Source organism: Macrosteles quadrilineatus, unplaced genomic scaffold, assembly GCF_028750875.1.
Source record: "Macrosteles quadrilineatus isolate MER2022 unplaced genomic scaffold, UCM_ALF_1.0 Scaffold_20__1_contigs__length_2534061, whole genome shotgun sequence".
In the NCBI taxonomy this organism is placed as follows: Eukaryota; Metazoa; Arthropoda; class Insecta; order Hemiptera; family Cicadellidae; genus Macrosteles; species Macrosteles quadrilineatus.
Genome location: NW_026542613.1, coordinates 1414852 through 1678074, shown reverse-complemented (window position 1 = coordinate 1678074; position 263223 = coordinate 1414852). Strand labels below are relative to the sequence as shown.

Below are 263223 nucleotides of genomic sequence, written 5' to 3'. Positions count from 1 at the left end.
CCTCCCCTACGTAATATAATTGTCAATGGACATTGCTGGTTAGCATTCTTCCAGTTACTTATGCTAGACTATCCAAGTTGACTATCGGTAAATCATTTACTCTATAATATCATACCATGATATAAAAAGACCACAAATGTCTCACACAACACCAATTGGTAGTTGAGTTTAAAATCTAAAAGGAACCATAAAACATTGCTGTCTTGAATAAATATTTTTGGCTATGCATTGTTAAATGTTTTGACTATATTGACGGATATTTGGGGAAAATGAAAACATTAAGTTGAATGGAAGGTTTTATATGGTTAATCATCATAACTTTTAACACAGTCCTCTCCTCCCAATATGGAATTTAGCGATGAGACCCCAATAACAACATAGTAAACACAGCTGATATATATAGCCTTGTAATTGAATTATAACTTCGTACCATCAGTTGGTCGTCATTAGTCTTGAATCATCTATCAAATGTTAGAATTTTTTACAATAGTATAGGCCTACATACCAGCCTTTTACATTATAGCGTAATATGATTATCCTCTGCCAGTCGTTTTAAAACTTTTTTTGCACTGCTAACGAATGAGCCAAACTATGCACTTAAATTACACAAATTTCATGTGCTTCAGATGATTTCAAAGTTCTTAACGAATTAAATTATGTTTTCTAACCTATTTCACTATACAAAAATGGTCACATTGGGTCGTAGAAAAGCTGCGTCTTTCTTTAGATTACGTCAATTTTGTTTTATTTGGATTTTTATTAAACCAACTTTTATTTTAACCGAATTGGATCCACAATTATTATGTCGTCCGGATTTTCGAGGGTTTACTTTGCATCTTTAACACCCTGTACAACAATGTGAAGAATATGGTTTAGTAACTTGTGAATTGACCAAATACAACCTTAATACATTTTAAAATAATTAACACACCAACTTCTTTTGTAATTTTCATCTCGATTATGATTAAATGTATCCATTTAAATCTACATGAAATAAGCTTTACAATAATATACGGGCGAAGTATTTATTTGAAACTTTATTTAAATCATTATTACGAGTTCCTTATGATACAACCTTTACATTTCCCTCAATAATTTATATATAATTTTATTTGAGCAATTAAAATTACTAGAGCTAGCGATTCTGAGCAAACATTGCCCTTGGTTGTGTTTTTGCCGGTGAAGTTATCTTAAGAAAGGCTGGGTTGTTTAACTAACATCGTGGGAATGGAGTTTTAGTTTAACATTTGTCTTTAGTAATCTCAAACCGCCATACAACTTCTATAACAATAGATGCAGTATAGTTGGATGTTTAAATTGTAAAAAATTATCATTAATAAGTCTCCAGCCAGTGTATATGTAGTAATTCTATCACAACTAGTGATTGGGTGTAAACCACTCATGTACCAGTAGACCCATATCATCAACACATACCGTGGTAGCCAACCATAGTGTATTAGACTCTGGTTTATTGATTATCTCTCCCATTCATACTTAATTACTTTCAATTCTGACAAGGTTTAAATGGTTACTTGCTTGTGAGACAGATAAAATTATATGAATGTTTGAGGAGGTCAAGAGATGTAAACAATCTGGAGTTGTCCACTTTTAATTGTGCAAAACTATGTACAATTAGACAAACATAACTTGAAACGATTAATTTTCCTCTATCCTGTCTACGTATATGACATACGGGTAATGAGAGACTTACTGTCTATATATCATAACATTACTACAATGTAATTTGCAACATTTCAAGTGTATTGCCTGATAATACTGTACATTCAACATCCATTACCAACCGTATAAAATTAATTATCTTAAAGAAACCGATTTGCGTTACACAAATTCTTTTGGGAAGAATACGTAGGCCTAATTTAATGAAGAGTTCTCCGTTTACAAAATACAGTTTGATATTCTCTGCCACATGCAATTCAACTAACATAATCATCGGTTCAAAAACTGCTAAAAAAAATGTTCATGTATAAAAAACTAACTGGCGGATATCTGGATAAATAAGCATTTTCGTACATACCTTCATATACACTTTTATTCTTTCTTTTAGTGTGAGGATTCATTTCCCTATGTCCTGAACGTTTATGGACACAGTATATTTCTGTAATTCACATTTAGGCATGCTATAACAATTGGTGTACCAGTCGAATAAAACCAGTTGATGGTGACAGAACATCAATAACACATTACTAGAGACAGCTTGCTCCCCTAGCGTCAATTAACTACATCAAATATTCTAGCATGTGCTTACAGTTGGATAATTTGTATTTATTGTGTTAAATTCAATATGTTTACACGCTAACTGTAGAGTTGTATGTAAACAAACTGATCAAACTTTCAAACCATGTATCCAACAAATAACAACCACAACGTAACAGCAAATACAACGTATAACAGCTACAACCTATAACAACTACAACGTTTAGTAAGTCCAATCACACTACATGTTCCTAGTTGTTATAACAGACACATAGAGACTATGTCCGAGTAGTTACCAGAAGTATGATTACCAGACTGCTCACAAATTACCACCACAGTATAAGATTTAGGTCTTTTTCGTTCAAAGAAATTCTAAATAAGGTAATTAAGAGTATTTAAAAATCAAGATTGTCATCTTTTCTGTAGTGGACCAAACAACAGCATAATATTAAAATCAGTTGTTCCACTTAGCATGTTGCATAAATTTTCTGTTAAAAAGACAGCACAGGTTGAAAAAGCATTCGAATACATATTTTCACTAGCATACAGGTTTCAATGATTAAAATGCATTCAATAATGTAAACTCAAAACTCGAAATTCATTCAACTGGTTTTAATATTAGATTACATACACTTTACGTAAAGATTGTGGCTTTAAAAATACTAAAGAATGCTTTTTGACACTGTATGTGTAAAATATGCCAAACCATCGTTAAAGCACAGACTATTAGATTATTTTAAATTTCAGAAATTTAGAAAACAGGTTAAACGATTGAAGCGTACTCTACTGTGAAACGTAGTATCAAGAGACCAACAGGTTTATAGGAGTGCCATCGTTAAAATTGATCCAGCTAAATAAAAAAAAAAATAGCTAAACCCATCTTAGTTCATCACCAGCCAAGTAATGTTTGTGCAACACATTTTAGAGTCTATATTACAATTGTTCATGATTTCCTGTCTACGTACGAGTAATAGGTAATTAAATTTGTAAATTAAAGAAACAACCTTTTCTAAACTTTTCATTTGGCAGATCGTATCAATTGAGGATGTAATTTTTGTCGAATAAGACAAAAACTGCCAACAAATTTGAGAGCAGCACAAATAGAAACCAGTGGTATTTCAAATAAACTGTGGAAATTATTGTTGAAATCACTGAACAAAATAAAAGATGACGGGAATGGTTCTAGTGTGCGTGCGCATTCCGCTTGCCACTGATTGATAGATTTATATACCAGGTTGTGGATAATCCTTCTCTTAACCTAAGAGAACTGTATAAACACCAGCATGTACGATATCACAGCACCAGCAACCATGGGCAGAGAGGCTCGGTCGATGGTGAAAAGTCCCAAAGCAGACAACTGAACGGGTGTTTGATGCAGCTCCAGAAGAAGCAGAGCGATCATCTTCTGTTGATGTTTGGTACAAGCTCTTGCAGTCAAGGTCACGTCAAGTTCTTGTTTTATCTCCTCCACTTCGCCTGACACAGATGATGAAAGGATTGCCAAAAGGACCAATGGAAGTATAAAAATAAATAAATACATCATCGCAAGTGCAGGACAAAGATCCAAATAATACTTGGAAGGATCTTGAAGTCCAAAGATAGCCCAATAGCCGTACAGATGTTTGACTGCCATAGGGTATACCGTTAGAGCGTATACTGATGCTGGGATTTGGAATACTTGGTTTATTTTGGAGTTACACTCAAACACTTGGCGGAGTCTTGTCACAACTTGTTCCAAATTGTCAGCTGACTCAGCCTTTGTTCTGAGAGCTTTGAGTCTCTTCACGACCAAGTGCTTCATGATGGTGGCGTTGTGGATGTCGAAAATGCAAGCCCAACCTCCAAAAACGACGAAATACACTGGGAATGTCAAACCAAATAAAGCCAATGCTAGAATGCAGGTAACGAACGCCATCCATTTGTGTGCTACTAGAGCTGTCAAAACAGCATCCGTAGATGTTGCAAGTCCAAGGTTAGCTTCTCGTCCAAGAGTTCCAGCCACCTGATGGTACAAGTCATTGACACCTGGAGCAAAACAAGTGATTGATAGGTCTGCTAGCATCAAGACAACCCTAGAGTTTTGCAGTGTGGAATTCACAGCTCTAGCCAAGGATTTAACTTTTGATGGGGCGGATAAAAATAGTCCAACCCTAGCAATAATGGATAACACGGGTATGCAAGCGGTGAAAATAGTTCCCAGTGGAACATTTCTTTCAAATATCGTCACTGATATTTGTTCCTGTGGAGTCACAAATCCCATTACTGCAGTTTCAGTAAACATATTGAACATGTAAAACGATTACGGATCCGACAGTTGCCGTTGAATCTACTGCAGGTGTACCTAGTGAATACAACCGAAACGTTTTCTAGCAAAACATTGAAAAACTAATATCATAAATGGAGTGGTACGAATAACTCAAGAGACCACTTTACATAACTAAATGTTTAATAAATATTGATTAATAAAAGCTACCTAAGCACAGGACAAGGTTCTTTGAGAGACACCTCCTTTATAATAGTATTAGTTTTTTTCAATGTGTTGCCTGAACCCCTGAAAGTGGAACAAGACAAAGACAAATTTGGGAGAGCGGTCAAACGCATACTCTTAGAACAAGCTCCCTACACTGTGAAAGATTTTTTAAGTTGCCGATCGAATTAAGATACTGTTCGGTTACGTTTTAGTTCTAACAGAATTTATCATTTAGTTTTATTATATATTCTTTTGACGCTATTATACAGTTTTTTTTCTGTGCAAAATAAAGATGATTTGATTTGATTTAATTTAATTATGTCTAAAACAAAAGCTTCCAAGCTACACCAATTAAGATTAGGAGATTAGGAGTTTAATCAAATCAAACCATCGGTGTTCAACAATATTTATCAGTCATTAAATATTCACATCTCATTTCTGGTCAACGTACAAACTAAGTGACAATGCAGCTATCCCGTTCAAAAATAATGTAACGCGCTTCATTGAAATAATTAATAATGAAACGCTCAAGTTACACTATACAGATATCATATTTTTATTTATACCTCTTACTACCTTCTTCTACTTTATTGTACTTTTATTTAATTTTATACTTCGTTCACAAAATTTAGGAGGTTTGAGGAGGTGGCTTGAGGCGGTCCTCACTATTTTTTTATTGATATGTTATAGCTAATCAGCATGTTAATGCCGTCGCAGTTGTTAGGCTAATTTTAAAGGTAGGACGAAGTGGAGGGAATATATTTCCTCCCCTAAAACCACCTACATTTTGTGAACGGAGTATAGTTAATATTCTATTATATTTACAACTACAAGCTCGTTGAAAATGCTCTTAATTACATCAACTATTTAAATTCAACTTATGCGCTGGTTGAGTTTCACAACCGAAAAATACGCCAATGTGAAAAACAGTTTGAGATGTAACAGGTATTCAGTAACTTCGTCAAATTATCAGTAACTACAGTCTCTAACTTGAGCTCTGATTACTACCTGACTGCTCACAAATTACTGTTACTGACATATCCTGGAACAATACGTTTAATAAATTCAAATGGACTTTTTTACACGTTTTATTACAAGTTTATTACTTTATTGTTACAGTTAAATACATATTAGGTTTCCTAAGGCTTTTTGCGTGGTTGTAGCCGATCACTAATTTTTTTATTGATTTGTATTTTGTGAAACATAATCTATTATTTGTTAACTATTGAACCTTTAAACACATTATTTACATGGAAATTTATATTGAATCATAACAGAATAGAGAAACCCCTTAGTAAAGTTATCTTTGTTTTATAACATTAACACGACAAGTTACATGTAATGCTAAATCTGTCACTTTTGACTAACTTTTCTTAATTTTATCTTTTCAATTTCTCTCGGTCAATGCTAAATCAAAATTTAAAATTGCAACTTTTACCTTTAATATTCTATTAAATCCTTATAAATAAACAAAACCATCTTCTAACACACTGGTTACAATACTACATATTTTTCTTACAAGCCTTATTTAAAAGAGCCAACTACAATACCTTATTAACTTGTATAAACAATTCTCTCTAAGTATGAAGTAACTAAGTAACTCAGACGGAGGTAGGATGCTAACCATAACATGCATTACAAGTGACCCATATCATCAACACTGGTGTTAGTGGATAACCAATGTGTGGGAGGTTCTGGTTTATCAATTATCGCAATGAACCATAATTGCTTTACAGTTCAACGTGTCCGTTATTTTCATATATACCTTAAAAGATAGATGAAAAATTAATTTGTCACTAAGCACTAATATTTTTACTGTTGCAACATTTTCAGCACAGTATGGACAATTTGAAAGACACCACGATACTCTTGAGATGGAATGTACTTAAAGAGTCAATCTTATAAAAGATTTGTACAAAAAAGAATCCTGGATCCTGAAATGGGGCTGAAATTGTGACGATTTATGTTCATAAACCATACTGAAATTGTCACAGCAGTCAGGAAGGATTATACGGGTGTTTTCAAGCAGGGCAGAAACACTGAAATTGCAACAGCGGTTTTGAAATGTGCATTGAAAGCAAAAATTGCCTTGGGTGTTTTCAAGAATAATGCTGCTGCTATTATCTTAATTACCTAAATTTGACTGTAAAGTCAAGGCTTGATTTATTGGCAAAATTTAAATTTGGTAAAATAATTTGGAAAATGTATACGAGTCAATCGCTAAAATATATTTCAGCCTTATTACTAAATTATTTACTCTAACATTTATACATTTATTGAGAGTAATAAGAGTAAATTATTTCGTACTTGACAGTAATGTTTTTCAAAAAGGTCGTTTAATAACATAACATAAGTACAATGTCATAAAAAGTGTCAATGTCTATTAAACATTTATTTAGATGATTGAAGTGGTCTCCGAAGTTATTCTGGCCGATCCATTAATGATATTAGTGTTTCACTATTTCGCTGGAAAATTTTATGTTCTTTGTATTCACCAAGTACAAATGCAGTAGATTCAACTGCAATCTGTAGGTCAGTTAATTCTTTGATGATCAATATGTGTACTGAATCTGCAGTATTGAGATTCGTGTCTCCACAACAACAAATATCAGTGACGATATTTGAAAGAAATGTTCCACTGGGAACTATTATCACTGCTTGCTTACTACTGTTAGGCATGATTGTTCAGATTGGAATAGTTTTAACCGACGCAACAACAGTTAAAACCATGGCTGAGATTATAAATCTTCTATTGGGAAACTTCGGTGGTGTCTTGATGCTAGCAGTCCTATCAATCACCTGTTTTGCTCCAGGTGTCAATGAGTTATACCATCAGGTGGCTGGGACTCTTGGACGTGAAGAAAATCTTGGACTTGCAACATCTACGGATGCTGTTTTGACAGCTCTAGTAGCACACAAATGGATGGCGTTCGTTTCCAGCATTCTAGCATTGGCTTCATTTGGTTTGACATTCCCAGTGTATTTCGTCGTTTCTGGAGCTTGGGCTTGCATTTTCGACATCGACAACGCCACCATCTTGAAGCACTTGGTCATAAAGAGACTCAAAGCTCTCAGAACAAAGGCTGAGTCAGCTGACAATTTGGAACAAGTTGTGACAGGACTCCGCCAAGTGTTTGAATGTAACTCCAAAATAGACCAAGTATTCCAAATCCCAACCTCAGCATACGCTCTAAGGTTATTCCCTTTTGCAGTCAAACATCTGCATAGCTATTGGACTCTCTTTGGACTTCATGATCCTTCCAAGTATCATTTGTATTTTCATCCTGCACCTGCGATGATGCATTCATTTAGTTTCATATTTCCATTGGTCCTTTTGGCAATCCTTTCATCATCTGTGTCAGGCGAAGTGGAGGAGATAAAACAAGAACTTGACGTGACCTTGACTGCGAGAGCTTGTACCAAACAGCAACAGAAGATGATCGCTCTGTTTCTTCTGGAGCTGCATCAAACACCTGTTCAGTTTTCTGCTTTGGGACTTTTCACCATCGACCGAGCCTCTCTTGTTGTGGCTGCTGGTACTGTGATATCGTACATGCTGGTGCTTATACAGTTCTCTTAGGTTAACGGATCAATCATAACTGGTCGAAATACTTACAAAACAATTAAATTAGGAAACATTTTCTGTTAAATTTACTGTCATTACTCGTAGGGGAATTTCAATCTGGCTTATACATACATTAATTAGTCCTTGAAGAATTTAAATGTATTGTTTAGTTACAACCAAAAGCAAGACAATATAGTTCAAGTCAAAAGAGTTAGGGATGTATCACCAAACTTATGCTTTCAGGTTATTAATTTAAACTACAAACTACCTCAAATTAAAACCTAAGTCAGAGAAAAAAACCTTAAAATAGATGTTTTTATTAAATTACGTTACTTTAAATTTTCACTAAATGTCTACGTGTTTAATGAAATATGTTTGTAAAAGCCAGTACGTCAGTCTAAAATCCTCTTTTTTGGTGTGATAATATGTAGTCCTAATTTGTATGGTGAATCAAACATGTATGGGTATGGGTTTGTATTAATAGTCTAAAGTTCTTCTTTAAACACATTTTGAGAAGTTTGGTTACGTTTATGCTGTATTCCAAAAGAACTTCCAAAATAAAATAAAGGAATAATCCAAACAATCTATTATTCTGTGTTACTTTATAATGGTCCAAATATGAAGCATGCTTAGTGAACATTGATTTTTAACTTAACGTTATATCCTTTTAAATGCAGCATACCGAGGTACTAAATTCTAATGTGATCATTTCAATTCCTTTAGACTGTTTTGAACAAGTACAAATATATTGAAAACTAATAAGGTTTCTCTTTTGCTGCCTGCAGTTGTAATTTGTAAGCTGCCAGGTAGTAATCGTATCTAAAGTTAGAGACTATAATTACTGATAATCTAAGACAGTTTCTCTATGTCTGTTATATCTCAACTTCTGGGAACATGTCCTGTATAATTAATTATTATCTGTTACCCTCCGTGTGTAGTTAAAATTTCAATCAAGGCTGTAGAAATAATTATTTTAGTATTATTTAAATTTTTTGCTGTAAGTGTATTATACAAGAATGACAAATTATGTTGTTTGTTCTAGTGCTTATGCCTTTATTGACATTTAAAATATACAAACGGCAAAGTGGTTAATGTTCTGTATGTGTTATCATGGTGATTATTCCAGGAAAGAACTTTGAATTATTTCCATAATTGTAGTTTATTACAGAAGAATAACTTTTATTTTACGATTAAAAGGGAAATAATGTATCTGATAATACTAGAAATATTCAACGCCATTGTATAATTTTTAACACATTATAAGCAAAAGATTTTATCCGGGGGCTTTACAATTTTTGTTTCATTTTGCACACCACATTACTCGATGGTACAGTCTACAACAACCATACTATAAATATCCCTGCATTTAGTACTATAATAAATATTTTGTAATCATATTCCACAAAGCCACAATGTCAACATTTGAAAACACGCATAAATCTGCATATAGGAGCGTGTGAGCGTGTTTGTTACAACCACAGAGACCAACATAATGTTTATAGAAAAATTAGTTTTGTTTCAACATTTCAACAAAGACCAATTTGCATATATCGAGGAAAATTTGTTGTTTTCAGTAAGTGTTATATTTAAATAATACAGACAGATACATGTTATACTGATTGGTGTAATATTTTTATTTATTAAAAAATTATATGATAATTTTTTTATAAGGCTTAATGTATGATTTAACTAGTTAAAACGCTGTATGAATAAACTACAGTATTCATTATCCAAATGATATAAGAAAACTTATTTAGAAGCAACACAAGGAGGAGCAACATAAGGATTTGAAAAAAAATGAGTTTACAGTATAACAATTTTGATTGTTCAGATTTTTGTGGTGTTTAAGCTATCATAATCTGTCTCCTTTTATCTTGCTAGATCTATGAAATTCATCTTGTCAATAAATGCATCCAGATAAATAGTACACATTTCGATACCCATGTTCACATGCACATGTTATAGTTATAAACAAGTATATAACCTATATTTCTTAGTGAAAAAATTTATAGTGGAAAATTACAGTTGTAACAACTTCACTAGTTTAACATATTTTCAGTTGTAACTTACACGTGTAGTGCAACGTATTTTCCCTCTCTTTACCCAACTTGTATCAAGTTATAAGCAGCCTTGTTTTCCCAATGGTTTTTCTTCACGCACACTACATGGGATACTTACTACTCTCGTGGATTACTACACTTAAAATATACGTATGTTGGGGGAGAACTTATTTGTTAGGTTGGTATTACCTCATTATCACATCATTGGGCATTTTACAATAGCAAAAACTAAATTCGGTTGGGTCTAATGTTTAATGTGTGTCTACTTTAACCACTCCTAGGCAGTATACGGGGGAGCGAGTTGGTCCAGTGGTAGAGCGCGGGGCTTCGGTGTCTGATGTCCCAGGTTCAAATCCCGCCAATCACCAATGTATTTTATCTATGTGTTAATGCCACGACCCTCTAGGACTGCCTTGCAGTAATATGTAAAACAGTTCCACAAGCAATTTAATCTTGAATTCAATAATATTCGAGTTTAAAAACCATAAGCACATTGCATGAAAATGTGATTTAAATTATTATCACCGTTATTTAATTCCCATTACAATAAACCTCAGCAGTTCACTCAATAAGGTTGTGAAGGCTCTACAGCAATGTCTGTCGTTATATTAAAGACTTGACAATCCCCACGTACCGAAGCTTATTGGTGATGTTAACTGAAAACGTGGAGGACTTTCGGTCGTGATTCAATGAGAGCCTTGCATTCCTGCTAGATACGAGGATATCGTGAATATTGTAGACGGATTGCTTATGGTGAGTTAGTGATTATGGTAAATGATTAATGAACTTATTTCTGGTTAACTGAACTTATTTCTACACTAAAGTGCTTCAAAATGTTAATATAGTCTAGTGTTCCAACAATATTTTCTCTTTCGATACTTATTTTGTTATTTTTTATATTATTTGTATTGTTTGTTGTTGGGGTTTTCATTTGGTATCCATCGCAGTTAAAATAAATCTCCTCTTCACCATCGTCTGAAAATATTGAATCAATGGATTTAATTCATTACAACAATTATTGTATGACTTTATAAAAAAAACTGCTATTGCTATTACTTGTAGAGAACAATATAAATCCCCCTTAGTTATTCCCAAACAGCATAGGAACAATGCTGGAATGATGGAATGGATTGCTTTTAATGTTTATCCACTTTTACTTATGTTATAAAAAATGTAATTGTGGATCATGAAAACCCATTCAACTGTAACTATATCATGGAAATTACAATTTGCATGTACCAAACTAATAATAGGTTATTTAACCTATTATTAGTACTCTTTATCGATCCAGGAGGCAAAACATGACTAAATTTTCGAAACATTTAGTATAACAGGCCTTTTCTGGGAGAACAATTATCACATATTGAACGTTGTCCCAACGTAAAAATAATTTAGCACATTATTTACCTTAAGATGTAAACTAAACATTCAATTAGTTGCATACAATTTTACCTTGAAAAATCTAGTCTAAGATCTGCTTTATTTCAATTAAGTTTTCTCTGGGTCATCTTCAGTATGATTCGTTACTATTGTTTTTATATATACCCCCGCCGCAGCAAACCTGCAGACTAAGCGAATTTCCATTTGCCTGATTGGATTTACACCAAAATGTCTCCTTAAAAATATCACATTTATTCCCTATTGACATAGAATTAGTTTAACGAGTACTTAGGTTTGCTGCAACAGGGAGGGTCAAAAATTGTTTTTCTGTAAAAATTAAAGAGCTTAGTAAGAAATAAATGCATTTTCCAAATTTGATCAAAGTATGTTCATAAACAAACACACTACTTACTCACAGTTAACTTATTCTACAAAAGAATGACATGAGAATTTTAAATTAAAATTTCTTTTAAATTTTCTCCGTAACCATTAGGCACATAATATTATACGAAATTATTTGTTTTTTAAGCTCCACAAAATGGTTTGGAAAGAAATATCTAAATTTTAGGTTTTTAGGGTTAAAAATGGGAAAACCCAATTTTTACCCCATAAACCCCCCATAACCCCCCGTTCCCATAGTCCGATCATAATGGTTCGCGAAATCGTTAGAATAAATGTAGGTTTACACGTTTGTACCAAATTTCACCAAAATCGGATCATTTTTGTTCGAGTTATCGGACATATATATATCATAGTTATATTATAATAACTATTGATTATCATATATATATGAATTTGAACGGATGGTGTTTTTGGCGTCTAGGGACCTCAAAACGAAAAAGTAAATCGGTCCCAGGTCAAGGTATTACCATGAGTACTACGGTAATAGCTTCCCTATATGGGAAATTCGCTATACGTACTACCACCTCCTAAGTGTGACATTGTTTGACAAATTCCTATCACCATTTTACAAATCAAGGCACCACTGTAGCCTACGTAGGTCGGGCATCACCGGGAGTAAAGAAACCCACAATTACTTTACTAATCTCTTTAGCGAGGATTCACCGTCTAGGAGGCTTAACCTAATTGGTTCTTTCTACCGAGTTTAGTTTAATTGTAGGGTTAAAAATACCTCTAACACAACAATTATAATAATCATTGACTAATGTGTTGGTAAAACTGTATGAATTGTATGTATATTTAGTCAACTGTAATAAAATGAAATTTAATTTATAGGGTTTGTATGTGAGTGACGCAGAAATAAATGTGTATATTTTGAAAATACTGGCAATTAAAAATTAAATAGGCATGCTAATTCTGTTTACCCAAAGGTATATGATTTCTGCAATCCAATCTTTGATACCTTGTTATGTAAATAATTTAAGACGTAGTTTTAAAATATCCATGTTAAACGTACTTAACATATTTTCTGAATGTGGTTGCCCGTGTCTTAAAAAATATACAAATCGTAATATACCCAAAAGAAAACTGGATTCAGTTGTAACTGTTTCAAATATCACTCTAATTCAATCGTATGATTGTTTTACTGCTCGTTACTTTTCAAACCACAGAATATAGAGTAGGTTATCAAGCTTTTAGCTTTAAGTAAATCAAATCAAATCAATCGATTGAAATCTGTGAAAGCTTCACTAGTTGAAATAACTCTAAAAAAACTAGGTACAAACCAAATGTGTTGTGTTTGCTATAAGTTTTAAATTTGCAAACTACGAAGAATGTTCCACATAAAGATACTAAAGATAGTTTAATTTGTGTCTTGATTTACGTGTAAACCGGTCAAAGGCTACAGCTCAGCGTCCTAAGATGTGAAGGGGAGATAAAAATATTAACTTTGTGTACTTAGTGTATAAACTTAAGCCAAATTAACGAATTAAAACCAATAAAATTGCTTTACTTGCGCTCCTTCGTAGAAGAAAATGTGATTTCATCATCGTAGCCTAGTTTTATTCTTAAAACTGTCCATGTTCCTGAAAATAATTACGCCACATTTTTGTGCAGCAGCAAGCGTTTACATTGAAAAAAATACAACTGAAAATGCACCATTACATTTTTTAGAGACAACTCTTCCAATAAATTTTCCTAACCAATTTGTAATGAATACAACATCATCAAATAAATATATATATATTTACAACAAGTGTTAATACTATAAAGTCAAAAAATAATAAGTCTACAATATGGGTTAACGAAACCTTTAGTAATGTTTTGTAACATATTACAGAACAAGTTACATTGAACGTCCCACCCGTCGCGCTCGACCAACTTTTCCCATTCATCACTAACTTCTAAACTCGCCTCAGTTAAATTGTGTGATTACTGAGTTGAAAAATACAAATTAAAAATGGTTCCCAAACTATAAATGGTTTCAATACTAAAAATACCACCAATAATAATAATTAGTTTTAAAATGACTATGTGTTGGGTGTGTGATATGGTCTTTGCTACCTCCTATATTATGTTTGATGTAGGTTGCTTAGCTTAGCACATTATGTCTTAGCTGTATATTTGTAGTAATACTTTGTCAATAAGCTATAGGTAAGCTCATAGGGAAAGGTTAGCTACAATAACAATATTTACTTTATGTGACCACCACGATTAGTGTATATGATTACAAATCCAACATGTATAAGAACTACTATTATATTATCAAATGACTTAATAATTTTAAAACTTTTGATTGATATCAATTTGGGTACACAACCACTAAAGTAGACTAAAAACTATTGCTTATCCATGAAGATGACGTATTCTTATTTTAAATTTAAATCCTTAGTTTTACAGAACCACCAGTTAAGCAACAAAAAAAAACATGTTAAAGATGTCAAAAAATAACATTAAAGATAAAAAAAGATTAAATAACAATATTTTAATATTATTTTGTAATATTTAAACTGTTCAAAATATTGTAGTAAATCGGATAGGTTACAAAAATGTTTGCAAATACAGTTTCCAAAAGCTCAAATTCCAACACATGAAAACATGCATACATTTGCATATGTGAATATTTTTGTTCAGTGGAGAACGCGTATTTTAATTGTAACCCAGATTGGTGATGATGTTCAAACAGGAAAAACAACTTATTTTAATGTAGCGATGGTGTTTTTATTCATGTGCAAGCTATGCATTATCTTTGAATGATTTTACTAATAATTTCTTTAATTTAATACCTATGAAGTTTTACCGACATACGTTTTTTTACATAGTTCCAGTAAAACATGAACATGATAAATTGAGACAGACTTTTTATACACAAAAATACATGATCAACAATAATTTGTAACCAAAGTCAAACCTCTGACATTGACACTCATATGTTAATATATGTTTTCTGTAAGGAAATGTTAAAATATTTGAATTCTTGATAATGTTATTGATTGAATATACAAATGAAATCTTAAACATTTTAACCAAAATATTATAGCGTTAATATACGCTTGGGGAGCTGCCTGTCCCTGCTAATGTATTATTGATGCGTGGTCACCAACAGTTTGCATTATGTATTCCACTGGTAAACTGAATGACTAAGTAGGCTCAGACGTAGATTACACATGTATTGCGTATAATTGAGCAAAATTATATTGTTTAAAGTCCAATTATTACTGTTTAATTGTTCTCCATAAGAATAATCATTGGGACTTTTAAAAGTACCTGCAGTTTTTTTTTATTTCCTTCGTAACCCTACATAATACTACAACGCGTCAATAAACAAAATTGTTGTTAGCTCTACGCAATGAACCCAATGAAAATTGGGTATTTTTATGTTTTAAGGGTAAAAATCTAAACGAAAAAGTAAATCGGTCCCGGGTCTATATCTTACCGTGCTACCTACTGAGTTTCTTTCATAAAGGGAGATAGTTTTGCCAAAATGTTTTACTTAAATTATAAATATATATACCATCATAAAAATACGATATATACCATACATATAAATAACGAAAAAAATTAAAATAATAAAATATGAATAAAGATGTTATTTTATAAATATTTCAATACGGATGACAAAGGTAAAGTTCTACTCAGAAGTGTGTTGTGTAAATGTGTCAAATTCCTCCAAACTATGACCAATAGTCCTTAGAAAACAATATTCCTATACTAATCGGACGGAAGTACTCGATCGATAGTTTTCCATAGACACGGCGAAATCTGCATTATTTACTTTTACTTCTTAAACTGTTATATAAAGCTGTTAACTGCAAACACCTTACGCAAAAAGAATCGGCTTATTTTTTCATTATTGTAAAACGTAAACAAAATCTGTATGTTGGTTACTAGTAAATTTACGTAATACATAGACATATAACACATCATTTTTAGACAATATACAAACACATGTTGCAAACAACACTGTTACCGCGGTTTTTACAATGGTTGTTTCAGTTGTATGAAGTGTCAATTTTATGAATTTCGGTTTAAGCTACTTATGTAAGTATTCATTTTAGTACTACACTAGAAACGTTGCTGATGCCATTGTATTTACCTGACATATAGACAGTAGTTGTGTGACTATGTCAGTAACAGAAGGTCTGCAGCTGTCATACACATGGACAGAGTAGGGGAAAAATCTCACCCTTGATATTAGGCTTGTTTAGATTGACTTAGCAGTCTATATCTAAAACATAATTTTACGAGTAAATTACAGTATTTACGTTCTACATACATATAAAGAAACGATACAAAATATTCTATTTCAATTAGCTTATAGAAATCAACATTAAAATAAGTGTTTTGCATTTTAAAGTCATTAAATTTTGTGTTATGAGTAAAAATATCCTATAAAAGTTTCTACCAAGAATTCTTTTGATTTCATCAGCTGTAACATATCAAGTGGTGTAGTATTTTCCCTCTCTGTTTGTCCCACTTTTATCAAGTTGGCAACCATGCTTCATTCTTCACGCACACGAACGGCTCACTGATCATCAAAACATACTCATGTAACGGAAGGGTCGGATTTTTCAATGCGAAATGAAATAAAATAAATTTTAAACCAGTTATACTTGGTACAATGCTAATACAGGTGTTATTTTGTGTGTATTGAAATCTTGTTTGTTCCGGCATTTGCAACGGCGAGACAACGTGAAAGAGAATAATGTGTTTTGATTTTTCTGTTAAACATAGGCTATCTGCTGTCTGTACGATAGGGAATTTGTGCTGATGTAACCCTAAGAAAATACTGTATGTGCATGACGTTACATTTAAAATATACGCTAACAGTAGTTTTACTATATGAAAACCCCATTATTCGAAGTTAATTAGTAGGTCTCACAAATCTTACATAGCACGGTAGTTAGCTACCGTACTAACTGTTAAGCTAACTATTAAGTTAACTTAGCTTAGCTGAACTTTTTTAGTGAACTTAGCTTAGTTTAGTTAAGCTAACTAAGCTAACAATCAATCGTTATTAAGGCCACACAAAATATATTAGCCAAATGCTTCGATTTTAGAAAGACCTCTTTAAATTATTAAGTAATTTTACAGTAAGCAAAAAAGATAAATTCATTTTAATTACCTATCGTTTGTAAAACATAGCCCTATTGTTACTTGCTACACAAATTTGTCATCAATGTGAATTCATTAACAAAAGCATACAACTAGCTTTGTTCATAAAGTCTCTTATAGTCACACTTATTATTATATTTACCCATTCCATAGCATTTAAATTTAAACTCCTACCATTAATTATCTTTCACTAACTTTCTCGTTACTTTTTCCCCCTTAGGTTAACTTCTTTATACTAATTTAAAACCTTATTTTTTATTCACAAAATATAACAAAAATTCAAATTCACTGTGTAACCACTTGAAGCCATTTGGTTTATGCGAGTTGAAGTTTATCAAGACTAATATGTTGCAGGATTTAGGGTTGGCCCCACTGAGGAGACGAGGTTTATTGAATAAGCACCACAATGTGATTAACTAACTCATTTATTAACAGAGAAATTTCCCTCGGAGTGGCTAAGTACACTGAACACTGTTAGGGAAACAATTTTGTTAATAATTATTCTAAAATAATTAACCTAATCTATTTAATTTTCAAACATTATTTCTTTCTGTAGTGGGTATTTTGATACGTATATGAAATATTTATGGAAATACATCGAGGTTAAAGTTTATAATAAAAAAAAATAGTACTACAGTAGGCCTTCTGTGTTTAAATAGTAGGCATACACACGTTATCTAAATATAATATAATCGAACTAGAAATCTGTTTTGGTGAAATAGGATTAAAATCCCGTTATCTACAAATGACAATATGCTAGACTTCGTGGTACCGAACCCACCGTCAGGCGTAGATGACCTACAAAGTTCACTGCTAGGGAAGGTATGTCACGGTTGAAAATATTTGTAATCGAAAAGTATATTATAACTGACTTCGATGGTATGAAAAGTTATATTAACTTACAAGTATGTATATATACCGAAATACTGGACCTTTGCCTATTTAAATCCGTAGCCTGCCATAGCTTTTTTAACAGGCTGCCAGGAAATACAAGGTTCTGAACTCTGTTTTAACATGTACAGGTTACATACAGGGGTTCCAATGTTGACACAATGGTAACGGAAAATCAAAACGAAAGGTGACGTCGATTAAATTTCAAAATCTTAATGTTTCGTTCCATCTCATTAAAAACATTGGAAAAGTGCTGTGTGAAATAAGTAACGCTGGTAGTTTTATTTGGAAATTAAGTAAAAAAAAGTTAAAAATACGTTAAATTGTCAACTTAACCATGTTTATCTTGATAGTAAGTTTGTACAATAGTATTTTAATTATTATTAACATGAATTAGCTTACAATTATTAATTAGGTGTGTTTAAAGTAACCAGTCAGAATATTAACAAAAACAATTCTTCAAAGAATGTGTGTTAGTTACTTATTGTTCAATGTATTGAATATTGTCCCTAAGCAATTCCCATTACAATAAACCTCAGCAGTTCACACAATAAGATCGTGAAGGCTCTATAGGAATGTCTGTCGTTATATTAAAGACTTGACGATCCCCACGTACCGAAGCTTATTGGGGATGTTAACTGAAAACGTGGAGGACTTTCGGTCATGATTCAATGAGATCTTTTCATTACGACCTCAAAAAATCGACGACTTTGTCAAGGAATGATATTGTAGTCACCTAATCATTTGATTTCATTTGAATTTCCTTATGGAAGCAGAACGCAGGGTATTAAAAATTACTTGTTAAAAACCTTATACAAGTTCTATTTATCAAAATAAACACCCCCCTTAATTAAGTGCATTAGAGATTTCCTAATTGGTACTAATAATGAACTTTTTTGACACCATCACGTTTTTTCCTTTTATCTTATAACCTATTTATCTATGCTTAATTTAACATATCGGTAGTCAATATATTAAATGATAATGTCAAATTCTTAACAGAGCTGTATGTATAGTTAGTTGTGAAATTTTCTTTTGTTACGTATAACGAAATAACTATCTATGTTCAGTAAATAACCATTTTATGTATCTTCTTGAAGTAACTTATATTTTCATTGGGTGTTAGAACAAAAGAAAACTAAAAAAGTCGATCGTTTAAAACAGCGAACACATAACAAAATAGAAGCGCTACTCGGAGCGCAGGAGCGTGGCAGTCTGACTAGCCGACGAAACGGACAAAGATGGCGGCGCTAGCCTAGTCCCGACGTCTGCAACGCGCTGGTTGTCTGCTATGCCTGCTAAAAATACTTTTGTATAAAAATTACTTGGGTTTTTCTGGAAGTACATTGTCATATTATTATATTGTTGGAAATATCTTGTAGTAAATCGATTGTTTTTACTGTATTATTGCCAACATAAAATTTATCTAATGAAAACCTTTACCCTCAAGTTCCTATAATGAATTATTTCTAACTGATTAGACAAGCACAAATTCGTTTAATCAGAGTTTACTTGGCTATTTCCAAAGTAATGGTTTAAGAATCGTTTAGGTTGATGTTAGCCTCCGGATTACCAATAAACACAAACATAATTACTCTATTTTAATGATAAATTAAAATAACAATAACCAGCATGTACTCTGGACGGTTAAAAAAAAGAGTAAACTATAATAGAAATTAAAACTGGTCTTAATTTAAGTAGTGTTACACGTTACGAAGTAAATTATTTATAAAAAAATAATTGAATAATTTATGAAGAAAATAATAATAATTCTTTTGAGTCTAGAATCAAATAAGAGATTTATAAATCTTAAGTTATTGTCATTCTTTGTGTACTTGAAAATGTCCTTAATATATACAATATTACAGTACAACAGTATAAATAAAACATTAAAACACTGCACGCTAAATGTATTGACGACGGCCCGGCGGGGCAGCGCGCGTGGCGCGGAGCAGCGGCAATGGACCCCTTTTGTACCTGATATTTTTAGAAAACCACGCAGGATAAAAATGTTTGGTAAATCGGATAGTTAAATTTGGTTATTTATCCACAACTTTCCCGCTGACGAAATTACTCTGACCAAAAAATAAAAAAATTCCTCGCAATACAACTTTTTCATGTCTGAATGTGAAAAATTAAACTACATAAGTAATACAAATATTAATAAATCAATTACTATCATAACTAATAACTTTATATTAACACCATCGTTTTCCTCAGTATCATATCTACAAGTGTGCAAAATTTCAGAATTTTTGGTCAACTATTAATGTTGTTTATGATCGTGTATTTGTCGCGGGGTTTTTAATGCGAACTGTGCTCGCGGGTCTTGGATTCAGGCTGAATGACGGACCAAGATGGCGGATTTGGCCACACTTTCAGTGCATTTGGTTAAACGCCGTGTCCTCTCTATTATCTATTATTATTATTATGTGCTCGCTGGTTTAAAAATAAATTAGATATGTAAAATTGGCTCCATAGAATTACTAACTAGAAATATCTTTCAGTGATTTCTTTTGACTTCATTGTCGTGTACTCGTGTTACACGATTTTTTTATATTTAAAAATAGTTAAATAAAATTGAATACATCTTGCAAATGTATACACTTAACTCACATTTTATAAAAATTAAATTGCACTAATATGCTTTACTGATTTTTATGTATTTCCCTACATTTTTATTTCATCTAATTACCTAATTTGCTCGTTTCACTAAGTGCTAGGAAGCGTAAAGAGATTCCAGGGGAAGATTTCTGTGCAGTTAATTAAGTTAGTTAATCACATAGTGTGGCTTATTTAATCCCTAATGTATTAAATCTAATGTTTTGCCAATTATTACCTTAAATTATTATTAACCTATTTAAACAATATGTTAGAAATGTATTCTTAGACTACAGTATGCTATTTCGTGTAGACTACAAATAGTATCATGTGTTTAAAAAATGCAGACTGTTGACTGTTTTGAATTTGTTAAATTTTTTTAAAAGTTTACATAAATGTTTAATTGCAACATACATTTCCATTTCAATGATAGTAGTGGTGAACCCACAATATGACCTCACTTTCGGCGTTTTAGAGGCACTTTTAGGGCACTTTTTATAGGGGAAAAATGAGAAAAAAATGGAAGAGCTTTTTTTGGCCACTTTTTTAAAGACCCAGCTCTCGACCTATACACCCCTATATAAATTTTCTACTTTTTTAATACTGAAAAACACGTCTGGAATATGGCTCATTTTTTTGGCCACCCGGCTCTCGGCACGCGAACTCGGGCGCGCTCCTGGTCGCGGGTGTGCTCTAGGCATGCTCTCGACCCATGGCGTGCTCCCGCTCGCGGGCATGCTCTTGGCATGCTCTTGACCCATGGCGTGCTCCATGCTATGGTCGGGCTCCTGCCCCATGCTCCCGCTCCTGACTCTAATGAATGACTGAGTGTAACCCAATGACCCCAATCAAAACTAATTGTTAATTTTCTCTGCCTGTCTGGCGCCAGTCTGTCTGGGGCAGGTTTTTTTGACAATTTTTGGGTATAAAAGGGGGAGATTCTATCGTATCCTCACTCACTTGGACCACCTCGCCCACCTGGACTACCTCGCCCGCCTGGACCACCTCACCCGCCTGGACTACCTCACCGGCCTGGACCACCTCACCCGCCTGGACTACCTCGCTCGCCTGGACTACCTCGCCCGCCTGGACCACCTCACCCGCCTGGACTACCTCGCTCGCCTGGACCACCTCACCCGCCTGGACCACCTCACCCACCTGGACTACCTCGCCCGCCTGGACTACCTCGCCCGCCTGGACCACCTCACCCGCCTGGACCACCTAGCCCGCCTGGACCACCTCACCCGCCTGGACTACCTCGCCCGTCCGGACTACCTTGCCCGCCTGGACTACCTCGCCCGCCTGGACTACCTCGCCCGCCTGGACTACCTCGCCCGCCTGGACCACCTCACCCGCCTGGACTTCCTCGCCCGCCTGGACTACCTCGCCCGCCTGGACTACCTCGCCCGCCTGGACTACCTCGCCCGCCTGGACTACCTCGCCCGCCTGGACTACCTCGCCCGCCTGGACTACCTCGCCCGCCTGGACTACCTCGCCCGCCTGGACTACCTCGCCCGCCTGGACTACCTCGCCCGCCTGGACCACCTCACCCGCCTGGACCACCTCGCCCGCCTGGACCATCTCACCCGCCTGGACTACCTCGCCCGCCTGGACTACCTCACCCGCCTGGACCACCTCACCCGCCTGGACTACCTCGCTCGCCTGGACTACCTCGCCCGCCTGGACCACCTCACCCGCCTGGACTACCTCGCTCGCCTGGACTACCTCGCCCGCCTGGACTACCTCGCCCGCCTGGACTACCTCGCTCGCCTGGACCACCTCACCCGCCTGGACCACCTCACCCGCCTGGACTACCTCGCCCGCCTGGACTACCTCGCCCGCCTGGACCACCTCACCCGCCTGGACCACTTTGCTCATCACCTGAATCTTCTTGTTTTAACATGTAAGCTAGACTAGTGTAGGCCTAATATATTGTCGCGTGTCGGGTCATGGGATCAATTGGTTGTGACCAATTGATGCTTGTACTCATACTATGTATTTCTTTTAGTTTGAAGTTTAGTTTCTTTTAGTTCTTTAAGTTGAATTTAGTTTTGATTTAGAAAATTATAATTGCCAAATCTAATTGTGTGAAATAATTTTGAATATTAAAAATATAAAATTAATATTCAAAATTATTATTTTTATTAAATGAAATTTTTAAAATGTAATTTCTACTATATATAGAAGATGTCAACCTAGTTTTTTAGTTATATGTCAATTGTATGCTGCTTCTCTATCCAAAATGTAACCTTATTTTGTTATTACTATTTTTAAGCGAGTCAAAAGTGTACAAGTTATTTTTTTTAAACTTAGCCGAATCTCAATCACTGGGGACTTTGAGTCAAAAGTGTACAAGTTATTTTTTTAAAACTTAGCCGAATCTCAATCTCTATATAATTTTTTCATAGGTAGTCTTCTTTATATAACTAACACTAACTCTGTATAAATGTAGACTCAGCATTCTGCTAAAAAGAGTTTTTATTTAAGATTTAGAATTTAGTTTTGATTTAGAAAATTTTAATTGCCAAATATTATTGTATAAAATTGTTTTGAATATTACAATTTAGAATTATGATTTGAATTATTACTTCTCATTAATTTAAATTGTAAATTGTTCTACTATATAGAAGATGCCAACCTTTTTTTTTAATTTCATATATAAAAATGAAGACCACATGTCAACATTGTTTTGCATCGCTCTCCAAAAAAAGCAACCTTATTCGCCACTACAAGGTAATACATAAAATGAAGGTGAAACTGTGCAAAGTTTGTGATTTAATCTGTGATAGTAACATAGCTCTAAAATCTCATATATTACAAACTCATAAGACTTGTAATTTCTGTAAAAGAAATGTTGTTGGTCATTTTAAAAGACACGTAAATTCTTGTAACAAATGTCCATATACAATGATTAAATTTGTCGGTGAATCGATTAAAACTGAACTTAAAAGTACTCTTCAGTCTTGTCCTCTACCGATAAAATGGACTTTAGTAAGGAGAATCAAATTTATAAAATATTCAATGGATCAAAACGGAAAATTAGTTAATGAGAAAGAATGTATTGCAGATTTTAGAAGCCTTACTTTCCTAACCATTGAGAAGAGAGATTTAAAGCATCAAATTGAAAATGCTCTTTTAAAGATTGACACTTCCATGCACAAATACCAAGCCGAGGGTAGTGGATGGATATATGACTATACTAAATATTGGCAGTTGCACGTTTACAAGTATAAGCCCCTAACTCCAAAGTCATATATCCCCACACCAAAAAGTATTAAATTGACAAAAGCAGTTTTAAATATAAAGAATTATGATAATAAATGCTTTCTTTGGTCGATTTTAGCAGCTTTACATCCAAGGAATGCTAAAAATGCTGAAAGGGTATCGAAATATGCACCCTATGAAAATCAGTTAAATATGACAAACATAAAATATCCCGTAAAAATATCTGACATAGATCAATTTGAAAGAAAGAATAATATAAGTGTTAATGTATTTGGAGTTGAAGACCGAAAATTTATATATCCATTAAGAAGAACCAAACTGAATAGTAATACTCATATAGATCTATTATTATTACAACAAGGTCGTAAATCACATTACTGTTTAATTCGTGATTTTAATAGGTTAATGCTGCGGTCTACAAAAGATGACCATAAGAAGTATTTTTGTAAGTTGTGTTTACAACATTTTTACACTAATGATATATTAGAACGTCATGCAACATATTGTAAAAACTTTGATGCCCAACGAGTGGAAATGTCTAAACAAGATACATTACAATTTAAAAATTATAAATATCAACTTAAAGCCCCATTTGTAATTTATGCTGATTTTGAGTGCTTTATAAACTCAAACAAGCATATTCCATCGGGTTTTGCATTTGTTGTAGTAAAAGATTCTAAGATTATTTCTGAAGAGTTATATAGTGGCGAAAATGTTATGGATGTGTTTTTCAAAAGGTTATTTGAGACTTATGACTTCATTAAAAGTCAAATGGCGATATATATTCCCCTTGTAATGACTCCTGAGCAAGAGGCATCTTTCCAAAACTCAACACATTGTCACATTTGCGAAAAGCCCCTATATTTTCATAGGGTACGGGAACATTGTCATTCAAATGGCCAATACCGTGGAGCTGCCCACAATGATTGTAATTTAAACTATAAAGTAACAAAGAAAATCCCAGTATTCTTCCATAACTTGAAAAATTACGATGGACATTTAATAATGCAACACTTGGGAAAGTTTAATCGTAAATTAAATTGCATAGCCAAAGATATGGAAAAGTACATTTCATTCTCTGTTGATGATTTAGTATTTTTAGATTCCTATAACTTTCTGTCCCTTCCATTATACAAATTAGCTTCCAATTTAAATGCATTTAGATTCATAGACAATCCACTACTACAACGCAAAGGCGTATTTCCCTATGAATATATGACAGGACCAGATAAGTTTGCAGAGTCTCTACCTCCAATTGAAAAATTTTACAGTACTTTAACTAAAGAACATATCTCTCCCAATGAATATGAACATGCTAAAAATGTCTGGACCCATTTTAATATCAACAATTTACAAGAATATCATGATTTATATCTTAAAACAGATGTATTGCTACTGGCTGATGTGTTTGAGACATTTAGAGACCTGTGTTTAAAAGATTATAAACTTGACCCCGTACATATGTATTCACTTCCTGGATTAACATGGGAGGCCTGTCTTAGAATGACTGGTATAAAATTACAATTATTTCAAGATATTGACATGCATTTGTTCATAGAAAGTGCAATCAGAGGAGGAGTCAGTATGATTTCCACACGTTACGCTAAAGCCAATAATAAATATATGGGCGAACACTATGATCCCAATCAAGAGAGTGTGTATTTAATATATTTAGATTGTAACTCGCTATACTCAACAGCTATGTGTGAGACACTACCCGTGGATGGATTTTGTTGGACGAATGAGATAGACTACAAAATATACAAAAACAATCAAAATGATGAGTTTGGATATATCTTAGAAGTTGATTTAAAATACGATAAAAGCTTACATGATTTACATAATGACTATCCATTAGCACCTGAGAAAATGAATGGCAAATTAATACCTAATTTAAATGACAAAACTAAATATATTTTACATTATAAAGCATTGCAAAAATATGAGGAATTAGGTTTGGTTGTTACAAAATACCATAGAATTTTAAAATTTAGACAATCAAAATGGCTTGCACCCTATATTAATTTTAATATTGAAAAACGAAAATGGGCTAAAAATGATTTTGAAAAAGACTTTTACAAATTGCTAAATAATAGTCTCTTTGGTCGAACAATTATGAATCAACGAAAGTTTCGTGATATATATCTCAAGGATGAGTCACTATTAACAAAATATGTCACTAATCCAAGGTTTGACTGTAGCAAAAAGTTCGATAACAATTTACATGCTATACATTTAAATAAATTAGTTGTAAAGTTTAATAAGCCGATATATTTGGGAATGACCATTTTGGATATTAGTAAAGTAATAATGTATGATTTCCACTATAATTATATGTCAACATTTAAGAACAAAAGATTTCTTATGACTGATACAGATTCTTTAATGTATTCTATAGTTACAGAGGACTTTTACAAGGAAATAGAAAGTGACTTGCACTATTTTGATACCTCTGGATATAGTAAAGACCATTTCTTATACTCTGATAAAAATAAAAAAGTCACAGGCAAGTTCAAAGACGAATTAGATGGTCATATTATGTATGAATATTGTGGTTTAAGACCAAAGTTATATTCTTATATTCCTCTAAAATGGTTATATGAAGAAGACAAGCAAGCTTTAGAGGTGAAGAAAGCTAAAGGAGCTGATGGTGCTACAGTTAAACATCTCCTTAGACATCAACATTATTTGAACTGTCTTGCAACTGGGCAAGATTACTATGAGAATGTGACAAGAATTAAATCTACAAATCATCATCTTCAAACCTTAACTATGAATAAGAAAGTACTATCGTTTGACGATGACAAGAGGTTTATTCTGGAAGATGGTATCAATACTCTTGCACTTGGTCATTATAAAATTGATCAAACATAAATCTATATTTGCCATTATTCTTTAACCTTTCTTTGTCTATTACAAAAAAGCCATATTTAGTTTTATCCCAACATTGATGACAGAGATTTCTAAATTGGTTAAATGAAAAATCATTACCAACATGATTGTTATATACATGTTTTAAATTCAAATCATCTTGTTTAAATAATATTAGGAAATTTACATTATCACGTAAATGTTTGTGTACTTTGCTGTAAGATTGACACAAGTAAAAACTGTTAATATTTTTATGTCGACCCATTGAGAAAAATTGTGTAATATTTGGACTATTTATATCATCAAATACAACAACTGACTGTGATTTTACATCATTTGGTGTGATTTCACAGTCAGTAAACGTGTGTAATTTCACTTCGTCACACAAACTAAATATTTCAATTATTTTTTTATATTTTTCTTGTTCTAAAGATTTTGATATTAAATATAGGTTTGTAAATTTTAATCCTTCCTTTCTTACAATTAAATTATAAATTACAACCGTTTTCCCACTTCCACTGGGACCACAAATAACACATCGAATATTGGTAGGAAAAAGACCCAACTTCTTTGGTATATTTTCCTTAGTATGTACTATTTTAAATTTGTGTTTTTGTTGAATAAAAGACATTTTTTATATAATAAAAATGGTAAAAAATAATAAGAAAACATGTAAAAAGGGCAAAGGTTTATTCCTAAAGCCTTACAGGGGTCGAGGGTTATTGGATACTCTTATAAATAACCTTCCATTTCCACTTCACATACCATCATATCAGTACTGTGGACCTGGAACGAATATACGTGAGAATTTAGCTAAAAATGTACCTCCAAAAAATAAACTAGACTCTTATTGTAAAGAGCATGACATATTCTACATGAATAATCCCGATACCGCTGCTCGGAACAAAGCAGACATGAGATTAGCAGACTTAGCTTGGACTAGAGTAACGGCAAAGGATGCAAATCTTGCTGAAAGAGCTGCAGCTTATGCGGTGACAAATTTGATGAAGGCAAAAGCAAAGATGGGAATGGGATTAAAATTTAATAAAAAATATGGACAACTACCAGCTGTTAGAGGCCGCAAAAGACGTGCCTCACTTCCGGGGGGTGTACCTAAAAAACGAGCTAAAAAATCTAACACCAAGAGTAAAAGAGTGCGGAATAGTTAATTTAGACAGTTCATCTGGCACACATTGGACAGCATATCGTAAAAATAAAGATATTGTAATTTATTTTGACCCATTTGGAATCCAACCTCCAAAAGAAGTAATTAAATATTTTGAGGGACATAAAATCTTCTATACTACTGATCAAATACAAGATTTAAATAGTTCCATTTGTGGAATTTTATGTTTATCATTCATAAAAAATTTTTGTTTATAAAAATGGATTCATTTACTATAGCATTTTCGGGTACAGAGCCAGAGCTTAAGTCAGTGTTCTTTCCTCCCATTGAATTAAATGATGATTATGTAATTGGATTAGTAGATTTTCAAAGTTATAATTCTATATTTAATGTTAAAAAACCACTAAATACTTTAACATATTACAAAGTAGAGAAAATAACATTACCAAAGGGAGAGATCTTAGTTGATGATTTAAACCAATTATTAAATGGTAAACTTAAAGTTATAATAGATAAAAATGGAGAAGCATTAATTAATACTAAATCCAAACTTTTATTTAAAGGGCTTATTCCAAAATTAAATCAACTTAAAGGCAACAAATTAACCATTGGAGAAGGTGATGATGTTTTCTATTATGACCACAATGCTCCAGTTACAATAGAAATTTCTGAAGGAACATATGAGGTGGTTGAGCTTGCAAAGGAAATTCAAAAGCAAATTCCAAACTTTTTCCTTACAGCTAATAATAAAACTATGAAAGCGACATTACTTTCTAGCCATGTGTTTGATTTTACAAAACCATGTTTAGGGTCTGTTTTATTGGGATTTAAAGGTGTTTCTACTCCTGGTGTTCAGTTTGAATCTACAAATAAAATAAACATTAATAATGTAAATGTGATTAGAGTAAAATGTAACATTGCAAACGGGTCCTATTTAAATGGAAACAAATCACACACCATACATAGCTTTTATCCAGAAGCTCCTCCTGGCTACAAAATTATCGAAGTTCCAAGAAATATTATATATTTTCCTGTAAATAAGAGAAGTTTAGATGTTGTCAGTATTACATTTGCCGATCAGCACGACAAGGCAATTGACTTTAACGGAGAAGAAACTACAATTACTTGTCATATAAAAAAGATATGAGAATTTATAAGAATTTATCTATAAGTGCACAAAATGCTAGGTTCCTAAAGTCAATAGGACTAAAGTTAAAATTTTCTATTAATAAAAATGGAAGATTTTCTAGACGTTACAGGGAAATCCCAATTCGACGATAGTGTGGTTAAAATTACAAATCACTCCTATGTTCCCCACAACACTTTGGCAATAAATAATTCTGATGAAATTCGAATATGTATTAATAATCAAGATTTGCTAACTCTCCCATGTAGGAGTTATCTGTATATTAAGGGAGAAATTGAGAATCATGATAAAGGTCATTTTATAAATAATGCATTTGCGTTCTTATTTGATGAAATTAGATATGAAGTTGCAGGTAAAGAAATAGACATTGTAAGAAACCCAGGAATTTCTAGTCTTATGAAAATATTGAGCTCTTACAATAAAACTACTAAATTGTCAAATGTAGCATTTGATTCTGACACAAATTTAAAAGAGTTCCATAAAGGTGGCAAGTTTAGTACATGTTTGCCATTAGAGCTGTTAATGGGTGTATTCGAGGACTTTAATAAGGTATTAGTAAATGTCAAACAAGAATTGGTGTTGAAAAGATCCAAAAATGATTTGAATTGTATATTAACAACCGCTAGTGCTCCAGCCAGTGGCACTGCTGATACAATTCCTAAAATTACACTTAACTCAATTCAATGGGTGATGCCACACGTGATACCATCAGATGGGGAAAAGTTACAATTACAAAAGATGTTATTGCAAAATAAAAATTTGCAAATTGCATTTAGAAGTTTAGAGTTGCATGAACTTCCATCATATCCCAATACTACAAGACATACATGGTCAGTAAAGACATCTTCCAGTTTGGAGAAGCCTAGGTATATTATATTTGGTTTCCAAACAGCTAGGGATAATAGTGCACGAAAAAGAACTGATGAATTTGATCACTGTAAATTAAAAAATCTCAAAGTATTTCTAAACTCTGAATATTATCCTTATAGTGATTTAAATCTCGACTTTGAAAATGGAGATGTCTCTAAAGCTTATGAGATGTTTATGAGATTTAGAGAGACTTACTATAATACTATCCCAGATCCTATGATTAGTAGGGCTGAGTTTATGAAGAAATATCCACTAATTGTAATAGACTGTTCTAGACAGAACGAAACAGTGAAGGAAGGAATTGTTGATATTAAATTAGAGATTGAAACTGCAGAAAATGTGCCAGCAAATACATCTGCATATTGTTTGATAATACATGATAAAGTGTTTGAGTACAATCCTTTGTCAAATGAGATAAATAAAATGTAAATAAAAGATGAAAAACATTCAACAAGAATTGGTTGACTCTGCAAATCAAATACGAGAGAAATATAGAGCTTTAAAACGTGGCAAGTTTCTAGAGGCTGAAGAGAGGTTTCAAACATTCCAACCTTTAATAGAGCCATTACAAGAATTAAAAAAAATCGCCAAAACAGAGAGGCCTCGAATGGAGATTCTCCCAATGACTCCATCTAGAATACCAATAATACCAAGATTGCAACCATTACAACAATCTACTCCACAGAAATTAGATTTTGGTCTTTTAGCATCAGACTATTTAGGAAATTACCTCAGTAAAAGTAGTATGACAGACACTACATATGGTATTAGACGAGAAGCAAATAAATTTTTTATTGGAAATAAGGAAGTTGACATTGCCAATGATGATGTTACAATTGCAAATAAAACCTACAAGGGGACAAAAGGTTTGTGGCAATTGTTAACTTTAAAAGAACCTGAGGATTATACTCCGGCTGATTTGCAAAATTATAAAGAAATTTTGGAAGCTACAAATGGACATTTAAAGAGTTACAAAGATGGTGCACCAATTTCAAGTAATAGACATACTAAATATCTTAATATAATTAAACCTCTTTTTAAATCTGTTGGTGAAGGTTTGAGACAAGTGACTGGTAATAAAATAGACTATATTTATTGGGATGATCCTAATGAGCTTGTAGATAGGTTAAGACTTCTTTGGCTAAGTCGCCAAGCCGGTAACTCAGGAGTGGGTAATGAAATAGATTCCATTATTGAGGAATTGAGAGAAAGTGGAATTATTTATTAAATAAAAATATGTTTATAGATAAATTTTATCGTTTATATTATCCATATAATAAGCCTGCAGAACCTAGGGCTAGTAGTGAACCTACTTTAAATTTACAAGACGATAGTTGGAATGGTTTAAACCGTAAAATTGGTAATGTTAAAGATGGGGAGTTTGTAGATGATGTATCAACTTTGGGACAGACATTAACTAGAAAAGGTGATGTCTTCTTACAAGGTAAAACTAAATATGAGTTTTTAGAATCTAAGAATAAAAATTGGAATGCTAAAAAACAGAAAATTACTAATGTAGAAAAGGGTGAAAGTTTAGATGATGTGCCCACTTTACAACAGACTTTAATACGAACAGATGGTAAATTTGTACAAGACAATAATAATTATGAATTTTTAGAATCAGAGAATGGTGTTTGGAATGCTAAGAAACAGAAAATTACTAATGTGGAAAAGGGTGAAAGTTTAAATGATGTGCCCACTTTACAACAGACTTTAATACGAAAAGAAGATGGTAAATTTGTACAAGACGATAGTAATTATGAATTTTTAGAATCAGAGAATGGTGTTTGGAATGCTAAGAAACAGAAACTTAGCAATTTGATGGAAGGTACAGATAGTAAAGATGCTGTGAATGTTTCACAAGTTCCAAAAATGGAAGTAGGCTATTGGAATTTTAATAATAAAAGGTTAGTACGTGTTAAACCTGCCATTGATGACACTGACTGTGTTACAAAAGAACAGACTATAACTTATAATAAAAAACTATATTGTTGGGATGCCAAAAATCAATTTATAAGAAATCTACCAGAGGGGAAACATTCGGATGATATTTGTCTAATGTCACAAGCTATGCGTTATGATGGATCAAAATTTGTATATGGAGAAAAAAATTTTAATTTGATGGAATATAATCCTGATTTATTAGTTGCTGACCCCACATCTTTGAGTGGATTTAAGTATATAGATAATAGACCATATATACCAGAAAACTATGTATTTAAAAGAATGGAAGATAATCTATTGATTGGGGCTAATGGTGATGTATTTAGAGTTACAGGAAAGGATGATGTTATAAAAAATGAATGAAATTGCATACGAACTTCATAAACCTGCAAGAAAGAATTTCATTAGAAGGTCTTTTAAAGTATTGGGTATAAACGAAACCATACAAATAGATTTAATTGATATGCAAAACTATGCTAGAGAAAATTCTGGCAATAAATATATTTTAACTTTAATAGATACATTTTCTAAAAAAGCTTATGCTGCTCCACTAAAAAATAAGACAGGGTTAGTGGTTACAGAAGCCATTAAAACCATTCTACCAAAGGGGGTTAAAAACATTCAATCCGACAATGGAAAAGAATTTTTTAATCAATATTTTAACAAACTAATGAAAAAATTAAATATTAATCACTATCACACATTTTCTACAACTAAGGCTGCAATTGTGGAGAGGTTTCAGAGAACTTTAAAGAATTGGTTATATAGGGAATTTAGTGCTCAGGGGAGTTATAAATGGTTGGATTTACTTCCAAAGTTAATTCGAAAATATAATAATAAGGTGCATAGATCTATAGGAATGAAGCCTAACCAAGTGAATGTTAAGAATAGTAAATATGTGCATGAGAGGTTGACTTCTAAAGTAGTGCAAGTTAAAAAACCAAGATATAAGGTAGGTGATAGCGTAAGGATTTCCAAGTATAAACATGTTTTTAGTAAAGGTTATACTCCAAATTGGACAGGGGAACTATTTACAATAGCAGAAGTTAAGAATACAAAGCCTGTAACTTATATCTTGAAAGATGAAAATGGCAATATAATCAGAGGAGGCTTCTATACAGAGGAGTTGTTAAAGACCAAGTATAAGGACATGTATTTGGTAGAGAAGATAATTAGGAGAAAGGGTGATTCGTTGTATGTCAAATGGCTTGGGTTTCCAAGTAGCCAGAACTCATGGATTTCCACTAAGGATGTCCAAGGGAGCACATCATAAGCTGGGAGCGCGCCCGAGTTCGCGTGCCGAGAGCCGGGTCTTTAAAAAAGTGGCCAAAAAAATGAGCCATATTCCAGACGTGTTTTTCAGTATTAAAAAAGTAGAAAATTTATATAGGGGTGTATAGGTCGAGAGCTGGGTCTTTAAAAAAGTGGCCAAAAAAAGCTCTTCCATTTTTTTCTCATTTTTCCCCTATAAAAAGTGCCCTAAAAGTGCCTCTAAAACGCCGAAAGTGAGGTCATATTGTGGGTTCACCACTACTAATGATAACTTAAGTTAATCATAGCTGAAAATATATCTTAGAAATAAACATAGTTTAGGCTATTTATAATGTGTGAAAAAATACATATTCTACTTTTTCAAAGAACAGCTGCTAATCAAATATCCAAAATGTAGAACAAATAAAACCCATTAAACCATAAACAAACACTAATCGTGTAGTTGGATTTGAGAGAGTTTCGTCAATTAGTGAAGCTTTCAGAAATGTCATTGGATTGACTTCGCCCTTGGAACTGCGTCATGTAATTTGACAAATTACCCACAAAACGTTTCAACTGAAACATGTTATTTAATTAGGGCTGGGAAATCAGCGGTAGTTGTACATACGAAGTTCGTTCCAATTTGGACTTTGAATGGGATTTCTATTTTAGCAGGTTTTACTCTGTTATTCGTTATCGTAATAGTAATATAAGTTACTAGCTTTTTGTTTTGTTTCTTTTAAGAATCAGTTGTAATGCAAAAGATATTTAGACGTAGAGTGTAATTTATTTTAAATGATTGAACAGTTAAAAGTCCTCAATGAAAAATGAAATTAAATAAATATGTATTTGAATTTCATAATTACGCAAAAATTAACTTATACAGATTTCCCCAACTCAAAGTGACAGTGCTACAAACAAATATATTGGTTTATGCAGATTTATGCGTGTTTTCAAATGTCAACATTGCAGCTTTGTGGAATATGATTACAAAATATTTATTATAGTACTATATGCAGGGATATTTATAGTATGGTTGTTGTAGACTGTACCATCGAGTACTGTGGTGTGTGAAATGAAACCAAAATTGTAAAACCCCCGGATCAAATCTATTGCTTATAATGTGTTTATAAAATTATACAATGACGTTAAATATTTCTAGTATTATCAGATACATTATTTCCCTTTTAATCGTAAAATAAAAGATATTCTTCTGTAATAATCTACAATTTTGGAAATAATTCAAAGCTCTTTCCTGGGATAGTTACCATGATACCACTAGAGAACATTAACTATTTCGATGTTTGTAAATATTAAATGTCAATAAATGCATGATCACTAATATTCACAGTTAAAAATTTAAAAAATACTAAAATAATTTTTTCTACAGCTAGGATTGAAATTTTAACTACGCACGGAGGGTAACAGATTATAATTAATTGTACAGGACATGTTCCCAGAAGTTGAGATATAACAGACATAGAGAAACTGTCTTAGATTATCAGTAATTATAGTCTCTAACTTTAGATACGATTACTACCTGGCAGCTTACAAATTACAACTGCAGGCAGCAAAAGAGAAACCTTATTAGTTTTCAATATATTTGTACTTGTTCAAAACAGTCTAAAGGAATTGAAATGTTCACATTAGAATTTAGTGCCTCGGTATGCTGCATTTAAAATGATAAAACGTTAAGTTAAAAATAAATGTTCACTAAGCATGCTTCATATCTGGACCATTATAAAGTAACACAGAATAATAGATTGTTTGGATTATTCCTTTATTTTCTTTTGGAAGTTCTTTTGAAATACAGCATAAACGTAACCAAACTTCTCAAAATGTGTTTAAAGAAGAACTTTAGACTATTGATACAAACCCATACCCATACATGTTTGATTCACCATACAAATTAGGACTACATATTATCACACCAAAAAAGAGGATTTTAGACTAACGTACTGGCTTTTAAAAACATATTTAATTAAAATCGTAGACATTCAGTGAAAATTTAAAGTAAGTAACGTAATTTAATAAAAACATCTATTTTAAGGATTTTTTCTCTGACTTAGGTTTAAATTTTGAGGTAATTCGTAGTTTAAATGATTAAGCTGAAAGCATAAGTAGTAGCACATACCCATCTCACTTGACTTTAAATACATTGTCTTGCTATACGTTGTGTCTAATAGTATATTTCAATTCTTCACGGGCTAATTAATGAATGTATAAGCCAGATTGAAATGTCCCTGAGAAGTAATAACAGAATCATTTCACTATCGTCTAAATTTAAAAGAAATTTTTTTTTCTAATTTAATTGTTTTGTAAGTATTTTGACCGGGCAGGATTAAACCACCTAAGAGAACTGTATAAACACCAGCATGTACGATATCACAGCACCAACAGCCACAACAAGAGAGGCTCGGTCGATGGTGAAAAGTCCCAAAGCAGACAACTCAACGGGTGTTTGATGCAGCTCCAGAAGAAACAGAGCGATCTTCTTCTGTTGCTGTTTGGTACAAGCTCTCGCAGTCAAGGTCACGTCAAGTTCTTGTTTTATCTCCTCCACTTCGCCTGACACAGATGATGAAAGAATTGCCAAAAGGACCAATGGAAATATAAAATCAAAACAAATCAGCATCGCAGGTGCAGGATGAAAATAAAAATGATACTTGGAAGGATCATGAAGTCCAAAGAGAGTCCAATAGCTATGCAGATGTTTGACTGCAAAAGGGAATACCCTTAGAGCGTATGCTGAGGTTGGGATTTGGAATACTTGGTTTATTTTGGAGTTACATTCAAACACTTGGCGGAGTCCTGTAACAACTTGTTCCAAATTGTCAGCTGTCTCAGCCTTTGTTCTGAGAGCTTTGAGTCTCTTTATGACCAAGTGCTTCAAGATGGTGGCGTTGTCGATGTCGAAAATGCAAGCCCAAGCTCCAAAAACGACGAAATACACTGGGAATGTCAAACCAAATGAAGCCAATGCTAGAATGCAGGTAACGAACGCCATCCATTTGTGTGCTACTAGAGCTGTCAAAACAGCATCCGTAGATGTTGCAAGTCCAAGGTTTGCTTCTCGTCCAAGAGTTCCAGCCACCTGATGGTATAACTCATGGACACCTGGAGCAAAACAAGTGATTGATAGGTCTGCTAGCATCAAGACAACACCGAAGTTTCCCAATAGAAAATGTATAATCTCAGCCATGGTTTTAACTGTTTTTGCGTCGGTTAAAACAATTCCAGTCTGAACAATCATGCCTAACAGTAGTAAGCAAGCAGTGAAAATAGTTCCCAGTGGAACATTACTTTGAAAAATCTTCACTGATATTTGTTGCTGTGGAGTCACGAATCTCATTACTGCAGATTCAGTAAACATATTGATCATCAAAGAAGTTAATGACCTTACGGATTGAAGTTGAATCTACTGCAATTTTACTTGGGGAATACAAAGGACAGGAAATTTTCCAGCGAAATAGTGAAACACTAATATCATTAATGGATCGGCCAGAATAACTTAGACCACTTCAATCACCTAAATAAATGTTTAATAGACATTGACACTTTTCATGTCATTGTACTAATGTTATGTTATTAAACGACCTTGTTGAAAAACATTACTGTCAAGTACGTAATAATTTACTATTATTACTGTCAATAAATGTATAAATGTTAGAGTAAATAATTAATTTGGAGACATAGCCTCTGGATCGTTATTGAACATAATTAAATCTAAGGCTTACCTTACGATCCAATTTATAAATAATTAAGTTATAAGGCTGAAATATATTTTAGCAATTGACTCGTATACATTTTCCAAATTATTTTACCAAATTTAAATTTTGCCAATAAATCAAGCTTTGACTTTACAGTCAAATTTAGGCAATTAAGATAATAGTGGCGGCCTTATTCTTGAAAACACTCAAGGCAATTTTTGCTTTCAATGCACATTCCAAATCCGCTGTTGCAATTTCAGTGTTTCTGCCCTGCTTGAAAACACCCTGCTGAAAATCCCCTGACTGCTGTGACAATTTCAGTATGGTTTATGAACATAAATCGTCACAATTTCAGCCCCATTTCAGGATCCAGGATCCTTTTTTGTACAAATCATTTATAAGATTGACTCTTTAAGTACATTCCATCTCAAGAGTATCGTGCTGTCTTTCAAATTGTCCTTACTGTGCTGAAAATGTTACAACAGTAAAAATATTGGTGCTAAATGATAAATTAATTTTTCATTTATCTTTTAAGGTCTATATGAAAATAACGGACACGTTGAACTGTAAAGCAATTATGGTTCAATATGATAATTGATAAACCAGAACCTCCCACACATTTGGTTATCCACTAACACCAGTGTTAATGATATGGGTCACTTGTAATGCATGTTATGGTTAGCGTCCTACCTCCGTCTGAGTTACTTAGTTACTCTATACTTAAAGAGAATTGTTTATACAAGTTAATAAGGTATTGTAGTTGGCTCTTTTAAAAAAGGCTTGTAAGAAAAATATGTTGAAGTGTAACTAGTGTTTTTGGAATATGGTTTTGTTTATTTAAAAGGATTTAATGGAATATTAAAGGAACAGTTTTTTTTTTATTACTTGGATCTCAGAAATAAATAGTTTTATTGACAAAGTGTATTGTTTCAAGGAGGCGTTCTGGAATGCTGTAACAAATTAATTGCAATTTTTAAATTTAGACTTAGCATTGATCTAGAGAAATTTAAAAATTAAAACTAAGAAAAGTTAGTCAAATGTGACAGATCTAGCATTACATGTAACTTGTCGTGTTAATGTTATAAAACAAATCAAGATAACTTTACTCTATTCTGTTGGGATTAAATATTTTTTATGATTGAAATTTCCATGTAAATAATTTGTTTAAAGGTTAAATATTAAACAAATAATAGATTATTTTTCACAAAATACAAATCAATAAAAAATTCAGTGATCGGCTACAGCCAAACAAAAAGCCTTAGGAAACCTAATATGTATTTAACTTTAACAATAAAGTAATAAACTTGTAATAAAACGTGTAAAAAAGTCCATTTGAATGTATTAAATGTATTGTTCCAGGATATGTCAGTAAGGGTAATTTGTGATCAGTCAGGTAGTAATCAGAGCTCAAGTTAGAGACTGTAGTTACTGATAATTTGACGAAGTTACTGAATACCTGTTACATCTCAAACTGTTTTTCACATTGGCTTATTTTTCGGTTGTGAAACTCAACCAGCGCATAATTTGAATTTAAATAGTTGATGTAATTAAGAGCATTTTCAACGAGCTTGTAGTTGTAAATATATATAAATATCTTTCCCGCCTTATCCCGACGAGGCATCACCGACATTGAATAGCGAACTTTGACTGATCATGCAGACTTTTGTGTTTCTAAAAATCTTCTAAAAATACTTTTGAAACTGTATACGACTCGATCGCTAAAACCTTCCGGTTTAAATTATTGACGTATACCACGTGCTTTCGTTTTTAATGTCAATAATATTATTAATAAATATTTCAGAATAATGTATTGCAAAAACGTCATTTGTTCAAACAATACGAGAAAAACTATGTAAAGTCAATATTTATTAAACATTTAGTTATGTAAAGTGGTCTCTTGAGTTATTCGTACCACTCCATTTATGATATTAGTTTTAAATGTTTTGCTAGAAAACGTTTCGGTTTTATTCACTAGGTACACCTGCAGTAGATTCAACGGCAACTGTATTATCCGTAGTCGTTTTTATGGTCAATAATATGTTTACTGAAACTACAGTAATGGGATTTGTGACTCCACAGCAACAAATATCAGTGACGATATTTGAAAGAAATGTTCCACTGGGAACTATTTTCACAGCTTGCATACCCGTGTTATCCATTATTGCTCGGGTTGGACTATTTTTATCCGCCCCAACAAAAGTTAAATCTTTGATAACAGATGTGAATTCCACACTGCAAAACTCCAGGGTTGTCTTGATGCTAACAGACCTATCAATCACTTGTTTTGCTCCAGGTGTCAATGAGTTGTACCATCAGGTGGCTGGAACTCTTGGACGAGAAGCAAACCTTGGACTTGCAACATCTACGGATGCTGTTTTGACAGCTCTAGTAGCACACAAATGGATGGCGTTCGTTACCTGCATTCTAGCATTGGCTTCATTTGGTTTGACACTCCCAAAGTATTTCGTCGTTTTTGGAGGTTGGGCTTGCATTTTCGACATCCACAACGCCACCATCATGAAGCACTTGGTCATAAAGAGACTCAAAGCTCTCAGAACAAAGGCTGAGTCAGCTGACAATTTGGAACAAGTTGTTACAGGACTCCGCCAAGTGTTTGAATGTAACTCCAAAATACACCAAGTATTCCAAATCCCAGCATCAGCATACGCTCTAACGGTATACCCTTTGGCAGTCAAACATCTGTACGGCTATTGGGCTATCTTTGGACTTCAAGATCCTTCCAAGTATTATTTGGATCTTCGTCCTGCACTTGCGATGATGTATTTATTTAGTTTCATATTTCCATTGGTCCTTTTGGCAATCCTTTCATCATCCGTGTCAGGCGAAGTGGAGGAGATAAAACAAGAACTTGACGTGACCTTGACTGCGAGAGCTTGTACCAAACAGCAACAGAAGAAGATCGCTCTGTTTCTTCTGGAGCTGCATCAAACACCTGTTCAGTTGTCTGCTTTGGGACTTTTCACCATCGACCGAGCCTCGCTGTTCGTGGCTGCTGGTGCTGTGATATCGTACATGCTGGTGTTTATACAGTTCTCTTAGGTTAAGAGAAGGATTATCCACAACCTGATATATAAATCTATCAATCAGTGGCATGCGCACACGCACTAGAACCATTCCCGTCATCTTTTATGTTGTTCAGTGATTTCAACAATAATTTCCACAGTTTATTTTAAATACCACTGGTTTCTATTTGTGCTGCTCTCAATTTTTTTGGAAGCTTTTCTCTTATTCGACAAACATGGCATCCCTTATTGATACGATCTTTAAATAAAATTGCTAATTGCCAAATGAAAAGTTATGAAAAGGTTGTTTCTTTAATTTAAAAAATTAAATACCTATTACTCGTACGTAGACAGGAAAGCATGAACAATTGTAATATAGACTCTAAAATGTGTTGCACAAACATTACTTGGCTGGTGATGAACTAAGATGGGTTTAGCTATTTTTTTTATTTAGTTGGATCAATTCTAACGATGGCACTCCTATAAACCTGTAGGTATCTTGAAACTACATTTTACAGTAGAGTGCGCTTCACTCGTTTAAGGTCTGAAATTTAAAATAATCTGTGTGCTCGTAATATCCTGTGCTTTAACGTTCGTTTGGCATATTTTACACAGAGTGTCAAAATGAATTCTTTAGTATTTTTAAAGCCACAATATTAACGTAAAGTGTATGTAATCTAATAATAAAACCAGTTTAATGAATTTCGAGTTTTGAGTTTACATTATTGAATACATTTAAATCGTTAAACCCTGTATGCTAGTGATAAATACCTGTGCTGTCTTTTTAACAGAAAATGTATGCAACATGCTAATATAAGTGGAACAACTGATTTTAATATTATGCCGTTGTTTGGTCCACAAACAGAAAAGATGACAATCTTGATTTTTAAATACTCTTAAATACCTTATTTAGAATTTCTTTGAACGAAAAAGACCTAAATCTTATACTGTGGTGGTAATTTGTGAGCAGTCTGGTAATCATACTTCTGGTAACTACTCGGACATATTCTCTATGTGTCTGTTATAACAACTAGGAACGTGTAATGTGACCAGGCTTACTAAACGTTGTAGTTGTTATAGGTTGTAGCTGTTATACGTGTTGTTTGCTGTTACGTTGTGGTTGTTATTTTTTTGCATACGTGTTTTGAAAGTTTGATCAGTTTGTTTACATACAACTCTACAGATTGCGTGTAAACATATTGAATTTAACACAATAATTACAAACCTACCTGCTACCTGTTGCTCGAATTCGAGCAATTGCGAAGCATTACAGGCGATTTAAAAATAATGGAAATACTCACGATTCACACAACAGTTAGATATAATCAAAATCTTTTGTAAATATCTTATCTTTTTTCAAAAAGCTGATCTGGTTTTTATAGTGTTTTTAGTGTAAAAAAAAACATTATTTCTATTTCTTTCACTTGGTTGTGTTTTATCTATGTTTTTTCTATGTTTCCATTGTTTGCAAATCGGTTATTCCAATGATTGCTCAAGAAATGTAGCACAGTGTTAATTCAGTTTTATTTTTAGCCTATATCAAATTGTCCAGGATTTCTCGCTCTTTTCCATTGTAATAATAACACCAACCCAAGTTTCGTCTACATAGTGAGTCGGTGGCTCAGTCGGTAGCGTCGCGGACTTCGGGCCCAAGGCAGTGATGTCGTGGGTTCGGATCCTGGTCACTGCCGATAACATTTTATCAGTACAGTTCACCTTTGTACTGTACCAGCTCACTCCTAGCTTTGCTGTTAACGATCCACGCACGGGCGCTTAGTCTATGTGGAGGGGCAAATGCAAGGTTAAAAGAGGCCGCCAACCTCTTAAAAAAAAAAAAAAAAAAAAAAAATGCAATATGCCAAAGAATATCACCTACGTACAATCTCCAAGAAGTGGTAAAAAAGGCAGAAACCAACCCATACAATAGATATAAGTTAACTCCATAAGAAACAATTTTAAAAGTTACTGTGATATTAGAATTTTCCACTGATTTAGTAATAGAACATTATATTGCAAAACATGACACGATGCAGAAGAAAATCATTTGTAAAATCAGAAAAATCCATTACAAATACTGTACTTTATTTTGACAAATGCAATAAATCACAATTTAAATATTAACAGCTGTTGCATTAAAAAGTAGTGTAATATTATGCATATGGTCGTAATGTAAACAAATCTGAAGAGGCAATTTTAAAGGCTTCTGGGGCAGAGCCCCAAGGGAATTTACCTCTTTCCTCTTTTGATGGCTCATCTACAGACCAAGACCTTTCTTTTGAGACCCCTACCAAGTTTCTACGCCCAGCCGTTCTCTCAAATTAGCTGTGACAAAACCCCCGTTTTCCTCCATAAGAATAACATGGGATGGGAATTTAAAGGCCACGGGGGCAGAGCCCCAAGGGAATTCACAATATTTCTCTTTTGATGGCTCATCTACAGACCAAGACATTTCTTTAGACACCTCTACCGAGTTTCTACGCCCAGCCGTTCTCTCAAAATAGCTGTGACAAAGAAATACAGTTTCAAATTAATATACAGGATGTTTTTTTAAAAACTTGCATCTTTATTTATGTAAAACCCGCAATAGATAGAAATATGCAGTTTGCGGGAATTATCTATTGACGTAGGGGGCCCAATTTTTTTGAATTATACGTTACATTCACATTCCCCCCTTTCCCCCCCTGCCCCCAACTTAATTTTTTTTAATAGCAAGGTACCCCTTGTGACATATCAAATGAAAGAGCATGAAAAAAGAAAATGTTTGGTGAAATTTATTTTTCATTTGATATGTCACAAGGGCGGGTACCTTGCTATTAAAAAACAAGTTTAGGGTAGGGAAAAGGGGGGGGGGGATTATCTCACATATTCATGAGCCGATTTTAAATTTTTTTCACCAAAACTTTTCTTTTTTTATGCTCTTTCATTTGGTATGTCAAAGGGGTACCTTGCTATTATTAAAAATTAAGTTCCGGGGGGGGAGGGGGGAATATCTCACAAATTTATGAACCGATTTTCAATTTTTTTTTCGTCAAACATTTTCTTTTTTTATGCTCTTTTATTTGATATGTCACAAGGGGTACCTTGCTATTTAAAAAAAATTAAGTTGGTGGCAGGGGGGAAAGGTGGGGAATGTGAATGTAACGTCTAATTCAAAAACATTGTGCCCCCTACGTCAATAGATGATTCCCGCCAACAGCATATTTCTATCTATTGCGGTTTTTACATAAATAAAGATGCAAGTTTAAAAAAAAAAAACCCCCTGTATAGATTATCCAACTGTAATCACATGCTAGAATATTTTATGTAGTTAGACGATAGGGGAGCAAGCTGTCTCTAGTAATGTGTTATTGATGTTCTGTCACCATCTACTGGTTTTATTCGACTGGTACACCAATTGTTATAGCATGCCTAAATGTGAATTACAGAAATATACTGTGTCCATAAATGTTCAGGACATAGAGAAATGAACCCTCATACTAGAAAAAAGAAAAAAAGTGTACATGAAGGTATCTCCGAAAATGCTTATTTATCCAGATATCCACCATTTAGTTTTTTATTCATGAACATTTTTTTAGCAGTTTTTGAAGCGATGATTATGTAAATAGAATTGCATGTAGAAGATAATATCAAACTGTGTTTTGTAAAAGGAGAACTCTTCATTCAATTACGTATTCTTTAGTGTAAAAGTACGCTCTCACAGCCCCAAACTGTCACCAAATATGACAATAATGGGTAAATCAGTCCATAATAGGCACTCAAGTTTACACGAGAATCGGTAAACTTCCAAAAACCTCTAATCACAAAAATGCCTGTGCATAATTAAAGCACATTTAAAATACGACATGTACTAATGACGAAATACAGGGTGTTTTTAAAAGAATGCCGGGATTTTAAATGGTAATTGCTTGGATACTATTCAAGGTAAATAAACGTTTTATTCGTCAAATTGAAGAGAAAATAACTAAGTTTTGTTTCCCGTGTAGCAAGGGAGGAAACTTTGACCTTGGTGAGCGTAAAACAGGTGCGGGGTGGTAGGCCGCTATTGTGACTCATACGCCTGATGCCAGTCGCCAGTACGACGTTTACGGCGCAACAGAAGGCACAGATTGTAATCTGTAGTTTGCAGAGTTCATATCCATTGCAAAATTAAACTAAATTTAAATCTTCTTGATGATAAAGAAACTTGAGGCTGGTTTAATGAGTTTCGTGGCACTGAGGTGTTTTGAAAAGACATTCACCCGGCCGTCTAAAAACAAACGATGACATTGTCGAAGAAATCCTACATTTCTGCATCATAAGCCCGAAAAAATCGATTGCCCGACGAAGTCTTCAGTTTAAAAAACCTAAATTGGTTACTTTATGTTGTTATCTATAAAAGATGGAGTCTTTGTGCCGAAAAAGATTCAGTTAAGACATCAGATAAACACGCCGATCGCCCTAAGCGTGCAGACTTTGCCAGTTTTACGCTCGTATAAGACTGATGAAAATCTGAATGTTATTAAAACATTCCAAATTGTATGAAAAAATTATAAAAAACTTTATTCTTTTCCCTTTAATTTGACGCTTAAATCGTTTAATTATCTTGAATAGTCCCTGAGCAGCGACCGTTTGAAATCCCGGGGTATTATCTTTAAAACACACGTATATAAATCAGCTCTCTTATTGCAACAAATCAACAAAACTTTGATGGAGTAATTCAGTAATTCGGTCAGAGATAACCAATACCGTTGATTAAAGGAGTCAATAAATGTATTAAAACTGACGTACAACAATAGACTGTGGGATAACCGATTTGTGGTTAGGTTCTGATTTATTATTGTCGTTCATATTTTAACATTAAATACTTTAAAGATTTAACCTCCAAAGACTTTAGAAATATAATTTAAAATTTATATAAAACCAAGAAGCAACATATTTACGATCATAACGTTTTCAGGACAACGTGGATATTAAAATAAAAACGTAACTTAAAATATTTTAACCAAGCAAACATTTATCTTAGTGATCTTAACGTCATATATATTAAATATATATATATATATATTATATATATATATATATATATTTCAAATAATTCTTTACCTAACTTACGTACAAAATTTCAATTCATTGTAACCTGTTATCATATAAAACAAATTTTTGTAAAAGAATAAATAAGTTGCTGTATGTTTACTTTTATTTTTGGAATTTTTGACGTAATATTTTAGTTTGCGTTTGGCCTAAGTAAGATACTTTGAAAGACGTGAATAAAGTTCAGAGACACTCCATATAATACAATGTATTCCTTTTCAAAACTTACCCTGGGACTATCTTCCCTACTCCGTCCCGACGAGGCATTGCCGACATTGAATAGCTAACTTTGACTGATCATGCAGACTTTTGTGTTTCTAAAAATCTTCTAAACTTTGTTAAAATTACTTTTGAAACTGTATACGACTCTATCGCTAAAACCTTTTCAGTTAAAATTATTGACGTATACCACGTGGTTTAATTTTTAAATTACAATAATATTATTATTCAATATTTGACTGAAATGTATTGCAAAAACGTCAATTGTTCAAACAAAACGAGAAAAACTATGTAAAGTCAATATTTATTAAACATTTAGTTATGTAAAGTGGTCTCTTGAGTTATTCGTACCATTCCATTTGTGATATTAGTTTTTCAATGTTTTGCTAGAAAACGTTTCGGTTGTATTCACTAGGTATACCTGCAGTAGATTCAACGGCAACTGTAGGATCCGTAGTCGTTTTTTATGGTCAATATGTTTACTGAAACTGCAGTAATGGGATTTGTGACTCCACAGCAACAAATATCAGTGACGATATTTGAAAGAAATGTTCCACTGGGAACTATTTTCACAGCTTGCATACCCGTGTTATCCATTATTGCTCGGATTGGACTATTTTTATCCGCCCCATCAAAAGTTAAATCCTTGGCTACAGTTTTGAATTCTACACTGCAAAACTTCCGCGTTGTCTTGATGCTAGCAGATCTATCAATCACTTGTTTCGCTCCAGGTGTCAATGACTTGTACCATCAAATCACTGGAACTCTTGGACGAGAAGCAAATCTTGGACTTGCAACATCTACGGATGCTGTTTTGACAGCTCTAGTAGCACACAAATGGATGGCATTCTTTACCTGCATTATAGCATTGGCTTCAACTGGTTTGACATTCCCAATGTATTTCGCCGCTTTTGGAGGTTGGGCCTGCACTTTCGACATCGACAACGCCACCATCATGAAGCACTTGGTCGTGAAGAGACTCAAAGCTCTTAGAACAATGGCTGAGTCATCTGACAATTTGGAACAAGTTGTGACAGGACTCCGCCAAGTGTTTGAGTGTAACTCCAAAATAAACCAAGTATTCCAAATCCCAGCCTCAGCATACGCTCTAACGGTATACCCTATGGCAGTCATACATCTGTATGGCTATTGGACTCTCTTTGGACTTCAAGATCCTTCCAAGTATTATTTGGATCTTCGTCCTGCACTTGCGATGATGTATTTATTTATTTTTATATTTCCATTGGTCCTTTTGGCAATCCTTTCATCATCTGTGTCAGGCGAAGTGGAGGAGATAAAACAAGAACTTGACGTGACCTTGACTGCAAGAGCTTGTACCAAACAGCAACAGAAGAAGATCGCTCTGTTTCTTCTGGAGCTGCATCAAACACCCGTTCAGTTGTCTGCTTTGGGACTTTTCACCATCGACCGAGCCTCGCTGTTCGTGGTTGCTGGTGCTGTGATATCGTACATGCTGGTGTTTATACAGTTCTCTTAGGTTAAGAGAAGGATTATCCACTTATTAAAATAAATAGAATTACTAACTGTTGTTAACAATTTGAAATTTATTTCAGTGATTTCTTTTGGCTTCATTGTCGTGTAGGCCCTACTCGTGTCAAAATATTAAAAAAAATGTTTAAGTACTTAAATACAATTATCTTGATCATGCATACACGTACATTTTGTGAAGTTTTTATTACACTAATGAAAGTGCTGCATCAATTTTTTGTATTTCCCTTCATTTATTTAATCTAATTACCTTATCTATTACCTTGATTCACTAAGTGCTAGGAAGCGTAAAGAGATTCCAGGGGAAGATTTCTGTGCAGTTAATTGAGTTAGTTAATCACATAGTGTGGCTTATTCAATCCCTAATTTATTAAATCTAATGTTTCGCTAGTTCTTACCTTAATTTATTATTAACCTATTGAAACAATATGTTGAATATTTATGCTTAAAGTACAGTATGCTATTTCGTGTAGACTACAAATAGTAACATGTGTTAAAAAAATCTGACTGTTAAATGTTTTTAATTTTTTTTATCGTGTAAAAAAAGTCTACATAAATGTTTAACTGCAACATACATTTCCATTTCAATGATAGCTTGAGTTAATCATAGCTGAAAATATATCTTAGCAATAAACATAGTTTAGGCTATTTATACTGTGTAAAAAATACATATTCTACTTCTTCAAAGAACAGCAGCTAATCAAATATCCAAAATGTAGAACAAATACAAACCATTAAACCATAAACAAACACTAATCGTGTAGTTGGATTTGAGAGAGTTTCGTCAATTAGTGAAGCTTTCAGAAATATCATTGGATTGACTTCGCCCTTGGAACTGCGTCATGTAATTTGACAAATTACCCACAAAACGTTTCAACTGAAACATGTTATTTAATTAGGGCTGGGAAATCAGCGGTAGTTGTACATACGAAGTTCATTCCATTTTGGACTTTGAATGGGATTTCTGTTTTAGCAGGTTTTATTCTGTTATTCGTAATCGTAATAGTAAATTAAGTTACTAACTTGTAGTTTTATTTTTTTTTTTTTAGATACAGTTGTAATGCAGAAGATATTTGGACATAGTGTGTAATTAAATTAAAATGATTGAACAGTTAAACATCCTCATAATTTGTAATTAATAAATGCAAAATTAAATTAAATGAAAATGTATTTGAGTTTCATAATTACGCAAATATTAAATTATACAGATTTCTCAAACTGAAAGTGACAGTGCAATAAACAAAATATATTGTGGATCTTTTATAGCCTTTTTCCCCTTTTGAGTATTTTTACAATGTAGGTACTCAATGTTAGTTTGAATAGGTTAGGGAGATTATAGTAAAACTGAGGCATAAATATAATTATAAGATAAATATTTATTATTCAAGCTCGCCTTCATTCTACGGCGAGCTGCAAAATGTGTTTTGTATCAGAATTGTGTTTTGTTGTCTGAAGGCGTCTACGAGCCGTGCGAAGTAACAAGAGGTTATGTTGATGAAACAGTGATAAGGATATTTTTTTATAATATCGATTCATTATATTTTAATAACATTTATCATTGTGCTAACATAATTATATATATTGAGGAAAATACAGTCTTTTATAAAACACTAGAGTATTTATAAAGTAACATTATCAGTAACATTATTAGTGATTGTAATGGTTGAATACTCAAACAATGAAATTTTTTGCAGTATTGATTTATTTATTTATCATATTTTAGCAAATTTTAATATATATTATAAATTTGAATAACTCATTAACGGTTGTATAGGCAAAGTAATGACAGTACTAATGTATGTGTTTTTAGGCATGATTAGTATGTTTTTACGTGAGTGAAAATAATTCATTTTTAAAAAACTTAATCAGTATCTCAAACAATTACAAAAAGAGGCAAACTAGTGACACAACTATTTACTAAACGATCACGAAACACACGACGTGTTAGTAAATCTTACATTAAGTTACTTTTTCATAATATCTTGTTTCAAAGATACGTGGTCCGGCAACTGTAGCCACAAGTGACAAAGATTGAATTACCTGAGTTAGATACACACCACTACCCTTGGTTGACTGTGCCACGTGTAAAATGTGGTTTCCAAAAAGGAACACGAGATTCCTGCTTAAGGTTTAGGTGTTAACTATCTGCGTTAGAATTTTAATTGCTAAGTAATTCAATAATTTTTTAAAAAAATTATAAAGTTTTCTAAACACAGGCATTAATCCGAATAAAAAACATGTAGCATATTTATACATCTGAAGTTTTGTTTGTTAAATTTAACATAGATAGAAACAGGGATTGAAAGAATAATATAAAAACAAAAAATAAAAAAAAAATACATAAATAACTACTAGACAACTTAAATGCTATTCAATTTATGAATTAATTGTAAGTTTTTTATGGATAAAAAATGTGTTTAAACTCTGCCTGACCGGGATATACAGAAAGTTCTATAATAGTATAGTACCTTACAATAAATAGAATAGCCATTTGTATGCTTATCATTAAAACGTCTAAAAATTTATTCTACACGTAAGTAAATGTATTTATTCTACAGGTGTTAGCTGACGATGTATTGTTTCAAAAAAATAAATTTTGAAATGTAGTACTTGATCAGGAATATTTTTACAACCGCTCGCAGTTGAGTATCGACCAACCAGCGCGCAGCTCCTACTTTACCACCCCCCGCTTGGAGCGCTGTAGTCGCTCATACACATTGCGATAGTCGATATGGTAACCGTAGATTATCGAAAAAACTATCGAATAAGTAATCCTACACAGGTGTTATAATAAATAAATAAATAAAAAGGTCTTTATTAGCAAGCGTTTTTCAGAAGAATACATTTTGTTTTTCAAAACAACTCTTGTCCTTAATCCTAATAAACTATAAAACAATCTATATAAATAATCTATGAAAACTATGTAAAAACAATCCATACTAAAAATCTATGAAAACAATTTCTAAAAACAATTTTGACAAACATTACTTTAACATGACCAGAATTTTCGATACAAAAAAATAACAATGTGTTCAGCTCCAAGTGCTATTTTGATTAAAAAATTATGATCTTTGAGAGGCCAGTTTTTTTTTATTTGATATGATTTATAATGGATTGTCCGTCCTAATGGTTTAAATATTACAACGCATTATGGGGTGTAAAAAATTAATTTTGAGTCCAGTAATATGTTTAAAAACAATATTGAACTTATTTGTAAAAAAATATATTTAAATTCTAGGTTATATATGTATCTAACCTTGTGGACCTAACCTCTAATATGTGGAAATAAACACATTTCATTCAATCATTCATTCATTCATCTATGTACGTAATAAGTAAAAATCTTTAATTATTATGTATACGAATTAAAAAAGGATAACAAAAACATTGTTGAGTTAAGGGCATGAATCGGTGTTTATAGTTTTAATGATTAGATAGTGAATTCATGAGTTGTACACGCTCCCCACGATTTCTTGTAAAATGTTTGTAAATTGTAAGATAAACAGGTTATCACTCAACGACTGCTTTGCCTATCCAACTTTCAAGAAACTGTTCTAAATTATTCATACGTAAATTATATAAAAGGTCAGCTCCACTGTTCTTATAAAATTTAAAAGGATACAATCATGATTTGATAGAGTAAAAATTGATACGACAATTCAAAAAGAGAACTTATCTGTTTTAGGAATTGTCACCGACCCTCTGTAAAAACCTCAGTGGTGACGGATTGATGTGGGGACCCCTCTAAAGCCTCTGTGGTTAGTAGTACATTTCAATCAATAGAGACCTGTATTGCTAGATTGTCATTGATGCCGTATCACTTGATAAACAACTAACAAACCAGTTCAAGTTACCCATTCATTTTATGTGAAACATCAAATAAACTGACAAATTTGTTTAAAGTAGGCTTTATATTTAGTTTGGTTACGGATTACAATGATTTTTCTTAACCTTTAGAGACTTTCCCAGGCAAGTAGAGGGACCGAGTCGTCCTGTAATCCAACTACTTTGAGGTCACTTGTGGATATTTTAGGCATGCACTGTGGATGCGGTACTCCCTGGTGTGGATTAACGTTCACACTAGTGAGTACTACGACTATCCGTAGTACTGTCCTAATTGTTCGACCAATTCGTAATTTACAAGGAAAAAATGTGGTTCGGATTCCACTATAAAATTGTAAGTCCCTCAGTTGCCATTGGTTGTAAGGGCTATTAATTAACTAAGGAAATATATGTGTCTAAGGATAGGTCTAAGGTGTATAGTTCGGCCGCTTAGAAAACGACCTGCACGCTAATGCTAAACCAATGCTGGAGGAAGTCGCTTTCTGCGGCTGAACTATAGTCGGCCTTAGTCAGTAACAAGACTACAAAATCGCTCCACTCATCCTACACTCATCTCCATTCATACTTGGCTTAAAACACGTACCTTCGTATGGTTGCCATTTCAGTTAAAAGTAATTAAAGTACTGTTTACTCACAAGACGGCAAATAGATTAAAGATGTTGGTTTGTGATGATATATTTCAACTGGACACCCCAAAACCCGAGAAGCGAATCTCATATTTCATTCCCACAATTTCCCATACGAAGGATAAGCTATTGTCGTAGGTGTTATAATAAGACCTGGACCTAGAACTAATATACTTTGACTATATTATGTCCTTGTATATTATTTAAAATCATTATATACACTTGTAGTTTAGACGCTAGAGCTAACATAAGAGCACTTTAAATCACTGGCTAAAAAACATCCAGGAAATCAGTTTTGTATCTGTTGGAATTTAAACTTTATGCTACAGGTCTAAAGTTCTATGCTTCTTAATTTGGAATATAAATCAAAACAATTCTAAGAGTACTCCCAGAAAATACCCATTCAACAGTACAGCATCTCACCAATAGAAAACAAGCTTTCCAGTCGGTGTTTGAAAATTAGTAATCAGTAACCATATCGAATGACTATCGAATGATCCGATAGTCATATCGATGTAGTCTCGTCTCCGAGCGCTCAGTAGTCTCAGCTCTTGCACACGTGTTGTATTATCCAGTGTCGCTCAGTGCTTGTGTCTTGTGCTCCTGCATCTCCGGCGTATACCCTCCAAGGATTACTTTCATAAGGTATTGTCCTGTTGGAAATTAAATTTCTAAATTCAACAAGTGCTGTGTCCGGTGGTTTTTGTACTTTCTTTGTCATTAGATCACCTGTGCGCGTGCGCGTCGAATCTCTATTAAGGGTTGGAAAGCCATTCATTTATTTTGTAATGTCTTGAATAAGAGGTGAACGTAAATAAGTCGAGCGTAATGTTTGGTTTTGACTAGAATTTTTACCAAGGGTAGTAAAATTTAATTTTTGTTATTGGAATGGAAATATGGGGTTTGGTAGACACGCATAGTTTATTGAGATTTTAGAATATAGCAATTTAAAATTATCATGTATTTCACTTGTTATGAACGGCTGAATATGTTTTTAGATACGCCAGTGTTACTAAATTCTAAACAAATATAGGCCCTACTTAAAGGAATGCGTAACAGATTTTACTCCTAAGAAAAGGCAAATTTCCATATCAAACTATGGTAAATGATATTGATAAAATATCATGTTACCAACATCATTGTTTGTTTGGGTAAATTATGTTTCGGTTTATACTTTTTCACATACCCTTGGAGAAAAATTATGTACCATCATTATATTTATTAAGTTGCTCAATAATGTTAACACGTACCTAGGATCCGAACACACCGGAATACATTTATTCATCATTTCCACACTATTTTAAATCAATTAAACATCAAACTATAATTCTCTTTATTTAGGCTTCAATCTTAACGATACACTTTTTGTAAGGAGAAGGTTTATTATATATTTTGTAAATAAATCGGAAGTATACATAAATCTGTGACTTCTTGATAAATCTGAGATCTTCCGGACACCATTCTTCTCGTCAAATAATGGTAAATTGAACCACATACTTTACTATAGCTTGGTTGATCCTTTGTGGCTTAAAGTTGAAATTTAAAATACATTGCATCCAATAACACATACGACGGTATATTTTGTATCTTTGGAAAATAGCGTATTAACGTTTATTTACTCGACCCAAAATAGTTTATTTAAATTCCAAGAAATATGCTTTGTTTTTAAAACGTTCAGTAACAAAGTTGTGTGCAAATAGAGTTTTAATGAATTCAAAAACAGAATATAAACGTATTCATAAAATATGTGTTTTGATTTTTTGTTTAATACTGTAATTTTACCTGCTAGCTTATTCCATTATCCTACCAATATTATAAATGAGAAAGTTTGGATGTATGGGTGTATGTATGTTTGTGACAAGTAAACGCGAAAAATACTGGACAGATTGGGCTGAAATTGGGTATGATGATAGCTCACATACCCAATTAACATACAGGCATATTATTATCTCAAAAATCCTTTCGGGCTCCGCCCCAGTGGCTCTGTAGTTCCCAATGTTAACCTTATGAGTATGAATATTTAAAGGGAATTAAAGAATTTGGCCAACTGTTTCAACTAAATGAGTTGGTTATATGATATGAAAAGACGTTAAAAATGTATATGGTGCAGCACTATTATTTTTTCATTATTTATGAAAAGAGCTAATTTGAACTAACCAGCAAAAAAAAATGCGATACGCAATGAGAACTGTCAAAGTAGGATTGTTTACTGTTATGTTTATGTTTTTAATTTCATGAATAATTTGTGATATTTTGCGAATTTTTAATAATTTAATCTTTCTCTATTGTGTAGGTGCAGTGGCAGAACATTATGGCTATTGTAGATGTGTAATACTATAGCATACCATAAATTTGAGGAAGCAAATTTTCTCAAACCGTGTCTTCTTACATTGCAAACGCAAATATCGAGTATAACTGCAATACGCATTTTATACTTATTTGCCAACCCCGTACGAAGGACGGGTACTCTGCTAGTTATTAGATAAAGCACAAAATATATAAAACTAATTGAATATCTTATATCTATAAACAAGGAAATTTTTATTTAATTATAACATAAAAAACTAAAAGAAAACTGTCTTGGGTCTAGCTCTCATTATGATTACGATAATAGCTAATCCTCTTTGTCGCTAAAACTATATCCCCTACTTACACAATATTGTATCCACAGTCTAACTTCCAAACCCTGTCCGCAAGTTACAGAGTAAAACTTATAATTAAGCCCATGTACAGAACATGTCTCCTCAGTTGAGATATAACAGACAGAGAGACTATGTCAGATTAGTAACTACAGTCTCCAACTTTACTACGTTACTACCTGACTGCTCACAAATTACAGTTGCAGACTGTAGTAGTAAATGTAGGACTAGGAAATTACGCTTTGCTGCACAACTCTGACGACAGATCTCTTTGAACTCAACTGTTAATCTCAATATTCTAATACTAACACAGATTTTAACGCGGGAATGCACAGTATTCTTAAAAGTAATTGTATACCTAGATGCATATTATTTTTGCAATATTATTTTGCATTTCCAAAATCTATGTTGTCTCCTTTGTGTAAGACCTGAATTTTAACGAAAGAGAGTCCGAGGTTGAAAAATAAAATTCGAAAAGACAGCGTTGGTTAGTTTTATGAACTATTTAGCATCTTTTTTAAAAATTTTTCAGGGTAAATATTCCACAAAACTATATTGTGTAAATTTTCCCTGTAAATTTTGCCACACAAGTTAAATATCATTGACGAAAAGGTGTTACTATTTGTTCATTACATAAAGACACAATTAATTATTCCATCTATTTCCTACGTTAACAAAAATGTTGGTGCATTAGGATTAATATAAATATTATGTATCAACGTATGTATCATTTCGTTGGCGGAGTTATTCCTAATGCATCAAACGTTTTGTTGACGTAAGAAATAGATTAAATAAACTAATTAATTGTTCTGAAAACATTAATGAAATATCCTTATATAATTACAGCAGAAAACCCGCTGCTTGGGTACTTATTGTAGTAAAATAGACAAACCTGTTGAATTCCAATACAGTGTAAATAAAATATATAGAGTAGTATATTTTTCAGTTGGAACTATTTTATTCTACAAAACCTGTGGCTGTACTCTAGATTTTCTAATTTTAAAACTTGTGTATACATTTTCTCTCGCTATTGATACATCGTTTTGTACTATGTTGTTCCATCACTTTACCCTAGGTACATAAATTACTAGTTTGGATTTAAACATATGCAATGAAGAGTGTTTTTGTTCATACGCCAGCTGGAAGTCGAGGAAATCAGCTATACATATTTTTAACATTTTCTGTTTTAATAGTTCCAGCCCGTAATATTTGTATTTCAACATCGTTATTGGAATTAGTTTATGATTAACATAGTTTCAAATTAGAAACTTCATTTTAATTAAGCCCCTTTATAATGGCAGACTAAGAAGATACATGAGTAATTAAAATTGTATTTTTAACACCTTATTGACGGAGTGATAACTAACACGTCTATCGGTAACAGCTGAGAATAGTTTGAAGCAAAAAGTAAACCATTCTGGGATTAAAACCAATATATGAAACTTTTGTGAGTAAAGTGGCTAAACAGTTTTAAAAAGCAGTATTACGAAAATAATGTTCATTACACAGGAGAAAAATTTATTTTGGATGACGCGTCTAAAAAACACTTTCAAAGCCTCGGTGGCAAAATCGACTCCTTCAACTGACATAGCTACAAAATTAAAAATAAAACCATGTATTTCGTAGAAAATACTGTTACTTTGAAGACATTTTTCGGGTCACGAAAAGAACCACAGTTTATAAAGGCCAGATTTATTAACGCTGACATTGAGTAATTCTACGAAAACACGGGACAAAAGAAAAATAAGACACCTTTTGTCATAGCGTCGGTTTACAACCAAACATAAAAGGCCGCGATAAAACGGGGTCGCCCAAAATTACCTTCTTAAACTTTGAGGTTCCTTCTGTAAAAATGGGAAAAGAACTTTTCATATAGTTGAAATAATCTGTGGTTTTATTTAATCTAAGTGATTTATTCGGGCAGTGTGAAATGCTGTTGGCATTTCGTCAAACGTGTACTCTAAAATGGTTTAAACAGCATAAAAACCACAAAAACATAAAAAAAACCTAATAAACATAATAAACACATAAAATCGGTTTTCTTGACGTACCTATAACGACTGAGCTAATTAAACGTAAAGAATTGCATAATCTTTGTATCTAAGTCTGGGAGAATTTTTACATGATTTTAGTTTGAATTCATATTTTTAATATCATTTGCTGAATTTTGGCGTATTTACATGGATGGATGCACTCTAGTTTTATTGATCAGATCATTGCAATAGGTTGATAGGCAGTATGATTCGAAATAAGAGATTTCTAAAATATATTTCTGTTTTTAATTTCTATTAAATTCAAACATAGTTCAAATGCATGCAATCTACCTTTTAAACGCCCTTGCGACAATAATCTGTCCGTAAAAGTAAACACTTGTACTCTTTTGTTCAAAATTAGTACAATCTTTGGGAATTAATGTGATCATATATTGCAAACTCTGGCGCAACTATGTATAGTCAGTAAATTATTAGTACAGTAAAAATATGTTTTGACCCAAAAAAAATTAGCACAACCGGGGAATTTGGTACAGATGTTGGGTGTACCTTCCTTTTGAACATACTAAAAGTCCCCTAAAATTGAAGCTGTGCTACGGCCGCCATATTGGAAAATGGCGGCATATTTCTGTATTTTTCGCTATAGTGACTTTATTATTAGAGATACAGGAAAAAGCTAAATATACAAAATGTAGGTCATCTAAAAATACACATTTTTTGTATTTACCATCTTTCTCTAAACCCAACAGTTTTTGAGTTATTTGTTATTAAGTATATTTAGTTTTTTCTATTTATCAAAAATAGGCGAAACACATGGAAATTGACCGTTACTTTCAAGGATTATGATAATTTATCCTATTTAGTTCACTAGTGTGATACTATAACATCCAAAAATTTAAGCTTATTTTATGAGTAAAACAACTCCGCCACAGCAAACCTGCAGACTCAGCAAATTTCCATTTGATTGGATGTTTTATTAAAAAATGTATATAAATAAAATTAGGTTCAACAGGTACCTAGGTTTGCTGCTACAGGAAGGTTATTATAGTTTTTTTTTTTTTTTTTTTTTTTTTTTTTAATATCAAAACCTTACTATAAAATAACTAATTTTCCAAGTTTGATCAAAATATATCTATAAACAAGCAAACTGCAACAGTTAACTAATTCATAAGAATAGCATGGGAGTTTTAAATTTACAATAAACAAATTTGAATATACAAATTTTGGTTGTGTTTACTAAAAAGATGGCGATTATTCGTCACGATTAGAATATTAACCAAATGGGTTTTCAAAAAGAGATGGAGCCTGTTATTTAAGTAATATTAATTCGTACCAGGCACCGAAAATATTGTATGCAGTAAGGTAATCTACCATATTTTGTAAAGTACGCAATACTCATATTAATATTTTATCTTATTTTTTATCCATTTAATAGTTAACATTTTAGTATTTTGATGGCACCACCACACTAACTAACTATACTTGACATCCCATTGTAAATTTGGAAGGGTGTTTTTCGTGTCTAGTTCATGTTGGTGACTAATTAAGCATGGTATAGTTAGTTTTATTTATCAAAAATCGGTGAAACCCATTGCAATCGACGGTTACTTTCAAGGTTTACGACAATTATTCATCACACTCAGTTGATATAAGAGTGATAGTGGTAGTTCCATCAAAGTATTAAAATGTTAATTTATTAAATGGGTACAAATGAGTATAAAATATTAATATAACTATTGCGTAGTTTACAAAATATGGTTGATTTCCTCACTCCATACAATATTTCCGATACTTGGTACGAGTTAATATTACAGTACTTAAATTACTTGCTTCATCTCCTTTTGAAAACCCCTTCGGTTAGTATTCGAATCGTGACGAATAATCACCATATTTTTAGTAAACACAACCAAAATTTTTATATTTAAATTTGTAAATTGTAAATCTTAAGCTACCATGCTATTATTCTGAATTAGTTAACTGTTGCAGTTTGTTTGTTTATAGATTTATTATGATCAAACTTGGAAAACTGATTATTTTATACTAAGTTATTGATATTTTACTAAAAAAAACACACTGTAATAACCTACCTGTAGCAGCAAACCTTGGTACCTGTTGAATCTGGTTTTATTTAAATACAATTAATAAAACATCCAATCAAAAGGAAATTTGCTGAGTCTGCAGGTTTGCTGTGGCAGAGTTGTTTTACTCATAAAATAAGCTTTAATTTTAAGATTTTATAGTATCACACTATTTAACTAAATAGGATAAATTATCATAATCCTTGAAAGTAACGGACAATTTCCATGTGTTTCACCTATTTTTGATAAATAAAAAAAACTATCTATACTTAATAACAAATAACTCAAAAACCGTTGGGTTTGGAGAAAGATGGTAAATACAAAAAATGTGTATTTTTAGATGACCTACATTTTGTATACTTAGCTTTTTCCTGTATCTCTAATAACAAAGTCACTATAGCGAAAAATACAGAAATATGCCGCCATTTTCCAATATGGCGGCCGTAGCACAGCTTCAATTTTAGGGGACTTTTAGTATGTTCAAAAGAAAGGTACACCCAACATCTGTACCAAATTCCCCAGTTGTGCTAATTTTTTTTAGGTTTATGGAATTTTTCTCTTATTTTTACTGCACTATATGCAAAGTTCCAGAGTTTTCAATGTGTTGATTCGACACGACAAATCAAGTCAATTGTGCGAACTTATAAATAATTCCTTTAAATATCTTCAAAAATCTACGTGAAAAGCAAAGGTATTTCCAAGGCCAGGTAAAGCTGAGTCAAATGGACTAAGTGTTGGGTTACTAACGACTTCTGCTATCGATCGACAGCCAAGTACCGTAGTCTATTTCCGACGCCAATCAAGTTGTTAAGCTCTGATGCCCGTGGGAGGATATCATTATTCGAGGATGTAAATTTGTCTTTCAAACGACAAAGGAGAAGTGGAGGGGGGTTGCGGATTGATTACCTTTCCACGTCGAGTAATTATTTTACTGTAGCGTGGTAGATTGAGAAGACATTTTGTTTTTAATTAGCAGAGTGCAAATTTTAGATTTAAGATAATGCTAGAACTCAGTTCAGTACTTAGCTCAAGATATAGAGTTCTAACTAGCATGCATAGGATTCTCAAGTACAAATGCTCCCCTCATAAAAAAACCATCTCCAATCAGTAGAATTTTTTTGTTCGTTTGATTAACAACCCTAAAGTCCCTAAGGTGGGGACCGATAAAGTTGACCATACTAAACATACTCCCTTAGTGGATTTGTCATCCTTAACAGCTGAAGTAAACTTTATTGTTAGCTCCGTCCAGTGCCACTAGGACCGTGTTTTTTTAAAAATATCTTTCTTGTTATTTCAGCTATTTAAAACCCCGTTTAACCAAATAAAACGATCTAATCATGAACAATAACGTATTCCCTAGTTGTATAACAAAATAGAAAAGTCCAAATCATTAAATTAACCATAAAATATAAGAAACGAAATTTCGTTGACTCTGGCATCCAGTGTTACCAACTTGAACTAGACGCGAAAAACAAGCTTACTAATTTTTTATTTGATGAGAAGTCTACTTGAGCTGGTTAGTCTTTGATACTAGCATTGAATACTAGTAACCATACTACTATATTGAAAGATGTTCAGAAAGATTCCAAACTGGCCCCAAGATAAAAAAAAATTGTTATAAATAGTTGTACATTGTTAAGTAACTGTATGAAAAATTAATTGTATAGTTGCTTAAACAAAAAATAGGATCTTTTTATAATTGATTGAATAGAAATTAATTTATCAAGGCATTACGAAAGATTTATGTAAAGACAATTGCAAACGATGTGCTTTAATACGAACTTCGTTAAAAAAGTTTTACAGTTCGTATTAAATTGGTGAATGAAGTATTTTAAGGACTGGGCGACGAGGTAGGCTATTCATCTATTCGTTTGTTTACTCCAAATAAAATCAGCCATTAAACTGTTGTTGTTATGTAAAGTATATTATTATAATCTATGATTCGCACATCTGGAAATCTGCAATGAATTGATTAAAACCCTTTCGCAATTAATTAAATGTCTTTTAACTATGGTCAACGCTATATCAATTTTAAACGTATCTAAGGTTACATTTTTTGAAGTAAAAATTTAATCCTGACCCAAGGAAAATCTGATTACAATGTATTCAATTCCGTGTTCTGTATCTTTATTGGACACCCTTGGGAAATTTGTCCGTATCCTTAAACAAACCGATTTTCTTACTGTTGCAAATTAAAATATAATGGTTAAAGTTTGTTCTATACACATACAAATAATTTATGTATACAAATAAGAAATTTAATGTTGTTTGTGTGGTAAAAAACGTTGTCTCGCATGGCAAATGCATTCCAAGGTCACATAGGTAGTACAGGGTTATTCTAAATGATGGACCCATTTTTAATGCTTTATAATTTTTATACTATTAAACTTAACGCTATAAAATACACATCAAACGAAAAAGCAACTCAAAGAGTTTACGCCTTCCAAAGACACATCATTTAACAAAATCGATCCAACAGAACTGTAGATTTAATTGTACAAAGTTAAAAAGTAATCTCCAACTTTTTTTACCACTAGAAATTTGGAGGTTACATGACGTTTTTGCAAATAACTTTTAAATGGTGAGGAAATCGACCAAAGTGGAAGGTATTATCCGAAAGAGAATAAAATTTCCTACAATCTACTATTAGGCATTTTTTTGAAAATACTCAGGAAAGGTACCAAAAATTGCCTCAAAATGAAAAAAATTGATAATCCCCGTCTTCAATGTACACAATAAACATAGCAAACATTAAATTTCGCACTTTTTTATTTTAAGCCAAATTTAGGCTACATTTATTGAGTATTTTCAAGATATGCGTAACAATAGATTGTAGGAAATTGTATTCTCTTTCGGAATATTACCTTCCACTTTGGTCGATTTCCTCACCATTTAAAAGTTGTTTGCAAAAACGTCAAGTAACCTCCAAATTTCTAGTGGTAAAAAAAGTTCGAGGTTACTTTTTAACTTTGTACAATTAAATCTACAGTTCTGTTCGATCGATTTTGTTAAATGATGTGTCTTTGGAAGGCGTAAACTCTTTGAGTTGCTTTTTCGTTTGATGTGTATTTTATAGCGGTAAGTTTAATAGTATAAAAATTATAAAGCATTAAAAAAGGGTCCATCATTTAGAATAACCCTGTATATTAAACATTTTCAATTTGTATTGTAATCCATCGACTTGCACAGAAATGTTATATTACAATCACTAGTAAAATAGGATGAATTTTGATTGGTCATTCGGTTATGAATTAATTAAAATATTACCGAAAATAACTTAAATGTTAAAAATAGCTTTAACATAATTGCATATCCTTAGTCTGTCAACATTAATTTGAAATATTCACTCATAGAAGTGGTCATACAAAATTGAACTTCGGAAGGGAAACTTACAGAAAGCCAGAGTCTATTATTGATTCTCGGCTCGATTAGATGATCATTACAGGTAGGAGGTAAACGTTAATCGATCTAAGAGACCAAGGACTCGCACTAACAATAGGTAAGAGTGTTGTAGAATTTTAACTACAAATTTTATCTACTAAACTAGCTCAAAACAGTTTAAAAGGGTTAAAAAGGGTACCTTCTGTAAAAAGGGGCACAGAATATCCTGTAAAATATATTTGTGTCATATATTTGTGTCAATTTGTGTACGAGGTGTACATCTTTTATTAGACTAGATTTATTAGTGTAAAGGACTAAAAAATCAGTGAGAATAGATCCATCAGCACAATCAGCGTCAGGGAGTAAAAATAAACTAATAAGTGATTAATAAGTGGTTAATAAGTGGTTAATAAGTGATTGTTTGGACCCACTGATCAAACGAAAACTGTAGTCTGTCACATCGATACTGTGTCTACTACTGTAGTGAGACTAGATCCATAAGCACAATTTAGTGTCAGGGACTAACAACATCAGTGATTGTTTGGACTCACTGATCACACAAACACCTGTCAACTAGAAACAACTGAAGTCTATTACATCAATACTGTGTTCTACTACTGTAGTGAGACTAGATCCATCAGCACAATCAGTGTCAGTGACTAACAACATCAGTGATTGTTTGGACTCACTGATCACACAAACACCTGTTAACTAGAGACAACTGTAGTCTGTCACATCAATACTGTGTTCTACTACTGTAGTGAGACTAGATCCATCAGCACAATCAGTGTCAGTGACTAACAACATCAGTGATTGTTTGGACTCACTGATCACACAAACACCTGTTAACTAGAGACAACTGTAGTCTGTCACATCAATACTGTGTTCTACTACTGTAGTGAGACTAGATACATCAGCACAATCAGTGTCAGGGACTAACAACATCAGTGATTGTTTGGACTCACTGATCACACAAACACCTGTTAACTAGAGACAACTGTAGTCTGTCACATCAATACTGTGTTCTACTACTGTAGTGAGACTAGAACCATCAGCACAATCAGTGTCAGGGACTAACAACATCAGTGATTGTTTGGACTCACTGATCACACAAACACCTGTCAACTAGAAACAACTGAAGTCTATTACATCAATACTGTGTTCTACTACTGTAGTGAGACTAGATACATCAGCACAATCAGTGTCAGGGACTAACAACATCAGTGATTGTTTGAACTCACTGATCACACAAACACCTGTCAACTAGAAACTACTGAAGTCTATTACATCAATACTGTGTTCTACTACTGTAGTGAGACTAGATACATCAGCACAATCAGTGTCAGTGACTAACAACATCAGTGATTGTTTGGACTCACTGATCACACAAACACCTGTTAACTAGAGACAACTGTAGTCTGTCACATCAATACTGTGTTCTACTACTGTAGTGAGACTAGATCCATAAGCACAATTTAGTGTCAGGGACTAACAACATCAGTGATTGTTTGGACTCACTGATCACACAAACACCTGTTAACTAGAGACAACTGTAGTCTGTCACATCAATACTGTGTTCTACTACTGTAGTGAGACTGGATCCATCAGCACAATCAGTGTCAGGGACTAACAACATCAGTGATTGTTTGGACTCACTGATCACACAAACACCTGTTAACTAGAGACAACTGTAGTCTGTCACATCAATACTGTGTTCTACTACTGTAGTGAGACTGGATCCATCAGCACAATCAGTGTCAGGGACTAACAACATCAGTGATTGTTTGGACTCACTGATCACACAAACACCTGTTAACTAGAGACAACTGTAGTCTGTCACATCAATACTGTGTTCTACTACTGTAGTGAGACTAGATCCATAAGCACAATTTAGTGTCAGGGACTAACAACATCAGTGATTGTTTGGACTCACTGATCACACAAACACCTGTCAACTAGAGACAACTGTAGTCTGTCACATCAATACCGTGTTCTACTACTGTAGTGAGACTGGATCCATCAGCACAATCAGTGTCAGGGACTAACAACATCAGTGATTGTTTGGACTCACTGATCACACAAACACCTGTTAACTAGAGACAACTGTAGTCTGTCACATCAATACTGTGTTCTACTACTGTAGTGAGACTAGATCCATCAGCACAATCAGTGTCAGGGACTAACAACATCAGTGATTGTTTGGACTCACTGATCACACAAACACCTGTTAACTAGAGACAACTGTAGTCTGTCACATCAATACTGTGTTCTACTACTGTAGTGAGACTAGATCCATCAGCACAATCAGTGTCAGTGACTAACAACATCAGTGATTGTTTGGACTCACTGATCACACAAACACCTGTTAACTAGAGACAACTGTAGTCTGTCACATCAATACTGTGTTCTACTACTGTAGTGAGACTAGATCCATCAGCACAATCAGTGTCAGTGACTAACAACATCAGTGATTGTTTGGACTCACTGATCAAACAAACACCTGTTAACTAGAAAAAACTGTAGTCTGTCACATCAATACTGTGTTCTACTACTGTAGTGAGACTAGATCCATCAGCACAATCAGTGTCAGTGACTAATGAAATAAAATCAAGAACTAACTTAAACTCATTTAATCATAGAACAAAATATAACATTATTTGTTTACATTTTCATAATAAACATAAAACCAAATTATCAGCTGATTCCAATATATTACACTTTTCCCTCCTCATCGTCTACCGCACCTTCTCTTCTTCGCAGTTGATCCGAATGTTTTCTTTTTATCACTCCACCACACATGACTTCATAAGAGTATAAGCCATTGCGTTTGACTATTGTTCCTGCTATCCAACCAGGGTTATTCTCTTTTTTCATCCATACTTCTTCCCCTTCACTGAATGCTCTTAAGGTTTTCTTTTGAGTTGGGTTTTGTTGTTCCTTCCAAATTTTCAGATCTAATTGTTGTCTAAGGTTTGGTTTCATGTTGTCCAACATAGTTGGCATTCTTCGACCTAGAAACAACTCTGCAGGGGCTCGTCCTGTTGTTTTTTGTGGGGCATTTCTGTAACTGAACAACACATTTTGCAATGCCAATGAAGAATCATTAATTTCTTGTTTTGTTGTTCTGTAACGCCTTTTCAAAGTCCCTATTAGACGTTCGACTAAGCCATTACTTCTAGGATGATAAGGAGTAGTTCTTATATGTCGAATTGAATGTCTCTTGAAAAATGCTTCCATTTCAGTAGAGACAAACTGTGGCCCGTTGTCAGTTACTACTTGTGATGGTATCCCATACCTGCTCATCCACGATCTTAATCTTTGAATTATGGCAGTTGAAGTCGTTGTTCTTAAACATTCAACTTCTGCCCACTTAGATAGCGCGTCAATCCCTACTAACCACATTACTCCATCAACTGGTCCAGCTAAATCCAAATGAACTCTTTCCCACACTTTTTCAGGAATGTTCCATGGATAGACCGGGACTTCTTCAATGTTTCCTCTGTTTTCTTGACATGCTTCACAAGTCTTAACATGCATTTCAACGTCTTTGTCAATGTTAGGCCACCATACATAGTATCTGGTAATTGATCTCATAGCTGAAATTCCAGGATGGCCGCAGTGCAAAATTCTCAAGATTTTTTTTCTCATATTTGTTGGCACAACAACTCTACCAAACCACATCAAAACACCATCTTCAACTGATAATTCTTCTTTCCTTTGTTTAAATGTTTTAATGTTATCTGGTACCTTCTCTGGCCATGAATTTAGCACATAACTTTGTACTAATTTTATCTCCTTGTCCAAACTGCTGTTATGTTTGAGTTCCTTATAGGACACCAATGTCTCAACTTTATCCATGTTTAAAAACTTTATGTCTCTTACATCGGTAGATTCTTCTCTGATTCTCATGGGAAGACGGGATAGTGCATCAGCACAAACGTTTTCATCTCCTTTCCTGTACTTGATTTGAAAATTGTACTGATTCAGTTCTAGGGCCCATCTCACTAACCTATTGTTCATTACCTTTGGAAGATTCCGGTTTTCTCCAAATATTCTTTGAAGGGGTTTATGATCGGTGACAAGTGTGAAGCTTCGTCCATATACATTTTGGTGAAACTTTCTTACAGCAAATAAAATTGCAAGTGCTTCTCGATCAATATTCGAGTATCTTTTCTCAGCATCTGAAAGAGTTCTGCTAGCATACGCGATTGGTTTTTCCAGACCATCTTCACACTTGTGCATTAAGACACTCCCAAGACCGTCTTCGGACGCATCACACACCAACACTAGAGGTTTGGATTCATCATATGGAACAACTGTGTCTTCTTCCGAAAGAATCATTTTGACCTTTGTAAATACTTCATCTTCTTTCTCTGTCCAGATCCATTTTGATCTGTTGCTAGTAAGTCGATGTAACCTTGAGCACAGCGCATGCAACCTAGGGATAAACCTTTCATAATAGTTTATGGATCCTAAAAAAGACCTAAGCTGTTTGACATTTGTAGGTTTAGGTGCCTTTTGTATTGCTTCGATCTTCTCTTTTGTTGGATGGATACCCTGTTCATCGATAATGTGTCCAAGATAGGTGACTGAATTCTGCATGAATCTACATTTTTTTTTCTTCGCTTTTAGCCCTGCGTTACTCATTCGTTTTAATACTTCCTTTAAGTTCATGAGGTGTTCTTCTTTGTTTCGGCCCGTAATGATTACATCATCTAGAAGTACCCCCACTTGTGGTATGCCTTCAAGGAGCTTCTCCATGTATTCCTGAAAGATACCTGGGCTGGAGGTTATACCAAATGGTAGTCTCTTGTATCTATAGTATCCAACGTGCGTGGATATTACCAGATATTTTCTGTCTTCCTCTGATACTTCCATTTGGAGATATGCATCTCTCAAGTGAACAACTGAATATTGCTTCCCTCGAGATACTTTATTCGTCAGTTCCTCAAAAGTTGGCAAAAGTGTTGTATGGGTAACAATGTTTGGGTTTAAGGTTACCCGAAAATCTCCACATATTCTAATTGTGCCATTTTCCTTCTCAACATTTACTGTTGGTGTTGCCCATTCGATAGGAGTTTTGGAAGGGTCTACCTTTTCTATAACACCGTCACTTACCAGTCTGTTTAGTTCTTGCTCAACTCTACTTCTTAGTGGAAAAGGCACTCTGCGAGCAGGAAAACACCTAGGCTCTGAGTCACTCTTAACATGTATCTTCGCCTGATATCCTTTAATGGTTCCCAATTCTTTCTTAAATACATCACTAAACTCAGAAATAACTTGGTTAATTTCCTCTTCGGTTACTGTAGAAGCATTTTCATCTTTATTGGTGTTATCCAACTTACGAATCGTAACACTAGGTGGTAATTTCATGTTGAAGGCAAGCATCCATGGTAATCCAAACAAAGGAGATTCGTTTCCATTTACCACAGCAGCCTTAAGTTTCCTAATCTGTCCATCAACTTTAACATTAACTTCACACTCTCCTAAAACATCCAGGGTATTGTTTCCATAAGCGACAAATTTTGTTTTACATGCCCTCAAATTTGGTGATCCTATTTGTTTCCACAGGGGTGCATCAATCATCGATGCTCTAGCTCCTGAATCAAACTCCATGGTTGTTGGTACTTCATTTAGGGTAACATTAATTTGTGCTCTTGGGATTTTCCTATTAGGTTTAAGTTCAGAAATTCCTAACTGTACCTCTTCTTCCTCAGATTTTATGTCTGTGTCGTTGATTTGGTTCAAATAGGCCTTTTTTGAACGACAATGTCGCGGAAAATGACCCATTTTCCCACAGAAGTGACATTGTTTTGTCTTTTTGGTTCCACATTGTCGTGAGAAATGACCTTGCCTTCCACATGAAAAACACTTAGACTTTTGAGCTGGACAAAATTCTCCACTGTGTACTAGTCCACACTGATTACAATCTTCTGTAGAATGGCTGTAGGTTTCTTTTGCCGAATATCTATTTTTCTTATCATAGCTATGTACCTTGTTAATTACAGGCATAGCTTCATCTAAAATATTCATTTCCCGCTTAGCTCTATCCATCGCTTCAGCTAAATCTACCAACTCATTTAAAGTTAAACGTGAACCATCTTTATTTATGCCTTCTGGCCACCTTTGCCTGATTTCAACTTCAAACTGTGGAAAGTTAACGCCACCAGCAAATCTATCCCTTACTCTTTCCTCAAAATACCTGTCGTATTTACAGTAGGAGGCTAACTCTTTTAAACGTAAGACGAAATTTGAAAAACTCTCATCATTTCCTCTCACACATTTTTCAAAGTCTAGTCTCGCTGCAAAGATTGTTTTACTAGGTTTATAAACACACCGAAATGTATCAAGCAGTTCAGTCATTGGTATGTCATAAATTTGCCTAGGTAAAACGAAATTAGATACCTTTTTGAGGGGTACAGGTCCAACATATGCTAGAAGAAGATCCCTTCTGGCCTCCTCAGTTTCATCACTGTCATCACCCAATCCCTTTACCTTGCACATCAATTGGAAGTGAGCTTCATAATCCTCCCAGTTGAATTTTTCATCATATTGTTCTATTGAAAACTTTTCCATTCTCTTTCGCACCTCTTCTTTATTGTTCCAACCAATATCTTCACATCTTTGGGTTCGTTTTTTACTCATCGTCGCCAGTGAAATAAAATCAAGAACTAACTTAAACTCATTTAATCATAGAACAAAATATAACATTATTTGTTTACATTTTCATAATAAACATAAAACCAAATTATCAGCTGATTCCAATATATTACAACTAACAACATCAGTGATTGTTTGGACTCACTGATCACACAAACACCTGTCAACTAGAGACAACTGTAGTCTGTCACATCAATACTGTGTTCTACTACTGTAGTGAGACTAGATCCATCAGCACAATCAGTGTCAGGGACTAACAACATCAGTGATTGTTTGGACTCACTGATCACACACACACATGTTAACAAGAGACAACAGTAGTCCGTCACATCAATACTGTGTTCTACTGTAGTGAGACTAGATCCATCAGCACAATCAGTGTCAGGGACTAACAACATCAGTGATTGTTTGGACTCACTGATCACACACACACATGTTAACAAGAGACAACAGTAGTCTGTCACATCAATACGGTGTTCTACTACTGTAGTGAGACCAGATCCATCAGCACAATCAGTGTCAGGGACTAACAACATCAGTGATTGTTTGGACTCACTGATCACACACACACATGTTAACAAGAGACAACAGTAGTCTGTCACATCAATACGGTGTTCTACTGTAGTGAGACTAGATCCATCAGCACAATCAGTGTCAGGGACTAACAACATCAGTGATTGTTTGGACTCATTGATCACACAAACACCTGTTAACTAGAGACAACTGTAGCCTGTTACATTAATACTGTGTTCTACTACTGTAGTGAGACTAGATCCATCAGCACAATCAGTGTCAGGGACTAACAACATCAGTGATTGTTTGGACTCACTTATCAAACAAACACCTGTTAACTAGAGACAGCTGTAGTCTGTCACATCAATACTGTGTTCTACTACTGTAGTGAGACCAGATCCATCAGCACAATCAGTGTCAGGGACTAACAACATCAGTGATTGTTTGGACTCACTGATCACACACACACATGTTAACAAGAGACAACAGTAGTCTGTCACATCAATACGGTGTTCTACTGTAGTGAGACTAGATCCATCAGCACAATCAGTGTCAGGGACTAACAACATCAGTGATTGTTTGGACTCACTTATCAAACAAACACCTGTTAACTAGAGACAACTGTAGCCTGTTACATTAATACTGTGTTCTACTGTAGTGAGACTAGATCCATCAGCACAATCAGTGTCAGGGACTAACAACATCAGTGATTGTTTGGACTCACTTATCAAACAAACACCTGTTAACTAGAGACAACTGTAGCCTGTTACATTAATACTGTGTTCTACTACTGTAGTGAGACTAGATCCACCAGCACAATCAGTGTCAGGGACTAACAACATCAGTGATTGTTTGGACTCACTTATCAAACAAACACCTGTTAACTAGAGACAACTGTAGTCTGTCACATCAATACGGTGTTCTACTGTGGTGAGACTAGATCCATCAGCACAATCAGTGTCAGGGACTAACAACATCAGTGATTGTTTGGACTCACTTATCAAACAAACACCTGTTAACTAGAGACAACTGTAGCCTGTTACATTAATACTGTGTTCTACTGTAGTGAGACTAGATCCATCAGCACAATCAGTGTCAGGGACTAACAACATCAGTGATTGTTTGGACTCACTTATCAAACAAACACCTGTTAACTAGAGACAACTGTAGCCTGTTACATTAATACTGTGTTCTACTACTGTAGTGAGACTAGATCCACCAGCACAATCAGTGTCAGGGACTAACAACATCAGTGATTGTTTGGACTCACTGATCAAACAAACACCTGTTAACTACACACAATTATTGCAGGTCGCCATTTCAATACCGTCACTGCTACTGTTTTCTGACTAGATCCACGTCTTTATTATTAAGTTGCAACTCTTTAGGAATCTTAAAATATGAGTTATGTTATTACTAGTAGCATAAAATACAGTATCTACTACTCAAACATTTACATGTTTTAAGTAAAACTAAAAACACGCTTTAGTAATGCCGTAATGTTCTTTTAGGAGGTTGGTTACCTGTTTTTACAGCTTTTATTCGCATACGTTGGATGTAATGCCTGATCTTGAAACGAACTATGCTTAGTAAAGGATAAGCTGGTACAGAATAAGAATGAACTGTACTGGTAATTTAATTGGTAACACCAGGAGACGAACCTAAAACATAACTTCTTATGCTTTACACTCCTTTTTTCTATTGACTGATCCAACGAACCAACCTTTTGTTTAATAAGGTTCAATTATTTAATTAGTTAACAAAAGTTTTCTTAAAATAGTCATTAGTTATCTTTACCAGTTTAGTAGTATGATTCAGTTATTGAGGATTAAGTCTCCAAACCCCCAGAAATCCATACATTTTGTCTGGCAGGTAAGATATCCTGGCTTATACCAGACATTATGTTTGTACACGGCACTTTACCACAATAATGACTTTAAAGTTTGATCCGGACGGAAATTGCAACGTAACAAAGTTTGGTAATTACAAACTGTAATTGTTCACAGGACCGTTTGGTTTAACTTTTGATTGCAACATTTTGCGTCATCAAAGACTTTAACCGCAAATTTATATGAGTTTCTATTTTTAGGTAAATTGGAATATATAATTCTGGCTATATTATAAAAAATAACGTTATTTCCAGGTTTGTAACGGAATTGTTTACAACGTAGGGTTAATAAATTCCCGAAATAGATTTACAGAGTTATTTAACGTCGAGGTAGGAAAGTTAATTGTTATTAATATAAATTAATTGGTGATAAATCAATATTAATGTGTATACATGACTAGTAGTGAAAACGTAATCCTTACTTACCACGATTGGACTCTTATTTATATGTGTAAATTGAAATTTTAAACTTTGCATTGTGTATAAATTTAAAAAATACAACCTTCAAAAATCAGTTTAAAATCTTTAAAAGGTCATGATGGATCAAGATTTGAAATAAACTGCTACGACGTGCTTTGGAATGAGAGTACTTTTTATATTGTTATTGACAGGCAAATAAAGTCAATACAATTGGATACAAAGTTTACAGGCAATTGATATTTTTTACAGTTTGTCGTTAACTATGACAAAACACTATTTGAAGCTCGCCTTTACAAAATAATAAACATAATACAGTAGAAAAAAGTGAATCCTAAATTTGGTTGTGTTATTTGTTGAAAAATTATAAAAATTAAATGAATGAATAAAGAAATGAAATAATATACACATAATATACAGCATGAACAAAATACATACTTCCGATTACATAAATTATCACTAAATTATCAGCTAAGACTAAAATAAAAAGAACATTAATTTCTGTATTACTTATATTATATATTAAATAATTATTTCTAGATTCCTTAAACATCTTTTACACTTGGAAACGCTTGCACTTATTTATAAATTTTTATTATACATTTATTGCATATTGTATTGTTTTTATTAATTTCCATTGATTTTTTTATGAATCCGTTTTAAGCATTTAGTTTCGTTACAGGATATTTCCACTCAAACAGGGTTACCAATCTCCGGTGAATGTAAAACTTTCAAGTTGTTTTAAGATTGAATAGACTTATCTGCGTCTGATGTGTTTCGAACTTAGGCTCCAATAAATGTTTGGTTAATTGGTTTACAGTTGTTTGTCAGTTTATGATCAAAATGGAAACTAATTTGGTTTGATGTTCTGTTGAAGTGGATCTTACCTATGGATTCATAGATTGATTGAAGTCTCTTTAATACAATATTAAATAAACACATTTGTATCATTAAAATTTTTTTAGTTAATTGTTTAAAGTGTTTTAATCTAAACTTTGAGATAACCCCGTGTTTTCTTCTTTCTTAGGGTGTTTAATTAATTTCGATATAAAATTACATTATATGGGTGAGTGACGAATAGTGACTTAAAAATCCAATAATTGAGCTTCATGAAAACATGATGAAAATACTTCAGTACAAAATTAGTGTGGCTAAGTTTTAACATCTAAAAAAATAACTAAAACCAGCATTTTAAGGGATTTGTAAAGCAAACTATATTATTAAAAACATAATAACTGTTTAGTTAATTATTTTAAGTAATTACCTTATATTGTGTTATCTGTTGGGGGAGCGAGCTGGCGTAGTGGTTAGAGCGCGGGACTTCAGTCCCTGAGGTCCCGGGTTCGATCCCCGCTAAGTCACCAATGGATTTTATCTAAGTGATAATGCCGCAACTCCTAGGTCTAGCCTGAACTAATGTGAAAAACAATCCCAGGCTCGTGCCTAGTGTCCTAGGACAAAAAAAAAATTGTGTAATCTGGATGCAAATTAAGTATACCGTTAAGTTGATTTGCTACGTGATATGGTTGTGGTTTGGAGCATATATACATTATTAACGAAACATTCCTTCTAAAAGGAGGTACCTCTTCCATAGGAACACATCCCTCTTTGAACACTCAACCAATCATTTTGTTTTGCTTTAGTAGACTTCTTATGTACCGGTATGTAAATAAAAACAAAAAAACATGCACAAAACACTGGACCCCTCATTTATTTAAATTTGTAGCAGGACACGCGCGGTTGGTACGGTTATAAAACATGGTTTTCCACTCTGTTCTATTAAGTACAGACTACACCAGACGGAAACCCTAATGCTGACGCAATGTTGCCAACGTGAAAACATAACAAAGTGTAACGTAAATTATATGAAAAAACTTTTGAAAACCTAAGAATAAACTTATGAGTGTAGATTTATAAACCTAATCTATAACAGAGCAAATCTATCATCCGATGCTCTCTATTTCTTTTTTAGATTATATTGAACAACATAATATGTACCCAAATTTAAGGTACTTTTAAAATCGTTTGGATATTAAATAAAGTTTGATATTTTTTTCCAACCTAGTCATTAAACATCAAAAGGATCGTTGGCTGTTTGACTGGCCATTTTTCACTCGTTGGGCCGCAAAAAGAACTCTTTGCCCTTCAAGGTCTAATAGTTAATTCATACGCTGCGCTGCCTTGTCATAGTGATAAAATTCTCGACTTTCTCATTTTTTAAAACCAGTCATGGACATTGATTTCGATTTCATAGCATACATTAATTGACGTAGAATAGAAATGTTCCATGATTTTCATATAATTTGTTTGAATATGTTTAAGCGTAAAACCTTTTATTTAAAACATTGTGCAGCAACATAAATAAATACGTATTCAAAAGTGATTATGTATGATTAATTGGATGAAAGAATAACTTTTGAATTTACAAAACCAATATAAATTTTCGGATATGCATAATCGCTGTATATATGTATGAAGATTTCTGCTAAAATAAGTCATCACTCTTTAGGTTTGTTTTCGTATGAAAGGATGAGGTGTTGTATAATAATTATCAAAGAATAATTATTTATTTTATATAAGAGATTTTGAGGAAAACATTTTTGTTACACCTAGTCGTTTTTTTATTACTACAATAGACATGAGTATTCGGGTGTAGGTCTTAAAACTATAATAGTAATTTAACTTAACGTAGGTTTGTCCCGAAACTCTGGAAATTTGACATTAATTTCTTAGTTTTTTAAAGGTGAAAAGCCTCAGATTCGAGTGTAATAAGGTGTCTTTTGTCATCACATTATAATCCTTTAAAAAATTATAATAAAAATGCCGGGGTTTCCAAAATGTACAGCTAAATAGATTGTCAGGCAAAGCAATAAAAAAAAGAATATAACTGCGTGGCAAAATAATTTCCATTTTAATTAATAAACAAGGATTTACTTTGTTAAAAGCTCAAGAGAAAAGTACACTAATGCTAAAAGCTTAGTTTGGTTGATATTCTACTTTAAAATAAATCCCTTACTACTATTCTTTAATCTCAACGTGTACATACTGAAGTAGGTAATTAGAAATGGATTTTTTTTTAGAGTCTGTTGATACAGTGGAGCGAGCTGGTCTAGTAGTACAGCGCGCGGCTCCGGAGCACGAGTTCCTGGGTTCAAGTCCCGCCAATCACCAATGGATAAAATCTATGTGATAATGCCGCGACCCTCTAGGACGAGCCTGAAGTAATGTTTAAAACAGTTCCGGGCTAGAACTAGCACCCTAGTGTGGGACAAAAAACTCTGTTGATAAATTTTCTACCTCCAAATTGGCGTTTGAAGGTGCAAACCAACGCTCATTATGTTGTTTTGATCATCCAACGCCTTTATGTCAGATCAAAGAGTTCATTGCGTGAAAGTACTTGAAAATCTCCTCACCCCCCTCGTAATCATTGTCTTGCTGAAGTATTACCATAGAGAAATCTTTTACCTGTCTTATATCTAATACAGAACCACGTTCTGGTTGAATATAGTACATAATAGGTAAACGAAATTCAATAACTCTAATAATAAAGTGAGTATAGACATACGAATCTTAAATTGATGGGATCAATTTATTACGAGCTCACATTTATATTAAAAAAAAGACAAATACTTTTTTCTTGTTTGTTTGGTTTTAGTTCGAACTAGTCACATTTCTCTCAAAACCATTAGATTTTCGCCCTACAACAGATAGAAGAAAAATCAAGACAGTTAAAAACGAATCATGAATAAGTTATCACATATTCTGTACACATAAGAAATATTAGTGACTAAATTTAATTTTAAACTGTATAATGTCTGCAACGAATGTATTTGTTGTTGTTTACTAAATTGTTTTACTGCAAACTCATAATTGTTCATCAAATCTGAAACAGAAAATTATTCATTACTAATAAGGTTCGTTTGCAAATTTGATAACCAGATTTGCTGAAGAACTGTCGGGAACGGCTTGTAGAGTTATGATAGTCAAAGTTTCATACAAAATGTTTGCTTGGTTAATAAGTTAAATTGGTCAAATTGCCTGATTGGCGTATCTGGGTCATATAGTGACGTAATTGAACCCAATGCAACATTCAACACAGCAACATGTTTTAACTACCATGGGCAACAATTGAATACCGGAAAAACATATGTTTTTAGATTACTCAAACTACTACATGGCTCACTGATTTTTGTGTCGCGAAAGCTCAATTTTAAATTTTTAGTATAAGCCTACTGAACTTCTTTTCAAAAAAGAAAATAAGCGATACCCTCTTCATTTACAAGATTTATAATTCTAAAGGTTTTTGTTACAATAAATCACTATTAAATATAAATAAACCATTTTCTTTCTTTTTTATAAGCCATCAATAATATGTACAAGATTCTGAGAAAAATTTGTAAATTTGTAATAGTTTAAGACTATATCCAGCTGTCATTAATCATAAGAGCATAGGAATTCACCTAAATAGTCGTAGTAAAAAAGGGTGTCAGCAATTTATTTATCAAGCTACACTGCTCTTCTCATAAGAATTTACATTAAATCTGCATTCAAATTCAGAATAAAATATCTACAAACTAGCTGTTTTAGTTTAGCAATAAATTGATTTTAGTTCAAGTTATAGAAATTTTTTTCACAAAAACGATCTGAGCCGAGTTAAAAGATGTCTAAAGTGTTGGCAAAGGTAATTAAGTAATTGACATTTACGAGTCGTTATCGGATCCGACCTTTCAGCTAATTACCTCTCATCAAGCATCACATGGAGTAATTGACATTAGACCAATTACCGATCTAATGTTACATTCGCATCAACTCATCATGACGATCCATTGATACACCTTAGGTTATATGTAGACTTGCGTATCTGTTGGCACAAACAACCGAATGAAAATATCGTTTATTTGATTGTTTTATTCGAAATATCGTTTGGTTACTTTACCCTTTTAACCTTACCTAACTAACTAAACGATATATCGAATAATCGATATATCGATCAATATTTTCATTCGGTTGTTTGTTGTTGTTGGTAGACTTTCGTATCTGTTGGCTCAAACAACCGAATGAAAATATCGATTATTCGATTGTTTCATTTGATATGTAGTTTGGTTAGTTTGGTTAGTTTAACATTACCTAACTTACTAAACGATACATCGAATAATCGATATATCGATCGATATCTTCATTCGGTTGTTTGTGCCAACAAATACGAAATTCTACCGATTACTATTAATCAAGTAAAATATTTAAAAGTGTGTGATTGATTGCAGTTAATATTTTGACAAAACACCACTTACATCACGCTAACCCTACGAGTAGTAGGTGTTTTCGTCATCTTTGAGAAAAGAAACACGATGACATATCAATTAATTAAAGTCGTTTGAGACCAATGTTATACCAATATACCTCAGAGATCGAACAATCATTTCAAACTTTATATCAGTGAAAATGCGTAGCATTGTACAATTTGAATACAGCAAAGTGGAAAGTTTATGTAAAGTTTTCTTTCCGTTTTCAGAGTTGCCAACTGAGGTGTCAAAGTTCATAATCTTCTAAGCGTGTTTGGAAACAACAAAATACCTCTTGAATAAACGAAACTTTGCATTACAATTTATGACTTTTGATAAGGAAAGATGTACTATTACATTATTCCAGGTATATGATTATAATTTAGTTGCCTTAATCTTAATTTTCAAGGAAATATAGACGGATGGAAGAAACTTTTTTTATATGACATAAATTGTTTTAGACTACTTTTTGTTAAATAACGATGCGCTTGTACGAACTACTATTTAATTAAGAAGACACAAGAGTAGACCCATTGCAGAGCATTGCATTAAAACACCAGAATAACATGTAAATATTAACATCGATAATTGACGAAACATAGAATGAGGAGATGGATAAACAACCATTTGCCATTTGCTACCAAGATATACGTATCTAAAAAAATTGTTTCAACTGAATTTTGATTTAATATTACATTGCATTTAAATGCATACAAATAAATACAACCTGCACGGATTGAATTTTGATATACACCTTAAACACATGTTTCTAATTATTGGCGACGGTTTAGTGAGAGATACGTCATTGATCAGCTGTTTTGTCACGCGACATATCGTGACGTAACTGACAATACGTGAGACGTTAGAGAAGTTTGACGTTCTGAGGAAATACAACTAAGAATAACCTTTGGTAAACTTTCCTTCACCATTAGAGTTATTTTAAGATACCTCTGGTTTATAATATAATACTATCTAGTTTATTTAGTTATCATTTTTACGCTGTCAGGATAATTGCAAGTAACCCTAGGCTTATATCTAGTTGAAACAAATTAAGAAGTTTTAAGGATTTAAAATATTTTTCATTTTGATATACCTAATGGATTTAAAAATATTATTAACTAGCTGTACCCGCGGGCTTCGCCCCGTTTAACTTCATGAGTATTCGCATGGCTCATTCGCGTCCTGGTTGAAGTTCGTTCGCTACGCTCACTCACCTTTAGGTTGGAGCTCGTTCGCTGCGCTCACTTGCCTTCGGGTTAGCTCGTTCGCTACGCTAACTCGCCTCCAGGTTGAAGTTCGTTCGCTACGCTCACTCACCTTTTGGTTGGAAATTAGCCGTTGTCAAAAATTAATAGTGCTGCACCCTGTTGGTAATCCTTGTAACTTTTATGCTATTGCACGTCATAGAACAGAACCAACTTGTTTAATTGAAACAGCTGTTAAGATTCATTAATTCCTTTTAAATATGAAAAATCATAAGATTAACATGGGGAACTACAGAGCCACTGGGGCGGAGCCCGAAAGGGTTTTTGAGATAAGAATATGCTTTAATGTTAATCGGGAATGTGAGCTATCATCATGCCAAATTTCAGCCCAATCCGTCCAGTAGTTTATGCGTGATTGAGCAACAAACACACACACAAACATACACACAAACATACACACAAACATACACACAAACTCACAAACTTTCAGATTTATAATATTAGTAAGATAGGCGTCCAACAATTTTATAAAGTACTTATAAATTCATTTTCAAACACCATGTATATATCGATTTAGCAATTCTAATTGTGTATTTATTTGATTAGCATAGAATCTTTGGAAGCCGTCAAGCCGACTTATTAGGAGAGTATTAAGATAAACAATCACCATGTCCATTATACCTGTGTTTTTAACTTTACTCATGCAAGAATGTATCTAAATTGGTGAAATATGTTAAACGTGATTGACCATGTTACCATGTACTTTCACATATTTATTGTTAGTCTGCCGTTCAAGTCATTGGCTTGATCAGTAATGCACTAAAAATATACACTACTCGGTTTTTTTTATATTTCGGGTGAAAGCAAACATACAAACACAATACAATGGACGATTCCAGAGCCACTGGGGTGGAGCCCGAAAAGATTTTTGAGATAAGAATGTGTCTATATGTTAATCGGGAATGTGAGCTATCATCGTACCAAATTTCAACCCAATCCGACCAGTAGTTAAAGCGAGATTGAACTTCAAACAAAACACACTTTCACATATAATATTAGTATGATACAAGATTTATGGGAAACGCTATGCAATACGGTCGTATACATTTCTAAAGTGGTCCTATAGAAGGAAATGCGATTCCATTGATAAGATACTGTTGCGTATTCGATATTGTATTCAAGATATACCACCTGCTCCCTCGAGAATACTCCGGGATATTATTTCAAGCTCTTGGAATTCTCTTCGGAGTAATTTTTTCCATTTATTTACACTTCTTTCGAGCAACAACCTCGAAGGAACAAGTGCAACTTTCCGATTTTATTCTGTTAAATGTTAATGAACTTAATGAAGTTTATTTGCTATTAAAATAAATTTTACCATCTACTTAATTAAGCTGCTTATTAATAACGTTTACAAATGTTTGTTATTTTTATTTAATTTATTCTAAAGTGACATTCGGGATTAAAAGAAGCATATTTGGCAATAAATTACTGATAAATAGACTTTTGTGATTTTTAAAGCTTTACTTTCTAATATGGGTGTTACCAAGAAATTAGCAAAACATTAACAAATTATATTTACAATATATATTGCATATTTTAATACGCAATTTACATTAAATTCTATACTTTGCTTTATAAGTTGCCTTTTATGGATGTTACAAAAAAGCTGTTATTCTCCGCATGTCTCGTACCAGCCAAACAACTAGTAACAGAAACACAATGCACTATTTTCTCCTGTCCGTTGTTTTAGCTATTGTTATTATAAAAATATAATTGACAATTTTTAAGGATTTTCATATTTGTATTAGGATCAATTCATGCTTCATAGTTTTTAGGGAATAGAGAATCAAATATACATATTTATAGTACTTATATGAATAACGTTACCTGATAAACGTTTGTATCTACCAAAAATCTTTTTCATATATAACATAGAGTGCACGTTACACCATAAATAATTCAGAATATGACTCACAGAAAATAAACAAATTAAAAATGTATAAAAGCAAATTAGTTATTCCTTGTGGCTGGATTCCAAATCTATTGCGTCGAATGTGTTTACTTGTACACAGTGCTAAAATTTAAGTTAAGTGTTTGTTTTAACTTTGTTTTTGCTAGGACCTGCTAAGAGCGTAAGGACGGTTGTGAAGCTCCAGATGTTGCAATTGTAACAAATATCCCATTCCATTCAGTTATCTGTTTCGTTTAACTGTCAAAGGAAGATAGAAAATCTTCTGGAAATAAATCGTACGTGCTTAGGGAAAATTGGTTAGTTTACTTTCAGCATATTTCTTGTATTTCATTCTGTCAACTGTTTACTCTACGGACTGCTATACCATATGAAATAATGTAACCAAAAGTATTTACCTTGAAAAAATGAACTTTCCTGTAAAAGAAATTAGGTGGTTTACACGTTTTTGTGGCTTGTTGACAGCGTCAACGCACTACTTGTTAATTAATTTCAATTTACTCAATCAAACTTGTAGTTACAATTAATCCCATAGTTTGAAGATCTATTAGAAGAAATTATTATTTTTTGTATTTTAACAAAACGATAATACAAATTTAAAATACCTATATAAAAAAAAAACACTTTACTAACTTATACAGAAAACTTCTAAGATATTTAATATGAAAATAAATTTATCTAATTTAGTTGAAAACAGGCAACCCTTTTTATAAGTAGGTATACTTCTGAGTTTCTGAGAAAGATTAAGGACTCAATGCTTAAAAAATTGCAATCAAATATCGCTAAAGGCAGTTTATTTGTAATCTTTTGATTTCCAAATAATGAAAAACGTGAAAAATTAGATACCAAAGTAAGTAATCTAAAACTAACATTGTATACCTAAAAGAAAATCATATTTTATGGAAAACTAAACATATTTCCGTAAAAATTACAGTTCAAAAGTTATTGTAACTTATGTTATTTTCCCATAAAATAAAAAAAAGGATTTTTGGAGAAAGGCAGGTTTTTATCAAAATTAATATGTTATGGTCCTTATAATTCTAAAAAGATTTTACAACACCCCATTGCTGTAACAATTACGTTTCAAAAGTTATTGCAACTATTGTGATTTTTAACTATAAAATATCATATTTACTCTCACCGCTTACCCATGATAAAGGTTGTTGAAGAGCTTATGGGAGAAAGTATGTGTCAGAATGCTGATACAGTTTATTTTATGAAACACTTTATCTGACTAATTTAATACCGTGATATTAAGTATGAAAGCGTTTATATCCAATCCACTGTCATTAGCTTTTAATGAATTAAATTTTCACAACTTGGGATTTAAAAAAGATAATGTAAACAGGACAAAATGTATTATACCAACTGTGAAATTTACGCACATTGCGATTAAATACTGACAGTGACTACTCCCTAATGATTTCCCTAATTACTTTAATTTAGAGCAAAATATAACTAATTTAACGTAACAAATTTTTCTACCATTAGGTTTTTCCATCTAATTAAAATTCTTGACTAGGCCAATAATAAAGGGTATTTTGACTTAAAAAAAGGTTTTTTAGTGAAATATAGAAATATTCTATTAACATTAAAATGGATTTGTTTATCAAACAAAGGAAACTAGTTTAAGATAATGTGTCTTTGCACCTAAAGATAAATATTTAGAAAGCGTGTTAGTGTAACCACTATATGTACGATGTTTATAATTGAAACATATAATGTTGGAGGTAAAAATCATACTCTGTTTATTATTTCGTGAAAACAGTAAATTAATGGTTAAAAATAAATACGTGAATTTAATATTTACTTTACTTCCCTTGTTCACTTTATATCAGAAAGCATAATTAGAGAATGAAATCTTACTTACAAATTTATTATCTACAGTATTATTCTAAAACGAATTTTTTTGACAAAATGAGAAACGTCAAACTCGTTTGATTGAAATTTTGCAATAGAGTTCCATTCGGTGGGTTCGAAAACCTAAATAATCTCGTTTAATAAAATAAATATTGTAAGCTGGAACATTGCATGCCGTAACATGAAGTTGAAGAAATGCAAACGTTGGTAGTATTATTGACTTTTAAATACTGAAATAGAGGTCATATCAATATATGATGATGCTTCAGTAAATTTTTTGTCGTTGAATATTAAATATTAAGAAAAACTCGTTGATTTAGGAAAAGCTCTTAAGCCAAGTGAAAACATTTGTTTCTCAGCCTTTTGTAACGTGCTTTTACTCTGAAATATATCAACATTAAGTGAAACTAATTTACATTATAAACATCCTAAGACGTTTATTAACCTTTAGGTGTTTTCTTGTCTCATCATCTTTACTCCTTGTTTTAACACTTTTTTAAGTGTTGTTGTAACTAATGTTGGTCATATATTATTTTTTAATGGTGACACTATTTGCTTGACGATCTTAAAGAAAACCATCTCATACAATATATAAAAGTATCCGTTGATGTTTTCTATTTTCATCAATAATTATGTTTGTTTTGTTGTTTACGTACTTGACACATGTATAACAGTTTTGAGCGAAAGATTTAAATGCAAAGAGTATTCTGGCTCAACGAAACCCCGAACTAAAAAAGTAAAAACGATCCCTAACAAAGACAATTTACATATATAACAATAGAACAGTACTTGTTCAACAGTACAATAATGCTGATTAACTTGACCGAGTAATAAAAACAACACGCAATCGATAAAATAACTTTTATGGAAAGTGGGAAAGTTTATAGGACATTGTCTAGTGGAATTGTTACGTGAGAGGGAAAATAAATTGATTAAATAATAATATTCGATGTCAGTAGATGTGAAATCAGAGCTGAAGAACTGCAGACCATTGGTTAAACAATTATTAGGACTAATTAAAATTAACCTGCAAGTTAATGCTATTATCTTTTATTAACAAACCATCCCGGAATAAATTAAGGTCAAAGAAAAAGAAGTTAACCTTTTGGACATTGCTTTACTAAAATTAGGCGATTCAAGTGTCTACAACCAGATACATATCTACTACGACACAAACTTTAAGTTGCTTGTTTAAAGGCAAATACAAGTTTAACGGATGTGATGACAGTTTTTTTTTAATAAGATGAGCTAATTCTTGATCCATGATCATTTGTTAAATGGCGAATTATTGTTTTCTTGGAATCAAATAGATTAATAGTTGAAAACTACATAGGTACATCCACCCACATTATTAACCCCAAAGAAAGCATCGAAAAGGGTTTAGAAAAATACTTTAAGGTGAAAGAAGAATAAACATAAAGAACTGAGGAAGGACCAATAGCATCCGATACATCTCCAGAAGAGAACGACATCTGTTTTATATATTTTGTTCGGTAGTAAAACGAAACAGATAACGTAGTTGATGGGGATATTTGTTACACTGAGAACATCTGTAGATACAGAATTGTTGTCGGTTTAGACTCAGCGGGAGTGTCACTGTTACATTCAACGTTCAACGTCGTTGTAAACACTTCTTGTCCTTGGTTTGCAAGTTGTGGAAAAGATTTATTAATATCTGCTTTAATTTATTTATCTATCATCAGATATACAGTGGATGTTAAAATCATTTACATAATAAACAGTTACAGTTTGTTCGTTGATATAATTTTTACTGGATGTAGATGAACAATTTTTAGAAAACTGAGCAAAGAATTATTTGTCAACCTGTTATTAACTGCATCTGAAAACACTATAAAAATACTTGACAAAACTAATTAAATAATTGATAAATCCCTACTATTTATTTGACTCCACAGTGTGAAAATAGATTGATGTTTCCAAAAGAAAAATACATTAACACTTTTGCCATACTAGCTTAAGGCTGGATAGCACATTTTTTTACTAAATAAAAACGAAACAATCTGTTTGCTAAAGTGTGAACCAAATGATTTACAAACAGCCGACAGCGACTAGTGTATGTTTGGAATCCGGTCGTGTAGGCTATAACAGTTTGATGAAGTAGTTGTCAATTATTATTAAACTATCATGATTGGTCAAAATGTATACCTGGGGTTGTATTAGGCAATTTGATAGCTGATACTGATAGAACGATGGTTTTAATGTATGAATAATAAATTTTCATGTAATTCTGCTTAATATATTTCAAGCTATTATTTTATGTGATACATTGTCTGATTACAGATTTTATCCCAATTAGGAAACGGAATAGTAAACATAATTGATTAATATAGTGTAATACGATATTTATACGGTAAATAATTTAGTAATTTTCTTCAATTTAAATATAAGTGTTAAGTTACAAAAAGAAAAAAGTGAACACGGTTTTTTTATACTTGGACTCGTGTTCAAATCATGCAAATGGTTTTTAGAAATTTGATAGTCGTGACTAGATCTTATCGAAAAAAAACTATCGGAAGATAAAAGTATGTATCAGTCCAGCGTACATTTCTTTCTGTTTTAATATTCCTCTCCACTATTAAACCATGCTAACAATGAAAACCTGAAGAGATTGCAAAGAGAATAACAGGTGTTTATCGGATTCTTGAGTACTTTCTGGGAGAAAAGGCTAGTGGCACCCTCAATACAATCGTATATCTTGAATACAATATCGAATACGCTGCAGTATTTCATCGATAGGATTGCATTTCCTTTCCTTTCTTTCAAATGTATTCGATTTGTATCGAATACAAATCGAATTCGATGGCCTTAAGGAGATCCACAAGATCATGCAGTGCTCCTTTGTGAGAAAAGGGTTTAGGTGTTATTTAAATATAAGTGTAACTTTAGTTAAGTATTTAAGGGAATATTTTAATGGTATATTTAATAATGTTCGATGTATAAAATTAAAACAAATATTATTTTATCTGGGAAGACCCAAAGATGGTGAAGACGTGTACGTTAATACATCTGAACTACATATACAAAAAGTATTTAAAAAGGCTAATTACAACAATAGGTAATAAAACTTAACAATAGTAAATACTCATACCACTGCATGGAAATAATCACATTGCCACACACATCTGTGAACAGTACGCAAAATAGCTTATTTCCACTTTATTCATTCTTGGACGCTAAATCAGCTGATTTACTGTTTTGTATTTCTATAAAACAATAACATCCAGTAAACAAATAACACACCCACAAAGCAATCATAACCTAAAATATTTATAAATCCAACTAAAAACAGTAACGCGTCTTATGAAAAGTTAATTATGGTGGTAAGAACATTCTTGTTTTTATTACAAGCAGTCATTGCCGCTTTCGAAATGAATGTCCACACTCAACAGTATCTACAGTTCTCGAGCAGCAATGTCGTACTTTGCGCTCTTAAAACACAAATAGCTATTAGAGCCCAATTAAAAGAATAGTATCACTAGGGATAGTAGCACTTACCCGCAATTTATACGACCAGTTTAAAAGAATATCATTGCTCTTAAGTGGTGATAAAACTCAACTACAATACTGTTATAGCGCTAGTTAAAATAATAAAATCGATATTAAGTGGCAATAAACCTAAACTATAACGTGCGTAGTTTTATGGCCAATTAAAAGAATAGTTTCACTATTTAGTGATGATAAAGATACTATACAATATCTATTAATTGGTTCAGTGTTCAATGTAATTTAATGTAATTTTTAATAGACACTCCAAAAGATCGTATAATTTGTATACGAATTGAATTACGTTTTAAATTAATAAGTTAAAAATGTATTTGATATTTAACATACGTTGAGAACTCTTTATTTAAGACGCAATTGAAAATTTAGTTTAAAAACCATAAACGTTTTATATGTGCAAATTAACTGATTTAATACATTTCTTATTCCAAGAATAATTTCTACAATTAAAGATATTGCTTCGCGCTATTCGTCAAAGTCTTTAAATCCGATTTCAAGTGAAATTGAACTTCACTTATGGCACTGGGAAAATTTGCAGCTAAGTTGTTCTTTCGGTGTAGTAAAATAAACAATTAATTATTGATTGAGTTTCTTTTAAAAGATTTTGATTGCATTTATAACAATAAATTCTCTATTATTTCCCTAAACCAAAAGTGTCCTAAAACATCACTAAATGAAATTAAAAACTTTATCCAATAGTATTTTGGAAAATTTTTTTATTTATAAAATAAGTTCATCATTTGGAAAATAAAACGGAACATTGTAAAATAATAGTAATATAGCAACAATTTATTCAACACCAATAAGCTAATGTGAACGCTAATACTGTTATGTGATAGCAATATCACAATAGATATCAGTTGCTGGACATTAGTTAATAGATTGAACATCGATTATATCTTTGTGGTAATTGTAGAGCTATTAACCCATTTTCTCTTCGACCCCACCCATTATGTTGTGTTTGCTTTATACTCCTATCTCTTTTTATAATCACCGTTCTTTTTATTTTAATTTGCCTTGCGTCCATCGAAATGCAAAATTATATTTGTTGTAATTAGTTATAAGTTGCTGTTGGTGTGTAATTGGTAAAAAGTTGTAGCTAAGTTTAAATACCCCTGAATCGGGGGTTTATTCTTTTAAATGACCTTAAAACGTATATTGTTTTCATGCATAACAGTAATGTTGATAAAACGTTTATTCAACACACCTACACTATTAGTATTGTCTTTGGTAATAGTAGATAGCAATACTGGGTGTAATACTAGAACGGTAATTAATCTAATTCCAATTACTCCACACGTTAGAGATGCCTGATGGAGGGTAATTAGCTGAAATGTCGAATCCACCAACGAGTTTTAACGTTAATACTCAATTACATGAATGATTGTAAAACCTATAAATGATTATCTGCAATATATGTACATAATGTTTACATATTTGCTAATGGCTGTACAATAAAAATTTGTAAAACCATTAAAACTTGTGAAGACACTAAAATCAAAAACTGAAACTCCTCACTAAATTACACGTAAATAGAGTGTGTAAATAATCCTATTTGGTGTTAGAATAGTTATGTATAGTCATAGCTTAAGCGATAAAGGGGTTACATGTTTACAATCTCAGCGTTGTCAGTAAAAGTTGAAAAACCCCTCAAATGCTGCCTAAACTCAGTCAAATGAAGACAACGAACCAAGCTGGTGAAGTAGAGGAGCGCATGGCTTCAGTCTCCTATGACCTGGGTTCGAACACTGCCAAACACCTGAATATTTCCATTTGACAATGCTGTATTACTACCGGGTAGTATAAATGATTGTGTAAAACCGTTCCAGGCTAAAGCGTAGTGTCCTAGGATGCGAGGGAGGACACAAAAACATACATTTAACAACCCTGTATATAATCATCCCTGGAAGTCTCCATTCTAATTAACTGATGACAACTTAGCGGCATACATTAACTTAGTGGGGTGGGAATTCGTACTTCGCGTGACACAAAGCTGTGACACAGTTGTGGCGTGGCACGGTGTCACGAGAATTCTGACGTCTAGATAACGCTCAGTTCCGGTTAAACCGACGGCGAAAGACTTGGTTTATAATCTCACTTCCGGGGTAGGTAAAGATTTTCAAAAACGATTGTGGACTTTTCTTTACCTGAGGTGGCTATGTTTGCCGCTAACTGTGATATGTTTGCTATGGAGGACTTTTCCCCCAAAAGCGTGACTGGTGCGTTGGTTGAAGTGTGGGACTTCTGTATTGGGGGCTGAGATGAAAACCCTGTCAAACACCAAAATCTATTAAAGATGTGTAATCCCATGGACACGGTGGTTCGCAGTCAACTTTGCGCTGTATATTCATCTGTAAAGTAAATAGTAGTGGAAACGTATCTCTGGTGAATGTTTTATTTTCAGAGTTCACTCCATTGAATCAAACTTATTTCTCGATTTAGCAAAAATATATACCTTTTGTTCGCACGGGATAATATATAATGCATCAGTGACAAAATGCTCGTCCGTTTACCCCCTACTGGGAAATCAACTAAGAATATTTTACTAAAATTTTGTATTTTTCTCAATTGTGTATATGAAGATAAATACTGGTGACGCTGTCCGAAGTACGGTTTTATTTACCTAGAACTTAGGTATTTATTTTTTATTTCTATTTAGAACTTAAATTATACGTTAAGTGAAACGACCACATATCTTTTAATGTTATTCTATAGAGTGACATTACGTTGGATCAATTTTTGATCAATATTCAATAGTAAATGTTCATTATTATATGTTATTTTACAATCCTTTTTACCTCATTTAATTCACATTTTGAGTGTGATATGACTTAATCTTAAAATAACACTTTTAATTTAAATTAATAGTACAGTTTTCGTGTCTGTACAAAGCCCCAAACAACCAACCTTATTCAACTTTAAATCCCTGACGATCTATGTAAACTGATATATTTCTGTAAACCACTTACTCACCGATTGGAAACTAAATCAGAAACCCATCAGGCGCAGATAGGTCCATCAAAAGTTAAACTGTCAACTTCTCAACCGTAAACATATACCGGAGATTGCTTAGATTGAGCTTCTTTGAGTGAAAACCTCTTGGAGATTATAAAAAACCTAATTGTGCTCTGAGCAATCAAAGATGATCACCCGAAAGGAAAAATCACTCTTATTAGATTATAAATGACTTCTTAGTGATATTCTTTTAAGAAACCCGTTCAAAAACAAAACGTTTGAAAAAAAAACTATTGATGTACAGGTTTTGGAAGCCAGAATGATCCACATGGTAAAAATGTTTCCTACAAGAACCACTATTGACATAGAATAACTACTGTACTCTTTATAATAGCGTACTTCCCACGAGGATGCTTCTATATCATTTGGAGTAGATGCATTAACATTTGCTGTCGTAAAATACTGAAAATTGAGTACTAGATCCAATCACATCTGAAATTTGCCTAAAATACTTTCAGTGACAAAAATAAAAAGAAACCGCAACTTTACCTGACACAGAATGACCCAAGCAAAGGTTTATTCAAGCAAACTGCAAGAAACTTTAAACTCATCTTTTATGTATTTTTTATGTATTTTTTCTGTATTTTTTCTGTATTTTAATGTATTTTTTCTTTATGCATATTATTGTTAAGGTGAAGTTTACAATAATGATGTTGCTTCAGGCTTTTGAGAACCAAACAAGCTCTTTTATCAAACTCTTTATCAAAATGCAAACGTATAAACATCCATTTCTTTTGATATCATCCAAAGTAGTACTACAAATTATCTTACTTCAAAGGCGTATTTAGGAATCGTAAGCGATCAAAGTCAAAGCTTTTATACCAAATAAGTTTCTTCAAAATCCTAAATGGAAATAAATATCAAAGCAAAGTAGTGAAATACAAACAGTCTCCTCGTTAACGAATGTTTGTTATCGTGACAAACAAAATCCCTTTCTGTTGAATATTTTATGCTTTGTCAAATGTATTTATAATGTTTGTAGTAATTACAATGTTCGGGATTAGATATGCCTTTATTATTCCTATTCTAGGCCTATTATGTCCTATCACAAAAATTACAACCCTACAAGACATGAAACTAATCAAAATGTTATAGTCGTAACCTACGTATTGTAATATATTTCCTCGTATTTAAATCTTATTTCTTAAATTTTGTAGATACGCTTATAAGCAATAATTGAAATATTCTTCATTATAAGAGAAGCGTTTACGACGAATACAACCTTTTACTATTGACCTGTAATTCCAATAATGATCAGTAAGTGAAGCGGGGAAATCAATAATTCAATAATTGACGGAGGAGACGGTCACCCTTCGTATATTTAACGTCGGATGGAATTTTCAATCTTATTTTTTTACCTTTCAGAAAATTAAAGGAGTTTGAGATACTCGTGTACGATTTATTTTTAAGACTAAATATATTTTTGACTTCAAGGATTTTTACTTGATTTTTGGAAATGGATTTCTTGTATTTATGGAAGTAATTGTATTATTGGTAATACGTTTGTATTCTGAGTAGCTTTATAGCTGTATATTGAGTAGTCATAGTTTTTATGAAACTACTGAAATTCCAAGTACTATAACTATACAACGTTAAAATAACCAGTAGTCCTAGTTTAAAAAAACGTATAGGTTTAAAATTGCTTAGGATTTTTACGATTTTTGATTTCACTTCTAACAGGACTTTTTAAAATATTCTTAAAACATTATTTCGACAAAGAATTCTCCTAAATAACCTAAGAATATGAAACTGTACATTTTTTTATAGGACCTTAGGAAATCTATAAATACAATCTATATAAGTTAATGGTTTGATTATAAAATTAAAATAAACTAATAATAATTACTCTTGTGTTGAAGTGAGAGAATTCCTGTGTATGCCAACAGGCATATTTCCCCTGGGAGTGCGAGAAAAATACAGAATTCCGGGTGAATTCTTTGTAATCAAATCTGCCTTGGCTAATGTAACTCGGTTTTTCAAATTACTAGAAGGATTCGGCCATTTTAAAAACCACCTTAAAGGGTTTACATTGTGTTGCTAAAGTTGTACAAAGAAGAAAAAGTGCTAAGATGTAATTACCATTTAACAGAATATGCTACATTGTGTTAGTTAGGCATCAACATACATTTTTGTATTTAATTAAAAATATATAGGTGTATATAAAATGTAACCCTCCACTACTGATTCGTTTGAAAAATACCTTTTACAGTTTTTATTGACTGATATTGACAAATAATTATGATTAACAAAATTTGTGAACTAAAAAAAGATAAAATATTTTTTATGCTGTTGAAACTGACATTGCCATTTAATGAATTAAATATTCGTATTCTTGTGAATTAAATATCTAAAACCGGACTTACGCACGAATAAATAAAACTCTGTCTGGAATAATCGCAACAACCCTACATTTCTGGGTAAGTTAGTTATTTGTATAATGTTGTCCTCGTTAAAAAAATACTGATCTCTGTTATTATTTCTGCATTTTGTTTTTAAACAACTTTCAATGTAGTAATAATGTGAAAGTGTTAAATAGTTTTTAATTTTTAAGTGTTATTTTTAACTCTTGTGTGTAGTACAATTTTTATAACGCTATGCAAAAAAGTGTGTTATACTCAAATACAAAAAAAACTATTAAAACTAAGTAGAGCTACTCCTTAAATTTTCATTAAATCTGTCTGAATACAAAAATGATTTTTATAAAAAATGTTTTTTAATAATAATTGCTCTGGCTTTCTAATATGGCGTCAAAAAAATTTACATTAAGTGGTAACTTGTGGTCTTTAAGCTTAAAGAACCAATAATGAAGGTTGAAAAATTGTTTTTACAACGTATTCTCTTACTTTTCTTTGTGCTCCGTTCTTGGGCTAAGCAGTAAAATTGAGTTGTATTACCTTTTGAAAACTTTCTTAGACTTAAATACTTAAACGTTAAGTGAAACTCGATTTAACTCCTTATTCAAAATTATGAAAGAATATTAAATGGTTAGTTCATAGTATAAAGATATGCTGTTAACATTTTACAATTTTACAATTTTTTCCTACAATTTTTTTATACTAAATAACATATGTTTAAATTTTTTATTATAAAAAAGTTCAAATATTTCTCTTCAAACATTTTAGTTTATTTGCAAATGCTATGTTTTGATGCTAACTAAATCAGTTAATATAGTTAAAAAACAATATTTCTTAATATTTACAGTATATGTACCAGTAGTTAATCAAACGATGGTAATTTCTAAACGAACACGAACTTAAAAAACGGTTACCATGGCAACATGTTGAGTGATTTTTACGAGTGATTACCAACTAATTACAATCAAACTAATCCTAACTGATATTTGCGGGGATCAAAAATACTTGTAATCCTTAAATATACTCTTACCAAATAACTTTTATTAGTATATTTTAAACATTAAATATGATAATTTTAAAAGTGTATTAATGAATAATTTTTGTATTACAAATATTAAATTAAAATTTACTTTAAAAGCAGATGATAACGAGTAATAAAACAGGCTAAAGAGAGCTCTAGTTAACAGCTGTTAGTTCGATCAGTCTACAAACAATCTTTGTTGTTTAAGCCTCTTACACTGTTTCAAACAAGAATCCTTTTCGCTACAGGTTTACACTCTAGAAAATAGTTTTTTCTTCTAGTTTTAATTATCGAAGTGACAGAGTTGATCAGGTTTATCTCATCTGGTTTCTGTAACGATTGGTTTGCCAGGAGTAGGATCAATAATTGACCTGCATTTACATTATTTTATCTAAAACAATATTTAGCTATCTGCGTTTAGCTTAATGACTATATTTTATGAGAAAATATTAAGTTAAAGAGATAATTTTAAAAGTGTTAAGTTTAGGATGTTAGGGTAATTTAATTTTAAACATAAAAAAGTTCAAAAACTTTGTTATCAATATTCTATACATTTATGAGCATTTTTTTTATTTCTTTCGGCATTGAACATAAACTGAATCAAAGGGAGTAGTTCATTTTTTTGGTAACACTTATAGTCTTTTGTAAATGTGGAATGTGTGTCGAATTAAATGTTAAATCCCCATTTTTGACCTTAATACGAATTTTTTTAATGCGATTTTTAACTCTTGTAACTCTTATGGAGGCTGATTTGCTTAAATACTTATTTTTACTAAAATATAAAATATCTTTTTGGCATTTTGTGGTTAGAAATGTTCAATGCAAAGAGTTTTTCTATCTGATGTCTTTTTATAATTGGGAAACGGAGAACAGGCCACCTCCTGGCCCTAATCCACATATAGAAGTTAGGTTATATAAATATGGTCCCTGAATATACGACCAGTGGACGGGACATAATCAATGGGTTGTACCACAACATTAAAAAGACATCAAGGTTAATAGCTATAGCAACTATTCTATTGACTCTTTTAAAATTATTAAATCTTCATTCAATGTTAAAGCAGCCGGATTATGAATTATTTAATACAAATGTTATTAATCTGTAAACTGGCAGTGTGTGATCGAAATTGATTAAACAAGTTTAATAGTAAACATTCGTTAATATCGTTTATATACAATTCCCACCTGAGTATATTGTCATACTGAGATTATGCATATTTAAGACAACCTGTTTGCTATTTGTTTTTAGTTTTGCAAAAGTTTGCATTTCCTTGCAAACTCTCACTATAGCGACAATGATAAGTAGTATTTTTAGTATGTTTAAAAAATACTTTGTACTAAACTTGATGAGTACTAATAAACGATGCTAATTTATTAAACATGCAATTTTAAAATAAACTCGTAATATTACAGTTAACATTTCCAGCAGCATTTAATAAATTAAACATTCATGGTCTCATACATTTAAAACTGTTAATGGAAACCGGACGAGATAAATGGATAAAACCCACTCCACTCCCGCTGCATGGCTTCATTTTTACGGACAGTTTATTCCCTAATGATTTCCTAATGTTTATTTTAAATGTTTCACTTAATTTCGTTATTGTAAAATTATATTTTTTCAACAATTATGAAATTTATTTATCTTGCAAAGTGTTAATGTTTGTACAGTTATACTCACTTATACCTACGTGAAACTATACCCGGTGTTGAGCATAGAAAGTGAATGCCCATACAGAGGAAACCGGAAACCTAGTGAAAACCATCTTACTCACATTAATTTACTTTAGATTCAAATCTTTTGGTAGAAAGGCAGTTAATTTTTCAAATGAAGAATTTCTCCCTTAGTTTGACTGCATTAGTCCCATATAGCTTAAGTGATAAGGCTATATAAGAATGGCTTCAATCCTTACTAACGGTTAACATATAGAAAAATGATGTAAAAGGTAATATTAGCCCGTAGTGAAGTCACAACTTCAGCCGGTTCAAAAAACTGTAAAGTTTGTCGGGAGAAGCCGACGGACAGCTAGTAGTTTCTAAAAGTTTAAAGTACGTAATATTGTCCAAAACTAGTTTATGGTTTACCAAGCTAGAATATATATATATATATATATATATATATATATATATATATATACAAGATGTTCTGTCACAATGAGACATCTTGTTTGTACATGACAAATGATGTAGTAAATGAGACATCTCTTGTGTCTAATGATGCTACCACTACACCGCCCGAAGTCGGTGCTTGGAAACGCTAGCGTATAACGACTACCTGCGTATTTTTATAAAATATACGTCGTACGATATAACTAACCACATTTATTAGGTGCCCTAGATAAGTGTTTGTGAAATACGTCATAAAAGTTCCAAAACAGTTATCAACTATGTTTTCAACATTATAATTACTGTATTTGTAAAAATATTTCGAGTTTCGTTGCAAAAACAATTTCAAGTATGTCATAAGACGTTTTATGGTAAATATTCTGGTAAAATTAAACGTATACTTTTACCAGTAGTGTAAATGAAACTTCCCCAAGCTTCTGTGTTGTAATACTTTTATTTACTAAAAGTGCACTAAAACCATTATATTTTTCAAAAGTAATTTTGTATAAATAGACTTTTTGTGTGAAAAATTAAACAGACGAACAAAAATAAGAACGTTTCTTTAAAGAAGTCTTATAATTCACTTTCGCTACGAAAAAGCTTCCGAGCTAAGCGCAATAATTTTGTTACTTTGGCTTTCGTGACCTTAGTTAAAACTGAAAATATTTGAACATAAACAGAAAACTACATTTCATGTTTCTTAAGAAAAAACACTATGTTTACGTCCGTTCCATTTTATACTTTATTTGTAACTTTTATATTTTTTATACTTTTATATTTTAATGTGAATGAAAAAAACAATTCAATAGACCTTTCTTACTAGAATAACTAATTAATTTTTTGAAAATGTAAATTTATATGATAGTAGTTTTATAGTGAGCACTAAACTTTATTATATAAATATCATTAGTCCTGTATATAATATGAGAAAACTCGTATATTGGCAATTATTTTTACCTTCATACACAGAGTAAATTCAGGTTCTGTTAATCACCTAACCAGTGTTGCAGCATAAATACATCTACCATTATTTTTGTGTTTTATAATAATATTATGGATAAACTGAGACAAAATTGCTTAATCTAAACCGTTCCTTGGCATGAACATCGTTTCGATTACTGTTGCTAAGCAAAATGCTTTGTATGCAAATTCAAAATTGTCTTTGGGTTATTACATTAAACAGGAAGGGTAGTGAGTATGCCGAGTTTTTATCAAACAACGCAGCTAATAACATATTACTAACTCTGTAAGTAACATACAAATCCGATACATTTATAATAGATATAAAATAAAACTGAATGTAGAATACTATATTATTTTATTGTTTCTAAATAAATCTTGGTATAATCAATGAAATCACAAACAAATGTTATAAGCGAAACTAACAATTTATTTATCAATTCCAATTCAAGCTGTATATTTTTATCAATTATTCACACTATTATAACATGGACTTTGTTTATTTTAGGTTGGCTATAAATGGATACCTATTACATTTTATAGATACCACTTAGGCTGTATGCATTTATTAATTTTCTTTCTCACTATTTTAATTGCATTTTCAGGAATGGGTTTATTACAGTATCATAATTTTTCTGACTTAAAGGAGAATTCGATGGATCTAAATTTTATAATGACATAGATATCCCCAAGGAAATCAGACGAGAACGGCTTTAAACTCTTCAATTCCTCACTTTAATGCGATTTATGGCCAATAAAGTTGCTCTATTCCACTTATTTCCCTTAATACGTTTCCTTCGCCGACTAATTATGTTGAAATTGAGTTCGTTTATTGAAAATAAAACTTTAACTATGGACCCTATAGAAATTCACATAAGAAACTAAATTAAAAAGTACTAAATCATATTCTATTTCAAAGAACTTTCATATTAGGTACCTACTAAAATATACGTTGTAACGTAATGGTATATCCATTTTTCCGCTTATTTTGTACTTTTTATTTGTTAAAAAAATACTACGGTTAAAATAAATACAAAAGAAAAATGTAAAAGGTCTAGGTTAAATTTTTACAAGGTAATAAGTATGGAACATTTTATTTTGCTTACTCTCCGTTGTTCTCTTTGAAAATGAAATATCCTAGGTATAGATGAAAGTTGTTGTATCGGTCAAATGATGTAAGCCATACAGTACTTGATCGTTGGCGTCAACAACCTCACCTTACACCAATGGTATAACAGATCTAGCTGATCTAGAAACAATAGTTGCCTTTAAAGTTAAATATTATTATGTAAAAACATACTTATGATGTAATATTTTACCTAAACAATGAATAATTTACTAAAAAAAGATTTCGAAATTAAATAAATCGAAAGAAAAAACTATCTATTTGAAATAAACAAAATAAAACCGCAGCAACCATTAAAGGAATGCGTGTTCAAATATTTATCCCAAGCAAGATCCTAAAAATACAACGTTAAATAATCACGTACATCTTTTTCCAAGGGTCAGAATATACCGTACATTTAAAAGTTCATTGTGATGTCACTAATAAAACTAATAAAATTGTTACAAAATGGTTTAAATATATTTGTTCCATTTACATAATATCCTCTACATTAAGCATGAAGATGTGTAGTCTAGAAGCTAATGTTTCTTCTGAAACACCGACACATATTTCCCTAGAGATGAACTGGGTGAGAATACTAAACATCCTTACACATACTTTACACATACTCAAACACGTACACATGCTTATTTTACACATACTAATAATGTCTGATAGAAACTGTATCGTTGCTTACTGTCGAACTTCGTATAGGCTTTGTGACTCAAGCAGCGAGTAATATGTGGTATATTTTTGATTTTGTAATACTTAAGTCCATATAGATTCATTTTAATTTGATTACATTCCCAATTACGTTTTCATTAAAGGAAGAGGTCAACGTATGGTTAGTAAATAAGAATCCAATTTTCATAATAACTTCTAAGAGGTCATCCCAGTAAAAATGTTGAACCACCATTCAAATTTGGCCATAAAAACATTTCAATAATTTAACGATAGTTACTCTAAATTTTTCCTACTGTTTGGTACTATTGTGTTTTCCAGTTTAAACTTGTAAACGTAATATTGGGTTACACGATTCAATGTACAGTTTAAGCCGTGTCAATAGTTATATAGAGTGTTTAGTAATATTAAGAACATTTTGTTCTTCGGATTACCAGTCTAATATTCAAAGCAAAGCTTTGCTCTGCCTTCAAACTAAGAGGATGAGACTCAAAGTAAATGTTAGCAAAACGTGATCTTTAATTCCCTAACATACTTAACCTCTTCTTTGTTCTGGTGATTTCGCACTTAGCTATAATGTTATATTTTGAATTGCTACCTAAAAATCTGGAACAAAATCAAATAGTATGTGTAAATTATTAAAAATAATTTGTCTGCTTAGCCATAATTAATTAATAGAAAAATTGCCATAGTAAAACTACTTGAAGTATGAAATTGAATCAATGTAGATTATTGACAATAGTTGGTAAATAAAGATTCCAACCATAAAATCCTTGGGAAGGTGAGTTCTGTAAATACAAATTTAAATACCAATAACTACATTTTAACTCATGAACTGAAGCCACCCTAAGAATGTTCAAAAACAAATAGTTGACTAATTGATATTTGGTAATTTACTGCAGTTGTGAAATTATTTAAATGTTATGCCCTTTACTAACATGTTTTATGTGCAGCTTTTTAAATGGCTCTATTCAGCTATAGGCTACAGGTAGAATTTTTTTATGTGAAATGCATATGCAAAATAAATATTGTTAGATTATTATTTTTTGTAATACTGTGATTTGGATAGGGGATGTTTGAAATAGACAACAAATGTACTTAGAAATAAACAAACATAATTTTAAAACAATGATAGAACTCAAATGTTAGTTCAACCATCAGGAGATGAGTTTAAATCCCACTACAAGAGATACAATAATTAATTTAAGACAAAGATAAAACACGATGAAGAGTTTGATAATTTAATTAGGATCTTTCACCGTTTTCCTTTGGTGGTTTTATGCCATTTTCAAATTAAATTAAGGCAGGAGTTTGGGTTTCTGAAATTTATAATTACGTTATTAAATTTCAGTCTATAAGTTTAATTGAAACAAAAAATCCTAGAGACTTACATACGGCTGAAGTAACTTGCCCCCTTATTGTTTTAACTATTTGAGATATTTTAATTCCGCCAATTCAACTAATACCACACAAAACTAACAATATGTATTTAATAAATAATTTAATACTAAATTTATTTAATTTAATTTAAATTATTTAATTTGTAAGTAATTATGTATTTAATAATTTTATATTATTGGTTGGGTAATTTGTGCATCATCCTTCTTAGATATGAAAGGCTACGATAATGATGGTTAATTTTAAAATTTTCCTCTTAGAGGTAGTAGGGGTGAGGTAGCTCAAGATTTTCAAATGGGAAGTATAGTTGACTTTTATATATTTTTTTAAAGGTCTTGTTAATATGAGGGTGCTTTAATGAGTATTTTATTGACAACAATGATAAAATGAATAAATATCCAAAAGAAATTTCCGTATGACCTTTCTTCTTCTCCAGTTTTAAATATTTCAATGATCCTTTTTCAAAAAATATAGCACGTAGATAAATTATTTAGTAGGACAACAGTTTACAGCCGGTAATAGGTCTTGATAGTTCCTAATGTCAAGTTTTGAGCTTTGGAAGTACTTCAGACATGCAAACATGGTGTTGCCATGTTACTTCTGTTTTTTAAGATTATTGTGAACTTGCCAGGTAGTTTTTAAATTGTATAAATTAACGTAACAAGAATTTTCACAGTTTATAATAAAGATACATATAAATATAAAATAGCAATCCTGTATGAGTCGCTTCTCTATAGAATAACGACTAATTTGTATGGTTGTAAAAAAACTTTACTATTATTAAACTGCTGATAATACCAGAATTTAAATTCTAAACAATATTCTTTAAAGAAACGAGAAAATCTTTTTAGTTTCAAAGAGTTATTACTGATTTAAATTATAAAGTTTACCATCACTGTTTTATATCGCCTCGTTTCAATCTAAAGTGTCAAACTGATTCGATTATAAATTTTATTAGAATTTATCATCTTCTATTACCTTGATTGGGGATTGGTAGTTGATTTTCCTGTCTGAATTCAGATGGCTTGAATGAATATTTAAAATAATTTTCTGTATTTCTACACACTACACAGGGCAGATTCCTAAATTATTATCCAGAATATATTCTGTATGTGTTTTGATTAACTTTAGTTTATAATAGACGTCACGGCCATGGACATCCAAGGTTTTTAATATAAATAAGTAAAATCCAATTTAGTAGTCCATTCAATTGTTTTTAAGTGCTTTCCGTCACCCTAAATACATGTTTTTAATGGTTGAATATCCTAGTGCATTATAGGCCTGTCATTATCATAAAGTAGGCCTCTATATATTTTTTTATTTAGTTTTGGTGATGAGGCAATAAATTTTAACTAAATAATTATTATGTTAGCGGTAGTAATTATTTAGATGTTCTACATCTCCAGCTTATAAAAAAAAAAATTTCCAAATCAATAGGTTTAGTTTAAAAATTATAAATACCATCTGTACGATATGGTAAATCATTTTTTTTAAACATGTGTAATGTTTCTTAAAGTCTTCCATCCAAAAATAAGAAGTATTTCTTGAAAACCAACGTTGCAAAGTTAACCAAATCAGTCAAAACATTGTAAAACATTGCAAGCTACTGAGACCTGGCTAGATACAAGAACTCATTATAAATGAGACAAAGGATGGTTGTTAGAGTTAGTGCCACGCCGTTCTGACAACCCTGACAAATGTACAACATTAATACCGTCTTGCACCTCTAACTTGCTTTGGCTATATTTGTTTAATCTTAGGAAAAGATGGTTTATGGTTTTATGCAAGTAATCTATTAAACTAACGATGTTATAATAGTTAAACTAAACATGGTGTAAGCGAAACGGGTAGAAAATTTAAAGTACGAGTTTTTACCTACGACTGATTTTTAAAGTAGCCGTTTCCGTTCAGTTCTTGGAATTGAGAAGTTTCACTTAACAGCATTGTTTACTTTTATAACAGCAATAGCAGAGTACCCGTCCTTCGTACGGGGTTGACTTATAAGTATAAAATGCTTATTGCAGTTGTTACACTCAAGCTTTGAGTTTCCATTGGGGGAGGACACAGTTTGATAAAATTTGCATCTTTATATTTACGGTATACTATACCGTATTACACATCTACCATAACCATGATGTTCAACCACTTCACCTAAACAATAGAGGAAATAAATTATAAAATATTAGCAAATTATCACAAATTATTCATGACATTAAAACATAAACAGAACTGTAAACAATCCTTCTTTGACAGTTCTCATTGTGTATCACAGTTTTTTTGTTTCTGCAGTTCAAAAAATAATAGTGCTGCACCCTGTTGGTAAATCTTATAACTTATTAATGCTTTTGCATATCATAGAACCAACTTTTTTGTTGAAACAGCTGACTAATTTCTTTAATTCTCTTTAAATATGAATACTCATAAGGTTAACATGGGGAACTACAGAGCCACTGGGGCGGAGCCCGAAAGGATATTTGAGATAAGAATATGCCTATATGTTAATCGGGAATGTGAGCTATCATCATGCCAAATTTCAGCCCAATCCCTCCAGTAGTAATTGAGTGATTGAACTTCAAACAAACAAACACACAAACTTTCACATTTATAATATTAGTAAGATTATTTTACCCATAACAACACGGGTAACGGACTAATGAGGATTGAGAGAGAAGAAGTTAAATTTTAATGATTCGAACTTTAACTAATCAGCTGTTCTGGCTAATTTAATTGTTGAGTGGTACAATTAGTGTTTGGTACAATGTTTCGTTGCAATACTGTCAGTGGCAATTTGAGGTAAAAACGACAGCCATAACCTCTCTTAAAAGTATGATTAGTGATTTTTAGTAACTAAAACACTGTCGAAGGTAAAGTAGTGTACGCAACTCACGTAAATAGTGTTAACGACACTCTACTCGTGTCATTAACACTATCTTTACGAAAACTACTAGAACATAATTTTAAAATCATACTTTAGTAAAATGGTAGATTACTAGAACTGTTGACAGGTCTTAGCTTAGGCATTTAATAAAAATCTGATAGATTGCAATAAAAATAGTATTGACCGTACTCAAATTTATTATATTAACAAACATAAATTTCAAAAATTTAAAATATTTCCAACCTTTCCACAGTTCAATTAAATTTTGGTAAACAAAACCCCTAAAGTATATTGTATAAAGAAACTTGAATCCATCATGTATGCATATTTCTCTTACATATGTCTTCAGGTTCACGAGATGAAAGCCTGCCTAATGTTATTGATGTACCATTGAAACCTATTCAGGATGATTTATAGAATTTTGTTTACAATATCATCCTTTCGATTTCAAAATTAAACTATTAAAGTATGCTGGTAATGTAAGCCTCAATAAGGTAAACAGATAAAATGATGGACTTTAACAAAGCCTAATATATAAAATCTGCTACAGTATTACGTTTTGATTACTAAAACGAATGATGATTTACTATCAAAATACATGGAGTATATCTTATTTTATTACCAATTTTTAATTCGGTATGCTGAACGTATTACCACAGAAATTGTGTTTAATTTTGACTAATTGTAGAGTTACAAGACTAATATAACTTGTAAAACATTGCAAGCTACTGAGACCTGGCTAGATACAACAACTCATTATAAATGAGACAAAGGATGGCTGTTAGAGTTAGTGCCACGCCGTTCTGACAACACTGACAAATGTACAACATTAATATCGTCTCGCACCTCTAACTTGTAAAACATTGCAAGCTACTGAGACCTGGCTAGATACAACAACTCATTATAAATGAGACAAAGGATGGCTGTTAGAGTTAGTGCCACGCCGTTCTGACAACCCTGACAAATATACAACATTAATATCGTCTTGAACCTCTAACTTGTAAAACATTGCAAGCTACTGAGACCTGGCTAGATACAAGAACTCATTATATATTGGACAAAGGATGGCTGTTAGAGTTAGTGCTGCGCCGTTCTGACAACCCTGACAAATGTACAACATTAATATCGTCTTGAACCTCTAACTTGTAAAACATTGCAAGCTACTGAGACCTGGCTAGATACAAGAACTCATTATAAATTGGACAAAGGATGGCTGTTAGAGTTAGTGCCACGACGTTCTGACAACCCTGACAAATGTACAACATTAATATCGTCTTGAACCTCTAACTTGTAAAACATTGCAAGCTACTGAGACCTGGCTAGATACAAGAACTCATTATAAATTTGGACAAAGGATGGCTGTTAGAGTTAGTGCTGCGCCGTTCTGACAACCCTGACAAATGTACAACATTAATATCGTCTTGAACCTCTAACTTGTAAAACATTGCAAGCTACTGAGATCTGGCTAGATACAACAACTCATTATACATTGGACAAAGGATGGCTGTTAGAGTTAGTGCCACCCCGTTCTGACTACCCTGACAAATGTACAACATTAATATCGTCTCGCACCTCTAACTTGTAAATTATTGCAAGCTACTGAGACCTGGCTAGATACAACAACTCATTATACATTGGACAAAGGATGGCTGTTAGAGTTAGTGCTGCGCCGTTCTGACAACCCTGACAAATGTACAACATTAATATCGTCTCGCACCTCTAACTTGTAAAACATTGCAAGCTACTGAGACCTGGCTAGATACAAGAACTCATTATAAATGAGACAAAGGATGGCTGTTAGAGTTAGTGCCACGCCGTTCTGACTACCCTGACAAATGTACAACATTAATATCGTCTCGCACCTCTAACTTGTAAACCATTGCAAGCTACTGAGGCCTGGCTAGATACAAGAACTCATTATAAATTAGACAAAGGATGGCTGTTAGAGTTAGTGCCGCGCCGTTCTGACATCCCTGACAAATGTACAACATTAATATCGTCTCGCACCTCTAACTTGCTTTGGCTACATTTGTTTAATATGAGCAAAAGATGGTTTATGGTTTTATGCAAGTAATCTATTAAGCTAACCATGTTATAATAGTTAAACTAAACATGGTGTAAGTGAAACGGGTAGAAAATGTAAAGTACGAGTTTTTACCTACGACTGATTTTTAAAGTAGCCGTTTCCGTTCAGTTCTTAGAATTGAGAAGCTTCACTTAACAGCATTGTTTACTTTTATAACAACACTAGCAGAGTACCCGTCCTTCGTACGGGGTTGACTTATAAGTATAAAATTCTAATTGCAGTTGTTACACTCAAGCTTGGCGTTTGCAATGGGGGAGGAGGAGGACACAGTTTGATAAAATTTGCTTCTTTTTATTTACGGTATACTATACTGTATTACACATCTACCATAACCATGATGTTCAACCACTTCACCTAAACAATAGAGGAAAATAAATTATAAAATATTAGCAAATTATCACAAATTATTCATAACATTAAAAACATAAACAGAACTGTAAACAGTCCTACTTTGACAGTTCTCATTGTGTATCACAGTTTTTTTTCTTGCAGTTCAAAAAATAATAGTGCTGCACCCTGTTGGTAAATCTTATAACTTTTTAATGCTTTTGCATATCATAAAACCAACTTTTTTGTTGAAACAGCTGACTAAATTCTTTAACTCTCTTTAAATATGAATACTCATAAGTTTAACATGGGGAACTACAGAGCCACTGGGCCGGAGCCCGAAAGGATTTTTGAGATAAGAATATGCCTATATATTAATCGGGAATGTGAGCTATCATCATGCCAAATTTCAGCCCAATCCCTCCAGTAGTAATTGCGTGATTGAACTTCAAACAAACACACAAACACACAAACTTTCACATTTATAATATTAGTAAGATTATTTTACCCATAACAACACGGGTAACGGACTAATGAGGATTGAGAGAGAAGAAGTTAAATTTTAATGATTCGAACTTTAACTAAAAGCTGTTCGGGCTAATTTAATTGTTGAGTGGTACAATTAGTGTTTGGTACAATGTTTCGTTGTAATACTGTCAGTGGCAATTTGAAGTAAAAACTACAGCCATAACCTCTCTTAAAAGTATGATTAGTGATTTTTAGTAACTAAAACACTGTCGAAGGTAAAGTAGTGTACGCAACTCACGTAAATAGTGTTAACGACACTCTACTCGTGTCATTAACACTATCCTAACGAAAACTACTATAACATAATTTTAAAATCATACTTTAGTAAAATGGTAGATTACTAGAACTGTTGACAGGTCTTAGCTTAGGCATTTAATAAAAATCTGATAGATTGCAATAAAAATAGTATTGACCGTACTCAAATTTATCATGTTAACAAACATAAATTTCAAAAATTGAAAATATTTCTAACCTTTCCATAGTTTAATTACATTTTGGTAAACAAAAACCCTAAAATATATTGTATAGAGAAACTTGAATCCATTATGTATGCATTTTTCATTCACATATCTCTTCAGGTTCACGAGATGAAAGCCTGCCTAATGTTGTTGATGTACCATTGAAACCTATTCAGGACGATTTATAGAATTTTGTTTACAATATCATCCTTTCGATTTCAAAATTAAACTATTAAAGTATGCTGGTAATGTAAGCCTCAATAAGGTAAACAGGTAAAATGATGGGCTTTAACAAAGCCTAATATATAAAATCTGCTATTACGTTTTGATTACTACAAAATTGCGTAGCATATGTAATCTTTGCTAAAACGAATGATGATTTACTATCAAAATACATGGAGTATACCTATATTATTTTATTACCAATTTTCAATTCGGTATGCTGAACGTATTACCACAGAAATTGTGTATAATTTTGACTAATTGTAGGGTTTAACAAGCCTAATGTACTGTACCCATGTAAAACTTGGGATCCATTAATCAGAATGAACTTTGTGTTCCATAACTAAGTTGTTCCAGGAAAGGACAGTAACTAGATGGATATCTTTAAATATGATTAGAATCACATTATATAATTCGCACTTCGGTGACTCTGCGTTGTAAAAATCTATACACAAAATCAATCATAATATGTATTGTTATGTTTTTAAACATTAATTTTCATCAAATATGATTTATATGTATATTGATTAAAAATTCCACTACGCAATGGTTGTTTTAACAACTTTGGTCAAAATTTTATGTAGACAAAAAAGAGCCATATTCTGAAAAAAGCATTTTAATTTGCGATTCAATTTTAGTTAATATAATTGACCAACTAATACTCTTCAAGACCAATAAAACTATTTTGCAAAGTAGATGTACCCCAAACATTTCATTATCTGAGTCCCCTGGGCTGTACGTGATCTGAAAATTCCCTTTACAATGTAACTCACACTGATTTATAGTCCGCAGAAAAATTGGGTTTTCTTAGTTGGAAAACTATTTTTGTAGCCCAAGTCTTTGTAAGTAGTATTTCAAAGATTATGTATCACCTTGTATTATAGTTCTCATCACTAACATTTTAATGCAATCACGTACCTTCTAACGTAACTTTATCCGAAAATACATGCATCAAATCAATGCGAGTGCTTTAATAATATTTTTTTTTCAGGTAACTATGCTACCCCAACATTTCAATCGTTTTATAAGGTAAGAAATAAGTTACGCCATTTTAAAATTTTTAAGGTATATGTAACCAAAACATATAGGTGGAAAATTATTAAATAGTTCAGTTTAAATACTTACTTATTAGCCTTTCTCTCTATCTTCATCTCTATACAATAAAGTTAGTTTTGAAATACCATTGGCAAACTAATATTTCTTCCATACAACGAATAATTAGCCCATTTCGTTATGCAAGTTATCGAAATTATATTTCGTTGTTTATTAATAATTATTATTCTCAGTTTTACCTAACTAAATATTCCAATTTTATTTTGTTTTTGGGTTTTTAAATATTTAAAATTTAAAATCTGTGAATCAGAAGACTTTTGCCCTTTTTAGTGCACAGTGCATAATTAATCACGGTTCAGAAAACTTGAATTGTAGAAATGTATTTTGAAAGAACATTTATTGAAATTAATAGTTACGGTTAACTTTTCTTTAGAATAGGTTCCCGAGATAACTTCAATAATTGTATTACCTCACCTTTTGTAACCTTTAATGAACCAGAAATATTGTAACGTTTAAGTGAAACTCATTTAAATTGAATTTTAAGTTCCTTCTTGGGTTTTAATAGTTAGTTTCATTTCAAGGGTTTTCACAGCAAATTTCGTAGGTATATCGTTATTCTGTCAGTATAATTATCTTCATTTTTTTTATAAATAAAAAAATTTAGTGTTTGAATTAAGTTTTATAGGAATCGAATAGCAGTTGTTAGTGTAAAGTTGAACTTGAAACGAGATTTAATATTGTAGTTTTTATCCCGTGAGCCCTTCGCTTTGTAAAAACAGATGGTTATTTTTCTTCTAATAAATCTTAAAAAAAATAAACAGTAATAATATTATGTAATAAGAAATTTAACAATACCTAATTATATATCTCCTATTAAACACCATAACATCAAGGTAGAAACACACCCAGTATTAAACGATATTACGAAACACAGTTAGTAACGATGTCTTCTATAATCCTAATTTTGCAATGTGAGGTTCTGTTAACTATACATATAGTTTCACGAAATGTATTTTCTTGCGTTTGCCGAAAGTGCTTTTTGAGAAATTCAGTTACCTTCACAATATCTATTATTAAACTTTGCGTAAAATGGCGTAGCAATTTTAGCGGTTGTTGAAAAGAATAAGTAGAAATTTGAATTTTTAATTTAATTTTCTACATTTTGATATCTTAAGATGCGGACTTAAATTTTTGTTTTAAAATTAAAAGAAAAATTTTGGAGAATCTTATCACATTCCCTTTAGGTTAACATAAGGGGTTCATGTTGGTCTCAGAGTTAGGTACATTTATCTTGAAGCTCCAAGACATAAATACAAGCAGTAACATCTTGTTTACCAGAGTAACTGGAGGAACTAAGATAATTCTACCTCTGACTAATATACCTAGTAATTCTACGCTATGGTGTAATGCTACCAAAGGTCGACATATCTTGGGTATATAAGATTAGACAATACTGTTTTCTACCTAATTATCTAAAGGAATGATACCTTTTAATCAATGATATATATTTTATTTCAAATAACCTTTAATGAAACTTTTAAAATAACACTTTTTCCACAGCCTTGATGATTTTTAACCCAAATGCATATTATTTAACATATGAATAAACTCCGACTAAAAATATTAAACGCAAAATAAAGATCTGTTTTTTTTACTCTCTAAAATATTACTGCATAATAATATATTTTTAACGAATGTTTATTGATCGCTTCATACAAGTTGTTTACGTATTTTAAAACTACAAATTTGGATATAGTATTTGACCTACAATGAAGAATTTTTATAAAGGTTATTTGCGGATGTTTCAAGAATGATTTTATTGCTGTCCACCATCCCGAAATATTATTTTGAAGTAAGAATAAATGCAAATATAGAATTAACAAAACCAATTTAATTGCCTGCAAGTAATTATGTTTTAAATTTATAAAGAAAATACCCAAACCATTTTAATACTATTTTTAAATGCTTCTCTGATCATGAATTGTTTTTTACTAATATGTAAACGGTGGTATATCCGTTATTTTGTTATTTTATCAGTACCATCAATCAACTAAATAGCTTATATCGATTATGTGTTTATTACTTTAAAATTAAAATTTTCATAATTCACAGTTAATTTCGAACGTATTACGTTGAAAACAATTTGGACCTAACATGGTTGCAACTGCTAACTGTATTCCCATTTAAGAAAGGTTTGTTTTGCACTAGCCCTATGCACTATGTGATCCAATTTTGCTAATTGCCACGGCATTCAGAGTTATATCAGTCGGCTACAAAAACACCATCAATTTACCCCTAATGGACGCCTAATTGTTGGTTGTTGCTTGGTTATCTACAAACTGTCTGCCGCATCTTCCGGCGAGATCTAAATGTTTTCACCTACTTCCATTGTTGAGTTATCTACTGCACCCTGTACTAAGACAATTACTACTTTTTATAATAGTGCTGTTGACGTCTTAATAGTTTAATTATCAGTCGTTGTTTTACTTGAAAATATTAGGTGCATTGAATGGAAACTGTTTCTTGGCGATAGTTACGATGCTTAGGTGTATTACTGATGGTTTTAAGTAATTAATGACGCATGTTCATTTCTATTAAAACGTCCAATAGTTACTATCTCGAAGTATTATATTTGAAATATATGTATGATAAAGACTGTTTTTGAATTGTAAATATAATTTGTATTAAATATTATAAGGGTAAGGTTTACAGCTCACACAATATTTCGCCCCGAATATTCCCCAGAAGAGTCAGTTAGAGATGGGCCAAACCGTAGGGCTGGAATATGTTAAGAGTTCTATTGTATTGTTAGTTCTATATTGTATATTTTGAATATGTTTTCATTAATATTAACTTTTCTACGGAAATGAATCTTCCTAACATAAACCCTAATCAGAATAAAATGTTTAGTGCATGTGTTTATTTTTTTTATAAAAACCAAAATATATTTTTATATTTCTGAAAAAATCTACAAAGTTTTCTTTTACAATTGTCAACATTCGCTACACAAACTATTATATTAAAAACTTATTGCTATAAGGCTTATGGTTTTATACGATTTGTCAGAATTAATTAAAAAACATTCAAACATTTCAGAGTGATCAAACATTTTATTGTATGTAGTTTATTCACTTAGGTATTTAAACCCCTTAATATACAGACTGATTTTCCAGTTTCTAAAGGTGAACGATAATATTTAAGAGAATGAGTAAAGTATGAGTATTTTAACTTAGAAAAAGAAAATTTATTGAGCTTGTAATAAGGATTTTTCAAACTTAAGTCAGACACTTTTTACGGCTCCTGCAAAATCCAAGCCCTTTCAATTCACTATGTTAACATTATTTTTTAGTATGTCAGTACTAAAACACTCCATACAATTTTAGACTCTTTCGAAGAACAAACTTTTATAATTTTCACTACATTTTCCTAAAAAGTGCAAAATGGTAAGAAGAAACAGCGTAATATTGTTATCCAGCTCTATAAGTTTTATCTTAGTCTGTAAATTTATTTAGTTTTAATTTTGTTATAAGAATTCTATCCCCTTGTTGTTAAGTCAATAGTATCTGGTTTCAAATTCAAACTTTTCTAGTAACTGCATTATGAATCTTTATAGAGCTTGATTTACGAAAATGTGGTTTTAACTACTTAAATCAACAGTTCGATATAGGATGCAAAGACATTTTTTGTATTCTATTCACAAGAAAATTGCCTTTATGTATTTCCGTACCTTATTATGTTCGTCATAAAGCTACCATGAATTACAATGCTTGATAAGAAATTGCTTGTTTCATTATTAATGCAATAGCCAATAGTAATACTAAATTTGCCATGATGTAACGGGAACTTTTGGCACAAAATGTAATTTCCTGCTTGTAATTGGAAATTATGGTAAACGGATGTAATAGGTGACCACATAACAAACTAATTAATAGTTTTAAATGTCTCAAATTATTTTCTGGTTGTATTTTATCAGATTTTTTATAAGCTAGCTAAATATATTGTGAATAATGTTTACATACAAAAAAAGTGAATTTATTTTATAAAACCCATGTTAAACTCTTTATTACGATCATGTTATGTTAATCTCGTGCAACAATAAAATAATAACAAAATAAATCATTTAAACTAAAAAAAATCTATGAACTAAAATATTCCAACCATTATACAAAAATATCAAAAATATCCAGAACATGAAGAGGAAACATGTATTTCCCCATAACTAATCAGCAAAAAGATATGTTCCCATGTGTATAATAGCCTAGGAAAAAATATTAAATCGTTTATGTTTTTAAAAAGGATCCTGTTTTGCATAATCATCTTTTCAATAACAATGGTCCTGGCAAGGAACAGCTAGTCTCTATTAGTAACAAAGCTACAAATACTGTCCATTTTCAACTCATACTCCAATTCATATGCTTAAAATGCATTAAAATGTGTTGCTATATTGAAATTGAATTGAATAATATTGAATCATGTTGTTACGTTTACAAATGTAAGGTGTGTAGAACAAACCAAGTGACAGTTTGTGTTAAGGGATTTGGTAACTTGTCCATTACAACTTGTTACTGTGGGGAGTTGTGATTAGTGAATTGTTTATACCTGTTCCTTACGTGCCTTTGTTCCAACAAAACATTGGTAGCAGTTATACTGACTTTGAATACTAACGGTAAACGAAATACTTTTCAAAAACCACTTTTTCGTTCATGTTAAGCGTTTACCAAAACCTATTTATGTGTGAACTATTTTTACTACGTCCATAGTCTTGTGAATAAAAGAAAAAAATACAGGCCGAATGTATGGTTACTAAATACATTATTCAATTCAGTCATGTACGGATATTTTGTGAAGATTGTGTCGATTAGAGTGGCATACTAGACGCGCATGCGCACAAGAGCCCTCCCTCCACCATCGTCACAATAGTTATTGTGTATTGTTTTTCAACAATTAATTGACGTTGGATTAATTCTAGTGTCTAGCTGTGTGACTCTGTTGTTGGAAGCCTTTCCCTCATTCTTCCCTCACATAATCCTAATTAAAACTATCTATATCCATATATAAATCCCAAAGTACCCATGAACTCTTGAGAAAACTACAAGTCACACCCCCATAACCCATATACTTAAAATGTTCATCATGACGAGAAACCTTGTGCAAAACAAATTGCCCTTTAAGGTCGTAATTCATTTTTAAAGGGAACTTTCCATATACCTAATGTTAAAAATACCTCGGCTGTACTTATTTATTTGTTATTTTCTCAATTACCTTTGATTATTTGTTTGCATTAATGTATTCTATTTTGTTTATTTCAGCTTAACTTCAATCAATAATTTTATTAATACCTATGAAGTCAAACGGGGTAAAAACCGTGGGTAACAGCTGAGTTTAAATTTATTTATGCTCTACAGCTCTACTAGATTCACTGCAACGCACTCATCATTCCTAATGTTTATCAGACTTTTATAAGTGGAGGAACCCCCCTCCTTTGTAAGGCTTTCCTTCCTAAATAATATCTTCCAGATAAGGAGAACCTTCCCTACATTGAAGAGCTCACCTTACTAACATGACAGCAATAGTCTAAAACAAGTTCAACAGTAAGCACATAATGCGGAATAGGTATTTTCTGGTTCTGTGTGGGGAAAGTATCCCAGGGTGTGTTTAGTGTTTATCTCTCCCTCCAGGGAAATATGTGTTGGTGTTTCAGTCGTAGCATTAGGTAACATTTTACTCCCCATTTCCAAAGCACGTGGTGAAGTAAATATGCATTGTGTTGGTGGCAAATACAAAAAACTATTTTTCGTTATAGTATATACATTTGTTTTGATTTTTTATAATTTTTTTACTAATTCATTCGTGAATAATTTGCACCTTAGGCTGAATTAGACCTTTCAGTTTATTTTAAATTTTGTTTACAAAAAGTAGGAAAATGAATCTCTAAATGGGTGTTTTCTCATTAGTTACTGCCTTCTTGGTTATTATAACTGTATTTTTATCAAGAGAGCAACTAACATACAAAATATGGACACAAAACCATGATTAACTTGACATTCTTTGTTATTAGAACATATTTTCTCGATTACAACTCAAAAAGGACCATTCGTTTGAATATGACAGATTTACTTCTTAACCTCTTAAACTCTTCTAATGATAACAAGTTAGAATCAAAATTAAACTACGAGATGTTATCATTTTCAAACGAATTTGTCTTTTGGATTGTAAAATAAGGTTCTGTGCAGACTTAATTACGTGCTAATACAAATTTTGTATGGTCAATATGTTAAATTTATAAAAGTTGTTCGTTTCCTAACTAGTATATAACTAGTATAGGGTCATATTAACTTAATATACCGTTATGTGTATTATAAACTTTATGCAATGCTAAAATAAACTACTTCTTACAAAGTTAATCACCAACAGATGTCAAAAGAGTTTTATGTTTAATTGCTTAAACGCTGCTAACTACTTAGCACTTCCAGTTTCGAACCGTTTGAAAGACTAAGTTTCTAGTGGCCATGAGTCCTAATATTTCCTAATGTCAGGTCCTTCAGACACGCGAATATGATATTACTGTAGTAAAGGAACTTTGCAGTCATCATTTGAATATCCTGTGTCCTCTACTAAGCATTTTTCGGTGCAAAATTTTACGGTATTCCTTTTCTATAAATAAGTTACTAGCCGATAAAACTACAGAAGAAAATTATGCATAGGGGCTTAACAACAAATTATTAGAACGATTTTTTCATATTGGCTTCGGAAAATCATTAATTTTACTAGATAATCTGTTGATAGAATTTTTACTACTGAAATCACATATCATTAAATTTGTGTTTTTTTTATTATCTAAATAATAACTTAAAATGTTATTATCTAAATAATAACTTGATAACACTTTAACTTGAGTCATATATTCTATTTACTAAATACTTAATAAGTCAGTAAGAAAAAATGTCCCATCAAATGAAAATACCGTTGATATTTTTGTAGCAACTTGAGAACGGAAGTACTATGCCCACAGTTATAATTGAATTGTTGAAGTTTTAACCAAGTTTCGCAATGCTTTCGTAGGTGTTAAAGTGATCATTTCTAACCGCTGGGTTTTTCTAAAAATATCTAAATATTTTGATATTAAGATAATAAATAAATTAGGATCGGTTTGTAATTAAGTGAAACAATGAAAATTCTACAAAATATAAAGAAAGGCAACACAAAATGCATTGCAATCGTGCAATACATTTACGATTTAAATGGAAATAAGTCCTTGACTCACGATTAGAAAGGTATAATTTTAAACAATTAGAATATTGCGTGAGCACAAACAACAAAACCATGTTCAGATATGAATACAAGCCAAACGAGTACGACTTACACAGAATAGGCGTGTATTGATAATAATCTTATTGTTCAGGTCACTACTCGATTTGAAGAAATTACAGACGCATTTTTACCGGTTATAATCTAAGTCATATATTATAATATTTTACAATAGGATGATAAATCTACTTGTAGCATTTTAAATAAATCGATTTTGTTGACCCTTTTAGGCTATATTAAATCCTAACTATTGGCTAATTACTACTAACTATTAACTATCTACTAACTATTGAATTGAGAAAACTTTGATAACTTGGCCACAAGGGTATACAAAGTTTACCATGTTTCACTTCATCTCCTTGAAAGTTCCTGTAACCTCACTTTGTACATTGTCGTTAGTAAATTGTCATTTTTAGATGAAAGGATTCTGGCCCTTACTTAAAAATCATTAAGTACATTTTTTTATGTTTGAAATTGTATGTTGACTACTCGAGTAATATATTTGGAGTTAAAAATATAAAACGTACAGAAATAAGTTATGATTTACAGTAAATTGTAAAAAATATAGGGTTCTTAAATTTCTCTAAAACATCTGAGTACGATTATCTACGAATCTTTACACCACCTCGGATACTTATATTTTCAAAAGGTTAATAATGTTTCAAAAGTTAATAATCTGTTAATAATGACAGGGTACTCTGGTTTTTTTCACTTCGCGAACCAGCACGATCGGACTATGGGAACCCGTAAAAATTGTTTTTTCTCATTTTTGACCCTAAAAACATACAATTTTGCAATTTCTTTCCAAACCATTTTGTATAGCTTAAAAAACATATAATTATTTAGTATATTTTAGCGTTGTTATGCGCCTAATAGTTACGGAGAAATTTAAAATATATTGTAAATTTAAAGTTCCCATGTTATTCTTATGGAGATTAAGTAAACTGTTGTAGTTTCCTTGTTTATGATTATACTTTAACAAATTTGTAAAATGCATTTATTTCATACTAAACTATTTATATTTTACAAATAAAGAAAGTTTTTACTCTCCCTGTTGCAGCAAACCTAAGCACGGTACTTGTTAAACTAAAGCTTTTTACATGGGGAATAAATGTGATATTTTATAGGAGATATAATAGTGTAAATCCAATTAGGCAAATGGAAATTCGCTTAGTCTGCAGGTTTGCATTTAGATTTTTTAGATGTAGATTATTATATCAAAAAGTCACCCATTTTCGGGTTTAAATATTCTTTACAGCTTAAAAAGTTATCTGTAAAAACTTATTTATAAATTAATAAATCATGTTATTTGTCTATTTCTAAATTCCGTTTTGGGAGCCACTAGGCTGTCTTCAAACAACGCACATTGAACAACCACAAAATAATTAATTCAGTTCCCCACAGACAGTTGTGTTAGAGTCACATCACGTGCATCGTTAGCCGTAGCTTATGTTTCCTCTGGGCTTCTGTTATTGGTTGGTCTCTAGTTATCCAATATCCGACACACCGTTGAACTTTTCACCGTTGTGTAAAGTAATAACTTATAGAGTATTGAGGTGAACATTGCACTTTGTTTCTCGAATCTTTAATTTTATCAGAGCTTAAAGATTTCACATTTTCCATAATACGATTGTTGTCGAAATTCGATAGATTGCCAGTTTTAAAATCAAAATCGTCGTAGCTTATGTGAGCACAGAACAGATTGTGATCTTAATTACTAATTTGTGTAGAATACACCAACTTTTTTACCAAGTCAAACTAATGGAACGACTTATTCTGAGCTATAGCAACTGTTATGACCCATCAACCTGGTCAGCAGTATAAAGTAAGGTAGATAATAGAATTTTACGAATTTGGACTAATGGAATGACTAGTGAGCTGTAGCAACTGTTATGACCAGTCTTATATCAACTTGGCCAGCAACAAAAATAAGGTAGAAAATAGAGTTTTAGTCACTAGCGCATTCTTTGACTAGCTCACAAAACTAAGTTCTTTTTAATAAAAAAAAATGGCAACAGCTGGTTTGGGATGTGTACTCGTGTACCCAATAGTCAATGGCATTACAAAAGGTTGTCCTGAAAATTATCATGACTTTTACCCTTGTTATAATTACATGGAGGCTTACATCCCATTCTTAAGGTTTGCTCTTTAAATTTAAAATACGAAAAAAATATGGTTCTTAGGTCTGAATTGCCTTTTCTAGACTCAGGAGCTAACCTGCCACAAACATGTAGAATAATAAGTTTCCATATTTTACACAAAACGTACGGTTTTTTGTGAGATCTATGGACTCTATGTACAACCAAGTATACCAATTTCAGGGAGTGCGTAGTAGTGAAATTCAATAGCTAGAAGGATTAGCTTTTTTTCAAATGGCGGATGATCCATTAAAATTCATGTGTGGACATAAGACCATAATTTAGAAGCTTGATAAATAAAAGGGCATTAATGCAGCCTTTCTTTACAACTTTTACCACTACAGACTTTTAAATGTAGTATGACGTTATAATGTTTTATCAATTGAAAACCACTATTCAACAATATTGGCAAGATATTGGTTTTCTTTCATCTTTACTTAAAATATATGTGAAACATGTCAGAAATTGCATCGGTGTTGAAATTGACAGCTGTAGCTCCAGCTTATGTCACATGATACATTTAGAAACTCTATTAACTAACATTTGTCAATAATTGAAGTATTATACGTCTGAGACGTAATCTTTCAACTTTTTCGTAGAAGACGAAAAATTATAGATTTAATATTAATGCGTCTACTGTTGGATAATTATATTTTATGATTGACGAAATGCATACTTCTATTTCTAACATGAGACCAATATTAGCTTATTACCCATTTGGGAAATTTACTAAAAGTAGATGTTTTATAAATGATTGACTTTAGACCAAAAAGTAATATTTAAAGGGATGTAAAAGGTTTTAGACGCCCAAGTGAAAGAGCATTGCGTGATACAGGTACATAACTTAGTATCCCACAAAACAGAGGCTATCCTTGCTCGCATTACTTGTAAGATACATGAAGGTAGATTTAGAACATTCTGCCGGCAAGTTTGTTCATTTTATCTACTGGAGTAGCAACAGAGAAAATTATAAAATTGCCATTCCATTTTAATCAGAAGGTTTTCTACAACATATTACGAGATTAACGAAACAGAGGTAGGTTAACACATTAATGGGAAAAAAGTTTTGAAATTTATTGGCTTTGAGATGTTAGCACAGTTTTGCTTGAGAATTTTTGCAAACGTCCTTAAAAGAGGTCCTCAGATCTGCACTCTTCACTTTTGTTTAGTAGATTTTGTACTTCAATGCAAAACCCCAGTTTATTTAGTTCTTTAGCTAATATAAAAATTCAAAATTAATTAATTGTGATGTAGTTTATGTTTATGCCTTATCAAACAATACTATGAAGTTTACGGACTAGATTTATTAGGTACGATTGTAAAATAAAGGACAGACATGTCTAATAGAATTTTACTTGATAAAATACTGATAACAACGAGTGTATTTAATATACAAAACAATAGACGAAAACTAATGCTGAAATTGTTTATAAATTCAATAAATTAAAAATAATATGTGTTTCAGTATATTAAATTATATACAATTGACCTTCATTGATATCTAACATGTTCCAGATGTGAACCGTAAGCTAGAGTAAACTACTTTCATGCTGCATAAAACAGGATGGTTCGTTGGCTACTTCTCAATAAGTGGAAAGCAACATAAATATTCAACTCAGACACTATTTCTACAGAAAAAAATTGAAAATTATAAAGATTTTCCTTTTAACGAGCCAGTGTCGTTAATACTGCGTGTCTTTACTGATTAAATACACCTCTGGCTACATAAACAGATAACTATGCGTTTTAAAATTATTATTACGTTCTTATCAACAGATCACTTATCAGTGGTATCGTCCATGAAAGAATAAAAAAGTTAAAATGACAAACAATATTTTATAGTATATATAGACGTTGGGGTGATATCTTTGAAGCCACTGCACGTATAGAACTATCTAAATAGCACAAGTTTGGTTCTCTCATGGGGGATTACCCTACTGCCCACACAGCTATTACGTATTGGTCAAAGTATGTATACCTTACTGATCAATACAAACTATCGATACACTATCAACTACAATACAATACAACTATCAATACAAACTGATGGATAAAAACTACGGTATCCAGTTTTTCAACTAAATTATTCATTATACTACTTGAATCTTGGACATACTGTACCATACTCCATTTAATAGTAGCATTTTTATTAAGTATAAAATATTAGGCTACGATTTTATTCCAGTAGATTAAATCATTTAGTTTTTAATCCCTCTTCTAAACCTGACCATTCATGAATTGTTTGTTATGTTCAAATCTCACTAACTATTTTTACATCCAATTTTTATATTTTAGAAATTGTTTTAGTTCAAATTAACTAATTTATCGTATCATCCTATTTTAGTAGACGAATGCATCAAAATCAATCCTAGACATCGGATTTAACACCTCTAACAGCTGAAAATTATTGTAATTCATTATTTTTTCTTTACAAAATAAGCATTGCTGCTCACAAGGAGAAACAAAAACTCACGTTCTACGTTGGTAAAACTCATTAATCTTTCTAAGCCAGACAATTAGTTATAATTAAACACAGTTCCTGCCCAAATACAAGCACACAAAAAGCCTAACTCATTAATTTAGTTAATATTACAAAAGTTACGCGTCACAGGTTTTAATTATTTTTAGAATTTTTTTTTAAATATTATTCCTTTAATCCGTTACCCTTACGAGTATAATGTTATATTTTAGTTAACCAATTTTAATTTGATGGTTATCAAGCTTGTTAATGATAAACGTATCTTTAACAAAGGTGAAGGTTTTTACACGTTATAATTTTGTAGAAAATAATGCTGTAAACATAAAATTTACTAAGTCAGGAAATTTACTACGCCACAACTTTACGAAATGAAATATAATTGCAGTGTTATTATAATTATGCTATATAAAAGTTTAATAAATTAGTTAAACACTATACCGCAGATTATTCTGTAAAAGGTTTTGTCTAGATTATAAAATATTTATTGGTTGGTAATTTATTATTCCTATTATTACCACGCACAAATCTCATAATTTTACTATGCAAATATTTAGAAATTAAATTAAACCACCTATTGCCATATACCATAAAAGATTTCTACACATTATTAGCTTCTACACACCTAGGCTGCTTTTACTAATTGAAAAAAAAAACTACCAAAGCAAATGTATGGTCTACTACACAAAACGGGGGAACTTTCTTCTGGAGTCACGGGTTCAATTACATTGATTATTAAAAAAAAAATAAATATCTGCATGACGTAGTTCACTTGTGGAGTATAACCAAAACTTCATGTCTGCTGTAAAAAAAATTGGTATCTTAAACAGGAAAAAAATGTTAATAGTAATAACTACCAAGATGATCATCGTCTTAGCTACTTAGATGACCTTGAACAAAGTTAGATGAAACAAAGAAAGAACAGGTGATGGTGGGGGACGTTAATGCTGTACATTTATCAAAGGCATGACAACCCGTCTCTTTAGTTATAATGATCATACCTGCTCATTTATAACCCCAGTACTGCAGAATTTATAATTTTGAACTTGAAAACGGTAAATATTACTTTTATTATCACAATTTTAGTTGGGGAAATTCTATCAAAACAGAAACAGATATTTTCGTTTGGAAGATGTATCATTTTCTATATGGATGGACGGGCGTCGTAAAGGCTTTATGGAATAAAATGGTTGTGCCATTTGGTGGGATTTAACTAGGGCTGCTTCATAAAAGTATATAAGCATAACCGTTAATATTGTTTTGTAGGAAATTTGTATATAGGATTGGAGTAAGAGTAAGCAAATAAAAATTAACCCACCAACAAATAGGTCAAATGAATAACAATTGAAACGAAACTAGTAGTATGTTAGTTGATAACCAAACTAAATTTTATTTTAACAATTATCATTAATGTACCATTAAAAATAATAATGTTACGAAAAGTAACATGGGCGAACTCTTGCCCCGTAGGTGGGGAAAGAGTTCGTACGTAAAGGGGCAAAAGGACGCACATACTGTAGTTTAAAAAGCACGCACGACATACTAAAACAGATTTTATTAGTACAAACACTCGTTCACATGCTACAAAACAACTTAAGGTTAGCACGTTCTTAGTGAAAATTAGTTCATTTCAGCAGTAATCATGAGGGAATTTGATTCCATCCTCATAGTTTGAACAAGAGTCATGCACTTAAATGAAATGCATTAAATTCAGTCCTGCTTTGCTGGTTCCACTGGACAGATAATTTTAGTACTTAATGTTCTTGTAGTTGGTAAAAAAAATTTAAAAAATAGTATGTAGCTTGGTTAAATTACTTTAAGACTAATAATCTACCATTTGTTTTTACAGTTACATAAGTGTACTGTATATTGTAATCAAAAGCAGTACAAATACCAGGAAGTATATTTTATGCGTCGAGTAATATTAAAAAATAAGATGAATTTTTAACATCGTCAGCTTAATAGATTACTTGCATAAAACCATTAGCCTTATTTTACTAAGATTAAACAAAGGTAGCCAAACGAGAGGTGCGAGAGGAGTTAGAGGTGCGAGACGATATTAATGTTGTACATGTGTCAGGGTTGTCAGAACGGCGTGGCACTAACTCTAACAGTCATCTTTTGTCTCATTTATAATGAGTTCTTGTATCTAGCCAGGTCTCAGTAGCTTGCAATGTTTTACAAGTTAGAGGTGCGAGACGATATTAATGTTGTACATTTGTCAGGGTTGTCAGAACAGCGTGGCACTAACTCTAACAGTCATCTTTTGTCTCATTTATAATGAGTTCTTGTATCTAGCCAGGTCTCAGTAGCTTGCAATGTTTTACAAGTTAGAGGTGCGAGACGATATTAATGTTGTACATTTGTCAGGGTTGTCAGAACAGCGTGGCACTAACTCTAACAGTCATCTTTTGTCTCATTTATAATGAGTTCTTGTATCTAGCCAGGTCTCAGTAGCTTGCAATGTTTTACAAGTTAGAGGTGCGAGACGATATTAATGTTGTACATTTGTCAGGGTTGTCAGAACAGCGTGGCACTAACTCTAACAGTCATCTTTTGTCTCATTTATAATGAGTTCTTGTATCTAGCCAGGTCTCAGTAGCTTGCAATGTTTTACAAGTTAGAGGTGCGAGACGATATTAATGTTGTACATTTGTCAGGGTTGTCAGAACGGCGTGGCACTAACTCTAACAGTCATCTTTTGTCTCATTTATAATGAGTTCTTGTATCTAGCCAGGTCTCAGTAGCTTGCAATGTTTTACAAGTTAGAGGTGCGAGACGATATTAATGTTGTACATTTGTCAGGGTTTGTCAGAACGGCGTGGCACTAACTCTAACAGCCATCCTTTGTCTCATTTATAATGAGTTCTTGTATCTAGCCAGGTCTCAGTAGCTTGCAATGTTTTACAAGTTAGAGGTGCAAGACGATATTAATGTTGTACATTTGTCAGGGTTGTCAGAACGGCGCGGCACTAACTCTAACAGCCATCCTTTGTCTCATTTATAATGAGTTCTTGTATCTAGCCAGGTCTCAGTAGCTTGCAATGTTTTACAAGTTAGAGGTGCGAGACGATATTAATGTTGTACATTTGTCAGGGTTGTCAGAACGGCGTGGCACTAACTCTAACAGCCATCCTTTGTCTCATTTATAATGAGTTCTTGTATCTAGCCAGGTCTCAGTAGCTTGCAATGTTTTACAAGTTAGAGGTGCGAGACGATATTAATGTCGTACATTTGTCAGGGTTGTCAGAACGGCGTGACACTAACTCTAACAGCCATCCTTTGTCTAATTTATAATGAGTTCTTGTATCTAGCCAGGTCTCAGTAGCTTGCAATGGTTTACAAGTTAGAGGTGCGAGACGATATTAATGTTGTACATTTGTCAGGGTTGTCAGAACGGCGTGGCACTAACTCTAACAGCCATCCTTTGTCTCATTTATAATGAGTTCTTGTATCTAGCCAGGTCTCAGTAGCTTGCATTGTTTTACAATGTTTTGTCAAGGTATGAAACAAATTTTGTAATGAGAAAGATTTCAACCAAACTAAAACATACACCCTACTACATCATTTCTTAATATTTTATTTTAAAATACGCTAACCACCAATATTAATTCATATACTGATTCCATCTTAAATTGTATTCACAAGTTTTTTTTTCAATTAATACTAAAGCCAGTTTTTTTTTAAATGGCACTGTAATTTCTAAGGAGGAAAACCTGGTTTATATAATATTTTGAAATTATTCATACACACAGTACGACATTTCCTTTGAGAATAATTCAGTATCATGAATATGATCACATTTCGGTATGTCTTAAAATATTTTGAAACTAAATAATTAAATAGAAAGTAGAGTGAAAGAAACTCATATAAACTTAACAAATTGTACCTAGAGGTGATAGAGGTTTGGTTTTAATTTTGTTAGCTGTGTTTAAAAAGTGTTAACAAAAACGTTTCTTACAGTTTTAAATGTAAGTTATAAATAAGCCTTCTATCACCTTTGCAGAAATATAAATAATATAGAAATATATTTATGTCAGAAACTGTTTTAAATATTTGATTTCGGTCTAATTGTTTCTTTAAAGATTAATTTAAACATTTTAGGCACATTTCCTTATCTGTTACATTAGTGCAATGGTGCTATGTCTACTGTAAACCGATTCCAAACACTACTAAACACACTACTAATGAAACTGTTCCTCTGTTTAGTGTAATGTACAACGCACAAACAGGTGGTTTGAACATAAACACGTACAAACAGGTGTTTGTACCAACACGTACAATCAGCTGTTTGGTGTAAGCTTACAGTGTTGCCTACTGCTCGGACTGTATACATAATACATTCTACACCTGTAATAGATTATGCTGATGTATTCGATTGGACAATACGTTGTGCCTTAATATAAAACATCTCAATACAAATCGTATTGAAATGTAATATATTCACAAGATACTGGTCCAACCATAACATAAGAAATTTACACTTTCAAAATGTACAAGAGGATAATACCATCAGTAAAATGAAAACTTATAAAAATATCTACAGGATAGTTAAGTTAAAATTATAAAGTAGAATTAATTACGGGAAAATATTTATAAGTTCAATGATATCAATTTGAAGCTATTTTTTTAGCCATAAAGACGAAGAAAATCTAAACCGATTGAAGTACTGAAAATAAGTAGATATTTCAAGAAAGCTGGTCTCCTAGTATGAGTTTTAAAATTTAAAATTTAAGGTTTTGAATGAGCTTCATATATAATCATCCAAAGTTATCATAAACTATCATTATATATAAATACAAACCCCGGGTTTTGAGACATAGTTTAGCAGGAAAAAATAATATTTTTGTACCATCCTATAAGCCAATAACAATAAGTTTCAACTGTAAGGAGCTTACAATGCTAAAGTCCGTCTAGTCTTCAAATCTCACATCAAAGAGGTGTCAACACCTCACAACAGTATTTGTAGACTACATTTTAATGGCGCGCTCGTTTGACCTTTCCTTGAAATCCTTTAAGAGAAAATAAGTCAACATCTCACAATCCTTACAGCCTTAAAATGAATCCTTGGCATTCAGTTTAAAAGATATTTTACTATGCACAAAACAGCTGGAAACCTACAATTAATTAGTGTTCATTTAAATGTTAACTATACGATCATTTAAGTATGTTATTGTAAAATATCTTTTTTTTATTTGAAATTAAACTGTCTAAGATTGTTATCAAACAAGTTCCAACAAAAAGGTAGCAGCATATATTTTCTTATTTATATAGGTAAATTATAATAAACACCGCTAACACATTTAAAACCGATGGGCCAACAAATTTATTCCCCCTAATATATGGCAACAAAACCTTCAATGGATTACTTTCCATATTGTTTTCATAATAAATTTCTTTGTAATTAAGGTAAGGTGTTTATTTTATACCAAGTATTTTTTACTTAAAGGTTAGAATCTGTGAATCTATAATTTTTATTGAATTTTATTTGTTATTTACTAACTATTTATATCGTATTTTTTTCTAACTTGTGTTATCGTTTCAGGTAACGGTCTAAAAACAGCCTAACTGTTAGTAAGGTAAGCTAAACGTCATATTTTTCTAATATCTATCATAAAGTAATTTTTTTTTAATTTATGACAACAGCTAATTTGGAACCAAAAGGCGAGTGAGCGTAGCGAACGAACTTCAACCTGGAGGCGAGTTAGCGTAGCGAACGAACTTCAACCAGGACGTGATTGAGCCATGCGAACAAGCTCACTTATGAAGTTAAACGGGGCGAAGCCCGCGGGTACAGCTAGTCTATCATAAAGTAAAGAAAGTCATACTTTCAACATTTTTCTTATCAAAGATATGTTTTATATTAAATCTTTTCCGCTACACTACACTAGTTAGGTATAAAAACCATAAGTTTCAGTTTTATATAACAAACTGCCATCTACGTCCTCTGGGACTTACGTGCTCGGAAAATCCCATCTCAAATGTAACTCACATTGATTTATGGTTTGGAAACGTTGTCATGGGGAAACAACGGTGAGATAGTTTTAAGTCAATTGATTCAGTTAAGATTGGACATAATTTTAATGTTTAAAATGTTATAAGTACTAATATTAAGATAAGAATTGTCTTCAGTTTTAATATATACTTGTACCTAATTTAACCATTTTACTTGATTCCTGTAATGAAAATCGTATTTTTTTGTAAATGATAAAAGTGAAAATCATTATCATTATTATTAGCATAATCAATTAAGATAGGGATGCGTATTACAACCCAAATGAGAGAAGGATGAGTGTACAATGGAGTGATATGATCATTGTAGCTTCGTTACTAAGTTCAGTTGTTTCATTATTCAGGACTATTATTTATTTAAATCCTAATGATCTGGACTCAGTAATAGATGTATTATCTCTATGTAATTAAGGGGTCCTGATCGAAGCATCAAAAAGATAAAATACATACTATTCTCAGAATCGAACTGTGCTCCCACTCCACACCTGTATAGCTCCACCCATTCGCTGCGAGGGGGAACCATGTTTCGAAGCAGTGCCTGACCACGCACATTCTTTCGGATCAGTGCCTGACCCTTGCATTCTATTCTGACTAGTGACTTTCGGTGTTATGACTTTCGGAGCAGTGCCTGGATGCACACATTGTTTCGGACCAGTGCCTGGATGCACAAAATGTTTCGAACTAGTGACTTTCAGAGTTGTTACTTTCGAACCAGTGCCTTTCGGACTTATGCCATTCGAAGCAGTGACTGACCATGTAATTTCTTTCGGACTAGCGCCTTTCGGAGTACTGACTTTCGGACCACTGCCGCGGTCCCGAACCGGCGACCTTGTGAGGTGAGCACTAAAAACACTAATCTACCCCATAATGAATTGCATAAATTTATAAAATGTATTTAAAAGCAAAAACATATCTTTAAGACGATAATCTTATATAGCTGCTAACAATTCCTGTAAATATGTGTGTGTGTTATTTGCCTAAGATTTTTCATGCATTGAAATTATTACAATTCATAACCAACATACCATCCTTGATCAACTAAGCTTACACCTACTAAATCAATACTTAAACGTATTAAATCTATTTAAATGTTTAAATATTTGAATTAAGCAATATTATACATTATACGAGATAATGTAACAACATCAAACATAATTTCATCTTTAAAACAAAACTCTACGAAATGAAAACTAAGAATGCCATTCCCTGGGGAAGTTTTAAGAACATTTGCATAATATTCTCAACACAAACAGTGCTTTGGGTTTCCCGGAAGGCTATAAATTGTGAAACTTTTCATTTAAGAATATGGTAATTTTAGTTTATTATATACATTAGGGCGTATTTGGGTAGCCTTTAGCTACAACTTTATGCTTAGTGTTTGATCTTTCCAAATTATAAAACAATTTGAGTGATCAGCATTTATACTATTTCGTATCTCTATGAGTACCAATATTAACTTATTGTGAAATTTGAGGAAATGTGCTAACAAACAGTATTATTTTAATGGAAATATATTTATTTATGGCTTAGTATCGTACATTTAGCATTTACTAATTCAAACAAACTTTATGGGAGAAAACCTTAGCTTTTAATCGTTGTTTATCTATAGAGCTACGTATATTATTTTAAATTACAAAAAGCAAATTTGGGTAATCGCTATTCAAAACACTCTAAATTACACGCTGACTCTTGCTATTACTTAAAAGCCAACAAATTTACATGGCGAATTTACTACGTCTTTAAAGTTTATCATTGAAACATAGTAAAAGGCCCAATCAAATTAAAATAAATTTAAAAGAAACAATTGTTCAGAGTCTGAAAAGAATTCAATAAGAATTCACTAAGGTATTTAAAAAAGGGGAATTAGCTGGTGTAGTTGTAGAGCGCTTCAGAGACCAAGGTCCCGAGCTTGAATACTGCCAAATACCAATCCTGCCAATACCAATCCTGCCAAATACCAATCCTGCCAATACCAATCCTGCCAATACCAATCCTGCCAATACCAATCCTGCCAATACCAATCCTGCCAAATACCAATACTGCCAATACCAATCCTGCCAATACCAATTATCACACATGTGATAATTCTGCTACCCTCTACAATCAGTCTGAAGCAGTTTAACAAATTTAAGAACAGTTCTGCAGTAGAACCTAGCGTCCTAGGATTCGGAGGGAGGGACATAAACATGCATTTCAAAATATGAATAAATCATTTCATCATACAGTAATGCAACATAACATTTTTAGCTCTTAAACTTCTATAACTAAGTTAACATACTTTGAATATAATGCATTCAATATATTCATGGCCTTTCCATTGTACACAATGTTATTCCCATATATCACGCAACGCTTATTTACTCAGCTACCATCTTATCCGTGTGTTCTGCAGTTGTGTTTTGTTAGGCGTTATAGATTGAATAACATCCAACATCAAATTATAGATTAAATCTTATTTCGCTTACTCTTAAGGATAAATCAATAGCCTTGAATGCTCACATATTAGGCAAACAGTGAGTGATCTAGTGGTTATTTTATAAGGGAAATTCGCTTTGACTGCAGGTTTGCTGCAGCGGGGGTATTCAATTTTATTTTATTTAAAAGTGTCAAAACGGTAAGCGGAGCACTTATGATGAACGTTAGTTTTTAGAATTATTGAAATGTAAATGTGCTATTGTAAAGGGTTTATTTTGTAAAGGGTTTACACGCTACACCTTTGCAGTTATTAGCAGTATAGACAATGTAATGAAAATATGGAATCCAACATTTAATGCTTTCACACCTACGAAAACAACGAGAAACTCAATTTCTGCGTGAAACGATTCAATTAAAACTGTGGAAATCGTAAGTAAATGACTTAAGAAACTGCAGTTCTCAAGTTGTTATAGAAGAACATCACCAAAAGTTTTCCTGTGAGGGACAAGTTTAGTTTCATCAGTATGATAATTTAGTGAGATTAAATTTCCAATGTTTTTGATCCTATGATGCTGGGAAAGCCCGGGTATGATTTTAACATACTTTAATGCCGACCTTTAGGGGTCGTGACGTTATGGTATGAAATTCATTGGCGACACTTGAACCTTGAAAACATGTGCTAAGTACAAACAAGGATTTCAATTATAGACAAAAACATTGTCTATTGTTTAAATCCACAATGTTGCGGCCTTGGGCCCGAAGTCCATGGTCTACCGACTAAGCCACCGAATCAAAATAATGTACCTACTAACTCATCGTATTTTGCAAAAATATTGTCAAATGCCGTATACATTTTCCCAGTCGTATTAACTTTAGAAGTCTCATTATTATTTTACTTCAAGACTTGAAATTCCACACAAGAAACAGTTACATTGCATAAGAAATTTCTGGACATTATTTGAACAACCCAACAAATTTTGATGTTGCCGAAAGCTATCAAAAAACAACATTACAATTGTTCATGTAATCAGATTATAAACAACAAAACTGTGTCTAAAACCGTCTCTAATGTCTATTGATCGAGTCAAGGATTGTTTAAAGTGGGAAAATTAGTTGTCTCAACCCAAGTTTATCAGACGTCTGATTTAATTGGATTTAATGTTTGTATTTGTCTTCTGATCTACTTTAGTTGGTTATCCATCAACTAAAGTTTTAATCTCAAGAATTTTAATCCTACGAATTGTTTGCTGAGAAAACGATAGTTGTGTCATATACAGCTAACTAATTATTACAGACGTTTAAGGTAAAAATGGTTTGAATTTTAAAAGCGTATCCAAGTCAAAATATTTTTCTGGCAAACATTATATAAAATGTGTTTATCAACAAGTGTTTTGATACTAATATGGCCTAATTTAGAATAAACTTTTAAAATGTATGACAATTCTTATTCATAAATCTAATCAAACCTACTCATAAGACTTTCACATTTGTTGTATGACCGGATTACATATTAAACCACGGTTTATAAGATGTAACGCGTTTTTTGGCAAGGCGTATGACGGAGCTTATATCACAACAAATGGAGGGTGCGGCACAATTTATTCACGTTCCCAATCACCCTCTTAATATATTCATAACCTTTGGATATAGAAAATACAGTCTGCGAAACAAATAATTTTGTCTGCTAATCCTATTAAAATGCTTCACTTATTAGCGATGTTTGATAAAATAAAATACTAAGAAAAAAACTACCAATATACAGGGTTAGTAAAAAGTGTGGAGACCCCCTGTTATTTTTTAACGGCCCATACTAGAAAAACTAAACTTGGCACACCTTTATGGCATGTTATGAAGTACTTTTTGGGCATAACCGTCACTTGGTGTACATCCCCAAAATGGGGGATTTTGGGGGAAACTCAAAAATTTCAAATACAAAGAACTACCGAGTGACCCCTCATTTTGAAGGTCCTGGTAAACGCAAACTAGAGGTATTTATCTCAATCCATTAAAAAATGGCAGCCAATTTAAATTCTCAGAAATTGAATTTAACTTGCAGCTTTCCAAGTCTGGAGACCCCCTGTAAATTTTGTAGCGGCTCACACTAGGAAAACTGAACTCTACACACCTTTTTGGCATGTTATGAAGTACTTTTTAAGCATAATAGCCACTTGCTTACCAAACCCAAAATGGGGGATTTTGGGGGAAACTCAAAAGTTTTAAATGATAAGCCCCATCAAGTGATCCCTCATTTTGAAGGTCCTGGTAAAAGAAAACCAAAAACGCAAACTAGAGGTTTCTATCTCAATCCAGTAAAAAATGGAAGCTGATTGAAATCTTTAGAAATTGGAAATAACTTGCAATTTTATATTCAATTGGCTGCCATATTTTACTGTGTTAAGATAGAGACCTATAGTTAGCGTTGTTAGTTTTCTTTTATTATGGCCTTCAAAATGAGGGGTCACTCGATGGGGCTTATCATTAAAAATTTTTGAGTTTCCCCCAAAATCCCCCATTTTGGGTTTGGGAACTTATGAGAATTTCAATTGGCTGCCATTTTGTACTGAGCTGAGATAGAGACCTCTAGTTTGCGTTGTTGGTTTTCTTTTACCAGGACCTTCAAAATGAGGGGTCACTCGATGGGTCTTTGTATTTGAAATTTTTTAGTTTACCCCAAAATTTCCCAGTTTGGGGATGAACACCAAGTGGCGGTTGTGCCCAAAAAGTACTTAATAACATGCCATAATGGTGTGCCGAGTTTAGTTTTTCTAGTATGAGCCGTTAAAAAAATAACAGGGGGTCTCCACACTTTTTACTAACCCTGTATAATATCATTGTTGGATTTTTCTTAGTAAATTATCTATTTCCTCAAACACAGCTCGTAAATGAATGGAGAGCCAAAATGATAGGTCATATTTATTCTGAAAAACACATATTTCCCTGGAGATGAAGTTAGAAACAGACTAAACATTAAACAGACTCTGGTATATTTGTACATTTGTACGCATAATACCTGGTACAAACTCTACAATATTGATATTTTCATCTGGACTCTGTTACTACTTAGGAAGGATTCATATAAGTATGTTTATTCCTTTTGAAATATATTTTGGACAGCTGTATTAATAACTATTCTCTGATTTCATTTTAAACTTATAACAGCACACAAATAAGATAAAACAAAGTTTTTCTCAACACAATGTTAGAATATTGACCTGAAAGTATAAATAATCAATTCGTGTCACAAAAAAAATTATGAATAATTTATTTATATGAATGAAATGAGTAGAACCGTTAGTCCATCAGGCTGAACAACGTTCTTAAATAAAATAACCAGAGTCCTAGAGCGTTTCGACCCATAAATCATAGATGATTGGCGGGATTTGAACCCAGGACCTCGGGCACCGAAGGCTTGCGCTCTAACACTAGACCAGCTCGCTTCCCGACAAGGAGTAACTTTACTGTTATCATAATTAGTAAAATTACTCTCATGGTCTGTATAAGTACTATGGTGTGTACTGTGATCATAGTTTTCAAAATCATTCTTTAAGAGTTTAAACCAATAAAGCAAAGCCTGTATAAGTCATCTGTTTGGGTGTGAACAATTACGAACCTTCATGATATTAACCATTCACGCAAATAACAGCAAAAATAATGTTTTTTTATGTGTTACAGATATAAATAAAAGGATGAAAAACATGTTTTTCAGGAGGGTCTGAATGCAAATGGATTTTTGAACAATTTAAAATAATAATGAAAACATTAAAAGAAGACTTATATCTCAATACGATTTCTTACTGCTATTGTAGAATTTCATTAATTTCAATTAACTTATTTTACTAAAATATATAGTGCCATTATATCATACAATAATAAAATAATGTTTTAAAAAGACAACGGGTCTCCTCAACCTTTTTTCTCAAAAGATTTGTTGAAAAATGGCAATTGTCTATGATTCCTGTTTAATAAAGGAATTAATGTTTAAAGGCACGTATTCACTTGGATATGTGTGGAATAAAATGTAACAGTGTAACAACCAAGAATTTCAGTTACAGCTAAAATTATGACGTTTTATACTTTGAGCTAAATCTTCCCCTATCGTTTAACTAAGTGGATAAGACTCAATGTAAATGTTGGTGGAACGTGAGCTTTCCTTACATGTTAATCCTGTCTATTTTCAAAATATGTTTAGGTATTGGGGGTTTCACGCTTTCATCATGATCCCTAATATATCAGCCTTTTTATTCTGTTATCTGGTCTTGCTCATTTCTAATACATTTATACCCTAACTAAACAATAGAATTTATATAATACCCCCGCCGCAGCAAACCTGCAGACTAAGCGAATTTCCATTTGCCTGATTGGATTTACACTAAAATATCTCCTTAAAAATATCGCATTTATTCCCTATTTAAATAGAATCAGTTTAACACATACTTAGGTTTGCTGCAACAGGGGGGGGGGGGGGGTAAAAGTTTTTTTTATGTAAAATGTTAATAGTTAGTAAGAAATAAAAACATTTTCCAAATTTGGGCAAAATATGTTAATAAACAAGCAAACTCCAACAGTTTACTTATTCTCCATAAGAATAACAAGGGAATTTTAAATTTAAATTTTTTTGGAATTTTCTCCGTAACCATTTGGCGTATTATAACGCTTCAATATACTAAATTATTTGTTTTTTTAAGCTCTATAAAATAGTTTGGAAAGAAATTGCAAAATTTTATGTTTTTTGGGTCAAAAATGGGGAAAACCCATTTTTACCCCATAAAAGCCCCCCTAAACCCCCGTTCCCATGGTCCGATCATGCTGGTTCGCGAACTCGTTCGAATAAACGTAGGTTTACACGTTTGTACCAAATTTCATCGAAATCGGATCATTTTTGCTCGAGTTATCGCGCTAACGGACACATATATATATAAATATATATATATATATATATATATATATGAATTTGAACGGATGGTATTTTTGGCCTCTAGGGACCTCAAAACGAAAAAAAAATTGGTCCCGGGTCCAGGTCTTACCATGAGTACTACGGTAATAGCTTATTCCCTATATGGGAAATTCGCTAACACGAAATAAATTACATAAATAGTATAACACCCTTAAGTATTTGGCATCTTAAGTTCTCAAACGGTTAAAAAGGCTGTAGTACATTATTGTTATTATAATGAAAGTGAATCAGGTGTTTAGTCTAGTAAAAAGTAGAAAAAAGTAATGTAGAAAAAAGTAGAAAAAGTAGTAAACTGTAGAAACATCAGTGATGCCTGTACACTCATTATTTTTCAAACTATAGTCATACCATTTGTAACTAATCTATTATCTTAATATGAGGTATGAGGTTCAATTTTATTACAACAGTATAAAGAAAAAAAACAGGTACGTGTTTTTTAACATAATCAACCAAAACTTAACAATTTTATAAAAATATATATTTTTCAAAAACTTTGATCAACCTCTCTTTACTTTGGAAATTGAAATAAAACCACTTTGAAAACGTTGAAGAATACTTGGGATTTAAGTTAAAATTCCACTACAGATAGAAACAGATGAAACAACTCGATAATTAATTTAAGAAGCAGATAAAAGTTGTTGAAGAGCTTGATAACTTAGTTATGACTTGTCTTCATTTCCAGTTTCCAGCTTGGAATAACATTGTCGCATTTAGTAACACAGCTTTTAGTGTTGATGCTTATAAATTGTTTAAGTTTTTTTTTTTGAATATCCAACTTTCAAAATAAGTCATTTAAATATAAAATATTCTTTCCTTGTATTACTATTTATTTATAAAACATTGTTGTTGTAGTTCTCTACATACAGTACTATTTTAATTGTAGACTTATAACATTACTAGCAGAGTACCCGTCCTTCGTACGGGGTTGGAATATAAGTATAAATTGCTTATTGTAGTTATACTAAAGCTTTGCGTTTGCAATAAGGGAGGACACAGTTTGATTAAATTTGCTTTTTTAAAGTTACAGTATTCTATAGTATTACACATCTACCATAGCCATAATGTTCTACCACTTCACCTAAACAATAGAAAAAAAAAATTATCAACAATTCGCAAAATATCACAAATTATTCATGAAATGAAAAACACAAACATGACTGTAAACAATCCTACTTTGACAGTTCTCATTGGGAATCACAGTTTTTTGTTGCTGCTTAGTTCAAATTATAGTTCGGCCGCTTAGAAAACGACCTGCCCACTAATGCTAAACCAATGCTAGAGGAGGTCGCTTTCTAAGCGGCCGAACTGTAGCTGTTTTCATAAATGCAAAATAAAATATAGTGCTGCACCCTGTTGGTAAATCTTATAACTTTTTAATGCTTTTCCATATCATAGAACCAACTTTTTTAGTTGAAACAGCTGACTAAATTCTTTAATTCCCTTTAAATATGAATACTCATAAGGTTAACATGGGGAATTACAGAGCCACTGGGGCGGAGCCCGAATGGATTTTTGAGATAAGAATATGCCTATATGTTAATCGGGAATGTAAGCTATCATCATGCCAAATTTCAGCCCAATCCGTCCAGTGGTTTATGCGTGATTGAACTTCAAACACACAAACAAACAAACAAACAAACAAACACACAAACTTTCACATTTATAATATTAGTAAGATAAAAAGAGTTAATAACATTATAAAAAGAGTTAATTTTTTATATTGTTATTTTTGAAGAAGTATTTTCAATTTCAAGATACAACACGGTCTTTTAGGAGCAATTCTCCTAATTTCGGTTAGTCAAATTATACTTATATCGCTTGTAGTTTGGTTAGGCCAGTTTTAAGTGTCATTTTTACTTTTCCCCCCAGTACATAGTATACGGAGAAAGTATTGTTTTCGTCAATGTTTTCGAGTTTGATGAATTTTGAGTGGATATATCAGTTTTGGACCCAAAAAATTGGTTTTTGAAGTGATGTCTGTGTGTGTGGATGTGTACAGAGCTACAGACAACACCTGTGGCCCGATTTTGATGAAATTTGGTATGTAGATCCTAATCTATGGTATATCCGGTCGTTTTTATTTTATTTTTTTAATTTTTAGCGAATTTCCCATATAGGAAATAAGCTATTACCGTAGTACTCATGGTAAGACCTGGACCCGGGACCGATTTACTTTTTCGTTTTGAGGTCCCTAGAGGCCAAAAACATTATCCGTTCAAATTCATATATATATATATATATATATATATTATTTATTTATATATATTTATATATATTTACATATGCCCAGTCAGCATAAAAATTGTTGAAAAGCCAAAAAAATTGTTGTACAACAATTTTAAAAGAGTTTGCAACAATTTCAAAATAAGTTTTGATATAAAACAATTTTAATATAAGTTTTAAACAATTTCAAGATTGTTTTAATATAGATGGTTAGTAACTATATTAAAATTGTTTTGATATGAGTGTGCAACAATTTTAAAATTGTTTTAAAACAATTTTAATACTATTTCGAAAACACATATCAAAATTGTTTTGATATAAGTTTGCAACAGTTTTAAAATTGTTTGGAAACAATTTTAATACTATTTCGAAAACACATATCAAAATTGTTTTGATATAAGTTTGCAACAGTTTTAAAATTGTTTGGAAACAATTTTAATACTATTTCGAAAACACATATCAAAATTGTTTTGATATAAGTTTGCAACAGTTTTAAAATGGTTTTGAAACAATTTTAATAATGTTTCGAAAACACGTATCACAATTGTATTGATATAAGTTTACAACAATCTTAAAATTGTTCTGGATATTATATTTATGAAAGCGGCTTTCCTTTCAGTAATATAAGTTACAAAAATTACAATGGCCATCCATAATCTTGAAATGTCTGTTTTGTAAAAAGATTTAGCCTATAATGATTTTTGTCTTTTTTCGCCCAAATTTTAAATCTTTCGCGCATTTTTTCTATTTTTCCTTATGGGACACTTATACTTGTAGGATAATAGTCAGTGTGTTGTGCTGTGTGTATGTGGCAATGAATACACAAACTAGTTTGTGTATTCATTGTATGTGGCCAATGCGTCAGCAACTACAGTTCCCCGCGATTTTGATTAAAGTACAGTACGATAGTGGTAAAATCAAGTGAAAGAGTCATGGAGGAGGGGCAGACTGCCAAACTCAAGTTAGACCTAGACCATCAATTGCGGGACCTGTATAGGTTTAATGGTTAATAACAACAGGTTAACAGTCGTGAAAAGAAATTATTTATTATTTGTAATTGTATAAGTATACTGGATGAGTTTTAACATTCTTACAAGTATCATCTACTTATAGACTCTATCAGAGTTTCGCAGTTCACTGACTACAGCAGTCTCCAGTCTGTTGATTTGATTTTGTCATGATCACGGGCAGACGGGCATCACGGCATTTTGTTTATGTTAGAAAAGTTACTAGGTGCATTAAGTTTACTGTTTTTATCCTACATAGCTTCTTAAGCAGCAAACAAAGGTGAGTTATAACTTACTTAGACCTTTTCAGTCAGTGGTGATTCAGTTATTCTAAACTAACATAACTTATAGGCCTAACCTAAAATGAAATAGAGGTACTCCAATAGTTCCTGGTCTAAGTTAACCAATAACTTTGATAGGTATTTGGTAGGTAACATGATTATGGCCCATCTCTAGAATTAATTGGCCTAGCCTATGTGAGCAAACTCTAATGAATTTCCTTTTGTTTCTCATAAATATAACAGGCTATGTTACTGAAACTGTAACTTAAGTTACCGTTGGGTTTTTAGTAAATGGTCGTTGCTCAATGATACAGTTGGATTTATAGTAACCAAAACTAAAATAACTTAGACCTAACTTACACAAGGCATCTAACATTAAGTTTATAAACTCATAATTGAATTGAATTACTCACTTAGCGTCCCCAACTCAAATAGAAAATGACATTGTAGGGCCTGTCGCCTGATGCGGTAACTGCTTAAAAGTAATATGACTAGGTATTTAGGCTTAGGCCTAGCTAAGTTACATCAGCTAGGGATTGATTTAAGTTAAGTTAGCCTATTTTTAAACTTGTTGTGTTAAGGGCTGCAGGGGTTTTTCAACTCTAAGTTAAGTTTACAAATATGTTAACTTACTAGATCTTGAAACTTGGTTAACTCATAATTTAGCCCTCCGAGTGTTAAGCATCGCGTAATCGATGCACAACACATCCGCCGTGGTGTTAAGCGTCGCTTTTACAACACATAAACATTCACGGGTACATTCTTTTAGTTTTTTCCACATATCCTTACAATTTTCAATACAAACCCCATAAAAGTATATATTTTATTTTTCCTAATTAAATTTTGAACAAAATGTATATTTTAGATGTTTGATTACTGATGACTAAATGTATTGTACGAATCTCGTTACCTAAAATTTTTTTTTGTAGCCTATATATATTTTCTGGATTTCAACCCAAACCAAACTATTATACCAGACATTTAGGCCAACAAATTTTATATCAAAAGTAAGCTTATTTTATCTACTTTAAGAAAATATAGGCTATACTTTTATACCACCAAGTCATCGTTGTAATTTTTCATAGCATTTTATATAAAACACTGCCAAATTGCAAAAAATCGCGTGACATTTCAGGGTTTTCTAATGGACAATTAGAGGGTTAAGTTTACAAATATGTTAACTTACTAGATCTTGAAACTTGGTTAACTCATAATTTAGCCCTCCGAGTGTTAAGCATCGCGTAATCGATGCACAACACATCCGCCGTGGTGTTAAGCGTCGCTTTTGCGACACACAAACATCGTTTATGGCGAAGGCTCTGGGACTGACTTAATCAGATTGAACTGGATCAAGATTGGTATCGTTTTCGGGAGATTCTAAGCTTTCTCCTGATGTATGTTTCTAGACGCTTTTCATTTTAGTTCCAAAAATATTTTAGCAGACAGCTGACGTGCGTATTTGTAAACAACTTGGTTAACCACCGCTGACTGATGTGTTTTATTAAACGTTTCCATTGTTTTAGTGTTAAAAATAAAAAATACGTGGTCGATTATAAGAAGATTTAAGTGATTTTGAAGGGCTGGTTGATGATCCTGAAGAAGTAGGTAGTGGATATTGATGTAAATTATCGGCCAGATTCCTAGCTATGGTTAGGCTATGCATTCTTAGCTAACGCTTAATGAACGAAATCTGTTTTTCACCCATAACTTATTTATTTTCAAATTTACTTCCTTATATTATTATATTTTTGTAGGCCTAATCCTTATAAAATTTAGAACAAAGTGGCTATTTTAAAATATTTGTAGACTTATAAATTATAACAAAATATTAAGCGCAAACATACATGTTAGGCTATTCATTTATTATATAATTATTGATAAATGTTAACCCAACAAAAATTGCAGAAATCTTTTTTTGCAATGTTCTATTAAATGCATTTTGTTTTTTGAAGAAATGACGAAGAAGAGATGGGCCAACATTGAACAAAGCAAAATAGAGAAATCAGTTGCTTCATGGCTGCCACAGACACAATTAAAATCAAAGACTTAGAAAGGGTATGTATAGTGTGATAATTTGTATTACAAAATTCACTTAGTGAGGTTAATAAAAACATAGGCTAACAAAACAATATGCTACTAGCTTTCTCTCTTCATTCCGGATGCTTCAGTTTTGATAGTATATTGTTATACTAAAGCTCAGGTGATTTTCTTTATCTCAGACAAATACTGCAACAATCATTAATACTTGACAGGGTTTTTTTATTTCACGATTCTGAATCTACCACTTGATGGATTATCACTATTTTGGTGTCGAAAGAAAGATAATTCTGAGAACTAGGGAATGTGAAAGGCACAATTTCAGTTTAGGGTTTCAGTTTTTTAGAAATTAAGTTTTCATTTTTTTAAGTCAAGCAGCCGACGTCAACATTCTAGACTAGCTTTTGCTATAATGCCATTTGCTTAATGTAACAGCTGTAAACATTCAGGGGTCCCTAGTAACGAAATATAATATTAATCTGTGTGTTATAATTTTAGGGCAGGGTGTCAAAGAGCACCTGAAGAACAGGAAGATGATGATCATGAAGCCGCCGACGCTTAAATGATGTGTAAATAATGTATTGTCAGAGTGTCTACGAACTGGAAAATCTGGGAATGAACTTATTTTTTTACTGAAATGTACTGTTTTTAGTAAATATGGGTAGTTTTTAGTGGTAATTGTCCTTAAATAATTGTGTGGGCCATTTTAAGTATGACATAAAAATTTGTTAGAAGAACATAAAAGGTTTTTGATCAAATGTTTGCTTACATTTTCATCATTTATTACTATAGAGTAATTATGAAATAGGAACCACATTAGCAGTCTCAAAGCCATAAATATTTTATCTCGACAATCACATCAAGTCAAGTACATCAAAAAACTTATGACTCAGTAGCAAAGCTCATCAAAGTTGTATCACTGTCATTCCTTGACAACTTATTTATTTATTACTAGGGTAATTATCATTAGATCCCAAACCTTTTTGATCATGGGAATAATAGTTTTATATTAGCTGTTAAATTTAATTTCTTACTTGTACTTTCATCTTGAAGATTCAATTTGCCGCTGGCCGTTGCCTACTCCCTTCAAAACTGTTTACGGTTTCATATTAAACTTCGAATTAATATACAGTGTTATTTTATAAGTTAAATCCTTTTTTATGGACATTTTATCTTTCAATTGACAAAACCACGAGCATTGTTGTTTGCATTAATTTTTTATCATAACTCAGGCCTACTTGGTCTCAAAAAATCATGTCCTTGCATTTCATGTATCTTTGTCTTTTATTGTTGGCTGTTTGGGTTTCAATATTTTTTGTTCCCCATATTTATTTATTGTGTTGTATGCTTTAAGCAATCTAAATCTTATAAACTAGAATGATGATAATTTGCTGCTATTATAACCTCATTGTTTGTTACTTAGTGTATACAAGCCCTCCTAAATAATTAGGTCTAGGCCTAGGCAAACTAATGATTGCTATATATGAATGTTAACTTTGCAATTGAAAAGATAATAATTTATTCTGTGCTGACTGGTAGAGAACTTAAAGTTTGTCCATGAATATTTTATTTTTATATCCATGCATCCATTTCTACTTTTTTAATCCAGAATGTAGTAGACTTTGTTTTTATTATTTCTCTACTTTTTTTAATTTGTTTACTTCAAATAGAAGAATTTCAGTATACTTATTTGTTTTTATTTATTCACCATTGTTTTTGATAGTAAACTAATCAATTAATGTTATATTTAATCAGTTGCTATTTATGAACTCAAATAGAAATTAACCCTAACAAAGTTTCAAATTTGTCTATTTTAAAACAATTTCCAAACAACTTCAAAATTGTTATACAACAACTTTAAAATTGTTATACAACAATTTTAAAACAATTTCAAAATTGTTTTAAAACAACTTCAAAAATATTTTATAACAATTTCAAAATTGTTGTACAACAATTTTGAAATTGTTGTACAACAATTTTAAACTCATTTTAATATAGACAAAATTCCAAATTTGTCAATTTTAAAACAATTTTAAAACAATTTCGAAACAATTTTGAAACAATTTTGAAACAATTTATTTTCTTTTCCAACAATTTTTATGCTGACTGGATGTGTCCGTTAGCGCAATAACTCAAGCAAAACTCATCCGATTTTGATGAAATTTGGTACAAACATGTAAACCTACGTTTATTCGAACGAGTTCGCGGACCAGCATGATCGGACTATGGGAACAGGTGTTTATGGGGGGTTTTATGGGGTAAAAATTGGTTTTTCCCATTTTTAACCATAAAACTTAAAATTTTACATTTTCTTCCAAACCATTTTGTAGAGCTTAAAAAACAAATAATTTAGTATATTGATGCGTTATTATGCGCCTAATGGTTACGGAGAAAATACCAAAAAAATTTAAATTTAAAATTCCCATCTTATTCTTATGGAGAATAAGTAAACTGTTGTAGTTTGCTTGTTTATGAACATATTTTGATCAAATTTGGAAAATGCATTCATTTTATTCCAAACTATTAACATAAAAAAAAAAAAACACACACACATTTTTACCCTCTCTGTCGCAGCAAACCTAAGTACTCGTTAAATTAATGTTATTTAAATAGGGAATAAATGTGATATTTTTAAAGAGACATTTTTGTGTAAATCCAATCAAGCAAATGGAAATTCGCTTAGTCTGCAGGTTTGCTGCGGCGGGGGTATTTATTTTAATGGTGATTTTCCCATTAAATAACGGGATATTTGGATTTTCTTGAAAACGGCTCGAACGATTTTGATAAACATTAAGTACCTAATATTCTGAACGAAAGTTATAGAACTCCCATTCCTGTAAAAATTACGGTTCGAAAATTATTGTAAATTACGTAATTTTCCCATAAAAACACATAAAAAACGGAAAAATAGATTTTTCTGAAAAAAAAAGACTCTGATCGAAAATTGTCTGTTATTGGCAATATAATTCTAAATAAAATTATTCAAGCCCTCATTCCTGTCAAAATTAAGGTTCAAAAGTTAATGCAACTTTTGTGATTTTTCCTATTAAATATCATAGTTATTTACTCTCATCGCTTATCCATGATAAAGGTTGTTGACAAGCTGGGAGAAAGTATGTGTCAGATTTCTGTAACGTTTGTTTAACATATAATCACTAACTCAGTTTTATTAAATGTTAGAGCTTAAGGAATACATATTTACTCTCCTAATCTCGACAAATACTATCCCATAACGGTCCCACTCAACAAAAGTGTCTTGGGAAGGATATTGTTCGTTTGAAATAACACGAATGCTATTGTTTGAAGACGGATATCCTCTTCTTATTTCCTCCGTAAACAAAGTAAATATCTAACCGTCGAAGATGTTTTTACTCGTATATAGAATTTAGTGTTATCAGTTACCCGTAGGTTTTTTTATAAATTTATACCATATAGATCGTTACTTTATGGTTGTTACTTTAAAAACTATAATCAGAATGACGGTTATTTATGCTAAACACAGATTATAGTGTAACTAATAAACAAGTCAATATTCTCTTAAACTTAGCACGTGTAGCATATGTTCTGATGTATGTTTTTGAGAGATCAATATTTTTATAGCAAAAGTCCTTACTGCCATAGGATAAATAGCTTAAAGGGATTACATGATACAGTATTTAAATAGTAAAAAGTTTTCAAATACTTGTTTCCTACATTTTCAATAGTAGGGGGCTTTGGTCACCCCTGGGTCCATGACTCAGCAGTTTTTAAAATTCTGAATTGCAGATTTTAAATTGCATGACTCAGCAGTTTTTAAATTGGAAAAGTTTGTGGAAGTATTGGTACTTTATTTGTTTAAGGTGTAGAAAGATTATATTATTCTTCAATAAAATGTCTATATGAACTTAACTTATCGTAAACTTAATTTTGTGGATGATGACGGAAAATAATCATTCTGGTTACCGAGAGCGCGGCGCTTGGTGGCTGTAGATCAAGTGCCACTTGCCTTCCCGGAACCGACATGCGATACACCGCCGCCGAGTGGTCAGCATTCTCACGGCGGTCATTCATTCACTCACGGCTCCAGCTCGTCGTCATCAATGGATTATTGATCATCAGTTGCTCGCTGTGCATCAAAGTAGAAACATTGCTCTTGTAGCTAAACGTTGTTTAACACATAACATTTCTAAACAGTTTTACAACAATTGTTAACGTTTCTTTTGTGAACATTATTATGAGGTAAGACATTCTATCAATGATTATTTATATTATTGTAACACTTGATTATTAAATGCTAAGTAGTTAAAGTTTTCAAATATTTCTGTTGGTGATTTTTAAATCAATCAATCGTTAGATTTACTTTTAATAATTTTCAATTATTATAAACATCGGAGTAATCAGTAAGTCTATATATGACGATAAAGATGTGCAAATTAATCTTTGCTTTCATCTCAACCATTTTTACTCTAAGTTTTATAACAATGTTATATTCTTCAACATTATATTGCATTGAAGTAGTTTTATAATTACGTTTCATAAGCAAGCTTCTGATTGGCCAGCCGTTGACCAATCAGAAGCCGTCCCACAGGGATAAAAGACAGAGTAGCTACCACGAACTGCACACTTAACAGCATGACTTACTAAGGGCAGCATGGGGTGCTTGGGTACTAACAATCAATTTTTACATTACTACTATCCCTTAGAATCCTTGCTAATAGTCCAGAGTTACGAAGCCCCAGAGGCTGGTATGACCAGAGACTTGCAGCAAGATTCTAAGATGAAATATTTTAACAATTATTGAACTTTTAAATATTAATTATTAACTGTAAACACTTAGAAATCTTGTCAATAGTCCAGAGTTACGAAGCCCCAGAGGCGGATATGACCAGAGACTTGCAGCAAGGTTCTAAGACGAACTACTTTCAAAATTATTTAACTTTTTTTTATTAATTATTAATTATTAACTGTTAACACTTAGAAATCTTGTCAATAGTCCAGAGTTACGAAGCCCCAGAGGCGGGTATGACCAGAGACTTGCAGCAAGGTTCTAAGATGAACTATTTTAACAATTATTGAACTTTTAAATATTTATTATTAATTATTAACTGTAAACACTTAGAAATCTTGTCAATAGTCCAGAGTTACGAAGCCCTAGAGGCGGGTATGACCAGAGACTTGCAGCAAGATTCTAAGATGAACTATTTTAACAATTATTGAACTTTTAAATACTTATTATTAATTATTAACTCTAAACACTTAGAAATCTTTTCAATAGTCCAGAGTTACGAAGCCCCAGAGGCGGGTATGACCAGAGACTTGCAGCAAGGTTCTAAGATGAACTACTTTCAAAATTATTTAAATTGTTTTTACTTATTATTAATTATTAACTGTAAACACTTAGAAATCTTGTTAATAGTCCAGAGTTACGAAGCCCTAGAGGCGGGTATGACCAGAGACTTGCAGCAAGGTTCTAAGATGAACTATTTTAACAATTATTGAACTTTTAAATATTTATTATTAATTATTAACTGTAAACAATAAGAAATCTTGTCAATAGTCCAGAGTTACGAAGCCCTAGAGGCGGGTATAACCAGAGACTTGCAGCAAGATTCTAAGATGAACTTTTTTAACAATTATTGAACTTTTAAATACTTATTATTAATTATTAACTGTAAACACTTAGAAATCTTGTCAATAGTCCAGAGTTACGAAGCCCCAGAGGCGAGTATGACCAGAGACTTGCAGCAAGGATCTAAGATGAACTACTTTCAAAATTATTTAACTTTTTTTTATTTATTATTAATTATTAACAGTAAACACTTAGAAATCTTGTTAATAGTCCAGAGTTACGAAGCCCTAGAGGCGGGTATGACCAGAGACTTGCAGCAAGGTTCTAAGATGAACTATTTTAACAATTATTGAACTTTTAAATATTTATTATTAATTATTAACTGTAAACACTTAGAAATCTTGTCAATAGTCCAGAGTTACGAAGCCCTAGAGGCGGGTATGACCAGAGACTTGCAGCAAGATTCTAAGATGAACTATTTTAACAATTATTGAACTTTTAAATACTTATTATTAATTATTAACTGTAAACACTTAGAAATCTTGTCAATAGTCCAGAGTTACGAAGCCCCAGAGGCGGGTATAACCAGAGACTTGCAGCAAGATTCTAAGATGAACTATTTTAACAATTATTGAACTTTTAAATATTTATTATTAATTATTAACTGTAAACACTTAGAAATCTTGTCAATAGTCCAGAGTTACGAAGCCCTAGAGGCGGGTATGACCAGAGACTTGCAGCAAGGTTCTAAGGCGAACTACTTTCAAAATTATTTAACTTTTTTTATTTATTATTAATTATTAACTGTAAACACTTAGAAATCTTGTTAATAGTCCAGAGTTACGAAGCCCTAGAGGCGGGTATGACCAGAGACTTGCAGCAAGGTTCTAAGATGAACTATTTTAACAATTATTGAACTTTTAAATATTTATTTTTAATTATTAACTGTAAGCTCTTAGAAATCTTGTTAATAGTCCAGAGTTACGAAGCCCTAGAGGCGGGTATAACCAGAGACTTGCAGCAAGGTTCAAAGATGAACTATTTTAACAATTATTGAAGTTTTAAATATTTATTATTAATTATTAACTGTTAACACTTGGAAATCTTGTCAATAGTCCAGAGTTACGAAGCCCTAGAGGCGGGTATGACCAGAGACTTGCAGCAAGGTTTAAAGATGAACTACTTTCAAAATGATTTAACTTTTTTTTATTTATTATTAATTATTAACTGTAAACACTTAGAAATCTTGTCATTAGTCCAGAGTTACCAAGCCCTAGAGGCGGGTATGACCAGAGACTTGCAGCAAGGTTCTAAGGCGAACTAATTTCAAAATTATTTAACTTTTAAATATTTATTATTAATTATTAACTGTTAACACTTAGAAATCTTGTCAATTGTCCAGAGTTACGAAGCCCTAGAGGCTTGTATGACCAGAGACTTGCAGCAAGATTCTAAGATGAACTATTTTAACAATTATTGAACTTTTAAATATTTATTATTAATTATTAACTGTAACACCTAGAAATCTTGTCAATAGTCCAGAGTTACGAAGCCCTAGAGGCGGGTATGACCAGAGACTTACAGCAAGGTTCTAAGGCGAAATACTTTCAAAATTACTTAACTTTTTTTATTTATTATTAATTATTAACTGTTAACACTTAGAAATCTTGTCAATAGTCCAGAGGAACGATGTCCTAGAGGCGGGTATGACCAGAGACTTGCAGCAAGATTCTAAGACGAAATACTTTCAAAATTATTTAACTTATTTTTGCGAGCTGCAAGATTCTAAGATGGATTACTTACAATATTATTTAACTTATTTGATTTATTATTAATTATTAACTGACAGGTTAACACTTAGAATCTTTGTCATTAGTCCAGAAGAATGATGCCCTAGAGGCGGTTATGACCAGAGACTTTTGGAAAGATTCCAAAAAACAAAGTATATTCAATCTTTTTTCAATTTTCTTTTTAATTTTCATAAAATATAAGCTATTTATTAAATTACTAACACTTAAAATTCTTGCCATTGGTACTGAGGAACAATGCTGTAAAAGCGGGTATGACCAGAGACTTTTAGCAAGATTTTAAAATAAACTATATTAAAACAATTACATTTAAAACTATTTAATCAATAACTACTAAACAAACCTTTAAACTGATTTCTCACAATTAACCAAGAGGAACAAAGCCCTAGAGGCTAGTTTAAAAATTATTTTTATTAGAATTATTTTTATGATTTACGCTTACAATCTTTAAAATTATCATTTAAATTTTACACTTAAATAAATATTAATTCATTTCTAAATATAAATTTGTGTTGATAAAAATATTTAACTTCCCTTATTCCTGATTCCTATCATTCCTATTAGTGAGCTTGATCATGTCAGCTTGTATAATGTTTCATAATTTTTTTTAAGGTGCACCTTTTTTTTATTTTATACAATGATAAGAATATTAATATTAATACTAGACATGGTCAAGCACACTGATAACCCCGAATGAGGAAGCGGTTGCTTAACGGATCCACCTCATTCGGGGTTTTATTTTTTTACCAAATGCGTGACCTTGACCTACTTTTTGGTATACATTTAAAGATTTTTATCATTAGTGATGAGCAAGCATAAAGGTAGGGAGGGGGTTAGGGTATATTAAGTGAGAGATGTTGTCTTGCAATTATTCCGTTTTTGGTTCCAGTCACAGCAAGATGGATGATCCTTGTCTAAGGAAATCAACAATGCCACGACCCGTACTAGCTCCAACTAAAAATAAAATTAAAACAAGCTTTGACAACAATAAAGGAAAAAGTCTACTAGAGAAAGATTTGCATTTAAGCGATAACGAAAACGAAACAACAACATCGGTAAATGACTTATTGGCACTTATGGTTGAGGAAGCGGTGGCAGAAACAGAATCCGAGAAGAAAACTGATGAAAACGCCGTAGAATCCACATCTGTTAACAAATTAAATGAAACGGAGAGTGAAAACAAACATGAAGATGGGAAGCTAGAAAAGAAGCTGGCAAAGAAACGTGTGCTAAGCAAGGAATTTATTTCCGATGATGAAGAAAACGGTGCTCCTCCAAGAAAATCAATTTTAATTTCCCCGAAATCCAAAAATCAGTGTAGGTATGTTTTTGTAAAAAAACCTAGAAGAGGGGAGAGGTGTTCAAATCTGACTGACACACTTTTCTGTTCTCTTCATTTAAAAAAAGAAGACAAAAAAGAATGTCTGGAATCAAACATTAATTCGGCCCACAAGCAAAAAGAAATCAGAGATCTAAAATTGGCAAATCAAGAAATATCTACCAAATTGGACTTCCTTCTGAATAAACAACAAGAAAACGAGACTAAAATGAAGAACAAAATTCAAGAATTAGAAAAAACAATTGGAGTTTTGAAAATGACAAATCACCACACAAAGAGTCAAAAAGATGGAATCAAAATTAAGATTCACAAACTAAACAAAAGATTGGCTTACAAAGTATTGGAATTTAATGGTAAAAGAGAAATGAAATTAGAAGCAGAAAAGAAGATAATTATTTTAACATTACCAAAAGTAATGATAGTACCAGAAAATTGTACTGAAAAAACTTTGAAATTTAACAGTCTTACAAAGCGATTCGAATTCGTTTAGATTTGGATCATATACACTGTCGATTTCTTCTAACAAAAAATATATAAAATAAAAAAAAATAAAAAAATAAAAAAAACACAAAAAAAACTGTCGTCTGAGTGGCTTTTTGAAACAGCTGATTGAACTTATACAATCATATGTTTTCTGCATACCTCACACCTGATGAGACCCAATTAGGTCGAAACAGTTTTTTCATGTGTTTATCATTCATTGCAAATTATATTACCACTATGTGTTACAAAACTTTTACGAAGATATTACAGCCTGGTTGATATAATCGTTTATTTGTCATAACAACCTACTGGAATGGGGGAGGGGGGGGGTTTGGGGGGGGGGTAAAAACGAGAGAGGGGTGGTTATTATAAATAGAGGTATGATGCTATGTAAGGTCACTTCGATGGAGACTATCATTCGTGAATAATGAATATCTGTCCGGAGTGTGGTATCAATTTCGATGATGAATGGCTGTTGATTGCACATATAGATTTAATGCACCCCCATAAACATGAAAGTAATTTAGTACGTTCTTCCCATAATCACCATGAATTGGAAAATTCTAGTTATCTTCTTTGTAATGTATGTGGAGTATGGATTGAGGATCGTGTCCTATTTGATTTTCACAATGAGCTATATCATAGCAATGAAGATGCAAAAGAGCCAATCACAAATGATGAAGACCTAAATAGTAAGGCATGTTCGGGTATAGACAGTTATATTGGTCCAGCTCATTCGAGTTATCTTTGTAATGTATGTGGAGTGTTGATTGAGGATCGTGTCCTCTTTGATTTTCATAATGAGCTATATCATAGCAATCAAGAGGCACAAGAGCCTATGCAAATTGATAACGACCTAAATAGTAAGACATGTTCGAGTACAAACAGTTATATTGGTCCAGCCCATTCTAGTTATCTCTGTATTGTATGTGGAGAGTTATTTGAGGATTATATCCTTTTTGATAATCATAAAGAATTACATAGTAATATTGAAGAAGTACAAGAACCTATGCAAATTGATGAAGATGAGATGTCATGTTCCACCAAATACCCTAATAATGCAATGATAAACACAAACAATATATCAGCAAGTAGTTCTAATGAGAGAGAGAAGACTGGCTGTGGATTGAAAACTAAGGAAAGACAAGATATATGTATAAATCAATCAGAGCATACAAATAGGGGGGTTATTGAAACTTACGCTGAATCACTTGATGGGGTTGTTGTAAGACACTACAGAATTAGAAATGTAAACAATTACCAGATTGAAACATTCTTAACTAATAGTCAAACAGTAATAGTTAACACTTTAAAAAATGAGTTGAAACGATTGAACTGTGTAAAATTTAACATTTTATTGGATGCAACATTTACAAATATTGATGGGGAAACATCTATTAGAGGATTTATTGCAAGGAGTAGATCTATAATTAAAACTACAAATCTAGAAGATGTTGTTCAGGAGTGTTTTCAAGAACTTATAATCAAGTTAACAGAACATGAATCTAGAGGTTCAGGGTGGTCATTATCGCAAGTAAACTCAATGGATGTGAGAGTTCATAAACAAGGCTATGGAGATAGAGGAAGTAGTTACATTCCACTCCCTAAAAAGATTTCAGACACCAAATCTTGTATTAATGTTCAAAATCAAGATAATGAATGTTTCAAATACGCCATGTTAACAAAGTTCATCCACGATCAACCAAATTTTCATCCTAAAAATATAAACAAGTTTTCCAGTTTATCCAACAAATATAATTTCAGTGGTGTTAACTATCCTGTTAGCTTGAAAGATATTGTCAAGTTTGAGAAATGCAATGTTGGGGTGTCAGTAAACGTTTTTGGATTGGATGACAGGCAAAATGTTTATCCTTTAAAAATTGTAAATACTGAGCTTAGAGATCATTCTGATTTATTATTACTTAAGGATGGAGATGTCTCTCATTATGTATACATCAAAGATTTTAACCGTCTTGTTGCTCGTCAGCTTCGTAGGAAAAATAAACACGCCTTAATTGTGTGCAAACGATGCCTCTGCTATGTAAGTAGATCAAATAATAGACTTGGAGTCAATTGGTTGTCCGAGCACATGAGAATCTGTGGTAAACATCAAGAAGTTAGAATAGATCTACCCTTACATGATAGAGCCAATTTAATGTTTAATAAAGTAAGTCATCAATATCGAATACCAATAGTTTTGTATGCTGATTTCGAAGCAACCTTAATATCGGTTGATGATGTAAATAATGCAGGGTCTCGATTTAAATACCAAAAGCATGAACCTAATAGTTATGCTTTAATGTTAAAATCCACTCTAACTGATGATCAATTGGAATACTATGATCTAACATCCAAACCCAAGATATATAGAGGTGAAAATGTAGCTAAACACTTTATCGATGAGCTTTATGATATTGCAGCAAAAGTAGAAATACTGTACAGTCATATCATTCCAATGGAAGAGTTAACAGATTATCAACAAGCGATACACGAGGCTGCAGCTCACTGTTATATTTGTGATCAAATTTTTACAGAATTAAATCCGAAGGTAAAAGATCATGACCATTTAACCGGGGAATACAGGGGCCCTGCATGTAATTCGTGTAATATTAATTATAAGCTACCAAAATTCATTCCTGTAGTGCTACATAATCTACAGAAATATGATTCCCACATGATCATTCCTGAGCTTGGAAGAGATAGCGGATCGATTGATGTCCTAGCAACAACAAATGAGAATTTTATAAGCTTCAGCAAAAAAGTTGGAAAAATGAAACTAAAATTTATCGATTCATATAAATTTATGTCCTGCAGCTTACAGATACTTACGGAAAATCTTCAGAGAAGTAATTTGGTTGAGACCAGAAAACTAGTTCCTGAGGATAAACTTGATTTAGTAATAAGAAAAGGTGTGTTTTGTTATGATTACATTGATTCTCTTGAACGATTTAATGAAACGTCATTACCACCCATTGAAAAATTTTATAGTAAGCTTACAGAGGAGGATATTGATCCCAGTGATTATCAACATGCATGCCGTGTTTGGGAAGAAATGAAATTTAAAAATTTGGGGGAATACAATGATTTTTAAGTTTCATTAGATGTGACTTTGTTATGTGACATAATGGAGGAGTTTCGGAATACATGTTTTAAGGCTTATGGTCTTGATCCACTTTATTACTGTACAGCACCTGGATTAGCATGGCAGGCCATGTTAAAACAAACCAAATGCAACCTTCAGCTCTTGACTGATATTGATATGTTATTGATGATTGAATCTGGAATTCGAGGTGGTATAACCCAAAGTATCACTAGAAGAGTAAAGGCGAATAATAAGTATTTAGCCGATTATAATCCAAATGAAGAGTCTATATTTCTAGGTTACTTTGATGCCAATAACTTATATGGATGGGCGATGTCCAAGCCACTACCATATGGTGAATTTAAATGGGTTGACCCCTGCAATATAGGTGATATTCTGCAAATACAACCTGATGGTGAGGTGGGTTACTTTTTAGAGTGTGATATTGAATACAACGAGGCCTTACATGATCATCACTATGATTTACCTTTACTACCGCGATCAGAGACACCCCCTGGGAAAAAACACAAAAAGCTTATGACTACTTTATGCAACAAAACAAAATATGTAGCGCATTACTTGATTATACAACAGGCAATACAATTAGGCCTTAAGGTTTCAAAAATACATAGAGCTATTCAGTTCAAACAGTCTTGCTGGTTGAAGCCATACATTGATTCAAATACTTCAAGGAGAACAAAAGCAAACTCTACATTTGAAAAAGACTTCTATAAATTAATGAATAACGCTATATTTGGAAAGACTCTTGAAAACAAGAGGAAACATAAAAATGTTAAATTGGTGACCGATGCAAGAAAGTTAGAAAAACTTGCAGCAAAACCAAACTTTAATACATCCATCATAATCAATGAAAATTTAGTAGCAGTATGCATGGATAAAACTAGTATTAAAATGGATAGACCTTTGTATGTAGGAATGAGTATTTTGGATATATCAAAAACCCTAATGTATGATTTTCACTACAACAAAATGGTGAAATATTTCGGAAGAGATAATATAGGAATTTGCTACATGGATACAGACTCATATATTTATTGGATTAAAACAGATGACATGTACTATGATTTAAAAGTATTTCCTTACAATAATGACTTCGACTTTTCAGATTATCCCAAAACACATCTACTGTATGACAATCAAAATAAAAAGGTAATAGGAAAGTTTAAGGATGAAGCGAATGGTAATCTGCTTAAAGAAATAATTGCTTTGGCTTCAAAGATGTATGCTATTGAATTTGAAGAACTGAACTGTATCAAGAAAGCAAAAGGAATAAAAAATTCATTTGTAAAGAAAAACATTACTTTTGCAAATTACAAACATTGTTTGGAAGAACATATTACTTACACTGCAACGTTCAACAATATCCGAAGTTTCAACCATCAACTGTTTAGTGTTAGAGAAACCAAGAAATCGCTTTCTCCATATGATGATAAACGTGTTATATTACAAGATGGTATTCACACTCTGCCATATGGACACTACTCACTTCGTTAATGCAATTGATATTTCCATAGAAGAGTGATATAATTACAACGAACATTTGAGCTTGCTTACAGTATTGTTATAGTCGTCAAACAGTAAAGGAGATAACGGTAAAAAATATGAATCATACAAAACGAGCAATTGTAAATGAGCTTCACAAACCTGCAAGGAGGTATTATCCTAGACGGAATACTGTATTGAAAGGTGTAAATGATTTGTATCAAGCGGATCTCGTTGAAATGAAATCATACAGCAAAGTAAATAGGAACTATAAATACATATTAACTTTAATAAACTGTTTTACAAAGGTGGCATTAGCAGCTCCATTAAAAGATAAAAGAGGGGAAACAGTAGCAAGTGCTATGGAAAAATTAATAAAATCGAGCTGTGTCAAAATGATTCACTTACAAACTGATGATGGAAAGGAGTTCTTCAACAAAACATTTTCAAACCTCATGAATCGCTATAAGATCAACCATTATTCAACAAAAAGTGAGATGAAAGCAGCAATCGTTGAAAGATTTAATAGAACGCTAAAAACGCTAATGTTCAAACGGTTTTCTCTGAAAGGAAACTATGTATGGTACAATATTTTAGCAGACCTTATCAACACTTATAACAACAAATTTCATAGGACTATAGGAATGAAACCTATTGAAGTGAATAAGGAAAATGAAGATGTTGTCATGAAAAGAATAAAAAAAAACACTGCACCGACTCAAGAAAAGTTACCTCCAAAGAAGTTTTTACCTGGTGATAAAGTTAGAATTAGCAAATACAAAAACGTGTTTACAAAAGGATATTTGCCAAATTGGACTAATGAGGTCTTCAATATTTATAGAGTACAGCCTACAATTCCAGAGACATACATTCTTAAAGATAATAAAGGTGAAATACTTCAAGGTAGTTTCTATGGCCATGAATTGTTGAAGTCGAATATTGGGAATATCTATCTCATAGAAAAAATATTAAAAAGAAAGAAAGATAAAGTATACGTTCGTTGGTTGGGATTCGATAAATCACATGATTCTTGGGTGTCTAAAAAGGACTTGATATGAGAGTTTAAATTATTCTTTCGCAGGTGTTCTAGGAATGTACACAGTTAAATAAAAATGAGTTTTAGAATAATGCAACATGAAAAGAAACTGAATGTTCTTAACATTGACGATTTGACAGTTGATAATTTAAAATCATCAAAATTCAGTAGACATGGATGTTTACTACCTGACTCAATTAGGTGTATAATATCAGGCCCGTCAAATTGTGGTAAAACTAATGTTGTTTTCAATCTTTTAACCCAGGCAAATGGTTTGCACTTCAACAATGTCTATATATTTTCAAAATCATTAGAGCAACCAAAATACCAGTTACTAGAAAAGATCCTAAGTGACGCTGATGGAATTGGATATTTTAGATTTAGTTCAAGTAACTCTGTTGTTGCGCCAAACAAGGCTAAACCATACTCAGTTTTTATATTTGATGATGTTTCATCTGAAAATCACAAATCAATATCAAGTTATTTCGCCATGGGAAGACATAACCACATTGACTCGATATATATTGGACAGACGTATAGTAAAATTCCCAAACAATTAATTCGAGACAATGTTAACTTGATTGTGATTTTCAAACAAGATGATATGAACCTAAAACACATTTACAATGACCATATTGGCTGTGATATGACGTTTTCCAAATTTAAGGAATGCTGTTGTCAAGCATGGAGTGAACAGTATGGTTTCCTAGTTATCAGCAAAGATCATCCACTTCAACAAGGCCGATACAGAATAGGGTTTGACCAATATATCATGGTATGAGATTGATTTGATTTCATTTACATACTAACCTTTACGGAGTTAACATGGACAAACGAGAAGACTTAGTCGAGAAAATAAAGTTTCTTAGTGATTCTATAAGGAAAAAGTCACGTGATTTGAAGTTAGGAATTCAGGAAAGAGAACGATACTTCGAAACAACTTTCAAACCGGTAATAAATCCTATTAAGGAAATTTCAAGAAAATTTGAAAGACAAATTCCGAAAAATGATGAATTGATCTCACTTCTACCAAGTGATAGCAGGCATATAAAAGAAGAAGAAAAATCAGAAACTGATTATGATGATGAAGATGATACCAATAGTAGCAATGTAACAGACAATGATATACCTGAAGAAAATAGCACCAAAAATGATGAAGATGAAGAGATAAATGGTGAAAGTGAGTCAAATGATGTAGATGAAGAAGCAACACGTGTGTTTGTGGATAATTCTATTTCAAATGTCAGTGCAATAGCTTCAGATATAGGTGAAAAAGGAGTTTTAACAAGAAAGTATATTATGAAAATGCTGGAAGGAAAGCATCCAATGAGAAAATGTCATGTATACGGTGCTAGAGTTGAAAATAACAAAATAATGATTGGTAACAGTGTAATATCTACTGGTGGTAATGACAACCTCACAATCAAAGGAAAGACTTACTCTGGCACACCAGGCCTTTTTGAGCTAATTTTTAAAACAGATCCAACAAAATACACTTCCAAGGATCTTGCAGATTTTAAAAAGATTATGAAAGCAACAAATGCTCATCGAAAAGGGTATTCTTCGCTTGCTCCAGTATACCGTAACAAATCAAAAAAATATGAAAAGATTATTGTGAAGTTATTTCCACCACGGAATACTAAGTCTGGACGCGGTATATCAATGAAAAATGCATATAATACTAATATAATTTATTATAATGATATTAATAAACTGGTTGATAGGATGCGTTTACTTCATGAAGCCAAGCAAGCAGGACACACGGGGGTTGATAATGAAATTATTGCTTTAACTCAAGAACTTAGAAATCAAGGATATATAAATTAGTACACGTTCACAGATCATTCAGTCGTGACTTGGTCTCTACTGAATACTTTATGGTAACACATATAAGGAAAGACAACATATTATAATGGTCAGTTGTAGACAGGTCACTCACAAGAAAGGAGGTGGTTTAGCTTCTACAATTATAACAGCAAGTGAATCTCTTCTCCGCAAGATCCCAATTGGAAGACTGATTAATACAGGGATTGACTCGTTACCTGTGGAGGTTCATTTACCTGGTGGATATCAGTATTGTGGTCCTGGAACTAAACTGAAAGAAAGATTGACACGAGGGGACCCCGGAATAAATAAACTAGATAAAGCCTGTAAAGACCACGATATAGCTTATTCAAAATATTCGGATTCGTTTAACAGGACTGTTGCTGACAGGATTTTGGCTGAAAAAGCCTGGGATAGAGTGAAGGCGGGGGATTCAAGTATTGGTGAGCGAGCTGCAGCTTTAGCTGTAACGACTGCCATGAAAGCAAAAACAGCAATAGGAGGTGGAAGGAAACATCGGAAAAAAAGTCGAAAGGTTACTACAAAACGTGGTGGAACTATAAAGAAAAAAAGATGCAATAAGAAAAAAAAACATCAAAAAATACATCAGTGTGGACCATGATAAAATCTGGAAAAGGATTATACCTGAAACCTTACAATCATGCATAAGAAATAACGAAAACAAACTAGTTATACCGAATATTGCTCTGTCAAATGAAGATTTAATCATGTATGCAACATGTTTGAAAATCCCATTCTTCAGAGGTGTTTTCATGAGAGATGGACTACCGAAGAAAATATGGAAAAATGAAACGGGTATAGTTAATCTAGATGCATCAAGTGGTCCGGGGACTCACTGGGTTTGTTATAAGAAACTTAAAAATAAAGTTTACTACTTTGATAGTTTTGGAAATCTTCCTCCACCTCTAGAGCTTCAAAAATATTTTATTGGAGCGGATGAAATTTTGTATAACTATGATAGGATGCAAAACTTCAATACACTTGTCTGTGGTCATTTATGTTTAGAGTTTCTAGCGACAAGTGTTAGTATGCTTTAAGATGTCATCATATACAGTGGCGATTGATGGAAAAACATCAAGTCTACGGACAACTCTATTTCCTGCTTTACATTTACAACAAGATAAAATATGGGAGGTCACCCTTCTGGACTTTACAACATACAATTCCATTCCAAACATAACGGAAGATGTAAACAATAAATTTCACTATTACAAGAAAAAGCGTTCCAGTGATGGGTCACAGTTTATGGAAACAGTTACGTTGGGCACAGGTTCTTATGAAATTGAATCCATTAATGAGGAACTACAAAAGAAAATGGGGAAAGAAAATATTGAAATTAAAGCGAATAATAGTTTACTAAGAACAGAAATTAAATCAAGATTTTACATTGATTTTAAACAACCAAAGTCTTTGGGAATGTTATTAGGATTTCCCCCATCGACTGAAATACTGGAGCCTAACAAAACTCATATCGGACCAGATACAGTAAATATAATAAAAGTGAATACAATAAATATAATGTGTAATATTGTACAAGGATCGTATAAAAACGGTGGTAACCACCATATTTTACACACATTTTACCCGACTGTTGCACCAGGATTTAAAATAATTGAAAAACCTCATAACCTCGTGTACCTGCCTTTAAATACCACTTCTATTTCAGACATTGAGGTGAGCATATTAGATCAAGACGATAACCCTGTGGACTTTAGAGGTGAAGATATATCATTGAGGCTGCACATTAGAGCCACAACGTAAAAGAAAAAAATCAATGGGGCTAAGCTTTATAAGAAGAGAGTCTCCAAAGGAAGCTCTCATTTCTTCAGCAACTAGCAACCAGTTAACGAGAGAAAACATAAATTTCTTGGAAGAAATTGGATTGATTGTAAGTGAACATGGACGTATTGAACATTCGCCAAGGACCTCTGTTCGACGAGAGCCTTTGGGAAAAAGAGTACCACACTCATCATCCTTACGCTTCATCAAAATTTGGAAATAACGATGAAATTCGTATACCAATTCAACAACAGGATGCTTACACATTACCTTGTGAAAGTTACCTATACATAGAAGGTAGGGTAACTAAAAAAGATGGAATGACAGCAGGCTCAACTGTGCCATTTATTAACAATCCAATGTCGTATCTATTCGAAGAAATCAGGTATGAATTATCAGGGATTACAGTAGACTCTACTAAGCGAGTAGGCATTTCTAGTACTTTAAAAAACCTTGTTTCTTTATCATCCAAGGAAACTAATAGTCTACATACATCTGGTTGGGTACTACCTTCTCATAACTCTTTTACACCTTCGTCCAATGGATACTTTGATTTTTGCGTGCCACTTTGAATGCTACTTGGATTTACAGAGGACTATAAAAGGATAATAATTAATATAAAACATGAGTTAGTTTTATTACGCTCATCAACAAACAATGATTTGATTGTTGCACCTGATGGAACAACCTCAGATAAATTGGAGTGGAAAGTTTTTCTAGATAAGATTGTTTGGAGAGTACCTCATCTTAAAATAGCTGATGAACATCGCTTAGCTATTCTGAAGCAGTTAAATTCGGACCGGGAAATTGTGTTACCCTTTAGGAGTTGGGAAATGCACGAATACCCATCTCTCCCAACTACACAAAGACACACATGGAGCATAAAAACCTCTACTCAACTAGAGAAACCAAGATATGTTATATTTGCATTGCAAACTGGAAAAAGAAATGAAATAACTAAACATGCAGGAAAATTTGACCATTGTAATCTTACAAATGTCAAGTTGTTTCTCAATTCTCAGTTTTTTCCATATGACAACTTAAATGTTACATTTACAAAAAACAGATTTTCTCTACTGTATGATATGTATGCAAGATTTCAATCATCCTACTATGGAAAAACAAACTCACCCCTGCTTGACCCTAAAATGTTTGCGTCCGATGCCCCAATAATTGTTATTGACTGTTCAAAACAAAATGAATCGTTAAAATCATCAACAGTTGACATTCGTTTGGAACTAGAGTTTGAAGATAATATCCCTGCAAACACTACGGCTTACTGTTTGATCTTGCATGATTCAATTGTCACATACACCCCGCTTACAGGGATTGTAAAAAAAGTGTTGTAATATGACACCTATACCCATCCTAATATCTTGAAATCGGTATAAATATGAGTGGACACACATGAAAAGGTTCAGACTTGAAAGCACATTCATCGTGGAAACATCGGTTTCAACAAAATGGAGGTTTTCGGAAATTTACACAACGAGTCGGAAAATGACAGTTATTTTCTAAAAGAAAACGATCTTGAAAATTCTAACAATGAACAATATTTGTTGACGCAAAATTTGAAAAGAAAAACCAATGAAGATAACACAGATGATACAACCATTCCCGATGAAATGATCCAAAATAACCAACAAGAGAAAATAATCATTGAAAAGAAAACATCAAACAAACGTAGGAAAAAACAAGAAGAGTGCATTCCTTTTTTCATGTTGAGTGAAATATTTTTGCGCATTGTATATCCTTTATCCGTATGCACCAACAAAAATGTTACGGTTGGATTTTGTAAATTTCTGGATTATTCACCAGGTGTTTTACTCAATCATGGAGGAAAACAAATAACATTTTTTGAAGATTCATGGAACTCTTTTAACAAATCCATACACCTAATTCATTGCTACCTCATAAACAAAGTATATGGGAAGAAAACTAATATAACTGTGGAAAGTTCTGATATTGAAGTTGGTAATATTAAAGTTCGTGGTGATTTATTTGTACGAGTTAGAAACCTTTCATCCCACGATGATAAGGTGCTTCTTAACAGAGATGAATTGGAAATATTGATTAATTCTATACCTGCTATTGAAAGATACATGCACCAACTAGAGTCATCTAAAACAACAATTAAAGATTATTTGGTGAATACGATTGAAGATGGACAGGACACTCCTTTGATCTATAGCCCGTTAGATAATTCAATATACAACAGATTGCCACAAGAGGTTTATCTGTACCGTAACTTGATATGTACACTCCCTCAAAACACAATAAATGACTTGAGTGTAATGGAAGAAGAATCAGTTAAGATAAAAAGTGAAGAAATGATTATGAAGTAGTTAATGAAACAGAGAAGCTTTTACACAATGTATTTAACAAGTGGTGGGGGAAACACATATAATTGAAGTTAACTGTGCAAAATTGCAGTTGCATACAGATATTCATGATGGATGCACAAAAGTACCGATGGAAAGAATTTTCTTGTTTATCTGAACACAACTCTTGTGTAATCGAGTTTCAAGCATTCAGAGGAAACAATGATGAATACATAGTGAAAGAATTAGTTATTTTAGATCTAAAATCTGGCGTAACAAACTACTTTCTTTTTAAAGCACCGTTTCCATTTCATAATCTTAATGAAAAGAATTCAAGAACCAACAAGTGGCTTTCGAAATTCTTCCATCATTTATCATGGCATGAAGGATTTGTGGAATACAGCGAACTTGAAAACATACTGATAAAATATTGTAGCAAGTACAAGTTTATTTTTACATCAGGTTTAGAAAAGTGTGAATTTTTATCATTGTATGTCCCTTCAAGAGCAACAGTTTATAACATTATGAGAAGAAAAGAGCAAAATTTTCCTGGAATATGCATTGGTGTTAGATGCAACAAACATAGATTTTCTAACTGTGCCATATCTAATGCTTATGGTTTAAAAGCAACACTAGAAAGTGAAATAAAGTGAGCCTTAGTGGAGGGGATAGAGTGGTGGGGGTATAGGCATAAATAGAGTTTTGGAGCCAGGAGCTCAACAGTATTATCTCAACATCCCTAATATCATCATTCAACACAAATAATGGCTGACTCAAAACTGCAGACGTTGGTGGATTTATTTAATCAACAATCAAAATCAAGCATACTACCGATTAAAAAATGCTTTGAGCTGAAGGAAAAGAAACAGTACATAATTCACTTTATGAAAAAAGTGGATACATCTGTTGGTGATGGAATCGTTGCAGCATTAAGTGAAGCGCCTTACAAGGAAGGAGACATGCCTCGATTTCAAATTTATCTTCCAAAGCGATTTGTTACATTGCTTCAAAATGAAGATGTGGAGTCGATTGAAGCTGGAAAACTATGTCTTGTCTCTCACGGTCAAACAGGAAATAACTCGACAGAATTAACACTTCAACTACTCTAGTCCTGTAAATTTGTAAATAATTAATTGTAAATTTGAAACATCTATTATTGTTAGACATTGTATTCTTAGAAAATGGTATGTGTGACAATTGTAATAAGAAAAAATAAAAAAATAAAAAAAAATAAAAAAAAAATAATAAAAAATAAAAAATAAACATATTGACCTAATTCGTTAGGTCAATATGTTTATTTTTTTAAAATTACTCTGAATGACCTTGACCTAATTTCAAGAAGTATTTATTTCTGTTACACACGTGTTGAGGATTCAGTACAAAAATGAGTGTAGACAAGTTCGGACGTCATGAAGACTATGTTCTTCGGAAAGAAAATATCAATCAATCCCAAGAGAGCTTAATCTTAACTCCTAGTGGTAATTACGACATGAAGAATCGGATATTGCAAAATGTTGGAGAACCAACATTAGATAATGATGCTATAAATCTAAGTTATTTAAAAAACCATTGTTTGATGAAGAATAAGAGTCCAAACGAACTTTTCAATCCTGGGAGCTTCGATGCTTCTAATAATCAAATACGAAATTTAGGTGATGGTGTAAATGACACTGATGCCGTAAATGTCCGAACTCTAAAACGGGAAGTAAACAAATTAATGAGGGAACAGCAGCAACAATATGAAAGATTAAGTATGCTACTTTTCCAGCATGTGCATAGTCACACAACTACCAACTCAAAATAAGAATATATTACAAAAAAAAATAAAAATGCCATGACTAAGATTTGGATAGATAAATTAACGATGTTCCTAAAGCTTAAGACAAACTTTTCCAATTTAAAAACTGCTGAGTCATGCAATTTAAAATCTGCAATTCAGAATTTTAAAAACTGCTGAGTCATGGACCCAGGGGTGACCAAAGCCCCCTACTTTCAATTGCATCTTTTTGTAGTAACCTCAAGTCTGGTAACATTTTTGGAAAAGTAAAAAAATGCTGTAAAATAATTACGTTTAAGACTTATTTCTACCATGGATCATTACTATAGACAATGACAGTTATGCTAAACACAGAATGTAGTAAAACCAATAGGGAAGCATACATTAACCCCACTTAATATATTTTTCCGATATGTTTTTGGGGGATGACCAGCTTTCCACTACTGATCTATGAGTCACCTGAAGGTATAAAACCGTTTTTAAATAGTAAATATTAAATAGTAAAAGTTTTCAAGAGACAACCAAATGCTCATGTTTCCTAACATTTGACATATTCAATTGCATCTTTTTCTAATAACCTCAAGTCTGGTTACAGTTTTGTACAAGTAAAGAAACGCTGTAAAATAGTTAGGTTAATTCGTTTGAAAAACAAACCGGTATGAACAATAATGGAATCATTGTTCAATCAAATAAATTGTTATTTGTAAACGAGAGGCAAACATGTAACATAATCGGTCGACTGATTCCGGATGTTGACTTTAATTGACACAACAAACTCGTTTTTTAGATAAGTTAATTGATTCCAAATTCACAGATGAGCACACACTGTGTAACGTTTCCTGTTATAATAAAAGTTGTTTGGTTAACTGTAAGCAATTAATTACCATTTGTATGGTATTTTCCGAGGTTCTAAAATTTACGTTAAATTTGTAAGATTATTCTAATGGTCTGAGTAGTTAAGTGGTTACAGTGCTCGCCTCCAAATCTGAAGGTCACTGATTCGAATCCAAGCGTTATCGTTGTCAGAATTAGATGCCATTAGGTTACCAATTAATGGTGCTTTAAAACAACAGGTCAGCATAAGATAGAACAAATACTAGGGGACTGTCGTTTATCAAAAATCTTTTATGCCACTAACTTAAACAGAGTAAATATATTTAACACACAATATTAATTGGTAAACAGAATAGCAACCGGTTTCTATTAACGATCTAACAAAAAACCACTAAGTGGTAACACTTCCCCCGCCAAGTCAGCAACCCAAAAAAGACAATAAATCACCACTTTTCCGCCAAGTAAAACAATGTAATGTATGTAAGTTTGGCAACTTGGCGGCAGACTTTTGCTTGTTTTTTTTCATTAAAGTTACGTTGGTGGATAATTTCACAAATCAACTTCACTAATTAATTAGTCCAACTAAGTATAATAATTTCGAGGTAATCAGTAAATATAAAACCATCACTATTATGATTTTATGAAAAATGACACAAATAAGGTCAAATTTTGTAAAATAAGCTCTCATCTAGCAATGTACTATTGGGAGAGATACTTGCTCAATGGAACTAATTTTATGGTATTTTTTAAAGTGATCAAGCAAAAGTCTGCCGCCAAGTGGCCAAACTTACATACATTACATTGTTTTACTTGGCGGAAAAGTGGTGATTTATTGTCTTTTTTGGGTTGCTGACTTGGCGGGGGAAGTGTTACCACTTAGTGGTTTTTTGTTAGATTGTATTTATTTTTGTAGAAAATTAACACAACAGTTAAAATAAAAATCCTCTTTTCTCTTGTATATAGACCAGGGCACAACTACACATAAAATGCATTGGTGTTACATAAGTGTTCCGATAATTAAACCCGTATATCTAAAGACTAGTGTAAATTGAGCCCTTATTAGAGAAGTAAAAATGTAATCAAACAGATTAGGTTTGTTAGAAATAGCATAAGGCAAAACAAATATTGAAAAACTCATTTTTATCCTAAATTTACATATCACTTTTTACATTCACTTTTTTTCTTGTTTAACATACGTAGACGGATTTTCCCGATTGTTTTATTTGTTTTAGTGTATCAAAACATAAAACTAACCTTATTTAGTTAAATAAATTTTGGCAATATTATGAAGAAACAATGTTAAAACTAACCTTAGTAGCCTACTAGTACTAAGTTTCAAGTTCCTAGGTTTCATATGTTTTGATAAGTAGTATTAAACTGTTAAAAATGACGAGCTGCTGTACCAGTGTACCATCGGTACACTGCATTTTTCAATGGAAAGTATCGGGGAATATCACTGCTCTAAGTAATTTTATATAGTAAGTAGCTCAAATCATTCGGTATACCTGAAAAAAATACTTTATAAAAGTTTTAAAATAATTTTTCAGCTGATCCTATGAATTTCTCTAACATTTTAAATTAATTGAGATTTAATCGCAGCTGATCCTTCTTTTGTTTTGATTTTAATCCCATGTTATTTAAATGGGCCAAAATCGTACTTTGAGTGCTTGCCAAGGGTTTATGGGTCAACGCACCGACTTGTGACCCTCAAAAGGCACATCTACACGCTAAGGGCTTTCAAACAACATAAAAAACATTAAAATTGAGCCAGTGGTTTGGGCTGTAGGTCCGTCAACATTTAAGGAGAAGAAGGAGAACACGGAAAATTTGTGAATTTTCAAACTAGTTTTTCTTGGCTCAAACACAACCTTTTTTAAAATTCTTTTTTTTATTTTGCCAAGAATGATTGCCCCTATCCAGTGGATGATCAATTATTTTAATAGCTTTTGTTTCTTCAGAGCTATAGACGAGTAAAAAAGCCACTTTGTCACGTCATGTATATATACACTGCAGCAGCTGTGTACCGCTGGGGGACTTGGCGGGGCGGAACGCTGCCGCGTTCCTTAAAGTTAAAATATTCGGTTAATTTTTCGTATAAATAGGGGTAGATTTTAAAATTTAGAGATTAAATAACCTTATATTTAAGAGTTTTGACATTTTTACAAGATATCAGATAGCTAAAATATATTTTTTTATTTGGACTTATATTTTAACTCAATATTAAACGTAAAAGTAAATAGCTTTTTGCAGTCTGGTTTTATCATTAGTCTGCCTCGCGCGCTTTTATATAATTTTGCAAATCTAAATGTTTTCGTATGTATGTGTGATGTATTTATTATTGACAACGGCAAGTGCAGGAAGATATGTTTGGCAATTTGACAACTGAAGAGAAATATTTGAAAATAGAGTTTAACCCCGAAAATATAGTAATTTACGACAAATATAAGATTAATTGACGACATTTTAACTCATTCAATGTCAAATAACTTTTAGTTCACCGTTTTAGATTTATAAGGACGCCAAAAGTAAAATTACAATTGATTTATTTTGAATTTTTAATAGTTTTTTACTATGAATTTAAAAAATGAATAACTTACTACTAGTTAACTAAAAAAAATATACCTTATCCATACTTAGTTATATAAAACGAACATTGAAAGTGTGGTTACAAATATAATTGTCGTATAATTTAAGTGTTCAACGCTCTAAGGTAGCCTGATAAATTAGTCTTGTGCGGATATATGTTCTTCAAGTTACTCTGGAAATCACATAATATGTTAAATTATCTTGCCTCGAGTTACTCTGGCATAAGATATCGCTGCTTGTATTTATGTTTCAAGACAAATGTTTCCCCTTTGGTACTAATACTCTGAAGCTAGTGTAGAGTAACTAGATTTAGGGTAGGATGGTCTTGTTCTCAAATTATGCTAAATAGTGCTCAATTCTTAAATGAATACATTTGATGTATCCTTAATTTGAGCTACTTAAAAGATACTCTTTTATTGATAGCAAAACAAAATTAGGCCTACAGCATATAATGCTATTTCAACACCTTCCCGGTAGCGAGCTGGTCTAGTGGTTAGAGCGCGCGACTTCAGTATCTGGTGTCCCGGGTTCAAATCCCAGATTTTACCAGTGATGATGCCGAAACCACTAGGTCAAGCCTGAAGTAATATGAAAAACAATCCCAGGCTCGTGCCTAGCGTCTTAGGAAAAAACAACTTACGTTTAACACCTTAGTTATTATTACCACTTTGGGTCCTATCTAGAATACAGACTCTTTAGGACCTAAGATAATTTAAGATAATTAGAATATATACGGATAACTCACTACATTAAGAGTAATACAATAATAATTAATTATTTCCCCTAGAAAATAATTTAATAGCTATAAATAAAAACAGCACCTAACTTATTAGAACCTAATACGACTGTATTTTACTCACTTTAGCACACTATTTTCTTAGGAAGCAATCAGATCACAAGTTTCCCTATATAAGAAACTATTTATAAAGGTTTGGCGTATATTTCTCCACATATTTTGCGTTTCAAAAACAACCTGTATTTATATCCGGATGTTATACTTTCAATGAGAATGAAAAGGATTTTATTATCTCATAAATGTTAGTTATCCTTTAAACCACGATAAATTGACATGACTATCCTTCATAATCGTTACAACCCATTTTAGTTATTATTATATTAACTTACTTTATATTTTTTAGTTAAACGAGGAGCAATTTTTTACAATGAAAACAAAACGGAATAGTTTTTGTACTTACTGTACAAAATACCCGAAGGCAATTTCCTTATATTTGCATACAAAACCTACGCCTTCCCAACGGTAATGTAAATGAGCCAACACAAGAAACTGATTATAAAAACTACATTACAATTTTCACAATAAACTTCTTGTAAAGGTATACAATCATGGGTATGAAATATGGGAACAAGTATAATGAAAATAATCTAAAATATAGCTTATTAATTGTAATAGGGATAATGTTATGTAAAGGTAGTGAGTGTGTACATTATGCATGATTCTATATTGTCCCCTGACTCTACCATCCTTCTCCTGGACCAAAGCCAAAGTAAAATATCATGTTAAAATCCTCCAAAAACCATATTTTTATTTGTTAACGGCTTTTTGTGGAAAATTTAAATTAACTAAATCAAACAACTGTTTTAATCTAATTTATTTTATAATAAATGTTTGGTATTAAAATTTTTAAATTGGGACTGTACATAGTGTGTATCTGTACACTGACTGTACACCTGTGACTATAGATCTGTGTCCCAAAACTCAATTTACTTAATAAACTTATTAGTTTCCAAAGCAATCTAAAAGAAAGCAATTTAAAATCAGAAATAAAACTTTTAGGAAAATATATACCGTACAGCCACTTAGATCTCACACAAAAGTCAACAATAAACCTTATGTTTTCAATTTTTATTTCATACCTAACAAATTTCACTTTCTGTCTTATGAAATCCCCTGGATAAACTAGAGGGTCGGTTGTAATATATAATTTACACAGGAACCCACTCCAACTACATGCCAAGAGAGAAAGTGAGAGAATGGTTACCATGGCAACTCACCCTCACAGACCCAGTGACCTTCAATGTAACAGCTTTGTAAAAGAATCTGGGTTTATGTGTTGCTTCTTATTATATTTTTTTCATTGAGATTTTTCTGCTACCGGAAAACATTCTTGAAAACAAAATTAAAAGCCAAGGAGGGTTGCCTTTATTATTTTAATCGGACAAGTATGATCTAAAGTGTTATTTTTCCACTATTAGTTACCGAATTGTTTATTATTTTCACTTTTATGGTTTTATAGTTAACTTTGAGTGGTAATGCTAATGGGAACGGGTTTGCACACTCCCTAATCTAACCTTGTATAGCCCTTCTTAAAATCTAACCTAACTTAACCATATCACCTTTTTTAAATAGTACATTTTTAATATGGTGGTTTTCATCTTGAATTGATCTCCAAATTTAAATTACTTTTAAGATTACGAGAGACAACTAGACGTAAATACAACTGGAAACATTTTAAATGTGTCATTTTGATGCAATATCAAACACGAATGATTAAAATGCACACCATGTTTAAAGTATTATATTGTCTGTGGTTTTGTTTACAACATTACACATAAATATGACGAGATTATACAGTTAATGAACAAGAGCATTACACTAATCTATACACTTTTGTTTTAAAATATTAAATATACGAAAAATATGTTCTTAAAATAATAGCTAGACCTGATTGAATTGATTTTCCCTCTGCAATATGCATAAGGACTTTGCATAGCTAAACACTTTTGAACCAATAACGTATCAAAACCAAGAGTTCGAACTAAAGAAACGAGCTTTTGAGGTGGAATATTTATGAATAAATTATTTTAAAACCCTGACTTTCAAGATAAAATAATTATTTAAGAATATTTTACTCTTTAAAAGTTGTAAGTTTAAATAGTTTTCCTAAACGATAAAATATTCTCGTTTAACAAACATCACAAAGGTGAGGTAATACAATTATTGTGCTTAACTCTAGAGTCTTTGCCCAAAGGTAAGTGAATTATAAGACTTCTCTTAAGAAACATTCTTAACTTTCACACTCAACTTGTTTTACTCTTAATGTAACTGTTACAAGTTTATTTATTGTTACTTTTGATGGAAAAAGAAACTATCTTGCAACCTAACTTGTTTTAACAGTGTGACCTCTGTTTTATTTAAGCATTGAATCGTACAACATTTCAATATTTCAACCGTTTGAAACCTATTCAACTTAATGATTTTCAACCGTGCATATATTATATATGGGGGCTATTATATGATTTACAAAAAATATACATAAATAAGTAATTAGATTATATCTTGTCAGTGGTAATTTGTGCGTTTAGTTTCGGTAAACATATTTTTTTACAACAACCGAAACCACCTAATAAGTAACGATATTTCATCAATTTTTTAGTATAAACGATATGATAATAATGATTTCGTTAACCCTGAAGAAAAGTATTATTTATGCAATCAATTTACTTTAAATAAATTTCCATCTCAAGTTAACTGGGTGAAATCACAAATTAACATTAATTTACCAGTGTAAACCATTTCACGAATCATACTCTATGAATATTAAGCAATAAAAAATTGTTATCCCACGAAACTTATTAGGTCAGTCAATGTTCAATGCTATGTATTGAAAAACCAATTTCTGTCACACGATTAAGAAAAACAGCTGATTCAAAGACTTTTGAAAATCAATATTATCGATATAACACCGTCGTGAATGTTACATTATAGAGGAATATAAGGGACGTCCGTCAGTTGATGTTACACCTTCGAAAACATTGCGAAACTCAATTTCTCCTAGAAACGATTCAATTAAAACTGTGGAAATAACTTCCTGTAAACTACCAAACAAACTTCTTTGCTCAAACTGTTTTACAAATGCATTCAAAGAAATTTTCACCGTAAGTTTTTTCCACTGTATTGGATACGAAAAATTTTGGTTTCAAAATCAAGTAAGCGTACTAAATGTTCGATGCACTGTCTGTTCTTAGTTAAATCTTTGTTTAGTTTACACTCTAAATATTTTACTGTATATTTTAATCAATTCATGAAGGACATCTATTTACATTGAGAAGGGTACGTTATATTGTACGGATGAAAGTTGTGAAATTAAATACCATATTTCCCTGACTAAATTTTATTACTGGTATCGTCCGTGATGCCATTATTTGTAAATCGCGCTGTAAAGATTATGGCACAATACACATTAATGTATGAACACCCCCGCCGCAACAAACCTACAGACGAAGCGAATTTCCATTTGCCTGATTGGGTTTTCACAAAAAAGTTTTATAATTTTAATAGCTTTGAATAAAATATAAAAAAAACTTCTAGAATATGTTCAAAATTACATCCATAAACAAGCAAAGTACTACTGCAGAACCAGTTTATTTAGATTAAATCTGTCCCAGGTCTAGGTTGAAAATCTAGCCTAGCAAATGGAAACATGTTTAATCTGTAGGTTCATTGTACCAGAATTATGGTTTTTTATTATTATTAGGTTGCAAAGAAATTTTCGTACAATTAAATCAATGGTGATGTTTGAAAAGGACTCGCATTTAAGCTAATTTGATGTTAAATAAAAATATCATTGTAATATACATTAAGACAGTGCAGGTCATATAAATAATCATAAAATAATTAAATAATCAGGTCGTTCTTTAACCTGAAATCATCTGTACCAAATTGTAAATTAAACACAAAATCAATTTAATCATTTGACGTAGGCCTACCGGTACTGTGAGTATAAATGTATTTTGTTTTTAATTTAAAAAACACTAACTTCCAACAAACTATATTTATTTACCTACCGAGACAAAATACGCTAGTATAAATTATAGAACTATATTTAGTACTGTAATCACAATTAAGACTAAATTCAGTGAAGTTTGTGAATAATTGAAAACACTAACCAGAAATACTGCAATGAATCGTCAAAACAAAGATCCATGTCGTCACAGGTCACTTGACACTAACACTAAATACACTAACACTAAATGTACTAAAACACACTGACGAACACTACGCGATAGAGATACGTACACTCACTACAAGGACACAACCGAGACTACTCGTAGTAACATGAAAATACAGCGAATGATTCAACAACAACAATGGACCAATGAGAAACTAGCAAGTCATGCGAGTAGATCAGCTGATCAGCTGTCTGTCAACTAAATAGGTTTTTGGTTAATACATTAGCCAGCATATTTTTGCTCATAACTTTGATCATTAAGAGCCGAAACATGTTAGTCATTCAATAAATTAAAACCTAAAGGGTACTAAATGTTTAATTATTAAATTATTTAACATATAATCTATATCAAAATATTTTTGCGTGAAAATACATAACTAATCAGTAAATATTTTCGTTGCCACGCAACCATAGAAATAATCTACAGCTTAAGAGGCTGTTAGGGTAATGACTGTTAAAGATACATCCAATAACAGAAGCCCGTAGGAAACGTAAGCTACGACTAACGTTGTACGTGTTGTTACTCGTTACCAACACAACTGTCTGTGGAATAGAATTAATTTCTTCATTGGTTGTGCACCAATCAAAACCTTTTCACCAAATTCACAAAAAAACCCTCACATTGACATTGACCTACTTTGAATTGAGTAACTTATTGTTCTGTGGAAGTTGTGGCAACGTTTCTGAAACAATTGAACTTAAATTTGAAGTCATAAATTGTTATTAGCCCTCTAACGAAAAATTTTTTTGTAAATACAATTTTAAGTATCTACATCAGAAAAATACGTTTTCTCTGAAGGAAAAACAATCTGCTTGACGAATCCCCTTAAACCTGTAAAACACCTTGACAGTGAGACAGACAGGTGTTTATTTAAGAAGCTTGGCTTCGCTTTCTCAGCCTTATTTAACAATGTGTTTTCTGCCATTTCTACCAAAGCAGCTGAGCTTTAAAAAAACGTTTTAATTTTTGTTATTTGTCTGGTTTTATTTACGTTTCAATCATAATTTTTACAACATTGTTTTTATAACTGGGTCTTGTAGTGTAACAAATTCACATTTTGTATTTTGTCTAGTTTTAGGATCAGACCTAACTCTTGTCACGATAAGTGCATTTCACGATTTTCCAGTCGCTAAGAGATTTTTTTTCGTATATGATTACCTCTAGAACAATTTTAGTACACTACTATATTCTGAAAATGTCTATTGTAAAATAAAATAGTTGCTATATTTGAAGCTTTATGTAGTACTTGCTGGTTTGGGGACTCGTTCGAATAAACGTACTTCTTTCTACAGGGTTTTGCCAAATTTAATCAAAATTGGATGATTTTTGCTCCAGTTGTCATGCTAACGGACAAAAACATCAATAATATATTAATATATTTCATCACTTTTGAATCTGAACAGGTGATATTTTAGCCTCTAGAGACATCAAAATGCAAAAGTAAATTCATCCCGGGTCCAAATCTTACTATAGACCTACGGTAATAGCTTATTCCCTACATGGGAAATGTTTTGAAAGGAAGAACCTACTTTGCTTGTGGACAGTTGAAGATAATATACTTAATTAAATATTTTTTCTTCCCCTCGAAAAAACAAATTAGACTGAATTGTATTTTACCACCCATTGTAATGCTTTATAAAACATCAACGTGAAACAGTTACAACTTCACATAATAGTGACATATTTAAGACAATTCCATTGAGTAAAACGTCAGCAACAAGTGTTATCCAAGAGAGCAACAGTTTGAGTTATTTACCCTTCAAAATATCTTATGTCAATTCCATGTCACGGAATAAGTGTATTGCTTCTACAACTTAATAAAGCTATGAAGGTATCGAGAAAATATACTTAAGGACATAACATGATGGGTTAGCAATAATATTGGATCGAATTACACCATGAACTTAACGATTGAACCAATAAAGACAATTTTATTTATTTATTTATGATAGTAGGAACTAGTAATTTATTGCCTTTAAGGTCATATGTTGCAAACGTGGTTTACCCTACTGTTCCGATACCATGGAAATTATTTGTATTTTGTAGTAATACTTATTGCTTTCTAGACACCAATTACTTTTACATTTACTGAATGAATAAATTTGCAAATAGATGTTTAGGATATTGAACTGTTTTCATTTGTTTAATCGAATATTTGTTGGTAAATTCTTACCTTCATCTGTTTTTATACACATAACTTCCCAATACTATTTACAATTATTACTTAAGAGAGGTTATGTTTTTGTTTATAACCTTTCATTGCCACAGTGATGCAACGAATCATTGTACCAAACACTAATTGCAACACTCAACAATTAAATTGGTCTGAACTGTTAAGTTCCATCACCTAATAATTTTCTTAAGCCTTTACTTAGAACAGCTGATGATTTAAAAAATGATTCATACTGTACAAATAAACATTATTGATTCCTGTTCTTCTTGAAAACATGACTTATTTTTTTCTCTCTTAATATTTCATTTTTATTCACAAACACTACACATTATTTAATGGTCCTTCGATCCAAGATATTACTTAAGCGATTTGGATTTACTTTCTTCCACTAAAACTCTTCATAGATCAATATTTCCTCATTTTACCCATTGTTTTCTGTGCCTCTGAACTCTTACCCATTTGAACTCTTATTTCCACATTGGAACTCTTAACCCACTCATTTAAACTTTGTGAATTTTTTACATTTATCTCATCATCTTTGTACAATGGCATCTCCAAATAATAGTGATTTTAAAACTGAAACTTATACACGACTCACATCTTTTATTAAAACTCGTCTCAACGAAATAAGAAACATCGTAGATCAACATGTTGAACAAGAAGAAACATTAACAGTTGTGCAACACGAAGCCTTAAAGACTTTCATGCAAGAAACCCAGAAGAAGAAAGAAGACTTTGATTCTTATTTTTATCGAATTGTAAGTACATCAAGTGAAGATGATTTGAACATTGAAACTTTAGCTGAAGATGAAGACCAAATCAGTGAACTATACATCCTCATCACCAGCCACATTAAAGTGCTGCTTTCAAAAATTTGTTCTGACCCTTATTTGGCCAAGGTTAATTGCAGTTCAGCTCAACCTCATAGAACTACTGCAGTGCATGTAATCGAACCGAACTCATCAAGTCAGTTTCAAATCAAAGGCAACGACATTATACAACCTGGAACAAAACTCATCACAATAAAGAGGCCAGTGACAATCACAATACCTAAGTTCGCAAACACGATGATTAGAAATACCACTAAGACAGTGACAAAACCTCAACCAACGAATACAGATACAACAGTGAACTCAACTACCTTGACAAGTGACAGTGCTGATCAACCAACGAATACAGATACAACAGTGAGCTCAACTACCTTGACAAGTGATAGTGCTGCCATCCAACCTACCAACATTGCTGTCGTCCCAAGAGACAGTACTGTTATCCATCCTACTGATAATGATATCACCCATCCTACCGATCGTGTTGCTGTTAAACCAACAGATAGTGCCACCGCTAACACAACCGAGAGTGAAACCTCTACAGTAAAGACAGTCAAGCAATCCAGTCAAGTGGTCATATCTTCCAATGAAGCTCTGGACAAAGGCTACTCTTCATCACAAACTACAGAGGAAGCGCTCATCCTCCAATCTCAACTTGTTGGATTATTGAAACAAGAGTGCTTTGAATTGAAGAAATGTGCTATGAACTGTCAACACTTGTTCACTTCTGTTCAATCTCATCATAAAACTCTGAAATTCCTTCGAAACTCTGATGATCAACACTTCAAAGAGCTAGGACTTCGGTGGTCTCCAGCAACAGTTTTTAAGTTGTTTCCCAGCAAAGATGGTATAGGTTGAAAATGAGAAGTAGAAAACTGCAAACAGCAACTATAGCCGGCCTACAACAAACTTTTGTGTTACGTAATGTGTTTTGTTCTAAACTAACTGTTGAAGTGAGGACACTTCAAGGCCGGGAGTATGTTAAGTTCCATCACCTAATAATTTTCTTAAGCCTTTACTTAGAACAGCTGATGATTTAAAAAATGATTCATACTGTACAAATAAACATTATTGATTCCTGTTCTTCTTGAAAACATGACTTATTTTTTTCTCTCTTAATATTTCATTTTTATTCACAAACACTACACATTATTTAATGGTCCTTCGATCCAAGATATTACTTAAGCGATTTGGATTTACTTTCTTCCACTAAAACTCTTCATAGATCAATATTTCCTCATTTTACCCATTGTTTTCTGTGCCTCTGAACTCTTACCCATTTGAACTCTTATTTCCACATTGGAACTCTTAACCCACTCATTTAAACTTTGTGAATTTTTTACATTTATCTCATCATCTTTGTACAATGGCATCTCCAAATAATAGTGATTTTAAAACTGAAACTTATACACGACTCACATCTTTTATTAAAACTCGTCTCAACGAAATAAGAAACATCGTAGATCAACATGTTGAACAAGAAGAAACATTAACAGTTGTGCAACACGAAGCCTTAAAGACTTTCATGCAAGAAACCCAGAAGAAGAAAGAAGACTTTGATTCTTATTTTTATCGAATTGTAAGTACATCAAGTGAAGATGATTTGAACATTGAAACTTTAGCTGAAGATGAAGACCAAATCAGTGAACTATACATCCTCATCACCAGCCACATTAAAGTGCTGCTTTCAAAAATTTGTTCTGACCCTTATTTGGCCAAGGTTAATTGCAGTTCAGCTCAACCTCATAGAACTACTGCAGTGCATGTAATCGAACCGAACTCATCAAGTCAGTTTCAAATCAAAGGCAACGACATTATACAACCTGGAACAAAACTCATCACAATAAAGAGGCCAGTGACAATCACAATACCTAAGTTCGCAAACACGATGATTAGAAATACCACTAAGACAGTGACAAAACCTCAACCAACGAATACAGATACAACAGTGAACTCAACTACCTTGACAAGTGACAGTGCTGATCAACCAACGAATACAGATACAACAGTGAGCTCAACTACCTTGACAAGTGATAGTGCTGCCATCCAACCTACCAACATTGCTGTCGTCCCAAGAGACAGTACTGTTATCCATCCTACTGATAATGATATCACCCATCCTACCGATCGTGTTGCTGTTAAACCAACAGATAGTGCCACCGCTAACACAACCGAGAGTGAAACCTCTACAGTAAAGACAGTCAAGCAATCCAGTCAAGTGGTCATATCTTCCAATGAAGCTCTGGACAAAGGCTACTCTTCATCACAAACTACAGAGGAAGCGCTCATCCTCCAATCTCAACTTGTTGGATTATTGAAACAAGAGTGCTTTGAATTGAAGAAATGTGCTATGAACTGTCAACACTTGTTCACTTCTGTTCAATCTCATCATAAAACTCTGAAATTCCTTCGAAACTCTGATGATCAACACTTCAAAGAGCTAGGACTTCGGTGGTCTCCAGCAACAGTTTTTAAGTTGTTTCCCAGCAAAGATGGTATAGGTTGAAAATGAGAAGTAGAAAACTGCAAACAGCAACTATAGCCGGCCTACAACAAACTTTTGTGTTACGTAATGTGTTTTGTTCTAAACTAACTGTTGAAGTGAGGACACTTCAAGGCCGGGAGTATGTTAAGTTCCATCACCTAATAATTTTCTTAAGCCTTTACTTAGAACAGCTGATGATTTAAAAAATGATTCATACTGTACAAATAAACATTATTGATTCCTGTTCTTCTTGAAAACATGACTTATTTTTTTCTCTCTTAATATTTCATTTTTATTCACAAACACTACACATGAACAGCTGATTAGTTGAAGTTCGAATCATTACAATTTATCTTCTTCTTCTCTCAATCCTTGAACCTCGTTGGTCCGTTACCCGTGTTGTTAAGTAACACAACAATTCTAATAAGTAAACAATGATGTTAAGTGAATCTTTCAATTCTAAGAACTGGTCTGAAACGGCTAGTTAAAAAAACGGTCGTAAGTAAAATCTATACTCAATGGATCTTCCATTGAAACAAATAAATAATTAAACCATATCGTCTTCTGTCTAATTTCATGTTAAACTCTTACTCTTGTCTCGGTAGTTTTGCATTAGTATGCATTGGTTAGTAACCATCGCCGAAGCAGACTCAATCCATTTGCATTTTAATCACACGTAAAGGTGTTTGTAGTATGAACTTCTATCAAGGTACAATAGGTTCTTAGTTTAATAATGTATCAGATAAAATAGTTCCTTATAGTTCATCAACTACCGTAATACTCAATGATTCTACGAAAAATTTAACGACTTGTATTAAAGTTATAAATTAATTCAGGGAAGAAAAATGTCGTTTGTCACAGTATTTTTATTATTAGTACGAATAGCGGATACCGTCATGTGCATCGGGTATTGCTCCCGCTCAATAATAAATTTAAATCTTCATAATTTCTAATTTTTTATGTTTACAAATTTTGATAATAGGAATATTTAATGGAGGACATTACAAACAGGAAAAATAGTCATACTACAATAGTTTGTAATAAGGGAATCTTTTTAGCCTAAAACTTAAGGGACGAATTTTAAGAAGTAATATAAATGAAAATTAGCACGTAGGTCATGAATGGTCGTCACGACAAGTTATAAAAAGTGCAAAAGTGTAAAAGTTGTAACGAAAAGTTTACAGTTTTGCAACTTTCAAATCGTAATAAAACACACACAAAATTTGTTTTTAGAAGGAATTAGGGATTATTTTTATTTGCAAACATATTTAATCCTCTTTCAATTAGGCTTTATACCTAATAAACTTACTAAACTTTAATTATCTTTTACCCTCTATAGGGAGTTAGCTGGTCTAGTGGTTAGAGCGCGGGACTTCGGTTTAAGAGGTCCCGGGTTCAAATCCCGCCAAATCACCAATGGATTTAGTGTAAGTGATAATGCCGCAAACCCTAGGTCTAGCGTCCTAGGACAAAAAACCTTCTATGACGATACTATTTTTCATATTTTTCTGCATAAATTGGAAGACAATGAATCAAAGACTTGCGATATTTATAAATATATATTTCATTTACAAATCAAGTATTTTAAATGTAATGTTCTTTGGAAAAGCGGAAATGTGGCATAATTAATTTCAATCTAAATGAAAAATGTTCACAAAGTTTTGGCAAATACAAAATATGAATGGCTTCCGGGTGTTAATACTCAAGATAAATTGGGTTGACGCGGAGGCTTTTAGCGGGGAAAGTGAACAAAACACTAAAACTCACACAAACCCCGCCTGGTTTAGAGTATGCATACTTTATGATAAAGCTTCATACGATGATTTTTCATGTGAAACGTAGTTCTATTGATTTATGTTACTACTTTGTATTTCATCTTTAAGCAACAGATGGATTAGGTTTTTATACACTACTTGATGGATTGAGGAGTGAGCTGGTGTAAAAGTGCGAGCTTCATTTCCCAAAGTCCCGGGGTCGAATCCTGCCAATCACCAATATACTTTATTAGTGAATTTCCCATATAGGGAATAACCTATTACCGTTGTACTTATGGAAAAACCTGGTCCCAGGACCGATTTACTTTTTCGTTTTAAGGTCCCTAGAGGCCAATAACACCATCCGTTTAAATTTATACGTGTCCGTTAGCACGATAACTCGAGCAAATATTTTGATAAAATTTGGTATAAACGTGTAAACCTACATTTATTCCCACGAGTTTGCGAAGCAGCATGATCCGATTATGAGAACGGGGGTTTATGTGGGGTTTTATGGGGTAAAAATTGGGTTTTCTCATTTTTGACACAAAATAAAATAAAATTTAGCAATTTCTTTCCAAACCATTTTGTAGAGCTTAAAAAATATTTTAGCATATTAAAGCGTGGTTATGTGACTAATGGTTACGGAGAAAATTCCAAAAAATTAAATTTAAAATTCCTATGTTTTTCTTACGTAGTTTGTTAGTACTAGGTAGTAGCCTTGTTGTAGTTTGTTTTTTTATGAACACATTTTGACCGAGTTTGGAAAATGCATTCATATCTTAACTATTCTTTTTATCATAACTATTAACATTTGACAAAAACCACTTTTTTACCCTCCCTGTTGCAGCAAACCAAAGTACTCGTTACAATAATTATATTTAAATAGGGAATAAATGTGATATTTTTAAGGAGACAGTGTAAATCCAATCGGGCAAATGGAAATTCGCTTAGTCTGCAGGTGTGCTGTGGCAGAGGTATTTATATGATATAACGAGTCTCAATGAATATTATAAAATAATATGTAAAATTGTTCAGTATTAGAATCTAGCGTCCAAGGACGAGAAGGTGGGATATTAATGTTTTGAATTTTCGAATAGCTCAAAATAATATATTTTATATTTTTACAACAATGTCCCTTAAATTCTTATAAGTGCTCAACACAAAATTTATGTTTAAGACACATAATAGTGAACTGGCTTTTTCAATTGTTAGATCTCTCTATGTTTGGATGTCCGTTCGACCTTGTAAATACGACTGCAAATTTGCGAAGTTTTCCTCCTGATAATACTACATTTGCGTGCCACAACGTCTTACGACTCTCAAACCCTGTCATTAGGAAATATCAAGAGCTATCACCAGTTGTATACTGCTGTTTTACAAATGTTCGATCACTACATCTGTAGCAACCCAAAGAATACAGTGATGTTCATACTTGATTTTTTGTAATGGTATTAAATATCCAAGAAGATTTTTAACCACATTAGAGTTTAAAGCCGTAGTCCCCGGAGTTTAAAAAGGTACGTAGAAGTGTTAAATCTACAGTTTAGCTAATTGAAGCTAAACAATAGCTGACCATAATAGGCAAAGATTAAAAATAATTCTGTAAAATTTACTTAAAAAATGTAGAGCCATTAGTCCAGAAACGCCCCTAAACGTAACCAGACGACAATAAAAATCTACATATTATGCAGGATTACTAAAGAATGATTATTCAAAGAACAACATAAAAATACATTACAATATAAGAACAGTCAAATTAAGTGTTCTTGAATTTTATTTAGAAGTAATCAAATTAAATGTGAAAGATAAATGTATAAAATTTGTTTTCCTTTTCAGACACGGCTAGGATATCACTTGGCCTTCATTTAGTGCATTCTAATGAGTAAAATGTCAAATAACACACAATTTGCAATATTTTCCTCTAGTATTCGGAGTCCGTTAGAGTTAACAAAATACAGAATTTTAAAGTCAATGATTGCCTAGATCACAAAGCCTAGGTTAAAAGAGGTCGCCAACTTTTTCGAAAAAAATATGCTTCACATTGGGTGTAATCAATTAAATCCTTTCGTATCTCATATAAGGTTAGGAAACTTGTAATCAATTGTAAGCTTATGTTTCTACTGAAACAACACATATTTCCCTAGAGGTGAACTGAGTGAGAATACTAAACATACTCTCGGATACTTTACACATACTTACACATACTTACACACACTTACACAAACACATAACTTACACATAATTACTTTACACGTACGGCAATGTCTGATGGAAACTTTGTATCGCAACTTAATATCATAGTCGTTTTTCTACCAATGAAACAGCAGCAGCGTTTATAAATAGGACGATATAATTTTAGTTTTATTAGGAGATTCCCAATATTCTAATATTCATTTTACTATATCAATCACTTTACTTATATCACTTATCATATCATCATTATCATATCACTATATCATTTCATTCACCTAATATTATATATAATCATTTATCTACGTTCTGCCAATATTAATCTTTATAATACTTCTGTTAAATTCAAAAATATGTTTTTTGTAAAAAAATGGTATAGTAATAGTTCAATAGCTTTTAACTCAATTAAAAGCAATACACTCTTGGGTGCTTTACTCAATTAAAAGCTATAGACTCTTGGGCACTCAAACCAAGGAGCAAAATCGTTCCAGAATGCAACAGTGAATATGCTAATGTTTCGTGCTCGGTTTGATGGTTCTTAATGAAGGGTTAGAAGTCAATCTCGCCTTCACGACACGCAAACTTTGTCTTGTGCAGTATGAATAAGATATACAACTTAGCTACGAGAACTTTTTAAAAGTTGTTAACATTATAAAAGCATTTAATCCAATTTGTAGTAAAAAATTTTTTTTTTTCAAAATAAGGTAAAGATAATAAGGTAAAAATCTGTCTAATAATTAAAAAGTCTAGTCGTTCAGTAAATCCCCTAAATACTGATAGCGTTTTCTTCGAAGCAATTGACAATGAATAGAAATTAAATGTTTTATGTTTTCCAAATAATTGTCCTTTAAAAATGTAAACACTTGCACAATAAAACAGCCAAGTTGTATATTGTGTCTAGTTGGGTTGACTTTAAATGTATTTTTAAAAACAATTATGTCTATAATGTAATGCATATAGGAATAATTAAGGAAATAAATTTGTCATTCGTAGAAAATGTTTACTCATATGACCCTAGCCCAAACAAAACCAAATCATAGTCATCATATGATATGAAATCAAATCATCATAATCATAGTCCATAGGGGCTGAAATCAGTACCTATAGACTATGATTTTTAGTAACAACGAGAAATGTTTTAGTTATTTACTAAATAGTAAATAATTAAAACCTGTCTCGTTGTGTATATCACAATTTATATCGGATCTCCAATAATAAAACATTTCGCGTTGATACTGATCTACGTTGGAGATATTTTTTTCCAAAAAAATACTAGGTTAAAGGGTTATTACATCAAAACTTGTCATGTTAAATTAAATTAATTACTCTTTTAATTGAGTACTGTTTTAAAACACGTAATGGAATTTGAATTAAGGATTTTTGTCATCGAAGAAAGAGTAAAAAGAGAGAGAGAGAAGAAAGAGAAGTAGAGTAAAAAAAAAAAAACAATTGTACACAAATACATTAAATATTGTAAAAGTACTAAAGATAATACTAAACAAGTATACCAAAGGTCCCTAATGTCAATTTTCAAAACCACCCTGAGTAATAAGCAATGAAACCTATTGTAATTATTGTTATTTAACTAATATGATTATTTTTTCAGAAGGTAATATTGTGATGGAAAAGTAAATGTCAATTGGAATAATCTGGGAGGCAAACATGCACGAATAAACGGTTCGTTTATTTCAAATTACATATTTAATTAACAATGAACCACCACTCCAGTAAAACGATGTATCTTTACAAACACCTACAGATCATTAGATTTTGCCAGACTTGTTTCATTCCAATAACTCATTATTCTAAAGCCAATTAATTACTTCGAATATAACTAGTTGGTGTTTTTTTTTTTTTTTTTAGATACAAACTAAGTACTCGGCTATGGTTGGTTTAATTTGTTTGATTTGTAAAAACTACGAGATTTAAGACAACTCTAATCACATGAATACATTTGGAAATATTTGAGTACAGTTCGTGTATGGTTCTAGTAAAATTTATGAATCTGTTATTTTACTTTTTCGTTTTAAGGTTTTTACATAATACATGTAAAATAGTCAGGTGTTATATGACTTAACTTATATTTACATTTATACCTGGTGTATTTTAAGTTATACTTTGTAGGGTGAATTCCATTAAATTTAAGGGTTGTTAAAAGTGTTTTAAAGTATCCGAATGAAACACATTATTTGGGCTTAACGAACGCGTATATAAATCATATCATTGTCAAAACAATCAATATATTTGTATATAAACCTATACATCTCAAGTCCAATGCGATGACACATTATTGCATTGTCTGACAGCTGAGACAGATGTTAATTGTCTTTGGTAGTACGACCTTTACCGTGTTTGTTCATTACTGTCCGTTACATATGTTACAGTGTATATCTGAACTGAAGGTAGGATATACTAAAATAGTTAATGTTTGTCATGTAACATTGATTTAACACTTTGATTAATTAATTTAAATTCTATTTTTAGTTTTTCCAAATTAGTTTTTTCACTTTTTTATATGGGTTTTGATTGAAGTTGAAGTATTACTAATGCACAGTATATATTTTTTACTGTTCTTCTTTTAAAAATAATGTTTCTCTAAAATTCATGAATAATGTTTACTTTAAATTAAATCTAGAACTACCTAGCTAATACCCTGGCAGTAAACAGTATTAACTGTAACAATGTAATATTCAAAACTCAAAAATCTTTACTATCCCTTTAAATTGAGTCAAATGTGACGTAATAATTTAACGAAATGAAAATATTTTTCACCTTAATTATTAACCCAATGCCTAGTTTTACGGCCATCACATTTTACGTAAAACTAAATTTTTACCAGAGAAATATTTCTAAATATTATTTTTGTTATGTAATTTTTTTAACCATAATACCAGTTATGATATATTTCTCAAGTGACATTAATAGACACAGCTAAACGTCGCATATTAAACACCTAAACAACGATACCTACAAGATATAGTCCAGGACCTGACTAGGGTTCTGTGTGCATGTCGTGTATAGAGAATTGTGCTTTTGCATTTCAATATAGGTGTCTTAGGAAGTGTTTTCCACTCGGGTGTCAAGTTCGCACCTGGTACGTTTTCGAGCTATGACGTCATCAAAATGGCGGCCATTGATTTTTTTAAATCGTATACTTCGCAAACTATTTGTCGGATCGGAATGAACTTTTTTTTGTTTGAAAGATAATTTTAAATGCTACCTGTTTTACATTTACACATTTGTTTGTTGTATGTTTAGTACATTCTTCGTAATTTTGCAAAAACCTGTATTTTATAATATTTTTGTGTCATTTTTGTTTGTAACGTTTTATTGATACAATTTATCAAAAACCACCAATGAAAAAAGTTGTAGAACGTTTAAAAATCTTTACAAAAATACCAAATTCGATATGTTTTCCTCAAAAGATTACGTCAAGAAACTAGATAAATCTCATAAAAACACCAATTTTGGCGCAAAAACGCCTATTAGTCCGGCATCTAGGGCAGTTCGCAAGTCTTATAAAGACAGTTTTACCATTCAATGTTGATGTATGTGTCTAAATAAGTGTTTTCAACTTGGGTGTCACGTCTGCACCCACTGCAGTTTCCGGTTATGACGTCATTAAATTGGCGGAAAGGGCTATACTAAAAATAACTATATTTTACATACCATGTATCGGATCGGAATGAACTTTTTTTGTTTGAAAGATAAGTTTACATGCTATCTTTCTTACATTTTCACTTTTGTTGAATGTTTAGTACCTTTTTCGTAATTTTGCAAAAACCTATATTTTTAAACATTTTTGTGTTATTTTTGTCGATAACGTTTTATTGATACAATATATCAGAAATAACCTAATGACAAAGTTGTAGCACGTTAAAAGAGCTTTACAAAAATACCAAATTCGATATGCTTTACTCAAAGGATCACGTCAAGAAACTAGAAAATCGTACAAAACAACCTAATTTGGCTCAAAAACGCATATAAATCCGACATCGATGGCTGTGTACAAGTCATATATAGATAGTTTTACCATCCAATGTTGATGTATGTGTCTAAAGAAGTGTTTTTAAATCGGGTGTCACGTCTGGACCCACTGCAGTTTCCGGTTATGATGTCTTTAAAATTGCTACATGTTACGATTTCACCAACTATTTTACTTAAAATAAGACCAAAACCCTCTTTTATGCAAATAAAAGCACAACAAATCAATTTAATTAGTCCATAGGAATGTTTCCACTATATAAATACCCCCGGTGCAGCAATCCTGTCAACTAAGCGAATTTCCATTTGCCTGGATTGATTTTTGAGGTACTCTTAAACAATGTTAATTGAATAGATTAATTAAAAATCAATCCAGGCAAATGGAAATTCGCTTAGTCGGCAGGATTGCTACACCGTGGGTATTTATATAGTGGAAACATTCCTATGGACCAATTACATTGATTTGTTGTGCTTTTATTTGCATAAAAGAGGGTTTTGGTCTTATTTTAAGTAAAATAGTTGGTGAAATCGTAACATGTAGCAATTTTAAAGACATCATAACCGGAAACTGCAGTGGGTCCAGACGTGACACCCGATTTAAAAACGCTTCTTTAGACACATACATCAACATTGGATGGTAAAACTGTCTATATATGACTTGTACACAGCCATCGATGTCGGATTTATATGCGTTTTTGCGCCAAATTAGGTTGTTTTGTACGATTTTCTAGTTTCTTGACGTGATCCTTTGAGTAAAGCATATCGAATTTGGTATTTTTGTAAAGCTCTTTTAACGTGCTACAACTTTGTCATTAGGTTATTTCTGATATATTGTATCAATAAAACGTTATCGACAAAAATAACACAAAAATGTTTAAAAATATAGGTTTTTGCAAAATTACGAAAAAGGTACTAAACATTCAACAAAAGTGTAAATGTAAGAAAGATAGCATGTAAACTTATCTTTCAAACAAAAAAAGTTCATTCCGATCCGATACATGGTATGTAAAATATAGTTATTTTTAGTATAGCCCTTTCCGCCAATTTAATGACGTCATAACCGGAAACTGCAGTGGGTGCAGACGTGACACCCAAGTTGAAAACACTTATTTAGACACATACATCAACATTGAATGGTAAAACTGTCTTTATAAGACTTGCGAACTGCCCTAGACTCCGGACTAATAGGCGTTTTTTCGCCAAAATTGGTGTTTTTATGAGATTTATCTAGTTTCTTGACGTAATCTTTTGAGGAAAACATATCGAATTTGGTATTTTTGTAGAGATTTTTAAACGTTCTACAACTTTTTTCATTGGTGGTTTTTGATAAATTGTATCAATAAAACGTTACAAACAAAAATGACACAAAAATATTAAAAAATACAGGTTTTTGCAAAATTACGAAGAATGTACTAAACATACAACAAATGTGTAAATGTAAAACAGGTAGCATTAAAAATTATCTTTCAAACAAAAAAAGTTCATTCCGATCCGACAAATAGTTTGCGAAATATACGATTTCAAAAAATCAATGGCCGCCATTTTGATGACGTCATAGCTCGAAAACGTACCAGGTGCGAACTTGACACCCGAGTGGAAAACACTTCCTAAGACACCTATATTGAAATGCAAAAGCACAATTCTCTATACACGACATGCACACAGAACCCTAGTCAGGTCCTGGACTAATAGTCTGTCCTTAAGTGTACGGTAGCTTTAAATAAGAAAAATTATAACTAACTAACTACGTTACCTTAACTGTTTCTCAATCTACTGAGGTAATCAAAATATTTCTATTTATGTATCAAGGCTTAAAATCTTCCCACTACAATGAAAAACACTTTGGTAAACAAGAACCCAGTTTACTTGGTATATTAGTCTAGGTAGAATTACCTTAGTTCCTCCAGTTACATGGCAGAACACAAGGTACTGCTTGTATTTATGTTTCAGAGTACAAGACAAATGTACCTGTCTCTTACACTAGTGTAATGTTACTTGATATATTAGTACAGGGTGGAATTCCCTTGCTAAAGGTACTCGGGTAGATACAAGATAGTGCCGTGCTAAAAGATTATCTATTCACCAGTGCAAGGCACCTTATTCCTTTAAATACGAAATAGTATATAGTGGTTTAATTACCTTGTTACTGTCAAAACGATCCTTTGTAGTTAGTAAGACTACAGCTGTTTCGTGCTACGAATGGAGCACATCATCAGGTCAGAAGAATGTCAAGTAGTCTTCATATTCCTCGCAGTGGAGTTCGTCAAAAGTTTAATAATAAATAGAGAACAAAACACATAACACACGGAAACACGAAACATTTAATATTGGTCGACCAGACGACGGTAACAACACACGTGATACGGCGCCGGTTGAGGGTGAGTCGCGACTGTCCTGATGATGTGCTCCATTCGTAGCATGAAACAGCTGTAGTCTTACTAACTACAAAGGATCGTTTTGACAGTAACAAGATAATTTAAACCACTATATAGTTAATTCAGACGATCCAGAGGCCATTCCACCACGAAATAGTAGGTTGACTAGATGCATGAAAATTATGGTTTACACTAGAATTTACTAAATTTACATGCGTAAAGAGAATGGATGCCACTCTTGGGTCCTTCGGTGTTGAAGGCCAGGAATTATCTGAACTAATTGTTTCTTTTAATATTTAAAATTTATTTAGGCAACTGTGTTTAATTTTGAAGAATACAATGGTTAGTTGGTTTTTGTCTTTTATGAACAACTAATGAAATATTTTCTTTGAAATATCAATTAAAATTATAACTTTATACAATACTAGTGTTTTTTTCCGAATTTAGTTATGATATTAGGTTTCATTCATTGTGATCTTTCATTCGCTTCATTATGATCGTTATAAAGTTAGCAATAAAACAGTAAACATGAAACCACTTCATATTATAATTGTAATTGAGAAGTTTTTTTGCTTAATATTATCATACAGTTTAACCTAGACTAATTTATTTTCTCTTTACAAGATACATCAACTTTGTACTGATTCAATGCTACTTTATTTCAAAATACATTCAAATCTTCATCTCGCTAGGAATGGAGTTTTTATAGTAACACCGATTAAATGTTCACTATTTACAATATTTGCCTTTCAAGCTATTAAAATGTAAATACAGTGTTTTATTTAACGAGATAATACTTTCTATTTAACTTGGGTCACACAAAAGGCCGGATAACACAATTATTACGCTTAGCCCGAGAGCTGTTCCTAAGCAAAAGTGAATTATAAGACTCCTCGTAAGAAATGTTTCTTAACTTTCACACTCAACTAACTTTTAATGTAATGGTTAGTTGTTTCTTTATTTCCACGTTCACGGGGAATGAAAGAGAAGACCTTAATCTAAAAGAGGTTAGTTAATCTAAAGGTTTGCTACCAATAATCTATGACACAAATAAATATCATAATGTTGAACAGTAAAATCTTAAATTCTCTAAAGCCAGTGTTGCTAATAGTTGTCGTATGTCAGTTTAGTTTTAATTTTTTTTTTCATCCGAGTTTTTGTAAATAGAAGTGTGAACCTATCTATTCGCTATTACAAAATAATATAAGAAGCTAACAACGATATTCGTACAGCTATTTATATGCAAATTAATATCAGAAAACTTTCAATTTCGATATTTTAGTTTTAATATATTTTTATCAAGACTGTACAAGATGTTCACAAATATGAAATTTACTCTGTTCTTAAACTGACCAATAATCAAAGAGCAATACAGTATGGTGACTAAACCTAACCTCACAGTTCAACACGCTCGCGTATTAGTAATCTGTTCCATTACAATATCAGTTTCCCCTTGATAGTTGAAGTTGCAGGCATTTGCCTGTCTGCCAAGTTTGTATTGAGTTTGATCAAGTTTGTCGGACGATTATTGACTTGATAATTACCGTCCGTGTCTGGATACAAACCTGTCAAAATTGTTAACTTGATCTAGCTGAATATTAATCTAAATCATTGTGTTAACCAAAATTAAATCTGTGAATTATTATTAGAATTTTACAAAAGAATAGTCCCATACACATAAAGAGAGTTGGTGGCAATAGTCCCTGTATTTCAATGGATTTCATTTTTACGTGATTTTAAAATATATATTATTCTCTTGTGTTACAAGGAATGTCATTATGTATTCAAGGTAAACAGTTATTAAACGTATGTTTTACCAAAGGTAAATTTTTATAAGAAAAGTTTTTACACATCAGTAAACGCTTTAAAGCATAATCAATATTCAATACTCTTTAATACATTAAGTATACTCAATTCAAGAGATAAAAATAGTCATTTTGAATCTAGCATCAATAAATGGATCAATTTTAATAATCACAGTTTAAACATTGTAGGAAAGGTAACCACTACATTGTTTAAAAACATTTTTTCAACAGTATATAATGCTCTTATAATCAAGCAACAGGTTATTAAGTAAAATATATATTGAACCCATGCATTTTTTATAGGATTGTAAACCAAAAATAGGTATTTCCAAGAACACTTTAATCTGTTATTATTTAGAATAGCACATTTTTCCAATTTTAATTTTTGAAAAGTATCTAAGTAAAGAAAGTTTTACATAAGCTTTTACACAAAAGTAGTTGTTTTACATGTTACGCAGGTAATTAACGCAGTGTAAGGTTCAATACACGGCCCAAGACTTAAGCCTTTGAGCTCCACATTGAACATACACACACACACACACACACATTACAACACACACAGCTTACACACACACACATCCAAACACACGCATACATACATTGAACACACACGCATACATACATTGAACACACACGCATACATACATTGAACACACACGCAACTGGGCGTCGTTACTGAACCTTCCCTTACTCTATAAAACCATTTACGTAAGAGTTACCTAACATTTAGGCCTAAATACTGTATTTTTTTTAATCTTATAAATTAGATTAACTGTTCATTAAGTTTTGTGTTGAATTGTGGGAAGTGAAAATGTACTGTCTTTAGCCACTCTGAGTAAAATGTACACGTCTTAAGAAAAATACTAAAAAATATACTAAAACTACTAATTGAATTGTAAAGTTAAAACATCTATTTTTTTGTTTCAGGTTGGACGATTTTTATTGGTAATAAAACCAAAGGGATGTTAAAAATGTAAACAATTTTGCATTTTGGTTGCAAAGTAGTTAAAATATTTACGGATTTTCAGATTTTTTCATAGATAAAAGCATTAAGCCGTTAAGAGAATTTTCGCACAAATTTACAGCGGGAGGAGGGTCTACGCGAACAAAAGACCGGAAGGTTTAGACCAACAAAGAACATCAAGAAAGAGTTTCCTCTTTTGTCACAGTTCTTAAAACATAACTCGTACCCGGAGCGATTTACATAAAACGTTACATAAATGTCACTCTGAAATAGTTTGGATTATTTTTCATCCTTGTGACCTTTGCTACGTAAATTGGGCTTTTATTATAACATAATGCGGTTTTAAAATATTTTCAAGATCATGTGGATTTCAAATAACCTAAAATCGTCTTTATATTTTTACCATAATAATCATTCAATACTTATTGTGTTCTAGTTTTAGTCCGTCTTAATATAATTCAAGAAATCTTTCTTGGACGATAATATAAAAAGTTGTATTACGCTAGCCTCTAAATCAGTGCAAATTTAGATAAAGGGGTATTTATCATAGAGAAATAAACAGTTTGGCAGGTTGATTAACACCACTGAGCTAGAAATACTGACAACGAAATAAAAATGGAAATACTATTGAAATAGAAATACTGCTGGAAGTAGCACTGACAGCTCTACTAGAAAATTAATACGCTGTAATTTTGTTTAGTTGGTACTAACTAGGGTAATCAGTTCAATCTCATAAACCCACCATCTCCTGGTTAAAATATACCTACTCTGTGCAAATGGTAGCCAACGTTCGCAATTCAACTATTCAGTGCTACCTCCAGTTTTTTTCCCAGCTCAGTAATAAACACACGATAAAATAATATCTACTTTGGAACAATTTTCATTGCCCAGCATAAGTGGGCTGAATGATGTACAGCTGATTTCCTTGAATGCAGCAGATTTTTAACCCAATGGAAAATACTTTATCCCGGCAATGAATTTATTGGAAACCATTTTGTATGACGAAATGACACAATATTTCCTTTCCCAAATGGGGCAACCGATATGAAATATGTTCCTGAACGTATAGTGATAAACAAGGAAACAAAGACAAATGTGACCTTTGACACGGAGTGACGCATCCTTTGTTTATGGATCCGCCAAAAGGAGGGCAACCCACAACAGGTGGGTTATATCCTGCAGGCAACAGGTCCTTCCTTGGATCTGGCCTTTAAACCGCACTTTTGTTGAATGCAAAATTACTCCACAATATTTTACTGTTCTTTTAAGTGTGATAAACTTGTCCTTTGTAAACTAAAGATTGCTTTAACGATATGGTAGTGTTAGAAGGTGTTCTCATTTTGTTAATACTTTTGCTTTAGTATACCTCGATTACATTATTTAAGGTATTAAGTTCAGAAACACGAACAAGTATGAGTTTATTCAAAAACATCTGTCTAAAAACGTTATTTTTGGTTTGTTAATTAGAATATTATTGTTCTAAAACTAAAATAAAATAAATAATCTATTTAATTATTTGCACTGCTAAACACACATTACAGAAAACAAAATCTTAAATTAAAATACCTAAACAATGTGAATTTATTGCCAATTTGCTTCTGACCAGCGACTGTATTCTTGAAACATGATGTTGTATTTTTTTGTTTTACAATTTAGTATAAAATTATAACGATAACTATATTTTCGTATAATTTGCTGTGCAGAAAATATTTTGATCAGCTAATACTATCGAATTGAATTCAGTCATTTATTCAGTATTTAACTGTAAAGATAATTGAATAAAATAAGCCGATATAAGTTTGTAAAAACAAATTATATGAAAGATATGCGATATGCGAAAACAATTTTGTGAAAGCTAGTTTGTACGAACTATTGTTTCGTTTCCCATGATAACAAAGACACGAAGAAATACGTTGATTACTATATCTTAGGTGTTTATTAGTGTCAGATGAAAGTATCTTTTAAAATTTAGTATACTCTGTAGATATAACGATGTCTACAGCAATTTGTCTATGCTACAATATCGGAACTATTGACGAAACATGGTTTTCAGGTAAGTTTAAACCAACCAAACAAACATTTGATAAAAGTTACACTTGTTTGAGCTCAACAATATATTTTCTTCCTCCCACCAGTTTTCAAGAGTTCTTCAACAAGCTACGGGCGAGACCTACACCTACTTGTGGATCACTCAAATATATAAATCATTTAAAAGCAATGTTTACTGTAATTATTCGCATGTGGTTCATAGGAACACTTTTTTTTAACTATCCTTCAATTAATTAGCTATTTTTATTAATGTTTTTAAATTTTCGTCCTTAAACAGCGTTCGTTGGTACCTTGACGTACTTTCATCCCCGTTAAAGTTGTTGCCTGCAAAATCAAATTCGTCCTGTTGATGTGAGGCACCAACAGATCGCGCTGATTTAAATAAAAAATGTCTATCAATTTTTTTTCCTACGGTGTTTTTTTTTTTTTTTTTTTTCTTTTTCAAAATGTTTTTTACTAAGTCAAACTGATGAAACGACTTATTCTGAGCTACAGCAACTGTTATGACTCATCGTACTTTGTACGGTCTGCAACAAAACATAAGGTAGAAAATATAATTTTATACACTAGCGCAATCGGTGACTGGCTCACACAACTTCGTTCTTTTTAGTGAAAATTTGATGACAGCTGGTCCATGGATGGGGTGTCTACTTCAGTATCCAATTGTCAATTGTCGTACTTAAACAAATGGTTGCGTTCAAAACAAACACCTTGTATATATCTTATGGAGAAGCAACAAACTAAAATATGAATGTAAATAATTCCAAATATTGTAATCTAACGTGAACACGAGGAAAACTTAGCAATATTCAACCATTGTTGAATCAACACATGAGTTCCCACAAGTCATTCAAATTGAATTCACTGTAAACTTAAAAATGCTTCTACCTAAAATGTAATTGATACGGACTTGTAGTATTTTAGCACAGCAAATTGTTAGGTTTGTAAAGCAAAATATGTAAAGAGACGTTGGGGAGAGGCTCATTAAAATATAAACGTCCCTTGAAACAAGCTTTAGGTGATGAAACGAGAAACAAGCAGAGCATGGGCCGGAAGTTTTGTGCTTGTATACGATTAAGCTACGTGAAAATTAAAACGACTTGTTCAGCTTTAACCTAACAGGCTGTAGTATTTTTTATGTCCGAAAAGACGGGAAAATTCTAAAACGTACAAACGGAAGTTTAAATCAAAGGCAGTCATGTCGAGTGGTCGAGTCTTGCATTTATTTTTTTTATTCAATATAATTTGCGTTTTACAGGCCTATTGGTTTTTGTTTTGGATGTATTTTTTTTATTTTGTGTGGATTTTTTTTACGTTTTCTATCACCACCTCAAATAAGCTTTTATAAACCTAACGGTGGTGGAGCTCTAATAACCGGCAAAATTGTTTATAAAAAGAAACGTAAGTTTTTCACTACACGTTAACCTACATGTTAAGAATTGTCTGTCAAGGTATGAGTATTTTGTAGTCGATATTATTTGCCTGTTTTCTATTGGCTGACTGTGATATGTTTTTTCGAGCTGAGTAATAAAATATGCTCTTTGCAATCCATATCATTTTCATAAACATGATCTAGAAAGGCTAAAGTATTTATATTTTAAGTACATTTTGAAACAAAAATTGCTTATAATTTTTCATTTTTAAGTTTCTAATACGTAATACACATCTCTAACACTAACATATAATATCGTAAATTAATACACTATAATTAAAGCTATACACATTTTTTTGTATAAATTAATGAACATCTAGTGGCTTAGGCTTCATGTAATCTAATAAGTGAGGAGCGTCTTAAAAGCTAAGGCACTCAGATATTAAATATTCATAGTTGCCACATCGTTCCAGCTTAGCTTAGAGTATTAAAACACGGGAATGTTAGGTTAAAAGTGCAATGCAAGCCAGGACGAGCATTATACACTTTCTACGATGTAAAACAGTATATACAATATTAGAGAATTTATAAGTTCGAGAATTAATTTTATTACATCGATTTTGCCAAAATATTGATTTAAAGATTTAAACATACTTTTTAAGTATCTTGAATGCATATACAATTTCAACACTTGTATATCAGTTAGTAACTGGATTTATATTATCAAATAGATAAATAATTTCTTGAAATGTTTATTGACATTTAATACAGTGGTTTCATTATTGAGAAAGCGCTTTTTTATAAAATAATCTTTCAGTCACCTGTTAATGAAATGGATTCTGAAAATCAAATGCTTTGCTTTCTTTTAGATTAAACACGCAAAATGGTATTGCGTCATAATTGTATTGAAGTCTTTATCTTGATGAAGGTTCTTTTATTGGAGGACCTGCCAATAATGGTCATTCATTAAATCTAATAGGTTCACGTGTCGATTTATAAGATACAATTGATCGTTAAATAACTGTATTATGAGTATGTAAATTTTAAGACGAAAAATTACATTTAAAAAATTCTCAAATATGTTTAATCGATACGCTAACTGAAAACCGAGATTCCAAATATGAGAAAATATCTGTAAACTATCGTGTACGTCTCTGGTTTAATTATGTTATATTACGGTTCAATTGAACCCCAATCCTTCCACAATATAGAATATACAACCTTTTTTCCTCTAATTTGCTTCGAATTTTACATAAGGTGTACACTTGTAACACACCATAACTAATTTAATAGTTAGTTCTTCATAATATAACATTGGCTTCTCTAAATCGTTGATACGATATTGGTGTATGTTAATAGTTAATTTATTAATTTATTTTCATCCCTCGCCCCTATCTGTGTGAGCTTATATAAAATATTCTTACCTTCGTAAATGGCTCTAAATACAATATGAGTTCGCAAATAAAATCCTTAAACAAAAATGATTGTAAATGTTTCGAAAGTGAAAATTTGTAGGAACGGAGATTCTTTTATGAGTTTTGAATATTGAAGACTATATCATGTAAGGTACCAAAATACACGCGTAATACAGTGGTTTATAAACATAGCAAGACTGAAGTAGAGCCTAGGGGTGATTCCGTCAGCAGGAGTTTGATGTAAACGGGAACTTATTCAATCTTTCTTGATTCGCACGGTTCACTGAATCTATATTATACCTATGTCATGCTTGGTAAATGAAACAAGCTTATCTTAACAGACCTTTGTTAGAAGCCTACGTTTAGGCAATAACAGTTACTCGAAAAGGTTGATGAGAACAAATTAAAACATTATTTAAGGTTTGAAGATTAATAAGTTTCAACGGGTCTTTAAAATCTTTAATGATGCTTGAGTTTAAAATATTAATTATTACGTAATATGTCTTTATTTTATACATATATTTTTTTATTTGATTTCAGGATTTTCAGGTTTGTCAATACACTTTACGTCATTATTTTAGTTGTATCACAGACTGTTTATAGCTCATACAGAATTTATACTTTTACAAAGAGGCTATATCAATAAAGCTTCTTCATGTATTTTACACATTTCAGTTATTCTAAGGTCAAATTTTGGATGATATATATACCCACGTTTTACCACACTTTTATCCAAACATTCCCTATTTCAGTGTTAATGCCCAAAGCTTTAACGGTGCGGAAAGTATAAATGAATGTTTAATATATGAGTGTCTTAGCTTTTAAGACGCTTACCCACTTATTGGATTACATAGAGCCCAAAACGTCGAGGGTCTAGAATTGTGTTGCATTTAAAAAAATTTAAACCGTAGAAAACGTTTATAGATATAAAACAACTAATTAGAAATCTTAACATGCGGCACATAAAAATTTACTGAAAAATAATTCAAGACTTTTTTGTCACCAAGTCATAAATATTAGTCACCCCTTTCATTTATAGTACTACTCTTACTTTAAAGATTAAATTAATTTAAAAATTACTTAGTACACTTCAGTGAGCGTAAATTGTTTTAAATGTGTAAAGTTCTTCCTCTATCAAGATTTGGCTAGTGTTAACTTCCCACTACATCTGGAAGACGTCAAAGTAATTCCTACAACAATTACTTACTCATTACTACGGTACAACACAGAGATAGTGAAGTAACGAGAGTGTAAAGGTAATTAAGGGAAGAGTAATCCCTCTTGGGTAATCGCTGGTAATTAATCCGATTGTTAATTACTTCCCCGGAATTGACAGAGGCAAAATATTAACTTGGTGTAAGAATTTATACGTACAGATTGGTGTGAAGTAAGACGTGTTATACATTTCTTGACCCAATTTTGGGATGAGTATAATTATATTGTCCTCACATGTCTTATATCATCTGCCATTTGATATCATACAATGTTATTAATTTACATTTTCATCTCTATAAGTTTTTCTTTCCATATTCATCAGAAAAAAACATATGTGAGTTATACATAGTAAATGCCAATATACACAAAAGATTTAAGACAGCTAAAAAAACCATTATGTCACTTTACGCACATTAGACAAAATTTTCAAACGTTTTGCTACATTAGACTACATAATACAGTAGTATAAAAAAATTATCGATAATTTTCGCTAAATGTATAATGACTCCAATTTAAAATTCCTGTCAAATGAAAAGAATAATGTTTACGTTTATATTCATTTTGAACGTATGGGAGCAGTTGATCATAATGAACAGTGCACGGATACAGACAGACAATGAATCATGTTATGTAACATATCACACTTAGTGTATAGACATACTGTTTGAATGGTCTTATGTAATGAAAATATAACTACGTTGATATTTCGGTAGGAGATAAAACTAAAGATAAACTAACAGAATTTTGGCTGTTTTGTAATTAATATTCTTATCAGAGCCCAACATTGTGTTTATGATAGGTTGACAAACAGTCTTTGGTGGATGGCAGATCTAAAGTGGTCGAAGGAAACAATTTTATTTGTTGGGAATCGAACCTACAACTTGAACACAGAAGTTCCTGTGCTTTAGCCACTCTAGCGCAGCTGTCAATGTTGTCACGATTAAGAGGAATATTGAATAATCCCTGAACATATTAATTTTATTTAACATTAAACCTGGTATTGATCACATACTTTACTATGTGTTCAAAGTATGCAAAGCATTAAAAATATAAAATTTGGTGATGATTTGTAATTTTAGGGAGAATTAGTGCTTGTAAATGTTTATCAAGCTTCCTACAGCTGACTTTATGCAACGATAACTCATCCTAACATCAGCTCGGGTAGACTTCCGTATTTGTTGGCACAAAAAGACGAATGAAAATATCGATTATTCGATTGTTTAGTTTTATATATCGTTTGGGTAGTTAGGTTAGATAAACCTTACCTAACTAACCAAACGATATATCGAAAAATCGATGTATTGATCGATATTTTCATTCGGTTGTTTGTGCCAACAGATACGGAAGCCTACCCATCAGGTCAAAGTAATAAACCTGTTCAAAGTAATAGTTAATACAACAATTACTCATTACAACACAGGAGGTAATGACTAACGAGGTAATTAACAGGGAAGAGTAATCCCTCTTGGGTAATTACCAGGAAGTAATCTGATTGTTAAATACTTGAATTGTAACTAAAGCATAGCTGAGTTATTTTGCCAAAACGTTTACCAAATATGACTACGGGTATTTTTAAACTATTTATTTTCAAGTGATATAATATGATTTTTAAATTTAACAGTGTATTCCTCTCTGTTTTGCACAATGATTCAAATTATTAATTCAATATTGTTACATAATTATTATTACTAGAGGTCGTCCAGTGGTCGAAACACGACCAAAAATATGTAATGTACAGACTTCTCTATTTTCACCCCACACTGTAAATAAAACACGTGATTGGAGTTTCTTCCATTTGTTTTGATTTTCTGTTTATATTTCGTTGCTATTTCGTCAGCATGGTAACCCATAAGATCCATGTTAATTTTTTTTTCAAATTTTTAAACTAATTATGTGTGCTTATTTTTGAGCCTATTTTAATTTATAAAGGGATTCTGCACACCTACAGGAAAATATCTTTCCAACAGTGTGCGTAGATTTTCCCTACGATGCATATGAGATGAGAAAAAAGGTTTTAAGGAAACATGCTTGCCTAATAATAGATAGATAGATTACCAAATCTTACTCTGGGTTTTAATTAGACGTGTGGCTTTATGTTTAGCAAGAAAATCATGCAAATAACCGAAATACTTTACTATTTATCACTGATATTCCAGTATGTATGATGATCAAATCAATTTTCAAGGTTTCTGACCAAGGTATTACTCGCACAGTATAACATAATCAACAGAGCAGCAGGTCAGGTCGTGTATCAATGTAACACATGGCCTGTCTGTGTCTGTGTGTGTATTTATTGTGTCGAGATAGTAAATCACACACCAGAACCTCACATTATTTGACTTATTCCGTTAGTTAAAAGATTAATTACAAAAACAACGTGTTCTCTTAACTTTGTTACTGTTTATCTTATAATTGAGTATGATGTGTTTCTGTAGACCTTACATAGATAGTTCGAATGAAATGTCTTTTCTAGCAAAGTGAATTGTGTACATTTAAGAGAGTTTTGAGATAAATAGTTTTGTGGTAATAAAACACTTAATAGGCTTATGCTATATGTTATAAACTATAATATATATTTAAAACTACACAATCATGTGTTTTTTTTATTACCACGAAGTATGATATTTTTAGTTATATATATAAATTAATTTAAACTACCTCACGTGTTCTTATAAGGGAAAACCTAATATTTTAAGCGACCAATTATTATTTTTACCTATCTACCCCATCCATCCTAACCCAACTATGAATGTCCCTGTTTTCCCACCTTTAAACTATTAAATATCACAAAACAATATACAACACTTCACTTAAAAACGGGAAGATTTTCTCTACTTTACAAAACTTAGTTAAGTGCCCTTAAAATTTCAAACAAATTTAAACCTGAAAATTAATTTGTTTAAATGATTCACCAACATAATGTAATAAAAAAAAAAAATTGTTATTACAGCATTTGTACATAGATATATAAATTCCATATTTCTATTGCAATCATTTTAAAATGTTACATTTTACAATGTTAACTTAATTTAACTTTGAGAACGTATTTATAAGAACCGTGCTGTAACATCTGGTTTGTACTTATATTTCAATTCCCCGCGTTGGATCCCTCGACTCTAAATCATCCTTAGATTTATTGCAAGGAAATCTCCTGAATCATATAACATTGGATTCAGGTCAGTGATTATATAATAATAATAAGTATATAATAACATTGGATGATTATATAACCAAAAAAACATTGTTAGACATTGGATATCAGTGATTATATAACATTGCATCTTCACATCGGAATTGTATTGGAAACGATTTAGTGGTTATCAATTTTTTTAATGGCGTCCAATGAATAACCTTAAGAGAAATAGGGCTTGGAAATATTTATTTAAAAAAATATATATGGCATGCATAAAACAATGCTTTAAAATTGATAATTTTAAGGTATTAATTTAGTTTTCTTTTTTTTTCTTTTGGTCATAGTACGTTTTAAGAATGAATTAAATCTGAATTAAATGTTATCGTATCATATGTTTCATACATTGAAACATAAGATGGATGCTGGCAGGTACAGTAAACAAAATAAACCTTAGTGCTCAATATTAATAGTGACCATTATTTTTCACGAGACCTATTACATTGTAGGTACAAAAATTACCTTCAGATCAAATCTAAAGCCCTAAATAAGCACATCACTTCAAACTCCTTTCAAAAATCTCCTTCCGACTGTAAGATCTCAAAAATAGTAGTTTTACAAAGACCCAATATCAATAAATAGCAACATCTACGCTATCTGGTGTATTGGCTACCAACTGCTCTACTCATATGTTAAACCTAAAACTGCAAAACAGTTAAAATAGCTAGAATATGTTCAAGGTAACATCAACACAGTTATGAACAAAAATTATTTTTCCTACCAAATACAACCATAAAACCACAATAATTTCAATATACGGTTTATACAAAAAATCTGTGGTTTTCGACTTCTAGGTGAAAATTTACTACAGGTACACATGATGGACTACATGTTGCTAACCACAAATATTAATTTTATTATACACTTACTTGTGTACAATTCCTTTCATTCTAAATTATTACAATCTATCATTGGCCAATACAATATTTATGGTCACAAAAAGTGTTATTAATTTAACTCATCACTTACTTTTAAATAAAATTGTAGAAATCGTGATTTTACAAGTGTGTTTTAATGTACGAGGTAACCTATGAGTATGTAGGTTACCTAGTAACATATGTACCCTATGTAACCTAGTAAGGTGATGACTATCACTGTGACAATTATCAACAACGGAGTTGAAACAACTGTTATAGTTACAATTAACTAAATACATCTCAAATTAGGACAGTGTCAAATATTTTAAATAATCCCATATAACCATAAGCCAGGTTAGATATGCTACAGGCGTCTCATTCCCCTAATTGGTGTTCTGTCTCATGAATGGGTAATGAGCTCCAAGAGAGTCTTTAACAAGGTAATTTCTGCTTCGAAACTCGCGAGCTTGATTTCTAACTGTCTCTGAAAACTCAGATGTTGTTTCTACAAAGTGCAAATCAACAACTGTGTCACATTTAACTATATTAAACTTATTATCCCAAAGAAAATTATTTTAAATTTTCATATTTCATGTAATGTAATGAAACAACATCAGTCAATTACCTGGTTTGTGAGTGAAACGTTTAAATTTCAAATAATGAGTTTATTATTCCAAAACAAAACAAATGCAAAATAATAATTTTTCTTTGAAATGCGTTGTCACATTATCCAGTACACGTAAAAATAACAAAAACAATTCCATTTACAATTTCGTGAGTCCAGTCTCTTTACTTGAAAATATAATTTGCCGCTCTCTACGGCGTCCCAATTATTTGTGAAACATTTTTGGTTACTTAACAAGGTATGGTCACTTGAAAAGACAATACCTAATAATCTTCCTCGGCTATAACCAATGCAAGAACTTGACTGAGTGGTTTCCATTTAAACATGATGTGTTGGTCCACATTTTTAGCTTTTAAATATTTTATAAGTATTTGAGTCATTTCTAGAATAATTATTTTTAATGACAGGGAAAGTGACTAAATGTGTGGTCCTTTCAACAGGCTATAAGCCTTTATCTTACTTGTGAGATGAGCAGTCATAAATAGGATACAAACAACTGGTTATGCTTTTAAAGGTATTGGATATTAAGTAATTTAGTTAGGAAATATTCAAACTACTGGAGACTTAACCTTCTTATTTAAAAATGAGTAATCAATCCACTTTCAAGTCCTTGTTTCTACTTATTGGTGTACTTTATATATGTTGAAACACTATACAACAATAACGACGGAAACATACCAATTATAGCTTTAAAAACATGCGTTTTCAAAACAAGTTTTTACAAAAAATCATATCTTGATAATACACACGCCATTTGTATAACACCTACACGCAGTTGTGGTATCAGTCAACGTCAATTTAATTACAGTTTTCTTATGGGTCGCTAGGTTTGTAATTTTTTACTTTAAAACGTTATTTTGTTATATAATTAATTGGTATGGATGGTATTTTCCACACTAATATAAATAGGTTTTGAGAAATAATTCGATACAAGTACGAAAAAATTCCATTAATAATATTACGGATGCTTAAAAACTCCTTTAAACTGAAAATGGTAGTAGCTATGGAAAAAGAAAAAATGGTAGTAGAAAAATAGAAAATGGTAGTAGTCTATGGCGACCAAAAACCGTTGAACATTAATATAACCTCAAAACCTTCTAGAAACCGCTTTGCTGACAAGAAAAACAAAATGAAAGAAATTGAAGAAAAACAAATTTGAATTACAATAAAAAATTCCATAAAACATGTCATTGATTAAAAAAATCTAGTTTTATGCATAACGATTGTGAAAATAATCACACTAAACCTGCAACAAATCTAAGAACAATAAACACAAGATTCAAAACAGTTAATAGTATACACTTTATCAAACTGCAATTTTCATGAAAACGTAACATATTGTGCCTACATGAACAGTGTCGTGTTAAAGGTTGAAGAAAAGGTTGTATTTGAAAGAACTTGTATAATAACATGCCGTGGCTGGAACTCGTGTATGAGTTCTTTGAATGGTGAACATGTATTGTTGCCATGCAAGGAGTTAGGAACTGTAATTATGACAGAAAGAAGTTGTGTTAATGTATTAGTGACGTGTACAAGGATTAAATTATAAAACACCCTTCAACTGTATTTTTTCACCCAACTTGATTTATTCTTTTGAGTAAAAAATTAAATTGAATATACGTTTACCTTGTATTGCTTAATAAGTTAGTGTTGCGAATATCCAAAAATAATGGTGTTGTTTTAAAACTACGTTTTATTACTTTTGCAACTAGTTTTTGTCCGAATATTTTTTACCTTTATAGCTTTGTAAGGAGTCAACTGATAGGCCAAGCATTGTTGCAATCTGAAATTAATTAAAGCCTAATTAAGTCGTTGTTGTACTGTACAGCTAAACAGTTTTTAAGTTTTTACAATGCAACTATTGACTTGGAACTAACATTTTTTACTTAAGACAAGTAATTTTAAATTTACTTCCATTTAACGATAAATAAGACTGAAATTTAGACCTAATAAAATCTACCGTGTTGACTATTTCTGACATAAAGTATATATTATTTATTAAATTCACTCCTAAACCTAAGCCCCTTAGGCTTTTTAGCAAATTTATATTAAGTAATTTTAATTAGAAGCACAACACAAAAAAAAAAACATAAGGTGTATTTTGCCCTATATCTTTATGATTTCACATGTTATATATTTATAAAGAGTATTAAAACTGTACGTTCCTATATCAGTTTAAAAGATATCGAGATAAAGCCAATTTAACATCGACTGGACGAAGATTAAAAACATGAGTAAACCCAACAAACAAGAGTATTCGATTAATGTAATGGTTTTTGCCTAAATCGAATGTTGGAGGTGGTACAACTCTCCTCTGGGCTTAACTTTAAAATGAACAGATCATCAATAATGTATTCGTTTTAAAAGCATGAATACAAATCGGTTGGGATATTTCTCTTTACCTACTCAGGAACAAGAATTTGCAACTTTGACCGTATCATGTTTTGAATTTTGTTCCAGTTGTAGAAGCCAAAGAAGATTTTGAAGTTACCTATTAAAAAAAAACAATTACTTCATTTTATAACTCACACTCTGTTATGTTTTTACATGACCTAAAAATTTCACATTCACTTAGTGGATTTTTATACAGTACTAGCTGTACCCGCGGGCTTCGCCCCGTTTAACTTCATAAGTGAGCTTGTTCGCATGGCTCAATCACGTCCTGGTTGAAGTTCGTTCGCTACGCTAACTCACTTTTTGGTTGCAAATTAGCTGTTGTCATAAATTTAAAAAAATAATAGTGCTGCACCCTATTGGTAATCCTTGTAACTTTAATTCTATTGAACATCATAGAACAGAACCATAGATAAAACATACAGAACCAACTTGCTTAATTGAAACAGCTGTTAAGATTCATTAATTCCATTTAAATATGAGTACTCTTAAGGTTAACATGGGAAACTCCAGAGCCACTGGGGCGGAGCCCGAGAGTCCGATCAGAATAAAAACAACTTAGTTTTCCTATTTAATGCCTAAAGAATCAGTGTACCAAATGTCAGCCTCCTAGGTAAATGGGAAGTGGGAGAATTAGTGATGAGTGAGAGAGTGGGTGAGTTAGTGAGTGAGTCAGTCAGTGAGGGCTTTGCCTTTTATATATTTATTTATATTTAGGGGAAAACGCAACAGATAAACAGATCTTGAAACTAAATATTCTAAACATTCTTTCATGAAACTTCAGCCCGCACCGACAAACGTCACTTTTGGTACTAATAATAACATATATACTATTCTTCTACTTATAACAATTAAAAAAGTTCAAACCCTGGATTATAACTTACCCTTGTTGACACTAAAGCATCTGCGTTTTCAGAGACAGTTTGAAATCAAGCTCGCGAGTTTCGAAGCAGAAATTACCTTGTTAAAGACTCTCTTGGAGCTCATTACCCATTCATGAGACAGAACACCAATTAGGGGAATGAGACGCCTGTAGCATATCTAACCTGGCTTATGGATCATTTAAATCTTTAATACTATATAAGGATTTTAGCAATCAAAATTTAGATACATTAAATCCTTCCTTGACTTAGTATCCCATCAAACATGATTTAACCATTAAATCCATTTCTACATTAATGGAAACCTCTAGAGTTCACCTAAATGTACTAAAAAAAGAGAGACTTTACATTAAAAAACACTATTACTTTTATCCGGCTGTCACAGCATTATAGGTGGCTTAGCTATTGTTAAAGCTTTTCCCCGAGGAATAATAGTCACAAAAACATTGCGACTCTGAATTTATTTTATTTTTTATTTTAATCCACAGTTTAAAAACCTCTTAGTAAATTACCCTTCTATTTCATGGTTTGGTTTGTTGTAGGTTTTAAACAATTACAAATTTGTTCTAGCTGTTTGCAATTAATTGTTTTATGTAGTGGCTGTTTATGTTAAATTACAATAATAGTTATGTTTCTAGCTGAATGTTGTGTTTTCTTTATTTAATTAGTTATGTACTTCGTATGCTAAGTGCAATTTGTGTTGTAATTTTATTTTAACTACCTAAAATATTTTGTGTTTGAATTAAATAGCTGTGTTTGCTATAGTAGAACGCTGAATTAACACCCAATATATTTAAAATAAATTTACTTGAATTTTTATATTTATCTACGGGTTTTCTACTTGTCAAGATGTCTTACTGTATTGTTAACAAAATATATACCTCATAGGTACGCTATTTGTACAACTCTTTAAAACCTTGAAATACTATAATAGAATACCTTCGTTCATCATTTAAATGCATCATCACCAACGAAACTGCTGGGTTGTCATAGCGACTTTCCACCTAATAAATAATTATTATTAAACCCAGTTAGTTAATTTCAATTTGACCCATCACCAGAAAACTGTTTCCACAGGGCAAATTACCTAAATTAAAGAACATTATGAGTATACCAAATCCGACAACATTATTTTTTCTCTCGATTTGTTTGTGTTCATGATGAATTTTTCCATTAGGTGAATGGGTGTGTGTGTGTGTGTGTATGTGAGGTTCTGGTGTGATTTACTATCTCCACACAATAAACACACACACGGACACAGACAGGCCATGTGTTACATTGATACATGACCTGACCTGCTGCTCTGTTGATTATGATATACTGTGCGAGTAATCTGGACTAACAACAGTACAAAAAGTGAAAATGACAAAATAAATTAAAAATGGATATTAAAACCCTTTCTTTAAAAACTGTAATGGACTTGATAACATGCAAGTACGAAAATACATAGCATTTATTAGGTGTAAACACAATTATAGTTTCATAAATGATTTAAATACGCAAATAAGTCAGCGTCACTAAAAAGTGATCTTAGTCAACGATGCTATCTTGTGCTGAAAATAGGAAGTACATAAAACAAATAAAAAATAATGTTGAAGTAAATATAAAATTTGAAGGTCCTTTGTAATTGAGTAGTAACTTAAATGTTCTAAAAAATAAGAACAAAAAAAGCTAAATATTTTATGCATAGCTTTTGAGAATGTGTCTTAATCGACTGGTGCTATTTCTAGTGTACAGTTGTATGTACATGTAATACCTAATCCAACTTTATATTATCTTGGATCAAAATCATATGTTTTCTCCTTTCTGTTTACGTGCGCACCCAATGAAGTGTGATTAGAATTTCTGTAAGTCAAATCGACACGTTAAGCTATTAACTTAATAACCTCTCTAAATTACAGTTATTATAACTTGACAGGTCACACAATAAGAACATTGGTCAATCAAGATCAAGTTGTACAATTATGACATATTTCAGTTGCGTGATTTACAGAAACAATACAATGCGTTACTGGGAACGAAATATATTTTATTAGTGGCAGAAACTAGTTTTATTGTGTTTTACCAAGAATTTATTTTATTTCGTCTTGATGAAACAAGGTATCAACCTATAAATCTAAAACATGTCGCAAACGTTTGTAAATATATTTATTTGCACGTCTGTTCAAGTAAAATCGACTGTCTGTCAAATCCAATTCATCAATAGGCTTCAATTCAAGCCGACCGATACCATGAACTGAACAATTTTTAATATACTGAACAATATCTATTGGAAGTTTTTATTGTTTACAGGAAAACCCAATTCAATGTGTTACTTCTTTTCTACTTGTCTTCGACTTTTCTTCTACTTTTTTTACCTGCAAGCACAAATACGAGAAATAAAACTTTTTTACTATATACAGTTCATATTTACCAAGTTTTCATTACAAGTCCAGCAGAACATTCCCCTGTTAATACCAGCTGTAAGAATGTGGTTAGTATGAATATTTAATACCCGAGTGCCTTAGCTTTTAAGGGACTCCTTATTCGATTATATGAAGCCTAAAACAAACCATTAGATGGGAAGAATAAAAACTAATTAGAAATGATAATGCAAACCTTTCCTTTAAACTGACTTGAAAATATCGACCTAACTTTCTAAGTACGTAACGTATTTCTAGTATTTCTAAAAAATCTAATCGAATATTCAAAAACATGTAGTGATTTTTAGTATAAATGGTACTGTACAAGTATTTGGTTTAATCTTTGGGAACTATTTACTACTAGCTATTAAAATACGTGACAAAGTTTTTCTATAAAACTAGACTACGACAAAAAGTGGTAATAAGGTAATAATTGAGAAAAATATTACTTCTTTCGTGGAAATAATTTTGTATGTATTCTCGCAGTTAGTCATGATCAACAGTGTGGGGTGTAATTCGGACAGGCTATGCATCAGATGAAACAAATGACTTCCTGTTAACGAATATTGATAGATCAAAACCTAGGACTGTCGACCCAATAGATAGGGTTTAAAGCAAAATATGCATTTTGTTACATTTATATAAGTGATTGGTTTTAGTTTAGTTGTCGTCTCTAAAGATATCATCTTAAATATTCAAATTATTTTGTTTAAAATATGCCTGGAGTGCTTAAATGAACTGTCTGAGACCCTTATGTTTGGTTAGGTGTAGAGACATCTGAATTCGGCGAAGACTATAACTGCTGATGACCCTAAAATGAAGACTATTTCGTCAATATAACCGCAATTCCTCCTCTCTAAACATGGTAATCTGGTCTGTCTGTGTGTACAAAGTTGTAAAATGAGATTATCATACAGAGTTTCAAACAAACTCCCTAATCTAGCAGAGAGTAATCCAATAACACAAAGTCTAACTGTCAAACATTTCATATTCATAGTCTCTATGGCCAGCTGGCACACACTTATACGTTAACAATTCACATTTTTTACTATGTGTAATATTTACTACTGTGGTAACAACTACAATGGTGCATTACTCCACCACCTTTTATCAGTTTGAATCAAACAGAACAATATTCAACAAGAACATATACAATGACAACATAGTTTTTCCACTAACTTGATCAACTATCACCAATTATCTCATGTCCTAAAAAGAGTCCCTAAAGGTCTGTTCTGTAATACAAATACCATAAAAAATAGAAGCAAAACTGATGAAATAAATGCTTTGTAAGCTGTTAAGTCTTAGTGAACGAGCTGGACTAGTGGTAAAGCGTGGAACTTGGAGGTCATTCACCAATGGAATTCATGTAGGTAATAATAAAGTACTACGACTCCCTCTAGATCAAGCAAAAAATAATGTGCAATTCCAACCTAAAAACTAAAAGTAATAGTAGAAAATATAAGAATTCAAATCCTAAAACCCTGAACAAATAGAATTGTACCAAAACTTTTACGTGGCCACAGGTTTTACGGAACACTTTGTATAATTGATTACCAACAACGAACTATAATATATTACTTTAGTTAATCTTACTTTAACATTTTACTTACATCACAAGTTACAAACCAGTTATCTTTCTCATAACCAGTTAAACTCCCTCAGGTGAATTACAAGCGCTAAGTTACTACAGAATAGTGTTTAAAAGTACTTCATAAGATGATAAAAGTACTTATTAAGAGTTATAACGTTAATGTACTTAAACCGAGAAACTTTATGACATGGATTAACTTCAAGACTCTTTTCTAACGTTTGTGCTTTTACAAAGTACTTATGTGTTGGTAATCGTAATACAAGATGTTGATAGTTTTATGGAAAAATTTATTTACATACACTTTTAGCAATTTAATTTTAACATCACATATTTATACCCTTGTAGCATTTATTTTCTAATGATTTACAAATATTTTAAAATATGACTAGATCGGTAGCCATTTAAAGTCCATGTTTCATTTAGTCGTGTTGTCATCTCTATTTCTATCTATTTTTCCCTGAATTTTCCCTGAATTCTCTGCATACTTTGTTAAACACACAGGTAACTTTGATAATATTAACAACCGTTCAAGTTTGTTAAACATATGTAAAAGCTATCCACTACCTATAATCCTAACTATCACCAGTATTACAGATATTTATCAAGAGGTATAAATGTTTTATGAAGAATCTTATCTGTAGAGCACGTAGAAATACTGCGTGGTCAGACCAATATCGCAAGAAGGGTCTTAAAGATGCCTTACTGGATAACTGTACGTGCGAAGACTAAGTCAGCCTCTAATACTACTGAAACCAATTAAGCTTGGGTGTGCTTCTTTTTCACTTAAACATAAACCAACAAATATGTTTTTGTGGAGAGAGAATTCTTTATGTACGGTTAGCAGGATCCACAGCGTTAAGTGCGGGAGAAACACCGACCAAATTTTGCATAGAGGTCGATTCACACACATCAGTTACGGCACGTCGCAGTCCAGTCACTTCAGGCACGTCAAAGTTAACAAAAATATTCTTTAATGGATTTTCTATTGCGCTATCTACACTCATCCGTTGCAGTTCCGTTAGTCGCTCTGCTGGCGTCCGTCAGTCAGTTTCAGATTTCTTTCCAACGATACTTTTTGATTGTTCGGACGCCTGACGGAACTGTTTGAGGTTAGAATATAGTGTTATTGTTATTTAAATGGTTCCGTTTGTATTTTGAGTACTGTTTGTAACAATCAACAAGATGGACAATGATAATTTGATAGAATATAGGTTTATAACTTTAAAATTTTGACTATAAATTACTGTGAATTTTAGAGACGGAAGACTGACTGAAACCAACTGACGGACAATTGACTGAGAAATTGCGGATGGCACTGTGACTGGACTGTAACGGAACTATGACTGGACTGATGTGTGTGAATCGACCTTTAGACCATAAGAAATTAATTGGACTTGAACCTGGGACCCGGAATCGAATACCCGTTCTCTAAACAATCATATGAACTGTTTAAAGCCTTAAATCGCACATTAAAACATTATTGGATATCATAACAAGAGTTAAGTCGACACTATTCCATTTTTTTAGTACAAGACTTATTCACACGTATCTTTGGTCTGTCAAAAGGAAAATTTCGATCCATCGATCGAACTAATCGATTCGATCCATATAAAGTCAACCCAATAACGACTGGACGAGATAGGATTAAAACATCTGTAAACCCAAACAAGTGAATCCGATTAATGTGATGGTTTCTGCGTAAATCGAGTTTCGGATGTGAATACTTTTTGTAGCTTTCAGAACGGAATTCATTAAAACCTTTACCAACCCAAATCGATCTCTCATGTCAAATTGAGTAGTTTTAAGTCTACAAAAACTTCGAGTGCACTGAACTTGTAGGTGGTTGTGAGTTAAAAATTGGGCATATGGTCCACGTAAGGAGTGTTAAACACAGATTGTAAATAAAATTGTGATAAAAAAAACTTTATCAAACTGCAATTTCCATGAAAACGTAACATATTGTGCCTACATGAGTGTCGTGTTAAAGGTTGAAGAAAAGGCTGTATTTGAAAGAACTTGTATAATAACATGCCGTGGCTGCAACTCGTGTATGAGTTCTTTGAATGGTGAACATGTATTGTTGCCATGCAAGGAGTTAAGAACTGTAATTATGACAGAAAGAAGTTGTGTTAATGTATAAGTGTCGTGTACAAGGATTGAAGTATAAAATACTCTTCAACTGTGGTCTTTTTTCATCCAAGTAGAGTAAAAAATAAAATTGAATAAACGTTTGTTTACCTTGTAAATCTGAATAAGTTAGTGTTGCGATTATCCAAAAAATAATAATGCAGTTTCAAAACAACGTTTTCTCACTTTTGCAACTGGTTTTGTCCGAATATTTTTTTACTTTATAGCTTTGTAAGGAGTCAGCTGATAGTTAGGCCAAGCATTGTTGCAATCTGAAATTAATGACAGCCTAATTAAGTTGTTGTTGGGTGTTTATAAACACCAACTATAGCTAAAAAGTTTTTACAACGTAATTATTGACTTGGAACTAATACTTTTTACTTAAGACATATAATTTAAAATTTACTGGCATTTAGACGATAAATAAGACTAAAATTTAGACCTAATAAAATCTACTGTGTTGACTATTTCTGACATAAAGTATATATTATTTATTAAATTCATTCTTAAACCTAAACCCTTTAGGCTTTTGAGCAAATTTATATAGTTTATATTAAGTTAATTTTAATTGATTAAAAGCACAACAGTTCAAAGGTGTATTTTATCCAAAGTCTTTAGGATTTCACATTTTATCCGTTTATAAACAGTATTAAAACTGTACGTTCCTACATCAATTAAAACGATATCGAGATATAGCCAATTCGACATCCACTGGACGAGGGTAAGATTAAAAACATGAGTAAACCCAACAAACAAGAGTATTCGATTAATGTAATGGTTTTTGCCTAAATCGGGTGTTGGAGGTGGTACAACTCCCCTCTGGGCTTAACTTTAAAATGAACAGATCATCAATAATGCATTCGTTTTAAAAGCTTGAATACAAATCGGTTGGGATATTTCTCTTTACCTACTCAGGAACAAGAATTTGCAACTTTGACCGTATCATGTTTTGAATTTTGTTCCAGTTGCCGAATCCAAAGAAGACTTTGAAGTTACCTATCTAAAAAAGAAATTATGTAATTTTATAACTCACATTCTGTTATGTTTTTACATTATCTAAAAATTTAACATTCACTTAACATCGGGACCACGTAAGTTTGCAGTTGAGGGAGGAGCCTATTTACCATATGGTTTTGAATGAGCCAATGAGAACCGTGCGGTGTTGCCAAATCTAATAATACCAGCTGAATTGAAAATATTGCTTATTATATTTTAATTAGTGTTGTCAACGGGTGATGTGGCAACGTCGCACTAGCCTTGTCTTGTGATTGGCTGCCACCAACTGCAAACTTATGTGGTCTCGACCTTTTTTGTTGACTTTAATGTTTAGGGGAAAATACCACACATAAACTGATCTTCAAACTAAAAAATGTTCTAAAAATTATTCTATGAAACTTCAGCGCGCACCGACAAACGTAACTTTCGGTACTAGTAATGAAATATACTATCCTCCTACTTATAAGAATTGCAAAAATTCAAACCCTAGATTATAACTTACCCTTGTTGACACTAAACTAAAACATCTGCGTTTTCAGAGACAGTTTGAAATCAAGCTTGTGAGTTTCGAAGCAGAAATTACCTTGTTAAAGACTCTCTTGGAGCTCATTTTAATTAGTATTGTATAGTATAGTATAGTAGTATTGTATAGTAGTATTTAAATAGTATCATATTCATTACAGGGGAATGAGACGCCTGTAGCATATCTAACCTGGCTTATGGATCATTTAAATCTTTGACACTAACCGAAATTGTGTTTACCCATATTAGTTGTTCTTACAACAGTCTCCTCAGACTTCTGTTGATCGATAAACATTTTTCACGAAAACATTCTGTTTAACACACAACGATTTTTTTTATAAATAATAAAAAAATGAAATAAAACTGCCTTTTCAACAAACATTTTGGTTGGATTAAAATATTTTTTCCTACAAAAACATAAGGATTTTAGCAATCAAAATTTAGGTACATAAAATCTTCCCTTCACTTAGTATCCCATCAAACATGATTTAACAATTAAATCCATTTCTACATTAATGGAAACCTCTAGAGTTCACCTAAATGTACAAAAAAAAGAGAGACTTTAAATTAAAAAAACGCTATTAGTTTTATCCGGCTGTCACAGCATTATAGGTGGCTTAGCTATTGTTAAACCTTTTCCCCGAGGAAAAAGAGCCACGAAAACATTGCGACCCTGAGTTTATTTTATTTTTTTTAATTTGAATCCACAGTTTAAAAACCTTTTAGTAAATTACCCATCTATTTCATGGTTTGGTTTGTTGTGGGTTTTAAACAATTACAAATGTGTTCTGACTGTTTGCAATGTTTTATGTAGTGGCTGTTTGTGTAAAATTACAACAATAGTTATGTTTCTAGCTGAATTAGGGGTTTTCTTTATTTAATTAGTTATGTACTTCGTATGCTAAGTGCAATTTGTTTTGTAATTTTATTTTAACTACCTAAAATAATTTGTGTTTGAATTAAATAGCTGCATTTTCTATAGTAGAACTTTGAATTAACACCCAATATATTTCAAATAAATTGACTTGAATTGTAATATTTATCTATGGGTTTTCCACTTTTCAAGATGACTTACTGAATTGTTAACAAAATATATACCTCATACGCTATTTGTAACAACTCTTTGAAACCTTAAAATACTATTATAGAACACCTTCGTTCATCATTTAAATGCATCATCTTATACCAACGAAACTGCTGGGTTGTCATAACGACTTACAACATACTATAAGTTCGTCAATTTCAATTTGACCCATCACCAGAAACTGTTTCCACAGGGCAAATTATCTAAATTAAAGAAAATTATGAGTATACCAAATCCGACAACATTATTTTTCTCGATTTTTTTTGTGTTCATGATGAATTTTCCCATTAGGTGAATAGGTGTGTGTGTGTGTGTGTGTATATGTGAGGTTCCGGTGTGTGATTTACTATCCCCACACAATAAACACACACACAGACACAGACAGGCCATGTGTTACATTGATACACGACCTGACCTGCTGCTCTCTTGATTATGTTTTACTGTGCGAGTAATCTGGACTAATAACAGCAAAAAAAGGAAAATGACAAAATGAATAAAAAGAGAGATATAAAAAACCTTTTCCTACAGTCACCCGACAAAGTTGGCTTCCTTGTACTGTTTATAGTACAGAAAGCTGCTAATTGCTGCATATTTATACTTTGCCGTACGGTTTATACTTTGTCGTACGGTTTATACTTTGTCGTACGGTTTATACTTTGCCGCACATCAGGATTCCAACGAAACAACACAAAACAGCGTGGTTCTATTATGCACGTAATCCGTGTACGCTTGGAAATAGGTTGGCAACACTTAAAGATAATTATACTATGAGCAGCTGATTGACTATTATAACTACGATTTAACCTGTCATTTCGTGTTTATAGTTTCGGTATTTCTGAACTTTCTTGACTTTTCTTTTAAACGTTTTTAAAACATTCCTACGATCTTAATAATCAAGGAAATACCTTTAAAGCATTTTTTTTTTGGCGCGGAAACCACTTCAAATTACAAAAACATACGGAACTATATTTTCAAATTGCGGAGCACATTTCTTGCTGAGGAAAAATAGCGGAGTGATACGAACCGCGGGTACTACTTTCTCTAGGGCACCATTTGTGTTGCCAGCTGAACCTAAAAACGTGTTGTATAGTGTTTGAAAGACTAATTATTTATATGCTTTATAGTGACTGTAGGAAAAATATAATGTGTAACACGAGTGAAAAAGGCCTTTGCTGCACTCGAGATAATTCCGCACTCGCCTGCGGCTCGTGCGTAAACATTGCTCTCGTGTGCAGCAAAGTGCCACTTTCACCACTAGTTACACAAATAACTATTCTATAAAACTGTAATTCACTTTTAGTATGCAAGTAAGAAAATCTATCCCATTTATTTGCTGGAAAAATAATTAGAGTTTCATACAATTATTTAAAATACGCAAATAAGTCAGCATCACTAGAAAAGTGATGATGGCCAATAAAGCTATGATGTACTGAAAAACTGAAGTACATAATCGATAGAAAATATTTTTGAGAAAACAAATAAAATACAATTAATTTTGAAGTGAATATAAAATTGGAAGGTTCTTTGTAATAGAGTAGTAACTTCACGTTTCATAAAAAATACTTATAAAGCTATACATTTTATGTAAAATCTTTTATAAATTACATAAAAGAACACAGTTACAGTTCTTGATCGACTGTTGCCGTTTCTAGTGTAGGTACAGTTGTATGTAGGTGTAATACCCAATCCAACATTATATTATCTTGTATCACAATCATATGTGCTACCCCTTTCTGTTTACGTGCGCACCTAATGAAGTATGATTAGAATTTCTGTAAGTCAAATCGACACGTTAAGCTATTAACTTAATAACCTCTCTAAATTACAGTTATTATAGCTTGACAGGTCACACAATAAGAACATTGGTCAATCAAGATCAAGTTGTACAATTATGGCATATTTCAGTCGCGTGTTTTACAAAAACAATACAATGCGATTCCGGCAACGAAATATATTTTATTAAAGGCAGAAACTAGTTTTATTGTGTTTTACCAAGAATTTATTTTATTTTGTCTTGTCCCAAACGTTTATATGTATATTGTATTTGCACATCTGTTCACTTAAAATTGACAGTTTTTAACTTTCAATTCATTAATAGGTTTACATTTAAACGGACCGATACAACGAACCGAATTTTTTTTATATACTGAATAATATTTATTGGAGGATGTTATTATTTACAATAAAAAACAATTCAATGTGTTACTTCTTTCAAATTTTCTTCTACTTTTCTTATACTTTTTTACCTGAAGCACAAATACGTCAAATAAAACATGTAATAATATATTTACAACTTGTTTTTACTATATACAGTTCATATTTACTAAGTGTTCATTACAAGTCCAGCGAAACATTTCCATGTTAAGACCAGCTGTAAGAATGTGGTTAGTATGAATATTTAATACCCGAGTGCCTTAGCTTTTAAGGGACTCCTTATTAGATTACACGAAGCCTAAAACATTAAACAAACCATTAGATGGGAAGAATAAAAACTAATTAGTAATGATAACGTAAACCTTTCGTATAAGATGACTTGAAAACATCAACCTAACTTTCTAAGTAAGTAATGTATTTCTAAAACAACTAATCGAATATTCAAAAACACATAGTGTTTTTTAGAATAAATGGTACAAGTATTTGGTTTACTTTTAAGGCACTATTAATTACTAGCTATTAATATACGTGACAAAGTTTTTCTATAAACTTGACTACGACAAAAAAGTGGTAATAAGGTAATTGGGAAAATGATTACTTCTTTCATGGAAAGTAAAAGTTTGTATGTATTCTCGCAGTTTATCACGATCAACAGTGTGGGGTGTTATTCGGACAGGCTATGCATCAGATGAAACAAATGACTTCCTGGTAACGAATATTGATAGATCAAAACCTAGGACTGTCGACACAATAGATAGGGCTTAAAGCAAAATATGCATTTTGTTACATTTATATGAGTGTTTGATTTTAGTTTAGCTGTAATCTCGAAAGATATCATCTTAAATATTCAAAATATTGTGTTTAAAATATACCTGAAGTGCTTAAATATCTCTCTGAGACCCTTATGTTTGGTTAGGTGTGAACATATGAATTCGGCGAAGACTATAACTGCTGATGACCCTAAAATGAAGACTATTTCATCAATATAACCGCAATTCCTCCTCTCAAAACATGGTAATCTGGTCTGTCTGTGTGTACAAAGTTGTAAAATGAGATTATCATACAGAGTTTCAAATCGCAAACTCCCTACTCTAGCAGAGAGTAATCCAATAACACATAGTCTAACTGTCAAACATTTCATATTCATAGTCTCTATGGTCAGCTGCCAGACACACTTTATATACATAAAAAATCACAATTGTTTTACTATATGTAATATTTACTAGTGGTATTAATATAATGATGAATTAATGCCTTTTATAAGTACTTAGTACAATATTCAACAAAAACTCATACAAAGACACGCATAATTTTTCAATTAGTATTTTTTTACCTTTCATTCAAACCTAACTTGATAAACTATCACCTATTATTTCCACATCTCCTTAAAGAGTCCCTAAAAGTCTGCTCTGTTATACAAATAATAAAAAATACAAGCAAAACTGTTCGAATAAAACATTTCTTGTAAGTAATGCCACAGTTGTAAATGCTTGGGGAACGAGTTTGACTGGTGGTAGAGTGCTGGACTTCGGTTGCTAGGGGCCCGAGTTCAAATCCTACCTATCACCAATGGATATTAACTAGGTGATAATACTGCGACCCCATCTAGACCTAACCTGAAGTATTGGGGAAACAGTTTCGTGCTAGAACTTATGGGAATAATAAAAAAATTGAAAAAATAAAAAAAAAAACTGAAGGCTTAAACAAATCGAATTGGACAAAAACTTTTACGTAGCCACAGATTTTACTGGACACATAACATAATTTATTGCTAAAATCATTATAAATTTACTTTATAGTAAATCGTACTTATAAATTCTACCTACATCAACCATTACAATCCAGTAAACTTTCTCATAACCACTAAACTCCCTCAGGTGAATTACAAGTGCTAAGTTACTACAGAATAGTGTTTAAAAGTACTTCATAAGATGATAAAAGTACTTATTAAGAGTTATAAAGTTAATGTACTTAAACCGAGAAACTTTATGACTTGGACTAACTTTAAGACTCTTTTCTAACGTTTGTGCTTTTACAAAGTACTTGTGTGTTGGTAATCGTAATACAAGATGTTGATAGTTTAAGTAAACATTTATTTGCATACACTTTTAGCAATTTAATTTTAACATCGCATCTTTATTTTAGATAGGTACGACTGCACTTGTAGCATTTATTTTACAATTATTTGCAAATATTTTGGAATATGATCAGATCTAATGTCATTTACGTTTCGTTTTATTATTCATCTTGTGTTGTTTTTAATAGGCTAAGTTTTTTATGTAAATCTTTAATAGTATAGTTATGGCAGCAATTTGTCATGTCCGTTCCTATACAGGGTGTCCCGGAACTCTCTACCAATATTTTAGGGCATTGCTCCTTGGTAAGAAACATAGCTAAATATCATATTTAAACTGTCCGGAAGTCCTTAGTTACTCACACAGCCGCCATTTTGTTTTTTTCAGTTATTAATTTTTTTCTAAAGAATGGTTAAACATACAAAATGGAAACTTTGCACAAACATTTATGACAACTAGACAAAGCTACCAAAAATTCGTCAAGATTTTTCAAATTCATGAAACAAAATGGCGGCCATTTAAAATTTTTGTAAAATCGATGGTTTTTGGGTTATTTGAGAGACAAAATTTAAATGGCCACCATTTTGTTTTATGAATTTGAAAAATCTTGAAAATTTCTTTTGCAGCTTTGTATAGTTGTCATAAATGTCTGTGCAAAGTTTCCATTTCGTACGTTTAACCATTCTTTAGAAAAAAATTAATGACTGAAAAAAACAAAATGGCGGCTGTGTGAGTAACTAAGGACTTCCGGACAATTTATGTTGTATGTTAAAACTATAACAAAAACGTTATTTTTCGTAATCGGTATTTTTATTTGTTTGGGGGTATTGATCAAGAGGTATAGATGTTTTATGAAGAATCTTATCTGTAGAGCACGTAGACTGCGTGGTCAGACCAATATCACAAGAAGGGTCTTAAAGATGCCTTACTGGATAACTGTACGTGCGCAGCCTAAGTCAGCCTCTAATACTACTGAAACCAATTAAGCTTAGGTGTGTGCTTCTTTTTCACTTAAACATAAACCAACAAACATATTTTTTGTGGAGAGAGAATTCTTTATGTACGGTTAGCAGGATCCACAGCTTGAAATGCGGGAGAAACTCCGAGTAAGATTTTGCATTACACCATAAGAAATTCATTGGACTTGAACCTGGGACCCGGAATTGAATACCCGTTCTCTAAACAATCATATGAGCTGTTTGAAGCTTTCAATCTTATATATTTAAGAAATTTGGTTTTTCTTTTCCGAGTTCGTTTGGCTCTTCTACCCGACCGATTTTCATGATTGAGGTCTCAAATTGAAGGTATGCAGGCACATATTTGCTATAAAGCATTGGCATATATTTAGGCCTATCTATTTTCCCACTCGGTGTATACACAAACGAAATTCGCTTTCCATGTATTTCTTATGGAAGTTAAATTTGGTTTTTCTTCGCCGAGTTCGTTTGCCTCTTCTGCCCGACCGATTTTCATCATTGAGGTCTCGCACGCACAAATTTGCCATCAATCATCTACAAATATTTACCTACAGTATTACACGACCAGAACACATAATTTGATTTATTTTATAATTCTTACTTTAACTTAAGATGTACCTTTACCGGTTATAAATTTATAATCCTATATATTTTAGTCTAAGAACCATCAGTTAAATACTGGCTTTCATTTAAGCTATTAGTTATTTAAATCGGACGAGTTTCAATCAAACGCAAGGTGAATAACCAATATCAAAATTGTTTTTCATAAGATATATGGTTAAAAATCAATAGCTCCAGTATTGTTAATGTTTTTCTATATGTTTTAGACACAAAATAATCAGTAAATTATAGGATTTAATTTAAGATATTGATCGTTTGAATCCGTTAAGCTCAAGATACTGTATTACTCAATAAAAATTATAAATTTGATTATTTCTCGGATATAATAATTATTTTACCGCTGCGGAGCAGCATGGGTCCTCTAGTCACACATTAAAACATTATTGGATTTCATAACAAGAGTTAGGTTGACACTATTCCATTTTTTAGTACAAGACTTATTCACACGACCATCTTTAGTCTGTCAAAAAGAAAATGTCAAAGTTCGATGCAATCGATTCCATATAAAGCCAACCCAATAACGACTGGACTGGATAGGATTAAAACATCTGTAAACCCAAACAAGTGAATCCGATTAATGTGATGGTTTCTGCGTAAATCGAGTTTCGGATGTGAATACTTTTTGTAGCTTTCAGAACGGAATCCATTAAAACCTTTACCAAATTGACCTCTCATGTCAAATTGAGTAGTTTTAGGTACAAAAAACTTTGAGTGCACTTAACTTGTAGGTTGTTATGAGTTAAAAATTGGGCATATGGTCCATGTAGGGGGGGTTTTAAACTCAAAATTCTATACGCAGGTGTTTTTAGCTCGGAGATGTAATCTGCACGTAGGTAGTTTTCAGTGTCTTTTCAATGAGCAGTTATCAGCGGGTTTTAGAAATAATCTACGGTCTGTAGTTGGGTGGTTTTAGGTTCGAAACTTTATTCCATAGGGACGTGGCTTTAGGTTGAAGAATGCGTACGAGTAGTTTCCAGTGCTACATATAATCTGTGAGTAGGTGGTTGTTCAGTTTGTAATTTAAAATAATGAAGTTGAAACTTGTTACAAGACTTAAAAGAAAAATTTTCGTTTACGGTACTAAGAACATACAATATTATACATGACAAATATACACATGAACTATTTTTGTTGGACACTCAAATCATCCTTTTGGTAGGCTACGTAAGGTAATTATAGGTATGGTACCTACTTAAATAAAATTGGTCAGCTCAGTACAAGTAGAAGAATTCAAAAAGGTATCCCTGGTTGAAATCTTTGGCATTTATTACAAAGATTATTCCAAGTTAAACGTTCTTCCTTAAAAATACAACTATGTTTCCACGAATTCAAGGAAGGCGTTTATACTTTTCTTAAATGCAAATATTGTCCGTATGAGCGTACCTATCAAAAACAATTTTAAAGATTACCACGCAATTCTTTCTCCATTAGGACCGTTAAGTGGGAAGCAAGCATAGACAATTTCAACATATAATTTGTCTTTTAGTTCGTATTTTTTACGAATTCTTATGAATTTAAAATCTTAAATATTTATGTAAAACTAAGCTTCTTAAACACCTTTATTCAACCCTTAGAAACAACCATATACATCTGAATAGTGACTATTTTATTTGTTTTACACTTTTGGACTAACCAAAGGGAGTTTGCGATTTAACAAGACAAAGAAGGGGTATAACGCAATGTGTGCAAAAATTGTGCTTGCGGAAACTCAAATGTTTGAATTGCATTACGTGCCTGAAAATGAAAATATTCCTCCTTTGAAAATACGCACACGTTTGTCAACAATATACATTTCAATATAAGGGTGCTTGGTATAAAAAAGGTGAAGAAAAGTTTATTTTTTATATTATAACTGAAGAACTTATTATGTCATCATGTTACCATAAAGAGTACCACTCATGGGGGGGGGGGTTTAAGTACTCAGTTTTTAATAAGTCTGTTAAACTTTTGTGTCTTTTTAGCTAATTTTTGCAAAGGATGATGTAGAATGGTGTGATATGCCTGGTGATTTTCTGTCATTTGACTAAGATCAGCTGTTTCCAAAGCCAAGATAAATGTGTTAAATCTAAATATAACAATATTACCAGGATATTAAAAAGGTTTAAATACCTGCTATCAAGCAATCCATTTAATTGCAGTTGCAACTAGTTTCGACTCCTATGTGGAGTCATCATCAGGCGGTACAAGGACATCTTCTTTCTTCATATGAAGAGCGTCATATTTAACACGTAAAAATAAATAAACATTTACACACGACACAAAACACGTTACGGACACGAAACATTTACTGATCAGTTACGACAACAGACGACGCTAACCCGACGGAGTTTAAGTCCAGACTGCGGGTGGTCATTGCAGTGGTGTACGTCCGTTCACCGGACGTACACCACTGCAATGACCACCCGCAGTCTGGACTTAAACTCCGTCGGGTTAGCGTCGTCTGTTGTCGTAACTGATCAGTAAATGTTTCGTGTCCGTAACGTGTTTTGTGTCGTGTGTAAATGTTTATTTATTTTTACGTGTTAAATATGACGCTCTTCATATGAAGAAAGAAGATGTCCTTGTACCGCCTGATGATGACTCCACATAGGAGTCGAAACTAGTTGCAACTGCAATTAAATGGATTGCTTGATAGCAGGTATTTAAACCTTTTTAATATTATTTGGCAATCCGGAGGCTACATCCACAATGAAATTACCAGGATCCATTTAATATTATGATAACTAGCTGTTACCCACGGGCTTCACCCCGTTTGATTTTATAAAACTGTTGATTGATTAAGTAAAGCTGAAATAAATAAAACAGAGTACAGCAATACAAATAAATAATCACAACTGATTTTAATAAGGTAAAAATTGAAAAAATAACATACAAATAAGTACAGCAGAGGTATTTTTAACAAAAGAAATAAGGAAAGTTCCCTTAAGAAATCAATTACGACCTTAAAGGTCAATTTATGAAAAAATGTATAGTTTTGCGCAAGGTTTCTTTTCATGACGAATATTTTAAGTATATGGTTTATAGGTTGTGACTTGTGGTTTTCTCAATAGTTCATGGGTACTTTGCGCTTTATGTATGGATTCTACTGGCTTTTCTCAGGATTATTATAATCAACAGTACATAATCGAAAGCGAGCGCTGTGGTTTTCGTTTATAAGATAAATCAAATACTATGCGATGGGCTTTTTGGGTCTTTTATGGTGGTAGTCTAAAATTATAATCGACACTGACAAGACAAATTATATTACTGAAGGTCATCTTAGCATTCAAAAAGATTATGTAACTAACTCAAAAATTAAAATGCAATACCTTGTGAGTTAATAAATTAAAATATAAAGCTTGAACCCATTGAAATACAAGTATTGTTAAGCATAACAAAACGAAGGCGTAAAAACATTCAAACAATTGTTGTAAGATCCGGAAACAGCTGTCTTGACATTGCAGTTACACGGAGAACTTCCGGTGCTTGGTGAATTTCAACATCCTTATGTTTCTTTGAAAGTTTCACGTTGCTGTTGCTTAAAAGGAAACATATTTCATACAAAATGTAAATTTATTGTTACGATGCATTAAAGCTGTGGTTGCAAGCATTACAATTATAAAGAAATAATTAGGCTATGAATTACCATTTTTATATTTTCCAAAGTAGCTAATTATTACAATAACCACTTTTTATGTTTTTTTTCCAACTTTTATCAAGCAGACTTAATAACATAACAGGTCACTAAGCAAACTGCCTCGGGATAAAATGTTTATTCGACAGGATTTCTGGAATTTCTGTTTGTTTTCACTATAATTTATAGTTGGTTGCATTTGCAACCAACAATTTTAAAATAAAATATGTGTTGAAATACGTATTTTTAATTGTATAGATCATAGAAAATATTTAATATAAATATTTAATGTAAGAGATAGAATAATGAATAGTAAATTGGCAATATTTAATCTATCTCCGTTAAAACTTACAATATTAAATTTTTAACTTTAGCCTCTCACCAAAGTGTTCATTGCTTAAAACTTATTTTTTAAAACGTTTTACGAACATTTTACAGGTGGTATAAGGGTTTATCCATACTTAAAAAATGACGCATAAGAACTAGGTAGCATACAAACTGCATAATAAGGTGTACTAGTGGTTGTCCAGTGGTCGAAAACTCGACCAAAACATGTAATGTACACCGTATTCACTATTGGGTACTGAAGTATGTTTTTAAAAAACATCACCGAATGCTGTTCTTAAATTCTATTTTCTACCTTATTTTTTGTTGCTGACAAAGACGAAGTTGATGGGTCACAACAGTTACAGCAAATTAATAACCTGTATAGCTCATAATTAGTCATTCAAATAGTTAACTTGGTAAAAAACATCGTGTATTCAACAGAAATTAGTCATTTAGATCAGTGCAATCTGTTGGTAGGTCACATCAACTACGACGAATGATAAAAAATAAAAATACTGGTGACAACTTTTACATTGAGATGGAATGTAAAGGTAGGCTTCTCTATTTGACCCCACATTGTAAATAAAACATGTGATTGGAATAATTTGCATTTGTTTTGATTTTCTGTTTATATTTCGTTGTTATTTCGTCACCAACATGGCAACCCATAAAGCCCATGTTATTTTTTTTAATTTCAAACTCATTTTTTGTGCTTATATATTTGAGCCTATTTAAATTCTTAAAGGGATTCTGCACTTCTACAGGAAAATATATTTCTAACGGTTTTCCCTGCGATGCACACGAGCTGAGAAAAAAGGTTTTAAATAAACATGCTTGCCTATTAATATATAGATAGATTGTTTAACAAAAAAAAATTAATAAAAATTCTTCCAGCAAATTGATGTCAGTTTGATGTTAGTATCCAGTATTGATAAAGTTTGAGTTGTTTCTATGCATTCAATGCATACAGACCAATATGATCGTCTTGGCGTTGAAAAAATAAAAAAAACAGCTGTTTGTTTATTCAATGATCATTCAATAAACAATGACTGTGGGAAATTCTTCTTCAGGTCATGAGGTTTATAACCCTACAAAACGTGTTAAGTATAACACTGAATTTTCATCCGGTAAGGTATACTTTTAATTTAACAAAATCCTAAAATGTATTTCACAACTAAGTTGAATATGTATAAAAATGATTAAGATTATGGATGCTGTGTTAAATATACGTATTTCTCAACTTCAATTTATGCAAATTGTATCTGAAAACTTTTGTATTTAAGACTTAAACGGATGTTTGGCTTATTGTACCACTGATACAGCTATACATTGTATCCCTCATTTTAAAGTCGTCTCCAGTTTTAGAAACAAAAAATAATCAAATTTTTTAACACAAAATGTTTAGCAAAGTCAAAATTGTAGGCAACTTGTTGTCATTGAAAGCACCCTTTTAACACATAAATTATCTCAGTAACAAAAATAAAGGCAGGGAATTGAATTTTGGCTTTTAGCGCACTCTGTGGTGGGCTGATTCAATGATGTCATTTTTATGAAAGAATTGGCTACAGCTGATACTTTTTACTGATGGGATACCTATTTCGAATACAAAATCAGTTATATAAAACAATTTCAGATAGTTTATGGTCGGTTATTTACCCATTCACTGTGGGCTCTCAAACTCCGCTTATATAAGTAGCAAGTCACGTATAGGTAAGTTAACCCATCGAACTATCCTAACTTCAACTTCAACCAATATCAACTTCGCAGCACCTTACTTTATCACCTCTTAAACGCTTGGGATTAATAGATTTATGGAACGATCAATCTCGGTTAGGCTATATCAAACTACAAACTCTAGTTTAAACTAAGTTTTCATTCCACTATAGAAATGTTTATCCTCTCAAACATAGATAACTCATTTTCAAAATGGTGTATTTGGACTCTAGGCCCTACTCGTTTGAACTACAGTACTATTAGTGTTGAAGCCTGTGTTGTTTGGGCCTGTTTGAAGAGTATATTTCATCGTATTTAAGTTGTTTGAGTGAATCAAAAAACAAAACAATGGTGCATCCTACATTTTTCTCTTTAAAAATGTGCGAAATTAGTTCCGTCCGTCCGGTTTTTCTATTAGCAAACAGTCTTAATCGTCACTGTAATATCTATTATAATATCAATAACAATATCAATCAATAACATATAATATCAATAATAATCAATTGCAATATCTATTACACGACCAAAACTAATTAAAATTACTGAAACATTCAAAGTTTCGTAAAAAAGCTATTTATTGCAATGGAATATATGTTGCATTGAAACACGGTCGCAATCAAGTCGGTCACAAATCAAGTTAATAATTATTTGACAGTATCTTCATTGTGCGGTACTATTTCTTTTGAGGTAATTATTGGAGGAATCTTGGTAAGAAAAATGTGGGTCTAGAAATCCTTAACCAAGCTGAGACTCTCTTTTTACTAATTTCTATTATGTTTTTAAATCCTTTTGGTAAATATTAGCAAATAATACGTATTTATTTATCATAGGAAATAAGCACAACTGAAAACACTTTTGGAAAAAGTTTCAATCGAAGCTGGTATTTTGATTTAGAATTCTTATCGAAAACTCTTCTCCGTATACTCTTTTATTTCTGATGTATTATATTACCAAATATTATATTATTACAATATTACCTGGTATGTTATTCGAAATTATTTTTTCCGTAATCTTTGTAAAAGATCTGTTTATCGTCCTACAACTAAGATCTGTAGAATGTTTGTGAATTTTCCTTCATTAGAAAAATAGTTCCCGATTTCTTTAGATACATAGTTGAACTAATCTAGATATTAACTTCAACGTTAAATAACTCTGGGAGAAGAATCCGAAAGCTACAATTTTAGCAAAGATAATTAAAAGTCCCTTCCATAAAAGTGTACACGATTCGTCAAATCCAATAAAAGACAAGTTGAAAGTTCACATTGCGATTCTGACGAGAGTCGTAAGCTATTGTGTATTCTAAGCAGGTGTAAACCAACCGCTGTGGCAAATATTGCAATTTCACACTCAGCTCTTGTGTTTGTATTTCCTTTATGTCCTCTCTTCATTTACTTTATATAACTTCATTCTAAAACGTATTAAAAGTAGATGTACACAAAATGTTTATTTTATTGCAAAGACAATCTATTTTGTATATATTGAACACATGGATTTGTAAACAAGTTAACTTTAATAAAGGGTGTTTATTTTCAAACACATGTCAAATTAAAAGTTGAAACACATTTTAATGTCAGAACAAGCTTACGTTGGTATCCGTGTTTCTATAGTTAATTGCCAATCAGCTGATTTGCATTGATGCTTATTTATTTATGGGTTTTTAAAGTTATTCTCCTTAAATTAGTATACGTCAATAATGGTTTACTTGTATTATGTACTACAGTAGAATCACAACCTGAAAATCTTATTTCAAACCTTTCTTGGTTAATTAAACTAATAGTTTAAATTTTAACGTATTGTTATAAGTTAACTCTTCGAACTTTGGGAAACGCTACAGTATGTTGTGTCTTATTCACAACTAATTCCCAACTACACCAACTATGCAACAACGCATATCAGCTGATCGGCAATGAAGTAAAGAAAACAGTGATACCAAAATATATGTTTTTTTTGTCATTGAAATGTGTTTAACATTACTTTTAATTTGGGTTGAAAAACCTGTACGTATTTCAAATCATATTTCTTACTTTTACTCATTTTTAGTTTTTTGTCTAGTGTACCGTGTTCAACATGTAGAAATGAATACATTTTAACTAATCAAGCTATTACAATATGAAAATTGATAATTTGCTATTTTAGCTGCAGTAACGTCCGGAAACACACGAGCAGAATTTCAAAAGGTTTTGTTGATAAATCTAAAGTCTAAAGCATTTGCATTTTTTCCTTCCATTTTATGGTAATTAAAAAAAAATTATTCGCAAAGCACCTGGATATAATAGTTTATTAGCTTCTACTCACCTATTCACTGCGAGTTCTCTCAACTTAAATGGTATTATATACCAAGTCACGTATCTGATAAGTAAACCAACCATCCAACTATCCTAACATCCACTTCAACCAATATCAACTTAAAGTTTGCCTCGCTTTATCACTTTTCACACTATTTTCCTTTTAACATTACCTTTCATAATCAAGTCAGAAGCAACTATACTTATTCATCATGTATTATTTGAGATTCGATGCGCTCTTACGTTTGAAAAATATTTAATTCAGTTAAAGTTTGCAAAAGTTTAAACGTACTAACGTAATTATTGAATTTTTAACTTTAGAGTTAGTTAAATAAAATAAAACTTAAAACAAAATATTCTTCTGTGGTTAAATTTTTTACAAAAAAAATAAGTATTTTTTTGAAGAAAAAAATTATTCTGATTTTCATACAACACAAATTAGCACATATAGGCAAATTATGGACGAGATAAAGGTCTTCCATATATGTTGGCACAAACATCCGAACGAAAATATCAATTATTCGATTGTTTCATTCGATATATCGTTTGGTTAGTTAGGTTAGGTTAACCTTACCTAACTAACCAAACGATGTATCGAATAATCGATATATCGATCGATATTTTCATTCGGTTGTTTGTGTCAACATAATTGTTTAAACAGATTGACCAGTCGATAAGCTTTACTTATATGTTCCTAAAGATGTGATAACAGCTAAAAAAAAATTGGAAATAGCTAAAAATGATAAAATAATGTAAAGGATAAACTTGACTTTATGTTGAATTATACATACAAGACCATTTATGATTAAAGACTGATTTATTTCATGGATTTATTAAGAATACATACTATTAACGTGACTTTGTAACTATTTACAATAAAACTGTTTAAATGTTAGGTTAAATTGTGTAACAACTACGTGTTTACAGCTTTTTCATCAAGCTATGTGAATTATAGTCTTTCTGATAGGTTTACGTAGCCAACTCTTGTGACGAAATATATATATTTTGTGAGGCAAAAAGAGGGTTAAAAAGTCACCAACGGGGAAAATATTAAATCCACTTCACTAAAAGCATACGCAAGTCCTCAAATCCGATGAAACACAAGTTGAAAGGTCGCATTGCCATTGTGTATTCTAACCAGGTGTCCAACCACTGAGGATATATTGTACTGACTCAACTCTTTTGCTCAACCTGTTTTTATGTCAACCTACACAATGTTACTGAGATTAAAACATTTTACGTCAATATGTTACTGTAAATTTCATAGGATACCTATTAATATATTAAACGCCTTACGGCCTAATAATTGGGTGATGATATATTTATTACTAATTATTTTATATTGAAGCAAATGCTACGATTTTCATAAAATGTAAAATAGTTGTTGGCCTACATATGTTGATATTTATTAAGAATGAGAATTCTATTTAGTTCAATCATTAGGTGTAAGAGAGGGCCACGTGGCCCAAACTTTGCCTGTTTAAATAAATCATTTTCATTTTATTTCATTTTCATCATTTATTACAATGCAAGCCAGAATTCGCTAACTGTTTAGTGGCTTTACACATAAAATATACACTCACCATTTACACTCAACCATAGTGGGAAATAGGCAGTAGAATTACTTACTTACTGAAAATGTGTTTGATATATTACATTAAATACCATTAAACCTTAAATCAGAAATAATCATACCCCATGTTGATTTCATTCAAAACTCAAACAACTCAAAGACAAAAAATTAGATGATATTAGCCTGTAACTTATGACACGATTTGATGGCCTTGAAAAAAAAAACACAGTCACTTATCATACGAATATTTGTTACTAGTCAATTATTTAGAAATGTCGAGTTTTTATTACGCTCTTACCGTGTTATCTAATTACAAAAATCGATTATAAACCATAAATACTCTATTTTATAAGTCAGTGATACAACTTACTCTATTTAGAACCTTCAGGATAAAGTATGTCAAATGAACTTCAACAGATTCACCTATAAAAATCCCATGTAGATGTGAAGAGAAACTCACATTATTGATGCAGCCGCACTAATTACTGTGATTGTTCCCAAAACCACTCCTGACAACCTAGAGTGTATAGGCATTTGGTAATGAGGGAGTACAAGGCAAATGTAGAACATGTATGGTTTAATCTACAAACTAGTGTTGTTTTCTCGCAATTACAGATGAAAAGTCATCTTTTGTAAACCGTTAGATTTGATTAGAAATAAGTTATTAACATTACTTAATTTAAATGGAGGTGGTTATTGCTTGTACAACGAATCCAAAAGTAATGAGTAACAGATTTTTAAAGTTGTCATTTTATGTGTTTCCTATTTCGTCTGATTTTGATAATTATTTGTATTAGTATTTGAGTATGGAAAAAAATACCTTTAAGTCAAATTGAATGGACAAAACTTAAAAAAAAACTTATAGAACTTGGTGTATGTCTTTGCCAACTTAAATGTATGCCATTTCAATAAAAAATGTAATTTTTTATTTGATCTTTTTTTTATTTGAAAAGAAACGATATTCAGTGAGTTTAGTGAAGGCTGGATTAAAATTGGATGAAAAACACTAGAACCAAATAAACCAGGATATCCAATTAGGTTGATGGTTTTTGCTTAAAGCGAGTAGTAACCTTCGTAGCTTAAAGTAAGGGAATTTATTCAATCACTTATTGTTTTTGTTTGAATGTTTAGTTACAATCCTAGTACTCCTTTTTCATTTATTAATAATTAACATTATAGTAAAGATTATAAAAATTAAACGCCACCACAGATTGGTAACTTTATACGGTTTGAATTATGGGAAATGAAGATTAACTGGTTAACGTGTAACTAATAAATAATTGGCTCTTCTTTTTATAGATTAGTTGAAGATGGCAAATCTCCCAACCATATAACATATCATACCATATAAAATTTTATTTTCTATTATACTGTAATGCAACGTAAGGTTTAGAGACCTTTACTTAAGAATTCTATCTCCTACTTCCAAATATGTCATTATATACAGATTAGGAAAAACTGAACTGGTTCAACAGTTTGGTTAATGATTCGGTTCAACAGTTTGGTTAATGATTCGGATGTATTTTAGTAACTTTTTGATATGTACTTATATCGTTACATTTGAGAAAAATAGTTTATTTAAGTTTAAAACATCTATGAAATTGACCGAACGATTTATTAAGACAGTAGCTCTATACTAAGATTTTAACGCTAGTCAAACCACATTTCAACCTTACCTATTGAGGTATACAAATGTTGTTATGACATCCAATACCTAGATTAAATTATTAGCTAGATTCTTTGTTATACAATATATTTTCCATATCAAGATTTTAAACTAGTTGCAAGGGATGATGGTATTATTTTTATTTGACCCTGTAATTGTATATCTCAAGAGCAACCTCTATAAAAGCTGAAGTCCCCAGATCCAATCAAACATATGTTTAAAAGGTTACATGGCTATTCTGAGCTGTGTATAATCCTAAGGTAGTATAAACAAACCACTATGGTAACTATTGTATTTTTTAGCTATTGATGCTACTTTATTTTCCTTATCACCACTTTTATGTCAACTCTACGTTTACAGAACTGATGGTTCAAAACTCAAATTTAAATTTAACGGTACAACGAACCAATTTTATAATTTATAAACTATACTTTGAGTGGTTGGTACATTTTTTTCGTCCTAGGACGCTAGACACGAGCCTGGGATTGTTTTTCACATTACTTCAGGCTAGACCTAGGGGTTGCGGCATTATAACTTAGATAAAATCCATTGGTGACTTGGCGGAGATCGAACCCGGGACCTCAGGGACTGAAGTCCCGCGCTCTATTCACTACACCAGCTCGCTCCCCAGTGGTTGGTACATTAGCTGCTTTGCAATTTTATACTTTTCGACATAGGTACTATTTTGCAAATTAATGAAAAAAAACTATTATTAAATACTTTAGGACAATCGAACTTAAAACACAATATGATTAAAACACATGAAATGCTACATATAATCACATTTCTTAAATTTTCAATCATATGTAGGCCGAACTGAAAAGATAATAAATTTCTGAAAGTTAGAAACTTGATAGTACTATATTAAAATTATTTGAAAACCTATGTACCTAAAAGATGATTAAATCCTTCAAGTGGGCAAGTATTTTTACCAAATATGTACGATTCAATTTCCAACCGTAATAACATATCCCGTTTAAATAAACGCATCCCTTAAAGTTATGTTTGTCTTACGATATCACAAGCAAAGAAGGAGAATAACGAAATTTGTTTGACAATACGTCCACGGAAACTAAAACATTTACATTGCATTAGGTACCTCGGTTAGGAAACGTACCTCGGTTTCATTTTGAGTTTATACTATAGTTTGGGGAAATGGTTTGTTAAGCATGGACAACTAACTTATGCAACTTTTTTGAATTATTTTAACTTGTTTCAGTAGAGTATACCAACTCTCATACTTTTAACAATGGTAAATAAAATTGTTCCCGAACCATCATATCTTATCTCTCAACACTACACTAGTTAAGGTAAAGTATTTGTATAGTCAGTAGCATGTTTTTTTTCATTAGTATACAAATTCATATAAGGAAATAGAAAAACAGTAGCATAACGTTTCAGGACATAAAAATAAACAAAACTATAATAAATGTGTTAAAACATAACAATGAAACGAGATAAGCAAGACCCGGAAGTAACTGTCTCGTTGTATTGTGTTCCTATACAAGGAGAAACCCTTCTGTTGAAAACTTTTAGGTAAACCAAAATTTCTTTTTAAATCTTTTTTTTATAAAAGGAAAACTATTTCACAATTTCAAACCAGCTACACAAAAATTATCAATCTACTACGTTTTTTTCAACAAAATCCAACAATAAACTAAGTTTTGCAACAACAATCGACGTCTTAACCCACCTATGACGTCATATTTCAACAATAGCCTTCCCCACCAATAGGCGAGCAGCAGTGCTGGAGTACCTCAGGGGTCTGCGCTGGGTCCCATACTGTTCTCGCTCAGGATATCACAGATTATCAGTATTAGCTGACTTGACATTGTGCATCAATTGGTCACCGCCAGCCGCCCAGGCTTACGTACGTGCAAGTGTTGTGAGCGTGTTTTTGGTTTTTTAGTTTAGCACATTTTGGATTTATTATTAATCTAGGTAAGTGTGTGTTTTGTTAGTTTGATATAAATTAGTCTTTGTGTAAAAAGATTGTAAATTACGTCGATGGAAGAATATTTGGTTTTGAAAACAGGGTTTTCGGTTTTTAAGACAATAAACACAGTGACTGAAGTATTAGATACATTTTAGCAAATATTCTCTATTTCTATATAGGAATTATGGTATTACTGAGGTCTCATAGTAAGACCTAGACCAGGGGCCGATTTAATTTTTTTAGCTCAAGTAAAACCCATCCGATTTCAATGACATTTGTTGCAAAAGTGTAAACCTACGTTCAAAGAGTTTGAAAACCATAATGACCTGACCTTGGGATTGGGATTGGCTTTTCCCATTTTTCACCTTAAATCATAAAACCTTTTCCAATTTCTTTACCACATTAATTTAATGGAGAATGTTGATTATAGTAGTTTGCTTTTTTGTGGATATATGATTTTGATCACATTTTGAACAGAGTAGTAATTTATTTTGTACTAAGGTAATGATGTTTTAATAAAAAATAATATTTATTAGATACCCTTTGGCAGTAAGTACTAATTAAAACTATTGTTATGCAAATAGGAAATCTTTGATATTTGTAATTATATATTTTAATGAAATCGAATAATTCAAACGAAGATTTGCTTAGACTGCAGGTTTGCTACGGCGGGGGTGTTATTTCCAGTTTATTTGTCATTTTCATTAAGTGTAGAGCCATTATCCATATCTTTAGTTAAACCAAGGAGGAAAATAGTTAAAATTCATAATAATTGTGATTTCAGTGACTTAATAAGAATCAGTAACAATGAATCTAACTGTTTAAAAATATTTTTTTATTGTAAACAATAAGAACCACATTGAACGTTACAAGAAAATAATGTAGTTAACCTAAGTCAATGATGAATTTTATGTAAACCAATAATGATTACCTAATAGTTTAAGATTTATTAACAAGTTTGTCCAATTCTTATTAAACTTTAACTGAAACATGACACGTTTTATGCCCAAGACAACGTAAACATAAAGAGTCAATTTGGTTATTAAATTTCCTTCCAAAAGCCAAATTTTTGTTAAAACCTAGCCTACGAAAAGAAAGTTTTTGAAGCCATATTTGTCACATTACCTCACATGTAGACTATAATCCATTTTTTACGCATTGGAGTTTAAATACAAAAAACATTTACTTATTCAGTTACGTCAGAACCAATTAAAAGCTTTAAACTCTTATTGGATTTTGCGATTTATAAGGAAATCCAGTAACAGCAATAAATCCTTTGATCCCCTTTGGCAGTCTCAATTTCTACCAGAGTCGATAATCTTTATTCCATCAACGAAAAATGTTTCGGAAATCCTAATAAATCAAAAAATGTTTTAATAATTGAATCTATTTCATATGATTTAGTGTGTAAAAGGTTATTCGCGATTGGAAAGATGTAGTAAAATCGTGTTATTACAATATAGTAAAGTAGCAGTTACCCGGCGCGCGTTGCTGTGCTAACAAATATTATTTTGAATTGTAATTGGTTCTTTACGATAAATATTATTAGTGCCTATTAGTGTTATTGGAGTTCCTTCTTTTAATGACAGTTATATGGTGGGTTAGTGACAATAAAAAAAATGTACTAACTGTAAAATAGTTTTCGGAAGGGATATGTTTGATATTGAAATAGGAACATCCCAAATCTGATTTAGAAAATTATAAATCATCTATTTTATCACTTTATTTTGAGAACAGTGATTTCAGCGTTTATTGGAGACTTATTGAGCATAATAATAATAAAAAAAAAAACAGGTTAGGATTAACTGTTGAGGCAATAAAAAACCTCTGCCATCATAAACAAAGTTTAAAGTATTACACAATATGTGACTAACGACACCATTTAGAAAACCCAAACTTTACAAGTGTGACTCAAAACAGTAAACTTCATATTTTAATAGCAAATTGTTACTAAAAAAAGTAAATTGTAATGCATCTGTTTAGGCCTAGTAGTGTTATACATTTAATCTTTTGAGGCAAACTCTACATTTATGGTGGTTATAAATTCTACATCATTTTCGAAAAAGCAACATTTCTTCTTTGATAAAAAGACTTTGCTTCTGACTGGGGAATTGTAAAAGGAAAACATTATGTTCCAAAAGTGAGAATATTCTCTAACGGCTACCTTTATTGATGAAGTTTACTGCAGGGATTTTTTATCGAAGAGAATCGACTTTCAAAGGGACCACGGTCTTGCAGGCGTTGAACAGTTTGATAAAAGAGTGCCTTAATTGGTTTTAAGCTTTGACATAAAAGAATAAAGGGCTTGGATCAAGTAGCTTTCAAGCCCTGGCCAGTCGTTAGCTAAAATAGCTGCATGTGTAGTTCACCGTTTTCTAATTTTCTTTTTTTTCATGCATTTATTTTTTAGAACTGAAATTACTAACAACATTTTATTCAGCTATTATAAACAATAAAGGAGGAATAGAATTTATGTAGTAGGTATGGTAAAGGTAGACTAAATATCTAAAGTTTTTAGTTGTAGAAAAGTTACCGTTCATCAAATAACTTTATTTGTATAAAAGGCTTCTCAAATTCAAAATTTATGTAATTTCTTTGTCACCCCTCAGTCGCATTACATAACAAAGTTTGGTTGTACAAAATGTTTTCCTTATCACACCATTTCAACGGATACTCATTATAAAACCGCGCCAATAAAAACTATTTTCAATTGAAATGCTAATAAAATGATCAAATAAAAAAACTCAGGTTGAGTACGGATTTTAAAATTGCACTGCCATAAACTGTTATGGTAATATGAAATCTATCACGAATTAGGCATTCCACTGATTGTTGAAACATTTTTTAACGCTTCTATTTACAACAGTATATTTAGAAAGCAATATTTAAAATATAAATATTTAGATGCAAAAACAGTTAAAACATTCTATACCATATATATGTATATACCATATATGTATATACCATGTATATATATGTATATACCATATATATATATATATATATATATATTGCTTCATATAATAGCAAACTAGAAGTAAATTACTTAAACGCAATTCCAAATCAATAAAAAATACTACAATATTGTCGAATCTCTTATATAATCTCTCAAATAATGGCCTTATAATAACGATTTGTTACCTCAATACATTTAACTGATACTGTCTGGGTAAGTGAACATAAAGCTTATGAATAGATTATAACCTAAATGTAGCGCTAACACGAAATGACTCATTGTAAAGGTGCTAAACTGTTGCGGAGGTTAATACATATTATATAAACTGCCACTAAGTTGGGTAGTAACCGATAAAACTGGTGAGAACATTCCTTAATTGTTTACAAAAGTATAAAACGCAGCTAATAAGCACAATTTGTAAAACTAGTGCACCTGTTGCTCGAATTCGAGCAATTTCAAAGTATTCCAGGCGACATTTCAAAACTAATAACAGTCATAGTTTCCGATTACTTAAAAGAATCAACTCAGAAATAATGTAATCAATCACTCCACTACAGTTATCAAAACTGAAAACGAACGCTCAATCCACTCCAGTCGTCGAAACTGAAAACGAACGCTTTTGTGTGTATCATATGTGTTTACTATGAACAGCCGTAATTGATACAAATTATTCGTCTGTTAAATAAACTAAATCTACTCTTCATAAGAAATACATTGGGATTTTGATGGCCTGTGGCAAGGCCACACTAAAAAAAAACCGGCCGTAATGCTCGTCAAGCATGACGTCACGATAGAAGACGGCAATGACGTAATTAAAGTTACATTTTTGTTTTCGATGAAAATAATTTAACAAGCAGCTGATATCAAACGGCAAACATTACGTCATTGCCGTCTTCTATCGTGACGTCACGCTAGACGAGCATTACGGCCTATTTTTTTTTTTTTTTTTTTTTTTTAGTGTGGCCTTGCCTGTGGGGCAAGGGCAAAAGCCCGAGGACTTTTGCTACAGGAATTGGTGGAAGGGAGCGTCTACACAAAAAATACTTAATTTTGACACATCGTTTTAAAAATCCGTCCATTATTAACGGAGGAGTAGTGTTTCGTAGAAATCGCCTTCACGTATTATATAAGGATTTGCTTAATTTGTGTCAAAACCCTTAATTTTCACAACCATCCCCAAACACGTTAAGTAATAATCCCCTGGTAATTAAACCTTTTACATTTATAACTTTGCTCACAAACAACCGTCGTCGAAAATACTCAATTTGTTATCGAAACATAAATATCGATAAAAATTCCGTTGTTTGCATCAAACAGAGACAAAGTCCATTCAGTAAATGCCAATGTTAAATTGGTGTTTATTTCGCCCATCAACGCACGAGTGAAGCCGACCATTCACATCAATTATTTGAGTCAGTTTATTGACTGTTTCCAACAATAAACACGTTTTACATTTGATTTTATTTGTGTTAGCCCTTTTGAAATAATTGCCCGCATATATCAATACACTAATTATTGTTCAGGTAATGTGTTTCATGTGCAGTAATGTTAATTTTTGCTTTGAAGTTGATTTTTTTAATTACGTATCCAAATTAGTTTCATTAATAATTAGTTCACTCTTGTGTTTCAGTATTAAAATCAATGTGTAATAAATTTAGGAGTTTTTAAATTTTGTATTCGATATAAACTCTTTTCTTGTTAAACAAATTTTCAGGCACAATCCGTCAACGTGTAATCTGCTATAGCTTTCAGGTATTTTTATCATTAAGCTACTTGATCTTAATGATAAATAATAGAAGATTTTTAGGATGGAAAGATTAAGTAGAAAGTAAATTACAATTCAAATCATATGAACTATTAGTTGAGTGGTTTAGACAATACTGTTTTTAGAAGTGGGGCGATTTGCACATAAACAAAATGCCTTTTAGAACCTAAAATAACTACCCAATTTATCCTGAACCCACGACCAAATGCACCACCTAAATCACTAAGATTTTAATGTACCCTCACACAGACAATCTCTTCAACCTCCCCAATGACTGTCTTTCTGTAAATGTGCCTTATACAATTACTATGACACCAGTGTTGATCACTCAAATAGTTCTTGGTTAAATGATCCACAACTTTCTTTTTTAAGTATTTCTACTGCTATTTGAGACGTCTTTCTTGCTCTTTCTTATTTGCTATTTAGACCGAATTCTTCATAAACCTGAGGTATTACAGTTGATTGCTAAATAACGTGGACATCCACAAAACCCCTCCATTTTTACTGTGGTTATCAGTTATCTCTAAATCTAAGGTGTACTATTACTTTCTTGTGTGTATGTCACTCTTTTTCAACATCCTAATAAATAATGGTCATTTTGAAATTAATTCCAGGTGACCCAATCTTTCTTTTTTATTTCATTTTTATTTATCTTCATTACATTGATTCAAAAACTTTGATTAACTGTCATCTCAAAATAGAGAGCCTAAATTACTCTTAAAAATGTATTCAACTTAGTTTTCCACGTTTATCGTCATCCCATCTCTTTAAATTCTCCGTATCTAGTTTTATTTTCAAGTATTTTTTGGACGCTAAAACGTTTTACAATACCCCCTTTTATGAGATTCCCTATACTCTCAACATATTCCATCACGACTCTTTATCATTTACATCTTACACAAACACTTTTTGAAAAGATTTTTGACATTCAAAACATTTTCACGTATTGTTTCAGAATGAAGACCTCATAGTGCAGCACTCAGCATGGTCGGCTACTTGTGGGCCGTCGTCGCGGTGGGCGTCTACATCGCCGTCACAAACGCCCAGAACAGCCAGATCTGCCCGCCCAGAAGTGAGCTGGAGCCCTGCGCTTGCACACCCAAGAAGAACGGTCTGGACATCCTCTGCGAGTTCACCGACCTTCAACACATCAGCAAAGCCATGGCGGTGCTGAAGGGAAAGCCCTCCATAGTCATCTTCTACCTCAAGCTGAGGCACAACAACCTTCCCAAGCTGCAGAGCTTCGTGTTTCTCGGGGTCGACATAAGACATCTGACCATTCACAATAGTTCCTTGTCGGTCATTGAGGAGTCTTCTCTTAGCTCTATGGGTGAGGATAAACATTTTTTGAATTTTTTATCTTTTTAGCGAATTTCCCATATAGGGAATAAGCTATTACCGTAGGTCTCATGGTAAGACTTAGGCCCGGGACCGATTTACTTTTTCGTTTTGAGGTCCCCAGAGGCCAAAAACACCATTCGTTCAAATTTTTATATATGTATGTATATATATATATATATATATATATATGTATATATATATATATATATATATATATATATATATAGATTTATATATATATATATGTGTCCGTGAACACGATAACTTGAGTAATTTTTATCCGATTTTGATTAAATTTGGTTTGAAGGTGTAAGGCGGGATAAACTTGAATGAGTTCGCGATCCAGCATGATCGGACCATGGGAACAGGGTTTTATGGGGGGTTTTATGGGGTAAAAATTGGTTTTTCTCACTTTTTACCCTCAAAACACAAAATTTCCCAATTTTTCTCTAAACCTTCTTAAAGAGCTTAAAAAAACGAACAATTCAGTATATCAAAGTGTTTTTGTACGGTTATTGGTTACGGAGAAAACTAAAAAAATTTTAAATTTAAAACTCCCATGTTATTCTTATGGAGAATATTGTAAAATGTTGTAGTTTGCTTGTTTATGGATATATTTTGATCAAACTTGGCAAATGTATTTATTTTATAGTAAGCTATCAATATTTTATTAAAAACACACTACTTTATTAGTTTCCTTGTAGCAGCAAACCTAGGTACTCGTTAAACCTAATGTTATTTAAATAGATCAATTGAAAATCAATTCGGCCAAATGGAAATTCGCTTAGACGGCAGGTTTGCTGCGGCGGGGGTATTTTAAACTTTAGTGGTTTTTACGGTTTTACAACGAAGGGTAGGCCCCATGGATAAGGAGGAGGTAAAACGAATGGTTTGTTAATAGATTTGCTCTCCAAAGATCACCATTAACATTATGAAATGTTTAAAAGGTACATTTTAGCAAAGTTTGAATAGTTTTACCCTCGGACCACGGTTGGGGGGCCTGTGAATCCAATTTGTTATCAGAAGCTCTTCGTTCTCTAAAAAACATTACCATATGAACTTGTTTGAGCTTATTCTAGAGGTAATCAATCCTTTGAGGTAGCTGTTATCCTTGGGAAAAAGCAACAACCACGGATTACAGTGGCATCAAAAAGGTATTTCACCTCTAGAATAATAGTGTTAAGTAATCAGGAAGTCAGCACCTCAAACTTGAACTGGTAGAGCTATACAGATTTTATCTTGACATTTCTAGCAGCTGCATATATTTTCAATATTCAAATAAGGGGATGGATTGAATTTTGGAACATTTTCAATTTTAACTTGATAATATATATTTATCCTTAGTTAACTTTGGTCAGGTGCCTAACTAAGCAACAAGATAGTTGGTAAAATCAAAAGACTAAATGCAGTTACGTAATGTTATATAAATAAAGGTTTTAAGCTTTAAGTGGAACCAAGTACCAATGTTAGACTAACTTATTTATTTTTGAAAAAGTATATCTCTGAAACTTTCAAACCGAATAGAAATTGAGAGCTAAATTTAGCACAAAGTTAATTATGAAAAGAGCAAACAAAAATATTTCCCTTTGAACATACTAAAATTGTACCCGATTTCGTTCAAAGAGGTACTCAGAATCAAAAGCAATCACATAATATTTCTGACTCACAGATATATTGCATCTGAGGAGTGGTTTGTAGCTTTGAGACAAGACATGATTTGATTATGATGCCATCAACCGACGTATGGCAGACACATTCGCATGAATCTACATTTTAATGGACTGTCATTGTATCCGTACTCATGTCATTACTTCCACCTGTTATATGCATATTGATGGAGTTAATAATACACATGGATTTACTTAAAATAGAAGTGAAATCTAGATTTTGTAAGGTTTTCGGTTTGCTATTAATATTATTTTTGAGTTATTGCTTCTGATTAATCAGAAATTTTAGTTCTCTTCTTGGAGGTTTATGAACTCATGTTAAACTTAAGACTATGTATTTTAATCGGGCATTGTACTTTATTTTAGCATTGAACGAAATAAGAAAATAATTGTTTTAGAAGGTTTGAAGAAGGGTTTTGAATCAGAAATAACACAGAATATCAATCATGATATCCATTTGTTGTTCTGTCGTTTTACATAGTAATGGAATGTTTGCGTTTGTAATTGTATTGATTTTTGAAAACAAACTTGAATACATTAATTACAAGTAGCGCCTACGTTTAAATGATAAGAACAGATTTTTTTTTTTCATTGACAAAAATTAGATTAGTATACGATTTGGCAATCACTAAAAGTATTCAATGAAAGCTCCTTTGTACAAAGAAAAATTAACTGGGCTACCCTATGAATTGAAAATATCGATTCGATTGGTAAACCCTCGACTTTTTCATAATCAGCAAGTTTGGTTAGGTTATGTTATAATAGTTTCATTTTATCCCTCAAACAATTTTTGCTCATCCTGCCCCCCCCCCCACCTGGTCAACCTATCCACCCCCAAACCCGCCACAGCGTGGAACCAGTTCCTGGCGTGACACTCGCCCCACCAAGCCTCTGGCTGTAAAATGACCCTCGTCAAAGTTTTTAGGCAACTGGCTCTAGGCCCTGTACTCTATATGTTGTGACACAACTAGTTTTACACGTATGCATACTCTTGCGAAACTCTATACCACATTTTATGTAGATTAGCTAACAGATAAATCAATTTCTATAACACTTTCCTTCACAATCCATTTGATAACCTATTTTTTGCAGGTAAAGGACTGACTCAGCTAGATCTGTCCCAGAACAAGTTAAATCTAGTCCCGTCTCCAGCGTTCCGCAACCTTCACCACCTTCTAATACTGAACATGAACCATAACCGTGTCAACGCGCTGCACTCCAAGGCTTTTGAGGGGTTGGACACCCTTGAGATTCTCACCCTCTACGAGAACAAGATCACCAACATCGAGAGCGACGCGTTCAAAGGATTAGACAAGTAAGTATACTCCGCCATCTGCACGCTTCTCCCGCTTGGGCTCGGCGGTCGAATTGAATTTTATTTTTACAAAATGGATTTTTTTACCATTTATGCATGGGGTTTCAGTTTGCCCATTTTATGTCTACTGATGGCCAAGTGTGTAACGTAGGTTTAGATTGTTGAATCATAGATACATACTCCTTTAGTAGATTTGTCATCCTTACGGATAAGTCGAAGACAATTTTATTGTTCTGTACGGTGAGGTGTAGAGGTCGTAATTTAGTTTACAATTTGTTTCTTGTTATTTAAGTCATTAAAACCTCGTTTTACCAAATTAAACGATCCAATCACAAACAATAACTCGTCCCCTGGTTATATAACCAAACAGTAGAGCACAAATATTCAATATAACCTTAAAAGAATAGAAACAAAATTTTGTCGATATTAGTACCCAGTGTCACCAACATGAATTAGACACAAAAAACGAGATTCAAATTTTTACAGCGGTATAAGAAATCTACTTGTGTTGGTTAGTCTATGGTTGAAAGTTGCCGGTTTCATCTTGAGAAAGACTACTATATTTTGATAGGTTGATATTGGAGACAGCTGCCCGTGTTAGTTGTTTTATTGATTCGGCCGGGGTGAAGTAAAAACTGATCTTAGTCGGTAATATTATATTTCATTATTAGAGCTTTAGTGATTCTTTTAAAAACTTTTTCAATTTTAACCTTGGTTTCTTCCTGTTCGTGAACCGGCAATGTTGCGTACCCTTGTTAAGCCTATCCCACCAAAAGTAATCATTTAATATATGCTACCATGTGTTAAATTGTAAGTGTCGTGTATTTAACTATCAACGAAGCTCAATAGCGGATTTAACGTGATTACTGGACTGAAGTGTTTGAACATGTACCACTAGAATGCTACAACGCAGAACTTATGGCAGATAATTAGTAAGAGTACATACAATTTTCCGTTTAAAAATAATACAAAAACCTCCCCTTCACCTTAAGCCTTTTCCATTGAAAAAAATATTAGGTAACGTCCTGGATTTTTGTATTCTACAAGCATTGCAAATACTGCTTACCAATCATTACAGATCACTGCCCCTTCCACCGCAGTGACAGACGTGGTGGCCTTCCACTAGTAGTTGCCACCTCCGTATTTGTCTTCGAATTTATTTTATTTCATTCTATTATTATTGTACATGTCATTTAGACAAGCGTTAGCGTTTAAGTGTGCAAAACTATTTATACAATGTGATAAACAAAATTTCCGTCATCAATAAATTACACATGAGCATGTTCAGCTTTAGTTTCACCGCGAAAGTTGTTTAAAACAATAAAATACTAAGAGAAAACCGAGCTAAACAATTAGTTGCATACATTGAATAGTTTTTGTCACGAAAACAAACATGAATACTCAAACTAGCTCTCATAATTACTCTTGAGGCCCTGAATGGTACTCTGTAAAGCCATTATATTTGCATATGACATGAAAATACCATCAATGCTGCAAGCATCCGTTCATCTTAATGACTGTTACCAGGTGTGCTTGGAAGTGCTATTGCTTGTTTGCTTAAACTTAACTGGAGTTTAGTATTCACAGTGTAAACTTTGCAGTATGTATAATAGATATACCAAGTATGTTTAAACACCCCATAGTTTTCTTTTTCATAATTAATTAATTTAGAGTTTTATCATTAACTATGTAAACAGAATAAATTAAATAGTTAATAAAGGAGATGTGAATGAATATTAAACATTGGGGAATGCAGTGATGCTGATAAACTTCCTTTAATATGGTGAATGTAAATTTAAACTAATAGTTGAATGTTTGACCACGGTTAAATTGTAAACAAGAGATAACACTGTTAATGAAAATTAATGTTAAATAGACTACTTTCTTATAATTGCAGCCTGACTGAGGTAGGTAAATCAATCCTTATGGTGTGTATTTAAAAAGCACCAAATACAATGTTTGTAATTTATTAGTTTTATTCGCTTTATAACTGTCTAAAAATACATCTTTGGAAATCGAAAGGATATCTAATTATTCATGTTTCCTCGAAACCAAAGTGTATAAAAATGTACAATTTGTTCACTGGCCCCTCGTTCACATTTAAAACTGTTTATAAAGAAACTTAATCAGAAACACTGGACCTTCAAAAGAACTCTCCAGAAATAACACAAAACCTAGGGGGCGATGGCCTCAAGGCCATACATTGGCATTTTTGAATTAACATTCGTAACTCCGTTGGCACATAAGCTTTTAAATGACACCTCAATTTTATAAATCAGTTAAGTAGAACGGGTGGAAAATAAGGGACTCGCATGTAAAACACTATCTCGCCCCGAAATGGGACTTTCGTGACGAGTATTGAACGATACTTTTCATCAAAAAAAAAAACTACTTCATCAAACTTAAATAAATTATCCGATATTTCGTAATCTATACATTTTTCCAATCCAAACACAAAACGGCTCTACAATTAATGTTAGTGTAAAATTCAGCTGATTGAACATCAACCAAGCTTTAGTGTTTGTTTTCTGTTTGTTTGTCCTTTTGAGCTAACCGGGAACTTCAGTTGTAACTTTGTTGTTGTTGTCATTGTTTGTGTAGCGAAAGTAATGTTTATGAAAAGTAAGCTGATCACTATTTGTTTTAGGTGTATGGAAATTGAAGATTTTTTAAGATCTCACCTGTATGGAAATGGGCTATTTTCGAATAAAGAGTGATGAAAAGGGATGTTACAGAGAATCCCCCCCTAATTTAATCACTGTGAAAATACTAAGTAAATAATAAAATAAAATTATTGAACCGATCAGAGCTGATACTTTAGCCACAAAAATGAAACAAACCCCCAAAAATTGATGATTTCAACAACTTTCATCCTTCCAAACATCTTCTTGACTAATTATTTCATCTTCCAGGAAGCTAAAGCGACTCAATCTCGGTGGTAACAAACTGACGAGTGTTCCTCAAGAGGCTTTCTCAATTCTTGACACTCTCAAGAAACTGGAACTTCAAGAAAACAGCATCACGTCGATAACCGAGGGGGACTTTGAGGGTGAGTGGTTAGAGTTTGATAACAGAGCTAGAGGTCTTGTTAAATTGTAACTTTTCTAAGATCTTTCATAAGCAAAACTAGATGTCTAGTTATGTTCTGTAGCCTGTCTTGCCTTGGAGGCAGATTTTCTAAAAGTCTCTAATTGGTGACAAAGTGTAGCATCATTTCAGTGGTTTGTTTGTGTTTATTTGTATAGGTTGTAAGTATAGTGTAGTGTACTAACCAATTTTATTTTCAATATTTTATATTTTTCAAATTTAACTCAGTGTGTTATTAGGTACTTGATCTTTCTATTGTTGTATATAATGTTTGGGGTTTTTAATTTGTTATTTTTGACTGGCCTACCTTTTGAGCGCTAATTATATTAATGTAGTAACCAATAATTTCCCTATAAAATGAAAGGAGTTAATTCACCAACAGAAACGTGGTGTAGTTTTGAACACAAGAAAAGTTGGAACGATCCAAAAATTGCGATTATTTCAGAACCAACGTCAAAATAAATTTTAAAACTCTCTCTCTCTCTCTCTCTCTCTCTCTCTCTCTCTCTCTCTCTCTCTCTCTCTCTCTCTCTCTCTCTCTCTCTCTCTCTCTCTCTCTCTCTCTCTCTAACTTCCGGCCTGGCGAGTTGGCGAACGCATGGCCCGGCTCCTAGGAGTCGCAATAGCCCAAACCTTTTCTCCCCTAAGGAGATTAGGCTGTATTTTACAAGCCAAGTTTAAGGGACGTTGGATGGATTTGTACTATCAACCATAGATTGTTGATAGCTAGGCTGACATCCCGGGTCTTGACCTAAAAATCCTAGGTCTTGACCTGACGTGTGAAACCAAAAACCCAAAAAAAAAACAAAAAAAAAACAAAAAAAAAAAAAAAAAACACAAAAAAAAAAAAAAAAAACAACAACAAAGCAAAAACAAAAACTCACAAAACGTTTCACACGAGTCCCGACCTTCACTGCCAGAACGTGCCTGCCTACCCCTGGCTTTGAAGTGGAATCAAGGGAAATCAAGTAGCGGTCTGTTGAACAGAGGCGGTGTGTGAGGGGTCTTTAAAAAACACAAAGGCGGATTGGGTGTCCGGGGACGTCATGGCTTGCCCATGGCAAACGGCCCTAAATCTGAGCTGGTCACCATTTGTGAACCAGACCTCCCCTTGCATTCTGGTCGGGGTAATGGGGGACGCTAGTGGGGATACCTTCGCATGCCAACTCCAGACCTAAGCTTGATGGCAGCCACTGCTGTGAAATTGACAACAGTGGGGGCCACCGTGAGTAAGCAGCCTCGCCACGCTGAAAGCGGTGCTTCAAAATTGTCAGAAATCGGCTCAAGAACCATGGGCATATGCGGGTGCCTGCGACTGTGATAGGTGGGCATCGGTGTCCGAGGAGGTTTGGCCTGATTGGTGAAATGTAGGGCCTCGGTCGATGGACGGCGCAGGAGTGATTGGCAATACTCCTATGAACCGGGGAACACAAAAAAACCATCACTAATGAATTGTATGTAGTTTTCAGGTTTCAGTTTGACCTACACCAAAGAGAAGCTTTTTAAAAGATTTTTATATTACATTAATTGCAAATCAAGATGTCGGCTGATCAATTGAGAACATTGAAGGAGGATGAGGCTAGGAGAGAAGAAGCCAGAAAGGCTGAAGAGGACAGGATAGCGGCGGAAAAGGAGTTCCTGGAAAAACACGAGAAGGAGAGGAGGTTGAGTAGCTCCAGGGGGTCCGCGTCTGCGTTGGGAGGAGGCTATCGATCGGGGACCAGCAGTATGGCGGAGTCGGAGTCCGAGGCGGAGAAGCAAAAGAAGAGGAATAGAAGCCCTGAGGAAAAGGAGAAAGAGAAAAGGAGGAAAGCCAGGAAGACTGAGGATTTGGAATCGGATGAGGAAGAAAAGGTCGAGGATGAAGACCCGTTAGTTTGCTTGAGTTTGGTTCTGGGTAAGATGAAGGGATGGTTCAAACAGCCAACCATCATGAAAATGGTGACAAAGCCTCAGACAGAGAAGTTTGGAAGGTACTTGAACCGGTTCCAGGAAGAGCTGATTAGGGCAAGAGAGGATAGAGTCCGGATTGAAACAAGGTTAGAAGAACGAAGAGAGTTTTTAAAGATCGTGAGCTCCACCGTGCGACATGAAATGGACAATCTGAAGGACAAGGTTGTTCCAGGCGCGGCTGGAGTGAGCTACTCAGCAGTGCTGAAGAAAGATACCCCAATGGTTCCAAGGGTAACTGGAATGAAAGGACCCGTAGTCCAAGCACCGAAACAAATTATAGTGCGGCATGACACCTTGGAGACTGAAGAAGTGACCAAAACCTTGAAAAAGTTAGTACGGCCTTCTGAAATCGGCTTGAAAGTTAAGAGGCTAATAAATATCAAGAATGGTGTGATTATTGAAGCAGAAAATGAGGATGGAGTGCAAAATCTCATGAAGCAAGAGACGTTGAAAGAGGCAGGGTTGAAAGTAGAGCGTCCGGAGAAGAAAAAACCTTTCATCATGATTTATGATGTTAGTGCTAAACTGACGGAAGATGAGGTCAAGGAGGAGATTTTCTCCCGAAACATGGGGGAGAGCCTAATTGTTGAGGCGGATTTCAAGCAGGAGTTTGCGGTAAGACATAGGTATAAGGATTTAAGATCGACAGGCAAAAGGTGTCATGTTGTGGTGGAATGTTCTGTACGGGTGAGGAACTGGCTAAGAAGGAAAGAGCGGATCTTCGTAGAATGGCAAAGTTGTCGGGTGAAAGACTATGTGGATGTTGCTAGGTGTTTTAAGTGTCAGAAGTTTGGACATGTGGCAAAGCACTGTAAGAGTGAAACCCCTGCTTGCTCCCACTGTGCTGGGGAGCACGACTATAAGGACTGCCCCAACAAGGGTAAGAAGGAAAAGGTTAGATGTATAAACTGCGTAAGAGATAAGAAGGAAAATAGCAAGCATGAAGCTGGGTCAAGGAAGTGTCCGGCCTATGAGAAGGCAGTCAGACGGCAAAATGAAAAAATAGATTATGGATTGTAGAATTGGGCAATGGAATCTAGGGAGAGGTAAAGTTGCTACAGATGAAGCACTCAGAAGATGTATAGAAGAAAAATTAGATGTCCTTCTTGTCCAAGAGCCATACGCGGTAGGGAGAAAGGTGAAGATAGCTGGTTGCAGAGTATTTCATGACAGGAGCGGAAGAGAAGATATTTGGAGTGCAGTTATTGTGATGAATGATACCATTGGCGCCATAATGGTAGCTCAGGAAACAAGTGGAACGTGTGTCAGTGTTAGGTTACAGCAGAATGGAAAGTCAATGCACGTGATCAGTCTTTATTGTAGGCCGTCGGAACCCATTGAAGGTCACTTGGCATGGTTAGCTGATATAATAAGGAAGAAAGGAAATAAAGAAGTTGTTTGCGGAGGGGATTTAAATGCAAAATCGGGACTGTGGCTCAGTGGTTCAACGGATGAGAGAGGGTCGAAGGTGGAAGATGCTGTAATGGCTTGGGATCTGCACGTGGTGAACAAATTTAGTAGATGGACGACTTTTGAGAACACGCAGGGAGGAAAATCGAACATTGACGTGACGATTACGACGAGGGATCTTACAGGAAGAATAGAGGATTGGATGGTTCATGAAGAGACGCTAAGTGATCATAGGCTTATAACAATGAAATTGCGAAGGGATCAAATTAATCGGAGACATGAGAATGAACAGAGACAAGGGTCATACTGCTTAAGGAATGTAAATTGGGCAAGATTTGATGAAGCCTTACAAAGAGGTATACAAGCGATGGATGTTGAAATGGCTACAGCGGAAGTTCACGCGGAAAAGATTACGGAAATGACGTGCAATCTGATGGAGGAGCAGTTTCCAAAAGCGAAAGTAGGAACAAAGAAGGTGTACTGGTGGACAGAGGAGCTAAATGAATTACGAGTGAAGATGAGAAGGAAAAGTAGGATCTGGAATAGGACAGGAAGGGAAGATGATAGGAGAGCGTTTGTTAGGTCAAGAACAGATTACGTTTGGGGAATCAGGAAGCAAAAGAAGAAGATGTGGGAAAAGCTAATTGCGGAGGAAGAGGGCGACCCATGGGGAAAGGTCTATAAGATTGCTGCAGAGAAGCTGAAAAAGGATACTGTGCTGGTTAGCCTGGAAAAAGAAGACGGCACAATGACGGAGACAGTGCAAGAGACCCTAGAGAGAATGATACAAGGATTGCTGCCAGATGATAGGGAAGAGGAGGATACAGAGGAACAATCAAGAATCAGAAGTAGGATGACTGATGAAAGCACCGGAACAGATGAGGAAGATTTCACTGAAGGAGAGCTAAATGCATGCGTTGCACTGCTGAAGGATAGGAAAGCGCCGGGAATGGATGGAATAAAGAACGAAGTAGTAAAGAGAATGTTTGGAAGGATCAAGGGGACGCTGTTGAACCTGTACAACAAGATGCTGAGAGAAGGCAGGTATCCTGATGTGTGGAAAAAAGGAATCGTCAAAGTTTTTCTAAAGAGCGAGGAAAAGGACCCAAGCAAGGTAAAATCGTACAGGCCAGTAACCCTCTTACCTGTCTTAGGAAAGTTAGGCGAAAGATTAATAGTGAAAAGGATGAAAGAATGGATGGATAGGGAAAATAGGGCAAATCCACTGCAATATGGATTCACGGAAAGTGTTGGAACTGTAGACGCACTTCTGGATATGAGAAGAGAAGTAGAAGAGACAGATGAAAAGTACGTAGTAGGCTTGTTCCTGGATATTTCTGGAGCCTTCGACTCCGCCTGGTGGCCAGAGATTCTGAGAGTTTTGAGGAGATGGAGATGTCCGAACAACATCTACCGATTGGTAAGGGACTACTTCCGAGGCAGAACCGTGACACTAAGAGCTGGCAACGGAGAGGTGAACAAGAACATCACTAAAGGATGCCCCCAAGGGTCTGTGGTGGGCCCTCTGTTGTGGAACATCCTGTTCGATGGGTTTTTGCGGCTGCCTTTCGAGGAAGGTATCTCCGCGAGAGCCTATGCGGATGACGGACTGCTTTTGGTGAAGTCGAACACAAGCCCTGATCTCATGAGGAAGGCATCAAGAGCCTTGGAACTGGTCACTAGGTGGGGGGAAGACAGGAAGATGACTTTTTCGAGGGAAAAGACAGTGATGGTGCTCCTGAAAGGAAGGTTGGTTGAAAGATTCATCCGTGTCGACATGGGAGACGTGACAATTCGGTGTTCAAATGAGACAAAGTACTTAGGAGTCGCAGTAAGAAGTGGATTGAAATTTGCAGGACATTATGAGCAAGTAATCGACAAGACTATGAAGGCATTCGGAAAGTTAAAAGGACTGGCCAAGGCAAACAACGGCATGAGATGCGAGAACTTGAGAAGATTGTACATCGGTGCGCTTGAACCAATGATGCTGTACGGCTGTGAGATGTGGGGCCAACGAATGAGGGGACGAGGTGAGAAGTCTAAGTTGATGAGTCTGCAGAGAAAACTGTTGTTGGGTGTGATCAAGGGCTACAGCACGATATCCCACGAAGCTGTCCGAGTGATTGCCGGGGTCATCCCGCTTGACTTGATGGTTGAAGAAAGGATTAAGAGAAGAAGGGACAAAGAAGAAGGTATCGACATCAAGGATAGCATGAGGATCCGAAGAGAAGAAACACTCGTTGACTGGCAGAGACGGTGGGAGTCTAGCACAAAAGGAAGGGAAACCTTTGCGTTCGTTCCGGATGTGAGGTTCAGAAAGAAAGTCCATTGGGAAACCGATCACTACACGACACAGTTCGTCAGCGGACATGGCAACTTCAAGGCAAAGCTGAAAAGTTTCAACCTCGTCGATGATGACCATTGCACTCATTGCGGAGAGCTGGAGACATCGCAGCACGTACTGATGGAGTGCCCATTCTATGAAGAAGAAAGAAGCGACATGAGGGAATTCCTCCAACAAAAGACATGGGATTGGGAGAAGATCAACTTCTTGAGAACCAAAGAATCTGCGCTGGAGTTTGCCAGAATGTGCCGAAGGATAGGAAAGAAAAAGCATGAATTTGAAAATGCAGGAAGACAGGCTGGAATTTGAAAAGAAAAATGTTAGGAAAGAAAGATAAAATTAAGAAGATTGGAAAGAAAGAAAAAAAACAAAATCCGATGACCCTAGTACAGAGGGTACTAGGTGAGGGGAGAGGTGTTGGTTAGGCACAGAATGTGCCTGGAAGGACATGGATTGAAGCTGACAGCAGGAAGAGGAATCCGAAGATATTTCAGGAAAGCGGCCTGGTGAATAAGTCTCTGACTTAAACCAGGGGTGGTGGAGGGACCGCTGGGCTTCGGCCAAACACCTCTCTCTCTCTAACTCAGTTACTTACACAATTGCCTATTTTTAAGAAAACTTATCGTATTTTGTTTTCACGATTGTTGTTAAATATTACCCCGATTGTTTATAATAATCAGAAACCAACCTACTCTCCTTTGACTACGCAACTTCATTTTTCAGGTCTCCACAACCTGGATTCACTAGGTCTGGCTCATAATCACCTTAGGGAGGTTCCAGCAAGAGTGTTCTCACATCTAACACAACTCAACTCACTAGAGCTAGACGGCAACCAGATCACTCACATTGATGTTGACGCATTCGTCGGTCTTGAGGGTAAGAAAACTATCTTTAAAATATCTAAAGTATATAATATAAAAAACGGTACCTGTGTAAAAGTTTTGCATTTTAATAGGGTTTGAAATTCGTTTCTTGAACAAAACAAATAACGCAATACACTTTATTTCTTTTCAAGATTATGTTCGTTTGATTCATTTATTAATTAAGTACAACTAATAACTTGCAGTATATTAAATCGTTTGCCTGTATCCCTATACCAAAATTGCTATTCGCCTACCATATAGGTTACAATGATCAATAAGTAGCATATGTATCCATTCTCATAAAATGTGTTGTCCCATGTTTTTTAACTGTTAAACATTCAACTGAAGGGTCTTCTGTTAGATTACAATCCACATTTAAACTGTTAAAAAGGTGGTCAGTAGCACTGTTTCTTTAAAAGCGAATCCTAAAAATAATACTTTAGGGGGTGAGGCAATAAAGGAAATTAGGGTAACCTTTTAGTTACCATTCATCTCTCCGCTACGTCTTCATTTTAAAATGTACACCTCCATCGTAAACATTTGTTAAGTACAGTGGTTGAAGCGGGATTTTATAATAGAAAAAGCCCTTTTGTATTAAGGGCAATGTTTAGACAAAATGTAGACTGTTAGTAACTAAACCTAGCGTCGTATGCAATTTTTTATGTATATCAAGAATATCTTTGGTATAAAGGTCTAAGGTCTAATAAGTATAAGGAGAACAAGGCTGCGCGGGTCAGAACTGACGTCAGATGAAGTAGACACATTAAATAGACAGTTAAAATTCATTAGAAAAAAATACTTTATACAACGTTTTTCTGAGTAGTCATATCACGAAAGCAACCAGAATGTCTAAAACGTCAGTATCAACCGAAGATTATAATTGATCGTAATAAAAGTACCCATTCTAATTCGTCCAATACTCTCAGACCACCTGACAAAAAGCCTATAAAATTACTACTTAAAATCAGGCAGAAAGTCGTGCCTTTCAGCAATATCGTTTATGCCATTTCACCGATAAGAGCCCCACTTTTATGGCTAACCGGGTAGCTGCAGTGCAGATAAAATATTGACGTACGTTTTTACTGTTAGGCGAATTTATGGCTGGGCGTAATGCGAAAAAGCTAGCAACGGGCCATTTAGCAGTTCTGGGCCGATAAAACAATTGAAATAAAGATAGAACGGTTCTCTGGAGTTTTCAAAACGTTCTAAAACAGTATCTTTGGACTCTTACGTACTGTAAAGTAGATTTGTAATTTACCTAAATACTTCTACATAGTGCATTTATTGGTTTGTTTTTAATAGTAGCCTATATGTATTATATGTTATAAAACGTTTGCATAAATGTATGTCTTAGTATAATTGCATGTTTGCAATAGGTAATGGAAAAACAAAAATTAAAGGGTTGTGATTAAAGAAATCATTTACTGCAGAACATTGCCAACATTTTTTTACATTTTGACTTTTTATACACAAATTGAAATACATCGTTTTGTGCAGAAGTTGCACAACTGCAAGAAAATGTTAATTAGGGTTTCTTCAATAAACGATTCGCTAATTATGGCTTCTAAAGTGTGATATCTACTTTAAATACTCAATCAAAGTCCGTACTAATTCAAGTATTGCATTCAATTATACATTTAAATTAAAAATATTTTCCAAGCAGCAACCTGGCGTACCCAGAGAAACTGCAGTCCTGTCAAAGCGAATTTGTTCTGAGATTGTGCTCATTTCATTCTTTCGGGACAGCGCCTTAGTTCCGGGTTCACACTGATAATCTGTTCTAAATGGTACGTGCATTAAGTCTCTTTTATGAAGTAGTGCCTTTCGGAGAAGCGTCTTTTACACAAATGCTGAAAATGATTTTCGGAGTTACGCATGATCGTGCAGAATCTGGAACACCTTCTAGCATCTGCTGTAGCATTTTGTTGGGATATGTGTCTTTCGGAAGGTCTTTTTGAGCCTAGAGAGGTAGTTTTGAAGTTATGCCTGACCACACATCCTTTCTGATATATAAGTGGATCAGTGACCCCACATTTGTTTCGGTGGAACGCCTTTCGAAGTCTATACTCTGTTGACCCTAGCTCACTCAAATGCCACAACCTAACCTCCCAACTGTTCACAGAGAACCTGCAATACCTCCGCCTCGGCGACAACAACCTTCACGAGATCCCGAGTGATGCTCTGCGTCGTCTGCATCGCCTTCGTCATCTGGACCTGAGGGCCAACAACATCACAGTCATCGCCGAGGACGCCTTCTCTGGCTACGGGGACTCCATCACCTTCCTCAACCTGCAGAAGAACGAGTAGGTTATCTAGAGTTACAGAAGAACTAGAAGGTTATCTAGAGTATTATAGAGAAGAACTATTAGGTTATCTAGAGTATTATACAGAAGAACGATTAGGTTATCTAGAGTATTATACAGAAGAACTAGAAGGTTATCTAGAGGATTGTGCAGAAGAGCGATTAGGCTATCTAGAGTCTTTTTTCAGAAGATCGAGTTGGGAGAATATTTCACATGGGAAAAGTAGGTTATATTTTGCAAAAGAACGAGCAGTGAGTGCTTTTTACAGAGGAACGAGTGTAAGTTATCTAGAGTTTGTTTCTGAAGAACGAGTCGGGGAAATATTTCACTTGGGAAATTAGGTTATCTAGAATATTTTACAGAAGAACGAGTAGGGGGAGCAATTTATAGAGGAATAAAATGTCCTATATAGGGTAAATGCTACAGTTATTGGCACCTTAACGGCAAGCTTCGGAGAAATCTGCCACAGCTCCTTTGCAATACTTTTTTTAATATCTATGTTTTTATAATCATGTAGCAGAATGTACGGAGAATACTGGGATGTATAAAGAAAATATATATACCATTACTTAAGTTTATTAAAAAATGAAAATGTTAAAAAATACAAAAACCATAGTTATTGGCACCATCAACCATAGCTATTGTCACATCTTGGCACAGTTATTGGCACCTATAAAAAAGTCTACAAATATTACATTTTAAGCGTCCTAAGGTGGTCTTTGTTGTCTTAGGTGTGATGTATGCCTAATCATATTATTTATAGTATATAGAAGAAAAAATTAAAATTATACAGTAAGTAAAATTAAAATCATTAAAATTGCTCATAGTAGGCCTTGGCAACACCTTTACCGAACTTAATACCGTCTTTATACATATTAATTGGTATTGGTTCGTCGTAATCAATGCCATCAAAATATTTCCTATGAAATATTTCATTACAACGTTCACATTTTACCATTTGTAGGCCTATTTTTTATTTTTCTTTGTTAAGTATTTGATCCTGATTGGGGCTTTTCGACGGAATTTTAATGGGTTTAAACATGATATGATGGATCGGTTTCTGGTTAAAAATTTAATATGGTAAAAAAGTATATTGGCCTGAATAAATGATTTTTTACAGCATATACTCATGTTACGATAACTTAGAGACTTCCATGACAGTAAATGCTGTTACTGGCAGTGTCACCTGTTACCAGTGACTACAGTCATTGGCATGCCAATAACCACAATAATTACCAGTGCCAATCAGCATTAGTGTATTTACCACAGTTATTGGCATGCCAGTTACCACAGTTATTGGCAGTGCCAAGGTAGTGCCAATAACTAAATCACTACATATTTTAGACACAGTTGTTGGCACCCTCATATATTAGGTAATTTTAAGTATATGGGTAAATGGGTGGCGGGAATAGACAAATCAGTCCTTCCTAATACTAATGAAATAATGAAAACGTAATTTTTAACGTTCAGTTTTAATAGGAAACAATAAACAGGTATTTAAGTCCTTGTCAGATTCTTAAGGAAATGTGAAGAATCAATACAAATCGGCTAAGCATTTGAAAAAAAATTCTGTGCAGGTTAGCATGGCCTCTGAAATAACCAAACACACAATGAAGTACAGAGAACTCATGTGGGCATCTCAGCAACTAACTCCCCTCTTCCACCGACTTTTGCATTTAGGTGTACGAGGCTTTGAAAAAAAGGTGCCAATAACTATGGTAGTGCCAATAACTCTAGCTCTTACCCTATTAGTATTTGACAGAAGAACATACTAAGTTGTTCAGAGTATTTTTCAGAAGAACGATTAGAAAGACAATTTACCAAGAAACTACTAGATTATCTAGAATATTTTACAGAAGAACGAGTAGGTTTTTTATATTTTAGAAGAACAAGTAGGTTATAGTATTGCAGAAGAACGAGTGGTTATCTAGAATGTAAGTAATAAGTATTCAAGTATTAGTGTGACAAATGTAGAAACTGTTTTCGCTGTAGAGACTTAATAGTTGAAACAAAACTAGTGCAAGAGAGGCAAGATTTTAAATTCGACACTGGATAGAATATATTAGCAATAGTAAATATAATGTAATTTTGACCCTAACCCAACAACTTTACCACTAAACACACACATATCACCACACTTAAGCATGAGTTTTTGTACAAAATCATCTCAACTCATGTTGTGTCAGCATCAAGATACTACCAGCTATGGCGTTTGACAACCTCAACTCCCTAGAAACGTTGAACCTCCAGAACAACAAGTTGACTCATATTCCCGAGGAGATCATGGAGCCCATAGTGGACACGCTGCGAGTGGTCGACATCATGGGTAAGGCTGCATGAGTAAAATATACTCTAATTCGCGTACGAACTTCCATAAGAAAAAAGTCAAAAATTTCGATACGAACATTTTCTGTGCCATATTGTTATCAAATACAGTATGCATATTGCCTCTTGTTTTTACGTCATGTTGGCAAATAAACCAACAAATACAAATATAAACAAGAACCAAAGACAGCTCTTAATTAAACTTCTATTTACTCCACGAGCTAGTCTTCCTCTGTTGAGAGTTTTAATTATACAACCCTATTGAAGAAGCTAATAAGCTATTCTAGCTAATATAGCTATACAGAAGTCATTATTCTTGCAATGAAAGATTTAAATAGGTTCTTAATCAGCATCGTACGTGTTATTAAATTTCCTGAATGTAAAAAAATACATAAAATAAAACTTGTAACAGTATATTTACACCTAAACTGTTTACTAACAAGAGGTATATATTATACAAGATGATAAGTGGTGATCGATTTTGATTGGACGCTCCAATCATCATCAACATCCGAATATTCATCGCCTATAGGGTCTGATAATGATTGGAGTGTCCATTCGACTTACCATCTTTTATATATATTTACCGTCTTGTGAGTAAACAATATAAGTGCAAATATAACTATTACAAATGTTATTTAAAGTATTTTTGTGCTTTCAGGTAAATTAATAACACGTACGATGCTGATAAAGCTATTTAATGATTAAATCTAAATCTTTTCACAGACAACCCTCTCATCTGCGACTGCCAGTTGCGCTGGTTCCGCGACTGGATCAAGAACCTCAAGGACAAGGACGACGAGATGATGCAGAAGAAGAGGACGTTGTGCACGATGATGCCGGAGCACCAGGAGTACTACGTGCAGAACCTGCCTCTGGACAAGATGAACTGCGTCAGCAAAGGACTGATACGTGGGAGAGCGTCAGCAGCAGTGGCTACTTGTATGCTGCCTTACGTGCTGACGACCGTTGTGACGTGCTCAGTCAGGCCGTGGACACTTCTCTAAGAGGTCAAAGTTCAACGCGAGAGTGCGCTGTGTCCATCCGGAGACATCGGTTTATTCCTAGAACCATAGACAAATAGAATGAAATGTAGACATCCGTGTTGTGGTTAGCATTAGTTCTGGCGTCCATGGCTAGGAGCGCGGTATTAAGGCGCAGGAGCTATGCAACTACACGACACTCCAAGCGGTGGATGCCAGAACTAATACTAACTGCGGCACGGCTGTCGGTCTATATTTCATTTTTATTTGCTAGATCGAATGGTTTTTCACTAGAATAAATTCAAAGGCTTCGTACCTAGTAACGAATTGTTTGATCGATAAATACCACTAATCCAAGTTTGTGTAACCTCATTGCACGTTTAGTTTAGTGTCCTTGAAGCCTAAAAGTTCTAACTCATAAAACAATTGAAAAAAACAAAGAAAATGTATAATTTAACAGTGCACTAGGCCTATATACCGGGTGTCCCACGAAGAGGTCCCTGTTTTTTAATTGACATGACAGACGAATAGAGTACGTGCGCTACGGACTTGAAATTCTACAGTCGTGACTAACACATAAAGGTGTTGCCCCCGAATATCAATTATTTCTGACTGATCCAAACAAATTGGCGGAAACCACGAATGCTGCAATCGTATTTTAAGGTATCGAAAAGATCCCGCCATTTTTCCTAATGTGTCAGAATTAACTGATACTCAGGGGTATTTCTTTTACATGTATGTTAGGACTGCTGAGTTTAAGGTTTGTAGTGTGTTCGGAGCGTCTAATCTATTAATTCAAAAATAGGGACCTCCTCGTGAGACACCCGGTATATGACTATCACTTTGGTGTTTGAAAACATGTTTTGAAATGGTAAATAACTCTTCAGCGGCTGTTTGAAATTAACGAAATTAACATAGCTCTTATGGTGGTCAAATCAAAGATGGCCGTTTGCTTTTATGGACTCCCTTGGAAAACAACTCAAAACTACAAAGAATTTCTAATCCCACAGTGTCCTATATATTTAAACTATAATCAATTTAATGTTTGAAAAACTTTTTTTGGGTAGTAACTAACTCATCAGCAGCCGTTTGAAACTATGCAAGATGGCCGCTTCAAGGACTCTTACATCTGCGTTCCTTCTAAACGCTGAATACTCTTGTCAAAGGAGAATGATTCATTTTATAAGCGATAAATTATTTAATACCATCCATCCTGTACGATACGTCGTCATCGTACTGTACGTTTTGGGGTCAGGGATGGGGCGTTGTAATAAATACACTTGTTACATTTTAAAAGGGCTCAGAGGGCCGCAAAGGGTATACGGTGTTGACGGGACTAATACATGGTGTGGACTGACGTGAGGAGAGGGGATTTAGGCTTGTTCGGAAAGGTGGTGTGATGGTGGCGTGATATGACGTCACGGGAAATAGCCATGAGCTGTTTTATTAGAAATATCGCCTGATTTTGCATATTGCCAACCTAAACAGAAATTGTGGTTACATGATGGTATGAGTGTCAAACTATTGTAACATTATGGTACAAATTATCAGAATATGGTACAATCCTCCCCTCTTAAGTTTTGTGATGCTATCGGTTACTATAATCTTGAAAACTTACAATCACAAATAACAATACCAGAATATCTTATTAATTTATTATTATATTTGTTTGCCAACCATTTAAATGAGAATGAGAATCAATCAATCATCAGTTCTAAATATATATATGTATATATGGTCAAAATTCACACATTAAAAACACAAGTAAATTAAACACACACTTGAAATCATAAACCTTAATAGCATTAAACATTGAACCTTGATGATATTAAATAATGATAACACACATAATGGTACACACAATTCAATAAATACACATTTGAAAATCATTGATAAGGATATATAATAAATAAATCTATATACAAGTCATGTCCGGGTATTCAATTAAAGGTCTAATCTTATTACAGGTTTGCGCTCCCGTACAGGAAAGCGTCTAGTAGGCGTCTGTCTGTTTACATTTGGCGATTTGTTTACATTTGGAGGCGAAGCCAATGACCCCGCTCTTTCAATGTTTTGGTTTGCGTCAGGTGACCTAGTCAATATCGGAGTTTTCTGCCCGACTGTGCCCGGAAGAGCTCGCATACCTTCGCTACTGTTCCCTGTCAGTGTGCGCTCTGGCGAATTTTGCAATGTTGCCGGTTTTCTGTCTGGAAGCGACGTTGTCAGATCGTTTTTGGGAAATTCTACTACTAAATCTGACTGCTGCCCTAGCTTAGACTGTAAAGCTATCAACTGGTCTATGTGACGCTTCCACTGAACGCCTGATTCTAGTTCAACTAAATAAGTTACAGGACCCAGTTTTTCAATAACTGTAGCCTCTATCCATCTCTCCCTTCCCCTGTAATCTTTAGCTAATACAGGTTGATTAACAAATAATCTACGTGTTGTGACACCACCATAAGCTGAAACTTGTCTGTTTTGATTACTACTAATGACATCCTTCACATTAGGTCTAATTAAGTCTAACCTTGATTTCAGAGATCTGCCTAACATTAACTCTGCTGGTGTTTGATTGGTTGTGGAATGTACTGTATTTCTGTATGTAAACAAAAAATTTGATAATGCTAAGTTCAAATCAGAAGTGTCTTGTAGTGCTATTCTAAGTTTGTGTTTTACTGTTCTTACAGCATTCTCGGCTAAGCCATTAGTCTTTGGGTTGTATGGTGGAGAAAATGTGTGTTTGATTCCATTTTTTTGCAAAAATGTTTGGAATTCTGTACTTGTGAAAGGTGGTCCATTGTCACTGACAATGTGATCTACTAAGCCAAATCTAGCAAACAATTCTCTAAGATGAGATATTGTGTGTTTTGCTTGCGTTGATGGAACGGGTAACACTTCCGGCCACTTTGAATAAGCATCTTTAATTACTAAAAATAACTTTGATTGAAAAGGTCCGAAAAAATCAATATGAATCCGGGACCACGCCTTATCTGGTACATTCCAAGTGTGCAAAATCGACTTGGGCGGAGTTACACGTTCCTTCAAGCATGATGTACAATTACCAGCAATTTGTTCAATATCTAAATCGATATTTGGCCACCAAACATAGGATCTTGCCAACGCCTTCATTCTTACTATCCCTACATGGCCATTGTGTAATTCTTGTAAAATATGTGTTCTAAACTTGCTTGGGATGACGATCCTGTAACCCCACATTAGGAGTCCTTGTTCAAAAGTTAATTGTGACTGTCGCACAAAAAATGGATTTAACATAGGATCCCTCTCATTTACGTCATTTGGCCATCCAAATCTGACATAACCTATTACTCTACTTAGTATAGGATCTAGTGCTGACTCTCGTTTTACTTCTACATAACTTAGAGGAAGTTCACTCTCAATTAAACATTGTAAATAGGTACCTACAATATTTACATTTAAGTCATTGTCATTGATTTCATCGTTCACAGGATTACTTACTGGTAAACGTGATAGACCATCAGCATTTCCGTTACATTCGGATTTAACATAAGAAATGTCGTACTGATAACCTGATAAAAACAATGCGTAGCGTTGGAGCCTACTAGCTGCAAATGCAGGTAAACCTTGTTTAGGTCCAAAAATAGCTACAAGCGGTTTGTGGTCTGTTTTTAACAAAAAATGGTTACCATACAAGTACTGGTTGAATTTTTTTACTCCATACACTATACTAAGAGCTTCTTTGTCAATCTGTGAATACTGCTTTTCAGTATCATTTAACACTCTACTTGTAAATGCAATAGGTCTTTCAGTACCGTCTGTTTGAATTTGACTTAGAACTGCACCTATACCATAGGCACTAGCGTCACATGCTAACGTTAACTTTAACTTAGGGTCAAAATGAGCTAGTACTTGGGCTGATACTAGTTTTTGCTTAACTTCTTCAAAAGCTTTCTTACACGCTAAATTCCATACAAATTCAGTGTCTTTCCTCAATAACATATACATAGGGGTAAGTATGGTTGAGATTCTAGGTATGAAACGAGCGTAGTAGTTAACTAAGCCTAAAAATGCTTTTAATTGGGTGACATCTTTTGGTTCTGGGGCGTTTACAATGGCTTTGACCTTGTCTTGTGAAGTTTCCAACCCTCGTTTGCTTATGACAAACCCTAGATACTCTAAACTTTCACAGAAAAATTTACATTTACTTTTACTGACTGTGAAACCATTGTCTTGTAGTCGTTTACAAACTAACTTTAATTTACTAATATGTTCAGAGTCATTTTGTCCTGTTACAAGAATGTCATCTAGAAATACCGCTACACCTGGTATTCCTTGTAAGGTTTGCTCCATTGTGCGCTGAAAAATACCAGGAGCAGATGATATGCCATAACATAATCTATTGTACTCAAACAAGCCCTTATGGGTACTAATTGTACATAACTTTTTACTTTCATCATCTAGTCTTAGTTGTTGATACGCTTGTGACAAATCTATTTTAGAAAACCTGTCTCCATTTTGCAAACTGGAGAACAATTCTTCAATCTTAGGTAAAGGGTGTCTGTCTATCTCTAAGAAAGGATTTAGCGTTACTTTATAGTCTCCACACAATCTTAACTGACCATTTGTTTTCAAAACTGGTACTACAGGGGTAGCCCATCGGCTTGAATTTACTGGTGAAATAATACTCTCAGCTTCTAAACGTGCTAGTTCTGCTTCTACTTTATTTTTAAGTGTGAAAGGTAAGGTCCTTGGCTTATGATATTTAGGGGTTGCATTAGGTTTTAGTTTAAGTTTGACTGGTTCTCCCTTAAAACAACCTAGCTTGTCTGTGAAAACATCAGGGAATTCCTCATACAACTGTTTAACTAGCTGCTTGCCCTGCTGATGTACTGTGACATTTGTTTGTTTGTTTACATTGGTAACTGCGGTGTCGGCCACCTCAGTCGGCGCGCTAGTGTCGACCATTCTGCTAGCAGAACAGCTGACAGGTGTACCAACTGAGCTGTCATCCACAGCTGATTGAACATTGTTTACTTTACTACTATTTTTGATACTAACAACTAGCTGCAGTGCTTTCATCCAATCCCTACCTAACAATGGGTTTGCACCGTTAGGGACAACATACAGCTCTAATTGTTTACAAATACCTTCATGTTTTACATTTACACATAGTTTACCGATAGGTACGATCTTTTCGTGTGTGTACGAACTAAGAACTAAGCTTGTTGGTAGTAACTTTACGTGACTTAACTTTACTTTGTAATCTTTTTCAGATATAACTGACACACAAGCTCCGGTATCAATTTCAAATAGGATCTTTTTGCTCTCTACCTCTAATTGCACTCTAATTGGTTCTACTTTTTTCCTAACTTCTACTCCCTGTACCTGAAATAAGTTAGATATGTCATATACCGTGTCTTCGTCTACACTTTGTTCAGGGACATTTTCTGTTACATAATGTTGCCTAGCATTAGCATTACTGTACTTTGAATTAAAATACGACTTATTTCCTCCCCTAGACTGTCCATTAGTCTTAGATACATCATTATACTGTTTACTAAAATGGGGCCTATTTGCACTTCTACTCTTAGATCTACAAGCTTTTTCAAGATGTCCTTTCTTCTTACAGAAATTGCAATTGTACTCACGATACCGACATTGCAGAGTATTGTGATTGTTCTTTCCACAGCAGTTGCACTCCCGGGGCTGTGACGTTGCCGAACCTCTGTTGGCTGCGAATTTTCCCCCGCTTCCGCTCGGTGCTGTCCTTGTCGTCTGGCTGAGGCGCTGAAGTCGTCCTCCTGGATTAAGCGTCATCTGGGCTGCTCCTTTCTCGGCGAACTCCATTGACGTTGCCAGCTGTACTGCCTTGTCGTAGGTCAGGTTATCCTCCCCCAGCAGTCGTCTCTGGATGTGGTGGTTCTTGAGGCCTGATACCAGTCTGTCGCGTAGATGGTCTGGAAGCTTGTCCCCAAACTCACAATGTTGCGATAGCTGCTTAAGTTGTACGATATAATCACTCACTGTTTCGTGTTCTAACTGATGTCTGCGGCTGAATTTAAAACGTTCTGTAATAAACGACGGTTTTGGGTGTAAATGTTTACCGACCGTGTCTACAATTTCCTCGTACGTCTTGGACGAAGGTTTATCCGGTGTGATTAAGTCCTTTAACAATTTATACGTCCTGACTCCCATTACCGTTAGTAGTGTGCTCGCTTTCTTTGTGGCATTAATCCCGTTGCAGTCTACAAAAAGTTCAAATCGCTCTGTATACGATTGCCAAGTTTCTTCGGCGCTGTCAAAAGGACCGATATTGCCAATTGTTGCCATGTTTGTTGAAAAATACGTTTCCGCTAACTGTCCGAATTGCTCGAAATAACTTTCAGTCAACGGCATAAGTGCCTTTTTTACACTTATTTAACTGTCCGTAGTCTAATATTACGTCCATAAAACAAAGAATAAAGTAATGTTAGGTGTACCTTTCTACACTCACGAAAACGTTTCCGCCAAGAATATGAGTCTGAGTCAATATTCGCGGTTGTTTGACGTTCGTCGACCGTTTCTTCACGTTCACTTGTCACTTTGTTCACTTGCACTGTCACTTTGTTCACTTGCACTGTAACTTTGTTCACTTGCACTGTCACTTTGTTCGCGAATTTAAGTTTTAAAACGCGATAATATTCCGTGATCCTCGTCGCCAGTTGTACGATACGTCGTCATCGTACTGTACGTTTTGGGGTCAGGGATGGGGCGTTGTAATAAATACACTTGTTACATTTTAAAAGGGCTCAGAGGGCCGCAAAGGGTATACGGTGTTGACGGGACTAATACATGGTGTGGACTGACGTGAGGAGAGGGGATTTAGGCTTGTTCGGAAAGGTGGTGTGATGGTGGCGTGATATGACGTCACGGGAAATAGCCATGAGCTGTTTTATTAGAAATATCGCCTGATTTTGCATATTGCCAACCTAAACAGAAATTGTGGTTACATGATGGTATGAGTGTCAAACTATTGTAACATTATGGTACAAATTATCAGAATATGGTACACATCCTTTACGTGTTAAATAATTCTTTTGTTTTGTTTCTCATTGCTAAATTTAAATTTGTTATTATCCAGTTTGAGAAGAAGGAATTGGATTAAGCAAACTTTACCATAAAGCCTTTATTATTAACATTTTTTACGCTCCTTGCGATCTTTTTCCGGAGCCACAGCGCACTCTTCGGTGGAAGTGAGACTTTGAACAGTTTGAAACGACTCGGAAACGAATTTTGACAAATCAAAATGTTCTGTCTTTCCGGTATATTTAGTCTTGGAGGAATAGTTATTTTAATTCTAAACAGTCACAAAAGGTGATGGACAAGATAATTTAATTATAATCCTTACATTAGGCTATTAAGTGTTGAAACAATTGCAAATTTGCAGATGTGTGATTTTAAAATTTAAATATCGTGTCATATCGATTAACATTGTTAACATTGAGGTTATAAGTAATTGTTGCTTATATTATTTGGAATGAGCATTGTCTAGTTTATATTTGAGGTTCGCTAGTGCTCTTTTAATATATCACATCTTTACTTGTATGTATAATAAATTTCCAATTAAATGTTTAGCAATGATAATTGAATGTTATATTGGTTTAGCCTAAACCGAAGAAAAAAATATCAACAAATAAAATTGTAACAAAATACGACCTAACAATGTAAACTATTAAGTAACCATTCACTATAACCAATTAAGTTTTTATGATATAACTATTTTAAAGTATATAAGTTTTAACTATCGATTAGTCTAGATTATTGGCAAATTAAATATATTTTTTTTTAGATAAATTTGATATTTCCTTCCTTAAATTATCGTTTCAAAATTCCAAAATTGTCTTGAATAATTAGCGATTTAAGTACATGTATTTAGAAGACAAAAAATAAATTTTCCTAACGTTACAAACTCATTCCAAACAAAACAGCTAAGGGTGGTTTGTAAAATTTTAACACCACACTTAGTCGTCAAATTCCAAATATGTAAAAACGACATTCCATGGCAAAAAGTTGATTTATCTTAGAAACTAATTTTGTTAAACTTCGTAAGTTTCGTTAAGTACGTAGTTTAGTGCTATGTTTTGTACATAATGGACACGACCAGAGAATCATGTTCATACTATAAGTGTTCTACTAGCTTATGTGTAATTTCTGCTTAGAATAGATTCCCATAATTTCTTGTGCTAGTGTTCTTTTTCCCATCTAGCTTTGAAAGATTTTGACTTGCGAAATCTTGGACGTTTCAAGCGATGTAAATATTGTCGAGGCTCGAAACGAATTTTTCGCTTACGTTACGTAGTTTATGTAAAAAATATGTAAATGTATTTTTTTAATAACGTAATTTAGGCCGCCACGGCGGAGACGAACCATTCACACACATATCGAAGCCCGGGTGTTGAGATGCCTCTAAGGCCACACTAACACCTGGGGTGACATTTTATACATCTGTTGAATTAAAATTGTTAAGGGTTTATGTATACATATCAGTGGCAACTACACATATCTCGATACATATCGTCAGTTTTGGTGTATAATTCTAAGTGTGTGTGCGCGTTTGAATCTATCGTGTCTTACCAATTAACTGTTTCACATCTCGGTTGCATTTAAGTGATAACTGAACTATGTATGTGATGTGGTTGAAAGAATAAATTATTATTGAAAGTTCTGTATTGTGTTTGAATTCCTTCGTTTTCTATTTTTAGACATATTGAGCTGTCGTTTGACATTTGAGTTTGAAATTGGATCAAGATGAGAATTGAGGAAAGCTGATCTAGTGGTTTAAGCTAAGGACTTCGGTCCCAGAGGCTCCAGGTTCGAATCCCGCCAATCACCAATGGATTTTATCCATGTGATAATGCCGCAACCTATATGTCCGGCCTGAAGTAGGTAATGAGATAAACGATTCCGAGCTAGGGAGTTTAACGTAATAGTATGTGAAGGTGGGAGATGAAAATGTTATGGGATAAAAAAATCCATACTTGTCTGGGTAGCGAATTGTGCTCGCCTTAAAATCTGAAGGCCGCTGGTTCAAATCCATGCGAGATCGTTTCCAGACCCAGATGCCAATTGTCATTTGGGCTATGAATTAATGATGATCTAACTAAAAGGTCTACTTTAGGAAGTAACAAGACCAGGGTTTGGACCGTTCCCTTTCAAAACTGGCGTAGACACTTAAAATAAAATAAAATTCAAGGTCTGTGTTAAGTAGATTAGAGGAGGCTTTTTGTTAGTATTTACACTAAACGCTACCTACGGTATGTGCGTAAAGTAATTATTTCATTATAGTAAGGAGGGTTTCAATATGGTAACTTTAAATAATTAAGTTATTAACTTTAATTGATAAGGCCTTACCTTAGCAATTAACATTAATTAAGTTCTTCAGAGCTAGTAAAAATACTTACAGAGTAAAACTTTTTTTGTGGATACAGTATTTTTTAAATATTATATATTTGAAACGTCCGTTCCAATTAGGCTAGCTTACGTTGAGCTTTCTTTCTGGAAAATCGTTGACCAAAAGTTGTGTTTAATAGTTTCTAACATATAAAAATTCGCTGAACACATTACGTTAATTATGACATAGGTTACTGTGGTTTTACAGCTCAAACCCTCTTGGAAAAGGCGATATTTTATGTACCTTTCACGTATGAAGCACTAACCAAGCTTTCAACTCGTTAAACGTTATAGGTTTGTGAGTTAAAGTAATGTTTAAGTGGAATTACGTACTTTTCCATAACAGTTCTAAGAGGCAATGATTCATACAGTATTTGACACTCTGACATAAATGTGTCAAACGACAAATCTAGCTTTTATATCCATACCTAAGCGCATTCTTTTGCCTTAGTTTCCTCCCTTCTTACATCATATGACTGTTAAATTACCATATTGTAAATTAATTACTTTTGTAAAATCTTTAAAATTTATCTCACTCAATAGGATATTCAATAAGGAAAAATTCTACTTTGGATTGTGGTACTGTAGTAGCAATAGGCTTGTTCAGTATTTTGTTTCATAGTTTTCCCCCTTTTAATATACAGGGTGTCCACAAAAGAACTCAAACATTTTAAAGGCAAATACTGACACCAAAGAAGAGACTAGAAACTTAGTATAACTCGATATGAGCACTATTTGTGGCATAAATGTAAGTGAAATTTGACCTCTTCCCAGGTTTTGGTGAGTACTTCAGGGGATGTTGCACCAACACATGCAACTATTCTCAGTCGGAGGTGATTCAGATCCCGAATCTAGACATCATTCTTTACTGCCCCTAAATGAAAAAGTCCAGAGTCATATCTGGACTCCTAGGAGGCCATTGGATGGGCCCTTGTCAATCCACCGATCGTCGAAACGAATATCTAGCGCTTCTCGCACACGCAAACTTAGTGTGGTCCATACTGTTGGAAATATACAGGGCCATTCTGCCCCTAAATATCATACAACTATGGAAAAACTTAGTCCTTTAACATGTCACAGTAAATGTCACAGTTTCTGAAATGTCACAATAAATATCCTTTGAAGCACCAAAACCTGGGAAGAGGTCAAATTTTGCTTGGATTTATGCCGGGCCACCAATGGTAATGGTGCTCATATTGAGCTATACCATGTTTCTAATAAAACTTGAGAATTTTAGCAATGAATACATACAGTGTGTAAATTAAGTATCAAAACAAAACTCTATTTTTTAGACCGAAATAGATAGAAATATTCTGTTTGTTGCATTGATTGAACAAGGTTCCACAATTTTTATCATAAAAAATGGTTTAACCCCTTAACAGGTAGGGGTTAGGGAGTGACTTTTTTTTCAAATAGCAACCCCTATTGAGTGACCCCTAATTTTGAAGGGTTTGTAAAAAAACACAATGACATGAACCCGAGGTGGATATCTAACCCCTAGTCAAAATGGCGAGTATTCCGAAATGGGTGTTTTTTTACATAAATCATATTTTGGAATACCCGCCATTTAGGCTAGCGGTGAAATATCTACCTCGAGTTTGCGTCATTGTATTTCGTTTGACAAACCCTTCAAAATGAGGGGTCACTCAATAGGGATTGCTATTTAAAAAAAAATATTAAACCCCTTCCGCCTACCTTGTTAGGTTAAACAATGTTATTGATGTAAAAATTTGCGGAACACTTCTTAACAATCAATGCTACCAACAGAATATTTCTATCTATTTCGGTTTAAAAAATAAAGATTTGTTTCAATACTTAATTTACACACTGTATATAAAACATGGTCTCTTATTTGGCATTTGCCTTTAAAATATTTCAGTTCTTTTGTGGACACCCTGTTTTAAACCATCCCAATACCTTTCAACGAATGTATGTACATTTTAAAGCGTTCATCAAGAGCTCCATGTATGAGCATCACAAATTTATCCTTCATTTCCGACCAAGGGTTTTATAGCCTTTACCTTTGTTCGTTTACTGCCCGTTGCTAAGATACTAAGAATCCTATCCTGCTCTACCACAGCAAAACGTACATTGCACGAGTATATTATTGTAGGGTAACTTTGAAAATCACTCAACTTTTTTTCAAATTTATCTTTTTTATTTAATTGACTTCATTTCGTAACATATAGTATAGCACTTAACTGTACGTAGATATCTCAATAACTTAAAATGTCTCGAAAATAAAGTATTTTTACTCTAGTATTTTACACATTAAGTTTATCTATCACAAAGTTTGGGGAAAAGGTATTCTAAAATTCAAAAGACTTAAAGCTTATGGAATAAAATAAATATTGAATTAAATAATTACGAAAAACCATAACCACAATTCGTAAACACAAAATAACTATAAATAAAGAATAAATAATCCACCATTTTCGTTTCAGGCAAATGCATCTTAATGCAAATGCACGTCAATGAATGTATAATATGTTAACATCTTTACACTTACATAATCCCAATCAGGGAATTTAGATAGCCTGTAATGTTTTATTCATTTCACAAGTAAATTGCAGATATAAATTATAAATATAAAGTATATATCCTTAAAATATAACTGAAGGTGAAAGTAAAGGTATAAAAGCCTCTGGGGTAGGTTTGTTGCTCCTTTGGCTTTATAGGATCATAAATCCAGGTCTGATCACGCACAAGCTTCGGCAAACTGACCTAAAAACTTTTGGAGGTTAAACTCGACTAAAGCCAATTTCAGAAAGATATTTTCAAAAAATGT

General features: G+C 32.8%; 2 protein-coding genes across 3 annotated transcripts; one reads left to right on the top strand and one right to left on the bottom strand.

Moving 5' to 3' along the window:
- The first annotated feature begins 51677 nt into the window (after positions 1 to 51677).
- LOC129005347 (leucine-rich repeats and immunoglobulin-like domains protein 3) lies at positions 51678 to 251210 on the top strand. 2 transcript variants are annotated; one of them, XM_054434203.1, is made up of 8 exons: positions 51678 to 51774; positions 232392 to 232766; positions 235537 to 235759; positions 238672 to 238808; positions 245277 to 245429; positions 247539 to 247719; positions 249906 to 250045; positions 250771 to 251210. In XM_054434203.1, exons 2-8 carry the CDS (start codon positions 232421 to 232423, stop codon positions 251049 to 251051), a joined length of 1461 nt encoding a protein of 486 aa, XP_054290178.1. In that variant the 5' UTR covers positions 51678 to 51774; positions 232392 to 232420; the 3' UTR covers positions 251052 to 251210. The 2 variants fall into 2 exon arrangements, with proteins under 2 accessions (XP_054290178.1, XP_054290179.1); XM_054434204.1 differs by lacking the exon at positions 51678 to 51774 and adding an exon at positions 226655 to 226720.
- On the bottom strand, positions 63931 to 66834 carry LOC129005385 (uncharacterized protein K02A2.6-like). Its single transcript, XM_054434254.1, has one exon. The coding sequence runs from the start codon at positions 66832 to 66834 to the stop codon at positions 63931 to 63933; it is 2904 nt and encodes a 967-aa protein (XP_054290229.1).
- Positions 251211 to 263223: the final 12013 nt, after the last annotated feature.

Excerpts from the sequence above, each read along its gene's own strand:
- LOC129005347 (XM_054434203.1), top strand. The coding sequence starts at position 232,421 with ATGGTCGGCTACTTGTGGGCCGTCGTCGCGGTGGGCGTCTACATCGCC. Across the intron at positions 245,430-247,538 it reads CGCATTCGTCGGTCTTGAGG|AGAACCTGCAATACCTCCGC; the intron begins GTAAGAAAACTA and ends AACTGTTCACAG. Across the intron at positions 247,720-249,905 it reads CTCAACCTGCAGAAGAACGA|CATCAAGATACTACCAGCTA; the intron begins GTAGGTTATCTA and ends ATGTTGTGTCAG.
- LOC129005385 (XM_054434254.1), bottom strand. The coding sequence starts at position 66,834 with ATGGAGTTTGATTCAGGAGCTAGAGCATCGATGATTGATGCACCCCTG.